At 42.1% G+C, this 288,358-nt stretch overlaps 2 protein-coding genes across 3 annotated transcripts; one reads left to right on the forward strand and one right to left on the reverse strand.

Moving 5' to 3' along the window:
* Window positions 1-33,680: 33,680 nt before the first annotated feature.
* Window positions 33,681-189,367, reverse strand: MTA3 (metastasis associated 1 family member 3). Its single transcript, XM_063124000.1, has 19 exons — window positions 189,275-189,367; window positions 177,330-177,397; window positions 174,690-174,783; window positions 160,568-160,694; window positions 133,815-133,878; window positions 132,266-132,383; window positions 126,366-126,468; window positions 118,238-118,337; window positions 114,601-114,789; window positions 111,227-111,301; window positions 106,309-106,367; window positions 103,459-103,583; window positions 102,064-102,215; window positions 100,510-100,732; window positions 82,816-82,902; window positions 81,572-81,721; window positions 68,570-68,601; window positions 57,867-58,021; window positions 33,681-34,224 (listed from the first exon to the last, which is right to left on the reverse strand). The coding sequence occupies exons 1-19, from the start codon at window positions 189,300-189,302 to the stop codon at window positions 34,074-34,076; spliced, it is 2,100 nt and encodes a 699-aa protein (XP_062980070.1). The 5' UTR covers window positions 189,303-189,367; the 3' UTR covers window positions 33,681-34,073.
* Window positions 189,368-237,582: 48,215 nt separating this feature from the next.
* KCNG3 (potassium voltage-gated channel modifier subfamily G member 3) lies at window positions 237,583-257,724 on the forward strand. Of its 2 annotated transcripts, none has more exons than XM_063125557.1 (2): window positions 237,583-238,319; window positions 256,817-257,724. In XM_063125557.1, the coding sequence occupies exons 1-2, from the start codon at window positions 237,583-237,585 to the stop codon at window positions 257,460-257,462; spliced, it is 1,383 nt and encodes a 460-aa protein (XP_062981627.1). In that variant the 3' UTR covers window positions 257,463-257,724. The 2 variants fall into 2 exon arrangements, with proteins under 2 accessions (XP_062981627.1, XP_062981628.1); XM_063125558.1 differs by having other exon boundaries at window positions 237,583-238,286.
* Window positions 257,725-288,358: the final 30,634 nt, after the last annotated feature.

Genomic DNA, 288,358 nt, shown 5'->3' on the forward strand with positions numbered 1-288,358 from the left:
CTTTTTGCCACTGTAGCTCACTGCAGACACTACATTGGGGGGGGGGGGGACAGAGTCACTGAGCTCAGCACCCTTTTAGCTCATCTTGGTGTCCCCCTCAGCTTGATATTCCCCTCAGCTTGGCACCCCGGACAACTGCCCAGCAGACCCACCTGTAAGGCTGTCCCTGATTGCACCCTGAGGATCCATGACAGGCCAGGATGTGAGGTCGTTTCTCCCCTCCTTACTCTGAAACATTGCAATTATACCTGCCCTTACTCTATTTAAACTCAAAGAACACCCCTATGCCCTCCCTCACAATTTCCTGGACACTCTCCCTAACACCCTTCATGTTTAGAACTATCTGTCCCCAGCTGTCCTTTACTTTTATTGCTAGAAATAGTTTGCTGACCCAAACGCTAGGGCAATAGTATAAATATTTTCTTCAGTGTTTAGTTTCCTCTGTGTGCACCACACCTTGGAAAATGATGCCGCTATCGCCAGAGTCTTCAGGAACAAATGTATGTATGCATGTTTGCAAACAGGTGAACAATATCCCATCGTAAGGAAACCTTCAGCCCAATGGAGGAAGCCTAGAGAAAATGGGGCTGTGTGCTCTATGCTTCATAAAAACAACAACCATTATAAAACTGAAAAACAAACCAAAACAAATTTACACCAGACAAGTATTTGCCAGGAAACGTGTATGGGGCTGAACTGAGGCTTCCACTGTTCTTCTCATGTACAGAGGTTCTTTCAATGCCCAATTAATGCTCGTTCATTAGTGAATTTTTGTGAATCTCCTGGAGAGCTTTGATTACTGGGTGGTATAGGAAGGAAGGAAGGAAGGAAGGAAGGAATAAGAGACAACCAGGAATTGCTCCAGGGAGTTCCTCATTTATTTCCCATATGTAATCCGCATCAGGATGGAGCCTATTTGTTACCAGATTTAATCTCCCGCAACCACAGTGCTTAGAAATTTGCCCATTTTAAAATTATTAAAACAGACACCTATAGACGTGGAAGTAGCTTTAATTCTCAGCAATGCATGGAATCGCACAGGCAGCCATGCTGTTCATAATCAGTTTCAGTAAAGGAAAAAGGACAACCAAGAAGGTAAGGAAACACACGTGGTTACGTTGGGGATCTTCTGGTGGTTTTCAGCCCCATCTATAAATTATCATTGCAGAAGTCCCTGTCATCACAACAGGTGACGGCCTCCTTGTATTTACTCATTAACGTTCCCCTTTCACAAGTTCTTATGTCTATGCAGCTCCCGTAGATTAGTACATTCAAATCTACAAAGAGGTGGGAAAGTCAAGAGTGGGAAAATAGTCACATTTCATGCTTTTCCTAGTAATCAATATTTCACATTGCATGTGCACTAGTGTCTAATTTCTTCCCCGTCTTTGCATACTCCTGCATGAAGCTACCCATACGTGTTACAGATGGCATACGGAAAGCAGAGAAGGGTTTTAACCAGCCTAAGACCAAGGTGATCGTTTTTGCTATTAGAGTTCTTATTTTGATCCATGAAGCCCAAGTAACTTCATTGGCACAAAGTGCCTTTTTTCCAGCTTCGGATGATACATCTGCAATATGAGTAGAGCTAGACAGAGGTAGCCTGGTGAGAGTTATCCATGCAATGATGACTTCTCACCTGAATTATTGCAATGCTTTGGACATGGGGCCAGCTCTGGCACCTTCATTGCAGACATTTAGGCCTCATCTACACCAAGCAGGATATTCCACAATGAAAGTGGTATGAAAGCGGTATGTAAAAGGCAGGAGCCGCACTACTGCTTTGTAGCGGTATTGAAGTGCACTGACAACTGTTGGGGCCCATTGACACATACCATATACTGCTTTCATACCACTTTCATAGTGTTATATCCTGCTTGTTGTAGATGTGTCATGGGCCCCAACAGTGGTCAGTGCACTTAATTACCACTGTAAAGCCGTAGTGTGGCTCCTGCCTTTTATGTACCACTTTAATACCGCTTTCATAGTGGAATATCCTGCTTGGTGTAGATGAGCCCTCAGACAGTAAATCCATCTCCTCTTCAACCAGACAATTCAGCTAAAGAAGGCTGATGAGTTCAGCGTAAGGCATCTCATGTGAGCCTGGTGCCTGTATACTATACCACAGCAGTGGGTTTCAGGTCTGGCATCGCAGTAGTCTTCAAAACCCCATGGTTCACACCGATCCGAACCAGTTGTTATACAATGTCTACACCGCAGAGCATCTAGGTCAAAGACAAATTCTCATGATTATACTGATTCCGAAGCAGAGCTTCCAAAGTTGCTTGCAGTTTTCCCGATGGCTACCAGGAAAGAAATCCTTTAACTAATGAACAGAACGACCAATATTTCAAGAAGTAGAGTATGGTGTTTGTGTAGGAGGTATTTTCACTGTTTGGGTGATGGCTTTGATTTTAGAGCTTTCTAATTTATTCCAGAAATGATTATGAGTAGCTTATTTGTGGATCTGCATGTATGCGCTTGAATACTGTTATAGTCACACTTATTATTATTATTATTATTTATTTATTTATTTATATAGCACCATCAATGTACATGGTGCTGTACAGAGTAAAACAGTAAATAGCAGGACCCTGCCGCAAAGGCTTACATTCTAATAAAATCATAATAAAACAATAAGGAGGGGAAGAGAATGCAAACAGGCACAGGGTAGGGTAAACAGGCACTGGGTAGGGTAAAACTAACAGTATAAAGTCAGAACAAAATCAGTTCAGTTTGCAAACATGGGACAATATGCATTTGCTTTGTAGTATCATTTCAGAATGGCACCATCCATGCAAAAAAAAACCTAGGAATGCTCCCTTGAGAGGAAGGGTCGCTTAGAAATAAATTAAAAATGATGCCAACAAGTTTGAGATAAACCAAATTTGCAGAACTACTTTTTTTAAAAAAAAATCAAAACAAAGGAAAAACCTAATCGAGGAAGGGGGGAAGAGATAAAACAACAACAACCCAGGAGACATCCATAGAATTATGCTTTATTTTTATAATAATTTGCAATAATGTAATATCAGATTCTACTCACTTCCTATTTACTTTACTATTTAAGTTATGAGTTTGAATTAGAACAAAAGGGACTCACCAACTGATTACGAACATCTTATTTTTGCCTATGTACATCAGAATGACATATGTTCATATTTACTATGACATACACTATGCAGTTACCGTATTATGCCATTTCAAAACAGCACCATACGTGTTCAAAAGAAACATATCCTTGCTTGGCAGGAAAGGTAGTATATAAATAAACAACAGCACTGTCATCATCAACAACAGGTTTGAGGAAACCTCAACCTTTTCAGGAGCACAACATTTGAGAATGTGAATGAATCCAAGGAACAGACCAAATGTAGACTATGCGCAAAAGTCACAAAAGACTGGCTGTCTGTTGAAAAAAAAATGAAAATGGGATGTGGGGAGGGAGAATGGAATGGAGTAGCATGGAGGAGGGTGTTGATGGCTGAAACAATAAAGAGCAACCCACCAATATTTTGTTGCAGGAACATGTTTGTTCTCATTTATAACAACTGATTCTATACATTATTCTGGCCATCCCCAACTAAATGTTCTCCAGATGTTTTGGACTACCAGTTCCAGCATCTCTGAATATTGCCCATGATGGCCAGGACTGATGGGATTGGAAGTCCACAACCTCTGAAGGTCACCAGGTTGGGCAAGACTGACCTATCAATAGAGTTAGTTTGCAAAAAACCCACTTTCACCACTGCACTGAATTCCACCAAGGGAGTTTCATCCACCCAACTGGATTGACTCAGCCAGTGTACTGGAATCAATGTGAGCAACATGCTCTTCCCCATGCTGAAATGCCACATGCCCCACTCTTTTTCTCCTCCATTTCAAGCCATATCCTGTTAAGGGAGTTGCTTTGAAGTTCTCATAGAAAATCTCTCATGCACGCATCTCTTGTAAATGGAATTTACCTCCAGGTGCTGGGTAGAGAAACACACAGATTGTTAGGAGCAGGATTTGACCCAGAAAGAACATCTTGGAATCAGGATTCTGTGTGCTCCAGCAGAGTTCAAAGTCACAGTACAAGGAACGTTGGACTCCAGTCCCTGTCAAGCAGACTGTTCATTTATACCCTTAACAACATGCATGTGAAAGCACCCTAGAGAACATCCTGACCAAATAAGAGGAAACCGGAGAAAGGCCAGTGGACCATGCAGTCACACACTGGCCACTCATGGATAAAAGAGTAATTAAGATTATGGTGAGATGTAGCAGACAGAAGGACAGTCTTGAAGCCATGTGCATGCAGGAATCAAATCACCTGTGGGACCCCCAAAACACACGGCTTTTCAAAACCAGAAGTGTAAATGGAATGGTGAGCCAAGTCCAATATTACAAAGAACTTCATTCATCACAGAAATCATAACCCCTTCCATTACATGAATAGATAGTCATGACCAAGCATACAGGAAAGACCTACAAGGCATAAATTACAATATTGGTACTACATTAAAAAGTTAAAACATGCTTGTGTCTCCCAGGGCTTTGCTAGACCTACCGGGTGTTCCGCCGTTGAGGAGCGGTGAAAGCGGATTTTCCCGTTCAGCCGTGACGCCTCATCATCCACACCTGCCTTCAATTTGTGGTGGAAGTTTGCGCCGGTTGTGCTGCTGCCGCCGCGAGCACGGTTGCGCAGCCACACCGGCCTGATTGCCGCGGCTTTTTTTTCGCTCGCTGCACGGTTTGCGCAAGTCCGAAAGACCGCAAACTTGCGCAGCCGTCAGCGATGCCGCCGCTGGCCCCGGCGGCGGCGGCGGCGGCAGTGGCAGTGCCAGCTGAAGTGCTGCTGGTGCTGTTGAGGGCATTGATGCGCTCACTTCCTGATGGGGGTCGTGGCAGGTGTAATATGACCCGAGGTCAATCGTCTGCATGGGCATTCTGTGCCTACATCTCCCATCATGCCTCTGAGGTGTCGACGGCGATGACCACCTCTGTGCCCTGTGCCCCATCCCAAGGAGCCAACCCACATCTGGCCGTAGCCATGGCAGCAGCCCACAAACAGCTCTGCCCTCTGCCAGCCTGGTACCCACACTAACAGGCAGCGTACAGCACCGCCATTATGCGGCCATGGTAGCTGCCCACCGCAAGGAGTCACCAGCCACTTTTCTGGTCCTCCGTTCCTGCGCAAACTGTCACTGGGGGAATAAAAAAAAAAAGCCGCTCCGCCGCGCTGCCCCAGCTGGCGGACTGGGCGCAAATGGCGGAGGCAGCTTGACCGAAGCCGCTGACCACTCCCCCTTAGCACGCCTTTTCCTGCCCAGTGTGGACCGCAGTGACCTCACATCCTCCCACACGTACTCCGAATTACCGCGGGATGGCAGGAAAAGGCGCACTAGAACTCACTTTTTTAAAGTCGGGAGAAAGAGGCTTCACCGCAGGATAACGGCGGATCCTCGTGAACGTCATCTGGAAGCCTCAACGTGACTGCGGAAGGTAACGCGCGCTAGAGCCCCGTCTAGTAACGCCCCCAGTGCCATCTCAAGGTATTTTGATGGCCTAGGTGTGATATGATTTTGGTGACCCCTCCATATCCTGCCTGCCATCCTGAAGAGCACGAAATGGATTCATGGTGGAGGGGAAAACACGTTTTCAGTGATACTGATACTTTCACTTTTAAATTGTTTTCAAGATCGTATATGCATCCTTTAAACTGGTGACTTTTCCAGACCCAAGTTGTACATGTGATTCCCAAACAAGAACATGGGATCCACTTTCACAGTTTCAATTTTTATTTCTATAGGGGATACAGACACCTGTTTGGATACATATTTGCCTCTTCCACAAACAATGGAATAAACAAGAGAATAAAGTGAATGTAAGAATCATGAGTGTAAAACAGTCGGGGTGGGAATCGTCAACAGTCCCACAAGTTAGTATGATGACAATGGTATCCTCAGAACAACATCACAGAAAAATAGTCTTTGCAACTCAGCAGCTACGCTTTGCAAAAGGAGACACTGAAAGATGATGCCCCACAATCACCCCAAATCCATCATATTCACACCCCTCTCTATAACTCCACAGAACGAATGGTGAGAAGCATAGTCCAAAATTCCATTTTATGCATCTTTACTCACTTGTAAGGAGGACTGGATTACTCAAGTGTAAGAATGGTCAGAAAATTCTGAGCACCTAAAATTTATCTCTGTGCTTGAGTATTCCCATAGCCACCCTTCTCCAAAATTCTTTGGCAATAACAGCAATAATTAATACAGCAAAACAATATAATTTATTCATCTTTAACCACAAGTAAGGAGTGGATTAATCAGGAGGAATTGTCCAAGCAATAGATAAAGAAAGGTTGTCACACAGAGGAGGGCCAGCATCTCTTCTCGATTATCCCAGAGTGCAGGACAAGGAATAATGGGCTCAACTTACAGGAAGCCAGATTCCAGCTGGACATCAGGAAAAACTTCCTGACTGTTAGAGCAGTATGACAATGGAATCAGTTACCTAGGGATGTTGTGGGTTCTCCCACACTAGAGGCATTCAAGAGGCAGCTGGACAGCCATCTGTCAGGTTTGCTTTAAGGTGGATTCCTGCATTGAGCAAGGGGTTGGACTCAATAGCCTTATAGGCCCCTTCCAACTCTACTATTCTATGATTCTAGGGCCATTGCTAGATGAGGGTTTAGCCCGGATTGACACCCGGGCTCACCCCTGTGCGTGCAGATGATGCACAAGGGATCCCGGGGTCAGCCCAGACTAAACCCTCCCTTGACCCAGGATAACCAGATCCACTTGTAGCTCGGTTTTTCCACAGCCCCTGGCTGGTTCCATGGCACTGTGCCCATCGGTCCGGGGGGGGGAATCGGGGGGGAAGATGAGGGCCAGGGGGGGAAGAGTGGACCCAGCAGGAGAGATGGGGTGGAAGAGCGGAGCCAGGGGGGGAGATCGCGGCCGGGGGGGAGGGGGCATCGGACATGGCGAGCAGGGGGCAGGCAGGTGAGCAAGCGGGGGGCGGACATGGTGAACGGGGGGAAGATGGGTGAGTGAGCGGGCAGGGGGACATCAGACATTGAGGGGGAAATCAGGGGCAGGGGGAGCGAGGAACCCTTTATTTATTTTTTAAAAAAGACTTACCTTTTCGTTGGTGTGCTCCTGCGCACATGGCCCCTTTAAGATTAAAAAATGGCCGACGTGACGGGGCTTTCCCTTACCCCGTCATCTGTTATGTCTAGCTAGGGGCAACGGCCCACATTAGCTGCAGCGCGGCCTCGCCCCTACTCCCCACCGGATTATCAGGTACGTCTAGCAAGGCCCTAGGTTAGATATGCCCATTCCCCTATGAAAAAAACAGAGAGAGGAATTATATACAAACTAGGAATACAACATTCCCTCCTTCTGTCTGCTGCTTTTGATGAAATGCCAGCTTTTCGGGAGCACTATATTACCACCTCACATCTTAGTCCGTCAGTCAGTTGCTTCTAGGGTGACCATATGAAAAGGGGGACAGGGCTCCTGTATCTTTAACAGTTGTATTGAAAAGGAAATTTCAGCAGGTGTCATTTGTATATATGGGGAATCTGGGGAAATTTCCTCTTTATCACAACAGTTAAAGCTGCAGGTGCCTTGCTCTCTTCTAAATCTGGTCACTCTAGTATAGCTCCTGCAGCTTCAACTGTTGTGATTAAGATGGAATTTCATCAGGTTCTCCATATATTCAAATGACACCAGCTGAAATTCCCGTTTCTATGCAACTGTTAAAGATACAGGAGCCCTCTCCTTCTTTTAATATGGTCACCCTAGTTGCTTCTTCCGTCCCCACCACTAAACACAGGAAGAAAATGAATAGGTCCCTTTTCTTTAAAATAAAAAAATGCATTTTACAGAGGCCAACAGATCTAGCACAACCACTGTATAAAGTTTTGTGATACAGGCAAAGTTGAGAAAGCAGTTAGGAAAGGGGAACAGTTGGTTCCTTCCCCTCCCCCACCAGGTATTCTACTCCCTTAGCAGCAGCAGCAGCAGGTGTTGGTGTCTGTGGTGATGAGCATCCGAAAATCCCCCCCCCCTCTGGCAGGCAGCAGTAATGGCCAGGTGATACTGGGCATACATTATAGGAAAGTGCAGCACAAGACAGGCCGGCATGCAGCCATGTACCATTTTCAGGGACAATATTTCCCCCAGTGTGAGAATGGCAGCCAGCTAAACCAATCAGAGGCCAGTTTCAGGACACACAGAAGACAACCCCAACTTGGAGCCCTCCAGATGTGTTGGGAAATGGCCATGGTGGCTATGGATGATGGAAGCTGTTGTCCAGTGTATCTCGGGGCACCAAGTTGGGGAAGATTGCTCTTTAAGATTCCTTGAGCTACTGTGCAATTTTAATTAAAGCGAAGGAATGGAATTCACTCCAACACAATTATTCTGCATAGGAGAAGCTCCATATTCTGAATATTGCCCATGATGGCTGGGGTTGATGGGATCTAAAGTCCACAACATCTGAAGGACACCAGATTGGGCAAGGCTGCCTTATTTAATATACTTGGTTTCCAAAATCCCTCACCTTTACCACTGCACCGAATTCCACCTGAGGAGTTTCATATACCCAACAGGATTGACACAGACGCTGTACTGAAGTCAACATAAGCTACACTTTTCTTTGACTTTTCTACATGCTAAATTGCCATTTGCCCCTCTCTTTTCCTTTTCCATTCCCAGCCATCTTGTGCTCCTGTCGAGGGAGTTGTTTTGGCGTTACTTTGCAGGCGGAAGAACACAGAGATTGTTAGGAGCAGGATCTGAACCATAAAGAACGTGTTGGAGTCAGGATTCTGTGTCCTCCAGCAGAGTGCAAACTCACAGTACAAGGAACATTGGAACACAGTCCCTCCACGCTCTCTCCTGTTCTATCCTTAATGACATGTGTGCACAACCATGTCACACACTGGCCACTCATGGATAGAAGAATAATTTCAGCTTATAATGTAGGGTGACCATATGAAAAGGAGGACAGGGCTGCTGTATCTTTAACAGTTGCATAGAAAATGGAATTTCAGCAGGTGTCGTTTGTATATATGGAGAACCTGGTGAAATTTCCTCTTCATCACAACAGTTAAAGCTGCAGGTGCCCTGCCCTCTTTTAAACCTGGTCACAGTATAGCTGCAGTATAGCTCCTGCAGCTTTAACTGTTCTGATGAAGAGGAAATTTCACCAGGTTCTCCGTATATACAAATGACACCTGCTGAAATTCCCTTTTGAATACAACTGTTAAAGATACAGGAGCCCTGTCCTCCTTTTCATATAGTCACCCTATTATAATGAGGTAATGACTTGGCAGACGGAAGGACAGCCTTAAATGAATGTGCATGCAGGGCTGAAATCACCTGCTAGACCCCCCCACACACACAAAAAAAAGTTATTATCTTTGCTTTTCAAAAACAGAAATTGATGGAATTGTGAACCGAACCCAATATCAAAAGGACTCCATTAATCACAGAAATAATAACCCTTTCCATTACAAAAATTGATAGACATAACCAAACATGAAAGACCTAGAAGGTGTAGATTACAATACTGGTACTTGTGACATCCTGCCACATCTCAACTTCACCTGAGACACCCAGAAGCACCTGACAGGACTGTCCACGCCACTAGCACCCAGGACCACTTCAATCCCCCCTGTGCTAATGATGTTTGAGGATTTAGGCCTACTGCTTCTGCTCCTGTCTCACCTCTTCTTCAGGCCCCACAGCCCAGCAACCGAGCCCTCAGTTTCCCATTCCGCTGCCACCATTTGTTGTTTTCTCCTCAGACACCTCCACTAAGGTTTTTTTAATTTTTTTTAAATGTTGTTGTTGTTTTAAAAAAGACACTGTCGTTTTTAAAGATAAAGAGATGAAACTTGGCATGATGATAACTCTTAAGTAGGGCTTTAGGCATGCCAAGTTTTTTAGCAGATCTAGTCATGCCTTGATTTTTTAAAGGAATTTTTTACATTTCCCCCCTCAAACCATTATCCCCCTTAAACACATACACACACACTTAAATCCACCCCTGCACATTTATGGAGGGAACTTTTATCCTTTACTTTGCTGATGCAGAGCTTTACTGCTGATGGTGGATGTTTCTACTCCAGCCTTCTCCAACCTGGTGCCCTCCAGATCTATTGGACACACACACACACACACACACACACACACACACACACACACACACCTGCACTGGAAGCCCAACAAGCCAATAGGAGTAATAGTTTAACTGAAATAAAGAACCTGCCTGACTCAGGTGTAGAAGCTCATGATGCCAGCCCAGCAGCATTTTCACAATGTGCATGATTGACTTCTATGAGTCCGAACTGAAACACACTCCCTTCCCCACCCCCAGGCCAGAACCAGCATCTAGTTACTGTTTCCCACTACCCCAATTGGAGGAGAACACGGTTACGGACAGCACTGTGGCAATTCCAAGTTGGTTAGCCACAGATGTCAATATCAAAGCTACCCCTCACCCCATTCCGCATCTTCCAAATATGGAGATGTTCAATTGAGACACACACAGACACACACACACACACACACACAGCACTGACACCTGAAAAACAGTCAGATAATTTCAGAGACGTTAGAAGCTCTGATTGGGCATGTTTCTGCTCTGATATTAATCGATGGATTTGGAAGTGGCCAATCTCCGCTCTGGAAGATCGAATGCTCCGTGGATGTTCGCAGTCACCAGATAATTCCGGGGCAGAGAGTACACCCCTAGCTGCCATTACCATTGATTGGTTCCTGTTCTGCCCTCAAGGGCTGCAGAGAACAAGATTGATCCATCTTCTACATGACATTGCTCAGTAAGACAGGAACCTTTCAGAACAAAAAAATATTGTGGGATCTTTAAACTCATCCTTGTGCGCTTTAAGTATTGCAAGTGTAGTTGCAACTCAGCTAGCTTCAAAAGGAAAACAAAGAGATTAGAGCGGACCTCCAAGCTTCCTAGACTGCCCTCTGAACTGTGCTGACCTTCCTTCTATTGCTAGACTGGTACTCTTAGGGTTGATGACCTCCTTCTTTACACTCTTGCCTCTTAGAGAGGGGGCATCTTTTTGAGTCTCCCTCCATCTTGGGTTGGGGATTCCCCCATCCAACATGTATTTCCTGCTATAAAATGCAAGTTTTCTTATTCCTTTGACCCAGAGTCCCCAGTGTGATTCATTTAATCAGTTACGTAGGGAGGTTGTGGGCTCTCCCACACTAGAGGCATTCAAGAGGCAGCTGGACAACCATCTGTCAGGGATGTTTTAGGGTGGATTCCTGCATTGAGCAGGGGGTTGGACTCGATGGCCTTGTAGGCCCCTTCCAACTCTGCTATTCTATGATTCTATGATCCAGAATAAAGCATGCTACTTCAGCCAGGCTTTCACACAACTCAGTCTTTTCTGGTCTTATCTGTTCTGCTAACATTAAGAAGGATTTTGATAAAATTATTCTCTGTAAACTCTCCTTTCTCCCCCAAATGGGCTCCCCGCCCCCCAAACATGTATATCCAAGAGAGATATTTTTGTGTGTGTGTGGCTTTTCTCATGGCAGGTTGCGGGCTTTGAATTTTATGCACAACTGTCTGCCTGACATTTATATTATAGGATTTGGTATGCCTGCCTATCAAGTTGTTGTGCTTGCTCCCATATGGCTCCATAATCTACCATCCGAGACGTGTAGTTTTTGACACTCACTTTGGATTATGCATAAGCAGCTGTGTGTGCAGATGGCATGTTGGCCTTACACCCAGCTCCTTTTCCATGCTGGCTTTGTAATGACAGGCTTTTTGCTTTAAACTTTAAAAGGATAATGAACTGGAAATGCTGAGAATATCAGTCATTGGTACATATGTGGATGCCTACCATGGTTCAGGGATAATGTCTCCTATTAAGCTTGAGATCTATAGGAAGTATATATTTTTACTCCCTCTAATGTCATCCTTGAAATTGATACACCTATGGATTGGTTCACATTCAGAGTGAGGAAGTACATAAGAAGAGCCCTGCTGGATCAGACCAAGGGTCCATCTAGTCCAGCACTCTGTCCACACAGTGCCCAGCAGCTGTCGACTAGGAGCTCACAAGCTGGACACAGTGCAATAGCACCTGCTAGCCCAGGTTCCCCAGCAACTGCTATACATTGGCTTTCTGCCTCTGATACTGGAGGTAGCACTTAGCCATCAGGACTAGTAGCCATTAATAGCCTTCTCCTCCAGGAATTTATCCAACCCCCTTTTAAAGCCATCCAAATTGGTGGCCATCGCTACATATTGTGGTAGTGAATTCTATAGTTTAACTATGCGCTGTATAAAGAAGTACTTCCTTTTATCTGTCCTGAATTTGCTTCATGGGATGACCCTGGATTTAGTATTTTGAGAGATGGAGAAAAATCTTTTCCTATCCAGATTCACTGCACCATGCATAATTTTATACACTGAGGTGGTGGTATTATTATTATTTATTTATTTATTTATTTATTTATATAGCACCATCAATGTACATGGTGCTGTACAGAGTAAAACAATAAATAGCAAGACCCTGCCGCATAGGCTTACATTCTAATAAAATCATAATAAAACAATAAGGAGGGGAAGAGAATGCACCAAACAGGCAGTATAAAAGTCAGAACAAAATCAAGTTTTAAAAGCTTTAGGAAAAAGAAAAGTTTTTAGCTGAGCTTTAAAAGCTGCGATTGAACTTGTAGCTCAATCATTGAACTGGTAGGGTCATTATGTTAATTGTATCCCCACATTAAACACAAACAGACTGCCTATATATAGTGAACAAGCAGATTTATTGTGTTGTTTATGCTGCTTTTAGTGCTATTCAGGCATAAAATGAGGCTAAGCACACACACACACACACACACACACACACATATATATGTGTGTATATATATATATATATATTCTGCAAGAAAGCTTTATGATTCGTCTAAGGCATTGCTTGGCCTTTGGGCCTCAATTTGTAACATATTGATTGCAACAAAGGTGCATCTCCTGGTGTTTATTTGTCAATAATTGAGAGGTTTATGAACCTGGCATGCATATATTCCTGCTCTCAGTCTGGGCTTCTTTAAAACTGCTGGCAGTACAGAAAATGGTGGCTTTTTAAATTCACTTATCACAAGATATGCGAGCATTAAACGTCAGGTTACTAGCAGTAGTGAAAATAAAGATACTGGACAGGAAACAAATTATCTCCTTTTTTGCTTGGGAATGAGAGTACGGTTGGATGAAACCTCTCATTAAGAGAATTAGTTTGTTCAAAGTACAGATGCTTCATCACAATATATTTTTCAGGTGTTTGTGTAAACACCTAAAGTATGAAGTGTGAACATGAGACAAATGTATGCACTCATCTGAGATATGTAACTGGATATATATAAATATATATATATGAAGCCTTCATCATTGTTATTGTTTTTACGAGTAATCCAAACAGAATCATGTTCAGTGCTTTTCTTTGTAATATATTTCTTTAAGAGTAAGGGATGAAAGGAAGATATCAGGCACAAATGTGTTTTATGACCATAAACAACAGCCTGGGACTTGACTGTAATAATTACATTTCCTGCAGACAGGAAAGGTATTAGATGCTGCCACTATGCTAACAACCTTCTTCATTCCTAGCTGTTATTCTCAAGAACCGTTACATGTTGATTCAAGACTGGAACATATTAAATAAAAGCCTAGCTGACACAGTGCAAGAACAACTCATTGATCATCCTGACACTGCAAAAAAAGAGAAAGAAAACCACCCAAAAGAAACCACCCCACACAAACTTTTCACTCTTTAATCTGCAAATAATGACTGTTACGTTTGTTACTCAATCGCCTTTCAGCTAAGCCATGGACATTAGTTGAGCATGCTTTTTGTTGTTGGCTGTTGTTGTTTAGGCGTGCACATAATCAGATTTCATCTTGGGAACATATCTTTTTTTAAAAAAAAAAATAGAATGAGATCAGTGTAAAGGAGAACGCCCCAGCGCTCTCCTGGCTTTTACTGGATTTAGCACGGATCACCAGACATAGACACTCACAGCTCACAACGTGAGGTTTAAGACCTTTATATTTAGGATAAGGGTAGGATACCCTGGAGAAGAGGCTGATGCTAGGGAAAGTGGAAGGCAAAAGGAAGAGGGGCCGACCAAGGGCAAGATGGATGGATGATATTCTGGAGGTGACAGGCTTGACCTTGGGGGAGCTAGGGGTGGCGACGGCCAACAGAAAGCTCTGGCGTGGGCTGGTCCATGAAGTCAAGAAGAGTCGGAAACGACTGAACGAATAAACAACAAAGGATTACATGGGGTAAGCAAGGTAAAAATTCAATAAAAAAGCATGCATAATATAAGAACCCAGTACAGGAAATATAAAACTAACTCTAATAATTCTTACGTCACCCACGTTCTGCCTCCAGCCGACAACCGCCCTGTTGCTTTCACAGGGGCTTTTTATACTTTCTTTTCACTTCTTTTCCTCCCTCCCTCCAGCTTTGATTCTTGAAATGTCTTCACACCTTTCGACCGGGATGCTTAATCACTCAAGGCCAGTGACAGATATGGCCGGCCTGGCTCCGGTCTCTTCTGCCCCAGAAAGCTGGCCTGGAATCCTTATCTCCTATGAAACCATAAAACACAATTAAAACAACTTCAGTCCCAGATCCCAGCTAACCCCTACCCTTCCCTTACACCCCCCCTTAAGATGGAATTTCTAGAAAATTCCATCTTCCCCAGCTCTCCTTTAACCCTTGGTTCACACATTGACCCCTTTTACTTTATTTCTTTTTTGTGCCTACGCAGGGGCAGGGGTTTCTCACACCACTCATTTGTTTTCTATTCCCTCCCAAAACTTCGGGACAACCCGTCAGCCACTAAAAAGGTCTTCAGCTGGCGACGAAAGCAGTACAGTGTAGGCACCAGGCACCTTAGTGACTTAAGGCTCCTCTAAATGAACAATTTATTGCACACTCGTAATTGGCTACTCATGGACATTTGCGGGTCTATTTCATGACATCGTCAAGACTCAAGACATCTCCCACGGAATCCTCTAGAAATCCCAGGATAAAAAGAACTACTTTTAAAGTGGTAATAGCTGGGAAACAGCAGGATCTTCTACCACTAGATGGTGCTGTCTCAATAGAATTGAATGGAACTGAACGGAAGGAAAGTATTCAATTCAACCCCCTTGCTGCCCCTCTCCTCCCATGTAATGCAGCCCATAGCAATAGCGCCAAAGAATGAGGAAGCACAAAAGCCCCGGGTAAACAAAGTGATTTCCTGAAATGTAGATATGCTCTTACTGCTGAGTAACCATGCCCATAATTGTACTTTGTTTGTTTAAATGAATTATATCCTCATCTTTTAGGGCAGCTGACAGCAATAGTAAAATACATACAATAAAAAAACTGGATTCAAAACAGCGGCATTAGATTTGTGACAACAGTATTAAAGTTGTAATGTTATACCCACTTTCCTGGGAGTAATCTTCTTTGAATTCAATGGGACTTACTTCTGAGAAAGCATGCATAGGATTACACTGTAAATTCTTAACAACGTAAAATACATTGAAACTATCAGAGCTCCGGCTATTAGGCAGTATAGAAATGTAATAAATAAATAATAATAATAAATAAATAAATAAATAATTTTAAAAAGTCAGCTGACATTTTAAAAGAGAGGTGGGGAAGCTTTTGCAATCCAAGTGTGGTTCGGTGTGAATTAGGCCTTCGTCACAGTGAGCTCCGTCACACCTAGGAAAAAACGCTGGCTACTGTTACTTCTCCATTGTTGCTCAGGTACTTACTGTTTGAAAACAGGAAGTAAACTAGGAGCACGAAGCCCATTCAGTCAGGCGGTGTAATCACGCTGCTTCTCTCACACACGGCAGGAGAGAGCAGCAACTTCCAGTTTAAGAAATATTTCAGAGTTTTTCTGTTGGGTTTTTGTTTTTTGTTTTTTGCAGTGCAAGGAAGGCCAGGAGGGGCAGAAGACACACAGGAAGCACACGCCATCAGGTGAGGGACCTCCAAGAAATTCTTGAGTGCCCAGTAACGAGCGTGCAATAAAACGCTCGTTGGATGGAGCCCTCAGTGTTTGTCAGGTAACCCCCCATGTCCTTTATTAGAAGGCTAGTAAAGACCTTTCTTCCTCCCTATTTTTTTTAATGCCCCTGAGGTGTTGTCGTGTCTGTGTGGGTGTATCTTGTGTATTTCAATGTGTTGTTTTTGTGTACGATCGATTTAATTACAATTATTTTGGGACTGTTTTGAACACTGCTTTTCTTTCCCTTGGGAGGTGGGCTGTTCAAGCTGCCCTGTAGCTCTACTTGGCCTTTAGGCACTGTGTACATTTAATAAATGCAAATGAAATTAAAAACGAATATCAACACGCAATCCAATATTATAGCTATATATTGCCATCCCGAATTATGTTATTTAATTAACTTAGAGCATCATCAGACGTTTGTTACTGACCACTCACGGTTTTTCGTGGGTCCCTTTGACAACACCGACCGCCTCCTGTGCATATTGATGTCTTTTTTGCTAAGTGTAAGCCGCTCTGAGAGCCTTTTTTGGCTGAGGAGCGGGGTATAAGTATGATAAATAAAAAATAAATAAAAAATATCTCATTCCTTCTGCTCTATTTTCCACGACAAAATAAGACCCAGTAAATCCGTTGTTGTTGTTTTGAGGCAAAACTCGCCGCCATTTCCTGCTGTATGGAAGAGAAGCTGCGCAATAAAAATGCCCACTGAATGGGCCACATGGTCATTGCTGCTTTCTATTTCCTCCCTGTGTGAAGACAAAGGAAGCTGCTCATTCCTATTATGGGAAAGGCGATGCCCACCCACAACCCTGCCTGATCACACTCTGGTGTCTCTAACATGCAAGTTACTCCAATTCTGAAATATATAATGAAACAGGTCTAGTCAGATGGTTTCACTGTTATTAGGAAAAAGCTTTCTGAAGCACTTCCTGCTAAGAATATTGGCGTGGGGGAGAGATGCTTTATGTCATACAGATTCTATATTGCTTTTTCCTTTTTATATTTACAAGAAATGCTAGCATTTATGTGTCATTTCGAATGTACAGGAAGTAACTCGGCATTTTAAAACCCTAAAGAGCACCTTTTGTTTTTCTAGCTGTGGCTTTTACAGGAAGCCCAGGAAGGAAGGAAGTTTTAAAACCCTTTTGGCTGGCTGGAGATGTTCTTGAAGAGTCTTCTAAATGCTCAGAAATATCCATCCCCAGAAAAATCTACAAGACACAAACCACAATGAAGAGCAACAGAGTTCTCGCAGCAAGCTGGAAGGATCTAGATGTGTAGATTTGGCCCTGTGACTCTTTAAAATACTTTGAACAGTAGCCATCAATACATTCAGTCCCATACCAGGGGTGAGGAACTTCAACCAGGGTGCCATATCCGGCCCTCCCGCGAACACAATCTGGGTCTCTGGGGTCCCAAGAACAACAGGAAAAGTCAAAGGTATAACAACATCATGACAACTTAAAAGTGATTAAGTTTTCCTCATAGCCCAGCTGATCAGGTCCTATGTTCTACTGTAGGGTGACCAACTGTCAGGATTTCCCCGGATTTGTCCTGGTTTTTGTTCTTTCCATGGTGTCAGGGGGGATTTTCTATAATTTTCAATAATGTCCTGGAATGACACACCTTCCTCTTTAAGGCTGCCATTAGCATGGCAGGAGGGAATGACATGCTTTCTTGAGGCACATCATTCCCCCACCCCGAGCTCCAATTGAGGTCTTAAAGGGGAAAGTGGGTCATTCGTGGACATTATAGAAAAGGCCCCAATTGGAGTGGATGGTGGTGGTGCAGAATGAAATCCTTTCCCCTCCTCCACTCCAATCGGGTTCTTTAAGGTGGCGGGGGAATAACGTACTTTCTGCAGGACTCAGAAAGCTGCTTCCCCCACACACATTAGGTGTCCTCTTTTTTGGTTTCCCAAATATGGTCACCCTATTCTACTGGCATATTTGTAAAAAGTATTACAAAAACACTAGAATTCCCCTGTGATCCCTCCATGAAAAGGAAGCACATCCCATGGAACTTCTCACCACATTGAGAATGCCTAGAATTAGTTTTCTGTGACATCTGCTTCGGGAGTTGTTAACCCTATTTTGCCTCTAAATGAGAATCAAGTCTGAAGCAGATTCCTGATTCTGGTTTGGACCGGAAACATGGTTTGTGGTAACCACAGTCAAGACTGGTGCTATGGCTAGGCGAACAAAGCAGTGGCCTAGAGCTCTGACCCAGAGGGGCGCAGGCAGCGTGCAGTGCATGTGGCGGCAGGGCCTGGGCATGACCCCACCCTCCAGCGCCCGGTGCATGCAGTGCCTGGGCATGACCCCACCCTCCAGGGCCTGGTGCGGCTGCTGACCACCATGCATTCAGCTGCGTTGCTAGGATGCCTCCCTTCCTGCGGCTGTATACCTGGCTGAGCCGCTGCCCACGCTGCTCTCATCGACGACGCCCCACCCGTGCGCCCATCCTGGCTGCAAGAGGCCAGGGGGGGAGGCAAAACTCTTGGGGCAGGACTGGGTGGGTGAGCAAGCACAACGCGGTCCACCTGGGATGGGAAGGGGGCAGCGGGGAAGAACGGAACGTCACTCTTATCTCAGGGTGGGGAAAGGACAGGGGCTGGTTTGGGGCACAGGGAGGGGGAGATGCAGCAGAGGCCCATTAAGAAGGCAAATCGAGGCTTGTCATTTCAAGATCATCCTTCCTTGCAAAATGGGGTGGGCCTTGCAGGGAAGAGATCCACAGCCACACAGTAAAGTACTCCTTTGAATCCACACTTTCATCTCTGGGGGGCGGGGGAACCGCATTGCACAGAAAAAGGCAAACTGAGTAAGTTTGAGATCATGAGTGGGAAAGTAGGCTGAAAAATAGAGTGGGGGAATGGAAATAGATTGGGGGGGGAGGGAAGTATCAAGTTGTTGGGAATGCTTATGATACCTTCACACACACACACACACACACACACACCCCACACACACAATTGTTCCCATATGTGCCCCATGCTAAAAATAGTAATATTTTTATTTATTTTTTTATTTATTATATTTCTATAGTGTTCGATTGCCAAATCTCTCTGGGTGGTTCACAAAAATTAAAACCACAAGTACAGCATAATAGATTCCAAAAATGGAAAATATAAACAAAATAGGGCAGAAATAGCAAGAGTTTGGTAATTCCACGGACACCCCATGATCAGTAACATGCCCCCAAGCCTCCTTTTTCTTTTTAAAGGAATGTTGAACAAATTACATTTAAAAATACCTAGGGGCTTCCAGGGCCCCTTCTGACCTACACACACACACACACACCCCACTTTAAACTCACAAAGGAAGCAATCCATGTTCTGGCTGCTGGGGCTTCCCACTAGTTTCTCTTGAAAAACAAACAGGAACAGGAAGATTTTTTTAAAAAAAAAAACCAGAAACACATTATTATTATTATTATTATTATTATTATTATTATTATTATTATTGTTATTATTATTTGTATCCTGCCTTTTGCCCAATACTGGGCCTCATTAGCTGTGAACATCTTGAGAAGAAACAAATGTAGGGGTGTGCACGGACCCCCCGCTCCGCCCTGCAGGCCAATCCGAAAATTTCGGATCGGCCCGCTCCACTCCGCGCCGCTCCGCCCATACTCCGCTCCTCTTTGCCGCGGAGCTCCGGCTCCGAATCGGAGCTCCACAGTGGAGGGGAGTGGCGCCAGGTAAGGCCGGGAGAGGAGGGCGGGGGGGTTACCGGGCCCTGCCACCCGTGCGGCGATGGCGGCAGAGCCCAGTAAGGGACCAAGGGGGAGGGGGGCCTTACCTGCCTCCATCCGCGGTCCGTCGGCTTCTTCAATTGAGCCCGCGGTTCAACCAATGAGGCCCAAGTGCGGCCTAGACTTCCTGGTTGAACCGCGAGCTCAATTGAAGAAGCCGACGGACCGCGGACGGAGGCAGGTAAGGGAGAGGAGGGCGGGGGGGGTTACCGGGCACAGCGACAGCAGCAGGGCCCGGTAAACCCCACTTACCTTTCCGGTGGAGCTCTGGATCGAGGCGAAGGATCCGCCTTCACCTCGATCCTCTTCACCAAGCTCCGCCGGCCCCCCAATCCTCTTCGCCTCCACCTTAAGGGCAGGCAAAGCCCCCCGCTCCGCTTCTAATTTGCCGGTCCGATTAGAAGCGGAGCACATCCCTAAACAAATGCCTGGGACCTGGTTAGCTCTAGGAGAATAGATCAGAACCATATCTGGAAGTCTGGCAGAGCAGTCCTCACAGATGCTGTTACTTAGACATCCTTAAGGACAGGGCTGGTGCCAGACCAATGTAGCAGTTAAATTTAGCAGTTTCAAGTTTTGTGCTTCTTATTTTTTCTACAAAACATCTGTTCTTAAAAATCAAAGCTGGCAATTTGGTGTGTGTGTGTGTGAAGGTAGGTTGCCTTGCCTAGGGCGCAAAATAGTCTGGCACCGGCCCTGACCACAGTTCAAACAATTTGGGCATCCCAGTAAATTGTGGCTACTGTAAACCAGGAGTTCCCTGGAGGAGGGAATCAGGATGTGCCCACACTGGAGGGAGTGCTGGCATCTGAAGCATGTTCCCACTGACCAAACCATAGCTTGACCACAGTGCTGGTAGCAGACCATATTGATTTTATTTATTTATTTATTTATTTCTATACTGCGCAATAGCTGGAGCTCTCTGTGCTGTTCACAAAAATTAAAACCATTCAAAGAATAAAACAACAGTATAAAACCATAATATATTGGTGGATGAGAAGAGCACCATTTTCACTAAGAGCTGCTATTGCTGAGATTCCTGTGTTCATCATACAACTACAGAGCCTCCCTGGAGTTAATTCCCTGAAATGCTGATTTATTTATTTCATTTATTTATTTCATTTCTATAGCGCCCAATAGCCGAAGCTCTCTGGGAGCTTCACAAAAATTAAAACCACAGCATAAAATATAAAATATGGAAGCTGAAAGCAGAATATCAAAGCACAACCAGAACAAAACCTAGTAGCAATGCAGACATTCGAAGTATAGATTTAAAACAGGAAAGCTAAAAAAAACTAAGATGCTGAAATCTACAGTCCTTGGCCACTTATTAATTGCCACAAAGAGGTCATGCTGCACCCAAAAGAAGCGGCCAAAAGAAGGCACAAACTTCCATAAAATGTGCATGTGATCATTTATATGTATAGATGCGAATTGAGAATTGTTTTAATTTAAACAGAAATGCAGTACATAGTGTAGATGTCTGTGACCAGGTAATCTGTATACCTGCCTGTTCAGTCTGCTGTCTGGTCTGATAGGCAACAGCAGTCCTTATGGTTCTTTAGCGTTAAACTGGGACTGGGCAGGACAGCCCTTCAAATACAGGACACTTTCAAAATAGAGGACCCTCCTCCTTGCATGTGCTAACTTATGCATTAAGATGCAAATTTAGAAATAATTATCATAATTTAAGTAAAAATCCAGTACATCTCGCCAGAGTGTAGAAAGCTGTGACCTGGGGGCTGTCTTCATGGTGCCCGGTTGGTTCTGCCTCCCTCCGAAACCCGGCGGTTTCCCTCTCCCAGGGTGGCATCAGGAAATCCGGACACCGAGGAGGGAGCGCAGGGCTTCCTGCAGCCATCTGAGTACCAGAGCTCCCCCCCCTCCAACTCTTCCTTGTGGAAGGTAACCAATTGCTGGTCGCCTTCCACCAGGGACCGCCCTGGATTATCCCCTGAGCAAAGTCAGATGGCGGAAAAGCCATACTGATGTCACTCCAATTGAAAAAGTCTGGGTAAGTTCCTGATTTTTTCAATCCGTAGCTTCACGGGAAACCCCCCACGGTGGCTGCAAAGCTGTGCCTGTGCCGCATAACTGATGCAGCACAGAGCCACAGCCACTGCTGGGCTTCCCCCGCATATAGACAGCCTCTAGGTTACCTGTGTGCCTTGCTGTTGATGGACAGCATGGAGGCCCAGAGTTCTCCATTCTGATGGTTGTTTATCTTTATACTGGACTCAGTCTGAACAGCCCTTCAAACAGAGGCCAGTCCTCTAGCAGCTTTCAAAGAGAGGACTGCACTCTGTAAAATAGGACACATGGCCACCCCTAAGTCTCTATGAATAGCAGCCTGGGTGACAGGGCAGTTAGAGAGCCATGGTATATATAGCTTCTGAAAGGAACACACATGTGGGTTTTGTATTTTTGTGAGTGGAGCAAACTAACAACATCTGACACTCTTTGCAGTTGTAGCCTGTCAGATATTATGACGGTGTGGGATTCCCCTTCTGTAAATGACTGTAATTACAAGGAGAGAGCAGCCAGATCTGGTTATATGCCCACTCTGCTCCAGAGAGCCTTCAAAGTTTTATGCTGTTCAGCATCCTTGGGGAAAGCTCCTTTTGAGAAGATAGATTCTCTTAAAGCAAAAGGCAGGTGCTGTCCCCAGGTCAGGACATAGCAACCCCAGTTCTTAGTAATTTCTTCTGTTTCACTAGACCAAGAAATACCTTCAATTTTCCCTTTTTAATAAGAACAATGAATAAAGATTTGCAGTCTTTGCAGGGCAGGTGGCTGCGTTTGGGGAACGGGTAACCCTCCAGGTGTTGTTGGACTACTACTAATCCTATTATCTAGTGTGACTATATGGAAAGGAGGACAGGGCTCCTGTATCTTTAACAGTTGCATAGAAAAATTTCAGCAGGGGTCATTTGTATATATGGAGAACCTGGTGAAATTCCCTCTTCGTCACAACAGTTAAAGTGCAGGAGCGATACTAAAGTGACCAGAATTAAAAGAGGGCAGGGCACCTGCAGCTTGAACTGTTGTGATGAAGAGGGAATTTCACCAGGTTCTCCATATATACAAATGACACCTGCTGAAATTCCCTTTTCTATGCAACTGTTAAAGATACAGGAGCCGTGTCCTCCTTTTCATACGGTCACCCTAGACTATCCTCCACGATTGCCTATGCTACCTATGGCTGATGGAAATCCAACAACATCTGGAGAATCACGCATTCTCAACCCCTGCTCTAGAGCAGGAGTGGGCTGAAAATAGATCTCCAGATGTTTTTGACTTTCAACTCCCAGAAGCCCCTGCCAGCACGGCCAATGGTCAGGAATGGTGGGAGTCCAAAACATCTGGAGATCTTCTTTCTGCCCACCCCTGCTCTAGAGAGCTTTGACTATTGGGCGGTATAAAAATGTAATAAATAAATAATAAATAGAGGGATATGCAACAAGACCCTTTAGACAGGTGATTTGTTGTTTTTCCAATGCAAATGCCTTATTAATAGCTGTTTGTGAGAATGTGTCAAGGCTTCTAGGAAGGAGGTGCTAATTAATGCCAAACCTGTTGGCAACATGCAAATGGAACTTTGGAACACAGCTGAAGGAGGTTCTCCCTTGAGGAACAAGCGGCTTATTTAATTTCATCAGCTCTGTGCGGCCAGATTTTTTTAATTTATTTGTTTAAAAAAATCTATTTCAAGGAAAGGGATTCCAGAAAGCATTTGGAATTCAGGAGACAAGCAGAAAATGCCTTCAACTGTAATACCTAGATGGTTTCAACTTTTTTACTCCTAAGGAAATGACTCACAACAATATACAAGCCGCTCTTTCTTTTTGACACCTAGGTGTAATCTGGTCTCTTATTTCGTTAACCCTTTCCTCTCCTGTCAAATTGAAAGGCGTTGCAAAAGCAGAGAAGGTCTTGCTACAAACCAGGAAAAAAATACGAATCTCCCTTGCCATCTTTTCTATATTTTACTAATTGTTTTTTTTTTTTTTTTACAAATACAAATCTAAAGAATTCAGTGAGGGCTAGAATATTACAGAGAGCTAAGAAATGTGGATGATTGTTGTTTGTTTTCCTTGCTTTCTTCTGGTGTAAAAGTGTCGTTCCTAGAAACAATTTCTTATGGTTAAAATTATATCATTCCTACAATGTACACTAGATGGTACTCAAGTGTATCAAAAGAGTTGCCAGTTGAATAAAGTATTAAAAATATGACTATGCCTGGTGTAAAATAATGAGAATCATGTTTGGGCTCAGATAATCCATAGCCTGTGAAATCCCACGTATCTGTGGTCTCTCTGCTTGGAAGGCGATAAGTAGGTCTTGCTGGTGTTTCCCTTCTCATGTCTTCCATGGACAGGATTTCGGTTCTAAACCACAATTTCACTGTTCCTTTGGCATCATCACCAGGACTGAGGCAAACAAGCACAGTTAGTTCCAAGCCACGGTTAATTGTTATATTGCTTGTGGGAAAATCAGTCCTACACAAAATTGCATAATTTGAAGAACCTCTTTATTGCACACATTTAGGGAGGTAGAAATTTCATCTAAGCAAAAGTCAAGAAAGGGGAAAAATAAGAGATTGGGATTTAAGAAGTACTGAAAACTTGACTGGGCAGCTATGTAATCTTTAATAAAGTTTGGATTAAATACAAATCCCAAGGATCAAAAGGCATGAGGTTTGACTACATTTAACAGCACAGTCCTATACATGCCTATTCACACAACATCATCATCACATTTATATGCTGCTTTTCCACAAAACATGCCCAAACAACACAATAGTAATACCAAAACAAGAAAGCACACTAATACATCAATTACAATAGTACAACATTAAAATAACAACCAACCTAAACAACTTATTTCACTAATGCTAACATTACAACATTTCAAATTAATCACAAAATAGAAAAAATCAGCCATTGCAACACAATATAAATTATTATTTATCAGTAACATGCAAGTCAGAGCCAAATATATTAAACCAAATACACATAAATCCCATTGCATTCAGTGAGATCTATGTCCAGGTAAATGTGTATTGGATTGCAGCCTAAGGCTTTACCTTCTGAACAGATACATATAGGATTGCATGAAAACCTATAGATGTGCATGGTAAATCTATTGTCATTTCAGACAACAGATGAAAGACTTACTAATACCCCAAAACGTCAGAATTTCCCACAAACCAAGAACAGCTGTGCATGTTCTTTTTTTATTATTATTGTATGCTGTTCTGAGAATGGCCTATAAAAAAAAATACTGTGGAATCCCAAAAGCTGTTAAAGATCAAATGTGATCAAATTCTCATGGCATGCCATCTGTTTGTTACCTCCAGATCCTAAATAACATTGTTGCAATTAGATAATTACATTATAGCTATAAAAGACTGTAAAAGATTACATGTGATCTCATCTCAACTATCCAATACTTAATAATAACGGATAGTGGGACCAGATATCGAAGTCATTTATCGACATCACGTGTCAAATCCGGGTATAAAATATTCTGCAAATATTCAGAACATAAATGAGGGCCTGCTGCAGAGCTGCATGTTTCCAGGTGTGCCCTGCTCCCCTGATTGTGCACTCACCAGCTTAGTTCACTATTAGAGGGAGAGATAGCAAGATGAATCGTCTGTGTTCAGAGACAGTATGCCACTCAATACCGGTTGCTGGAGAAACAGTGGGAGTGAAAGGAATTGGTCTCAAGCCCTGCCTGGGGCATTCCATGAGATCTATGTTCTCCAGTGTGACCATTCGAGGTAGACTAGTTGGTCCTTCCTTCAGGATTCATCTTTGGAGAAACTGTTTGTGATGTTCCACTGCCATCTTGCTTTCCAAGCTGCCTCAACGTTGCAGATTATTAGTGTCAATCACGTCTCAGCCTTGCTGTGTGCTTAATTATCACAATATCTTTTGCAAGCAAGCAGGAAGAGGAAGAGGAAGAGGAAGAGGAAGAGGAAGAGGAAGAGGAAGAGGAAGAAGAAGAAGAAGAAGAAGAAGAAGAAGAAGAAGAAGAAGAAGAAGAAGAAGAAGAAGAAGAAGAAGAAGAAGAAGAAGAAGAAGAAGAAGCTGTGATTCATTCTGCTTTCTGTAAAGCTTTTACCTTGGAAAACAAATACTCTGTACTAGGTCCCAAGGTGGGAGAACTGTATTTCCGGCCAGCCCATTAAAAGTGTCCTCATTTCTGCTCCCTTAGAACTCATCTGGTCTCTGCAGCTGAGTCTTTATAGCTGAAATCAATACATAAGGTGGAAAGAAACTAAGAAGACAGACTGAAATGGTTCATAGCAGATGGATTCGATCTAGGCACAATTGGAGCAGGAACATGAAGGAATTGAAGGGCCTACACTTGCAGGGGGTGGGGGTGGGGAGGCAGAGAGAATCTGGTTTCTAAAGTGAGTGGACCTGGGTGGGATGCAGGCATTACTTGGAATGATAGCCTCTGATCTGAAAACTCACAAAGTCGCAAGCTGTGATGCAAGTGCTCAGTGTTAACCCCTTTGGGGGGGAAAATACCTTTATTTCAGGTTCGTAGTTTGGGGGTATTCCTAGATCCATCATTGAGGCCCAAGTGAACGCGACGGCTCAGAGTGCGTTTTACCAGTTTTGGCTGGCTCGCCAGCTTTGGCCTCTCCTGGACAGGGATAGCTTGGCCACAACGGTACAGGCATTAGCAACCTCATGACTGGATTACTGCACTGCGCTCTATGTGGGGTTGCCCTTACAGCTGCTCTGGAAGCTGGAGCTAGTGCAGAACGCAGCAGCTCGGCTGTTGTCAGGAGCTGCCCCTTTTCAGCATATAACTCCTTTGCTGAGGGAATTGCACTGGCTACCAGGCCAGGTTTAAGGTTTTGGTCCCAGTGTACAAAGCCCTAAACAATTTGGGGCCAGAATACCTGAGAGAGCGCCTTCTCCCTTACCAACCTGCCTGATCACGGAGGTCCTCGGAGGGCATGCTCCTGGTGGTTCCACATGGACGTATGGCCCGATTGGAATCCACCAGGAGAAAAGCCTTTAGTGTAGTGGCCCCTTCTCTGTGGAACTCCCTGCCCCTGGAGGTCAGACAGGCACCAACACTAGGCTGCTTCCGGCGCCTCCTGAAAGCAACTCTGTCTTCCTCAACTGACTAGCCACTGTTTTTCTGGTTCCTTTGTTTTTAAATTGAACAATTTTAATTTGCTTTTTAAATCTTTTTTTATTTATTATTATTATATATTTAGAATATTTATATACCGCTCCCCATTGAAAAATTCTGGAGCGGTGTACGAGGTAAAATGAAAATAAAATCAGTTAAAATAAAATTTAAAAGAAGCAATAACAGTAATCCAAGGCAGATAATTGAGCAGTATATAAATATTGTAAATAATAATAATAATAATAATAATAATAATACGCACCTCCGTCGCTCACTACCTTTCACAATGGATGGGGGTCAGCAACTGGGATGTGTAAGGTGAGAACTCTTACAGCACATCTTCTTAACAGGGTGGCCACTAATGAATTGCCAAACAACAGGAAATGCATCACAAGAAAGGGAGGAAATTTGCATAACATTTTTATAGCATTTTTATTATTATTATTTTCTGGAATTGTGATGTTTTTGTTGTATTTCATGTATTGTATTATTGCTTTAATCAGTTTTAATTGTGCTTGCAAGCTGCTTTGAGTGCCATTTTTGGTAGAAAGGCAGGGTACAAATCAAATAAATACATAGGAAAATTTATATGTAGGAGGGCAAATTTAGAAATAATAACTATAATTTAAATAGAAATACGATACATTTCACCATAGTGGAGAAGATTGCAACCAGGTGACCTGTGTGCCTGCTCAGGCTGCTGTCCTGATGGACAGCGTGGAAGACACTGTTTCTCTCCCTCCTTATGGATCTATGTGATGTCAAGCCAGGCTTGGACCAGGGACCTCTTCAAAAAGAGGACACCTTCAAACAGAGGGCTTCCCTTTGCCAGCTCTCCAAAACAGAAGACTCCCCCCATAAAGTAGGTCATCTGGCTGCCCTAATTGGAGAAGGGGGACTTGAAGATCCCGTTGTCTGTGAACCAGTTATGGGGGGAAGGATTATGGTGAATAATAGTGTCTATGGGTGTCTGTGGGTTTTGTGAGGAATCCTGGTCCTCCTGTTGCTTATACTTAACATATGGTAACCAAGCCAGGATTCCTTTGCCCGCATCTGACAAACGTGATGTCCGCAGCTCTCAGATCAATCTTCTTTGCCCTGCTGTAGAACTACTTCTTTGGATTTCGACTTCTCATACAGTCCACTTGACCATTTGCACTTAAAGTGGACTGGGCATCATAATTTCATTTCATCTTCCACCTCTGAACCACTCTGTCCTATAGAGTAACATCCCCATGCCCTTATTATACAGTGGGGAGAAAAATATTCATTAGTAGCCAACAGCAAATATAGACTTGGTTCGCAGGTAATGACCAAACATTGGTTAAGTAACCCATGGTTGGCTGAAGCAGCGTGAGAGTAAGTGTGCAAACTTCCACCCACTCACAGTTTCCGCAAGTCATCCGTTTTAGAAAGCAACCCAGACATGGCTGGTTTCTGGATTGCTTAACATGATGTGCAAACCCTGAACTCTGTGTTGTTGAGGGGGAAACAACCCAAACTTTTAACCCAACAAGTCATGGCTTCATACATCATGTTGAACAACCCATGAATGAGGCATTCCTGGGCTGTTTCTAAACTGGATGCAAAGTGGCAAGTGGATGGGAAGTCACATGTTTGCTCAGTCCTGCATGGCCTCAACAACCCATGGGTGGTTGTTACATGTGAAGTGGCTAATAGATTATGAGCCCAGCATGATTTATTACACTTCTGTTCCACCACAGTTCTGCAAGTGCTCAAAACTGTGAGCACCATGCATAAAAGTGAAATTGAAAATGGGTTTCCAACTACTAAATCCAACACAGTAGCCACTATACTACACTAGGCTCCCAAACTCTCATTTCTAATGAAGCATTCAAATTTGGAGCAGATTTACAGAACCATTTACAGAGCTTATGTGTTATGTTATACAGTGCTTCTTATTTTGTAGTTAGCCCCTAAAACCTCCAAGTTTCCTTATGGTTCAATGTGATCTGTTGAGATAAACTTGGCAGGGGGAAAAGTCAGATTGACTGCTTAGGAACCTTTGGGGGGGAAAAGCTTAGGAACTAATAGTCCCATCTATGTGATCCACCATTCTGAACTCCTGTCTACAGCCAGATATAAAGTAAAGTATCGAATGCCTTTGATTGGACCATGGTTGACAAGGCCAACATTGCATTATTCTTAAAAGTAGTTTCTGCCAGAAGTTCCCAATAATTCTTCAAGGTTTAGTGAAAATACATTAACCTTGGAGATCTCTCTCTCTCTCTGAGACCTGGGGCTCATCTACACCAAGCAGGATATTACACTATGAAAGTGGTATATAAAAGGCAGGAGCCACACTACTGCTTTATAGCGGTATGGAAGTGCACTGACAACTGTTGGGGCCCATTGACAAATACCATATACCGCTTTCATATCACTTTCATAATGCTATATCCCTTTTGGTGTAGATGTGACATGGGCCCCAACAGTTGTCAGTGCACTTCAGTATCACTACAGTGCAGTAGTGTAGATCCTACAGTGCCCTTCAATACCACTATAAAGCAGTAGTGTGGCTCCTGCCTTTTATATACCACTTTCATAGTGGAATATCCTGCTTGTGTGGATGAGCCCCTGGATTCTGTCTTCAATATTTCCATCTATATGCTATTACCGTATTTATTCGATTCTAAGACGCACTTTTTTTCCCCGTATAAACATCTCTAAAAACTGGGTGCGTCTTAGAATCGTGGGTGCAATTATTATTCTTACAATCAAAGCTTTTTTTTCTGTTGGTGGTACTGAAATTAGTGTGCGTCTTACAATCGATGGTGTCTTACAATCGAAGAAATACGGTAAATTAACCTGAGTATTTTTGACATGTCTTTCTGTGGCCTCCAAAATGTTCCATGTAGCATCTTCTTTTCAAGGATATTTGTATGACTCCAGAGGAGGACTCAGGCTTCTTTTTCATTACCAAAACATGCTGAATAAATAGAGAATCAAGGATTTGTGTAACAATGAAGCTTTATTGTACAGAGAGATATTTACATGAGTGCCCAACAATATCTGTTCTATGCAGATATCACACTTACATCAATCACCAAACTTTCCAGACTCCCATCTTCCACTTTCCACTACTGCACAAGTAAGCACATGCATGCCATTTTGCAGTGCCTTCTGTCCACGGGATTAAATCAGAAAACAAGACACTCAAGTTTTTCTCTACATATAAATGGCTACATCCTCCCACACAGGGCAGGATGAGAATCGAAATACGTAACTTCAGCATCAGGTGGTGTAGAGATTATTTGCTTCCAAAGCTTTCAGGGTTTGAAATTCCCTCAATAGTATACTCAAAGCTCAAATGGAGGAGAAGGAGGAGGAGGCCAGAAAATTATCCCTTAGAACTTTATGTATTTTCCAAATGTGTATGATACATCCACGGCATTACAATTCCATTGAAAAATATACATTCACATTTGCGGGTGTAAAAATAAAAATAAAAATGGGGAAATCCTGAAGAGGAGCATTTTGAATAGTTAAGAAATGTACATCGTTTTCTATGTTAACAATAATGATTAACTATTATCTACAATCTGAAAGGTTTTTTTGTGTTTTTTTAAGAAAACAAAAACAGTACCAATGATGCCAAACACCTTGTAGGTTGAACCCTATTTATGGACTGAATAATCTAAAATATTGGAGCTTTGAAGCCCTAGCCTGCACAAGTTAAACTTTGTGGAAACACGTTATGGAGTATATATATATAAAAAAAATACTAAAGTGTATGGCTAACTGTAGCCAAAATTGCAATTTAATCATGTTGGAAGATTTTTCCTCCTGTAGCAGAATGGTTTTATAGAATATAAGTGAGACCGCCTTTAGAGCGCTTTAAAGCACTTTGAAAACGTTTTGAAAACTGTATATGCAGTGTGGCCTAGGCTCCAACAGTTGTCAAAACTGTTATAAAGCGCTTTAAAGCACTTTAAAGCAGTAGTGTAGATACTTTGCAGTGTATCCTCACCTCATAGCAGGGGGTGCTCCTATTCATAGTTCCTGCCAGCCAGCCAGCCAGCCAGCCATAAGCTATAAATTGTTAGAGACTCAATGATAGCATTCCACTTTGCCCTCTCCCCAGTTTTCCAATTTACTTTTCCAGTCAACATCATGTGGTTACCAAGCATGCTCAGTCCTGTTTACTGCAGGGTGTTTTTCGTTTTTGTAATGACCCCTTTTTAAAATTGTACTCTGCAAACCTCTGGGTTTCCCCCAACCATGCTGATTTCTCTCTCTTTCTCTCTCTGGTTTCTCAATGGTCATATCCTGTTGGCACTCAGTACCTGCGTTCGCCATTAGGTGGAGTAATAGGGCTTGGCTATTTCAGTGAAACTGCTGCTTGTCTCTAGGAAAGTCATTAATGATTATTTTGTTGTTGTTGAACATTGGTCTTTATTCGTAATGCTTTGGAATGGCAAATTTGGAAACAATGTTAGACCTTATGCATTATTTTCCTTGTTATAAATAAACAAAAACCAAATAGTTATGAATTCATAGTTTGCCATTCATGTGGATAGAAGAAACATAACCCACAAACACTTCAGATACCTTCACACTTCTTAGCTGCAGTCGCTGGAGACACACTAATTCAAGTTACAGCACAATTTTGCAGGGTCAATAGCCTACAATTTACTGAACCACATTAGTATATTACTTTCTAAGAAAAGGAATGAGATGGATACTTTCTTTAGCATTGGAATATTGCTCTTCATAACAGCAATAGTGCAATCTCTACCCTTAGCGAACACCCAAGATGTACAGCAACACCAAGATATACTTTGGGAAGGAGTTACTATAGCTTGGAGCTACAGAGACTCCTGGGATCATGGGATTTATGGAAATCATTCACCTGATGCCCTTACACCTTTGCAGGTTTGTTAGGTTAACCATATGGAAAGGAGGGCAGGGCTCCTGTGTCTTTAACGGCTGTATAGAAACCTTACTGGAATAAGGGCAAATGTGGCCTCTTGGAAGTGAGAGAAGAGGCCCCAACATTGTCATGGAAACCCTCCAGACCCTCCCCTGCCCCCCTTTCAACCTATCCTACGGAGGGGGAATCATAGAGTGACCATAAGAACAGGGCTCCTATATCTTTAACAGTTGTATTGAAAAGGGAATTCCCTTTTCTACACTACTGTTAAAGATACAGGAGCCCTGTCCTCCTTTTCATATGGTCACCCTATAACCTGGACTATTGAGACCTTGACTTTTGCCTGGTACCTATTTGTGCTGGCCACCTCAGAACTCTTGGACTCTTGAACCTGCGACGGCTAGGCTCAGACTCTGGAAATGTGACCCATAGGCTTCCCATACCAGTTAGTGGGGAACAGAAGTAGCAGTCCTTCTTGTAGCAACCAGTTGGCCACTGTGTAGAGTGGCCAGTTGTGAATTGCCAAGAAGAAAAAGTTCATCACCTCCCAAAAGAGGGCACAAACCTGCATAAAATGTGCACATGCTAATTTAATTGTATAGGTGCACATTTAAAAATAGTTATAATTTGAAATAAAATATAGTATATCTCACCTTAGTCCAGAAAACTGGAACAATGTGATCTGTATCCAGTCTTTTCACTGTGTTCTGACAAGCAACACTTCTTATACTTCTTTATCTATAGGCTGGAATTGGAAAAGAGAGTCCTTCTAACAGAGGACGGTCCTCTGGCAGACCTTCAAATAGAGGACTGTCCTCCATAAAAGGGGACACATGGTCACCCTAGCAGGATGTGGGACTTGTTTCCTGGTGTTTTTTCTTCTAATTTGGCGATATGTTAAGAGGTCATCCTACCATTTAAACATTATTTTACGTGCTCTTTTTTGTTAGACTACAGGGGAGGTTCTATGAGCAGAAGTAACCTCTCCCATCAGAAAAAAAGGGGTGAAGGAGCAGTTCCCAGGAGGACGTGGGTAGGATTGTGAGGATAAGAATTGATCCTCCTGCTTTTGCATGCCACACTTCAAATCTCCCCTCCCCTTCCTCTCTTTATAAGGATTTGGCTCCACCAAGCCATGTTGCTGCCACATCTAGTTGTGCCCAAAGGAGAGAGTGGGGGACACTTCTGATGGCCTGGGTGTGTGAAACATGTTATACTCGGGGCACTGTCTGTTAATGCAGCTATAGCTGTTGAGGAATTGCTGTATGCTTTTGCCCCCGCTGGGCGACAACTATTTCTTTTGCTTATCAAAACCTGTTTGCTGTCATCCATCGAGAATGAACCTTGCCTGCTTGAGCTGCTAGAGCAGGCCTCCAGATTATGCAACATACCAATATATAATGAAAGAAACAGATTTAATGTTACATTAAAGAAGTAACTGACGGCCTAGCAGTTGCTGCTCATGACAGTCACCCCACTGAAGGATTAGCTCTTTTCAGGATTTGATAGGAAAAAATCACTTTCAGAATTTGTTACTGATGGTATTTGGATACCTAATTCAGCAAACATAGGCCTACTTCCAGCCCTACATCTGCTCATGTCTTCTTTCTTTGCTCTTCAGCAATAGTTCTGATTCTCTGCATGTCTGAAATGCTATGTGCCTCAAATAGGGCACCCCAAAATCAAGGTAAGACAATGCCATTTGGCATTTGTGCTTCAATGGGCATAATTCCATGTTGGGGGTGGGCTAGTGCAATATCCCCCAAGCTTCAAAAGATGGAAGTACTATAAATACATACGTTATTGATGACACTTTTTAATATGGTTCGCCATGAGATATTCTTGGAGGAAGGAAGTTCATACATGATGGGTTAACAGGTGTGAATTGGCCCTGAAAAGGGAGCATTCTCTGTTGCCTCATCAATGAGGAGCCAGCTGTGATTATTAGTGCATTGAAAAATGTTTAAGTAACACATCTTACATCCTGGTTGCCTTATCTCAAAGCAGTCCTTGCACTCAGGAGAAAGACCAAAGCTATGCTTCGCTCATTAACAACAACAACAACAAAAAGATCCAGTCCTAAATTCTCCTTACTGTGAAAGGACACAGAAAGACCAATCTTCTGCCCAATTTCAGAAAATTCTTCTTTATGGGGTGATGCTTTAAAAATAACCACAAAGCAGATTTCACTGTTGTGTCTTCAGCTGTGAATGATTGCTCAAATTCCCTTGAGTCTCTTTGTGAGTCACTACGGATTTCGCCTTCCTTAGAATTAAAGTGCATGGGGTCCTACAAGCTCTTTTCAGTTGTGATCGAGTAAACTGCTTACGACGTTTTCTGTATGGGGAGAGAGTAAAAAGACAGGTGGAGAGGTAACTCATTAATCAACACAGATCTGTCAGAAATACAAAATAATCATGACGTCAACCAGAGGGATGGGAGTAGTTGATGGAGTTGGAAGGTCTGGGGAAAGCAAAATGAATTCATTCGACTGCAGATTTACAAGCAATGCAATCTGTGAAGAAATCATAAATTGTGTTATTGTTTATGAGTGGATATTTAAGTGTTTGGTTCAGGTTGGGATTTGCTGTGGCCAGTTCTTTTTATTTTCAGGAAATGGTAAGTAAGTGGGAGGGGGGACTCAGAATGGTGAGCAGTGGGGTCATCTGATTGGTTGGTTGATTTGAATGGAGAGAGAGGATGGGGAGTGAGAGGACAGTTTGACAGTGAGTTAGAATGAAGGTGTTAGTGAGGATAGGAGTGAGGGAGGTTTAAGAGAAGGTTTTTTTCAAGATAGTATAAGGAAAGTGGGATTATAGGATTTGGAGGTGGTTAGGGCTGTGCATGGACCCCCCTGAACCACTTCGTGGCCCAATCCAGAACTTTAGGATCAGGCCAATCCACTTTGGGTTGATCCGACCCTCCCCCGCTCCGCTCTGCAGAGTGAGATCTGGAGGGGAGGATCAAGATTTTGCCCCCCTTCCCTACTTACTTGCCTCCGTGATGGATGGTGGAGGCAGGTAAGTGGGGAAGGTGGAGCAAAATGGGGCCAAACAAGCCCCCCTCCCTCCTGACCTGGCTCTGCCACCGTCGCCACACAGACTGTGGTGGCGGAGCCAGATAACCCCCCCTTCACTTACCAATCTGAATCGGAGCGGAGCACAGCCCTAGTTAGTATTCCCTGGGAGGTTGAGGGAGGTAGATGTATGGGGGATAAAGTCGATTAATCTTAAAGTGTCATTTTAAATCTTTTTTCTATATAAATAAACTTTTGTACTCATTTTGTTTATCAACCACGTTTGCTTGGCCATTTGCGTTACTTCAGGTAGACAATACATATGCACCCTCACACGCAGAAGGTTTATTAATCCCTCATTCTTAAAGAAAATAGGGTGGTGGCAGTGAAAGAGAGGTTTGATAATAGGCATCACTGAGGTTGGTGATGCCACACAATCCCATATGTGTTTACACAGAAGTAAGCTCCGGTGAGTTCAATGAAACTTATTCATTGGTAAGTGTGTATAGGAGTGCAGCCTTTTATTTTATTTTATTTATATTTGTCCATCAATCGTTATCCCAATTCATGTTACTGGAACAACATGGTTGTTGCTTCCCCAGGGCTGTGTCCCATACTGATTCAACAGTATTTGAAAGAGCAAAATTACTCAGGGAGGGCAAATCCCCAAGTGATTGTGAAATTAAATGGGTAGCCTCAATTTCATTCATCACCAGACCAGTGTGGCTACAGTCAAGTAGCTAATATCAGGCTTCAGGCCTGGTTTTGGAATGGAAACGGACTAGGTTGCCCTGTCCTCTTTTGTACCTGGGCAAGTGGGCAAGGCTTCTGCAACTTTCAATGTTGTGATGAAGAGGGACTTTCACCAGGTGCTGCATGCATACAAATGACACCTGCTGAAATTGCCTTTTCTATACAACTGTTAAAGATACAGGAGCCCTGTCCTCCTTTCCATAGGGTCACCCTATTAAGTAGAGGGCCTTTTATCTGTTGGTACCATGGTTGTGAATGCCCTCTCACCATGAAGCTCACCTGTAGCCAACATTGTGGTCTTTTTGGCACCAGGTGAAGACCATTATATTTCCCCCGGCTTTTTAGTTCTTTGGTTTGTTTTTAAAAGTGTGTTCCTGTGTTTTTAGACATTTCCATGTTGCTGGGTTTTTTTACTTTGTTTTTATATTATGTCTTCTTCTATTTTGTTTAAAATGGATACTGTTTTACACTATTGTTTTTATATTTTTGATAGTTTTAAATTTGTATACTTTTTAATGTTCACTGTTTTAAACTTTTGTAAACCGCCCAGAGAGCTTCGGCTATGGGGCGGTATATAAATTTAATTAATAAATAAATATTGTATTTAGACTTTTAATTTTTTTTAACTACCCAGAGTGCTTTGGCTATTGGGCAGTATAGAAATGTAATAGATAAATAATAGTCAAATCCCAAAGTGCTTTGGACCACCTATTCCCTAACAGCCATCCATCTCCAAGGTAGTGTCCCCCAGATGTTGATGGAATTGAAGTCCCAAACACCAGCTAGCATTGCCAATGGTCAGAGATCCCGGGAGGTTACGTCCAAAACATCTGGAGGGCACCAGGTTGGGGATGGCTGTGCTTAATTTTTTTTTCAAGGGAATATCTTGAAAGAAATAATGAAATCCTTGCGTAAACAGTGCAACCAATTTTAGAGGTTGCAAATACTTTCATGTAGGTAATAATCTACACATCTCAAATTCATATTCAATGTATAGTCTACTATTATATCTAGTATGAAACCACATAAAATAAGCAAGTATCAAAATATTATACTCAACAAGTCCCCAACCCTTTTGGTCCCATGGGCACATTTGGGAATTTAAGAAACTGCTGTGGGCACTGCCACAAAATGGCTTCCACTGGGGATGTGGCTAGTTACATAAGAGCTGCTGTGTGGGCCTGGCTAGTCAAAGGAGATGGAGGGAGAGAAGGATGGATGGGAAAGCAAAGGGGTGAGTGGGAGAGAAAGAGCAAGGCCAGGGCCTAGGAAAGGTGAGGGAAGGGGTTGGGTAGAAAGAACGAGGCTAGAGGTTGGGAGTGAAGAAAGTGCATGAAAGCAAAGTGAAAGGTCTTTCTGGACTGGGTGGGACAAGAAAGCAGCTCTTTTCATCTCTTCCTGTCTTGAACAGCAGCAGGTTCAGGAGAACCAGGCACCCTAATATATTTCAAGTTCTTTTAATGAAAAATAAAATTTTGAAGTGGCCACAGAGCAGAGTGTCTTGCAGGTGCCATTGGAGGTCCCTACCGCCACCCTGGTAACCACAGATGCGGCGCTGAGGACTCCTACTCCAAAAACATCCATTGAATGTACCAGGTTTTGAGTAAAGGCTTTTGGTGAACCTGGGAGTCAGCACCATTGAACTCCATGGAACTTACTTCTGAGTAGACATCTATGGCATTGTGCTGTCAATTAAAGTCAATGTAGCACAGCAGAAGTATCTGAAATTGCCACAAAAAATATGGTAGTGGTTCTTATTTAAGCTGCCTACATCAGCCTTCTGAAATCTGGTGCCCTGCAGATGTTTTGGATTTCAACTCCCATCATCCTCAGGCAGTAGGACCAGTGGTCAGGAATGCTGGGAGTTGTAGAGCAAAACTTCTGGAGGTCAGCGGGTTAGCTGATGTTTACTAGTGGGATAGGGTTTACTAGTAATGGAATGAAATGCCATTCGAAATGAAAACATTTTCACTTTAATGAAAAGATAACAAGTTTTTTCACACACACACACACACACACACGTACGTTGCTTAGAAATTAGAGCTCTGATAAACCATTTCCTGTGATTAAAAGACAGACTTGTCAGTCAGATTAGAAGGCAGGTCTCTCCAGTACCCTCACCCACCCCACCCTGTGTTTTCTGTATATGGAGAAGCAAAAAATAATGTAGCAATTTTTTTTAATAGTCTATGAGCATCTTCAGACAGGGGAAATCATGTTTACTTACTGTCACTTTTCTCTCCACTTCTGTCCCACAATACTGCCTCTTTCTTCACATAGGGGAAGAAAGAGGAAGTAAACAATGAACACATGGCCCGTTCAGTGGTCATTTTTATCACGTGGCTTTTTCCACACACAGCAGGAAGCGGCAGAACATTTCATTTCCAAAATAAATAAATAAATAAGGTTTACCGGGGTCTATTTTGTGACAGGATGAAGGGCAGAAGGAATGGGAGACGCGCTGATGGCAGACAGTGGCGTCCAAAGGACACACAAAAAACTGTGAGTGGACACCAACAAGTGTCTGCCATTCTAAAGCCCTCCAAAGCCTTCAGGAAGCTTCAGAAAGTCCACATTCACTTCTGGTCACCTGAAAGGGAATCCTGCTTACTTTAGGGGAGTCAACAAATCTCTCCAAAGCAGCCTGATTCGACTCAGGAATTGGCCAAATCTAATGCCTGTTGCTATAAAGTAGTAAAACCCTTACAAGCAGAAATTTAGTCGCTGTATACACAAATTCCTACACTGACAGATTATAAATCTGTCAGTATAACATATGTCATAAGGCTGCAAAATCTCCTGTCATCATATCCTGTCTATTAGTTTGAGCTGTTCAGAATTAAAAGAGAAACACCCTGGGCTGTACCAAGGAAGAGAAAAACTAATAAACAGGTTAAAATCTAATAACCTGTTAAAAGCAGGGGGGAAATGCCCTTCTGCCTTCAAAACGAAGAGTTTTGTCTTGAGCATTTTGACAGCGGATCAAGAGGAAATTGTGTGAAAAATTAGTCCACAGTGAACAGATGAAAAATCCCTTCTCCTTTGTGAAATATCTTCTGAATCTGCAAGTTTCCCCACTAAGCTCACTTCCCTGTGTCTTTTTCAGCCGTTCTTTGAAATATTATACATTTATGAAATTAATAAAAATAACCCATGAAAATCATATTGTTTGAAGGAAGGGAGAATCAAAGAGATTGGGAAAGAATAAAATGTAGCCCTCTTTCTTATTTATTTATTTATTATTACATTTTTATACCGCCCAATAGCCGAAGGGCTCCATCACACCAGCGATTTATCACACACTCCCCATGCCTGGTATGTAGTTTTGCAGCCCGATACCCACATGACATTGTCCACGTCCTGCACTCATTTCGTCTCTTATCCTCCATATTTCATTTCTTTTTAGAGTGCAGAAAGTCTGGATTATTTTTTCTCCCTGTGAAATAAATGCTCTCCTCCCTCCCGTGTATTTCTGTGGTTGTATTCTATCGACCATCCCGTTCTTTGTTGGGAGCATGTGTGTCTAAGGGCGGTCTCGCCACTCAACCATGAAGGGGAAGGGAGAGAGGTCCCATTTAACTCTATGTTCTTACTCCTGAGTAGACATGACCAGGGGTACATTTCCACCTTAAAAGAAATGTGGAAAATGTATCCTCCTTGCCCACAGCTCCCTCATTTTTAAAGATAAAGAGATCAAAATTGGCACAGTGATAACTCTTAAGTAGAGTTTTCAGCATGCCATGTTTGAATGAGATTGGTCCATCCCTTGATATTTTAAATTTTGTTTAAATCCCCCCCCTTAAACCCCTTTCCTGGTAGTCTGCAAGTCCAAAGAATTGATCCTTTGATCATGCTAAGCTGTGCATTTCTAAGTATATAGAATAGAGATCTGTTGGTTCCCTTACTAAAGAGTAAATCCCATTGATTTCAACTGCATTTGCATCCAATTCATACTAACAGCCCATGCATGCTTACCTTTGAGTAGACCCCATTTTTTAGTAAGTCTGTCTCTGTTCAATGGGGTTTACTCAAAGGTAAGCATGCATGGGCTGTTAGTATCAATTGAATGCAAATGCAGTTGAAATCAATGAGATTTACAGAACACTGTAACCCTCTCCAGTTCATGCTCCAAAGCCTGCAGGCAGGATAAGGGGAATGGGCATAGCCTAGGCAATAGGGAATAACCATGAAAGTACATAGGAGAGAGACAGACCTAAGGTTTATCCCGGGTTCATCCCTGCCTGAGCGCTGGATGCCCTGTGTGGCACTTAGATGAACAGGTCTGACCCCAGGACAATCCTGGGATAAACCTTAGATCTAGCTACGGCCACAGAGTTTTCCCAAAGTGAGTTCAGTAACAAGAGGAGCTACTTCCTAGGAAAAAACAGTGCAAGACCAGGAGTGCCCCATGTCAGTTACTGGGGAGGGCGAGGTGTCCAACTACCACCAACTAATAAACTTTAGGCGGAGGTACAAAGGAGATCTGAGAGTGCATCTCAAAGGAACAACAGTGATTTGCTGGTGCGCAGGAGAGGAGATGCGTAAAGATGAATGAAACGTAACAGTGCAATGGTGTAAGTGCTCAGGCTTTCATATGCTATGGAAACAAAGGTGGATAATTTGAGGGCAAACTAGGGCAAACGTGTAGGTGTGATGGAGCTCTAAGTAAGAAAGACGATGTTTTCATGGGAGCAGGCTTGATTATTATTATTATTATTATTATTATTATTATTATTATTATTATTTATATAGCACCATCAATGTACATGGTGCTGTACAGATTACACAGTAAATAGCAAGACCCTGCCGCATAGGCTTACAATCTAATAAAGTTGTAGTAAACAATAAGGAGGGAAAGAGAATGCAAACAGGCACAGGGAAGTGTAAACAGGCACCGGGTAGGGTGAAGCTGACAGTATAGGGTCAGAACAAACTCAATATTTAAAAGCTATAGGGAAAAGAAAAGTTTTTAGCTGAGTTTTAAAAGCTGTGATTGAGTTTGTAGTTCTCAAGTGTTCTGGAAGAGCGTTCCAGGCGTAAGGGGCAGCAGAAGAAAAAGGACGAAGCTGAGTAAGGGAATAAGAAGAGCTGTGCTGGATGAGAACAAGGGCCCATCTAAATCCAGCAGTCTGTTCATACAGTGCCAACCAGCTGCCCATAAGCAGGACATGAGTGCAACAGCACCTTCCTGCCCATATTCTCCAGCAGCTGGTATACAGAGGTGTACTGCCACTGATACTGGACGTAAAATATAGCCATCAGGACTAGTAGCCATTGATAGACATATCCTTGGTTACATACCTAGAAATCATGAACTGGGTGACCTGTATATATTGCATTCAACACTTTATTTGTCATTCATTTTAGAAAAGTTAAATGTTTAGTTGTAGCCCTGAGTGACAAGGGAGAGAGAAAATAAGGCTCTGACCCATTTTCTCCCTCAAAATATTTTTCCCTTGAACACAATGGATAGAGAGGAGGGGAGGAGCCATCCTTAAAGTTCCATTTCCTGTGTCTTTGTCAATATATATATATATATATATATATATATATATATATATTAAAAAAGTAAGGATTCTTTACGTTGAGTAAATGAATTTAATATGCTTAAAAAGAGATAACATCATTTAGTGTGGGTATGAAAGATCATCTTTTTAAAAAATGTGGTTTTCACCTACGTTGCTTTGAAAGAATGCCTAGAGTGTGAGAAGCAGAGGAGCTAACTTTGGCATACTGATGAAATACACATTAGACACGATCCAGAGATACATGCCAATGGTTGTGGCTTATGACATTTTGATAGAGAGACACAGTTGCATGTCCATTAAGATGGGGATACACTTGTGACGCTGCATCAAGATGTAGAAAGCTAGTCTGGGAAAGGAAAGGAAGGAAAGGAACCTCTCGTGCAAGCACTGAGTCATTACTGACTCTTGGAGGGACACCAGCTTTCGCTGACGTTTTCTTGGCAGGCCTTACAGCGGGGTGGTTTGCCGTTGCCTTCCCCGGCCATTATTACCTTTCCCACAGCTAGCTGGGTACTCATTTTACCAACCTCGGGAGGATGGAAGGCTGAGTCGACCCGAGGCGGCTGCCTGAAACCAGCTTCCTCTGAGATCGAACTCAGGCCGTGGGGAGAGTTTCGGCTGCAGAAACTGCTGCTTTAGAGGATATTTCTCACTGCATCTCCTTCCATTTAGTTAAGCATGTGGAAACAGACAGACGCACGCAAACACTGCACATCTGCTCTACCAATCCACATAGGATTCCTTCATTCCCCTTATGTAGTAGGCTTTGGAGTGACTTTCTATATGCAGGAGTGAAGACAGTGTATCTTGTTTCCTGCAACACACACGCTGCACTGGGGAAGGATTTCTCTGCCTGGGTGACTAGCAAGACATATGTTGTGTCGTGTTACTAGCCATTAGAAGTACACGTATCAGGAAACAAGGCACGTGTGCTGATAAATAAGACACAATGAGTTAAACGGTGCAGATTAATGCCTGGGAAAGCCTAGTAATATTTCCATATGTGTAAGGCATTTTCAACACTTCTGCCAGTCTCGGCTGTAATCTTTAACATTTTGCTTCCCAACTTCAGGTCCACTGGAAAATGCTGAGAAGTGGTCTAAAGAGATTATGGGTTTATTACATCAATGTTAGTATTTCTTTCATTTGTGGAGGGAATGATCCTGTGGGCCCATAGACAATGTCTGAAGGGCCATGGGATAATTTTGGATTTTCCTGATCCAAGGTTTTTATGCTTTTAAACTTTTGTATATTTGTTTTTAATGTTCACTGTTTTTTACTTTTGTAAACCGCCCAGAGAACTTTGGCTATGGGGCGGTATACAAATGTAATAAATTAATAAATAATAAAGTTTAGATAGGCAGTAAATTTTATCAAATGAGTCACCCTTCCAAATCCTGTTCAACCAACCCTCCTTCCTTGTTCTGTACTGCTTTCTCCAATCTTTAGCAAGCATCGCTTACTTGCAGTAGCAAGCCTGTGGACTGATATTGATTCCACACAATTAAGTAAACATAAGAATGAATTGGGGAAAAGCTCTGAAAGAAAAACCTCACTGATGAAATCAGTTGCCATTTTCCAAGACTGAACGGCCTTCGTGCGTTTCACAAACCTGCCACAGCAGACTCTTTAAGCAGAACACCATTTGCTTGCGACCTGAACGCCTTGAGTGCGGAGGAAAGTTTGCCCAAGAGATACCTGAAGAATTCATCCAGATCAGGAGTAAGTCAACATTTTATCTGCTTGGCCTCCTAATAATTTCCAAAGGCAAAGGGCTGGGCTTGTTCAACTTGGGAACATTGGCTCTCAAATGTTTGCTATCTGATTGAAGCAGGGCTTAACTGCAAATAATTAAATACTCCTCTTTGAAATCACAATTGAAAGGTTATTCAGAACTTTGATTCTGAATCAGTGTCGGAGCAGTTTTTTATTATGGTCTTGAAGATCCTCAGTGGAAGCTGGCAGCTCCAATATCAATGGAGTGGTGAATCTGCTCCGGGTTTCCATCCAAAGTGGTCAGAACTCTAAAGGACCTATCCAAGCAACAAAACAACAGGTTGTGAGTGAAACCCAGAGCGGATTCACTGCCCCATTGGCAATGGGGCTGCCAATGTCCACTGAAGATCCTTACTGTAGTTCTTGCAGAAGATGCAGATTTGTTTTAGGAAGTTGCCTTATATCGGATCAGATCATTGGCCCAACCACCCCAGTATCACCTATACTGCCTGGCAGGGTTTCAGACAGGTGTCCCCACCCCCACCCCCACCTCTATGTGGAAATGCCAGGACTGAATCTGGAACCTTCTCAGTGTAAAACATGTGCTCTTCTGGCCCTGAGCTACAGTCCTTCCCAACTTCAGCTCCTGTACGATTCCAATAAAATAAAGAGTATATTGAATATTAGCGTTCGAATCCTCTATTGAACATAAATATAACGTTCTTTGCATACAATGACTGTCCTACCTTTAGATTTGGAAAGCAGCTTAATCACTGGAGCAGTTTGAGAGCTGTTGGGAGACCCAAATGTCATCAACGTCTTCCCCAACAAACCCTTTATTCTATCTCTCTTTGTTCACACCCTTGTAGAGTGCAATAAGCACTGATGTTACATGGGGAGGGAGAGAGGGTGGGAAAGGGGATGCGAAGAACATTTCCTACGGGGCATTGATGATCCTGTTGTGAGACTGTTATGGATGACAGTTTGGGTGGTTTACAATTTATGATATTCAAGAGCAGATGCCCAAGGGTGCTGCTGCAGGGCCAAAGCATCATTTTAAATATCGTAAGAGGCTCCTACAAGCAGATAACATGCTGTTCTTCCATTATCAGGAGTGTTCTTCTCCTCTCCTGATAATTCCCTGTAGATCCAGCATCAACAGGGGACATGTGTACACCAGGCAATATCCCAGGAATTGCCCCGGGATCATCCCTGTGTATCCACATAACGCACAGGGGATCCTGGGGGACAGGGAGCAATGATTCGTCCCTTTCCCCGGGATAGCCAGGATGGCTTTAATCCTGGCTTTTACCACAGTCTTGGGATCATCCTGTGATTGCAGGGCATGTGGGCAGCCGACCTGGTTCTTCCTGGCTCCTCGCGAGTAAACGCGAAGAGCCAGGAACCAGGCATGGAGCTCTTCAGGAGCTTCATGTCCATCAGGGTTGCAGGGGAGCAGGATCTTTTTTTAAAAAAAAAACACCTTACGGTAGCAATGGAGAGCTTGTGCATTCATTTCCAATAATAATAAAAAAGCCAAAATGGCGGGCGTGATGTCCTCCTTCCTCCTGGGACATCACGCGCCATGTGTAGAATGAGGGGGAGTCCCCCACCCAGTATCACAGGGTCCCACCCAGCAGAGCCCATCTCGCCTGTCCATCCTAAGCCCCTCCCACTTTGATCACTACTCCTTTTCAATCACTGATTCCCCCCTCCTTTCTTTCTTTTTTTTATTTCATGCCCGTCTTTCAAAATAGCGCTGTAGCAGAACCATCCTATATAGCACCAAGAAAGAATTTTAAAAGTTGCCAGGGGAGTGGGAGGAGTAGCACCCCGGCAGCTGCCAGTCCTTTGATTCCACCACCATATCTGATTCAGTTGTTCAGAAGGTCAGGATGGGCATACATGACAGGTTCTGCTGGAACATCCAAAGTACCTTTTTTGCACCATTAGAGGGGCTGCCACTAGTGAGGGGGCTTGAAATGGCTTGGCCACGATTTTTGCCCCTCTTGCCAAATGACTCGTTCGCCACAACACATGATGGATTGGGTGTCCCAAGTTCAGATGGCACACCAACCCATCTTGGGTAAAGCAACCCTTAGAACAAGCCATTGGTTGTTGTCGTGGCGCATTTCAAAAAATTAACCTACCCTGTGAGAACGTCACGCTTACCCACCATGGATGGTCACCCACGGTAGGTTGTCGTGCTGTGTGAACCTGATCAATGTGACTTTTTCTTTTCTCCTTCAGTGAAACTCTGGATAAGCCTTTTCCTACACCTTGATTAAAAGCCGGCAGAGAAAATACATTTGAGAAACCCATGTAGCCTGAGGATTGCTCATTGTTTATTCCATTTCTTGGGCATTTAGAAATAGAGGCACACAGTCCTTTCATTTGTTATTTTAGACTAAGTCTCTGTTGCCTTATGCACAGAGAAAGCAGTTAGAATTATAAAAACAATAGGGGAAGAGAGAAAAGCAAATTCATATACTGACTAAAGTCCAAGAAGCAGCCCAGCACTGCAATTTGCAGGAACAATTTCTAAAGGAAGAATCCAATAAGGGAACGGGTACTTTTAAATTAAAATCTTTACCTGTGCATCCAATTTTACTTTGAGATTATTAAAGTAATCCAAAATTACTGAATTCCTCCCCCTCCCTAAGGTTCACTGTTATCTTGGCTCTTGGTACTTTATTTGTGTATGTGCCTGGAAGTTTTATCTGATTTCTTTCACAACGAAATTTGCCTGCTGCAAAACAAAATAATTCTAACCCACCTGGTGTGTTTGACTTGTACAAAATTACGGTTTAGAAATATTCATTTAAAGAAGGCATTTCTGCAGCATTTCATAAGAACATTGGAAGATCCCTGCTGGATCAGACCAAGGGTCCATCTAGTCCAGCACTCTGTTCACACAGCAGCCAACCAGCTGTCGACCAGGGACCCACAAGCAGGACACGGGTGCAAGAGCACTCTCCCACCCATGTTCCCCAGCAACTGGTGCACACAAGCTTACTGCCTCAGATACTGGAGATAGCTCATAGCCATCAGGACTAGTAACTATTGATAGCTTTCTCCTTCAAGATTTTTAAATGCAGGCTTGAACAGCTGAGCTGAATATCCTGAATTTTCCCATACAAGGCTAAAGAGTTGAATCTTTTAGAATAAAGACATTTTCACATTTTTGGCTCTTGTAGGACACATGCATATCTGCATGCACACATATACATGCAGTGTGTCCATAGGTAATGGTTCCAAAAAGCACTCCATTTACCTATCACAGATGGGCTTAATTGGAAATAATCTCGTTACAATGCTAATTACATTTAAAGGGTAGTGTCCAAGTGCTAGTGGTAAACCAGGTGTAAACCAGGGCTTGCACAATGGGGAAAAACATCATTTTGCCACTAAATTTTGGCAGCAAATCCGCACTTTTTTCCATTGCTCTAGTTATGTTGGGCAAACGTTGGATATTATCATTGGATACTAGCTTATTGACTAAAAGTTTGAGGATTCAGAAAAGTGAAATTTGGGGATGGACAGTGCAATCCCAAAATTGCCCCCAAACTTAGGACCAGGATATCTGCCCAGTCACAAGGTCATCAGAGGGCATGCTCCTGATGGTTCCACATGGATCTATGGGCCAACTGAAGCCTACCAGGAGAAGAGACTTTAGTGTGGTGGCCCCCTTTCTTTGGAACTCCCTGCCCCTGGAGGTCAGGCAAGCGCCAACACTGTACTGCTTCTGCGCCTCTTGAAAAGAGCTATTTTACAGGAAACATTCCTTAACAGAGCCAGTGTGGTGTAGTGGCTAAAGTGTTGGACTGGGAGTCAGGAGATCTGGGTTCTAGTTCCCACTCAGCCATGGAAGCTCACTGGGTGACTTTGGGTCAGTCACAGACTCTCAGCCCAACCTTTCTCACAGGGTTGTTGCTGTGAGGATAAAATGGAGCGGAGGATGAGGATTATGTTTGCCGCCTTGGGTTCCTTGGAGGAAAAAAGGCGGGATATAAATGCAATAAATAAATAAATTATAAATTATAAATAACTGACCAGCTACAGCTTTTATTGATATTGCATTTTTAAAAGAACAGTTTTAATATGCTGTATTAATCTTTTTTCTTTTTACTATCTTACTTACATAAGAACATAAGACGAGCCCTGCTGGATCAGACCAAAGGTCCATCTAGTCCAGCACTCTGTTCACACAGTGGCCGACCAGCTGACCAGAGACCAACAAAGCAGGACATGGTGTAACTGCACCTTCCTACCCATGTTCCCCAGCGACTGGTGCACACAGGTTTACTGCCTCAAATAGTGGAGATAACACACAACCATCAGGGATAGTAGCCATTGATAGCCTTCTACTTCTTATGTTTACCAATCCAGAATCTATTTTGGATATGCAGCGGTATACAGATGTTGAAAATAAATAAATTCTGTGTATTCAGAAGAAAGTCCCATTGAGTTAAATGGGGCTTACTCCCAAGTAAGTAAGTATTGGATTGCAGTCTTAAAATCCTGGCCTGGTGCATCAAGGAAAACACCTATTGTTTAAACCTCAGAGCCAGCAAGCCTCTTATTTCTTGGGTTAATTGCTAAAATACTTGCAGTTATCTTTCAGTTTTCCACTGGGTAGATTAAGAAATGCTAGGGCAGGATTAAATGGTACTTAAAAACTATTTTCACCTCACCTCCCCCACCCCACCCCACACTTTGGGGCTCCAGATATCTCACATAAAAGAAAAAAAAATAGCACAAAGCTGATATTATATATCTGGGAAGCCAATTGTTTTGGGATAAGAGTTACCTTGAGAACTATAAATGTTCTCTGCGACATTGTGGTCCCTCTTAAGTGAATTACTACACCAAAATATAAGCTGTGCAGAATTCTTAAACGGAAGGTCATATTGCTGTTTTAGTGAATATGCTCCCAGTGGAGTTGACACTTACCGTGAGAAGGTTTCTAACTGCTTCCGCACTGAAATGAAACAAGCATTGAGTCATTCAAGAGTCGTTCCAGGCACAAATATTCTTATTGGCCCACTGAAGGAAAGTCTACATCTGCGATGGGCAACTGGTGGCCCTCCAGATGTTTCGGCCAACAACTCCCATCAACCCCAGTCAGCTTAGCCAGAGGTGAAGGAGGATGAGAATTGTAGGCCAAAATATATCGAGAGCCATAAGTTGCCCATCCCTGGTCTACAGATACAACTGCATGTTTTACACATGCTCAGCTGACCATGTAGGAGAGGGAGATTCCACTCTATCCTATGGGCCCTGGGAAGTCCTTCCAGGAATTAAGGGCTGCAGAATAAATGTGGTACATTTGCACTTAACATATGGTACGCTAAGGTCTGTATTAAGCAGGTAGATCTGTGAGGGGGCTAGTTATAATGGCTCTTCCTTAGAGAAGGGTGTTGTACTGAATGATCTCTGATCCCTTCCAGCTATGCTTTTCTACATTCACTATAATGCATGATTATTTAGTCTCTTTGTACAAACCAAAAATATGCTGCATTATAAAGTTTAAGGGTGCAATCCTATGCATGTTTTAGATGGGGGGGGGGAAATAGCCCTACAATTCCCTGCATTCTTCAACCAGCTAAACCAGAAACAAGCAGCATTAAAATATTTAGGGGCACTGGGGAATGCTGTGAGTTGTAGGACATTTTTCTACCTAAACATGCATAGCGTTGCACCTTAATGGTATTGTATGACTTCAGCATTCATTTTCTTTGCCAGTTACTGTTCATGTGGTATGGAATTTAAACAAAGTCAAGCTGTCACTCAGAGTCACATTTTCCTGAAGTTCTGGCTAATGTAATATGAATTTTCCATATTCTTTAGTTATATAAAAATTGAGAGTGGCAATTTAGCACAATGAAGCCAATTTTAAAAACAGAAGTTATTCCCTGCATTAAGCTATAAAAAGAAATTTACAATAGAGCCTACATTACAGCTATTTCATGTGAGGGCAGAAAGCCTAAAATGAGCCTTTATACTATACTCGAGGTAGCAAAACACTCCTAAATTAAGACATATTGTACAGGCCCATAGTACCTTGAAGTTCTTGGTAAATATATAAAGATTAACGAGTGACAGCAAAGTTGTTCTGGGCAGGCAGCTTCTGAAAGAACCACAGCCTAATCCTCCAAAAATAGTGACACTAAACTTGAAATGCATGTGTTTCACCTGTATCCTCACTACAAGTCATATTCCAATGTAGGATCCAGGTGTAGGCTGACTATATGGAAAGGAGGACAGGGCTCCTGTATCCTTAACAGTTGTATAGAAAAGGGAATTTCAGCAAGTGTCTTTTGCATGCATGCAGCACCTGGTGAAATTCCCTCTTCATCACAACTGTTAAATCTACAGGAGCCCTGCCCTCTTGACCAGATACAAAAGAGGGCAGGGCACTGTTAATGTTAACTTTGTGATGAAGAGGGAATTTCACCAGGTGCTGCCTGCGTATAAATGACACCTGCTGAAATTCCCTTTTCTATGCAAATGGTAAAGATACAGGAGTCCTGTCCTCCTTTCCCTATGGTGAGCCTATCTAACAGCTAATTCACACATGCAAGTATATCACTGGGTTTCTCATCATCACACTATTGCATGGACAAGGAGGTCTGGCAGCCAAACGTGTGAACTGATCCCAATGAAAAGCATTGTGTTTTCACTGTGCAACCTATATACATAGTAGCAGGCCCCATCTCCAACCATGTGTTGATTGTATCTTCTGGACAGATCAATGTAGGAGATGGGGGTAGGCCCTGCTACCACAATCCATCTCCCTCTCCACATGGTGATCATACACAGACATAGATCATCCGAACACAGCTAGTGGGTTAGACAGAAGTTCTAAATCTGTGCTGTTTGCTCAGTAATCACTCATTCGCATGTGAAAATTATCACTCAATGCTGTGGTCTTCAAATGAAGCAAGAGTAGTATCCAACTCTGGCATGAGGCAAGGCCTTCTTGGTGGCTGCTCCCAGCCTGTGGAACTCCCTGCTAAAGGAGGCGAAGTTGGCTCCCTCTCTGCTGTGCTTTTGCTGGCAGCAAAGATGTTTCTATTCAAGCAAGTCTCTGGTATATAAGCTCATCTATTGGGTTGGGTTCAGCTTTTATTGCTGCATTTTTTAAACTGTGTTTTTATTGGTTTGATTATTGTCTCATCCAAGTTTTTGTTTTAAAGTGTTGGTTCCTATGATTGCTAACTGCCTTTCTTGGTGGAAAGGCAGGGGGCAAGTCCAATCAATCAATCAATCAATCAATCATCTGTGCTGACGTTGCACTAGAGTAAACCAACACTTTTGCAGTTTAGAAAGACAACGGGGAAAAGCAGTGATTTGCCACCAAATTTCTGTGCTGCCACTGAATTATGGCAGCAAATCACCCCTTTTTCCCCTTGCCCTAGAAAGCATTCGCTCCTTTGCACAAGCATTGCTTTACACTAGTGCCATGTCATTCGTCCTAGTGCGGAGGCACAGTTGGATACTACCCAATGGATATGTGAACAGTCCTCTGTGTGTGTCGCATAAGTATATTCCCACTGGTCTATGATCTTGTACGTACGCAACAATCAAACAGACAAGCACACACAAAAGTGCCAGGGTAAACTTCTACACTAGATATGAAGACCGAAGAGCAAAGAATCTGTGTTGGAGCAGAGTCAGAACATCCATGTCACCCACCAACTCCCCATATACATAAAAAGAGCAGCGTGGAAGAAGCCAGGATGTAACTAAAGTGGAGTAAATTATCTGCCTTCCCTCCATAAACCTACCCTACTTTTCTTTAGGGTCAAAATATGAAGAATAATTTCCGATACCATGGTGAAATATCAAGCACAGGGAGACTGGAGCTAGCTGGACTTGTCAATGTACTTTCAGCGTGTTTAAGAGAATCATTTTTGCAGTACAAAAGTAACTCATCTAGAAAAATTCCCAATGGGGATTTAGCACAATCAATATTATTGCTATTTGTGTAATGCTTTGCACATGCAAAGTATTGCAGCTTTAAAATAAATAAATAACCGTATTCAAAAGGGACTGTAAAGAGGAGAGAACTGATGATGAACAAAAGAGGTCATATTAGAATATACAGGGTCACATATAGGAAATTGACTGTAAGCAAATTAATGCAGAACAATGGGTCAATGGAGCCTTCATGGTCCACCTCAGAATCCCAGGTGGTAGGGACAGGTAGAAAGCAAAGACATCTTCCTGCTCCATTTCTGAGCTTCCCAGAGGAATACTGGATTAGATGGGACTTTGATCTGATGCAACCGTGCTTTTTCAATTATCTCAAGGCCATCCATATCCTTCTCCAGGCACTTCCTAGCCTAGGGTTGTATCCAATGGTATTGTTTTGCCAGTGGGAGGAAAGCATTGGTGGAATGGATTTCTCCCTCTCCCCTGCAGCCCCCACCCCCTAAATCTATTCCAGAGATTTGGGGTCGCCACCAGAGTAGTTTTAAGACACGGAGCTGTAAGGGGAGAAGAAGACAGCACAGTCCAGCCCTTTACCCTATCCTACTATTCAGCTCTCACATTTGCTGCCTGGGGTGGTCGTGCCTCACCCTTTATCTTTAGCAGCTGGGTAGCCTACTCTATAACTTGCTGAAAAAACAAGAGCAATCTGTGGTTTGTTGCAAAAGAGGAAGTCAAGGAGAGAACAAGAAGATGCCGGGAATGGCACTAATGAGGCTCAACCTTAGGGCGATATATGTGCTGAGCATTATTACTATTCTAATGCACTATTATCACTATTTTGATTATTATTATCACACTTTGGGGCAATTGAGGCCATTATACCAATACAAAATTGAGGGCATTATACCACTGAAAAATAAGAATCAACATAAACAAATCAGATTATTATATAAATATATGTTATAGAAGTATATTTTCATAGAATCATAGAATAGTGGAAGTGGCCTATAAGGCCATTGAGTCCACCCCTCTGCTCAATGCAGGAATCCACCTTAAAGCATCCCTGACTGATGGCTGTCCAGCTGCCTCTTAAATGCCTCTAGTGTGGGAGAGCCCACAACCTCCCTAGGTAACTGATTCCATTGTCATACTGCTCTAACATTCAGGAAGTTTTTCCTGATGTCCAGCTGGAATCTGGCTTCCTTTAACTTGAACCCATTATTCCGTGTCCTGCACTCTGGGAGGATTGAGATGAGATCCTGGCCCTCCTCTGTGTGACAACCCTTTAAGTATTTTAAGAATGCTATCATATCTCCCCTCAATCTTCTCTCTTCCAGGGGGGAATCTACACTACTGCTTTAAAGCACTTTATAACAGTTTTGACAACTGTTGGGGCCCAGGACACACTGCATATACAGTTTTCAAAACATTTTCAAAGTGCTTTAAAGCACTTTAAAAGCAGTAGTGTAGATTCCCCCCCCCCCCCGGCTAAACATGCCCAGTTCTTTCAGTATCTCTTCATGGGGCTTTGTTTCCAGACCCCTGATCTTATTTTAACACATGAACATCCAGATCCAAAGAAGCAGGCAACTAGTTCCAAGAACCCAAACGGGGGTGGGAGCTGAATCATCCCCTCCCAGTATGCAGTTTTTGATATGGTACGAACCCAATTTGGGGTTTCTGCTCCATGGAGTGAGAGAAATCAACACCTGTTTTTTTCTTTTGATGTTACTGCACTACAGAATTTCAGTGAAAATTTGGCAGTGAGGCGGTGAGTAGCAGTGACATTCCAGGGTATTTTTCACCCCTAACTAGAGATACCGAGAATCAAACCCGGTATGTGATCATCTTCTTGGCTGTGGAGCATTCTCAGGCTCTGGACTGGCCCTGCCTCCCTCAGTTGTTCAGTGAGCTCTCCTGATCAAAAAATGGCTTTGCTGGGAACTTGCTGGACTAGAGTGGCCACTGATGCATCTCCAAAACATAGGACCTGCATCACAGACTAAGGCCAGATCTACGCCTTGTGTCGAACCATTTCGAATGAGGAATCAAAAGCAGGCTGTAACACTATGAAAATGGAACATGGATTGTGCCCCAACAGTTTTCAGTGCATTTCTATACCGCTATAAAGCAGTAGTGTAGATCTTGACCTAATTTACAAGTAGCAATGCACATTTAGAAATAACAACTACAATTTACATAGAAATACAGTAAGTTTCACATAGTGGGGGAAACTATGACCAGGTGACTTCCTGTGCATCTGCTCAGTTTTGCTGTCCTGGAGGAAATCTACACGTCGATTCGAAGGCGCACTCCAGACGCAGGCAAGCGCCCCGAAGCTCCACGTGTAGACCCTGGCTTTGACAGGCGGGAAAAGACGCCTTTTCTATTCTCCTCAGTTCTCAACGAGGAGATTCCCAGCTGCTGTTGATCAGCTCGGGATTCTAATACTGAGCGCGCTTACACGCAAGTAAATCCTGTTGAACCCAATTGGGTTTCTGAGTAGACATGTATATAGGATTGCCTTGCTCGTCCGGGAAACTCCTTGCATTCACCCGCAACGCTGCTGCTCTGCTGTTACCGTGGAGAGACCAGGGCGTGGGAGGGGAGGCGGCAGCTGGTTGAACAGCGTTTGTGTGTGTGTGTGAGAGAGAGAGAGAGAGGGGGGGGAGGGAGGGAGCGGCAGCACGAGCAAGGCAATCCTATATACATGTCTACTCAGAAGCCCAATTGGGTTCAACAAGATTTACTCGCATGTAAGCACGCTCAGTATTAGAATCCCAAGCTGATCAACAGCAGCTGGGAATCTCCTCGTTGAGAACTGAGAATAGAAAAGGCATCTTTTCCCGCCTGTCAAAGCCAGGGTCTACACGTGGAGCTTCGGGGCGCTTGCCTGCGTCTGGAGTGCGCCTTCGAATCGACGTGTAGATTTCCTCCAGGACAGCAAAACTGAGCAGATGCACAGGAAGTCACCTGGTCATAGTTTCCCCCACTATGTGAAACTTACTGTATTTCTATGTAAATTGTAGTTGTTATTTCTAAATGTGCATTGCTACTTGTAAATTAGGTCAAGATCTACACTACTGCTTTATAGCGGTACAGAAATGCACTGAAAACTGTTGGGGCACAATCGACATGTAGATTTCCTCCAGATGATAACTGCTAGTGGGCAATTTCAAGGCCCTTTTGCTCTCTCTGATTACAGTTCTCCATCTTTCAGCTTGACATGGGCGGGATCTACACTACTGCTTTAAAATGGTTTATAAAAGCAGTGGCAACTGTTGGGGCCCAGGACACACTCTATATACTGTTTTAAACCATTTTCAAACTGTTATATCCTGCTTGGTGTAGATCTGGTCCTAGACTGGAAAGCCATTCAAAGAGAAGACTGTCCTCTGTAAAGTAGGTTACCCTAGCTCCTGTCCTAGCACCATCTTTCCAGTTCTGGTGTGTTTATGTGCATTCTTGCACTTTATGTGCAACCTGCCACTTGGAATCCCAAACTCATCCCTTGCCTCCTGGCTCCACTCTTAGACAGCTGCCTACAGGAAACATGGGGGGGGGGGGAGTGAGAACTCACAAAGGACTAGCCTCTTGCATGACCCCAGCACAGCTCTTTGGATTCTAACTATTGCTTATTAGTAGCTGCCCAAAGTGTTAATAAAATCAGCAAGATTTTTTATAAAATAAATAAATATCAGTTAATTACCAACAGCATAAATATCGGTTAATTACCAACTAAGCCTGCTCCTTGCTGTTTAATTGTTTGTTTCTATCGATTCAACCATTAATGTTGCACTAATTAACTGGGGGCAGGTTGAAGGTGATTCGACCACTGCCTTAGCAATATTTGGGCTGTGCATATGAGTCTGAAACACTTTGGCCAATTGAATAAGTAGTTTTATGGTGTGGAAGTTTGCCCCTTCCATAGCTAAGTGCAATGCCTTTTATGTAAGCCACCCTCATCCTCAAATGTCAAGGATTTTCAGCCGGTGTTTCTTGCAGCCAACACGCAGCACATGGTCAAAAAATATATACATGTACTGATGAAGCCTGGTTTTCCCAGAGCCAATACGTTCTTGTTTGCGACAGTCACATTGTAACGTGATTGACAGAGAAAAACCCAGCATAACAACAGCATGTCCTGCAGCAATCAGAATGCGCAAAGCTGTCCATGTGTCCAAACAAATGCTTATGCAAACTCTCAAGAGGTTATTCTGTCTCTTAAAACACCTTTCAGGCTATTTCAACCTTCCCCCAACAATTTTTTGGGAACTACAACTCACAGCATTCCTTGCCATTGGCATGCTAGCTGGGGCTGATGTGGGGTGAAGTCCAAAACACACGGAGGTTGAGGAAGCCGGCTGTTATCTGGATAGATGAAGCTATGCTGTAAATATCTACCCAAGTGCCTGTGCACGAAAGTCTAAAACAAATCTGCCTGTTCCCCCATGTTTTGAAGTCTGCGTTGTATCATCAAACCATCAACGAGAGAGCTATAATTGAAGGATTTCCATGGCAATCCATGTAGTAGAAGCATCTGCGCTCCTAAATCTTTGGGCTTGTAAAGAATGGAAGGATGTTTTAATTTTAAAAAAAGCTGAGCCAGGAAAACACGGAGCAAACAGGCTGCCTTTGGTTCTTCGTACAAAGATATGAGCCAAACATGGTCAAATAGAGAACGTATCAGGAGGAATGAAAATCCCACACAATAAACGGCAGATTCTTGCCTACAAAGCCAGCAGCTTTTATATCAAGGAGAGCAAAATCTTCCTTTCAGCAGGAGCAAAACCTCAACATTTCTTAATTGCTAGATATGAGCAGAAAATAACCAGGGACCTTTATGTGTTGACTAGCAAAAATGTTGTGAGGTGTGGTGTGTCCTTTGCCCAAGAGTCCTTTGTACACAGAAAAATAGCATTACTACTACTACTACTATTTATTGCACCATCACTAGGCATGATACTTCATAGAAGATCATAGAATCATAGAATAGCAGAGTTGGAAGGGGCCTATAAGGCCATCGAGTCCAATTCTCTGCTCAATGCAGGAATCCACCCTAAAGCATATGGTTGTCCAGCTGCCTCTTGAATGCCTCTAGTGTGGGAGAGCCCACAACCTCCCTAGGTAACTGGTTCCATTGTCGTACTGCTCTAACAGTCAGGAAGTTTTTCCTGATGTCCAGCTGGAATCTGGCTTCCTGTAACTTGAGCCTGTTATTCTGTGTCCTGCACTCTGGGAGGATCAAGAGGAGATCCTGGCCCTCCTCTGTGTAACAACCTTTTAAGTATTTGAAGAGTGCCATCATGTCTCCCCTCAATCTTCTCTTCTCCAGGCTAAACATGCCCAGTTCTTTCAGTCTCTCTTCATAGGGCTTTGTTTCCAGACCCCTGATCATCCTGGTTGCCCTCCTCTGAACACGCTCCAGCTTCTGTGTCCTTCTTGAATTGTGGAGCCCAGAACTGGACGCAATACTCTAGATGAAGCCTAACCAGGGCCGAATAAAGAGGAACCAGTACCTCACGTGATTTGGAAGCTATACTTCTATTAATGCAGCCCAAAATAGCATTTGCCTTTCTTGCAATGGCCACCAGGTCTCTTCCCCACGGAGCTCACATGCACAAGCACACTGATGGGACTCCATTGGTGAGGTCTGTCAGGGGTAAAAGGAATCCACACCCCAACACTGTAACATTTCATTTTCTCCCATGGGAGAAAATGACAAAGGTGAACTTCTATGGAAGGGAGGAAAGGGACACTTTCAAGGACCTCATTGGGCTAGGACTAATCCTCTTCCTTGCTTGAGATTATAACAGCCATAAAGAAACAAGGCAAGTCCTGCCTACACAGCCTCATCCTGGGCCTGGTCTTCACAGCGCCAAGTTGGCACTTCCTCCCTCCAAAACCTCATGGTTTTACTCACCCACACTGGTGTCAGGTAATCCCGATGCTGAGGAGGAAGCACAGGGTTTTCGGTGGCCATCTTAGTACTGGAGCAGCCCCCTGCTCTCTTTCTGGTGGAAGGCGACCAATTGCAGGTTGCCTTTCACCAGGACTGCCCCTCAGATTGGCCCTGGAGTGAGGTCAGATTGCAGAAGAGCCATACTGAGCTTGCTCCCCCTGAAAAAGTCGGGGTAAGCCCCCGACTTTTTCAATGCACAGCTTCAAGGGAAAGTCCCGCGGAGGCTGCGAAGCTGTGGCTGCATCATATAACTGACACAGCACAGATTCACAGCCACCATAGGGCTTTCCCCTCATATAGAGAGCCCCCTGGATTCTGTTCTTTGGATGCAGAAAAGTATGACAGAAAGTGAGGCTCTCATTTTTGTTTGAATATGGCCGGTAGAGCAGGGATGGGGGAACCTCTTCAAACCTGAGGGCTGAATTCCATTTCAGAGATGCTCTCAAGGACTGTATTCCACTGGTGGGCGGGCCCAAAGGCAAAAGGGGCGGGGCCAAAAATGCCAGCATATTCTAGTTTAAAGCTCTTACTACCATAAGGAGGCTGTAGGAGAGGCATTGCAACCTTTTAGAATTAGAAAAACAATGTGCAAAAGCCAAGAAATCATCAAACCACCAGTAGTTGGGGGCCCCAGAGAAAGGGGGCGTAGCCATCTGGAGTTTCCCAGACCCAGGGCCAAAAATGGCCTCCAGATTCGACGCTCCTTCAGTAGAGAATAATTGGATTAAGGATCTGTTGTCGTTTTGAGATTCAGATAGAAAAGAAGTCTATTGCTGCAGACCACCAGGAGATCTTCGGCTATTGGGCAGTATAGAACTGCAATCAATCAATAAATAAATATTCAATATTGGGTTACTGATTACAGCCTTCACCCTGGTTTAGATGTGCCTATAAATATTTTGGCAACACTCAAAGGGAGACTGTTCTCACAGCTGTCAAACACCCGTGGAATGCGCACATGCAGATCCACCGTGCGCCTAGCAATGCATTTCGTCTTTCTCCGAATGTTTACCTAGCCATGAGAGGAGCTATCTATTTGCTTTCTTGTCTCCCCCCGTTATCTTACCTGGTCTCTTCTGTAGCAATAAAGAAACCATCATCAGGAGCACTGAGCCAGTTTTGTCTCTGCCTCTTGAGCAATGGCGTGACGCCTGGCGTAAGGTCACTTGTGCCGACTTGTAAAGTTTTACCATTAGCTGTATAGAAATCGTGTGCAGCTTGCTGAAATCGTAGCCCAAAAAAAATAAATACAAAAAAAAATTTTAGAAACATGGTCTGCAATCCAATAGAGAGCGTTAACTTGTCCTTGTTTTTTTTTTCCAGACCAGAGTTCCACCCACCTCAGCCCAGTGTTGCATCGCACCCCATTTTTCAAAGTTATAGAGTCATAGAATAGTAGAGTTGGAAGTGGCCTCTAAGGCCCTGGAGTACAACCCCGTGTTCATTCCAGAATCTACTTTAAAGCATCCCTGACAGATGGCTGTCCAGCTGCCTCTTGAAGGCCTCTAGTGTGGGAGAGCGCATGACCAGGCCCTTTGCAAAGACTCACAGGATTGGGACTCTCTGTAGTCAGGCCCTTATCCTAAACCAGACATGGGGGAGCCTTGGTCCACCAGATGTTGCTGGACTGTGACTCCTATCATCCCTGGGCAATGGGTTGAGGCTGATGGGAGTTGAAATGCAATAACATCTGGAGAGTCAAAGGTTGCACACCTCTGTCCAGAAGCAAAAGCAAGGCTGCCTTTCAGATTGTACATGGGTAGCCAGTAAGTAGGAGTGGACTACACGAAAGACTGATAGGCACGTGCCAAGAGAACACCTTCAGTTCATCACTTAGAAGCTTTAGTTCAATATGGAGACAATGCTATTTTTCCTTTATGGCAGGGGAGAGGTCCAGATGTTTTGGTTTGCAATTCCCATGATCCTCCACCATTGGCTATACTGGCTAGAGCATATGGGTGATGTAAGCCAAAGCACCTGGCAGGCCACCTACCTTATGGGTTGGATCCAGACTTAGTCATGCTGAGAGCAGACCCATTGGAATCAGTGATTGTTCAGCGATGACTAACTTAAATCCCATGGATTTCAGGGGACAGCTCTAAGCATGGCTCTAAACATCATCCAACCTAATGTTTCCAGTCTCTAATCTGGAAGAGAAATGCCCATGACTCTTTATGCTGCAATGTCTCCAACGGTCAGTTGTATTAATCTGGTGGTCCGTGGCATGCAGGGCTTTCCTGCCATTGGATATCATTGCCTTAGGCACCACTGATATTCTGCTGTAGTGGGCTGTGGAAACTGAAAGGTGAGTTTAAGCATTTCTTCTTCTGGACCAGTTAAAGTCCCAGGAGAACCCATTACAGTGAGGAATGTGCTCATTTGCTGAGTCCCCTTCTACCAATATTAGCCTCTACTGCTGTAGTCCCTCTCCTCCTAATACTCGCCATTAAATCAGCCTCCTCATAATCTTAGCCATTAATGAGTACCAATGGGATGCTAGGTGACTGTTTTGTCCACAGTGTTGTTATGAAGAAATATGAAGCTGCCACCCCCAAAGGGAAGACACTGTACACATTTGTTGAACTGGGCCTAATCTGGATTTTAAATTCTAGTCCAGACAGTCAGGGTGGCCTTGGGCAAATCGCCAACTCAGAGCTCAGGTCCTGGACTCTGTGGATAGAAATCTGTTTCTTTCAGAATTTGATAACAAGTTAGAGCAATAGATGCATGTTAGAATGCCTTAGTGGGAGTAGTTATGAAAGTGTGTATTGCATTCAGAGAAGCTAGGGAGACTGAGTGTATTGTCATTAAAGAGGTTGAAGGGACAGGAGGAGACAGAGGGATGCAAGACAAAGGGAGCCAGAGGGATCCGAGAAAAGATTAGCAGAATATTACCCAAATACTCAAGACTTTCTCAGGCCTCAGCTAGACCTACCGGGTCTAGCACGACGGAGGGGTGAGGATCTTGCAATGTTTTTATTGCAAGATCTCCCCCTCTGTTTACACGCAGTGTGCAATGACCTTGGAGGGAGAGGACGTCACGCCCGCCATTTTTTGTTGTTGTCGTCGTTATAGAAGAAGAGCGCATGAACGGTCGTGCGCAAAAGGTAGGGTTATTTTAATTTAAATTAATTCCCCCACTCCCCAGCCCCGATGGGCGCAGAGCTCCTGAGGAGCTCTGTGCCCTGTGCGCGGGTCATGGCTCCTCACAAGGAACCAGAACAAAGCACGATGCCCGCACTCACATTCCACAGTCTCGGGTTCAGCCCGAGACCATGGAAAGAACAGGCTTGAAGGGGAGGATGAGTTCCCGGAGCAAGAAAGGGATCATCCCTCCCTGCTCCCAGGACCCCTTGTGCATCATGTGAACGCATCCCTGGCGTCACTCCAGCATTTCGCCCTGTCTAGCGATGCCCTCAAAAACCACTGGGAAGCATCTCCACCCACTGCTGTAAATCATGATCAATAAACCTTTCTGATGCTCTTGGAAGCTGATATCAAATAGAGTGCTCCCAATGTCCTCGTTCAATGGCACTTCTTTGGTATTGATGCAAAACCACAGAAACAAACGGCATTCTCCTTTTACCCTAAAAGCGTAAGAACCCTTCCAAATTCCATGCACCGAATTGTCCGGCCTGTCCAGAAAAGAGCGATCCCAGGTGACCACAGCATCGGCCTTCCCAAATGAAGCTTTGCAGTGCTTTCCTCAGAGAAATGTGTTCATTGACTTACAGAAAACAGTCGGTTGAAAGAGGCAGATTTATATATGTCATGCTTTTAAGGCTTTCTCAGAGGACAGAAATTATTATTCTGGCCCGTCCCACGCAAGTCCAGTCCAAGATGAATAACATGCGCTTCATAAATATTCCACCACCCACCACCCCTCCAAATGTAAACAGAGTTTAAATCAGTTTGGGCAATTTCAGAGTGAGTTTTACCACCTGCCTATTTTCCAGTTGCTTTCTCGAAAAAGAAAGAAAGAGAGAAAGAAAGACAGAGAGACAGAGACAGAGAGAGAAAGAAAGACAGAGAGACAGAGAGACAGAGAGAGAGAGAGAGAGAGAGAGAGAGAAAGAAAGAAAGAAAGAAAGAAAGAAAGAAAGAAAGAAAGAAAGAAAGAAAGAAAGAAAGAAAGAAAGAAAGATGTATAAGTGTCATTAAAGTACACTGAGAGTGAGCAGGCAAGGAATGGCTGGCTAGGTCAGAAACAAGGGAAGGGGTATTCCTGATCCCACCAACTCCACTGCCATTTTCACTTTGCCTTTCACTTGACCATCTTGCACAAATTGCCTGAGAATCTCAGGAGCAGCCCAAGGAATAGCACACAGCCTCTCTTCGAAAGGGCTGTCTATATGTGCCTAAAGCCCCACGGTGGCTGCAAATCTGCACTGCATCAATAATATGACGCAGCTACAGATTCACAGCCATCACGGGGCTTTCCCTCAAAACTCCAAAGAAAAAATGTTGGGGGCTTAGCCTGACTTTTTTCTCCAGAGTGAGGCGAGTATGGCGTATCCGCTGTCTAGCCATGCTCCAAAGTCATGGTGGGGATGTGGCTAGGCAGATGGTGACCACTGATTCGTCACCGTCCACCCAGGAAGAGGACAGGGTGCGGTCCCAGTGCCAGAAACCCCATGCTTTCACTGCGGCATCGGGATTAGCAGATTGGACAACACCTGAGTAGTATACTCCGATCAGCCAGTCATCTGGTAGCATCATTTTGTACCAGTTGAAATATCAGTAGTCAAGACTGGAGGCTATAAAATAACCGTAGACAGGTCTATTTTTTCCAGGGAAGGGTAGAGCTGGCGTACCAACCAAAGCTGATAAAAAGCATCATTGGTGACCACACCCACCGTACCCTCTAACACTGCCTTCCCCAACCTTGCACCCTTCAGATATTTTTAATTATAACTCCCATCAGTCCCAGCCAACATGAGCAATGGCAGGGGATTGTGGGGGTTCCAGTCCTAATATATGGAGGACCCCAGGTTGGGGAAGGCTGCTCCGCAAGAAGCAAGTGGTTCAAGTGGTGAAACTGACACCACTGCATCCCAATCAGGCTGCACACCTACTCTTGGATCAGGTACTTCCATCTTAACTGGGTTATGTTTCTGCTTGTTTTACCCCCATCCAGTTCTCCAAAGCTCTCAAACACTGGTTTGGTCTCTCCAGTGCAACCCTCGGATCTAATGTGGCCAAAGTATATGTGAACAATCACCTTTCTTTCCAAGTTTCTATCTATGAGGTCTTCCTATATATGACATTTAATTTACCTTCACTGAAAGCACTGACAACCATTCGACAATTGTGTATTCAGGTGTTGTTGTTTTAATGCTTGCAGATATGGAAGATGGGCTGATTTCCGATGAAAAAAAAAATCAAGTTGTCATTATGCTTTGAAAAATTATTCTGAAATGTGGTACCTCTCCAACTACTTTGTACAGTGAGAATGGAGCACACACACAGCCGTGAGGTAGTGTGAATGTTTCCACTGGTAAGGAGGTGAATAAGGTTTTGCCTTAGCAATTATACCAGAGTAGTGCATTTTCTGATTGTTTCATAATGTCTGACAGCAGGCTGAATGGAGAAAATTCGGGTGTATAATATGCAGTTGAAAGAAGCCTGGAGGCTCTATCGATTTTTTCCTTAATTAAAATCTGAAAAACAAGATTTATTCCACACATGCTATAAACATTTTGCGACATCTCTTCTGTGGTCTTTTTCCAGGATGATCTCACAAACTGTTCCAATATATTGCAGGTCTCTCTCTTTTTTATAACTCCCGGGAGCTCAAATCAGACAAAAAGTGAAAGTTATAGCCTCAAACCCTTGCATTGACTTGGGTACAAAATCCAGCTTTAGGACTGTGTCTTTAAATTATGCGCTAGGGGAAAAAAGAAACCCTGCAAGAAAATGCAGAGAACTTTTATTCCAACCACTACGGGGTTCTGGTTTACAAAAAAATGTAGAGATTACATAGAGCCTAGAGATTGCCATAGTCATGGCCCTTGCTATACAAAATGTCCTGAGTTATCCAGCACCACACCTGAGACAGCCTCCAATGGGGTTACAGTTAGGCAGCGTGGTGGGTAGTACATCACCAGAACCCCTATCCAGTTCCTGACACTCAACCGCAGGTACATACCCTCCAGAAGAGGGAGATGGAACCACGATATAGACCATGGCAACTGCACCTCCTCATACATGGGTTTATGGTGCTGTATTACTGACGAGCCTGACAGATTTAGGCCTAATCTATACCAAGCAGAATATTGCACTATGAAAGCGGTATATAAAAGGCAGGAGACACACCAAGCAGGATATAGCACTATGCAAGCGGTATGAAGGCGGTTCATGGCATGTGCCAATGGGCCCCAACAGTTGTCAGTGCACTTCAATGCTGCTATAAAGCAGTAGTGTGGCTCCTGCCTTTTATATGCCCCTTTCATGCCCCTTTCATAGTGCAATATCCTGCTTGGTGTCAATTAGGCCATAATTTTAAAATAAGCTGGATCCCACCACCCTCAACCACTCAGATGAGCCATTTTGCATTTACAGAACTACAATGCCCATATTTGATGCACAAATGTCAGCAGTTTGCTTTTCTTTTTTTACATTTATATCCCGCCTTTCTTCTGTAAAATTCAAGGCACAGGACACAAAGTTCCCAACTGATCTCCCATCCAGGCACTAACCAGACCCAGACCTACTTAACGACAGCAACTTTTTCTGTATCATGAGCTTCCAGGCCAAGGGTGGAGAACCTCAGGCCCTGGGGCCAAATCCAGCCCTCCAAGATTCCCCAGATTGCCACGCCCCCTTCCCCTGGTTTCACCTCCTTTCCCACAACCATGTAGCATTTGATGGCTTCCCAGCTTTTGTGCAGCTGTGTCCCCCATTCTAAAAGTATGAAATGCTTTTCCCAAGGCTTAGTTACTGGCCGTAAGAACTATGATGGAACTTCTTTTGGATCGGTGGGTTGTCCCCATCCCTTTTGCCTTCAGCCCCCACCCAGCCCAAGAAGTTCTCCAAAGCTGAATTCAGCAAGGGAAGAGCAATTGTATGGCCCCTACACAATAGTGTGGGGACGGGGGCATAGGATAGTTCGGATTCCTGGATCCGAGGTCAGAAACAGCACTCTGACCTTGGACCCAGACATCCAAGTTCCCTGCCCCTCCCCCCACAACTTCAGAGGGGAGCGGATTGAGGAGGCCAACTTACAAGGAATCCTCAGTCTCCCCAGATACCTTACCTCCCCCTCTGTGACGCTGCATCTAAACAAGCAAAAATTCAGAACGGGAGGCCCACACAGGCAAAAGATCACCTCCGCTGCTCTGCCCCTTCTGCATTGAATGGCCAGAGGCCTCCGAAGTCAGAAGCTTATAGCCATCCCAATAGCATTACACCCTTAGGCTAAAAGAGGTTCTCTACCCCTGCTCTGGGCCACCCTTCACCCAGTCTAGTGTCCTCCACTGACTTGTCCCATTCTGGACACAAGAGCTTCCAGTTGCATTACCAAGTGCTACTTTCCCATTGCATTAACAGTTATTCCTGCTAGTGCAGCGGCAGCATGGGATACTCCTTCTCTCTGAGGAAAAGCCAAGAACCATCTTAGAAGAGGCTTGTATGAAAATAATCATTTTCAAAACCTGCTACCCATTTTTAAATCAATTAATCTAACCAAATCATTAATAAAATGTGACATCCCAGCTTCTTCCATATATTAGGAAGCAATTTTTAAAACCTTTATATTGTGCAAGACGTCAAAAGAACTGGAAGGAAGCAGAATGTCAGAAAAGCAAATGCTATTTTAGATATACAGCCCAACAACACCGTTTCATATCCTATGAATAAGAAAGCTAACCTCGTGCGAAAAACACTGATGACATGCTATCACATCTGAATTGATCATAGGCACTAGTTATATATGACAGATTTAGAAAATCCAATGAATTCTCTTCAAAAGGCCTGTGGAGATATTTTAACGCTGCCGTGATGACATTATCATGAGTAGATCTCCTGTTCACATGCAGGAAACATTCATACGAGCAGCAAACTTGATTTAATCACCACGCTGACATCTGGCATTTTGCTCTGGACTGTTTATGTCACACTGAGCTATCCTGTCATTTTGCAGCAAACAGCTAACACTGACATTTGTACTCAGGGTAAAGTGCAGACCAGACCTACAGTCAGAGATCTGTTGGGAGCAATGAGTCACCCAATTACTCAAATTTGGCCTGAGCAGCTGGTGAGATGGTGATGTTGCTGTCAATGCATTAGAGTTGTGCAATCGTATACATTATGCATGGGGAAACCCAGGCACAGGGACCAAATCTAGGGTGCCAGTCTGGCCCTCCAGGGTTCCCCAGATTGCCACACCCCCTTCCCTGGCCCCACCCTTTCCCCATCCAACTATTATTTAGTAGTTTCTGGGCTTTGGTCCAGTTTTTACCCCATTCTAAAAGCTTTTCCTAAGGCTTTGTAAGAGGCAGTAAGAGCTTTAAGCTAAATTATGCTGGCATTTTTAATTGTTTCGTGTCCCCCATCCTACACCAACTCTCCACCCACCACTAGAATGTGGCTCCCAAACCCTTCTTCAAATCTGAATTTGGCCCTGAGCTTTCCCACCACTGCTTTACACACTTACCTGGAAGCAAATACCATTGAACTCAATGGGACTTCCTTCTCATTAGATACTGTAACACAATCTCTAAGGGTCAAAACAGACATTACTTTAAACCTGTGTCTAACAGTTTTGTCTTTTATTTTTTTATTTTTTACTCTATAGTAGGCAGGGGGCCTGATTTGGGTCAGGACCCTTGTGTGGAGGTATGGGTTTTGTTTTTGTTCTTTAAAATCTGTATCAGGGACCCCAGCCTTAATCCAGAGTAAAAACAGTTAATGCTTCTTTTAGCTATATGTTTTGGCAATGCCAAATAGTCGCCTCTTTTGGAGAGGAGATTATTATATGGGTAAACTTTGTATTGGAACACTAATATTTACTGATGTACAGGTTCTCTTAAATTATCTACCTGGTTCCTGGAAGATAATGCACAATCAGCGCAAATGGTTTTTCCGCACCTCCTTGACAGCTAAAAGACTGATATTACAACAGTAGAAGGCTAAACACTCACCTCCTTTAATACAATGAATTAAGGACCTAACAACGCTCTCAACATTTGAACGGATAGTATATAGGCGCCACTCACGAGTGGATAAATATATGGATATTTGGTCTGCTTTTGTTGGAGTGTATGTATGCTTCTTAGAAAAGCTGTATCACACACACACTTCATATGCATGTATGGCAACGGATATATTAAAATTTATGTAGCAACTTCTTTTTCCTCTTTATGGTTTTGTTGAAATTTCACAATAAAAATTAATTAAAAATATTCTAGAGTAAAAATCATAAAAGAGATTGCTGCTAGATATGGATTTAAAGTAATGTCTATTTTGTCTCTAAGCACTCATTCTACATGGAGTGAGCAGCCTCCAAAAAATAAGTAAGTGTGTATTAGCCTCAATATCAGTATAGAACCTCCAGGTTCAGAGGAAGTATACCAGTGAACACCCACTGCTGGAGAGAGAAGCAGGAGATGACTGTTGTCTTCCAGTTCTGCATGTGTGTTTCCTGCAGGTGTCGGATTGGCCACTGTGGAAAGCAGGATGCTGGACTAGATGGATCCTGGGTTTGATCCAGCACAGCTCTTCTTATGCTGTTAAAGCATAGAGCAGGGGTTCAAAATGTGCAGCCCACAGGTGGCCCACCAAGTCATTTCTGGCGATCTGCCAGATCCTGTCCCAGCATCTGCTGCTACCGTCCAAAAAATTGCACTGCTACTACTTGGGATTTCCCTTGCTAGTATCAGCATTAGCAAGGGAATCCCTTTCTCATCACTGATCTCGGATTCCCCTGCCAGCTATGGAAAGCCTGAGGTTTCTCTTGCTGTGCCATAAAGGAAGAAATCCTATGCAACATTAGACAGAAGAAAAAATCCTACAACTCCCAGCTCTCCCCAGCCAGATTAAAACATTGCATCTGAAAACAGTATAATTGATACTTATTTATTTATTTTATTTTATTTATTATACTTATGTACCGCTCCCATAGCCAGGGCTCTCTGGGCGGTTTACAGAAATACTTGGACTTTCTTACTTTTTCAACTCATGCATCTGTGTGGACACAACACCTTCATGTGGAAGAGTTTCCTATTTAGAAAATTATAGGTACTACCTTCTGGTTTTGGTACTTGAGCCTTTGGCCCTTGACCTAACAGATGGTTCATCCTTGAGTAATGACCTGAAGTATCAGTTTCCATGTATGATCCTAACCCAGCTCATTTCTTCGTTCATTGTGGCATCTTGCTATCTCTTTGCCTTGTTCATAGGTTTTTAATAGCAGGAAGGAACTGGAATTATTTCTCCCAATAAAGCATTGGTTGTTAATTTTATTTTCCTTTCTCTAAAGGAAAACAGACTGTTAAAAATGGACAGCTGTTAAGTATTTGCTTTGACTGGTGGAAGTTTGTTTGGGTTTTCCCAATTTATAGCATACATTTTAAACAGGTCAAAATAGCAGTTTTTGTCTCTCTCAACAAGGAAAAAACATCATGAGAAAGCCATCACGTGTATTTTAAATATTCTTGCAGGGAAGGCACTAAAAAGATTGTTTAGATATTCTCTAAGCATAGGCCAAGAGCTCTTGGATGGAGAGAGTTGATTTGTCCAAGACCACTCAGAATAAGCTTCATGATAGATTAGGGATTTGAGCCTGGGTCTTCAGTATCCTCAGATTAACACTTTTGGTCCCGGCTTTATATTGGCTCCCATTAGGTAGGATGCAATGAAAAAGTCATATAATAAATTTCAAAAGGATTCATTATCGTCTTCTGGAGAACAGGTTAACACCACCAAGGAATAAGCCCCACTGAACATAGTGGAGCTGTTTGCACAACACAACTGGCTACCACGGATTTTTTAATCCACGGTGAGGCTGTGGCATGTGTGGCCACCATTTTGATTATGCAACCTCTGCTTGGGGGAGTTGTTGTGTTGTGTGAACCCAGAGAGTGTGGGTTATGCAAGGGTTTAATAACCCTCACATAACACATGGTTTCTTTTAGGGTTATGCAAGGGTGGTTTAAACCTCATATAACCCACATTCACTGGATTTGCACGACAGAATAACCCCCAAGTAGAAGATGCATATTCAACCTGGCTCCCATGCATTGGCTCGTCCTAGGATAAATAATGCATGATAAGCCACAGTGTGTTGTCTGAACCCAGTCAGTGTGATTTACTTCTGAGTATCAATACAAAGGCCTTTTCTAGAGTGGCCCCATACCTCTGGAATGGGTTGTCATTGGGTATCTACCAGGCCTCATCATTGCAGGCTTTTAGGAAGGCCAAGAAGACCTACTTCTTTACTCCGGCCTTCCCCTGACTATGTTTTACTGTACTGTTTTGCTCTGTAGCTGCAATTATGCTGAAGGGTTTCAGTCCTTCAGCTGAATTATGCTGAAGGGTTTCAGTCCTTTTGATACCAGTTGCTGCTGGTATCAATTGTTTTATTAATGTCTGCTGCCTTATTACTGTATCTGCTTTATTTATTTATTTATTTTTATTATATGAATTTTAATGTTGTAAGCTGCCTTGGGAGGACTTCTGCTCTGAAAGGCAGCCTACAAATATTTTAAATAAAATAAATAATAAATGACATAAATTCTGAACAATTAAAAGGAGAAAAATATGAGAACTTACCATTTTAGATCCATGTGTATGACTGGAGAGTCCTAAAAACACACACACAAATACAACACATCAGATTAGATCTATATTAGCTTTTTGCTTTGAAACAAAGTGTTAATATTTTCTTACAGCTTCCTTGAGAGCAACTCTAGGGATGAAACATATGGAACGAAAAACATTGGCCTGGTTTGCACAAAATGCTAAATTGTGGTGTGGTTTGTTGAAATTTGGCTTGTGCTGCCTGAATCCATCCTTGCAAACAAGCCATAAACAGAAGGAACACAGAAGGTTATTTGAAGCAACGCCTCCTACCATATGTACTTGCCCAGACCTTAAGATAATCTACAGGGGCCCTTCTCCGTGAGCCCCTGACAAAGGAAGTGAGGCAGGTGGCTACTAGGAGGAGGGCTTTCTCCACTGTGGCAGCCCGGCTGTGGAATGAGCTCCCCAGAGAGGTCCGCCTGGCGCCTACACTGTACTCCTTTCGTCGCCAGCTGAAGACCTTTTTATTCTCTCAGTATTTTAACACTTAATTTTAACTTAAATTTAAATTTTACTGTTCTAACTCTGTATTTTAATCTTATATCAATTTTTCTGTGTGGTTTTATCCTGGTTGTGCTTTTTATACTGTATTTTGTATTTGTGTTTTTAACCTGTTGGTTGTTTTATTATGGTTTTAATTTTTGTGAACCACCCAGAGAGCTTCGGCTATTGGGCGGTATAAAAATGTAATAAATAAATAAATAAATAAAATAAACCATGTTTTGTTGTTAGCTTACAAAGTGTGGCTTGTTTAAACCATGATTTTGTGATTTCTGAACGCAAAACCGTGGCTTATCCCTAGCTTGTTTGCACTGCTGCTGTCCCAGCTGAAACAGAGGTACCCAGCCAGCTACAGCAGCCTGAAAACAAAACCACTTTGAAGGCTGGCAAACTGCGCAGTAGAGAAATGAACTAGAAATAGGGAAAAGAAGCCATGGTTTGTTTGCTCAACTTCTATACAATTTGTGGCTATTTATTTAATTTATTTATCTATTACATTTCTATGCCGCCCAATAGCCGAAGCTTCACAACAATTAAAACCATAACATTCAACATGATAAAATACAACATAACAGTTTGAAACTACAATATAAAATAAAAATAAAAACCAAAGTAAAACCTAGCAGCAATGCAAAGATTTAAAATACAGCAACACATTTAAAACAGAAACAGAAAGACTGAAATCTTAAACTTTTAAAAGTTTAAAACATGGGTGTGCGGGGGGACTCTTGCACAGTACCTCTGCCCTTCCACACATCTTTGAGACTGGGGCTGCAGATGGAAGAGATTAGGACAAGACCTGCTTTTGCAGTGTCACCCAATGTCTGCTAAATCTTTCACCTTAGTCTGCAGGAAATGCTGTCCCTTGTAAATCCCTGGCGAATACTCTTATTATTTATGCCATGTTATAGCAGCTTTTCCTCCAAGGAACTTAGGACAGATCTACACCAAGCAGTGTATAGCACTATGAAAGCAGCATAAAAGCGTCATGTGGTATGTGTCAATGGGCCCCAACAGTTGTCAGTGCACTTCAATACCGCTATAAAGCAGTAGTGTGGCTCCTGTTATATACCACTTTCGTACCGCTTTCATTGTACTATATCCTGCTTCGTGTAGATCTAGCCTTAGATACAGTTCCCAAACAATTCTGCCATGCAAGCAACAAATCAGGCCCAGACTTAATTAACTCAACAGCAAAAACTGTACCATGTGCCTACAAGAACATTATCTGGACCTCTCATCATTGTCTGGCTTGCCTACTAAACCAATTACTTATCACTAGAGAAAACTGGGTTGGTCTACCACCAATTGTTCTGAATAAATCTGTCAGCAGTGGGCAGAAAGCAGATCCCCAATGTTCTGGACTGTTTGGGATGGTTCCTCATTTGGGCCATGCTGGCAAGGGTTTCTGGGAGTTGGTCCAAAACTTTGGGAAATCTGCCTTCTGCCCATCTCTGATCTATGTTGGCTGCTAGTAATTAGAACACTTTGGCTAGTGGGTGGCATCAAAAATGTAATAGATCATTAAATAATGACCACATACTCACCCCACCATCAAAGGGTTTTCTTTTGCCTAAAGGCAAGCCAACTTGCCTATAATTCCCTGTGCCTCATCTTCTTCCCTACACAAACACCCAGCTCTTTTGGCAGTGTTGTGTTGAGTGAACATTTGAGTTCAGCTAAGTGACTAATCAATTTTGCTAAAAGCAGAGCAATTAGTCGAGGAAATGAGGCTGGTGCTTCAGCTAAACAATTAAAGACAAAGTTCCCAGATGCAAATTAGAAAAATAATTTGTACAGTGCAGTCAAAGAAGCATGTTTCTCAAGAAAACATATATCTCTGACATTCAAACAAAGTGGCCTGAAGAAGAATTCAATGCAACTCAAAAACCAAGGCAGGTTTTTCCAACTCAGTGCCCTACAGATAGACTACAACCCTTATCATCCCTCATCAAGTCTGTTGCTTCTGTTATTGCTTTTCAATCCATATTTATGCAATTTTAAGACATTAAACTATAAACAAACACACTTATTTATACACCTCATTTTAGTTCACAAATTCTTACATTTTGCCTAATCAATGGATCACCGCTTTCACATCTGTTACGCCTCATTCAGTAGAAACTCTTGTTCCGTGTCTATTGGACACCACAATGTCTCATTAATAAGTGTTTGTCTTGGAGCTCCATCAGATGAGCATTTTATTGCACACTCGTTACTGGGCACTCACAGACTTTCGTGGGTCCTTCTCATGATGCCATCATAATAAAGCAATAAGGAGGGTAAGAGAATGCACCAAACAGGCAGTATAAAAGTCAGAACAATTCAAGTTTTAAAAGCTTTAGGAAAAAGAAAAGTTTTTAGCTGAGCTTTAAAATAAGATCCCGTGGTTGGGGGGATCACATTAATGTTAATCATAGACTATATGAAATGGAATCAAGGTAAAATATATGTTTTTTAAATTGTTTACTTAAAAAAAAAAGGAAAGCAAACGTGATTTTCCACTGTGTGATGGTAAATCCAATATAAACTTCTCCTGTTGACCTTCAAAGCTTTTCACGGTCTAGCTCCTGCCTATCTCTCCTCTCTCATCTCACACTATTGCCCCGCTCGTGCTCTTCGCTCCTCTGATGCCATGCTTCTTGCCTGCCCAAGGGTCTCTACTTCCCTTGCTCGGCTTCGTCCATTTTCCTCTGCTGCCCCTCATGCCTGGAATGCTCTTCCAGAACACTTGAGAACTACCAACTCAATCACAGCTTTTAAAACACAGCTAAAAACTTTTCTTTTCCCTATAGCTTTTAAACTTTGAGTTTGTTCTGACTCTATACTGTTAGCTTCACCCTTCCCGGTGCCTGTTTACACTTCCCTGTGCCTGTTTGCATTCTCTTTCCCTCCTTATTGTTTACTACAACTTTATTAGATTGTAAGCCTATGCGGCAGGGTCTTGCTATTTACTGTGTTATCTGTACAGCACCATGTACATCGATGGTGCTATATAAATAAATAAATAATAATAATAATAATAATAATAATAATAATAATAATAATGGTAGGGTAACTCAGCTAATATTTCTTATACCCATATGTTAGGGCATGACCAATAGTTGCCTCTTTTGGGAGGTTATTATATGGATAAACTTTATATTAGAACACTCTTCAATATTTACTGCTTTACATGTCCTCTTAAATTATCTACCTGCTTCCTGGAAGTTAATGCATGGTCAGCGCAAATGAATTCCCTGTGCCCTTTTGACATCTAAAAGACTAATATTACAACATTAGAAGGATAAACGTGCATCTCCTAGAATGCAATAGATTGAAGACCTAATGATGCTTTCAACATTTGAATGAGTGTTATATAGATGTCACTTGTGAATTGATATTTATATGGATATTTGGTCTGCCTTTTTTGAAATTTATGTATAATTCTTAGAATATATATATATACACACACATACACACACACACACACCCCACATGCAGGTATTGAAATTATATATTCAAATCTATGTAGCTACAATGTTTTTTCTTCTTTATGGTTTTGTTTTGTTGAAATTTAACAATAAAAAATTACACACACACACTCACATACAAGTTCATAAATGTGATTCCAAACCCAGTTGGATAAAGGAAAGGAAATGCCTTTTCAAAATATGAACAAAATATGAACTGTCTCTTTTGTATGCTGAAGTTCACCCACAGGACTCACCCTGGGTGCTGTAGACAAAAGTGGGTCTTGAACTCTGTGAGATCAGAAGACCCATAAGAGCAGATGACCACCGCTACTGTGCTAGTCCCTGCCTTGACTTTTTGCTCCCATCTGGAGGAGCAGCACTTCAGAGAAGCTGGAACTCCACATCTGTACTTGGTTGGGCATAATGAACTAAACTTAGATCTCAATTTGTCGGGACTTATAATGGAAAATAGCATCTTTTCCCCACACAACTGTTTTCTGCAATATTTGTATTATTCATTTTTTTCATATTTAGATCTCAGCCTTATCTTTTCAAAAGAAAAGCTCATATACATCAAGGTTGGAGGTTTTTGTTTTGTTTTTAATGAAAAATGTGTGGGAACCATCAAGTGCACTATTCACCTATGTTTTCATATCAAAATGCACAGAAAAATAATTTGAGACTAAGCAAAGTTAGATAATGACAAAATAATGTAAAATGTACTGTAATAACACAAGTGCAGCTTCTTCCAGCAACTCTTGAAATAAGTCTCTTAATGTCATAGATAAAACATTAGAGTGATTCAGGGTTGCATACTGGAAGTTTTGTTTTCCAAGGGAATGTGCTAGGAACTCAATAATAGATTTCCGAGAGAAATGTCAATGAAGAAAAAAGAAGACAATGAAATCATACACAAAAAGAGGCACTCTTAGCGGCTCCCTCCCCACGCTAGAACCTGGGGTCATCCCATGAGGCTGATGGGTGGGTGATTCAGGACAGATAAAAGGAAGCACTTCTTCACACACCGCATAGTTAAACTATGGAATTTGCTACCACAAGATGTAATGGCCACCAATCTGGATGGCTTTAAAAGGGGGTTGGATAAATTCCTGGAGGAGAAGGCTATCAACGGCTACTAGTCCTGATGGCTATGTGCTACCGCCAATATCAGAGGCATTAAGCCTATATACACCAGTTGCAGGTGAACATGGGTGGGAGGGTGCTGTTGCACCCGTGTCCTGATTGTGGGTTTCTGGTTGGCAATTGGTTGGCCACTGTGTGAACAGAGTGCTGGACTAGATGGACCCTTGGCCTGATCCAGCACGGTTCTTAAGTTCTTAATATTTTTATTTTGAAGATTTATACTCCACTTTTCTCATAGAGACTCACAGAAGCTTATAATAAATAATGCAAATGAGCCATTCGTTTTGATGTAGTTTCATTCTTGGAAATTGTTTCATGTCTATCTGTTCATGCTCAGTTTCACATTTCTTTTGTTTTTATGACTGCTGACAAGTTTCATTTGCTTGCATCCAGAGATTAATAACCATTGGCCAGAAGGAGAATGCACCAATGACAAGAAGGAGGGGGAAAAAGAGATCTATGAAGTTCTCTTAGCACAAAAATGGAGTGGCTGACTTTGCTAAACTGAGCATTGCCCCATTTGGCCCATGATCTTGAAGGACGTGTCTATATATCTTGACTCAACTGTTGAAAACCTGGATTGCCGGTGTTCTTGACCATCCCCGGAAGTAAAAAAAGAATGAAAAAATATCGGTAACACATAAGTGTTTTCCAACCTTAGCACTTACTGGGTAGTATCCAATGTTAGTCCTACGTAGAATTGACCCATGGAAATGAATGGGATGTAAGTTAATTGTGATCATCTAGTCTCATTCATTCCAATGGTTCTGCTCTTCGTAGGACTATCATCTCTCCACCAAAGAAAGGTTCCTTGATCCAGCAAGGAGGATCCATGTGCAGAGAGAGGCTCCCATGCATATCTGGATGTACACTACCACTTGGCTCATGAGTTCACTGAGCCTAGGGATGGATAATAATTTTGTTTTTGTTTTTTGATAAGAATTTATCCTGATTTACAAAAGACTTCATAAATGGGATGGGAAGAACTTAAGATTTTTTTTAAAAGCAACAACCATTAATGTGAGAGAAAGCAAAACTGACAGATATGGACAACCAGGCTTTTAAAAGTCTGTCTTTGAGCCCCTGTGAATTCCACGATGTAGTGGTGCTGAATTCAGATTGCCACCTCTTTCTTCTACTGAAAGCTTCCTCAACTTTAACCTGATGGGCAGGTAAAACATGAGCCTCTCCACACTGGCAATAACTGTACCTATTGAATTTGCAGATAGAGGATTATTTTGTTTGATTCATTGTCCGATACGAACATATCAAAATTCACAGACGTCTTCATAAATCGGATGGCTTGAAATGTAAACTCTTTAAATCTGGGAGAAAACAAAACTGACAGATTTGTGCATGCCTACTTGAATCCATTGAACCTACTGGATGTGGCTTTTTGACATGTATGGGGACATTAATCTCTACCCTGGACCAGAAGTTGTTGCTTGTAACAAAAGCTGGATGCAGACTAAGATATAATACATAGCATTGCATCCAAAAGATGTCTATTCTGCATGCTGGGGTGGGGGAATCTTCTGCTCACAGGAGAACTCTTCTAACACTACGCCAGGGTAGGCAACCTGGTGCCCTCCAGAAGATTTGAGCTAAAACTCCCATAATATCTTTCCATTGGCCATGGTAGCTGGGGCTGATGGGGGTTTGAGTTCAACAACATCTGGAGGTCACCAGGTCACAACATCTGGAGGGCACCAGGGCACCCCGGGGTTAGAGAGCTGCATAAGAAAAGCAAAACTAAATCCAAAGCTGTTCTTCTACTTGTGTAAGAGCCTGAACAAAGGGTAGTATCCAATGCTAGTCCTACATAGAGTAGCCCCATTGAAATGAATGGGAGATAAGTGAGTTGTGACTTAAGTTGCATTCATTTCAATGGGTCTATTCTATGTAGGACTAACATTAGATATTATCCAAACAAACAAGAACCTCCGTATCTTAAGCCAGATCTACACCAAGCAGGATAAAGAACTTTGAAAACGTTTTGAAAATTAATAATAATAATAATAATAATAATAAATTTATTTCTTACCCGCCTCTCCATTTTGATCAAGGCGGGGAACAACAATGAACGATAAAATATGGTATATGGAATGTGTCCTGGGTCCGAAAAATTGTCAAAACCATTATAAACAGCTATAAAGCAGTAGTGTAGATCCTGCTATAGCATGTGCAAACTCTGTTAGTGCTTGTGCAAGCATTTGCCACTTTAAAACAGTTTATAATGGTTTTGACAACTGTTGGGGCCCAGGACATGCACCATATACAGTTTTAAAACTGTTTTGAAAGTGTTCTATCCTGCTTGGTGTAGATCTGGCCTTTGGGGCTATTTCCCTGAAGAATGCTCCTCCCTCTAACTGCTGTGTGTACCTATACATGGTAATATTTGCATTGGTTTTTTAATCTTTCTAACCTTCAACCTTTATATTTCTGCTACTGCCACCTTTATATTTCTGCCCCTGCCACCAAGCCACCAACTTGCAAGATCAGCAGCAAGGCAATACTTTGTCTTTGAATAGCTAGCAAAAGCAAGTTCATGTTCCTGAGGGCATTATAAGAAGAATGGTGACGGCCCTGTGTCAACTGACTCCAAATTAGCTCTTTTTAGGAGAAAAACATTCCAAATCGAATCAAAGGAATCCCATCGTTTACTATTTGCCTTGTTCTAATTCACTTTATATTTGATTATTGAATAGTTTTTTCTAGAAGGTGTGATATTGACGACCTCGATGATTGTATTGTAAAGAGGCGTCGCAGAAATATTTTAAAAGAACTTCTAAACATTCTCATGGGACATGTCTACACCAGCCCTATATCTCGGCATTGTCCCGGGATCATCCCTGTGCATCCAAATGCTACACTGGGGATCCCGGGAACAGGCAGGAATGATCCCTCCATTTTCCTGGGATAACCCTTAGGTGTAGAAACGCCCATAGAGGACCCCCAGTGTATCTGCCCACAGTATGTGGCAAAATGAAGAGTTGGAACAGACTGTGTTTGTTCCACAGCAACTGTGCTTCAGTGATTTCAACTAGAAGAGGTTAAGTGTTTGCCTTTCCCTGCATTTAAATAATGCAGAAATTGCAATCAATATAATGTTCAGCCTTCATGCAACTGGTGTTCCCGTATAATCTCTGTGGGGTTGCGAGCCTGCCAGCAACTCCATATATTTCCTCAGGTGATCACGCATGCATCTGTGACTGTGCCAAAGTAAGCCATTTGTATCTTTGATGCCTTTTGTTCAGTCTTTCTGAAAAGTAGCAGAGCCTTCATTTAGCAAATCTGTTCCAGATATGATCATCGTTAGTATTTAAGCAGTGCTTTGAGTGTCAAAAGGTTTCACATATAGTATTTCAGCCATCCTTACAACAGTAGGGTAAACAAGAATTATACCCACCATTGCTGGAACCCAGACTGAAAGAGTTGTTTGCCAAAGGCTACAATGTTTGTTCATGATTGAGGCAAAGTTAGGGCAGGGACGTAATTTGCATCTCTGAGGTGGGGGGTGGGTGAAGACTCACTGCCTTTACTCTTTATATATTCATTCATACAAGCAGAAGAGATCAATGTGAGGTGGAGGAAACATTGGTTGTAGGACTGCAAACCTGAATAATCTTTTGAAATATTTTACAGGATAGATTGTTCCAGTGCATTTCCCCCTCAGCAGCAATGATATTTCAAGTTGACTAAACAATAAACTCCTAGCTTGCACAGGGCCCAGCACACGCCAACCACTGAAATCTATAATCACAACAGAGTTATGAATGAAAGTTACGCTAATCTTCCCAGAGGGTTTTTAATCTATTACTAGAGGAAATGTATTAATGTTACAGTGGGTCAATATTTGTATATAAAGTTGAAATCCTATCTCTGAAAGAGAGTTCCATGAAGCCAATCACATTATTTGAAAACTGGTAATACATTGCTTAAGCACCGTTCTCCGCAACTTGAATTAAGTGAGAATGGAATCCCACTTCTGTCATAGCAATGCAGCACAGAGGCCAATAAAATAAAACAAAAATCAGTTAATAATTTTCCCCTTGGGCTATCTGACACTCGTAATGTTTAATTCAACAAGCACTGTGATACACAGGTTGCTGTGTGCCCACCCACTTCTCTGTCTCTCTCCCTCTCCCCCCCCCCCTCTCTCTCTCTCACACACACAAATGGTTTACCTATTTCAGTACAAACCTGGTTAACATATCTAGCATTTTTCTAGCACGTTAGAATATACTGTATCTAAATTCTTCACATACGTTTCCTTGTTGCGATCTTTACAAAAACCCTCTAAGGTAGGTCAGTATCATTACCACCACAACCACTCATGTTGCAGATGGGGAGCTGAGACAAATGCAATTCCTATCACCCCTGACCATTCTGGCTGGGGATGATGGGAGCTGTAGTCCAAAACATCTGGTGGGTACCAGGTTGTCTTAAGGTCCCCTAGTGAGTTCCTGGCAGGGATAAGAGTTGAACTTAAAACTTCCTGATTTATGACTTAAGTCTCATGGTCACTATGCTATAGAATAGAAGTGGCAAATTTTGACCCTCCAGATGTTTTGGACTACAACTTCCATCATCCCTGGCCATTGGCCATGTTGGCCGGGGCTGTTGATAGTTGGAGCCCATCTGGTGGGCCACAGGTTCTCCACACTTTCTACAGAAGCTCTCAACTGGCAGCTGCTTTTACATGTAGCTTTCTAGCAAGTATTTCATTCATTGGGCCTGTTCAGATAGCACGCTAAGCCATGGTTAAGCCACTAACCTTTTTGCAGCAAATGATTAGTGAGTGTGTTTAAACTGTGGTTATATAACCACCATGGTCTGGATTGGTTCACACGACTTGCTAAGTCATGGTTCACACGACAAGCCATAATGTTTAGCTCAAAATGCTTAACCACTGTGGCTTAGCATGTCATCTAAACAGGATCATTCATTCATTGGACACTTGTTAGCCCTTCTCTTTAGCCATGGCTCTCAGAGTGGCTTACACATGTAAAACATTAAAATACAATGGGCTAACTGACCACTTTACAGCCATTTGTAACCCAGCCAGGCTCATACCAAACACCATAAAATGTCAAGTTCAAGTTCATAAAAGCAAAAGCTGGTGTGATGTAGTAGAGTCCAGGACTTCGATGGAGAAGACTTTCAAATGCTTCATCGCAAACTAGCTTACTAGATGATCTTGGGCCAGTCACAACACAGCATAAACTTCCTCCCAGAGTTGTTGTGAGGATAAAGGGGGAGGGATTCATATGGATGCCATCTAAAGCTTCTTGGAGGAAGAGTGGAACAAAAAGAGGCCAGGCCAAGACAGGTTGCTGCCTGAGGCAAAGGACAAAATAGTCCCCTCCTCCATTCCACAAAGCTGACTGGAGTGGTAGTTGAATCTTAGTTCAACACTAATAGAATAGCATCCTTCGCCACACTTGAGGACAGCAGCCTAATTCGGGGTGGGGGTGGGGGGTGTAGGAGATTCCCAAGAGATGGAAGTAGGCAGAGGACTCAGGAGGAGGAGCTGGACAGTTGCCAATGCTGCTCCCCAGCATCTGCTGCCTGAAGCTGTTGCCTCTTTCTGCCTTATGATAGGGCCGGCCCTGCATAGAATACATACATACTTCTTTATTGCGATCCATAGATCCATAAAAAGAAAAAGAAAAAAAAACCAACCAAACAAACAAACAACCACAGGAATCAGACATGAAATCATACAGTTAGAGCTATTGTCAACTTTAGTCTAATACACAAAGAGCTCTAATCCTGGCCGCCACTGTAAGAAATTTAGCAACAGCCGAAGTTACTCTTGAGGACTTATCTTCCAACAGAAACTTAACATAAAATTTGTCTGAACTTCTGGACAGTTTGCTCAACAATGGGGTGATCATAAGATGGCGGGCCTGATTATAAAAGCTACAGGACAGAAGGATATGCTCCATCGTCTCCACTTCTGTATTCCTACAGGGGCACCGTAGTTCCTGATAAGGGACACCAGCATATGTGCCCTGAAGTAATTCAATAGAATAAACATTGCATCTGGCCTTGGAGAAGCAATACGATATTTAGCGACCGACAAGTTCTTTAGATAGTCAGCCAGCTGAAGAGGCCCAACGTAATGAACGTGCAATGCACTGGGAGAGCAAGAAACATGAGAGCGAGCGCATAAGTCGCAGAAGGCTATATCCCACAGTCTTTGCTTGACAGCTTTAAAAGCAAAATTCAAGCCCAGATTAAGGAGGAGGGAAGAGGAGAGACCTATTGAAGCTGCCTTCCTGGCAAGAAGCTTGGACCAGCTGTTCACATAGTTGTCCTGAGCCAGACAGGGAAGCAGACCTGAGCCCCTCCCAAACAGACTAACTCCCATCCAAAATTTTAAGGCAGACCACCAAGCCCTAAGCGAAAGAGAGCTTTCCCCGGTTTCCAACAAAAGTACAGAATTAGGGACACACTTTGGGAGTTGAAGAAGGGTCCTCAAAAACCTTGTCTGCAGCCTATCTATCTCAGATGTTAATCCCCCTATCCAGATATTGGAGGCATATAAAAGCTGGGCTGTAGACCTGGCATTAAACACTTTGATGGCAGACGGTATAAACATTCCCCCTTTAGTAAAGAAAAAGCGTGTTATTGCAGCTGAACTGACTGAAGCTTTGTTAAGGGTGGCCGATCTATGGGCACTCCAGGACAGGGTATGATGGAATAACAGCCCCAGGTAAGAGAAAATTTTCACCTGTTCCAGGATATGCCCATCAAGGGACCACCGACGTTGAGAAAATCAATTTTCAAAGACCATGACTTTAGATTTCTCAAAATTAATTTTCAGATCGTTGGTCAAACAAAAGTTGGAGAATTTCATTAAAAGATGTTTCAAACCAGGTCTAGAGCGGGAGAGAATAACAGCATTGTCTGCTTAAAGTAAAATAGGAATTTTCCTTGCGCCGAGTTTGGGCAAGTGTCCTTCATAGTCAGACAGGGCCTCCTCAATATCATTTATGTATAAGTTAAATAGTGTAGGTGCGAGGATACAGCCCTGTCTTACTCCTCTAGACATAAGAATTTCATTTGAAAGCTGTCCCTGTGTGCCACATCTAACTTGCATCCTGCTGTCGCTGTATAGAACCATTATAAGATTAAGAAGTCTTTTGTCCACCAGGATTTTATCTAATTTCTCCCATAGTTTAGTTCTAGGGATGGAGTCGAAAGCAGACTTCAGATCCATGAAGGCGACAAACTGTTTGCTACGTAGAAACTTAAGATGTTTCTCTGCTAAGTGAAAAAGAATCAGACCATGATCAGAGGTGGAGTGATTCTTTCTAAAGGCAGCTTGGGCTTCCATGACCTGCATAGAATGTAACTACCTATAAGCATGCCTCACAAAAGAAGACTTGTAAACCTTTCTTCCCTTGTAATTGTAGAAGACAAGTGGGATCTACAATAATTTTTTTTGCATTATATCCTTATCCTTTAACGGGAAGCCTCCTGACCAGGGTTCCAGCAAGCCAGCAACACTTTCTTCCAGGATATTATAAGCTGTTCGGCACTCAAGAAAGAAAATTCTCTTCCCTTCACACCTTCCCAACCCCTTTCCTTTCCATTTTTGCTTCCCAGATGACACTCAACTGGTGACCACTGAACATTTTTAAGGGCCTATTTTTGGTTTTGTATGTTTGCGTGCCTTACTTTTCACCTGAGGATGCTGATGCCTCCCTCTCATTTCTTGGTGGCCCGATTTTGGCTCCAATTCTACTATTATTGTAGAAGATAGTAACACTAGATTCATGGAAGCACGGATTTGACGCTGCCTCGAGTTATACATGCATTAAAAAAATAATAACAGTATTTCAGATGTCAGGTTCATACATACCATCCAGGCCATTATGATGATGGCTGTAATTCCTCTTTCCCAAAATACTTAGCGATGAATGGCCAGGGGGAGCGAGCAATCGCTTTGCCATTGAACTCTGAAGGCTGGGCGTTGACTTGATTATATTAGGCTTCATTGCAGGATGAATCTCTGTATTTTTTTTTAAAAGGAGATTGTTGCAATTACTTCAAATATGAATAACAATAACGATAACCATCTCGGAGACCTGTGAGTTGCCAATTCTCTGCTAGCAGGTACAAAGTGGCTAAAACCTTGGGTTGTTGTCAGATGCCCCAGATATTACATTTCATAGGTGAAAAAGATGGGGAAATGCTCTGCAGTATACTTGAACTTAATTACTGCTGTGAAGAGAAAAGCCACTTAACCCAATCCCTGAGCAAAATCTAATCAAACTGGGATATTATTGACACCTCGGGCTGCTGTTGTTTCGGCACTTCTTCATTTAAAACCTGTATAAAGCAAATTGCTTCTAGGCATGCAAACATTTTGGAAAATGCATGCATATTTAAATAGATGTTTACAGGATTTCCTGTTGCCAGGTAGGCACCATGCAGACATTATTCACTCTGTGTCAATCATCTCTTTGCTGAAGTCACATCTTTGCACGTAGAAAGAGGTAAACTCAGCTGCAGGCACCTCTGTTTAAATGATTGCTAGCAGGATTGGCGGAGGCCTTTGACAGACCCTCTGAACATCTGGCAGACCAGCCTCTCCTACATGGTGCCTTCCAGATGTGTCAGACTACAAGGCTCCCATCACCCCCAAGCAGCATGCCCCTGCTTGCTGGCGATGGTAGGGGTTGTAGTCCAACACATCTGGTGGGTGCCAGGCTGGGCAGTTGTATTCCAACACGGATTGAGGGCGCTAGGTTGTACTAGACAGTGCTAAAATGAATGGACTTTTGGCATGGCCAACTCAAGACATTCTGCTGCCTGAGGCAATGGACAAGATGGCAACCTTGTTTCCATTTAATTGTTTTATTGTGTGTGCGTTTTTGGTAAACTGCCATGGTTGACTTCAGAGAGATGGCATAGAACTATCATAAATAAATAAAGGAGAGAGGTTCTGACAGTGCTCATCCGGATTGCTAGTTTTCTAAATGCTCCCAGAAAGCCCGCCTGAACATTATTTACATCATGCCCATTATGTTTGAATGTCCTTTGTCTAATAGGAATAATTAAATAGCACCATCCTATGACTCGTTTGGCTCAAAGAGCACTCACCCAAGTATCCAATGATACACGATAATGATTTTCTAGTGCTTTTAATCTTCAAAGGATTTCCGACAAATTCACAATGTCTGTCAGCATCTGGGGATTGAAGAGAGAACATTATTTTAGGATGGGGAGGAAAGTGTACGGAACCAATGACAACTAAGCTACATTCTTCAAGCTGTCTTCTAGTGCCTTATGAAGGTTCCCCCAATGAGAAGATCAGGAATGGCAGACAAGCTTCCATGGGAGACAGCCTGTCCATCGCAATGCCCCTTTTGCTCAGCAATGTGCAGCTGCAGAACACTCACAGGTCCCACAGAGTAATGGTGAGGTCCAAAGGGCCCGGCCGTTGCCCCTGCATGACCTGTGTGTGTGTTTTCTATGACCTAGAATCCTCTGTAACAAAGAGGGAGCCTGTGGCAGCGCTCCATGGCACCCATAAACCTCTCTGGCAGAGATTCATGCAGCAGAGGCTTGTGGCAATGATTTCAGTGGTGCTATGAATCCATTCAGGTTTCAGTCAGAACCAGCCAGAACTCTAAAGAAGCTCTCCAAGGTGCTGAAACCCATTTCCAACCTAGGTTCAGCACCTTGGATAGTGCTCCTCTAGTGTCCTGGCTGGTTCTGACTCAAGAACCAGAAGGAGACAAGCATCCAAAGCAGGTGACAAAGCAGAGAAACAAGTTCTTAGAATGCAAAATTGATTTATTGACAAGAAGCCAATGTGTTTCCGCCTAGCCTTTATTTTAAGGCCTTCTTCGGCAAGTAGAAAGAAGTGTCTGCAGAATTTCTTCTAGCAAAAAGATTGTCTCCCGTATTAATGATCTCCAAGAGATTAATACAGGAGACAGTCTTTTTGCTGGAAGAAATCCTACAGACACTTCTTTCTACCCCCTGAAGAAGGCCTAAAAATAAAGGACAGGCCGAAACACACTGGGCTTCTTGTCAATAAATCTATTTTGCATCCTGAGAACTTGTTTCTCTCCTTCGTCACCTGGCTGTGACTTAAACCTAGAAGGGATTCACAGCCCCATTAAAATTGGACCCACCAGTCCCCACTGAGCTCATGGCCATCAGTGGCATACAAACATCATTATATAGACAATCAAATTAGGAGGGGTTCCCTGCAGTGCTGGCCCAAGATATTTTGCAGCCTGAAGCTGATCCCAAATGCTCCCTCTACATCCCTCTAGGGACAACCAAAGACTTTCTGCACCACTAAGGCATCAGTCTCTGCCTTCACCTATTCCATACACACCTGGTTCCCATGATGCTTCAATGAAGCAGGTCACTTCAGGCAGCTGTGACCCTGGTTCCTGGAAAACTCGCTCCTGCTATCCACACATTTGATGGGGGAACTCTCTACACACAGAAGTTTGCCTGGTCCTGCAGCAATCGGGTTCCAGGACCTGGGGAAGCTTTCCGAGGAAGCTTTCGACATGTCGACTTTCCCATAAAGATATCCATGCATTAGCATGGATGGTGGATCTGGGAAAGAAGCCATGGATGGAGGCGTGGCCACTCAGCTCTTTTCAACACACTTTGCCCCTTCAGGGGAGTAACATGGGAACTGACAGTGGAGGGGCTGTAGCAGTTGCTTTGAAAATGAAAGCTCTCACACGCCACCACACTAAAATACAACACTAAAAACATCTTGTGAGAAAATGAATATGTTACTGGTGTGAGTGAAGATGCTGTGGAAATGGTTTAGAAAAAGAGAAGCATAACACAGTAAAAAAAAAAAAACTGGTCAAAAGCACAACTGGTGTGCCCATAAATATAAAAACCAGCAAGTTGTATCAAAAAGACAGCTGTAAAAGCCAAACAAAAGCAAAACAGACTGATGCAAAATTGTAATCCCATTTCAAGGGCATTTGAATTCATCAAAGCTTCCAAATGATTCTTTCTGCTTCTGCAACTGGGAGGCAAAATATTACTGACTTGATTCTGGCCTTCATGGAGAGAAATGCACTGGCACTCAAATACTTTGGGAATTAAACCTTGCAGCTGTCAATAAATACAAACCCTACTGGCTCCTGTACTGAGGTAATGACTCTGTTCAAATGACATGCTAAGCCACGATGATTAAGGTAAATTTTGAGCTAAACATTATGGCTTAGCATGTCATGCGAACCATGACCTACCAAGTCATGCGAACCATTCCAAACCATGGTGGCTACACAACCACAGTTTAAACATGGTCACTAACCGAGAGGCAGCTGGACAGCCATCTCTCAGGTATGCTTTAAGGTGGATTCCTGTATTGAGCAGGAGGTTGGACTCGATGGCCTTATAGCCCCTTCCAACTCTACTATTCCATGATTCTATGATTAATTTGCTGCAAAAGGGTCAGCAGCCTAACTGTGGCTTAGCATGTCATCTGAATAGGTCCAATGGCACGAAGGGGTAGATGTAGCAGTTCCAGTTTGATGGCAAAGGGATAACTTGCTCTCTGTCAGCAGTGACAGAACCGAAGCCCGCTCCCTGGATTGCTTTGGGAAAGTTGAGCTGTTCAGGGAATTTTGTAGAATAGGTCAGGGTTGGCGTCAGGGGTCAAAATGGTTGAGCACCTGCCCCAGGTCCACAGCCTGGCAGAGGACTCACTGACAAGAGTCCCCCTGAACCCACTCCTCCTCTTCACCATTGCTACCTGCTTGTTCATCCACCTCCTGGTCTGGCACAGAGAGTAGTGTGCGTGTGAAGGAGAAATAGTAGATGTCACTGCCTTCATGCTCATTGCCTTTCTTCCTGGCAAGCAAGCAGGTGTTGGAATGATGAAGAAGAGGGAAAGGAGCAGCAGGTGACAATGCTGGTAAGAAGGTAGACTCACTGAGGGAGATGGCCCCAATGAGCATGTCTGGCACAGTTCACAAACTCTTACTGAGAAGCCTATGGGCTGTGAGCATCCTGGGTGCTCAGACACCAACACAAAAATGGCCTGCCATTCTTCTATCTTAAGAAAAGACACCCTGTGTCATGGCCCCTCCTGAGGAATCTTTGTCTGAGGAGGAAGCTGACTTAGCAGAGGCTGTAGACTCTCCTTCCCCCAAGGACATGCCAGAGGTAGCGTGGCAGGGAGAGAGGGGCAATGCAGGTGAGGCGGATGCAGGTCCCTCAGAAGAGCCCCATGAAGGCCATTCTCCTCAGGTGCACAGGCCATGTCACCCTGTTACCTGCTGACCATCCTCTCTTAAGAGCCACTGTGGTGTAGTGCTAGAGCAATGGGTTAATCAGTGAAACCCGGGCTTGTATCCCTGTTTAGCCATGAAACGTAGACCCAAACTAGATGTTTCTGATGCCAGCCCACACCCCACATCTCCTTGGCAACTTCTTTGAAAAGAAGATGTGCGACATGATGTCACTGTGCTAGAAACTGTCAATAAAGCGAGTGGGGTGTGTGAGGAAATTCTCAGTGTGATTACATCGCACATCTTTCATTAGGGTGGGAGAAGCAAGAAGGAGATAAAGGTTGGTAGGAGACACACACACAAAGAGAGAGACACGGATGTCTAAATTGAGCCTAAGCCTAGAGAAAGACATTACCTCTCAGCCTAGCCTACCTGAAATGTTATGGCATTTTAGTTACTAGATGCAATTCAACCAGGGACACTGGCAAGTGGTAAAGATGGAAGTGGGAAGAATTCAGCAGCTGCTATATTTTAAGCCATTAAAACAAAGGCACCTAGAAATCTTTAACTTTTGCTGAATTGTGACTTCTCTTTTTGTACATACTTTTGTATATAAAACCTTGTCTTTTCAATTGGGCTGAAGGTTTTATTCATTATGAAAGGGAGGTTTTAGTTCTTCAAATTTTGGTTTGGACTCATTGCATAGGGGATATTTTCAGTGGAGGCTAGTTGCTCTGGTGTCAGTGGGGCAGTGAATCCACTCAGTCAGAACTAGTCAAATAGCTCCTTTAGAGTTCTGACTGGTCCTGACTGAAACCCAGAGCAGATTCACCAACCCACTGACATCAGAACCACCAGCCTCCACTGGATGTTTGCATTGTTATGGGTTCAGAATGAAGAGTTTATGTATCAACTGGATTGGATACAGGAAGAACATTGCCTCATAAAAGTACTATCACATAGTACATAACCTACTGAGGAAAAAGTTCAGGCAGAACAATAACAGCAGCAGCAACAAGAACAAAGCCCGGACAATTATCTCAAGTGTTCCTTAATTAGTTGTCACCTGGACTAAAAAACAATGGCATGCAAACCTCATCACACTGTCACCAATGAGGATCAGCCATAGGACCCAAATAGGAAGACTTCGTAATGCTGTTATTTTTTTACCACCTGATCCTGTGTTATTTGTTGTAGATTTATATGTCACCATTGCTCCAAAGAACTGAGAGATGACAGTGAGCTTTATGGCTGAGTGGGGACTTGAACCTGGGACTCCTGGACCCTAGTCTAACCGCCACACCAGGTCTCTGTACATGGTTACTCAGAATTCCTAAATGGACATGCATAGGATTGCAGCTTTCCGTCACCAAATTATTCCACTGTTCATATAGAAGAAGGCTCCAATATTCCATTCCACTAGAATGAAAAACATACCAGGGGTTGAAAGGCCGAGACAAATGCTGTATTTGCTTGAACAGCATTTTATACTTTGGTTAGCCTCCTCTTTATATACGTTTCACACATGGTTGATCCATGGCAGCACATTGCTCAATTTATCTCCACAAGGAGGATCTTGTTCAGTTCTGTCATCTGGGACTATCCCAGAGTTCTCCAACACTCAGCAAAAGCAGTCTTGTTCCCTGTCATGGAAACAGGTTCCCTCATGTGGTGAAGAATAGGCCCAAAGCCTGGCAGCATTGGCAGCATTCACATGAACAATCATTTCCGGAGAAGAAGCACAACCACATACTCTTCTTAGAGGTGAAGGCCATACTCTTTGCACCCTTCTCCTTCTCCCTCAGAGCTTTACTCCCCCTCCTCACTTTCCCTCAGAACCTACTTGTTTGTTACTGCTGAGGCACAGATGTTGCTGTGAAGCCATTGTGTTACCAGTGCACCTACCCAAAAGGAGGCTGGGTTTGGGGCAGCACCTTATCACAAACATAGTGCTTTGATTTGCTCTTAATGAGGAGCATAATAATTAGGAACACAAGAAGCTGCCTTATACTGAATCCATCCACTGGTCCATCCAACTCAGTATTTTCTACCTCACCCTCACCCAATTTGGTGCTCTCCAGGTCTCTGACAATTGGCCATGCTGGATGGGAATTACAGACTAAAACATCTGAAGAGTACCAAATTTGACCATGCTGGCCTACACTGACCAGGAACTCTCCAGGGTTTCATACAGGGTAGTTTCTCAGCCCTTTCTGGAGATACCAAGAGCTGAGCTAAGGGTCCTTCCTCCTAATGTTGTCTCAATAAGCATCCATACATTTACAGTCATTTACAATAGCATTACTAAGGGTGCCATTTTGCAGGGCATATGGACCTAATCAAGAACCATCCTGGGACTGCACAGTTCTCTGGCCACACTTCATTCTTCAGCTGACAACTCATTCAAATGCACCCTCTCAAGTCCTCACGTAATCTGCCAACAAAATGTATCACATGAATCAATTCTACTGAAGATTATAACCACCATATTAAATCTCCACAAACTTCAGATATGGGTGTTGCTTCCAGATCATGTCAAGGGACAACCTCCATGTTTAGAGCTGTGGGCATTTTAAAGACGTCCAGCACAAAGTAAAATTCAGGAAACTTCTCAGAGCAACTTTTGATGTTAGAGAAAAGTGCTATACACTCCTGAAAGCCAAACATATCATCAAGGAGAATGTTATACCAGAAACACAAACAGAGAATGTATGGATCACTTGTAAATTGTCTGCTAGCATTTCTGCATGGCACCCAAAACCACCAGAAGAAGACTGCACAACAGCTGTGGCTATATTTGTTTAGGCTCCTACCATGCAGCACAATTAGTATCATGGCATTAGAAAATATTCAGATTACAATTGTTATAAAATGTAAAAACATAAGAAGAGCCTTGCTGGATCAGACCAATGACCTATCTGATCCAGCATTCTATTCATACAGTGGTGAACTAGCTTCCTGCAGGAAGTCCACAAAGAGGTCCACTCTGTATACCAAAACCTGTAATACAGAGGCATATTGCCTCTGATATACCTGCTTCGACATTTCACCAGGTTCACAGTTCTGCTTGAAATATAAGGCTTCAATGGAATAGAACATCTTGCCCATAATCCTCTTATCATTCCAAATTTGAATGGATGCAAAGGGTGGTTTTTTTTTTATCCCCAAAACATCTTGGCCCCTTTAAGACACCAGAAGCGACTTCAGAAATCCAATGCTTTCACCTTTGCCCAACACAAATTTTGAGTATAAATGTATAATCCTAACTCTGCCTTTTTCGTTTTAAAGTTTCTGTGTAAGAAAATGTTTTAAAACATTAGAAATTCAGAACCTGCTCCTGCAACAAGTCAGACTCTATGGACACCACAGTATATTTAAATCAGCGAAAAAACACTAATAAAACTCTCAAACTCAGTTCTTTCTAAAGAGCCAAAACGAAACCTGAGAACATTTTAAATTCAAATAACCCTGCAATGAAACAATGGGGGAACTGCTGTATAAGGAGAACATATATTGCAAGATTGATTGGTTTAATTTTCAGGAATAACTCCTTTATGATGCTTTCAGTGCACCCAGAATTTGGGGATGTAGTCATTTTTATCTTCGCCCATGTATTTTATTTTATGTAATCCTATCTGCCCACACTCTCTGCACATACTATCAACTAATTCTTTTAAAATACAAACTAGAGCCCTAGCATTATAAAGACAAAAATTCACCCAGCAAAATTTTAAAAGTAGATGGGCAAGAAATAAATTTCCAATTTTCATTAATCCAGCATATGAAGAAGAAGAAAAACCCATCCAAGAGCATTTCATATTCTGTACAGGCCAAAGATATGCTGGAAGAAAGAATAATTTATCTGAAACTGCATGACTTCCAAATGTGTGTAATGTTATATGGCATGGCCCAAGTCAATATGAGAAATAAAAGGTTTAGGGCACCCACTACAAAGACAATGCCAGCATTAGTTATATTATGTCTACATTTTTATATTGAAACTTGCAAGTGCAGGAATAAAACCTACATTAATATCAAGAGCTTTTAATTTTTTGCCAAAAACTGCACTAAGAACACCCAAAGAAAAAAATCTGATGGAAGTGAATCCCAAATGAACAGAGCCAATTGTGCTCTCCCCCCAACTCCTTTTGGAAGTAATCTCAAACTAATACAACAGTCAGGAAACATAAGAACGTAAGAAGAGCTATGCTGGATCAGACCAAGGGTCCATCTAGTCTAGCACTCTGTTCACACAGTGGCCAACCAACTGTTGGGACCAGGGACTCATTAGCAGGACATGGTGCAACAGTACCCTCCCACTCATGTTTCCTAGTAACTGGGGTATAGGGAAAGGTCACAGGGCAAGGGGGTCCTCTATGATGCCCTGTCGAACGTTCCTGCCCAGGGAAAATAGCTGAACATTTTGGCAAATGGTCTAGATTGGGATTCCTCAATCTGGTACCCTCCAGATGTGTATCTAGACAGATATATCTAATAGGCATTAGCTGGCTACTTCTACCAATTTGTGAGACTTTGCCGTTTGGCCGGTAAAGATGGCCAAAGTCAAGTGTAACAATTCCCTACCTCAATGTACATGTGTTAAATGGAAAGACCAGGTCATACCTAAGTAGCCCAATCACATTCTCACCATCTTGCAGGCCATCAGCAGTGGTCTATATGCAACAAAACGTTTTTATGGAAGGTGGGCAGAGGAACTCACCTTATTATAGAACATAGCCATCGAGATGTTTGCCTCCCCCCCTCCCCAAATAAGAATAATTGGACTGAAGTGTGCTTCTGCAGGCTGCAAAAATGAGGACATGCTACTTTTGCAGATCTAAATCAAATAAAAATAATGTAAACCATTGTTCTGGGGCTGAAAGCTCAGGGCGGAGTTTTAGATGGCACTTGCACTCATGCTCAAATGGGAATGATGCTGAGCTACTCTAACCAAAATATTCCTATTTTGAAAGGCACTTGTACTTGCACAAAGCAGCCCACCCTATTTCTAATTTCCTCATCCTATTTCATCCCATTCACTCCATTACACACTGAGCTCATTTGCACATAATGGCATTAATTAACCCACAATTTGCCCAGTTGGGTGCCCGGTGCATGCTGCTGCCATTTTGAAGACCCAGGCCATAGCTAGACCTAAGGTTTATCCCAGGATCATCCTGGGTTTGTCCCTGCCTGAGCGCTGGATGCCCTGTGTGGCACTTAGATGAACAGGTTTGACCCCAGGACAATCCTGGGATAAACCTTAGGTCTAGCTACGGCCCCAGTCTTCAATCAGCCCAATCAGAGGTTATTTTGTGATGTGCAAACCTGGTCTGAAAGAATGACAATGCAGTGTATGGGTTGCCATTGAATTGTGGGTTATTACGTGCGAACCATGTACAATGGTTTAATTATGGGTTGTTAACCATGAACAGCCCAGAGTTCACTATCCAACAAACCATAGATTCTCTTCCTGGGTTGTTTGTGGTTAATAACCCTTAGTTAAATCATAATGCAGTGTTCTCAAATAAAAACAACCCACAATTCAATGACAACCCAGATTCAGCCTAAATTCTGGATTGTTGTTAGGTGCAAACTAAACATATGGATTAATCATGGATTAAACAATTTAAGAACTAATCACAGATTTTCTGTAGGTGTTTTTTTTTATCCCATTATTAATCCTGAGTCCAGGTTTGCACATTATAAAATAAACTCTGATTGGGCTGATTGGAAGTTGCATATTCAAAATGGTGGCGGCATGTGACCCCTGCAAAACCTGACTTAACCCAGGTTTTTCAGCAGTTTTATGCAAACCAGGTCACTGTTCCTGCTTTGCGGAGATAGCAGAGGGGTGTAGTGGGGTTGGAGGAGCCAGGAAAGACCCATTGCACACATACAGTTCCACTCATCTATCTCCCAACCCAACGCTATTATATTTCTACAGAACTTACCCTTGTTAAGCTTATCATCATCAATCATCATCATTAGCATCACTGTACATGGTTCTGCTTTCTCTTCCCACCAGAACACTTTCATCCAGTTTCCAACACTGATATTATTCTGAAAGGCAGGACTGATTGGAGTTGGTTCAGAAACACAAAATGTGCTCTCTCTCTCTCTCTCTCTCTTTCACACACACACACACACACACACACACACACACACACACTACAAACTCTGTTTCTGAATTTTGTGCTTATTATGGATGGAGATCCTGAAATACAACCAACCCATACAAATTATGATCAGGTGGCAACCCTTAATACATTTATTATATTTATTTATTATTTAAAGCAACATGGTTGCTTGCTATTACTAAAGGCTGCACTTCTATGCACATGTACCTTGGGGAGGGGGGAAGTCTCGTCATTGAACATAATGGCTCTTATTACTGAATAAAAAAGCATAGGGTTGCACTGTACATCTTCCACATGTTCCTCCTTTTACCTAATGACTGGACTTTTCTATTCCATTTTCAGCCTCTCTCTCTAAGTAGGGTTATGTTCCATTAGGATTATTTTATGGAGAAGGAACTGCTCCATTAAACACTTGGAACATGCGAGATGTAGGTGTGGCAATTTTTTCCCCCTGAACAATTGTTGAGCCAGAAATTAAATGGCCCAGCGTGAATATTGCGTTCCCGGAAATGTGTAACTAAATTTTAAGTGTCCTAAGCTCTACTCACTGAATACCAGAATGAATTTTCTCCAGCTGAACAATGGCTAGCTTGCACTAGGTACATTTTAATCTAGCCGCATGACATTTCCCTCTGTCATTTTCTTTTCAAGTTACATTGTTCATTTCTGTATAAAGAATTCATAATGTGGACACCAGTGATTATAGTTCAAAGACTTGCGATAGAAAACAAAAATGGCAGCAAGAAATCCCTCAAAACTATGTTCAAAATATATGATGAAACTTTTCTTAACCCTACTAATCCCTGGTCTTAAACTGAGTGACTTAGAAATAATCACCACCAACTTCAATGTGGGATGAATACACATGAACAGAAGAACTTAAGAACCACCATGCTGGATCAGACCAGAGGTCCATCTAGTCCAGCACTCTGTCCACACATTGGCCAACTAGCTGTCAATCAGGACTCACAGGCATGCAATACTTTAAAAGCAAAATGGTTTCTACTGTTCATTCCAAATATACCCTTTCTCTTCAGGGTTGAGCTCGGGGGGGGGGGGGGGGAGAGAGAGAAATGGTTCTGCAACTTTGAAGCTCAGATGTTTGTGCCCAGTGCTGATTGGCTGACCCCTGTGATGTCACCAATCTTCACGCACCCATCCCTGGATTTTGCATTTTATATATTATCCTTTATAAATTATGCGATGAACAAATGCTTCGTGCAATGCTTTTAAAAAATAAAGGACACTGCCTGCTTGCAATATGGGAAGGGGGAAGATTTATGACTGCATATTACTGGTTTGTCATTTCAGTTGTGAAACCAGGAGGAAAACGGACTCGCACCACGACTAAAGATTTTTTTCTGGAAACTTTCTTTTCCAGAAAGATGCAGGACATCCATCTTTACCCTGTATCCGTTACTTTCAGGAATAATGATGTAACACACTCTTCCCCAACCTTGTGCTATCCAGTTGAGTTAGACTTCCAACCCCCATTATCCCATGTTGGTTCTGGATGATGGGAGTTGTAATGCAACACACCCAGAGGGCACCAAGCTGCAGAAGGCTAACAAATACTAAAGCTTACTATCCCCAAAGTATGTATTAAAATAAGGGGGACCAAAAAAGCCACTGCGTTACATCATATGGCATCTTCCAGCCCCAGTCAGCTTCATTATATCTCAATTTCCTGTGGACAATTGGGGGACTGAATTATTTCCCCTGGGAGCTTGTTCTATCACTAGTTCCAGTTTTATAATTTGCACTCGCGTTCCTCTCATCTCCCTGTACTCTCCATCTTATTACTGTGATTTGGCATAGCTCTCAACCTCATTCCTTGGTGTGACATATCTATTTACTGTCGCAGGGAGATCCCTCGCCAGCACACGTGAGGTGAATTAAGAGGACAGGAATGAGGTGCTGGCAGGAATGAGCAGCACCTTCAGCAATACTTGTGGGCTTGAAAAAGTGAAATCCGGGCTTGAAAAGTTATGTCCGTACTTAGGTAGGACATTTTTGTGCCATGTTCGATCCATGGCCTATGGATGAAGGACAGTAGAGTAGTCCACATGATTCACATGCAAAATGTCCCAGGATCTCCAGTATTGCTAGTTCAAAAAGGATCATCTAGCATGGGGCAGGGGGAGCTTTTGGGATTTTGAGATTGTCATGGGCATTTTCACAAATGGGTGCCATGGGCCATCAGAAAATATTCCATTTACCAGTAAGCAAACTGATGAGACTAAAAGAAAGTACTTCTTTCTATGTACAAGGCAGAGGTGGGTTGAGCCTTGGAACACAAAACCAGTTTTGAATCCAAATAAAAATAGTGCCAAAGAGACACCCTTTGCTTTCCTGCATGCCAGCTTCCTAGTTAAAAACTTGTTTAAAAAATTAAAAAGGCTTAAGAAATAAAATAAAAATCAGGATGGACAGGGAGACTTACCAGGGTATCTTGACAGGTGTGCACAGGCACAACGTATTGGAGACCCCACGGGCAGTAGGTGACATGAACGATGCCTACTTGAAACCTTCAAGGGCTTCTACCAGAGACATTACTAGGCTATACAGAGCAACAGTCCGACTCAATAGAAGACAGCTTGATATGGACTCATCTTTCATGACAGCAAACTGGGGCTAAGAACATAAGAAGAGCCCTGCTGGATCAGACCCAGGATCCATCTAGTTCAGCATTCTGGACACAGTGGTCAACCAGCTGACAACTGGAAACCCACAAGCAGGTCACAAGTGCAACAGCACCTTCTGGCACATGTTCCCAAACAACTGGTGTACATAGGCATACTGCCTCTGGTACTAAAGGTAACACAGAGCCATCAGGACTAGTAGCCATGGATAGCCTTCTCCTCCAGGAATTTGTCTTTAAAGCCATTCAAATTTGTGGCCATCGCTACATTTGGTGGTAGCGAATTCCATAGTTTAACTGTGTGCTGTGTTAATATGTACTTTCTTTTATCTGCCCTGAATCTACTACCAATCAGCTTCATGGGATGACCCTGGTAGTTTTGATAGCAAGTGAAAGGATCTAATGAAGGGCTATAGCTTGTTCTCATTCTGGGGAATTTGATCCAATCCCAGTCTCCAAATTGGCATTAAAACTACCATCAGCATGGCTCCATGGCAGTACTGATGAGTGGCAATGCCAGATGCCTTATTTGGCATGGTTTTAGTTGTTTGACTCAGTACAGTCTTGCAAAACTGCTAGAGCACCAGCCAAAGCTCCTTTTGGAAATAGGCTTTCCAATCAGTTAACAGTGTCAATAGTAAAGCAAACAAAGATTGGGTATATAAATCAATATAACATCAGCATTACGGAATTCCCATGGAATTTAGTAGGGCTATGCACAGACACACACCCCTCCGAACCGCTTCGTGGCCCGATCCACAACTTTCGGATTGGGCCAATCTGCTTTGGGTTGATCCGACCCTCCCCCGCTCCGTGGAGTGAGATCCGAAGGGGCGAATCGAGATTTTGCCCCCCTTCCCTACCTACTTGCCTCCGTGGTGGGCGGCAGAAGCAGGTAAGGGGGCAAAATGGGGTCTGAATAAGCCCCCCTCCCCCTTTACATGGCTCCGCCACTGTCGCCGCATGGACTGTGGCAGCGGAGCGAGGTAAGCCCCCCTAACCCCCCCACTTACATGCCTCCATCGCGGTCCGGCGCAGGCTTCAACTGAAGGCCAGGCCTCAAACTGGAAGAGCAGGCTGTGACAGACACAGTTAAGCCACCCTGTCCCCTGCCCCCTTACCTGGCTCCGCCGCTGTCGCTGCACGGACTGCGGCGCTGGCGCCAGGTGAGCCCCCCTCCCCACTTACCTGCGTTTGGAGCTCCAAATGGAGGCGAACCACTTCGCCTCGATCCGCAGCTCCCCCAACCCGATTTGGATCTGCCTTTGGCGGAGGCGGATCGGGTCACTCCGCTCCGGATTTGCGATCTGAATCAGAGCGGAGCACAGCCCTAGAATTTAGTGCAGGTTTTGGAAGGTTTTGATTCTCAGTTCTCTTCTCATATTTAAAAAAAGTTCTAGACCTCACTAGAGAAGGTCTGCAAAACTTGTGAACTACAGAGTCAAACACAGCCCACCAGCCAAAATATTTTAGCTTGCCAGTGGCTTGATTCCAGTCATGCTGGTTTTGCTGATTTTGATAGGAAGGGGGCAGTATTGAGCCCCTGTAACCTGCCATACATAGCTGGTGGGCTGCATTGGTCAAGTGGTTGAGAAATATTTGGAAATGCATAAACAATCACCCAGCAGAACAGAGCTGTCAAAACAGCCATTTCCAGATGGTTCCAGTTTTCAGAAGATTGAACGTCTTGTGAATTTGGTTACGGATTGTCCCTTCCTCATAGTAGCCCTTAGTACTCTACATTTTATGCCTCAACTAACATCACGTCATTCTATTTTTTAAAAAATCTGCAAATTATAATACTAAAAAAGACAACTTGGTTCAGTCCACTGGGAAATTCTGCACAAACTCCAGTGAGATGAGAACTACGCAAGATGGTGCAATAAAAAGGCATGCAAATTGAACACACATGCACTTGCAATTTCTCAGAATCTGAAATCTCAGCACATAAGTCTGGTTATCTGGATGCAATTTGTGTTTTGTTTTTAAATCTGAGTAAAAATGAACCTTTCAGTAGTTTACATTTTGCAGGACGAAATCCAATTTACAAACATAAGGCATATGAAATATGAGACCGGGGAATAAGGAGAGGATGTCAAGGATCTATTTCATGTGCAAGAAGCCCCAATGTTTTTTTTAAAAAAAAGAGAAATAATGTCCATCTTTTTATCTTCAACCAGAGATTTGAGATCTAAAATAAAAATCAAGTCATAACAGATTAAATTAACTTTGTACAATAAAACTTAAGTCAAACATGGCTCATAAAACCCTTCAATGCTTGATAGCAATTTCAAGATGCTATCTGAACGTGCATTTCTTTGTACATGCAGTGGCTGAAAAACTAGGTCCAGTACTTCTTGGCTGGCATTGTACAAGCTGCTCAAGATCAAGTTCAGGGTTATTAAAAAACTGTGTGCAATTACAATACTACTACTACATACCTTTTGAGGGTATTGGGAATTAACTAGCAACTGAGGTCATCGGATGAGGTGTTCCTGCTGGTTCCGCATGGATCTGTGGACCCTTTGGAGTCTACTGAAGAGTAGACCCTTCAGCGCATTGGCTCCTCTGTGGAATTCCCTGCCTGTGATGTCAGACAGGCACCGGCCTGGTTCAGACAACACACTAAACCATGCTGCTTAACCACAAAATGGTTAAATGAAATGCATTAAGGTCAATGCATTCCGTTAACCATTTTGTGGTTAAGCAGCATGGTTTAGCACGTTGTCTGAACCAGTCCACTGACGTTTCATTTTCAGTGCCTGCTGAAGACATTTTTATTTAAACAAGCCTTCCCTGATTGAACAGCTGTTGTTTTATTCTTATAATCTGATTTCAAATATTTTAATTTTGTTTTCTTCTTTTAGTGTTTACCACTTGGGAATCCTGTTGAATGTAGAACTGTTGATTTTGGGCCAGGGCTGATGTTTCATTTTTGGTGCCTACTGGAGACATTTTTATTTAAACAAGTCCTCCCTGATTGACCAGCTGTGGTAATTTATTCTTATAATCTAATTTTAAATATTTGAATTTTAATTCTGCTTGGTTCTTTTAGCGTTCCCCACTTGAGAATCCTGTTGAATGTAGAGCAGCATAAACATTTTGCAAAATAAATAAATATTTTAAATTGTATGAGTCACTAAAGTGCAGTATATATATTACTTTTTAGAGTAGGAAGGAACAGAACTTTCCTCCGTTTTGTATTTAGTTTGGTTTTATATGTGTCAAGTTTCAGACATAAGATTTATTTAGAGCTCAAGTTGTTTTACTACTCTGTTGCTCATATGTTGTTTTTTATGTTCTTCCTATTGACATCTTTCTTCACTAACATTTAAACGTCATTATTTGAAACTTTGGTGCATCTTACTTTGGTTGGGCTACCCACCCTCTGTCTAATAGCCAATCTCCACACTACCTAACGTACATACCTGAGACCCAGAGACTTTTCACAGCTGGTTTGGTGGAGGTAGGCGGAAAGTAAAAAGATTTCCACCAGCGGCAGCAGAGAAGGCCACAAGAAAGGAAGGGCAAAAAAGAGTGTTTGCCCTTCGGTTTACGGAATAGGGATGTTGCTGGTCCATGATGCAGACAAAATCAATATTATTAACAATTCGTCTAAGAATATTGATTAGGTGGCATTTGGTGTGATCCAGTAGGGCTTTTCTCAACAAATCAAGATGGCTATATGCTACCACCAGGTTCAGAGGCAGTATGTAGTTCCCCAGCAATTTGTAAACCGCCCAGAGAGCCCTGGCTATGGGAGCAGTATATAAGTGTAATAAATAAAATAAATAAATAAATAAATAAAATTAATTACCAATTTCTGGGGAACAACAGTAAAAAATTGTAGAAAAGCCCTCATATCCTGCTTTTGGACTTCTTATATGGTTGACCACTATGTGAAACCACCTGTTTGGCCACTATAGGAAACAGGATACTAAAATGCATAGACCTTTGGTCTGATCCAGCAGGGCTCTACTAGAACAATAGAATATTGGCAAAGCTAATGGAATTTCCAATTCCACCGACAGGCTTCTGGATGAAGCACTAAAGTGACAAGGCCATGTCCAAACCACCACTATACTTATGCTTGGAGTGTAATCCATCAAGTAATCTGTTTATAGAACTTGGAAGGGGTTGAGCTTTCAGACCTAGGAGGTCCTTGCTCATGCAAACCATGGAGCAACCAAAGGACAGAAGGTGGGTACCACTCATCTCACAGAAGGGAGATATGCACACGAGTTCGTGTGTGTGTGTGTGTGTGTGTGTGTGTGTGTGTGTGTGTGAGATTCCTCTTCCCTTGAGATTAATAGGGTCCTCCTTCTGAGCCCCATCTTTTGCATGCACAAAGGGATCCTGTGTCTGAATGTTCAACACAGTTAATCATACCCCTTCCATTGAAGATTATAAATGGAAAAACCTATCCAGGAGCTGTTCTTATGTGCTAAAGACCCATAGAGCAAGTCTTATTTCCAATATCTATCTCTTTCATTTTAGAACAGTAATACAATCCAACTTGGATAAAATGCATTTCATTCCATAAAAGCACAACTTGCTTTGATAGAAAAGAAGTAAAATATGAAACAAATGAAACAAAAATATGAAGGGAATGCACTGCAAAAACAGATATTCCAGACAGATGAAAACAAGGCGGGAAACTTAAATTAATGCAGAAAAGAGCCAATTTTTTTCCTTTTAATGAAAATGTTAAATAAGCAAAATTATATTAATTTACCCGCCTTAACTTAACTTTGAAATGGAATCAACCTCTTCCTTTTTTTTCTGAGGAAAAAAAGTAGTTCTATGTCATTTTAATGTGATGAAGACGGAGACCAGCAGTTTTGTCTGCTTAATCACGTCCTAGTAGCGGCAAAAACTATGGATTAACTCAAAAAGCATCTGCTACCAAAAACAGCATCATCATGTTGAATTCCTCCTCTCCAGTATCTTGTGGAATCACTTGACATGCATGCTTACATTAGTTTCCCCCCAAACAGCCAGCCAATTAGGTGGAATAGGGCTGAAAAAACGGTGTCACGGTGATCTTATATGTTACAGAGGAAAAAAGGCTAAATTTAACATAGGGAGGCTATTTTGGGCAATAACCCAAACCTTTTAGGTCATTCCTAACACCCAGTCACTACTTCAAGTGTCTACGGTTGCACCAGTATCACTGGATTTGTTGTGACCAAAAGGCCTTTAGGACTACTTATAAATCAATTGTCTCCCACAAAACGTCTTTTGCACATGAAAACTGTGCAGACCCTACACAAAGGGATATTACCAATGCAATGGTGCAATGCTATGAGCTGGAACCCTGCACATGTCAACTAATCTTTGCTTCCAAACGTGTGATCTCCTTTACACCAGTTCTACAGCGGATTTAAAAGCACCTTCATATTCCAAGAAAAATATGATGTGTTTTATGAGCTATGAGCCTGTTTTCCACCAGACAAATTAAAAAAGTGAAAAGTTAAAGGAAACATGTGATGATAGCATATGAGGTAGGCACACAAAGCTATGATCATTTGTCAATATATGCTTTAGAAACCTATTTTATTATTCAATAAGTATTAAATCTATTTTTCTATAAACTTACAATGTTTTCAGTCAACGTTCTTTAGTGACAAGCAAGACAAATGAAAATAACGTGTGTTTTTCCAAAAACAAAAATTAACACAAAGGGGCTATAGACAGAAATGTGTTTATTGCAAAAGAAACAAACGAACAAAAGAGACGACAGAAAGTGGTTGGAATAATGGCACATTAAACTAAGAATTTAGAAACGTCTTACATTCTGCCCTAATGGCAGCACAGTTAATAAGGACAAAAGGTCTTCTGGCTGCTCGCTTCAGTTGTAGGGTATTTCTGCAGACCTGGCGAGCAAGTTTAGTCAAGTATGTGGTATGAAGGAAGAAAGACTGACGTGTCTTCACGGCAGATTTTGGACTGCCAGTGTTCCGGACCGGTATTCCCTGTGTTGCCTGTCGAGACATGTGTGTTCTAACACATGAATCCTGCAGGACAAAAATAAAATAAAACAAAACTATATGTGTTACCGTGTCTGCAATCTCCTCTCTCTCACTACTGTATTGTTTTCTTGTACACATGACTGACATCTGCCCTGAAAAAATCAGGAGCAAACATACCTGTTGATCTGCTACTGTCACCTAAATTCTGTTACCCTCTTCTTAACTCAATAGACCCATTCAGAAGACGCCTTAAACCATGGCTTTAACCATGGTGGTTAAGCCAGAAAGCCAGGCCATGTTCAGAAGACACTTTAAACCAAGACTTTAACCATGGTGTATAAGGCTTTTTGCTTTATTCACCACGGTTAAAGCTGTGGTTTAAGGTGTCTTCTGAACACAGCCTGGCTTTCTGGTTTAACCACTGTGATTAAAGCCAGTGTTTAAGGTGCCTTCTGAATGGGGCCATTAAGAAACTTTGCAAAATATGAGCTGGAGAAGAATTTCTGGCTTCTTTGCCTCTGTCACCACCAGCCCTCGTAGTCCAACTTACTGTGATGCAGTAGCCCTGGGGAAACCTACAACTCCCACAAGCCCCTTGGACCTTGTGTTCTGCTGTGCTGTAACAAAATGCTCCTTCCCCTCCTCCCTTCCTGCACAACTGTTGTTGATCCCACCACCGTCTATCAGGGAATGAAAGGGGTTAGGTATTTGGGGGCTGGTAGGAGGAGGCCTTTGGAGAATGGAAGGGACTGGCCATGATGAGCAGTGGATCATTTTTCTTAGTGTAGGATTGGCTCTGAAAAATTATCCAAGTTCTTCCTTATTGCAAGGGATGGAGGAAAAATTCATTTCATTTCAGAGTTATTCTGAGAGAAGCAGGGGAAGGCTCTCCCTTCTCTACAAATGAGTTCTCAAATTTTATACACACCCACATACAAATACACCCATTACATCTTCACACACACACACACACACGCGCACACACACACACACACACACACACACCATGTACACAAACACACACTATTCCAACCATAAGAACAAAAATAACATCTCGAAATATAATATATAAGGTAAGAACGTCTTTACCAAGTACAACTCAAGAGTCTAACAAATATTTGCAAGGTATGCACAGGAGTTAGGTTTGCTTGATAAACGATGCTGGGTACCACCAGCACTCAAACAATTAACTATGCACAGTAGTAGTTATTCATAACCACAAAAGCACAAAAACGTTCAGCACCACATAACTTTATTTAGGCTGCAATTTACTGGAGAATAAGCCCCACTGAACATATTAGCATTTACGTCTGAGTAAACATGTAGAGGCTTGCACTACACCTATTATAATCACTCCAATATAAATTATACCCTACCTCTGTGGTTTGAGTAGGAGAAAATCTGTCTTCATTTGTCAGTGTTGGCATTTTCAGGCCACCATATTTCTTCCAATAAATCCAACATGGTGAACATAATCTACATTGCATGTTGGGTGGACCCCAAGAATACCACTGATGAGACTGTGTGACTAAACAAAGGGGAAAAAATAAAATTCAATTGATCCATGTAACATTAAATATCTACCTATCTATCTACCCACACACATAGACACTTACCCATTCATTTTGGAAGTTTGCTGTTGCAACTAACACCACACATTTTGTTGTTGTTGCTGTTGTTCTAAACATAAATCTGTTTTCCTACATGTTTGAAAATCTAGAGCAGAGTTGACGAACCTGAAGAGCTCTAGATGTGGTTGAACTCCATCTCCCATCAGTCCTTGCTAGTATGGCCAAAGGTCAAGGATGATAGGAGCTGCAGATCAATATTTGGAAGGCCACAGATTTTCCTAGCTCATTTAGATTTTGTACTGATTTCACATATCACAACTTGTGACTCATTAAAAGGAATGCAGCCCTGTATGATGGCCCAGCACAAGCTCAATAAACTACCTGTTTTGTTGCTTGCGTCTGCAAAAAAAATCAAGGGTCGAGTTGTCAAACACTTGATAGGCCTCAATATGCAACTGGTGAGCTGCATCAAGATTAGTGGGCCACAAGTCACGCAGACTTGCCTTAGAGAAAATGGACTATACGTTTTGTATACAACCTATGCATGCCGATCCAAAGCCCTGCATGTGCTCCGAGGTATGCATGAAGCCCCCAAACAAGCAGGGATCCCCATTCATTCTAATGGAGGAGTCTGTTGCTCATGTACAAATTGATGTATGCAAGGAGCTATTCCCTCTATATAAGAAGCTCCCTGCAGATGGAGAAGAACGTTCAACAAGTCAGGCACATATTGGCCCCATTCAGGCATTCCATGGGCATAATCCTATGCAGGTTTAGACAGAAAAAAGTCAGACAACTCCCAGCATTCCCCAACCAGTATGGCTGGCTGGGGTATGCTGGGAGTTCTAGGATGTTTTCCTGTCTAAAACTGCATAGGACTGTGCCTTAAATCACATAAGCCGGCCTTCCTCAACCCCAACTTCCAGATGCGTTTGCAATGCTGGATGAGAATTATGGGTGTTGCAGCCACAGTACATCTGGAGGGAGCCAGATTTGGGAAGGCTGATGCATAGTAAATGTGTGAAGAGGGCAGTGGGGCCAAAACGCAATAGCTCCACCCCCTCCTGTTGACATATTCATTGCCTTCCACATATAGAGGGCCACTTTCTTCAAGACACAACTTCCTGTATCTTTGAAGGCTCATGCCCTGATTTAAACTTTTACCTTACACACCACCCACCAAAAGAGAGTCTTACTTACCGTAACAACTTTCACAAGCACGGCCTATTAATGTATTCTGGGCCTGATGAGCTGCAGCAACTGCTCCATTCATGGCACTTGGTTTCCCATTACTGCTGGATATTTGACTTGGATTTGGTTTGTTGCTTTAAAGTGATCACACATACATTAACAACATGAGTTAAATGAGAAAATAATTTTTTACGTTCTCTATTACTCACAAAAAGTATTTCAGAAGTTCAGTTTTTCTCAGGGACTTGTAATTTGGCACCACACTGGCTATCCCAGAGTTCCATTTATTATATCTAGGTCTTCTGCACATATACATATAAAGGCTGCAGTTATTATCATAGCTGCATTTATATGCTTTTAAAGATTCTTCATTAAAGATACACACTCTTCATAGCACCAGAGTACCCTTTTTTTCATCTGCATTTATATCACACCATTTTTCCTCTTGTAATGAGCCCTCCTCTCCATTTTATCCTCTCAATAATCCCAAGGAAGGTTGGGCTGAGAGCCAAAAGTCACCCAGTAAACTTCATCACCTGATTGGGACCAGAACCCAGATTCCTTGAGTCCCAGTACAACACTCTATTCACTACCCCACACTGGCTCCAGAATGCTAGAAGTCTTCCTCAAAAGAGTAACAAGCAGTAATCCACTACTCGTTAGTGGGATTTATAGGCAATCTGTCCTACATTTCAGGTACTCTTGTTATAAATGAGAATCCCTGGCAGTATTCAATGCTGCCTGCCCATGAATAGGGCCCACCGCCATTTCTGTTCCATGAGCGTCCAGTCCTGCCAATTCTGTTGCCAAGAGGTGGGCGCTATTTATGGAACCGAACCAGCAGGGCTGGCCACTCACATACGGTCACCATTGGATTCTGCCCTCTGTGTTTGAAACCTTCCTACTCATGCAAAAAGCACTTTACAAATCAATTGTAGAGGTCAAATAGATCTCAATTTAGTGTATAAAGTATGACACTGTTATTAAGGATTACTGTTTACACTTTGCAATGATAAAAAGATGATATCTGGAATTCCTAATCTCCTCTCCCCTTTTCATTCCTTTTAGGCCCACTGGATTCTTGATATCTTACTCCTGTTCTTTTTCCTTCAACTCAAAATCTAAAAAACAGTGAATGATTAACACAACCTTCTCTTAAGTGCTGCAGTTATTGTGTTGTTTAGTAAGCTTCATCATGATGGGATTATTTAGACTCGGCCAATGCTATTAACATTAATTTAGGCCTTACTGGCCCTAATGCCACTTCGAGAAACCCTCGATTTGTTTTTTTTTTTAAGTAACAAAATGATCAAATCCTTTATTGTAGGAGAATAAACAGTACAAAGTGGTGCAAGTTAGGGGAATGTTTAATTATTATTTTTACATCTTTGTTACAACTCTAAAAACACAGGAGGGGGGTAAAAGCAAGTAAATTTCTAGTCTTTATTGCAGAGAAAGGTTTGAAATGAATGATGGAAGAAATTCCTAGAGTGTTTCTCAATAACTATGAGTTTGTTTATTTTCTATTTATCTGGTGGATTGGGCTGCTCATGAATGACAGGCAACAGAACCATCCAATCCAAGATAAAACCTCACAAGATCTATGTTAATATAAATGGCTATGAGTAACAATGCTAAGGAAGAATTGTAGCATTTGGTGTGAAGTACAAGAAACAGGGAATGATATAATTTGCTTCTAGTTTTTAAGAGTTCCAAGAATGGGAAAGGCTCTAATGATAATGGCAGCTTCAATTAAGATTTTAGATAGGTTTTAGGAATTATTTTAGTTATGGGTTTTTTGTGTGTGTGTTGTTAGTCACACTCAGTACTTTTTGGAAAGGTAGGATAGAAATTCTGAAAACATCCAGAAATTCAGAGAAAAACATAGGAAATTAATCTATGCAAAGACCACATGTGCGTATACTTGCATAAAAATTGGTGGTATGAATCTTCCTTTTTTAAAAAAAAGAGTGTTAAGGAAGACTCTGCACCTGTAAGCATCCAGTCATTCTACTAATTTGGAGTGATGGGAGAGATTGACCTTTACTAACACCTACATTCCCAAAGAACTGTGACTTAACATAGAAACAAAATGAACTTTTCTTATATCACTTTTATATCCTACATTCTTTGTGTAAAATCAAACCACCTAATACAAAAGTGCCTGGTATAATTGTTGTTTTATCTAGTGTAACTATATATATTTACCAATTTCACCCTAATATAAGCACCTACGGACAGAGAGGACATATTCTGAAATTGTAATCTTAGGCCTAATCCACACCAAGCAGGATATTGCACTATGAAAGCAGCATATAAAAGGCAGGAGCCACACTATAGCAGTATTGAAGTACAATGACAACTGTTGGGGCCCATTGACACATACCACATACCACTTTCATAGTGCAATATCCTACTTGGTGTAGATTAGGCCTTACACTTTGCTTGCAATCCTATATCCAATTACCTGAGGTTAAAATCCACTGATTTCAATATCATTTAATTTTGAGTGGACACATACAGGATTTCATTGTTTATTACTCATGCATGAGTCCCATTAAAGTTACTTAGTCCAATCCTATGAATATTTACCCAGAGAGGTTTACTCATAGGATTGCAGCTGAAAAGATATATGGTTTTGCAATAACACTGCTACATAAGGAAATAATTGGAAAATTCTCTTTTGTAAATGTCAGCATTGATATTATTGGATTTTACCCATGCACGTTAATTTTAAAGTAAGATAGGTTTTATGAACACATCTGCTTTGTTTTTTCAATAAAAAACTAGGATTTGTTGTCTACATATTTTGCATTACTATTATTTCTATTAAACCAAAAAAATGCTTGATGTACTTACTAGGTTGGTATGTAAACTTGTTTCAATTTGCTCTCTGCTTCAGCAGCTTTTAGACGTTTCTAATAGAAAAGATGAAGAAATGTAATATTACAGTTCTACCCATCTATATCAGCCTGCTCTGTCTCTAAGCTCTGCTTTGGGGGCTCTGTCTCAGGTGCCTCTGCCTTCAGGGATGAGGCGGACTGTGAATAGGGTGAGGGCTTTTTCTGTGGTGGCACCCCACTTACAAGGTTGAATCCAATGGTGGAATTCCAGTACCACAAAGCTTCTACTGCATGCAGAACCTCCCCCACTTTTTTAATCCCTGTGCAAGTGACAAATCCAGCATTTTATTTCTGCCTTCACAAGGTGTTGCAACAGCTATTGCATAATGCGTTGCACAGGCTGTTCCACCATTCATTGCAGAAGGCCCTGCACAACTCACTACAACTACAGTAGGTGAAGTATAGTGCTAGTTCTGCTAGCGATTCTACAAACACTGGCGGAACAATGCCAACTCCAGTCATTTCTCCACTATTCGCTATAACTCATCAAATGCCCTCCACAGACATATCAATGTGGAACCAAGATAAATCTGTTTTATTCATCCATACATTTGAAGATTGCTTTAGGGACATGGGAAGCTGCCTTCTCCTAAGTCAAACTATTGGTCCATCTAGCCTACTATTGTCGACACTGACTGGCAGCAATGGCTCTCTGGGATTTCAAGCAGGATTCTTCCCTTGCACTACCCAAAGAAACTGGGGTCCAACCAGAGATCTTCTGCATACAGAGCACGTGGTCTATGACGCTGAGTTATGGCCCCTCTCATAGTTCTTGCTGCATCTCTGTGTTTTTATCAGACTGTTTACTGCAATTGGATTTGTTATTGCTTTGTGTAAATGTTATACACCACCTGGGCCTAATCTACACCAAGCAGGATATTTCACTATGAAAGCGGTATATAAAAGGCAGGAGCCACACTACTGCTTTACAGGAGTATTGAAGTGCACTGGCAACAGTTGGGGCCCATTGACACATACCATATACCGCTTTCATACTGCTTCATCATGCTATTTCCTGCTTGGTGTGCCTCCTGCCTTTTACATGCCGCTTTCATAGTGCAATATCCTGCTTGGTATAGATTAGGCCCTGGAAGACTAGATAATGGAAAAGTAGGATACAAATGTGTGTCGTCATCCCTGCAACACTCCTCCCACCCCAACACCCTAAGAATCCAAGCCAATGGTGAGCAACCTTTATTGTGGGAGCTACCATCTTGAATTCAACTGAGCATGATCAGTTTACATATAGGGCACGTTCAGAGAATTTCAACATGACCAAATCAATGGTATGTAGCTTCTCTGGATTATATCCAGTGTTTTAGAAGGTGCTTTGATGGAACTAAGTGAAGCTGCTTTGAACATTCCAAAGAAGGAGCAAGAGAGGAAGTAACTTGCATTTTCTTTCTTGACACATCAGGGGCTGGCTCTTCCCCCAACAGGGAAGATGTGTGTTCCATCTCGGCAGTGAAAGAACATGCATCTCCCTGAAGAGAGAATGTGTGTCTCTCCTCCTTCTCCCTTCATACAAGGCCCAGAAACCTTGGAAGAGGAAGTGCAAGTCAGCCACACTTCCTTTCTTGATACTTCTTGTCATACTTATGACTTCATTCACATTCTGCACTTCATTCACCACAAGAAGGTGTTATCATCATCATCATCATCATCACATGCATTCTTAGCTGCAGTCTTCCCAATACAGAACGTACATCAAACATATTGCAATATAGAACATACAAGTCAAATAATATCAATATAAGTTAATAAAATCATAAACTAATGTTAAAATTAATTTAAGAAAAGCAGAATACAATAAAAAGCTTCCATTTAATTTGTCTCATGTTTATTTGAATACAGGATTTCTCTATCTTTCCAGACAAATTCTTGGTGTGGGGGGGAAGAGGGGTGCCTCTCTTGCATAAGTTCAAGTAAATGTTGCATCTTCCAGTTTGGTTGTCTATTCATTATTCATGGTGAGGAGAAATGCAGAAGAAGCCCATGTGCCCAAGGAGAGTTCCTGATCTCATGTCTGCATAGATTCCCAGAACCCAAACAAAATCTGATGTAGCCACGGATTTTCAAGCGAGACTTTCTACCTGAATTGCTAAGTACTGCATCAGTGTAAGCCTTGTAAGTGAGCCTGGGAAAGAACATTATGAGTGTAATCCGAAAGGACTGGCACTTGATGGACAGAGGGTTCTGATCTTGGAACTCTCCGTGTATCCAAAGCCCTGCCCACAAGAACCAGGCAGGATATGATGAAAATGGAGACTTTTACAGCCTCTCCGCCCTCTTTTTTTTAAAAAAAAAAATCAGCTAAACGGGCTTCTAAGAGAGTGGCCAGAGATGGCAACAGAAAGGCTCTTGAAACGAGTGAACTGTGCTTCTCCTTACCCCTTCCCCAAAACATCCACTATTCTCCCTCTCCAACATCTCTTCCAAGGTCACAGTTGCTGATTCAGAGAAGGCCCATGATCGGATCTCCTCTTCCACAACTGTAGTTATGTCTGCACCATCCTATGGCTTCCCAGACACCATCTGGGAAGCCATCGGATTATCTCTCAGCTCAGAAACAGAAAAATAGCCAGGTTGTTGCTACTGCTATAATAATCTATTCATGGCTCCAACTACCTGCATGGTCATTGCTACAATGTGCTATTCCATCCACAAATATTTTTAATTTATTATTTCTAGCCTTTGCTAAGTATCAAAGCACTTAAGAATTTCAGTTTTAAGTGTTTAGGATTGGACTGAAGAATAGATAAAGGTGTATTAATAAAGGCTTCTTTATTAACAGTTAAAAGAATACTGATACAGGTTTCATGTCAGGGTTTTCTGTCTAGAGACTGTTGGGTCGCAGGCATATCTTGGATCCCAATAAGAAGTGATGGCCCAGGTTTTTGTTAGGCAGGTCTAGAAACGAATACTTATTTCCCTGCAATGTTCACCATGCATTTTAAAGTACCGTTTTAAAGGATTTAAACTGCAAAGTTATCTGTGAAAACTGATTGGTGGTGGTGGGGGGGGAAGCTAAATTAAAAGAGAATAATTTGTGGCACGCTGTAATAACTGAATCAAAGGGTAGATCGTTGGAAGGTGTGATCATTCACATATGCTCCAAAATGAAGTTGTGCACAAATCCTAATTTCTACTGCTAGCATGATTTTCCACAACGCCGCCCACTGTGTGTATGGTAACAATATGGGCCAATCTGCTCCTAAGACAGTTACTTCTTTGACAGATGAGAACCAAGATGGGTGCTGTCTATGGGGTGACATTGAATTATTAAAACAACTCAATTCTGGCATCTACTGGAACACGCACAGCCCCGAGAAGCGGCAGCACATGTTGGAAGTATTCATGAGTTACAAATTCAATGTGGTAATTTCAGAAAAAATAAGGAATTAAATTAGAAGAAGGGGTAAGTACTGGAGGGGTGATAATAAGGAAACACTGGTATTTTTTTGCCTTTCAACTGAAATGGTTCGATCATAGTTAATTATGTTTATTTTAAAATGTATTAGCTGCCTTTGCAGAGAAAGACAGCAACAGTTAATGCCTTGGTTTGGAAATCACTGAAACCAAATGCTTAGAGGACTGAAAACAAGCCAGAGAAAACCTCAAACATGTATGTGTTCCTCTCTTTTCCTCCTCCTTCGCCTTTGAGAGGAAGAGAGTGAATGTGAACAAATCACAGTCTTCCATTATGGGGGAAATTGTGGTTTGTTCTAACTGAATGTAAGCCAGGCTGAAATCATAGTTTGGGATTCTAATATTTTAAGCAATATAATTTGCAATACTATGGACATTTAGACAGAGAAAAGCCCTACAACGCACAGCTATATCTAAAGATGCATAGGACTGCACCCTTAGGCTCCTATAATGCAAGATTTATTTTGCTGATACTAATGCAAAACAATCAAGATCTGTTCACAGTTTAAAAACAACATAAAACTCTTAAGTAACAAAGGATTGGACTTCAGGAATGTAGTGAGCAGCATTCATAGAATCATAGAATCATAGAATAGCAGAGTTGGAAGGAGCCTACAAGGCCATCGAGTCCAACCCCCTGCACAATGCAGGAATCCACCCTAAAGCATCCCTGACAGATGGTTGTCCAGCTGCCTCTTGAATGCCTCTAGGGTGGGAGAGCCCACAACTTTCCTAGTAACTGGTTCCATTGTCGTACTGTTCTAACAGTCAGGAAGTTTTTCCTGATGTCCAGTCATGTAATTCTCCATCTCACTGAAGGTGGGGGGGGGGGGAGGGAGAGACAAAAATCACATCCTCCGCCCTCCCTGTTCTGGAGGCTCAGAGGAACTATTAGAATAGTGTGGGAGGCTGCACAGGAGGCTGCATCAGCAAAAATCCCTCCCCCTTATCCTTCCATCAATTGTATATGTTTCTACAAGTGAAAAGACCCCTTCAGTTTGCAGAATGGCTACTCTGGATCCAAGCCAAATTATTTCAATATCTGTAATTCTGGAATTTCTTCATGATGTTTAATTATACCCTAAGAAGAAATTAGGGACATTTCAAATGTAGCTTCCTTCCTACGCAGAAAAATTACAGGAACTCTAACTTATAGCTACATGCCAATTCCAACTCAAATCTGTCCTCCATGCAAATATTTTATAAAGTGTAAAGCTTCACTAAAAGCCCCAGGTTATCTTTAAGATTTTATTTTCTAATCTCAGTTTCTACACATTATCCTTTAATATTCTTTTTCTTGGCTGTTATAAATTCACGTACAACGAAGGGGACAAAAATTTAAGACTAACAAATTTAATTTGGCATAAAACTTTCACGGACATTGTATACTTTTTGTTGTTTTTGCTGCCACAGGCTAACATGTTTACCTCTCTGGAAATTGTTACCTGCTGAATGTATCTGTCTGTAGTTTTCCACATATAGTAATATTCAATGATGCTAGTTAGAGATTTCCAGGGAAGCTGAAAAACAATAATAAAAATAATGATGATGATGATGATGATGAAGAAGACACAATTAACATTTCTGATAATCTTCACATTTTATTCACTTTATTCACCCCATGTTTAGGTTACTGTAATGTGCTCTATGTGAGGCTACTCTTGTGTTTGGTCCGGAAGCTGTAGCTGGTGCAGAATGAGGTGGCCAGGATGCTGAGTGGGGCGTCTGGCCATGTACATATTCACTGATGGTGAAACAACTGCAAAAGCTACCTATTAGCTACCAAGCCCAGTTTAAGGCCATGCTGTTGGCATATAAAGTCCTGAACAGACTGGGCCCAGATTACCTGGCAAATCGCCTTCCCCAGTGATGGCCTGTGCCATCATTAAGATGGTAGGTGATCAACCTGTTCTGGATGGGGTCGCACTCCCTCTGAAGGAGCAAGTTCGTAGCTTGGGCGCTCTCCTAGAACCATCTTTGTCACTTGAGGCCCAGGTGGCCTCGGTGGCATGGAGTGCTTTCTACCAACTCCGGTTGGTGGCCCAGCTATGCCCCTATCTGGACAGGGATAACCTAGCTTCAGTCGTCCAAACTCTGGTAACCTCCAAATTAGATTACTGCAATGCCCTTTACATGGGGCAGCCTTTGAAGATGGTTCGGAAGCTGCAGCTTATGCAAAATGCAGCGGCCAGATTGATAACTGGAGCAAGGAGGTATGAACATATAACACTGATTCTGGCCCACTTGCATTGGCTACCTATACGCTTCCGAGCCCAACTCAAGGTGCTGGTTTTAACCTATAAAGCCCTACACGGCTTGGGATCACAATACCTGATGGAACGCCTCTCCCGACATGAACCTATCCGTATACTGCGCTCAACATCTAAGGTCCTCCTCCGAGTGCCTACTCTGAGGGAAGCTCGGAGGATGGCAACAAGGGAGAGGGCCTTTTCAGTGGTGGCCCCCCAATTATGGGATGATCTCCCTGATGAGGCTCGCCTCGCGCCAACATTGTTATCTTTACGGCGCCAGGTCAAGACTTTTTTCTTTTCCCAGGCATTTAACAGCATTTAACAATGCTAAGTTTGTTTTTTAACGGAACCCCGGAACTGTTGCTTTTTAAATGGATACCGTTGTTTTTATATTGTTTGTTTTTGATGGTTTTAAATTTTGTATACTTTTTAATGTTCACTGTTTTAAACTTTTGTAAACCGCCCAGAGAGCTTCGGCTATGGGACGGTATATAAATGTAATAATAAATCAATCAAATCAATCAGAGGAGGCCTTGCTGGTTATACCACAACCTTGCAGCAACTTGGAAGCAGGGCCTTCGCTGTGGTGGCACCTACTTTATGAAATTCTCTTCCATCTGGTATTTAGGAGGCGCAAATTGTAGTCTGCTTTAGGTGTCAAATACAGCCCCATTTCTTTACCCAGGCCTTCTCTGCGTGAATCTGCTACCCAGTTTGTTAACTATGGTTTCTGAGTATTAGTTTTAACATTATTAACTTAGTTTTATACAAATGTTTTAGCAGTTTATATTTTAATGTATATAACTGTATTTTAATGTATTTTGATCTCCTTTTAAACCACTTAGAGTTTATTTTTAATATGGTAAGCGGTATCTAAATCTATTCATTAAATTAATTAAAAATACTGGAGCAAACACAAAATTACATTATTTACACTGAGAAATCAAGGCTCCTGGTCAGAAGTATTTTGGTGAGGTGGTGGTAAACAACGTCACTGAAAATTGAACAAGTCAAGGAAACGTAACCTAGGGGAGAAGCTAGGAGAACCGATAATAAAAGCCTGTACTTCTGTCTTGGTCTGGTTTAAGACGTCAGAGGCCATTGCAGATGCCCATTCCTAGCAAACCATCATGGTCTCAGAAACAATATTTTCAGGGTCTCATTTTCATGACTTGATGCAGAGTTACACTACCTATTCTAGCTTTCAGTCCCCGGCACAATGTATCTTGGCAGAAAGCTGAGATTGACTTACGTCACATCAGCAGCAGGTCTTTGTACAATCAAAACTCTTAGAACTGATGTGCAGGCTCATGGTCAGATGAAATGGCATGCTTTTATCTTATTACCTTGAAGTTAAGATACATGATTCCAAACCATATCTAAATCAGACAGCGATTAAATTATTTAAGCTTTAGTAATACAAAAGATGAAACAGGAGATGTTTTCTCTTTTTAGTGGCAGGCTTCTGTATTTCAAGTTTAGAGGAGTTTATGTAGATATCCTTCCCTTTTCAAGGTTGCAAAATATGACCTTTCATGGAAAGCAGGTTAGGACAGGTGAAATTTGGCTCTATTCTGACAGTGGCCATGGTTAGACCAGGCCTATATCCCGGGATTGTCCCTATGCATCCAAATGACACACAGGGGATCCCGGGAGCAGGCAGGGACGACCCCTCCATTTGCCTGGAATAATTCTTAGGTCTAGCTAAGGCCGCAGTCAGCAATACCCACCATGTCCAAAACAGATAGGAACATAGAATGAACTTTATCAACCATGTTTACTCATGAATATGAATAAACACAGTTCAATGTACTCAAAGTCTAGTGGCATTTTATGTATTTTTTTTTAAAAAAAAACCCATTGCAAGTATTTTCAAATCTAGTCCTGAAAGATTCATCCAGATTCACAGGTAAGAATGTGGGTCTGATAAACCATGGTTTACCTGACTGAGAATGAATCTTGTGCACATGCACTTTCTCCTCACAACCTCACCTTGTACTTCTGGCTTCATTGTTAATATTCTAGCTTATTAAACCACAGCTTCCTGTGACATCTAACTGGTAAACTGTGGTTTTTAAGTGCTGCTTATAAACCAGGATATGAAACTCCTGATTCAACAGCAATACTAGCAGCTGAACCATGAAAAGGTGCCATTAAAATCTTTAAGGTTTTTCTTTTTTAAAAAAAGAGAAAAAATGGTCCAAATGTTTAGCATGGACTTCCAGACATGAAAGAGCATTAACTCTCCTACTCATAATGCCTATTTGCAGTTCAATAGAATTGCAGTTCAACATATGACGCTGCCTTATACTGAGTCAGACCACTAGTCCATCTAGTCCAATTGTCTAAACACTGACTGGCAGCAGCCCTTGAAGGTCTCTAGGCAAAGGCCCTTTAAGTGCATAAATATGCTTTTCTACTGAATTATGAATCCTCTTTAGATATTTACCTACATTTAAACAAAAAACAAAAAAAAGGAAAAGATATGCAATTCAGCTATGAAAAAAGAAACCCAGCCCAATAATGGGTATAAAGGAAATAATGATGGTTTACTTATTTCTACTTACGAAGTCTTGCCGTATATCATTGAAGTCTTTGCCATATTTCTCTAGGGCTTCTTCAAACAAACTAGCCTCTGAAGCTGACCATTCTTCCATTTCATCTCTACAAAGAACAGGGCCTCCAAGTGGAACCAGGACACTAATGGCGCTGCTCAGATCATAGTTATGCTTATGCAACGTATCCATTGCATGAAACTGAGAACAACAAAAAGAACCCACTGAGTTAAATAGGTGTCAATAAGCAGAAGTAAAGAACAATGCACCATCTCCTATTTGCTGTGTTAAAAAAATGTCTATGAACACTTTTTCCCCTGTTACCCACTCCGTACCCCATTGGAGATTTAAACCTTCTTCTTTTGTTCCAACTGGAGCCCCTCCTTTCTGCTATCTGCATTTACATGCCACTTTTAATCAAATGCAGCCTCTTTACTCCCACTTCACTTCTCCCTTGGCATGCACAGGTAACCTAATCAGGAAGGGGGATAACTTTGTGTGATGTCCGAAACAAGGATTATGGTTTAGTGGACCCAAACAAGCTAGGATTCATAAACCAGTGAACCATGGTTTAAAACTGGCTTACAATCCTAGCTTGCTTGGGTATATTAAATCACAATCCCGGGTTCAGATATCATAAGAATCTATTCACTTTCTGGCTAGTTTACCCACTGGAGTGAAGCGGATCCAAATGGGCTACACGTGTTAGCATGTTACCCTTTCACATCCTAGTCTATTGAGCCATATATTTTGGCTTAAAGTGATATATGAATGTGGCCAATATATTTCCCCTAACCTGCCATGTAAACAGACTAAGGCCGGAGCTATATTACTGCTTTAAAGCGCTTTATAGCAGTTTTGACAACTGTACATGGAGTGTGCCCTGGGCCCCAACAGTTGTCAAAACTGTTATAAAGCACTTTAAAGCAGCAGTGTAGATCCTGCCTAAGTGAGCAATCCTGAAACTTTTAAGTCCTGGACAGAAGCCTAATATCCAGAGAGAATCAATGCATAGACTAGGGTGGGTGGGGGAGATTGCTTTCACTAGTCCTACTCTGAATCTCCATGCATTGATAGGCCTTCTGCACACAGCCTTCATGGATACATACTGTACATATGTTGGTTCTGCAGGAAGGTTGGGTCAATGTGTGATTAGCACCAGCAGGCATGATCCTGCTTACCACTTCATGTATTGATCATCCATTGGGTGTTTAGCTTTCTGCAGAGGGTTATAGAAAACTCTATGTAGGTTCCTTAAACTTAGGACTTTGCTTCATTAACTAGAACAAAGATACTTAGAAATGTAGGAGACAAAGTACTACAGTGCTCTCATTAATTAAAAGAAAAGAAATGCCAGGACCAACAGCTCCAAAAGAGGTTTTTCAACATCCCATTACTTCCAGGATGGTAATGAAATATACCAAAACCCCTCTCAGTGAATATGTCATGTTCACCAATTAACAGTGTGCTATTATGAAGGGGGAAATGCTTCCTCCTTTAACTAAGGAGAACAAAAAAAGGGAGTAAAAAGTTTTAACAATGCCAAGATAACAGAAAGGAAAAGAATGAAGAACACAGAATGGTAATTGACTCTGTTTTTGCTCTTCTGGTGTCTCATTATAAGATGTAATTTCCATTAAGTATAATGAAGTTAATCATTAGTAAGGATAAAACAACTGTGCTACTGCTCAGATACTAAATGTGTCAGTTGGAGAAGCCATTGTGACCTTTGAGAGTTTTACCATGATAAAACAGTTTTACCATGTGGGGAAAGTATTACCCCAATCTGAAGACCATGTCATGTCTAGCCCTGCTCCCCCTGGGTTGGAAGAAGGTGTTTGAGATGATCAATCAGAATCAGACTCTGCAGTAGAGGAGTCAGCGCCAGAAACAGGCCAAATTGTACCAGTGGGGGAGAAAGCTCTCAGGGGCTCTTCACCAACTGGGAGTGAACCCTCTCCAGAGCTTATCTCTTCAAGGACAAACAATACACAGTCAGTGGGAAGCCAATATTCTTCCGAGGGGGAGAGCACGGAGAGGTTAGCCGATCCTAGAGTACGCCACAGACTAAAATGGCTGGAGCTAAAAGAAGGCGAGAGAAAGTCGGCCCGGCTGGCGTCCCGTCAGAAGCTGCATCAGAACTAGTCTCTCTGAAGTTAACATAACTTGGGAAAGGGCTTTCCATTCTTCTTGAAAATACAATTGTCTCACTTAGTTTGCATAGTTTTGCCTAGGGGAAAGTTCTTAGAGATTAGACTCTCTTCAAGTGGGAAGAGATGTATATTGCTTGAATAAAGCTTTGTGGATTACTTAGCAGGCCTTGTTATTGTCTTCCAAGAAGGCAGGAGGTTTTGAGAAACAGGACAGACCATGAATATTTATTGATTCCTGCCCTGCTCCCATATTACCTGAAAGAGAATAACTAGCACAAGAGTCTCATGGTTGATTCTTCAGTTCCAGTCTGACATTTTAACTACTAACACCACATAGGCTCTCAATACAGTTCCATACAGCAAGAACCCTTTAGATGACTAGCAGCTCTAAACACTATACCACATTGGCTCTAAAAACATTTCCGTATTAATAAAAGAAAACTTCAGGTAACTATCAGGTAATGCAGCCTTCCCCAATCTAGGGCCCTCCAGATGTTTTGGACTTTAACTTTCATCAGCCTCAGCCAGCATAACCAATGGTCAGGAATGCTTGGAGTTGTAGCTCCAAGAAGGCACATGTTGCGGAAAGCTGATACTAGCTTAGTTCAGATAACACGTTAGTTAATGCAGTGTGAAAACTTCACTCCACGATTTGAGTTTTTAGGAGGTACTCCCCACACAATATGTTCTAGCTCCACCGTTGTGTGACTGCGGGCAACTGTGGAGTTGAGTAAAAGTCAATGAGATGTTTGATTGACAGTTCCTCCTCCCTCCCTCCTTCCGAAACTATCCCATCAGCCATTGCTTCAAAAAAACATTCCTGGTGACTCTCCTAGAGCGGCACTCCCTTCTTTCACCGCTGTTGCCAAAGAACTCTGTAGCCAGTGGGAAAAGTCAACGCAACAGAAAACTCCATGGAGCCCACCACACAACATGCAACACAATGGTTGTGCAGGAACTCCCTCTGCACAGCGTGGAGTGTTTTCCAAAAAAACTCCACTATTGTGTGGAGTTTTCCCACCAGACAACACATTTCTCAACGGTGGTTTTAGAACTCCAATATCCACCAGCTGGATAGTGCTGTTGTTTTTAAATGGATACTGTTGTTTTTATGTTTTTGATGGTTTTAAATTTTGTATATTTTTTAACGTTTACTGTTTTTAACTTCTGTAAACCACCCAGAGAGCTTTGGCTATGGGGCGGTATATAAATGTAATAAATAAATAAATAAACCTAGTGTACAGTGTATATCTAGTTAAATCTCCTAGGTATATCCCACTCCATCTCTCCCAAAAGAAAAAGAAGTTAACTTGGCACTTTGGCTTGAGCGAAGGCCAAGTTTTGGAACTGCCTAAAAAAGAAGCTGAAGAAAATATTCAAAACATTCATGTGTAGGTATTTCAAATCTTTCAAATTCCTTATCAGCAGCAGAACAGGCCACAAGTGAGTTGGCCCTTAAATCCCAACCAGAACAGCATTTCAAGAAAACGTCTCACCAGAGTGATGTCCCGGGAAGCAGCAGCAGCGCTCATGTGTAAACTAGGTTGCCTGACAGAACTACTGCAGTCCAGAGCTCGGGCAAAGGTACCAACCGCTCTGGAAAACATACACAAAGAAATGTAAAACCACACATGAAAACAACAAAATCCAGATATGTTAAGTCATCACATCCAGAGTAGGTCTCTCTCCCCTCCCCTCTCTTTCTCTCTCTCACACACAAATACACAGTTTGCATAGTTTATTTGCATGCTCATGAGAATTCACTTGCACCAAAAAAATAAATAAAAATCAAAATCAAAGCAATGCCAAGATTACAGTTAAAAATTACTGCCAGAGTTTTGCACAATATAGAAGAGATATCAGTAAAACTGCAATTCTATACACTCTTAGCTGGGAGTAAGTGTCATTGAATATATTCACTGAGCATGAGGATTACACGAGGAAATTGCAATTTAAGTGCTGCTAACAAACCAGCATTTTAACCCCCTGGCTTGGCGGTGATCCTAGCAGATAAGCCTAAGTACACAAGTGCCAGTAATTTTTGAACGTTTGATAGTAAACCATTTTGTTGCAGAGCCACTGCCAGACAAAAAAAATAAGATGCTACAAGTTATAACTCTTTCAGCATAAGAAGACAGAACTGCAAAACAGGCAATAGGCTGTATTATTTTGTACTTCAAAAATGGTAAGAAATGCAATTGTACATATGCACAGGTCTATCTCCAAGGAGCAGAAATGATCTTTCAGGGTAACCAAGCCCATGACCCAGGCTTCCACATTTTCACTGATATCACACTAGTGATGAGACCCAACTTCCTTCTCAGAGTTGCAGAAGTGGGAGGGGATCCGCTTTGTAGCTGCACAGCGACCCCATACCATGTCCCCTAGTTGCAGGGTTGGGAGAAAGGCTGAGGCCTGTTTGGCCACTGTGTGGCCAAGACATCAAAAAGACCTTATTTATTTATTACATTTTTATACCGCCCAACAGCCGAAGCTAAGCTGTGATCAACCTGACATATTCCATGCCTCCCTTACCCACAGGTAAGGAGGGAATGCTTCTTTAACTGCTGCCCAACCACAAGGTGTCCAGAACATACAGGGCACTGTACACTATCATTTTTGTCTTGCCTATGAAAGCCAGCAAAACACTGTGTACATCTGCCACAGTGTGCACACATCCAGGTCTTGTTTTCACTGGGGAAATGGTATGTGGAGGAGAACCCCCTTCCCTCAGCATTGCAATCCTGCTCAATATCATCCTCTCAATTGCTGCAATGAACACCTTTTTCAAACACCTGGATGTTCTTCTACTCTCTTATAGAGTTTGACTTTGAAACAGTGCCTTTCCACAAGACATGGGCCTTGAGATGGTAAGTCTTTAGGCCAGGGATGGCAAGAAAGTTGTAGAGCCAGATGTTTTGCACTTCAACTCTCAGCATTCCTGACCATTAGGCATACTAGCAGAGGCTTCTGCAAGTTGATGGGGAGCTGACAGCACAAACTTCTAAAGATCTACCTTCTTTAGGGTGACCATATGGAAAGACGGACAGGGCCACTGTATCTTCAACAGTTGTATTGAAAAGGGAATTTCAGTAAGTGTCATTTGTATGCAGGCAGTACTTGCTGAACTTCCCTCTTCATCATAACAGTTAAAGCTGCAGGAGCCCTGCCCTCTTCTGTATCTGGTCACTCTAGTACAGCTAGAGCAGCTTTAACTGTTGTGATGAAGTAGGGATTCCACCAGGTGCTACAAGCAGGCAAATGACACCTGCTGAAATTCCCGTTTCTATATTATTATTATTATTATTATTATTATTATTATTATTATTATTATTATTATTATTGCTATATCCTGCCTTTTTTCCTCCAAGGAACCCAAGGCGGCATACATAATCCTCCTCCTCCTCTCCACTTTATCTTCACAACAACAACCTTGTGAGGAAGGTTGGGCTGAGAGTCTGTGACTGGCCCAAAGTCACCCACTTGGTCATCCATGGCCAAGTGGGGACTAGAACCCGGATCTCCCGACTCCCAGTCCAACACTTTAGCCACTACCCCACACTGGCTCTCTATAACCTTTAAAAGGTACAGAAGCCCTGTCCTCCTTTTCATACAGCCAGCCTACCTTCTGCCCAACCCTGCTCTAGGATATTGTTTTGGATAGGAGGGAGCAGTGCAGCATGGCCAACCTCTATGCCATTACCAGGACCATAGGTTTTCCTACTCTTGTCTACAAGCATACAAAAATCAACTGCCCTTGCCACATGTGGCATGACACAGGCTAAATACCTATGCTTTAGGTTCTGGCGTGGGGAACCTCAGGCCTGGGAGCCCTCCTCGGATCTCAATCTAGTCTTCCGGGGTTCCCCAAATAGCCATGTCTCCTACCCCTGAACACACCCCATTTTCCCTAACCGCTGAAAAGTGGGTTCCTGGCTTTGGTGCAGTTTTTCCCCTCCATACTCAAGAGCTGAAATGCCTCTCCTATAGCTTAGTTACTGGCAGTAAGATCTTTAAGATAAAATATGCTAGTATTTTGGGGATTTGGGTCCTTCCCCTTTTGACTTTAGCCATGCCCACCACTGCAATGCAGCCCCTAAAAAATTCTCCAAAACTGAATTTGGCCCTCAGGCTGAAATTGGTTCCGTTCTTTTAGGTATAGCAGCTTCGCGTGACAGGATAATATTGGGCTAATTACTTTGCTTGACAGTAATAAATTACTGCCTTTCCATTTGATTGCTTTATCATTATGGCAATGCTCCTTTTGTCCAAGGTTCAGTTAAAAAAAAGAAAGAACTTATCTTCAATACCACCTAAATAAAACAACAACCTGCAGGCCAATTAAATTTTTTGACCTAAAAACACTAAGCTGCAGCACTTTCATATCAACAACTCACAGCTAATTAAAGTTGGAAATTGACCCCAGGGACTTGTAGCTACCAAATGAAAATGTGACATATTGAGTATCTATTATTGCTAGTCAGCTGCCATTACAGAAAACAAATTTTCTTCTCATCAGCAATTCATCGTTTGGGACAAACTATGTTCATTCTTTCTAATGTCGATGTATTTTTTATCTTTTAAGAAAATATAACCAAACAGTCTGACAGTATGAGGAAATGCCACGGTAAAATCTGATCTCTGCTTTTCACCCAGCCACCAAAGGTGCAAATGTAATAGATTTGGGATGAAGAACAACATAACCGGCTGGTTTGGATTGTACAGTGTTACAAGAATGAGCCTAGGTAAGTCTCAGATGTTCCCCTCCCTGCTCCTCTGGCATGGCCAGGAGGAGGAGTTTGGAAGCTTTCATTTCCATATTCCGTAAAATCGTAGAATTGTGGAGTTGGAAGGGACCACAAGGATCATCTCATCCAACCCTCTGCAATATGCAGGAAAACCAATTAAACCATTCATGACTGGCCGTCCAGCCTCTTCTAAAAAACCTCTAGAGATGGGAGAACTCACAACCTCCATAACTGTTCTACTGTTGTACAGATCTTACTTTCAGGACATTTTTCCTTATATTTAATTGAAATCTGGGGAGCTGTAACTTAGGCCCATTATTTCGGGCCCTAATTTCTATGGCAATGGAAAATAGTTCTTGACCATCTTTCCTGTGGCACCCTTTAATGTCCCTGAACACTGCTAACACGTCTCCCCTCAGTCATCTTTTCTCCAGACTGAACGTCCCAAGTTCCTTCAGACTGTCTTCATAGGGCGTGTCCTCAAGTCCCTGTATCATCTTTGTTGCCCTCCTCTCAACCTGTTCTAACCAGTCGATATCCTGCGATTAAATCTTGTAGTGAAAACAAGCCACTTTCAAACCATCGCTTGTGAAGCAGGCGTTTTCACTAATCATTAAGATTAACCAACACAGGGTTTGGCTGACATACTAAACCATGTTTAATTTAAGACAAAAGCAGCAACAGCAGAGGAGAAGGGAGAGGTAGCACGTGGGCTGATTGGGTGATTAGTCTCGTTCTCATAACACTAAACCACAGGTGAGTAACCTCTATCAGCCCAAGGGCTGCATTCAATTTTTGAGAAGCTTTTAGGGGCTACACTCTAAAGGGTGAGTAAAAGCACAAAAAGGAACAAACTCAGCATATTGTTGCTCAAAGCCTTAGGGGAGGCATTTCAACCTTTAGAATTGGGGGGGGGGGGGGGAGAGAGACTGCACAAAATCCAGAAAGCCAGAACATGCTCAGTGGTTGGTAGAAAGTATGACCAGGGCAAGTGGGAGTGGCAGTCAGGGGGAACCCCAGCATGACTCCTGGGCACATTAAAAGGCTTTGATCAGAGGAGCACTGTGGCCCAGTAAGCCCATTTGTTCGGGGTGAGGGGGGTGCGTATCAGGGGCCCCACCAGAGGACACTGCGATCATGGAGCAGGACCTGAACTTGGAGCAGGACCTGAACAATCTCCTTTGCCTTCAAGGTACTTTTTGTGCATCTCGTAATGGGGAGGAACGATAGCTCCATGTTTGGAAAAGAATACAGATGCAAAGCATGGGAAGTTGGTGGTTGTGGATCCATTCTGGGTTTCGGTCAGAACCAGTTGTGAAAAAAGAGAGAAAAAGCGGGGGAAAGTGATAGGACAATTTGACTGCTGACGGAGACAGAAACAACACGACTGCGGTCTTGTAAAAAATATCTATTAAGATTTCAAAAAGTAATTAATTTCCTTGTACAGCTCCAGACGAAGGATCTCCAGATCCGAAACGTTATGCATTGTACAAGTTTGGTTGAAAGCTTTTTTTAAAAAAAAAATAATAATATTTCGGATAAGAAAAATAAAGAAACCTCTTTTGACATTTCATAGCACCAGAGCTAGTCGCCTCTTTTTCTCATTGACCTTTCGGTCAGAACCAGCCAGAACTCTAAAGGAGATATTCAAGTGCTGAACCCTATCCCTAAAATGGGTTTAGCACCTTGGGTAGCTCCTTTAGAATTCTGGATAGTTATAACTGAAACTCAGAAGAGATTTACTGCCCCACTGACATCGGAGCCACCAGCCTTCACTGTGTAGTAGCTTTTGTGAAATGACTGGTTATTCCTAGTTTATTTTTGATGCAATACAAAATTATTCTCACTAAACAAGAAATTAGGAAGTCTCTGATTGGAATCTTGCCTCTGCTCACAAGTTAGCCTTTGGCAAGTCAAAACACATGCAAATAATACTATTAATATACAGAGCAAAATGTTTACTTTTCTTCACATAATTCGCTGTTGCAAGGAAAATTACTAAAATCAATAAAACAACGTTGGTTCTTTTCACATTAAGACTCCAACCACAAAGCAAAATAAAGCAATTATTTGTTTGTAAATTAAGATATCTGTGCTACAATACAATAATGTATCTACTTCTAATACCATCTTGGAAAACAGCAAGAGAAAACTGGGGGCAGGGGAAAATATCTTTCGAGTAATGTATTACAGAATACTTTGTGACAATGTGGAGATTGGGAATGAAGTACAATGACCACAAGCTACCTGCAGTGAAGACTCTTCCATTCCTTCCATATAACACGGTTGCAGAAAATCAATATTATACATATTTAAAAACTGAACAGTGATGGAAGGCTTTATTTGCAAGGGAAGCAACATTTAAGCATGAGATTTTCCAATTAGAGAAAACAGAGCAGAGGTGCTACTGAGGGCTCATTTTCACCAAGCAGGATATGAAAGTGGTATTAAAGCGATATATGGTATGTGTCAATGGACCCCAACAGTTGTCAGTGCACTTCAATACCGCTATAAAACAGTAGTGTGGCTCCTGCCTTTTACATACTGCTTTCATACCGCTTTCATAATGGAATATTCTGCTTGGTGTAGATGAGCCCTGAGACAACTAGGGCTTAAAATTTAACATACTATATTTTTTCGAAGAACACACACATTGAAAATGTGAAAGGAAATAGAAGGCATACAACTGGCTGAGCTGGTTTCACAATAAAATGACTGGCACTGTTGCAGAAAACCAAAATGTGAAGAAGTGTTGTCTTAAACCAAAACCAAACCTGAAAACAAAGTAAGTTTAAGGAAACTGATAAAAGCAATACTGTATTTCTTCGATTCTAAGATGGCATCGATTGTAAGACGCACACTAATTTCGGTACCACCAACAGAAAAAAAGCTTTGATTCTAAGAAATAATAAATGCACCCGCAATTCAAAGACGCACCCCGTTTTTAGAGATGTTTATATGGGGGGGAAAGTGCGTTTTAGAATTGAAGAAATACGGTATATCAAATTGGTATAATTGTTTATTAGAAGCATAGTTATACCAATTTGATATATTGTTTTTATCAGTTTCCTTAAATTCACTGTTGCAGAAAAGCCATCTAAGTATTTATCAGCCGCTTTCTCTCCTTTTCTGATTGGTTGTGAGAGGGGGAAGGTTGCGGTTAGGGGAGGGAAGGAAATAAAGCAGCTTTCCCTATCCTGCTATCCTCCAGATGAATTCCAACTCCTATCACTCCCAGTCAGCAATGGCCAGGCTGACTGGCAATAATGGGAGTTGTAGTCCAACACATCTGGAGGGCACCAGGTTGAGGAAGGGTGGAATCAAGAAACCACTTCACAAGTCAAAAAGACATCAGAGACAAACCCTTTAATATTAATGTTAGTATATAACTGAAACATAAATATAGTCCCTTGTTGCAGGGGGTCAGAAGCTCTTTCAGCCCAGGGGCTGAATTCCAATTTAGACAAGGTCTCAGGGGCCGATTCCAGTGGTGGGCAGGAGCTGAAGGCAAAAGGGGTATAGCCAAAAATACGAGAAAAAATGTAGCTTAAAGCTCTTAGGAGAAGCATTTCAACCTTTTAGAATGGGAGAAAAACTTCACAACAGCTGGGAAGCCACCAAATGACGGGTGGTTGTCAGGAGTCTTTCCCCTCTCTTGTCCGGGTTTAGACCCCATGTATGGACTGACCCTTCCCTTATGTTTGGAACTGTAGAGACGGCAATGGGGAAGCCACACTGATGGGAATCTCAGTCATGGTAATAGTGATTAGCTTTTGACTGTTCTGGAATTGCTTGAAGCTTATAGCTATCATCCACCAGGTATATGATTTCTGAAGTGTGTAACTATTAAGCTTTTGCTGTGAGTTTTCCTGCAATAAAGAAGGCTCACTGATTTGGGTGTCCCATGTCAGTTTGACAGAATGAGTGCCTGCCTGAGGGACAGAGAAACCTGACAGTGGTTGGGGAAAGGGGGTGGAGCCAGAGGAAGATGGGCGTGGCCTTCTGGGGAACCCCAGAGAGCGAGATCTGGCCCTGGGCCTAAAGGTCTACACCCCTGCTGGACTGCGTCCTCTGTTGGGATGTGGCCCTCCAAGGCCTCAAGCAAAGTTCTTCACTTCTCCTGAGCTATGCTCCCTTCCCCATTAGAAACAAGAACAAAAACAAAAACCGAGACAGCTCTTGCTTAAATGGAATTTGGTTCTCATTTCAATCCTTTACATTGTGTTCGTAGATATATTTCAGACAGATATGCAACTACCTCAATGTTTTAAGCCCAGTAAATGCATATATTATTTTGTCAGTATTTGCTAATAATAATAAAAAAATCATCGGATATAAAATAAAAACAACTGAGAAATATTTATGCTCTCCAGAAATGTTTGCCAAGATTTTCAGGCATGAAGCTTGGAAGAATTCCAATCTCATATCCTGCTGAGATATAATTTATTCTAAATGGCAAATGTATTATGCAAAGTCTAATTGTTTCCTTACTACACCGCAAGAAGAATGAGACTCATAGAAATGAGAGAAAATTGTTAAAAGTCACAATCCACAACATTTAAATAAAGCAGTGTTATTTGGATATAGTCAAGCCAAATTAAGGCCATAGCTAGACCTAAGGTTTATCCCTGGATCGTCCAGGGGTCAAACCTGTTCATCTAGGTGACACACAGGGCAACCAGTGCTCAGGCAGGGGCGAACCCTGGATGATCCCAGGATAAACCTTAGGTCTAGCTGTGGCCGATGTCTACTGATTTCAATGGAAGGGATTTAAGCATATGCTGCTCTCTCCCATTGAAAATGTGAGTTAAAATGCTTAGTTTTGCTTGGATAGTGCCCTTTATTTTTAGGGAGGAAATGAGCATGCCAATCTTACCGTGCTACTACTAAAAACTGGTCAATCTGATGATCCGTGAGATGGCTATCTGGATCCCATACTTTTACTTCAAGCTTTGCCTGTTCGCGGTCATCTCCTTCTCCTAAGAAAAAAGGTAGATCATTTTTTAAAAAATGTTTGTTTGCTTGTTTGTGGACTCTTTTAAAATATTTTGAGGCCACATTTAAGGACCAGCGCCTCACAAAGCAGCTTCCATTATATAAACATAAAATCACAACATTTAAAAACAAAACCATCATCATAAAAGACAGCATATTGTGAACAGCCCAAAGAGCAGCAGCTATTGGGCAGTATAAAAATATAATGGATAAATAAATAAATACAGCAGAGGATATCAGTAGCAATAAAATAGCAATACAAATAACCCAGCAATAGCGGTAAATAACAAGACTAATAATATCATTAAAATAAATAAAATAGCATTGCAGCAACATGATATACTTTCAAGAAAAAGCTATTTGGAATAAACCCCACCAACACCTGAGCAGCTTCATTCTGTGCCAACTGAACTTTCCAAACCACCTTCAAAGGCAGCCCTGTGTTGGGGGCATTACAGTAGTATAATCTGAATGCCACAAGTGCATGGCTAACTTCGGCTAGGTCAATCCTTTACAGATATGGGTGCCGCTAGCATATCAGCCTGAGTTGATGATAAGGAGTTGATCTTAGCAACTCCTTCTAGTATTAATCACAATCTTGTTCTTCCTACTTGTCTTATATTTATAGTAAACATGTATTCACACGCACCTATAACACGCACATACATAATGAATTACGTACATTAAACTTTGAGGTGCAATAAGAAATTATAAAATAATCTACGTCCAAATGAAAATCATCTGTTGAATACTTAACAGCTATTGCTATAAAACCAATTCTACACTGGGGATGATAGCAACATATCTGGAGGGCACCAGGTTGGAAGACTGCTTTAGCAGTCTTGGGACCACAATACCTGACGGAACGCCTCTCCCGACGTGAATATACCCAGTCACTACATTCAACATCTAAGGTCCTCCTCCGGGTGCCTACTCCAAGAGAGGCTCGGAGTGTGGCAACGAGGGACAGGGCCTTTTCAGTGGTGGCCCCGACTATGGAACGATCTCCCTGACGAGGCTCGCCTGGCGCCAACGCTGCTATCTTTCTGGCACTAGGTTAAGACTTTCCTCTTTTCCCAGGCATATGGCAGCACACCTTAATCACCCACATGTTTAGTTTTTTAATGGTTTTTAATACTTTATGTGTGTATGTTCTGTGTTTTAAAATTTTAAATTTTGCATACTTGTCTTTATCTCAATTTTAGAATTTCTGTAAACCACCCAGAGAGCTCTGGCTATGGAGGCGGTATGTAAGTGAAAGAAAGAAAGAAAGAAAGAAAGAAAGAAAGAAAGAAAGAAAGAAATTTAGCTCAATGGTATCTAAAACATATCAAAAATGTAGCATGGATGTCTACTAATGTCTGCTGTCTAGGAACCTAGCAATGGATTGTAATTCTGTTTTTCCCCTTCAAAAACATGAAGTAGACTACTCTACAATGTAATTGTGATGAAGCCCAGAATCAGCAACCAGCATAGAGGGAGATCATTATTTGGATAATTTTATTTTAATCTATTTATTTATTTTTTATTTATTTTTTAATTTTATTTTAGCTTAACAAACTTAAAGGGCTAGTGAAAAAGAGGAACACTGGGTTGTGCTGCTATAGCAGCTGCCAACTTTTCCCCACATTGGTAAGTATTTTGAAACCATAATTTGGCCGTGTCTTGGGTTCATGTGTTCCCTCCTACACAACACATACTTAGATTCCTTCCCTGTCTTCCTGGTTTGCAATAACAACAGTTTGGAATGACATCTGAATTGGACAAACTTATGATTACCGCAAACCGTAGAATTCCAAACCACAATTGAAAACCAGTTAGAACTGGGTTTATGATTCTTGTTTGGAAGGAAACTATGGTTTGCAGTGATCACTGTTTTCCTTATTCAGACATTGTGATAAGTTTATGACAGGTGAATGACAAGTGAAACTGGACAAGTATGAGGCTGGTCCTGCCTGCCAAACCATGTTTTGGTGGTGACACCTGAACTGGGTCTATTATATCATATTCAACTCTCTGAAAAATTATCAACTGTACACATTGTGTGACCGTGAAACTGCATTCAATTTGTTTCTGCTTCAACACCAGTCAAAGAGGCCTGTAGCAATATACTTAGAAGATAGACGCCAACTTAATAGCTTACAGACGCTCGCTTCTTAATCACTGATTCAACATACAAATTGCTTTCAACAGACCCTTAAAACTTTCCCTTGAATGCATTGTCATCTGCCCTTGGAACAAAAAGCAATTAGCCCCTGGTACTTATGCAGTTCATGTATCCGTATCTTCATCTTTGTGGCTAGATTGTGGGTAGACTACTTGTCTCCCAACTTTATTTCCACTAATTTATCTTGAAGAAAAGAACACAAAGCAGCATTAGGGAGACGCAGACTACTAGAAATGGGGAATGATATGCAAGGTCTCAGACTCTTGAGCTTTGCTTTTCCAGGTTAAATGAACGAATAATTCACTTAATAACAGTTTCTATTTTCACCGTAAAATGGATCCTCTATAACATATAATTCTACCCGTTCTTTGTCCCTGTGGAACAATTTGCACCAGTACTGAAGTGCCTCTGTCCGTATAGCCTCCTTATTTCCTTCTCTGTCATTTCCTCTGTGCAACCTTCATCTCCGTATTTGGCAATACTAATTTTCCAAAACTTTGTCTGTTTTAAAAGTTAGGTCTATTAGAACCAGTATAGTGCCTCATGTGCTGGGGCCACACACACACACAATGACCCCGTTCAGACAACAAGCTAAACCCATGCTGCTTAACCACAAAATGGTTAACGGAATGCATTCTGCATTCCGTTTACCATTTTGTGGTTAAGCAGCATGGTTTAGCTTGTTGTCTGAATGGGGCCACACACTAATAAAGCCTTTCCCCCCCCCCTCCACTGTAATGTTAGACGCTGGCTGAGGAATGCTGGGAGTTGTAGCACTTTGTTCTGTCTAAACATGCATAAGATGGCATCATAAATTGCAGCAACGTAAGTGGTTAAAAAAAAACCAAGCACAGAAAGCCAGTTCTGGATCAGGTCCACCGTGTGCAAGGAAAGGAGAGCTAACCGTTCCCTCCCTCACAATGATGCTTAAAAAAAAATGCATTCCCCATGCTACAAACAGCAATAGAATAAATGCTCCCATTGGAGCTTTTTTTCTACCACTATTTGCTGCACAGTGGGGCGTGGGGGAACAATTTTCTTCAGGACTGCAGTAGGTGAGGGAAGAAATGTATTCATATGCTGTGGTTCCAATATGGATTGGTTTTCCCTGCACTTGGTTTAAGATGAGCCATGCTGGATCAGATCCATGGTCCATATAGTCCAGCATTCTGTTCACACAGTGGCCAACCAACTGTTGACCAGGAATCCACAAGCAGGACACAAGTGCATCAGCACTCTCTCCAACAACAGGTGCACATAGGCTTATTCTTCTGCTACTAGAGGTAGCACATAGCCATCAGGACTAGTAGCTATTGACCCTGTTCAGATGACATGCTAAGCCACAGTAGTTAAGCATTTTGAGCTAAACCCAAAGGCAGGAACCACACTACTGCTTTATAGCAGTATTGAAGTGCACTGCAGGATCTACACTACTGCTTTATAGTGGTAATGAAGTGCACTGACAGCTGGTGGGGCCCATGACACATCTACACCAAGCAGGATATAACACTATGAAAGTGGTATATGGTATGTGTCATGGACCCCAACAGTTGTCAGTGCACTTCAAGACCACTATAAAGCAGTAGTGTGGCTCCTGCCTTAGTGTGTTGTGCAAAAGGGTTAGTTGGCTTAACCACGGCTTAGCATGTTGCCTGAACAGGCCCACTGCTAGCTTTCTCCTCCAGGAATTTTTCTAAGCCCTTTTGAAGTCCAAATTGGTGGCCATCACTACATCTTATGGGAGCAAATACCACAGTTTAACTATGCACTGTGTGAAGAAGTACTTCCTTTTATCTGTTCTGAACCTTCCACCAATCAGCTTCATGGGTGGGAGATTCAGGACAGATACAGGTTCTAGTATTATGAGAGAGGGAGAAAAAAATCTCCCTATCCACATTCCCCATACCATGTATAATTTTGTATGCCTTTTTATTTTTTAAACTGATATCACTACAAGTGACACATTTAACATTACATTTATTTAGACCCTTAACTTCCTTTCTTACATCACAACCTACAGAAACAGCCTTGCCAATAGATGCACAAAATGTAAGAGTTTCTCTTCATCTGTATTAGCCTGCCTTTCTGAACACACAGGGCTCATCTACACCAAGTAGGACATTCCATTATGAAAGCAGTATGAAAGCCACACTACTGCTTTACAGTGATATTGAAGTGCACTGACAACTGTTGGGGCCCATGACACATCCACACCAAGCAGGATATAACACTAAGAAAGTGGTATGAAAGCAGTATATGGTATGTGTCAATGGGCCCCAACAGTTGTCAGTGCACTTCAATACCACTATAAAGCAGTAGTGTGGCTCCTGCCTTTTATAAACCGCTTTCAAACCACTTTCATAGTGGAATATCCTGCTTGGTGTAGATGAGCCCGCCCACACACACATATATAGATGTAGATATATACAACCCAAAAAACCAGTTTGTATAACGTCTCTGCCTAGTTACCAAAGACAAATCTTACTTGCCCCAGATGATTTACGAGCTTGTACAGAGCAGCAATATTTGGCTTATTGCCATCAGCTTGTCCCATTTGCCATCTTAGGAAATTGTTCTGTTTATACTACTATGAAAGCCTTAATGAGAAAAAAATGACATTGAATTCAGTCTTCAAATATGTGTAAAATAAGAAACAAGGGGTCTAATGGTATAAATCACATGGGATGTTACCATGTAATAAAAGTTTTATGGCATTTTTAAAAGGCCAGTTAAATCTTGGGAGATAAGCAAGCAATTATCTTCACAATGTTCCATGACCTGCTCTTATAGCAAGGATACCATCAAACAGACCAGTTACTATAGATATCTTCTTCTTCTTTGCTTTGATGTTGAAGGTTATTTAAGAAAGAGCACATTTGAAAAATCTTCTCAGAAGAAATGAAGGCCAAAGCTAGACCTAAGGTTTATCCCTGGATTGTCCAGGGGTCAAACTTGTTCATCTAGGTGACACACAGGGGATCCAGTGTTCAGGCAGGGGTCTAGCTGTGGCCAAAGTCTGTTTGTCACACTGCTGTCACATTACTTCTTGAAACACTGAACAATAATTCCATAGAGTTATGCTATTTCACCCTAATTTCTCCTCTCTTGAGTGGAACCAATTGCCCTTTCTACACCTAAGGCTTATCCCAGGAAAATGGAAGGATCATCCCTGCCTGCTCCTGGGATCCCCTGTGTGGCATTTGGATGCCCAGGAACAATCCAGAGACAATCCTGGGGGAAAAGGCAGGTGTAGAAACAGCCAATGGCTCTGGGTGGAGATGGGGCAAGCTTTCAGTCTATTGCCATCACTTGCAAAGGGCATGTGCAATTCTCCAAAGTTGCCAATTCAGTGGTTGTTGTGCGTTGGATTGTGCAGTCAAAGAGATAGTAGAGCCCCCTCGCATCTTCCTCAAGAGGAGCATCATTTCTGCAGAAGCAGTTCTGTCACTAACATGGCACCATTGGTTTCAACTTCTGTCTGCTTGAGAGTACACATATTATGGCATTCCTATAACCCCAGTCATACTTGATAACGTGAACATGTGAAACTGCATCAAAGAGCACAGGATTACAATAAAAACTGACATTCCAAATCACAAATAAAACATGCTTACCTTCTGAGAGCATATCTGGTACATCTGCTTGATACCTGGGTCCCACTCTGATTTCCCCTTTGTCTGCGAGAAGAGTTTTCAGTGATGGATCATATACCAGTGAATAGAAGAAAGTATCCTTTAAAAAAAAAGGGCAAGAAACATATATTGTATTCCGTTAACCATTTTGTGGTTAAGCAGCATGGTTTAGCGTGTTGTCTGAACGGGGCCAATGACAAAAATAACTTTTTCCCCCCATCCCCAGCATTTCTAGGAAGGGCTGAGTAAAAATCCATTGGAAACCCTAGAGAGCTGCTGTTTGTCAGTCTAGACAATGTCCCAGTTCGTATGCAAGGATAACCCAGAACAAGACAGCGTCCTCATCAATACTGACTGATCACTCCTGCTGCAAGTGGGCGCAACTTAACAAACCATGGTTTGGTTAATGTTATGTGCAAACCATGAACTATGGCTTCTCTCTCCCCTGACAAGCCAAAGAAAGAACCATAAGTTTATTTATTTATTTATTTATTTATTTATTACATTTCTATACCGCCCAATAGCCGGAGCTCTCTGGGCGGTTATTATAAGTTCAATTGTTATTATAAATATTGCATGTTTTGCTGTCTATTCTGAAGTAATAAAATAATTAGTTGTATAATGCGTACAAAGTAGCTGTTCTGAATTTAATGAAAATTTGCATGAAGGGCTAATTTTTATCCAAAGTTTTGATTAAGAAGAGCTAACACATACTTCTGCCAACTTAGGCTGCATTCCTAGATACACTTACCCAGGAGTAAGTCCCATTGCATTCCATGGGGCTTATTTCAGAAGAGACACAAACAGGATTCTGCTGTAATTTTTGTGAACAGCCCAGCGAGCTTTGACTCTTGGGTGGTATAGAAATCCCATCAATCAATCATCAATCACGAACCCTCAACACTGAAACTTTTTTTTGTACTGCAACTTTTAGTAATAAACTTTTAAATAGCAAAAGCAATTATTTTTCAGCAGGTTTAATAAACAATCTATCTTCTATAACAGGAGCAGGATTGCTTTACTTTGATCCTAAGGACTGGGTAGGGATTCTAAGTTTCCAATATTTAGTTTAACCCAGTGGAGGTTTAAATAAAGAAGGGATAGAATTCATGCACTTAACTTAAATAATTTAATTGCTGCCAGTGATCGTCGTGCAGAATTCCAACATGTTAAAATTTAGCTCTATATCACCGCTACCTAATAACAGAAGAATCAGGTAGTAGTATCAGCCTAAGGCAGTAGAATGAGAGAGCATTTCTAGTTTCATTTGCAAAATTTTGGCTGAAAATCAAATGAATGTTTTCAGTATTATTAGAATAAATCATCAATAATTCAGGATCCTGAACAATCATGCCAGACAATGGTTTAAAACACTCACATACAAGCATTTTTATTTTATCTACTAACATACACTATTTAGCAAAACCAGATATTTATTTTAAAAGTGTTGTAAAAATGCAATGCTTGAGAAATTATGTGTAAAAGGCGATTGATACTTTGATGAATTCATCCTATTAAAATGTGGCATTACCTCTTTAGCGAGATACGACAATACAGATTCAGTTTCGTTCAGAAGAGCAACACTGCATTTCCCCCTATGTGGGCAATAAAAAAGAATAAAGTGTTAATACCTTCTTGCAATGAGGACAGAAAAACAGATCAGTCAGCCAAGTTCAGAATTTGGAAAATTCAGTTAAATCACTGATATTTTAAAACATGAGAACATAAAAACATAAACAGTGATCAACCAAACACCTTTGGGAAGCCCACAACAGGAGATCAATAGCAGCCTGACAGTTGTTATTATTGTTGTTATTCTATCTCATCTATATGCAGAATGCCCTCGGGGACATACGAAGTTTAAAAAATGTAAACAAGATAAAACAATCAATAAAACAAAACCACAGGCAGCATAAAAATGTTAAAAACAATTTTAAAAGATAAATCAACAAAATCATACAACATAAAAACAATATATAATGGTCAGTAGTAAGATTCTAAAAAGGGAAGGCGTGCCAGGATAATAGAGTCTTTAATGCCTGCTTAAAGACATTCAAAGAACTCAGCAGGCGCATTTCAACCACCAGGTCATTCCACAGCTAAGAAGCAGCAAAGGAAAAGGTCGTCTCGCAGGTGGCCGCCAAACTCACATTAGACAGTCGTGAGGACCTTACCTGGCGGGCTGGAACACAACCTTGGCTATAGACCATGTAGAGCTTTAAAGGTAAGAACCAGTACTTCATAGTTTTGCCCAGAAAGAATTGGCAGCCAGTGTAAAGATTTTAAAACCAGTGATATATGGTCTCCACGAGGTATCCCAGTTGCATTTCCAGCAACTGGTATTGAGAGACATTCTGCTTCTAAATACTGGAGATAATATATAGTTATCATGAGTGATAGCTAGCAATGACCATGAATGCACTAAACGGCAAGTGGATTTAAGTGCGTGTACGTGAGCAATGTCTTGCAAGGAAGGAAGGAAATGATCTAAACCAAAGTCCATCGAACTAACGTCTGCAGACCACTGGTGGGCCACAAGCTCTATTCAAGAGATCCACAGAAAGGTTGTGGAACAGTCAAGAACAATCCTGGCACTTGATTTTTATTTCTAGTGATGAAGAGTGAGGCCTTTCTGGCCAGGTTGATCATCAAAAAGACAGAGCCTGTGATTTCATAATATATTGCTAGGTTGGTCTATTAACTGCTCCCTAAATATTTACCAATTAAAGGGCCCTTCTCAGTGACCTGACCTCTTAAGGGCCCATGTTTTTCATAATGATAGTGGTTTTGAGAATTATGCCAGTGCTGAAGAAAAAAGATGTTATTACAATATCAGTTATATATGTGCTTTGATTTGTAGTACCCAAAAAAGTGTATTAAGTGTCCACTGAAACCCTCAGCAATTTTCTAGTGGTCCATGGATAAAAAATAAAGTTTGAGAAGTACTGATCTAAATATAATAGTTACTTTCGAATAATACTTAATGAGGGAGTTAGATTCTTAAGAAAAAGGAAAGGACAAAGACCTTCAGAAATAGCACCATCTTACTCTGGATAAACCTCTCTTAAATGCATGTTTTCAAAACAGACTTGAAGAAGCTTATTCAAAATAAACTCATCTTAATTCCATTCTAATAACAGGCAATCAAATGCTCATGTAACCCCTGCTAGGATGCTAGCCGCCTCTCTGTGGCAGACATAGTTTCAGTGACTAAAAGGTTGTAAGGAAAAATAAATTCAGGTTGTGGGAGGGGAGCTTGGAGAGCACCAACCAAAAAGGGTTTTTTCTGCCCAAATTCACTGCAAAGAGAAGCAACAGAATCTTCTCCCTCAGGGAAGTGTTTTCCCCACAAGCCATAATGCAGGTGCTGTGTGAATTCGTAGGCCCTAGAGTAAAGACAACCTGCACCTGCTTCTGAATGGAGAGGCAGCCTCCTGAGCCAACCATCACAAGAAACAGTTAGCCATTTACCTCAGACTTTAAGAATATCATCTGAGGACCTCCTCCAGGTGCTCCCACTAAATGAAGTCAGGCAGGTGTCTACAAGAAAGAAGCCCTTTACAATGGTGGTGCCCCATTTCTAAGATGCTCTCTCCAGAGAGGCTTACTTTGGGGCATCAAGTAAAGACCTTTTTATTTTCCCAAGCATTTTAAGAACCGTGGGTTGGTTTGTTTTTTTAGTGCTTTTAATACTTTATTCTGCTGGTGGTTTTATTATTATTATTATTTATATAGCACCATCAATGTACATGGTTTAATTTGGTTTTATGTGCTACAACTGTTTTATTCTTTGCTTCTGATTTTATCTTGGTTTTACTCTGCTCTGGCTTTTATTATTTGTTTCAATATTTTCATTTTTTATTTTAATGTATTACACACTGCTCAGATAACTTTAGGTATTAGAAGGTATAGAAATACAGTAAATAAATATGTAGAAACAAATATCCAAGCATGAGATAGGATTGCCAGTTGTCTAAAAAAAACTTTTGACCTGGCTGGTTTTAGAGTTTCTGGTCTCCTTCTGCTAGATAAGGAATCTTAGGTCATGGCTAGACCAGGCCTATATCCTGGGATTGTCCCAGGATCATCCCTGTACATCCAAATGACACACAGGGGATCCTGGGAGCAGGTAGGGACGGCCCCTCCATTTACCTGGGATAATCCTTAGGTCTAGCTAAGGCCTTAAAGCCAGTTGTGTTACACTTTCTTTTTTACAAAAAAGGTGCATGTGTAGAAATGCACCCATATGTAGTGCAACAGGAGTGTGTGGAATATGTGTGCAAGAGCCCCCCAGCCAGAGATAGCTGCATTGCTCAACCAATGCTTCCTGACCTGGCCTGAGCATCATTTACCACTGCATGTAGCAGCAATAAGGAGTTGAGTTGGCTGCCTTATTCACTTATTACACTGGCTGGGTGAGCGGCAGCTCCGGCAGTAGAGGAGGAGAAACTCAACAAAGAAAAAGAAATGCCAGAAGGAGACGCTGCATGAAGCTGAGTTGGCTATCTGTCTGGCTCCACTAGATCAAACCATCCACACACTGCCTGCCCTGCTGCCCATGTTGTCTGGTTCCAAGTCTTTTGCCCATGTCTTTTATAGTGCCAGCCCATTGTATGAAAGTGGCCAGAAGCAGCGCGTGCAGCAATCGCCAGATCCAGGGAGGGCAGCATCTGTGTGTGGAGTTTGTGTGGATTATTTGTGTAAAAGACATATTTTGGGAGAATTTTCTCATAAAACATGCATTTCTAAAATTATTTTCTTTTAAAGCACACATTTATACACATATCTTATCATGACGTGTATTTTAATATACATTTTGTTACATTTTTTTAACTGAGGACTACTTTGCAAAATTCTGAAAAGCATTAACTGCATTCCGATACACATATTAATCCGGGCCATGCAGATCAAGTCAGTTTGTATCAGATAGAGAAGAACCAATTCTTCAAGCATCCCTATGATTTTGGGCATTCTGCATGCAAAGCATGCGTCCTGCCACTGAACTACATTGATGGTGCTATTTTAATAATAATAAATAAGTCCTGATCCTGGACACCTTTCAGCTCTGCTATAGGGCATCACCTAAGTATCAGAACACTGCCTTCCAGGACATGGGGACCCAGCCACTAAATGCAAAAACAGAAGCTCTCCCAACTTTATATTTTTTTATTATTATTACCTAGCTCTCTGCTTATTATAATTCAAAGTTAAGTGATTCTCTACCAGTTCCTCTGGTTTCTTGCTGAACAGATGTTATTGTCTGGCCTATCACATTTAAGATTCCAATAGAGCTTCGGCTATTGGGCGGTATAAAAATGTAATAAATAAATAAATAAATAAATAAATAAATAAATGGGAGTAGCATCAACATCTTCAATGCTCAACTGCTCCAAAACTCTTTCAGCGTCTTCTTTTGATTCAATTGTTATTATTGTTCTGAAATTTCATAAGAATGCCATTTATAAATGGATTTCATTTAGCGAGAGCAGAAGGGATTTACAGCAACTACAGTTCAGATCAAATTAGTATGTCAATTGATAGGTTGGAAATCTGTTTGCAACATAAATCCTGGGTCATATCATCATTCGATGTCAATAAGGCATTTGATAAATTGGAAGTAGAAAATTGTTGCTCTTCAGTTTATTTTTCCTCCTTTATATATTAAAAGGTTTGAAATATTGTATACTTGTCCTAAACTGTGGATAAAGGTTTATGGTATATTACATAAATCTAATCTTTATAGTTCAAGAGAGAGCCTGACCTGCTCTGTCTTGCTTTATTTAACTCTAACGAACAGACCCTGCTTCGCATGGGCTGGAATAGCACTTAGTAGGATACAGCAAAGCCTTTTAAGCAAAGTTTACATAGCTCTGAGTTGAGCACATTGTTCTGCTCATCTGTGAGAGATGCCACAGCCTCCAGAACTCCAAGGTATGCCCTCTGCCTTCCCCTGAGGGGGGGGGGTCTTCCCTACAGCAGGGGGTTACTTTGCTACAACCAAGGCTTTGTGACATGAGAGGGTTAATTTTTTTCACAAAGGATGTTCTCTCTAGGCCTGATGCAAAGTTACACAGCTGACAGAATTTGGCACATTGTGCCTGCCCCATCTGACTCGAGCCACAGCCATTGGCACCCCTAGGCATGGCCCCTGGCGTGGTGCGACCCAATTGGCTCCTGAAGCAGGGATCTTCCCACTCCATTCCGCTGAGGGGAGTTCTCCACAACAGGTGGAAGGGGACAGCTGTATAACTCTGTACATCAGAGTACTCCCCCATGGCTTCAGATGGTATCGACTGCAAAGCTATGTGCTGACTAGGAAAGTTTGCCAACTACTGACTGAAAATGATACTGTACGCGTCACAGAGAACTATGTAACTTAACATTAATTGTTGTGTTTTACAAATCAAATATCCCTAAGGTGCACATCCCTAGGGCCCAATTAGTATCCTTGCCAAATTTCAGGTGTCTGGATTTCTCAGAGCTATGATGCTGACAGACAGACAGACATCCTCTTTTATTACTACAGATTCTTCTTAATCTGCTTCCAAAATTCGATAAATTTATATTTCATAATCTTATAATTGTGCTTGGGAGGAGTATAAAAATGCAGTTATGTGCAGGTGGTGTAGGTTAAATATTAAATATTGAGAATATTGGAATTATTGACAAATTTGTCCCGTGTTCAGGTAAATTAGTTGGAAGACATCAAAATTCATGCTGACTGAAAATATGCAGAAAAGTAAATGCTACCAGAAAAGTAAGTACCAGAAAAGTAAGTACCAGGAGGAGGGCCTTCTCTGCTGTGGCACCCCGGCTGTGGAATGAGCTCCCTAAGGAGGTTCACTTGGCACCTACATTATATGCTTTTAGACGCCAGGTGAAGACCTTTTTATTCTCCCAACATTTTAACAATCTATAAATTTTAAATAACATGGTTTTAAATTTGTAATTTTGCATTGCTGCTGTTTTTATCTGGTTGAGCTTTTATATTGTATTTTATATTATGGTTTTATACTGTTGTTTTATACTTTGAATGGTTTTGATTTTTGTGAACCGCCCAGAGAGCTCCAGCTATTGGGCGGTATTTATTTATTTATTATTTATTTATTTATCATACTTATACCCCGCTCCTCAGCCAAAAAAGGCTCTCGGAGCGGCTTACACTTAGCAAAAAAGACAGTCCCTGCCCTCAGGCTTACAATCTAATAAAGACATGACACACAAGGAAAAGGAGTCAAGGAGGGAGGAGAGAGAAAGAAAGAGAGAGAGAGAGAGAGTCCAGCAGGAGCAGGCCCCGATGTTACTTCTGCCTGCTCCTGTCCCCTCGGTCCTTCTTCTTCCCCACAGGGCCAAGATGGCAGTTTGCCCTGTGGGGGGGGGGGTGGAAGAGTCCAGCAGGAGCAGGCCCCGATGTTTCTTCTGCCTGCTCCTGTCCCCTCAGTCCTTCTTCTTCCCCACAGGGCCAAGATGGCAGTTTGCCCTGGGGGGGGGGGAAGAGTCCAGCAGGAGCAGGCCCCGATGTTACTTCTGCCTGCTCCTGTCCCCTCGGTCCTTCTTCTTCCCCACAGGGCCAAGATGGCAGTTTGCCCTGTGGGGGGGGGAAGAGTCCAGCAGGAGCAGGGCCCGATGTTACTTCTGCCTGCTCCTGTCCCCTCGGTCCTTCTTCTTCCCCACAGGGCCAAGATGGCAGTATAGAAATGTAATAAATAAATAAATAAATAAATACTCAGTGGCCATTTCAAATTAATATTTTGCCATTTATTTATTCTTACTGTTTTCAAGGCAGCTCACAATAGCATCATAAAACAACAAAAAACGAACATGGGGATAAAGAACTCTAAAAGTATGGGGCCATCATTAAAAGGGCTTTGTTGCGGGTATCCGCTAACCAATTTTCACTACTGATGAGTCAGAAAGCAGGGCCTCTCAAACTGATCCTACAGCCTAGGTAGGTTCACATGAGTGAAGGCAGGCCTTCAAATAACCTAGTTCTAGGCAATTTTGGGCTTTATGGGCAGGATCCAATGAAGCCCTTGCACAAATTAACAGCCCTACCAATTCTGGTTCACAAGCAGCCCCTATCACATCAGGAACAGCGATTTAGTGCGTCCTGAGGCAAGACAAAAAAAGTGGAAATACTCATTCCTGGAAGGGAGCAGGTTGGCAGAGATCACATAAGGGAGCTTTGCCAACCAGCCCCTTTCCACAAATGAGCCTCTGAAAGCACGAAATTGTTGTTTCACAAGCAGTAGGGACAGCCTGGAATTGGCGGGGCTGGCCATGCATGGACAAGAATCAGTGGCCAGCTCCACTAGTGGATTGGCAGCATTGGGTTCTACCCTATAGTTTATTATTAAATTAAATATTTCAGCTTTATAATAACTGCAGATACTACTATGCTAGTGATGAGCCTTGCTTTTCTGATAAAAGATATACAACCAAACTTCGATATGTATTTATTACACTTATATACCACCCCCATAGCCAGAGCTCTCTGGGCGGTTTACAGAAATTCTAAAATTGAGATTAAAAACAAGTATACAAAATTTAAAAATTTAAAACACAGAACATACACACATAAAGTTATTCCTTGTGGGGGAACAATACATTTTATTAAGATAGCTGTGTTGCCTAATATATATATGGTTTGGTGGTTATGTAAAGCAGTAGAGAAATGAGTACATGCCACCCAGTGGGGGGGAGCAGGGAAAACATGCCCTAACATGAAGGAGCTCTTTTGCATATAGTGTTGCGCATGCAACAGTCTCTTGCTGCAGAAGGAGGAGCTGAACTTTGACATGGTTAGTGTTGGAAGTGGTTCCTGGTTTGGGCTTGCTGGATCAGCTCTCTTTGCAGCGCACCCCAGTTCCTGTGGCTGCCACCTACCATCCACCTTATTGCATGCCTGGAGGATCCCTATTCATTCACTGTCTCCTGGGGTTGTGAATAAGGCTAAAGGACACAGGCTTCCATCGGCCTACCTAGACCTTTGGAGGGAAATGTGTTAATCAAAAGGTTGTTTTCTATGTTCTATTTTTGTTGCTTGTTGTCAAACTGAATAAATACCAGTACTTATACCTCAGGTGTGTGGGTGAGGTTGCTACTCAGACATCTCTAAATTGGTGTCCCAGGTTTCCTGGGTGGGGGCTTGAGCCTGAGCTAACCTTAAGGGAAAAACAAACAACCCCTAGACATAGAACCCGGCCCTGGGTACCGACCCAAGGGTTACAGTTAGAATACCAAATAAATATAAAATCTGATGAAATATTTAGATTTTTATTTATTTATTTATTTATTTATTTATTTATTTCATTTATATACTGCTCTATAGCTGAAGCTCTCTGGGCAGTTTACAAAAAACAAAATATACAAAGTTTAAAAACATAAAAAGCATAGAAAAACATTGGATGGCATTGTTTTTGAGGTTGTAATTGCAGACTAGCAATTGCATATTTGAAATTGCAGTTAATAACCTTATTATGAAATGATCATTTCCCTAGTTTAGCCAATGCCATATTTCCTTTTTATTGCTAAAGCTTTGAGATAATCAGGTTAATAGAAGTTAATACATCACAGTGAGAGTGAAGCATGCATCTTCATATTTAAATCTTCCCTCAGATATGGAAGCAATACACTTTTCCGGAGTGATCCCATATATTTGTAACTCTATCCCAAAAGATGAAAATATGACGTGTTTGTTGGTTTTTAAATGGACTGTAAAATGTATCTATTTCAAACTTCAAAAGTATTGTGAATTAGGTTTTACACTGCTTTAAACTATTGTATTTTTTAGGTTTTGTAATTGGACTGGTTGTTTTTTAATATAAAAAAAGTGTTAAATTGCCTTTTCAAGCTGCCATGGGAGGACTTTGCCCTGAAAAACATAATATAAGTACTCAATAAATAAATAAATAAAATTGACATTGCATGTCTAGCAAGTGGCGTTGTACTGTCCATTGATCCATCGACACATTTAGCTTCTCTAATATATAGAAACCCTGGATCTGTATATTGATTGGAAGTCATTCATTTCTTTCAGTTATAGTATGGAAATTAATTTCTCAGGAGGCCTAATACATGCTTTTGATCTCTGAAGAATAAATATATTTTTGCTGCAAAACTGAGTTGGTGTTACATGCAATTATGTCATTTGATGACTGCTGACCCAGAGACGTGCAATATCCAAGCTGCATGATTTGTAGCTTTAATAGAATCTATTCCACATTTTAATAGGAATATAACTTTGCATATAAACGTCTAAGGTGAAGCCAAGCTACCTTTCTTGAAGAATTAGGTCTTGGGTCTTCAACAGGATTTGTCATGATGATCACCAGGTTCCCTGCCTCTCCTGACTTTCATGGTATTTATTACATTTTTTTTTTAATTAAAACGTTTTGGGTTTTTTTAACCAGGAGGATAGTATGCTGCAAGGTGTCATTGTCATTTGGGTTCAGAACAGTGTTTTTGTGTTTTGGAACTCAGACCTCACCACTGCCTTCTGATTAGATTCTTGGCCAAATTACTCTTCTTTTTGTCTCACCAGTTTTCTTTCTGGAAAATGAGTATATTGTGACTGGTCTTGCTGGTTTACTCATAAAATAAATGCCAGCCATTTTGTGAGAGAATATATGACACTCTCTAAAAATTCCATGTACCCTCCAATCCAAAAAAACCCATTATGTTGGAGACCCCTAAATTAAGAAATCCTATGTCCCCTAAACAGTGTCTGATGGGTCATAGGATATTTTGGATTTTCCGATCTGAGATCGGTGACAGCATTCCAACCTTGGAGGGGGGGAATCAGACCTCCCTTCCCCTCACAACTGGTGTGGAAAGAACCACGCCGGCTACTCGCTGAAGATGGGAACTTTACTTCAGAGAAAGGGGCATTCTGGTGGACAGGGACGGGAGGAGACTGGTGAACCCAGGATATGTGCTAACCTGAGGCCTCTCCAGACAGCTTCCTTCCCCCTCAGAAGCCCCCCAGCTAGACAGGCAAAAACATGTATTTTTCACCTCCACTTCCCCCATCCTCTTGCACTGCATGATCGGAGGTTTACGATCAAGGAAACCACAACTCATAGGACTGTGCCCTTAGAGAATTCAGGGATTGATACTACAACGGAAATAACTTTGAAGGTTTTTTCACTTTTCATCTTTGGACATAGTCTTCTGAAATATAAACTATTTTAGGGTATACTAGACTCTGGCACATTTAAAATGCCAGGAAATGTCAAGTTCAGACAAATACTGACGATATAACAAAGAGAAAGCCATATTGACACAGATTATGTGGGACTTTCCGGTAATAATATTGTGGGAGGAACTGCCTAAATATAACTCTGTTTTAAATACTATTTATTTACATTCTTGGTACTGGAACATGATCTGAAAGCATATGTTGGCGCAACCTTGCTGATTTGTTGTTTATTCGTTCAGTCACTTCCAACTCTTCGTGACTTCATGGACCAGCCCACACCCTTGCTGATAGAGGTATATAAAATTATGCATGGTGCAGAAAAAGTGGATAAGGAGCTCTCTCTCTCTCTCTCTCTCAATGCTAGAACCCAGGATCATCCCATGAAGTTGAATGGTGGGAAACTGAGGACAAACAAAAGGAAGCACAATTAAACTGGAAATCACCACCAGAAGATCTCATAATGGGCTCAAAATGGGACGGGCTTTAAGGGGGGGATTCAAAAAATTCATCTGATGTTCATTTTTGAAGCAAGTCTGGGGCTGGTCAGGATCCAGATAGAAAACTGCCAAGGAACATGGTACATGCTGCCTTGAGCTCCATGGAAGAAAGGTGAGATATAATGAAATAAATATGGGAGCTTTTCCAACACATTGGGGATTAAGCAGAGAACACAAATCACAGTGTGATCACATTTTTTTAATTGCTAAAAGAACTGTATTACACCATTGGAAGGCAAGGTCTCCAGATGTGAATCACTAGATTATTGAAGTGAATATATTGGCAGCATGAGAAAAAGTAATTATCTAAGTAAATAGAAATTCTTTGGGAACAAATTTGGGCATCTTTTCTTTTGTTTAGATTTATCGTTGTGCTTTTTTCCATGAACAATTTCATTTATTATGGGATAATAAGTTATTTTTCTCTTATTCCTTCCTTCCCCCTACTTTTTTATATATAAATTATAATACACAACAGAAGGAAACTAGTATCATTTTACAATGTTTTCGTGATTTTGAAGATTATTAGATTTTTTTTTATCAAATGCATTTAATTTAAAAGTTTTAAGAGTCTTGCTCTGGAAGATAGGTTATGCTGGTTTTACTTTCAAGGCTCAAATTCACACTAAGTCACACTTATTTCTCTATTTATTTATTTAATGCATTTTATACCGCCCAACAGCCGAAGCTCTCTGCCTACTGTAAAAGAAATGCCAATATATCCACATTACATACAAAACGACAACTGATTGCTCCTGTTCTGTGATCTGGCAGATGCCTGGGCAAGTAGCAATTGCCCTAAGGTGAATATCCAAATAGCATATGCAGCTATGTTATATGAATCATATCACTGGTCCACCAGTCCAATGCTGTCTACTATGACCGGGGGTTGTTGTTGAACCGTGGATTGTTCGTTGAACCATTGGTTGCTGTATTGTCCAAACATCCACAGGGTGGCTTGTTAACCATGCAGTGTGGCTTGTTAACATCCTTGAACAACCCAACAACAAACCATGGGTTCTTAAGGTGGCTTGTTTGAGAAAATAAGCCACATTGCATGTTAACAAGCCACCCTGAGGACGTTCAGACAACACGCTAACTCCATAGTTCAACAACTAACCCACAGTTCAACACAAATCAACTTTCAAACACTGAGTGTGGATTAGTATGCTGTCTGAACAACCCAACTCTCTCTGAGATGTTTAATGTGAACAAATAACCCACCGTGTTTTATTTAAGCCATGGTGGGCTATAGCATGTGCTGGTGGCCATTTTGAATATTCGAAATAGCGGCCAAAACGTTCTGGATGGTGCCTGTGGGCACCGCAGCTCATCATAGCTGAAGTAAGGCATGATTGAGCATGTAGTTCTTTCTGTCTCTTTTCTACCTTAAGGGCTACGGGCCATTAAAGGCAGAACGAAGGGTGGTGAGCTGTACATTTAGCCTCACATGGCAGCATAGTGGCAATCTCAGCTGCTACTACCTCAGGGCTCCCAGATCGAAGAGAGATGCCGGCAGGGAATCTGTCCCTGTGCTTGGCCACCTCCTATGCTGCAGGGAAAGAATGGACACAGTAATTGATTACTGGAACAAAGTTTAGCAAAGGGGGGGGGGGGAGAGAAGCGATCAGATACATTCAAGAAACTATCCAGTATGCTGTGATTACTTAAACAAAGCCTGGAGCTGGAAATGGTGCAGAAAGGGGCAACAAAGTTGATCAAGGGGCTGGAGCAACTGCCCTATGAGGAAAGTTAACAGTGTCTTGGGCTGTTTAGCTTTGGGGGGGGGGGGGGAGGCAATGAAGGAGAGACAACAATAGACGTGCATAAAATTATGCATGCTGTGGAGAAAGTGGACAGGGAGAGTATTTTCTCCCTCTCTCAAAATACTAGAACCTGGGGTCATCCCATGCAGTTGATTGGTGGGAGATTCAGGACAAATAAATGGAAGGATTTCTTCACACAGTGCATAGTCAAGCTATGAAATTTGCTGTCACAAGGTGCAGTGATGGCTACCAACTTGGATGGCTTTAAAGGGGGATTAGATAAATTCATTGAGGAAAATGCTATCAATGGCTACTGGTCTTGATGGAGATATACCAGTATCAAAGGCAATATGCTTCTTAATACTAGATGCTGAGATCATGAGCAGGAGGGTGCTGTTGCAACATCCATGTTCTGCTTGTGGGCTTCCCATAGGCATCTGGTTGGCCACTGTATGCACAGAATGCTGGGACTAGATAGGGTTTTCGTCTGATCCAAAATGGCTCTTGTGTTATGTTCTTAAGTCTAAGTACATGAAACTGAATGTAATGTGTATTTTACCCCATTTACCTTCACCTACTTCTTCCTTCTTTTCTGCCGCCCCCCAGACTGTGGAATGGCCTGCTGGATCACTGAGTTTAAGACAGCCAGAAAGACTAATCTTTTCCGGCAGGCCTATCCAGATCAATTTTAAACCTAAGAATTTTAAGATGTTGTGATTGTTATTTTAATATTGTAGCGTTTTTATATGCTCTTTTAACCAGTTTTATGTATTGTATTGTTGGATTTAATGTTGTTCCCTGCTTCAATCCAGAGAGAGAGGCAGGTAAGAAATAAATTTATTATTTATTATTATTACTATTATTATTCCTCCTTTTCCTCTATTGCCTCCCCTGCCCCATCACTTTATTAGCAACAACATAATCAACAACTACAACAATTTTACACTCACCATTTTGTAAACATGACTTCCAAGTTTATTAGATGGGAATTGGAAGCATTTTTTTTAGTGAAAACCTTCTATATGTGTCCAATCTGCTAGCTTTTTATTCTTTCATTATTGTACAAAACTATCATTTGCAACATGTATTTGAGATTATAAAATAACAACACAGTTCAGAGCCTTGATTTCTAAATCAAAACCTGTGCTTTCTGGAAGATGTAGTTTCTATATTCATTTTTTAATATGGGAAAAGCCTTGTCAGATCAGGATACATCCTAAGTACCTTATATTGGTAGTCTCTGATTTACAATATTAAATCCAACTTAATAACCTTATACACCTCAAACCTTTGGACTGTTCCAGCTCTCGCTCTCGCTCTCGCTCTCCCTCCCTCCCTCCCTCCCTCTCTCTCTCTCTCTCTCTCTCTCTCTCTCTGCCCCTTCCCCCTTTTGTTGTTTGGTTAAACATCCAGCCTGAAGAAGAGTTTGGAAGGACTCAACAGCTTGTTCACTATATTTTATGGCATTTCCATTGGATGTAATAAAAGTATTATACTACTCATAGTTTTTTTAAGTTGGACATCCATGGTTATTCAAAATGTGTGTGCGTGTGTGTGTGTGTGTGTGTGTGTGTGTGAGAGAGAGAGAGAGAGAGAGAGAGAGAGAGAGAGAGAGAGAGAGAGAGACTGACTGACTGACTGACTGACTGACTTGGAGGATATTAAATTTAGCTGTACAAGAAAGGGAAATGGTCTTTTACCACCTATAAGAGGGAGTTTACCTCTGGAGGATTTTCCTCCTCCACCCCAATTACCAGATAAAACTTTTCAATTTTGCTTCTTTGGGCTCGTTGCCCAGTGCCCATCTAACATTAATCTCCGGATTTGCTAATATAAGAAATAGTATACCTTATTTCTTTTTCTTTCTGCTCTCTGCCTCAGAAAGGATGCCTACATGTACTATTTAATGCTAGAGACAGATCTGAGAAACTGCTAGTATTTATATTTTTCACACACACACGGAACTGCTGTTGTTTCTGCTTTGGCCCAGTAGTCCTTGGTGCAACCTAATTTGCACCTAGCATGGTCTAATATCATTAAGTCATCCTGCACTCCACCATAACAAGCTGAAAAACATTCATGTTTTCTATCATGCCTAGACTCCACCCTTTTCGCCCTTTATGTTGCTTTGCTAAAGATCCACCATGAAGAAGGGTTCTGGAGTCCTCAAAAGTTTGGTCATTTTATGTCATTTTAGTTGGTCCTGGTAAAAGTATAACTCTATTTTGGCTTTAAATAAGAGTTTTTAATGCATTACATCAGCCAAAAACTCAGAATAACTTCCAAACAAATATTGTGCTTCCCTACTTATGACATGTAATATAGCAAGAGAAAGTAACCTAACTTCCAGAAATTATTATTCAAGTAAAAATCTTTATCTGAAATCTGTGTTTTAGTTAATTAATGTTATTAGCTTAAGTACAGATGTTCCATACTGCAAAGCGTACAGCAGCTCAGACTAAAATAATCACAACAGTCCCCTAGGGTCTTAAAAATCAATTATATCGAGTCAAGGCAGGAGGGGAGTACAGCATTTGGTATATGTAGACTTGGTTGGTAGAAGCAATAAAGGGCTGAACTCAAGCCCTGAAATTGGCACAGATGGATATTGATTACTAAGCTAATTGCTAGATTTCAGTTGGTATTCTACTCTACCTTACATTGTTGCGATTAAAATCTAATTACTATTACCTGTTCACCCAACACACACAATTAAATGGTTTGACTAGATCACTGACATTTTACAATTAATATATTTAACATTCGTTACGTTTAGCTCAACAACACGCTAGCTTGAAATCTTCATTTCAGGAAAGCAGGGTTGCGTTTAAAATCCATTTCCTGTTCCCACATTACATAACAACTATTGATTCTTGACAGTTCCTGCAGCATTTAACTCACACACTCACCTTTCTTTTTTGGTAATGCAAACACATGGGACATTCAAATCTTATTTTAACCATGATGTTTCAGGACAGATGGGACATAAAAGCAAATATCCATAACAGCACGGAATATTGGCCGTTAATAAAGGTAATATACATTGGACAAAAAAGGGAGAGTACATATAAAATACAGGAAATGGGGCATTACTGTTAAGTATGGCACCCATTTAATTCAATGGAAGGGCATTAAGATTGTGGCCAATTTCTCACTGAAATAAATGAGGCTCAGAAGGACCTCAGTTTGCCTGGATTGTACTTTGTGCTAAGCATTTCGGGGATAGAAAGGAATAGATATGTGGCACTGTGCTGTTTTGTTCAGTTTGCTCTGCTGGTTTTATGCTTTTGGTTTGTTTTTATTGTGATGTTTATGACTATTATTTTATTTATTTATTATTTATTTATTTAATTACATTTATATACCGCCCCACAGCCGAAGCTCTCTGGGTGGTTTACAACAATTAAAAATAGTAAACATTAAAAGTATAAAAAAATTTAAAAAACATACAAACAGTATAAAAACAATAGTTTTTATACATTTTGCAGCGTATTTTGGTTTTTATGCCTCTTGTACGCTACCTTGATATCCTAGGATGAAGGGTGGTTTAAAATATTTTTAATTAATAAAATCCATAAATTCCATATTCCATAAATAAATAAATACCCAACATTATAGGACTTTCAACCACCCTGTTAACTTCCTACTAAAAAGGAAAACAGATTTAAGTGATTGATCAAGTACCAGATTAGCAATGGCCAAACTCTCTATTCTGCAGCTGCTTCTATGGGGCTGTTCAGATGTAACAAATCTTTTGGCAGCAATTTCTGGGTTAATTAATCCAGAAATTGTGGGGGTGCCTGCTGCATACCACAAACAAACTACTTCCTGTTTCCAGTTACAAACCTCAAATGCCACATTTGTGGTTTGTTACCATGATGTCCAAACACTGGGACTTGTGGCTGCTCATAGGTTAATCAACACCAAGGCCTTAGCTATACCTAAGGTTTATCCCGGGGTCGTCCCTGCCTGCTCCTGGAATATCCTGTGTGTTATTTACATGAACAGGGATGACCCTGGGACAATCCCGGGATAAACCTTAGGTCTAGCTAAGGCCCAAGTTAACCCATGGCTTGTTAGTAGAAACAGGATGCAGCTTGTGCATGTCCCCACAATTAATTAACCGATGAACTGCTGCCAAAAGCCACTGTTGTATCTGAACACGATCACTATGTTTAGACAATAGTCTGGAGGCCAGACGTATATTTCATCACGGCAAGTCACTCATTCACAAATTATCAAGCTCCATAAAGAAAGCTGCCACAATCTAGAAGTAGGAGATTTCCAATCATGGGGCACTCGTGCAGAGGCACAGCTGGGAAATTACACATAACCACCACCCCAAATAATATTTAAAAATGTAACTTGAACACTCTGCTACCAAGTGCTCAAACCCAACTGAACTAGAATGAAAAGGTTTAATTTCACCTGTGAGAGAGACATGCAGCAGCATCCACATTGTTGAACACCATCCCAGGGGAAGCCAGATTTGCTCCTTCTTTACCTTGGACAGCCAGTAAGGACTTTTGAAAGCCTGTGCTTCAGGCTTTTAATGTTGCATAAAGTTCTGTCATTCTTCCATTTTATTATATTTTTATTGTATCATTCCAAACAATGACCTGGTTCATAATGTATGGACATTTTTGGACTCTCATACTGTCTTATCCCCTCATGTGCTCCATTTCCCCCCGGTCTTGCTTATTCATGCAAACTATGTTTTTTTGTTACATCTGAATTGGCAAATTATGGTTTGTGCTTGCTCCACTGAATGAGAATTGGAAACCACGGCTTGAAGTGTGTTTTTAATTCTGGTGTGGAAGGCAAGCACACACCATAGTCTGTCAATCTGGATGAAGTGGTAAACCATAGTTTGACCAAAAATAGAAGTCAGAGAGGAGACAGTTTGACTATTACATCCAGATCACCCTGATACATGTTCCTGTTCCAAAATCCCAAAATTCTCACTGCATCTATAAATAGTTGTAGGCAATGGAAAGAAGTATTCTCGTTGCTTTTCATACCATGGTAAGGTCATGCAAGCAGAAAAGACCTATATGCATGCATTTGCTGCATCTGCCAGGCTAGGATCCAGAAAGGCTAGCATGTGTTTCTGCATACCCACTGGAGTTTCATCAGTTTTTATTACTGCCCAGAGATCATGCACTGCATCAGAGTTCGCTTCCAAGGGTCCTCCAAGATTAGGGGTTACTTAGGGCTCATCTACACCAAGCAGATATCACATTATGAAAGTGGTATGAAAGCGGTATCTAAAAGGCAGGAGCCACACTACTACTTTATAGTGGTATTGAAGTATTATTATTATTATTATTTATTTATATAGCACCATCGATGTACATGGTGCTGTACAGATAACACAGTAAATAGCAAGACCCTGCCGCATAGGCTTACAATCTAATAAAGTTGTAGTAAATAATAAGGAGGGAAAGAGAATGCAAACAGGCACAGGGAAGTGTAAACAGGCACCGGGAAGGGTGAAGCTAACAGTATAGAGTCAGAACAAACTCAAAGTTTAAAAGATATAGGGAAAAGAAAAGTTTTTAGCTGTGTTTTAAAAGCTGTGATTGAGTTGGTAGTTCTCAAGTGTTCTGGAAGAGCATTCCAGGCATGAGGGGCAGCAGAGGAAAATGGACGAAGCCGAGCAAGGGAAGTAGAGACCCTTGGGCAGGCAAGAAGCATGGCATCAGAGGAGCGAAGAGCACGAGCGGGGCAATAGTGTGAGATGAGAGAGGAGAGATAGGCAGGAGCTAGACCGTGAAAAGCTTTGAAGGTCAACAGGAGAAGTTTATATTGGATTCTGGAGTGAATTGGGAGCCAATGAAGAGATTTCAGAAGCGGAGTGACATGGTCAGAGCGGCGGGCCAGGAAGATGATCTTAGCGGCAGAGTGGTGGACAGAGACCAGCGGACTGATGTGAGATGAGGGGAGGCCAGAGAGAAGGAGGTTGCAGTAGTCCAACCGAGAGATAACCAGTGCGTGAACGAGAGTCTTGGCAGAAGAGACAGACAAAAATGGTCGAATCCTGGCAATATTATACAGGAAGAAACGACAAGATTTAGCTACTGCCTCGATATGAGGAATAAAGGAGAGCGAGGAATCAAATATAAAGCCAAGGCTACGAGTTTCCTTGACCGGAGTAAGCGTGACATCGTTGACAGTAAGAGAGAATGAGAGATGAGGAGAAGGTTTAGGAGGAAAAACAAGCAGTTCAGTTTTTGCCATATTGAGTTTCAAACGGCGATGAAGCAGCCAGGCTGAGATATCTGAAAGACATGCTGAGATACGATCGTGGACATCAGGAGAAAGTTCCGGAGATGAGAGATATAGTTGTGTGTCATCGGCATACAGGTGATATTGGAGGCCATGAGATTGAATAAGTTTATGTTGGGTTATTGTGCCAGAACTTTTCTCTCTCTGGAACTCTGTTTGTGCTCAGAAACAAACACACATCACACAGGTCTTACACAGCAGAGCTGGTTTATTTCCTTCAGGCTTCTGTGCAGTTCAATTCAGATCAGTTCAGATCAGCACACTGAGGCATTTACAGAGAGCAGTGATCATAGAGCAGTGATCAGTAAGCAGTGATCATAGAGCAGTGATAAGTAAGCATTGATCATATTCATTTTACACAAGTGAGAAAATATATACAGATCTACACAATTCTTATCTACATTACATACAGCTGTGATGAGGCTAACTTAGAATCTTGGCAAGGTTCCCAGAACAGCCTCTATCTCAAGGTAATTGCCCACAGATAGACTTTCTCTGTTTAACCCTGAGATAGCCATACACACACAATTTTAATGACTAAGCAAGTATTTCTTTTCATATACTTAACAGTCCTCCTCTTGCGCATGTTGTTTAAATTGTGTTACAATCTGAGACCCAGCTTTAAAAGCATCTCTTTGTGTTTTACCATAGAACGTTCCACCTGTCCTTCCTCATTTTGTTTTACTTTGAATACCCATTTACTGTTAATGGCTTTACGACCTTCAGGTAAAGGTACTAGCTCCCACGTTTCATTTTTTTCCATTGCTCTGATTTCCTCTGACATTGCTTCATGCCAGCCCTGAGCTTCTGTAGGTTCCATTTCCTGAATTTCCTCAAATGAAGTAGGTTCATAGGCTATTAGTAAAGCTCTATGAGAAAAGAGCTCTATTAGTAAAGCTCTTCCCCCTCCCTCTCTTGCTGAGATTGTTCAGGAATTTCTTCTGTTTCTACAGCTTTCTGTTCTACAGGCAAACTTACATACTGTTTTGTTTCCTGCATTTGTTCATGAAAAACTACATCTCTGCTCACAATTACACTTTTGTGATATGGAGACCACAAACGATAGCCTTTTGTTTGTGTATCATATCCCAACAGTTTACATTCCAAACCTCTTTGAGCTAGCTTTCCTGGTCTGTTTTCTTTCTGAACATGAGCAAAACATTTACTTCCAAAAACCCGTATATGTGACACTCTAGGTTTTCTTTTGTAAAACATTTCATATGGAGTTTTTTCATGTACAGAGTGGTAAAGCCTGTTTAACAAATAATTTGAGGTGGACAAAGCTTCTGCCCAGAACAGGTTAGATAATCCTGACTCTCTCAATAGAGCTCTTAACATGTTCTGCAAGGTTCTGTTTTTCCTTTCTGCAACTCCATTTTGAAATGGTGAATATGGAGCAGTAAGGTCATGTTGTATACCCTCATCACTGAGGAATTTTTTTAATTGGTTGCTAAGAAATTCACCTCCCCGGTCCGTTCTTAGATTAGCTATAGGTTCTTTAAATCTATTTTTACTCCACTTAACAAAGGCTTTGAACTTTCCAAAAGTTTCACTCTTCTGTTTTAACACATACACAAATCCAAATCTACTGTAATCATCAACAATAGACAAGAAAAATCTGTTTCCTCCTTGACTTGTCTCAAAAGGACCTGCAAGATCTGCATGAATTAATTCAAAAATTCTTTTTGTTGTTCTCTCACTATGTTTTGGAATGTTTGACTTATGACACTTGGTTTCACTGCATACATTACATTCTACATAGTTAGAACATGGTTTGATTTTCACCCCTTCACACAATTCTGGAATCTTAGAAATTGTTTTATAGTTAGCATGACCAAACCTTTTATGAGTTAAATGGATACACTCTTGGTGTGGTTTGCAATTGGCTATTGTTTTTGTTGTGACTTTGCTGGCTACAACTTCATTTTCTGTACAAGTATTAATCACATACAAAGATTCTTTCATTATTCCCTGCACACACACCTTGTTTCCCTGTTTTATAGTACAATTTTCTTCAGTAAAACAAACCTCATACCCCATTTCTGTTAACTGAAACACACTTAGAAGGTTTGTTTCTAATTCTGGTACATATAAAACACTTTGTAGTTCAACTCCCAGACAATCAAAATATACATTACCCACACCACAAATCTGGATTTTTGTTCCATTTGCAAGGGTAACACACTTTTGCTCTGAAGTAGAAGTTTCCAAGGTTACAAATGAAAGTTTGTCTTTTGCCATACTTATTGAAGCCCCAGAGTCCAAAAACCAAGGAATCATTGTCTCTTTGACTCTTGCTAGAAGACACTTCTTTGTTGATTCAGCTTCATTCATGTTGTTTTCTTCTCTCCACTTTGCTGTTGACTGCTTTTTCTTCTTGTTGTTGCAATCCCGCCTTAAGTGTCCTGTGGAACCACAGTTAAAGCATTTCCTTGCCTTTAATGCAGCCACCACGTCAAAAGTTTTATGGCTTTGTTGAAATTCAGCCACAGGATGTTTAAGGCTCTGTTGTTTTGAAGCTTGTCTTCTTTCATAGGTTTCCAGTAGTTTTCCAGCTACATACTCGAGGGTTAAATTTTTCTCCTCTTGACTTTCCATCATGGTGACAACCGCATCGTACGATGAATCAAGACTTGACAAAATCACATAGACTTGGTGTATAGTTGTAAACCCCATCCCTCGTGCCATGAGTTGATTGAAGATTTCTCTCATGCTTTTCAAATGGTTTGACATAGACTCCCCTGGTTTCAGCTTCATTCCATACAGTTTCCGGGTTAGAATTACTTTACTGCCCGCTGTTTCTCTTTGATATACAGCTTGTAGCGCATTCCAGCACTCTTTTGATGTATTCAAAAACTGAATGAAGGAAATTTGAGAGTCTTCCACAGCTAATGCAATAACTGCCATTGCTTTTGCATCGTCCTTAAACCATTTAGCATTCTGTGGATCTGCTCTATCTGGTGGATCCTCTGTGACTACATACCACAGTTCAGCCTGAATCAGATACATTTGCATTTTGTAAGACCATAATGCATAGTTAGAGTCATTCAGCTTTTCTAACAATTGATGCAAACCAGACATATTAGCTCCTGCCATTTCCTCTGCTTTAGGAATTGGTATCTCACCGTCCTCCTGCTCAGAGTCCTCCTCAGAGTCAGCCGACTGAGATTTTTCCTCACTTTGCAGCACTGGCTTTAGCTTGATGTCTTCCTTCATCAACAGTTTTCTGTTTTAGCAGACTCCTGGTTCTGATACTGCACCGTTCCCACCAAGTTCTGGTTCTTCTGCCTGGATTAGGCTGGCGTAGGCTTCCTGGACTGGACTGGGCTGGGCTGGGCCCATAACCTTTGTTGGGTTATTGTGCCAGAACTTTTCTCTCTCTGGAACTCTGTTTGTGCTCAGAAACAAACACACATCACACAGGTCTTACACAGCAGAGCTGGTTTATTTCCTTCAGGCTTCTGTGCAGTTCAATTCAGATCAGTTCAGATCAGCACACTGAGGCATTTACAGAGAGCAGTGATCATAGAGCAGTGATCAGTAAGCAGTGATCATAGAGCAGTGATAAGTAAGCATTGATCATATTCATTTTACACAAGTGAGAAAATATATACAGATCTACACAATTCTTATCTACATTACATACAGCTGTGATGAGGCTAACTTAGAATCTTGGCAAGGTTCCCAGAACAGCCTCTATCTCAAGGTAATTGCCCACAGATAGACTTTCTCTGTTTAACCCTGAGATAGCCATACACACACAATTTTAATGACTAAGCAAGTATTTCTTTTCATATACTTAACAGTTTACCCAAGGGCAGCATGTATAGAGAAAACAGCAGCGGGCCAAGCACTGAGCCTTGCGGAACCCCTACTGAAAGTACACTGACAACTGTTGGGGCTCATTGACACATACCATATACCACTTTCATAGTGCTATATGCTGCTTGGTGTAGATATGTCAATGGCCCCAATCGTTGTCAGTGCACTTCAGTACCACTATAAAGCAGTAGTGCAGATCCTGCAGAGCACTTCAACACCACTATAAAGCAGTAGTGTGGCTCCTGCCTTTTATATATCACTTTCATAGTGAAATATCCTGCTTGGTGCATTAGGCCTCATCTAGAGTATTGCGTCCAGTTCTGGGCTCCACAATTCAAGAAGGACGCAGACAAGCTGGAGCATGTTCAGAGGAGGGCAACCAGGATGATCAGGGATCTGGAAACAAAGCCCTATGAAGAGAGACTGAGGCCACAGCTAGATCTAAGGTTTATCCCTGGATCTTCCAGAGGTCAAACTTCTTCATATAGGTGACACACAGGGGATCCAGTGCTCAGGCAGGGGCAAACCCTGGATGATCCCAGGATAAACCTTAGGTCTAGCTGTGGCCTGAAAGAACTGGGCATGTTAGCACTCTTCAAATACTTAAAAGGTTGTCACACAGAGGAGGGCCAGGATCTCTTCTCGATCCTCCCAGAGGGCAGGACACGGAATAACGGGCTCAAGTTACAGGAAGCCAGATTCCAGCTGGACATCAAGGAAAACTTCCTGACTGTTAGAGCAGTATGACAATGGAATCAGTTACCTAGGGAGGTTGTGGGCTCTCCCACACAAGAGGCATTCAAGAGGCAGCTGGACAACCATCTGTCAGGGATGCTTTAGGATGGATCCCTGCAGTGAGCAGGGGGTTGGACTCAATGGTCTTGTAGGCCCCTTCCAACTCTGCTATTCTATGATTCTATCTATGGCCAAGTGAATCATGAAGACAAGGAGTGGGGAAGAAGCTGCACTGGGGGGCGGGGGAAGAGCTCCTGAAGTAAGAACTCCTTGCAATGTCCTGTGGATCATAGCTAGAGTTGTATGGTACCTCCAGTAAACAGATTATAATTTGCATTTTTAAAGAATTATCATAAAAATAAACTGTGAGGGCAAAAATAACTGCAGATACTAAACAAATTCGGATGTTTGTCCAGTGATGAGTCACAAATTTATTCAGCGTGAAGGCTGCTTTGTAGGCACAATTTTCATAATAAGGCTAGCAAAGTTGTTAAACTTGGAAGAGTTTGCAAGTATAAATATACAATGGTATTCTAATTACGATTAACCCATTGATGCTCACAAAATAATATTCAGTACAGCACCATGTACATTGATGGTGCTATATAAATAAATAAATAAATAAATAATAATAATAATAATAATAATAATAATAGTTTTTAATAACTTCAAAAGTGTGCATTCTGTTCAATTACAGTTTATACTGTTCCAAAAGGAAATGATTGGTGACCATGCTTTGAGTGATTTATTATTCATCGTTCAGCTAAATGCTTACAGAAAATCAGCTTGCTCATCTGTGGTATAAATCAGCATTTACTAAGCCAAATCTTGACTGGGAGGGGTACACTGCTCTTCAACATTTCTCTTTGATAATTCCCACAGATGTGGTGACCACCTGAGTATCATGAACAGGGGACAAACAAGAGAGGATGGAAGAGTTGGTTCAAGGTTCGAGAGGGCCCTGGGAAACTGTTATCTGGTGAGACCACTTCTAGCTGTGGTGGATGGCTGGGTCTAGCCACCCTTTTAATTTCCCATAGTTCCTCAGGAGTGAAACTAGATCTGGAGTATTGTGGGAAATTAAAAGGATGGGTATATTCAACCACCTGGTAATTTATTATATTTATTTTATTTATTTATTACATTTATATACCGCCCCATAGCCGAAGCTCTCTGGGCAGTTTACAAAAGTTAAAAACAGTAAACATTAAAAAGTATACAAAATTTTAAAACCATAAGAAACATAAAAACAACAGTATAATGCTCAGAGCACCATGTTAAAAGGCAATTTGAATAAGGAGTAGACATCAGCAGTGGACCTTGGCTACTGCCCAAGGATGCCAGGGTTTAATACTGGCCCTGGAGATGGTTATCACTATCATGCCCTGTATGTAAGCTGCCAGGGCCAACTACCTGACCACTGTCTGAGACAGTATAATAGTCTGCTCTAGCAAGACAATTATTACATTCTTGTGTTCTTATTACCAACGAACTCACAGCCTGGGTTCACACAACACATTAACATGTTGTTTGAATGCAGTGCATTTTCCGCAGGGTGGGTTAATGTGAATGCAATGCATTTTCCACTTGTTAACCATACAGTGTGGTTTATTTCTCTTAAACAAGACACCTTGAGAACCCATGGCATGTTGTTGGGTTGTTCGGGGTGGTTAACGAGCAACTCTGCGGAAAATGCACTGCATTCAGACAATACCATAACCCACCCTGCAGAAAATGTGCTGTGTTCAGACAACACGATAACCCAGGGTTTAACTGGATGGATTAGTGTTGTGTGAACATTTGTCTTGAAGGGGACAAATGTTTAAGAGAAATTAATTCCTTTTAAAAGATATTTTAAGTTATATGATCCTTATTACTTCCATTTTATATAATTTTATGTGCTCCACTGGGTTGTATCCAACATTGGTATAACTTAAGCCCCATTTACTTTGATAGGTGGACTGAGTAACACCTATATTGGATACAATACTATCAGTTTATCACTGCATGTGCTCCTGCCACTATAGGACTTGGACTTGACCAGTCAAGAGTTACAGCTGGAAGATCCAGCTGGTGTTTCCACTTGGGATGCTGAAAGAATCAGTACAAATTGTTTAGAAGTGGAATATAACTACTTCTATCGTCCAGGGCAAAAAATAGCCAGGGACAAAATGTCCCTTTGTAAAGGAAAAATGCTCCATCCACCCTTACTTATTGCAATGATTCTCCCCCCCCTCAACCTTAGAAACTAAACAAAGAGACACAGCAGTGGTTCCAGCCCCTCTAAAAGCGCCAATATTAACTAGGGGTGTGGGTTCATTTAATTTTTTTATGAAACGTTAAATGAATGAACGCGCCCACCCACCCCACCCCATCTGTCCATTCATTTCTTTTAGCAAAAAGTGGGAATCAGAATGGGCCTGTTCAGACAACACACTAAGCCATGGTTAGCCCCCTAACCCTTTTGTAAAAAATGGTTAATGAGAGCATTTAAACTGTCTGTATGTAGCCACTATGGTTGGGAATGGTTCATGCGACACGCTAACCCATAATGTTTCAAGTCGTATACATTCCTCAATTTAATTCCATCATCAATTTATTCATTTTCAATTACTTTGCAATGAAAGCATTAGATTCCATTGGGTAGGTTGCCTAGATCTCTGTGTACAGTTCACAGCAAGATCACAGGGAAAGGTGAAGAGAAAGAGCAGTGAAATTGACAGGGTGGAAAGCTCTTTTTAACAGAGTCTGTACAAATATAGATCACAGAAATGTTACTGAGAAAGTGCAAGAGAGAAAGAACAGCGAGGGATGATCAGAAAACTAACAATCAGAAAACTATGCAACTGACGATCAGAAAACTGTTTAGTTTAGATAGCGTTTGTGCAGTGTCTTCTCACCTTTTTTTAACTGCCTATAAAATGAGCAATTTGTCCTACCTATCTAAATTTTGTCAGGAAGAATACTGGGAGCAGACAGCAGAATGCCTGCAAATGTCATGGCATTTGAATGGGAAAAATAAAAGTTACAGGCAGTAGAAGCCTTGCTGGGTCTTCTACTGATATCAAGGTGGAAAGGAATGCAAATGAATGGAAAATGGAATGTTAAAAAACAAAAAACAAATGGAAAACAAAAACCAGTTTTCCTTGCATATGCATAATGTAAAACATACAGATGTTAAATACTTTACAGCTATTAGTGCTCAAATAAACTGCTGCTGTTTGGGAAGGTGAACATGAACTCACTCTTAAATAAGACATGCTCGTGAATAAGCCTCACCAACGCCCAAAATTCATATAAACTTAACCCCTGCATCCCATCTCAAACCACTGAAAAAACCGCAAAGAAAAATGTTGCCAGATAGTCTCACAAAGCTCTTAGCGACCAAGCCACAGAAAGTCAAGAATGTATCTGCACAACTAGAATTCCTAGCATCATGGTAGGAACCACATGTAAGAAAATATCCTTCTTTAAAGGTTTCTTTAAAAAAAAAAAACTTCCCCAAGTATCAATGCTATGCTATGTTTAATGACCCACACGAATGTCCCAATACAGGAAGAAAAATACCCTTCTTGTAGATCCCACACAGGAGTACGGATACTGGAGGTAGCATCCAGCCATCAGTACTAGTAGCCACTGAAAGCCTTCTCCTCTAGCAATACAAATTTCCAGAAATGTTTGCTGAGTTGTTGTGTAATATCACTGTACTCAGCTAGTCATAAGCAAAAACACTAAAAACAAAACAAAAAATTCTACAAAGATACAGTAAGTGCAGCCACATCATTTTCATGATTTACAAGAATCCAAATTATTGTACTGCACAAACATCCATTGAAAAGAAATGAAAGAAGCAAGTGCTAAAAACCCACTGGGTAGATGTAACAATAGAGATAAGAGTCTTTAATTCTGCAGCAGGCGCAGTAACTAGGAGACTGTATCCATGATTCAAGTTGCATTGTCAGCAGCTTCTTCTTACCTGATGTGTGTTGCAGGAAGGGACTCATATTGGCGAGAGAGAAACAGCTCCCTGTGTTTCAACTGATGTTTCTGTTTATCTGTCAAATCGACCTCTTTTGGAATTTCAGATTCTTCTTCAACTTCTTCTGCACAAAGGAACAAAAGAGAAGAGTGATGTTTTCTTCAGACCTGCAGTTTCAGGAGGATTCCACCACCCCCTCCTGCTATACCTCTTATTTACGCTCTGCTTTAATAGAACTGCTTCTTTCCATTTCTGCAAAACAAGCTGACAGTAACCAAATGTGATTGCCATAGAAAACAACTTCCTTTGGGGGAGAATCCAATTTACAAGAATGCCTTGTTTTTCCAATATGGCCCCAAAAAGGACCTGAGCAACAACTCACTCCTGAAATATCAATGCCTTGCTAAAAACAGTTTTTCCAATATATTTATTTACATATAGGTTGTATCCAACTGTGCCTATCCACCAGCAGAACAGGCACTGCTGATGGAATGGATCCCACCCTCCTTCTCCCAGCACAGCCCATGTCTCACAAATGTGATCCAAAGAGTTGGGGGAGTTTCCAGAGGAGATTTTGGGAAAGAAGAAGAATTCCTGTTGCAAGAGAGGGTAACACTGGATGTAGCCCTTTAATGTGTTTGTCAATGTTCTACCACTATATTCAAAGCAACTTAAAGGTAAAATAAATGCATTAAAATGCACAATAAAACGTAACATGTAATTGCCACCTTTGACACTGAACTTGGTTATACTTCTAAAAAATCTTTTTTTTTTCCTTTACATTTTCTGAACCACATACAACAGATAGACAACACTTGGATGTAGCAATAAGCCAGGATTTTAAAATTAGATTGTAAGCCTGTGGGCAGGGACTGTCAAGAAATACTTTTGTAAGGCGCCGTAAGAGCCTTTTTTGGCTGAATGGCGGCATAAAAATCCATAAATAAATAAATAAATAAATAGATGAAAAATTCTGGCTATGACCGAGCCAGAGAGCTAGTGTATGTGGCTCACTTGGCTCCTCCTGCCAGCAGTAGCATATAAATAAGCAAGGTACCCTCTGTCCTTTGTTTACATCTGAATTGGGAACTCTGGCTTGTCGCTCTCCCAACAAGCCAGAGTTACAAACCAAAAACAAACGCAAACCTATTGACTTTGGCTTTTCGGGCGAAAAACAAGCCAGAGTTCCTGGTTTGGGAGCCAAAACCAAAAATGAGTGGGGGGAACTGCACCCTATCAGGCCCTCTGCAGGCCAGATTACATCAATGGGCATCTGATGACACCATCTGATGTCATCAACCTATCCATTTTGCTTTTCTCTGTGCTGGGAGAGCTAGCTGAGTCTCTAGCTTCACACAGCATGCACCATTCTTATCAGGGATACCATGAGGGAATTCACCTCAAAATCTGCTCCAGAAGGCTGGTAAATCCTCTGAAGGATTTCTGGGTAGTGTGGAGAATAGGAGAAAGTCCTGCAATGCTAATAGATACCAGCTAATCGGATGCTGAGTTAACGCTTATATGGGTTATTTATATGGAGTGAATTGTATTTTTTATATTTTATGGATACAGAAGGGCATTCATTCACATGAGTCCCCAGCTGCAGTCCATGTACAAAGCAAAACTGGATATAATTCAGAAACTTCACTCACACCTCTAGAATTGTACATGATGGGTTGGATCCAAAAAAAACAACACATGAGCAGAACTAAAATAGCCACTATTGATATTAAGCAAACAAGAAGAGTTCATGTATACGTGTATTTATTTATACTAGTTTGGCTATTTATATAGCACTCTTCAACAAACTTTCAGGGCACAATCAGAAAATACAATGTAATCCTATGATAGGTAAATTCTACTCCAGTTCCCATGAAGCTCCCAAAAGTACTTGCACAAGTGGAAAAATATCTTTGGAGCTAGATTCATTTTTACTCTGTAAAACAAGATGTGAAACAGGCCTTTCATGAGCCAGAAAAACCTCCCACATATAGGACACTTCTTGATCTAACCTGATATCAGCCCCCCCCGCCCCCAAATATTTTTCAGCTCCAAGATTTCACGTACTTGCAGAGATTTTAAAATACGGATTATTTTTCAGTTTCTAAATTTCTAACCAACCATGCTTTCAACTCATAAATGCTACCTTATAAATTACTATAATTGCTCAAAACTATTTCCCTAGCTCATTTACTGGCTTTTCGAGTGAATCCAGATACAATTTTTTCCCTAAGATCACAATCTCCTTCGTTATTTTATATTTCAGATGTAATAAGATACATAGATTTTCTGTTAATTAGGCTTCTCGCTCACTTAATTAGTTCATCCATTAAACTCTAATGAAGAATGAAAGACTCGCTGCACCCCTTTTTACACAAACAAGGTACCCAGATTAAATCCACCCACGATGTCTGGATGACAGACTTCTGTCAGTTAGCGGAAACGGCTCCAAGAAAAGTAAGCGAAGGAACTTGCCTAATATTCATGCCGGTAAAATTCAGCAGCAAGTGCTAAATATTTAATTATTTTAGGTATTCAAAAGACTGTGTACTGTTAGCAAGGAACAGAAGACTGGGGCCTTTGCTAGACCAGCGGTTATCCCGGGCTGATACCTGGGATCGCCCCTGTGCGTCCAGATGACGCACAGGTGATCCCGGGCTCAGGCAGGGATCAAATAGGCCTACCCTTTGGCCCCACTTTTTCCTGCGGTCTCCGGCTGAGCCTGAGACTGCGAGCGTGTGGCCCGTTTCCGCGGCTTCTCCCAGCTCCGCACAATAACTCGCGCCCAGGAGCGCTGCGCCCATCAGGGCTAGGGTGGGGAGAGCGGGGAAATCATTTTTAAAAAAACAAAACAAAACCCCTACCTTTACTCACTCGTGCACTCCTGCACAGCCAGCCCTTTAAAAGTAAAAATAAATAAAATGGCGGGCACGATGGCTCTCTTCTTGAGCTCATCGCCCCTTGCATGTAAACGAGGGTGAGATCTCGTGTTATTCACAACGCAAGGTCTCCCCTCCTCTCCCCCGGATTTTCAGGTAGGTCTAGCAAAGGCCTGGGAGTCAGATGTAAACAGAAGTAGCAACATGGACGAACGTATGTTCATGAGCTTTAATTGAGTTAAGCCATGAGCTTCAGTTAATGTAGGCATGTGACTGGTTGGCACAGAAATATGTCAGTAGGAAAGGCAAGAATCTCGGCCCCAGTCCCTGTCATGGTACAGAAAAAGGAAAGCAGTTATGTTTTCTGCAAGGCATCTGTATTTGGGAATTAGGGGTAAAACGCACTGAAGTTTTTTCCACTGACGGAACTGCTTGCCAGTGGAAATGGGAGAAGAGTGATTCCCCCTGTATACCTTCAAAATCTGCTCCAGAGCATTCCTGGGGGAAATGGCAGGGGGAGCTGCAGTGGGTAGGAAAGAAGGAGAAAGCCCCATTGCAAGAGCAGAAAAGGGCAACAAAAACGATTAAGGGGCTGGAGCATCTCCCCTATGAGGGAAGGTTACAACAGCTGGGATTATTTAGCTTGGAAAAAAGAAGGCTAAGGGGAGACATGATAGAGGTGTACAAAATTATGCATGGTATGGAGAATGTGGATAGGGAAACATTTTTCCTCTCTCCAATAATACCAGAACCCGGGGTTATCCCATGAAGCTAAGATTGAGGACAGATAAAAGGAAGGACTTCTTCACACAGCACAGAGTTAAACTCTGGGATTCACTACCACAAGATGTGATAGCCACCAATTTGGACGGCTTTAAAAGGGGGTGGGATAAATTCTTAGAGGAGAAGGCTACCAATGGCTACTAGTCCTAATGGTTATATGCTACTTCCAGTAGCAGAGGCAGTAAGCCTATATACACCAGTTGCTGGGGAACATGGGCAGGAGGGTGCTGCTGCACCGTGTCCAGCTTGTGGGTCCCTGGTCAACAGCTGGTCAGCCACTGTGTGAACAGAGTGCTAGTTTAGATGGACCCTTGGTCTAATCCAGCAGTATCTGAGTCAATGGCCTTATAGGCCCCTTCCAACTCTACTATTCTATGATTCTACTACTGTCCACACTTTCTAGCAGCAGTTCTACAGGGTTTCAGGAAGGAGTTTTTCCACCATTACCTGGAGATGCTGAGAATCGAACCTGGGGCCTTCTGCATGCAAAGCATTCATTTTATTGTTTTCTGCCCAATAGCCAAAGCTCACTGTGCAGCTCACAAAAATTACAACCCAAAAAACAAGATAATAAAAACATAACATAATGTAAAATCCTTAACACTAAAAAAAATGGTTTGAAGTAGCTAAAAACAATTAACTATAAAGTACAAGTACCCACTGAGCCATGGTCCTGAATTACAACAGCAATTCTGTAGTTAGTAATCGAAGGATCAGTAACTACTACTCTGAGGAATAAAATATCAACAATACATAAGACTAAATGTAGATATGAAAAGATATGAAGTTGTTTAAATAAAATGTTATACCTGCAGCATATTTGAAATCTAAGTCCAATTTCTAATGTAGGGCTAGATTTAAAAAAACAAAAACTTTTCTTCGGGGAAATAACTAAAGATATGAACTAACACGTTGGCAAATATGATTTGTCAACAATTTTAATCAAGGTTTTCTGCTTGGCTTGCTGATTTTAATCAACTGCTGGTGCTTGTTTGTTTTAATCACTGATATGGATCAAAGTTATTTAAAATCAAATCCCCTTGCTTTCTCATTTAAATAAGATACACTTTCCAACCTGTAAACAGAAGAAAAAGGAACCAAAAGCACACAAAGTCAAAAGGTGAGTGGTAAAAGTTAAATCGAATGCACACTTTTAAAAAGCAAATAAATAATTGTGTTCCTATTCTGCAAGCTATTTGTAGGAACACAGGAAGAGAAGTATGGAATAAATCAGGCAAGCATTTGGACGATTGTATAATGGGACAGTTATCTTACCATTTAGCAAAGTATTTATCAAGGTTGAATAATGAATTTTGCAGAAAGAAAGAGAGAGAGTATTAGCTGAAACACAACCTTTGGTTGTTTTCTAGCATTCTCATATATATATATGTATGTCCCTGGCAGAAAAGCATCTAAGGTATCTCAGGAATAAGACTTTTGCTGGGTGGCTGACTCTGGAAAAGTAGCTGTTTCTACAAGGAAAATTAAATACAAACAGAAGCTGCAAAGGACAGGAAAATCAACCCACAGTAATTGTTGCAAAGGAGAAAGCTTATCACAATTACTTTTAATGACACAGCAATTAATTAGGTGTAACCCATATATCTAGAAACCCCAATATATTTTCCACCTTATACTTGGTATTTAAAGATTGTGTATTACAACATCATTGGACGTATAATCTACAAGAAGACGAGTTGGGCAAATAAAGGCTCTTTACAGGGTTCATTGCTATACCAACACTTAGAATATGAGAGGTTAAGAGCAATGACGTTAAGAATTCGGTGTCTCTACTGAAGGATTCAGATGTTATGCTGTTGAAGGCATTACCAATGTGAGAAATCACACGTCATTCAGAATACCCAATAATAAAATGGCATTGGCACATGGGATGCAACCATAACTACACTGTATTGTAAGATGAACTCTGTAGCACATGAATTTGACTGCTGGTTGGTATTGTTAGCACTCCATATGTTCCATTATTCTGGCCACCATGGTACTTAAAATTGTGGTGCATTCTTTCTTTCTTTGTACATATCTATAAGGACCAATGATTTTCCCATCTGTCATATTCAGTACACCAGGGATGCCATTTATTTATTCATTCATTTTAAAATGTATATGCCTCCCTTCAATATAAATATTTTCAGGGTGACTTACAAATAAAATACAAATAAAATACAAAGTGGGTTTCCATGGAACATGAAGTCACCCTGGGGGAAATTTTGCAACCCTAAAATAGCCCATGAGTTCTGGGTGGTTCGTCAAGCACGTAACGATAAATAACCCAATGAGGATTAAGCATGCTCAGTAACCACAAAATGTGGAAAGAAAACTGGTAAGAGGTGGAGTGGAATGCCTTGCTTGAACTCCTTACAGTTTATACCAGTGGTTGTCAACTGGTGGATCAAGACCCAAAAATAGGTCATGAGATGAGTCCAGATGGGTCACAACAAAGCCGTTGCCACCATGTTGCGCAATTGTGAAATTGGGTCTCATGTTGTGGGTTGGGAGTCTGAGGTGGATCTCAGGTCTAGACCAGTTGAAGACCACTGGTTTATACTATCCCAGTGAGAGCAATACATAGAGGCAGGAACCCTAAACAGCAGCATTCACGCTAGGACATGAGAATACACTGCATTTTGTTGAGGTCCAATTTATACAATAAAATTAAGAGTTAAAAGTCTGGGAAATAGGGAAATCTTCACCTAGCACCTAGAAGACATCAGATAGATCAACCAGGATACTAAAAGCTGTAAAAGTACAGGGCACCAGGCAAGGCAAAACCACCAATAAAGCTCTAACCCTTGTTGTCCACCTCCAAAGACAAACTCAGCATGGCCGATGCAGGTTGGAGAAGGTGCTCCTTCAGGTACCTGGGGCCCAATCCATTTAGAGCTTTAAAGGCAAGCACCAGCATGTTTATTTGTAATTGAAAACAGATTGGGAGTCAGTCCAAATGCTTAAGATCTAAATATGCATGGTCCTAATGCTTAACATTACCTTCTGCCCAAGGGTAGAATTTCAGAGAAGGTCAATACGCCAAGAGCACACAGTTACAGACATAAGACTCAGTACATATAGACGTGCAATGGTACACACAAATAAAATGTGATGGCACGATGAAGAAAAATGTGGGTGGAGAGTGCCAAAATCTCTTGCAACCCACAGTTTATGTCTCCAGAGTCTGTCCCCTTCCAGGTGCTTTTGGGAGTGAGCTCAGGTGAGAGAAAGGCAAAAGATGAACACTCTTTTTCTTCTAAAAATCACAGAACCACCATCTCACCCCATCTGAAAACTAATTAAGGTCCTCCCCACCACTGTTACATCTAGTTTGGCCATGTGTGTGAGGAAAATAGGCCATTCATCTCACCCAGTGGCATAACGGAGAAGACATCAGCCTCTGGAACTGAGGATGATGGGTTCAAATCCAACCCCTGTCTGTGCTTTGGAAAAAGACAGGTGGCAGAACACAGTCTTGTATGCATAAAGTCCCAGGTTCACTCTTGGCATCTCCAATTAAAAGGATCAGGTAGCACATAATGACAAAGACCTGTGTCTAAGACCCCCGGAGAGCCACTGCCAGTTGGAATAAACAATACTGGGCTAGATGGACCAATGCTCTGACAGGGTATAAAGCAACATCCTGTGTAATAAAATTAAATGTCTGATGGAATGGAATCAACTTTTGGTGTTGAATTATGAAAAAGTATATGCATGGGCCCTGGGCTTTGCTAAGTAGGGTGTTTAGTCCTCCGACCTACTTGAATTGGATACTTCTGCATGATACTGTTAACGTCTGACTCAGCCTTCATTCTCCAATACCAACGCAACAGTCAACACTAAATCTATAAAGAGATGAACGTTCCAGGTGAAGAGTCAGCCACTAAAGATAAAAGGGGAAAAAAGAACTGCTGTGCACATGCTTTCTTTTTTTTGCTTAACCAAACCCGATAACAAGCCTTTGTTTGCAGCTAGAATGTTATCATAAAATTACTTATTTTTTTACTGCCAAAACAAGTGCAGAGGAGAAAAATATTAGTTCTCGATACATGGCCTACTCTTTTCCAACTGCTTCGGAAACCCTCTGGGGTGAATTGATAGCAGCCTGCATCAGCTTTGCTGAGAGACAAGAGCAAGAAGGCTTATCTCCATGTGGTACAATGAGCTGGACCAACTGCATTATTTAATTCCTTAAGTCAAGCTTAAAATGACTCAATTAGATAAGCAGCTTAAGTCAGCACTCTTTATGGTGCAAAACCATGTTTTCTCAAGCATGAACAAACTTTACAAGCAACACCAAGGATGAAGACAGGCAAACATTTCTAAAGTGGGGTCAAAGCAGTCTGCAATCACATTTGCTGTGTTTAATAGTATCTTGGCTTAATAAACCAAGATATGAATGAGCCTCATTGCCCAGCACACAGCTGCTTCACTTCTCCCTTTGCACAAACCAGGAAGCAAGCCAGGGAGTTCGCTACAGTTTCCCAATACATCAACACCAGGAGACTATGGTTAACAGCTTCCGAACAAGCCAGAATATTAAGCCAACTTTAAACCATGGCTTCATATCCTAGCTTGTTCAGAAGTCATTAACCACACTTTCCCAGTTTGAACATAATGGGAAACTATAGTTAGCTGAAGACTTCCTGATCTGTTCACTCATTTGCACAAAGAGAAGGGAAGCAGCTGTGTGTGAAGCCACAAAGCTCATTCATACTTTGACTTATTAACCAAAGCATGACCATCTGAATGTGGCCACAATAGTCTGAAAATAAACATCTCAGAATGCTGCAAATATGTATTACAACACTTCCACCGTACTTTAGTATATACCTGTTTTCATCCTAAGATTTATGTGGAAATAAGTGTCATTAAAATCACTAAGTAAAGGTTCCAGCAATACTTGTTGCTATTAAAGTTATTAACTCCATATGCTGTTTAATTTTAATTTTCCGCCAAGTTAAATAGAGAAAAATATATAGGCTTTCAAAAGGACCAAACTCCCTTTGATACCCCAACCATTCAGCAAACACAGAAAAACATCGCTACGTCCCCTTATTGCTTCCAGTAACATTGCCTGGATCAAGTCAGCTATAGACAGGACATAATTTGCAGACTATTAACCAGAACTTCATCATGACCAGCTTGACCTTGCCTTCACAGCTTTCAGCTCTAATCCACTCTTAATTAGCTGTGCATTGCTTCCCAGATCCCAACACCAGTTCCCCATGTGATTACAAAAAAAGGATGTAAAGGAATGAATTTTATGTATCTAATCCCAACAGAAACGTGGGAGGCTACAGTCATCCGTCCACCATTCCTGGATCTACTGTGGCTCAGAAGCACCACTACCACCCCTCCTGTTCCCAACTACAGCTGTCATTGTTTGGAGCCAATACCAGCCATCAGAGGGACAGAAGGCTTAAGCAGGGAGCTTACCAATTCTACCTCGCCACCTTGAGGCCCAGTATTGGGCAAAAGGCAGGATACAAATTAATATCATCATCATCATCATCACCACCACCACCTGTGGCCTGGTTACACCCTGCAGAAAAAAACCATTTATTCTTGATACTGTCAAGCCATAGTTTGTGGAGCAACCCTCATGCCCTCTTTCCTATTTTCAATTTGCTTTAGGGATACTTGGTGGGGGATATAGTCCCTCGATTTAACTGCTAATCACGCACAGTGTGATGTAAACATGCATAGCCCCAATTTGGATCTGGACCACGGCACTCCAGGAAAGGGAGTTAACCTTTCTTCCCCGCCCCCACCCGCCCCTGCAAAAAATTTCCCCCCTAAATTTCCACCTTCCACCACCTCTGACTTGAATTTCAGAAGGGAAAAGGACAGGGGGCAAGTTTAACCCCACCACTTCCAGAACGCTGTGGTCTCCATGCAAATCAGGGCCATACGTGCTTACACAAGAGTAAGGAAAAATATTGCGCATAGCTACACCATGTGTAATTAACTGAACGTTTAGTTTGGCCCTCAAGGTGGCAAGCATGAAGCTACTGTCTTATTTTATGCTTATTTTATGCCCATGAATTAACATAGGGTGAGAGAAAATGACTTACCTATAATATTCTCAAATTACTGGAAGAAGCTAGGGTTCTTCTATACTATCAAATTTCAAATGCAGATATGATATATAAATACAGAATGCTTCATTTGGAACTTTCAGGGTGGATAAAAATCAATGATTTTTTAAAAAAAAATTTAAAAAATGATTTTTTTAAAAATAAAATGCTTTTTGAGGAAAAATCTATCTAAAGATAGTTTTCTATTTAAGATACATTATAGTCCAAATTTTATTCATCATGAAATAAGGATTAGTTTTTATTTAAGTAGCATGAGGCTGTTTAAATTTTTTGGTAAATGAATTCCATTCCATTTATCCATTCACAATGTCATGCTCTTCCAGAGGTTTCTATAATATTATTTTTCTCCTTCCAATAAAGTACAACAGAAAAGTTGTCCAAATATGAATAATTAACCTATTAAACTGAAGATAGTTCACCTCGCAATAATTTCATAATTATCTATTATTTGTTTCTAAAAGTATAACCAAATCAGTATATTTTATATATATTACTGCAAAACTAAACTGAAAAGTTGCTATTCTAAAAATGAAATCGTCATCTGGTTGTAAATATTAAGGTTATACCAGCAAGAATGAGTCTTTGGTAACTCTGAGTTGTGTAAAATACAGCGAGGAAGAGTGCACTTTTGGGGGGGGGGAGTCACATGATTAAATCGAGTCTTTCTGAGCAGTGATTTAAATTGTGATTTAAATCATGATTTAAATTGTGATTTAAATCATGATTTAAATCAAATTGATTTAAATCAAATCCACCACTGAAACAGGTTTAAAGTAGTGAGTGCAGTAATTTTATTGATTTGCTTTTATATATATATTGTTGTCAGCTTCCTTGAGCATTTTTAATGCAAAGGCATGATTTAATGTAAAAATAAATAAACAGGCCCGGAAGACAAAAAAGTGCACTGAATAAGCATGTAGATTTGCAGAGTGGATTTCTGTAGAGTAATATTCCCTCTAAGAAAGCTTTACTGTCCAAAATTCATTAATACTGATAGCACAGTAAGGAACCCATTACCAAATAAGCCTACTGTGTGTTTATGACAAGAAATACTTTTGCTAGGAACTTAAGAGTTGACACTAATCTGGCTAATGAGACACACATGCACAAGAGTCAACTACTAATTACATAATGTCTTTCACAAAGGGAGAAATGGCTCTTGTGTTAAGGAAAAGAACTCATTATTACTGTTTCTCTATGCCATCAGCCCCAGGGGGAGGAAGCACAGCATGCCTTCATCAAAACAAACCCAATAAAGCACACCTTTTAGATGACCTCAGTTAAGGAAACAATCTAGAAGATGATTGTCTGTTTTACTTCAGGAAGTTCGGAACAGCTCACATTAAGCTCCTAAGCAGTGTCCCTTTCACTACACAGTTGAACACCAGATCTTAGCATACAAAGTGAAAGGCTGTTGCATTTATGCCCTACTTTAGGATTCCTAGAGGAAACTGCCAGGCCACTGTTTAAAAAGAGAACATTGGACTTTTAATGTTTGTTCTTATTATTATCCCGCCTTTCTTTTCCTATTGCTACGAACCAAGGTGGCTTACATAGTTCTCTCTCCCTCTCCATTTTTATCCGCACAGCAACCACCCTGTGAAAAATGTTAGGCTGAGAGTCAGTGATTAGCCCAAAGTTACCCAGTGAACTTCATGGCTGAATGGGAACTAGAACCCAGATCTCCGGAGTCCCAGTCCAACACTCTGACCACTACATCACACTGCTCACACTCCATTCCATTACCTTCCATTCCCCTACCCACGGCCATTCCAATAGTCATCCAGCATTCCGTGACCACTGAGAAGGCTCAGTCCGCATTGGGCTGTTTAAGGGTTGTGTCCCCAGTGAAGTTTTTTTTCTCAAGATTTCTTGTACCACTACAGACCTCCTTCTTTTGAATGGATGGTGTCATTTTTGCTACATAGGGATACACACTTGAAGAATGAGTTTGCTATTAGTATATAGAACTACAATATAATTAGAAACAACAATAATACATAATAGTGGACTATATTTACTACAGAAGGTTACTGCTGGAGAGAATTTCTTAACTTGACCACTCCATTTTGGAGGTGGAAAAGCAGGGTTTAAATCGATAAATAAATAAATCTTGGATAAAGACAACCAAAAGAAAGAATAATAGTTAATTTTCATATGAAAAATAATCATGCAGTTTTTGATGGTACTAGAAGACAGCGCTGCCCTCTAAGAGCACTCGTCTTTGTAATGTGTTTAATACTTCTTGCCGTTGCAATAAGAAGCAACATAGAAATATTTTATTTATTTATTTATTTATTTATTACATTTCTATAGCGCCCAATAGCCGGAGCTCTCTGCAATTGTAGACATTTATAAATATCTAATATAAAGATTATACCACAATCCTATGCATGTTTATTGGAGAGAAGTCCCATTTAGTTCAATGGGGCTAACTCCCAAGTTAAGCATGCCTACAATTGCAGGATTAAGATTGCAGTCCTAGCGCACACAAGAGAGCAAGCCTCATTAATCACAGTGGGATTTACTTCTGAGTAAGCATGCAAGATTGCTCTGTAAGAAACAAGACTCTTTGCATTGCTAACCTTGTGTTAGGCTGTTCTTCACTTATGGTACAACAAATAAAATCCAATTGGAAAACACCACAGTATATACATATCTTAAACAAAGAAAGAATGGAATTGGTATGCTGGAGGGGTTACAAACCAGTGAAAAAGAAAGAATAGGAAAAGGGGGAAATAAATGATATTTAGCCATAATAGTTTTGAAAAACATAAAAGATTTTATACATATAAGCAACCATGAAAACTTGTTGAAGAAAGATAAAGGAACCACTTCAAACATATTAAAACTATCCATCCTTGGCAGAATATCAGAGCATAAGATTTCAGCTCTACCTCAGCTAAATATCTTAATCCAGTCATTACCAATTAGAATTAAGCAGAAACAATTACTTCAGTGGCAAAAAAAGAAAAAAATCAACATGGAAGAAAAATAAAACATGGCTAAAGGCATTGGCTTCGATCCTAAAATAAATTATAAAAGTTAACAGCAGGGAAGTTTCCCATCTCTTCCTCCTCTGCCCTGTCACCCCCACCCCCACCCCCCGACAGCCATCTACTTTCTACGTCAAACCCTTTTCAGAGGGTTGAGAGAGCCTCCTAAAGCTTTTTTGGACCTGTGGGCATACTTCGGAATTTGAGAAACTCCTGTGGGCACCACCACAAAATGGCTCCTATGGAGAATGTGGCTAGTCACACAGTGGTGGCCGAGTGGAGGCTGGCTAATCAAAAGTGAACTGAAGAGATGATGGAGGAGAAGGAGCATAAAGAGCAAGATAAATGCTGGGAGACGGGAGAAACATAAAGGTAAAGAGGTAGGGAGAGAAACAGAAAAACTGGAGGCTGGGAGGAGGGGAAACAGCAAGGCAAACTGGTAAAGAAAGCCCAAGGCTAGAGGCTAAGAGGGTGAGAAACAGTGAGCTAAAAAGTTTGGGGAGAAATAGAGAGGCTAGAGGCAGGGATGGAGGAGGAGAAAGGGGAGAGAAAGAGCCAGGCTAGAGGCTAGAAAAGGAGAGGAAGAAGTTTGCACGGACGTTTTCCAAGCTTTTTCTTAAAACTACTTTTTGAAGGGGAAAGCTTCATGGGGTGCGGTGTTGGAGACCCCTGTCCTAAACCATGGGTCATGAGGTGCAGAGACTGCTATGAGATGCAGGAATAGATAGATATTTTGGCAAAAGTTCCATCCAATTTGGAGTGATTTTCCCCTCCACCAGCCCCCACCAGCCACTCACCCCCCTCCTATCCCACATGGTTCAGCAAAATTCCCCAACTGTCCAGAGAGGAAAGGAACAAGTGGCTGCAGTTGGGAAGGGGAGATAGGAAACTTTTCTGCCAAAAACGTGCTTATGTTGACTCATCTTAAAACCCAAACCATTACTCTCACAGGATTAGAAACAGCAAGAAGGGCTGTGTTATCAAATCTTGAATTATATTACTCTTCCATTCAATGGATAACAATATGAATGAAAACAGAAGAATATAACATTGCTGAACAAAGCTATACAGATACGAAGTTTTCAACCATACTATGAATGAAAAAAGACCAAATAAGATGAATAATTATCTGATAGCAAATTTAATAATACTCATATCCAGATGATTATAAAGACAATATTTATATGTAACTTGCCTTATGAGAATGTAGAGAGAAATCCAATTCAGAATGTGCATCCCATCAAAAGCAAGGGAGTATGCCTAAATTACACATTCTGGTGCATCAGTACACACACACACATCTGGAACTACAGAACTGATGCAATCTATTTGTAAATAAAAACATTCGACTTACTTGCATGTTTGTCAGCAAGCATGATGAGACTATTGGAGATGTCTCGTCGTCTGTAAAAGCACACGACTTTTGCTTCCACATTGCCATTGGCAGTCTGGAAAACATTAAGATAAATTAATTAATTAAAGACACACACATCAAAGACTGAAACACAAGTGCAAGGAAAACTTTGCGAGAAAAAGTACGAGCCGCTTCATTACACTGCTTCCTCCCAAAGCCAAATTTTGTCTTAACATGGGTTGTAGATTATTGGATATACCCTTTCCTTCTCTTAATCAATGTAATACCGGCAGCTTTGAGTCTCTCCATTTTTTGTGTTCTCTTCCTTGATTGTATGGGACCCAACACAGCAGCAGCTCCCTTTCCCACTTGACAATTAGGAATCCAGCCCATCGTGGGTCCTGAACTGGTGCCAGTGAAGCTTGTCAGATCTAGGACTGTATATGAGCTTTAGGGTCTTATAATACTTGCCACAAAGAGTCCCAAAATTCTGCAGATCTGATTCAAATATGAGCTGATGAAGAATTACCAGTTTACCCATTCTCCCTTACCTTTAAGCAACACTTATGGGCAGTGGTGTAGTGGTAAATTTTGGTGTGCAGATGCTCCCCATGACAGCCCCCATTGCAACACCACCAAGGAGAGGCTAAAAATGCAGGCAGCTGTGTTGATCCATATCAAACCAATTGTAGCAGATTTCATCTCCATCAAGAGAAGGTCTTTTGTAAAGCTAATGGATCTTCATTGCCCACTGAAGACCAGGCCAACCCCCAAAATATTTTGCATTACAATAGGGAAGAATACATTCTTGTTCTGGAAATTCAGTGAGGATGGTTACTAAGCTCAGAGGCCAATCTGATTTGGTATAGCAAATAATGTCAGCATCCTTGCTATGTCCCTACTAACCAAAAAATGCAAAGGCTGTGTTCCTACCAGCCCTGACACCACTACACGGGGTGGGAGGGTGCTGTTCCACCATGTCCTGCTTGTCTGTCGCTGGTCAACAGCTGGTTGGCCACTGTGTGAACAGAGCACTGGACTAGATGGACCCTTGATGTGATCAGCATGGCTCTTCTTACACCACTGCTTACGTGGCTCTGGCACACTGTAGCACACTAGGACAAAAGGCTCCAGTGGCCCTTGATAAGAGTACATTGTGGGGGTTCCATCCTGGCTCATTACCAGCACCAGGGGGTTGGACTCAATGGCTTTATAGGCAACCTTCCAACTATACTATTCTATGATTCTATGTGCTCTGGGCAGGTAAGTGCTGCTTAAAGAGCAGAGGGAGGGAGTTGGGAGTCTGGGTGAAAGGTGGGGTTGGGAAGGGGGTATTTGGAGTTGCTTAGAAATTAGCCTAGTTATTTCCCCATTTTGGGAAGAAATTGCTTGGCTTATTTCCCAGCCAACTCAACCCAACTTGAGGCAACAACACCCATCTCTACTGGTCACCTGAGAGCATTCAGTCTGTGCATCACCATGGAGCTTTGGCTGCAGGACGGGACTGAATGATGACCAGCCATACCAACCATTGAAATCTCCATGCATCAATTGGCTAGAGCAAATCAGGTTATATTCCTCAAATCATGTATGTATGTATGTATGTATGTATTTATTTATTTATTTATTGCACTTATATACTGCTCCCATAGCCAGGGCTCTCTGTGCGGTTTACAGAAATTCCAAAATTAAGATAAAAACGAGTATACAAAATTTAAAATTCTAAAACACAGAATATACACACATAAAGCATTAAAAACTGTTAAAAAACTAACATGTGGGTGATTAAGATGTAAAAGATTCCAGGTCAGGGTTACATTGGTCTGAGCAAATAGGCAAAGAATACAGATCACCAGCTCAAACCCAGACACTGATTTGAAAAACAGGGGGGCTATAACCCATCGTGAGGCTGTGGTGCGTACGGCCGCCATTTTGAATATGCAACTGTGTAGACTACTCAGTTATGTAGCCAGAGGTCCTGGATACTGACCAACTGCCTCACTCAGTCCTCCTTGACCAAGACACTAAACAGCTTGCCATGAAACATCAGAGTACTGAAGAAGTGCTAGGATCCCAGTCAGGCTGCAACCCCATTAAGGGGTCACTGCTCAGCAAAGATCCACCAGGATCTGCCCCAATATAGGAGAGTTATTAAAGCAGTTTTCTGTCTTGAGTCTATTTGCGATCTTGCAGACTACATTCAACTAATTCTTGCCCTGCTTCACCCTGACATCTGTTATCTTGATACACGTCCTTCTCCAGCTCCCCTACAATCATCCAGCTGCTGCTTTCCACTGCATACCACTGTCCACCCTGTCCATACATTTCCAGATGGTTCCCAGCAGGCTTTATCACACCCCCATAGGCTGGAAATGTCCAAGCAGGGGTAAAAGCACATCAAAATCAAATTGTCTATTAGTAGCATGGTCTTATTTTTTTTAGTTATGGCACAGATTAAGGTATATTTATTTTTTTCTAAATCCATAAAACTTCCCAATGAAAGAACTTCTTAGCAGGGCTCACACAAGAGCTTGGGGAGGAAAATTCCTTATTTTAGAAAAGAATTACACTTTTCTTTTATTCCACTTTATTCTACTTAACTCTTGTCAAGTAGCACAAAAGAATTACATATTCATATACCTTATTAAGTTCTTCTATTCGCCGGATCAGATATGGATTGCTTGAAGAGTTTTCAAAATAGACATAATCTGTAACAAAAAAGTGAGAATATATTTAAAGTTCTTCTGAAAGCAGTTTTAGAACAACAATCTGAAAACCTAAAGAGATTCATACTTATCCAAGTACACATTGTTATTTTTTCCATTTCCAATATTGGACTTTGCCCAGTATCTGAAAACATCTTGCCTCCCTGGTTCTGGTCGATCCCCATTTTCTTCCTCCTGTGTGCAATTGCCTTATTGTACTTGTACTTTTAACCTAGAGTAACAAAATGAAACCCAGCTTTGTCTTATTTCTCTCCTTCCTGCCATTCGTGATGAACTATGAGGAGAATGTTGTCTTGAAAATTGCAAAGGTGACTGCTGAGCTAATGAATAAAACTAACTGTTGGGTTTGTAGTCACATGCCTGTTCTTGCTCGTGAAGGAGTTCCTACGATTCCCATTCTACTGAATGAAACTCAGCTAGCGTCTCCAGCCTTTAAGATGCTTTTAAGACGCCTTTAGGATGTTTTTTCAACAGTGTATACTATGTTTTTAATCAGTATTTTATGTATGTTATGCTTGCTGTTGTTCCCCGCCTCGATCCAATCGGAGAGGCAGATAAGAAATATTATATTATTATTATTATTATTATTATTATTATTATTATTATTAAAGCAAATACAACATGGGATATTATGGGCAGGAATAAGACTGAACATATCCAATTGTATGCCAAAGTACCAGGGAAGGTTTTTTTGGGTTGCAATAATAATAATAATAATAATAATAATAATATATTTATTTGTTTGTTACCCGCAGGCGGGGTACAACACAAATAAAAACACCATAAAATACATACAACTAATTCAAACGTTTAAAACCAGTGCATCATTAAAAGCAGCACACCGTTAAAAAAGGCATCTTAAAATTCAACTGGGTAGGCCTGCCGGAAGAGATCAGTCTTTATGGCTTTCTTAAATTCTGGAAGACTGTTAAGTTGACGAATCTCTCCCAGCAAGCCATTCCACAAACTGTGAGCAGCAGAAGAAAAGGTCCTCTGGGTAATAGTTGTCAGCCTTGTTTTTATTGGCTGGAGTAAATTCTTCCCAGAGGACTTGAGTGTGCGAGGCAGATTGTATGGAAGAAGGCAATCCCACAGGTAGCCTGGACCCAAACCATGTAGGGTTTTAAAGGTGATAACCAACACTTTGTACTTCGCCCGGAAACTAATTGGCAGCCAGTGAAGAGATTTTAAAACTGGTGTCTTAAATGGTTCTGCCCTTTGAGTAGGGAGAAGTAAACGTGATATTACTTAAGTTGTAAATGGTGTCCAAACATCTAACAGGGTAAGGTTACCTAACTTGAGTCCATCTTTTACAGGATATTATATGCAGTGGATGATGAGACCTCGGTGTAAGCATGGGTTCACTGCCTTAGAAGGTCATTATTTTGTTTGTGGGAATAAAGCATACAAACATCTCCCCTCGGGATGGGGAGGCACGTGTTATGCGGCTGTATTATTACTTGCTATTGGAGTGCTTGACCATCTTACTGAAGGTAAAATCAGGAATGCTAGAAATGCCAAAGAAAAAATCACAAAGTACATTCTCTGATGGTCAACAGCTTGGTGGCAGATTATTCCCTATGTATAGTGCAAATAGAATTGGCTCAGCTGTTATTAGATTGCAAGCTGTAATTGAAATTATGGCAAATGAAACTGCAGATGCCATTGGAAGCCTAGCTGCTGAACAAAAAGAGATCAGATAGATGGTGTTACAGAATCACTTCGCCTTAGATTACATTCTAGCCATTCAAGGCGGAGTCTGCACCCTTGTGGGTAAGGAATGTTGTGTATATATACCTGATAACCATGCTACAAAGATCAATGACATGGCAAAAGCCGTCCATGTAGCGCCCTGGTCCATCTGCTCTTGGTTTAGCAATAGGTTTGGCTCCACTGGTGCTAAAATCTTGCAAATAATTATGCTTGTGCTTGGTGTAAATCGTTGCTTGCATAGTAATAATCCATGCAATCATTGCTTTGCTAAAATGCTGTATTAAATCTACTACTAATGCTGTGACAATGACAGAATTGAAGCAAATGGTCAGAAATGCTTGAGGAACAGAAAGAAAAAGAGAAATTGCACTATTGATGGCATTGCAAGTTTAATGTGGTTGCTGGGCCTAGTAGGCCCAAAGGGAGGAGCTGAGAAAGCAAGGACACAAGCCTTGCTCTGTACGTAGGCCTCTGTATGTAGTTTGGTTCTTTTAAGTGAACTGCATGATGGGATTGGAATGATGTATGTGCCTGAATATGCTGTAATGCTGAAACTGCTGAACTGGAAGGAAATGCTTAACAGGAATTTCTAACTGTCAAGACCTTTGGATATAGTATAAGACAAATAAGCTAGCTTGATAAGGAGGACTGACCATCCAGGTCAATCTGACATTGCTAGAAGAGTTATGGGCCATCTGTTGATAAGGTATAATGAAGAAGTTTTCTTTGATCTGTCTTTGTTTAGCTTTAGAATTTTGCCAACTGCTAATTGGTTAAGGTGCTACTGTATATAAATATACCTGCTTTTCACACTGCCAGTAGAGAAGTTCTTTGTCTGTAGGACTCTTTCCATACAGCTGTATTAGGCTCAATAAAACACAGTTGCCTTACAACCAACGTGGATTTTTATCTTTGACACAATAAAATATGTGGCATTATAGTTTAGATCTATACAGTTCATGAATAAATTCTTTCCCGCATCTCCCAGGATTAACCAAGTAGAACTTCTAATGATTCAGTTCTGAGAAGATTTATACAGTGGCTTAAATTTTCCTCCGTGGGAGATTCATGTACTGAACCAAAGATTTACTTTTTTGCAACTGAAATGAATTAGTCTGGTGCTAGCAAAGTTGACACCTAAAACTTTCTACCAGGTGGGAACCTAGGTGGTCTTTTGCTAACCCACCCAACTGCAGCAGAAAGTGAGCAACCTAAAAATAAAAGATTAGATGAGAGAATTAACATTTAGACTTCCATGGCTTCTCTATTCAATAATATTTTCTGGCACATTAATTTAACGCAACAACCTTTTACTATATACACAGGGCCTTTCTAGACGAGGCTTTAGCCCGGTGCGAGGCCTGGGCTCATCCCTGTGCGTCCAGCTGACGCACAGGGTATCCCAGGCTCAGGCAGGGGTCAACCCTCCCTGGGCTCGGGGTAACTGCCTATGTCTCCAGCCTCCGTTTCCCGCTGCTGCCGATGTCTCCCGGCCTGTGATGACCGCCGCCAATGTCCCCGGCCTCCGTTTCCTGCCGCCGATGTCCCTCGGCCTGCGATACCTGCCACCGCAGATGTCCCCCGACTTGCGATGCCCACCGCCGCCATGTCCCCTGGCCTGCCACGTCACCACGCGGGCATCACAGGCCAAGGGACATCGGCGGCGGTGGGAATCGGAGGCTGGGGACATCGGCGGCAGCGGGAAATGGAAGCTGGGACATCGGGGGGGATCGGAGGCCAGGAAATCGGAGGAAATATTAGCAGGGGGCCCAATTTTTTTAAAAAAAAACCCACCTACCTTTAGCGGTGGTGCGCTCCTGCGCACGTAGCCCCTTTAACTGAAAATAAAAATGGCGGACGTGACGGGGCTTTCCTAGATCCCGTCGCATGTTGCGTGTAGAGAGGAGCGACAGCCCGTGCTACTTTTAGCACAGGCTGGCCCCTCTAAACACTCGGATTTTAAGGTAGGTCTAGCAAGGCCCTGAGTCTCTTTTACTACCAAGAGTATTGCTGCTTGCCCAACTTTCATTCATTTCAATGTGAGTTAACTGGAGCTCCAACAGTGCCCATAATTAAATTTACTTTACCAGAGCTTGCAAGAAACCATTCACATACTGAAATATATGCAAGAAGCACCAATGAATAAATATCCTAGAGTCATGAGCAAGTACTGGGTGGGATTTATTTTTGTCTAAAAAGATACAGTATACAATCTCAGAGTTGGAAGGAACCTTGGTGATCATCTAGTCCATCTGTTTCATGTTTTTACGAATTTTAAACTTTGTATATCTATTTTCTTAAATGTTCAATGTTTTGAACTTTGTAAACAGCCCAGAGAGCTTTAGCTAAGGGGTGGTATACAAATGTAAATAATAATAATAATAATTCACAGAATGGCTGCTGTGGGGGCCTGGCTGGTCAAAACTGAGCTAAATAGGGGCCAGAAAAGAAATTATGAGGTTAGAGGCTAGGAGGAAAGGGGAAATGGCAAAGAAAAAAGGTAGAAGGGAGATAAACAGCAAGATAACAGAGGTGGGGAGAGAAATAGCAAGGTAGAGACTACGAAGGAGGAATGAATAGCAAAGCCACAAGGTAGAGGGGAGAGAAAGAGCAAGGCTAGAGACTAAAAAGGGAGAGAAAGAAGACTACCATAAAAATTTCTGGTTTTTATATTTTTTTAAAAAAATTGAAGGCGGCAGGGAGTGGACTGAATTTTGGGTGCTGCTGGGGATCCCCACATTTGGGATTCCTGTCCTAATGTTCAGCTGAAATCTGCTTCCTTGTCATTTCCACCCATCGGTTCTAGTCCTGTCCTCTGGAGCATCAGAGAACAAGTCCGGCCCATCTTCTGCATGACAGCCATTCAGATATTTGAAGGCAGCTATGATGTCTCCTCTTAGTCATCTCTTTCCAAGCAAAACATACCCACCTCCTTCAACCCTTTCTTATAGGATTTTATTCCCTCAACATCCTAGTTGCCCTCCATTGCTTACACTCCAATTAGTCAATGTCCTTTTAAAAATGGGGCGCTCAGAACTGGACGCAGTACTCCAGATGTGGCCTGGCTATTTGGCTATAGATGTACAAATTAGCATACAAAAATGCTAAAAAGTAAACGTTCTGTGGGAACTGGGAAATTGTAGTTCACAACAGAAAGACAATTCTCAATTACATGTAACAGCCCATCTTCAAGCAGTTATCTTTTGGAAAATAAGCATCGTTGTATAATACTTTTCTGGGACTGAGGTAGAAAATTAAATAAAAATAAAATAATACTCAGGAGGTGTTTGAATTTAAACCCTAAACAGTGGCAAGTAAACGCAATGCTTAACCTGTATATTCAATATCAGCATCAACAAAGAGGTGTACTGAGCAGCAATACAGAGTAAAGAGCTGAAATAACTTCCTTATTCATCGTGACTCATACAAAATAGGTAGAAGGGAGTAGGCTTAGCAAGGCTGTAGCAAGTGGTTTTCTACATTTTCCAAACCATTGCAACAATTGGAAGAGTTTATGGTTAAGCTGAGATTTGAATCTTGAGTTTCCCAATTCTTATACTACATTAGATTGTTGCTGATGATGATGATAATGTTGTGACGGTAAAGAGTAGGGCTCTTGCCCAATACAAGAAATCTTTGTTGCTGCACAGAGCAATCCTACAAAATGGGGGTGGTGGAAGGACTTCTACATCCAAAGCCTTTCCAGGCTTGCGCTTGCAGAATAAAAAGGAGGGAGGACCACCACTTTTCCTTTTTGGGGGGTGGGAAAGGGTATGTTTTCCCTTTCTTATCAATGGGAGTGAAATTATATCCCTAAATGAATCAACAGGCCCACAATTGTTGCAAAAACCAGATGAAACTCAAGATAAGAATATGTTTGATAAACTAAAAATGTAGGTAAATGTACATCAAACTAAGCTTGCTGTGGCAAGTGAAAGCACAAGTTCTCAAGTTGACATAAGCACCATTTGTGTCTTGAAAGTACAACCAGTTGTGGTAACATCGGATACAACTACATGCAAAAAAACCCTCTATATGTTACAAGGATAGATAAAACATAGTCATAGCAATGCTGCAAACACAGAGTCTCAAATGATAATATGCAATTAGCTATCTTCAGGATTGTGAAATCTACCATACAGAGCAGGATGATAAGCTTTTCCTATTTTTCCCCCTTTTTAGATTTCCCTATTCTGCCCCCCTTTTCGCCTTTGCCAATGTCAAAGCTCCAACTTTGGAACTCAGAGGGACAAGTGCCACAGAGGTTTCCGTAGGCACTGGAAGTGGGCAGACCTCACTCGGTATCCATGGAGGAAATCTGAACAGGGAGAGACTATAATTTGCATGCAGAAAGTCCCATGTTCGATCTCCAGGTATAGCAAGGAATAAATCTTGCCTAAAAACCCTGGAAAGCTGCTGCCAGTCACTGCCAATAATACTGGGCTAAATAGACCAAAGTTCTGACTCTGTATAAGGCACAGGCTTATCCTACGACCTCTGGGATGCTGTCCCAGAAGCCAGAGGATTACAGTCTAAAAAAGGATTAATCTATTAATTAACTAATTTAATTTGTATATGAATAAAAACAATAATTCTCAAGGAAAAAGTCTACTTTCCTTTCTTATTTGTAGATGATGTATGCATGGGCTATAGCGGTCAGGTCATAGATTCATAAGTAGCATTCCTCCTGTCCTGCATAAGAGAAAAAGGAGACTGCTCCTTTGAAGATGGTACTGCCCATTTGCAGTTGTTTCCAAGTACTTATATTAAAAATAATATTTTGTTAAAAAAAAATCTGCTGCCCGATTAGCTGATAAGAATTTTTCAAAAAACAAAACAAAAACAATTAAACATTGCAGAAAGAAATAAAGAGAACATAAAACCAACAAATCATTCTCTGAATTGCAGCTATACATTAGCCACAATTTCTTGCCACACCTGTCTTGCTTGCACTACTTTCTTGACTCCACCCATTTGAGCATTTAAGGGAAAGTTGAACTGCCCCTTAAGGATGTATTTACTTCCTAATTCAGCACTGCAATCTTATATACAACTATTAGAAGTAAGTGTTCTTATGTTCTTATGAGTTAGATGGGGTTTATTCCCAGGTACATGAGTAAAGGATTGCAACATTAAACTCACTTCACTGACTGAATAGACTATCTCCCTTTGACAGCAAAGAAAATTTGGAGGCAGAAGGAAGTTAAAGAGCAATTGCCACTTCAGGGAGCAGACAACTAGCTTTAAAAAAGAAAAACAAGTTTGTTTGCTAATGAAGTTCATTCATGGTCACAGAACCAGGCTATCCATTAGTGAGATACTCAAGATTAGGTCAGGTTAATGACTCCAGTTCTTTGCTCCTGGAAAGGTGCAATTAGTCAAATGCCCAAAGCAATGTACAACTGTGCCACAGGCAAGTAGTTAAGTGCCCATCCCTCCATCTCATTCCATTTTACAACTAAGGGGAAAGAATATTTAATTATTCTTTCTCTGGACTGAAAAGAGCCTCACAGCACTATTGCAAGCTACCCATCCAACCTCTTTTGATTAGGGATGTTGCAGGCTCCTGACTGGGTCTGGGAATCCAATGGACTTCCCTACATCTGCGTGTGGATGTGGTGCATCCAGCAACTATCAGCCTTCAACCAGAGCCTCCATTGCTATGCACAATAGGAGCAGTCATGCCTTCAATATTGTGTAAATGACTTTACGACCGTCATTTATGCAATGGAGAAAATACATAATTTCCAGAGCCTCCATTGTTGTGCACAATGGAGACTCCGGATGGGTTTGTGACGTCATCAGATGCTCCCGGACAGTGGCAGGGCAAGCATCTGACAAGTTGGATATGGTGGAGTCCAGCCATCCCTATTCCTGACCAAGAGAAACAGTGCACTATTATTCCAAGTCAGGAGAAGCAACTGAAACAATACCACGTGGACCGAGAGTATATGACTTTTCTCAGTTCACCCTTGAACTGAGGAACAGACATGGATTTATGCACCTAATGCATTTGTAGCTAAGGTAAGATCTAGGTCTAAATGAAATATTCTATTCCACTGCTGATGCCTTGCTAACAGAGTAGTTTTCTGAGATCCGGAAATACAGGACATTGAATATAAAATATCCAGTAGCTGTGCAACACTAGTTACAAGTCAGCCTCTTGGAGGGGTAGAAACTCAGGGCTAATTCAAATATGCACAGATAACATAAGATACTGTCCTTTCTTGGACTGCACTACTTTAAGTCTAAAGTATAAAGACTTAAAGAAAATCATGTATCAAACAAACACACAAACATCCCAAACCATTTTCTTTGCATTTCCATTACTGAACAAATAAACATGCAACCTGTACCTGCAGTTTGAAGTCATACTGTCCAGTAAGGGGTTGTACTATATACTATTTTTGCATATTTGGATCAATTGTGTGGAGATGGGACAGGAAAAGGGGGCAGAAGCATATCTAGTATGGTGAGAATAGAAAACACAGAAGCGCACAAGGCTTGCAGATTATGGTCAGCAATGTCTTCAAGTTAAACTGCTGGTAATTCCTTAAGTGATGGTTCTTCATCTTTTTGAACCAAATGACCTTGGATTTATGCACAAAGACCTTCTGAAACAATTATATATAACTGCAAAGTCACGTATAGCATGTAATGGGAAATCTCCAAAGCAACTGACTAAAAAGCAGGGGATTGGTAAAATTTGTGAGATTATGATTATGAATAAACTTATTCAGAAAGTGCAGCAAGGAAGGAATTCTAACTTTAAGACAGATATTATGGCAACATGGTTTCCATTTGCAGGAAGGGGTTCTCTTAACAGAATGAATGTAAGAACATAAGAAGAGCCATGCTGGATCAGACCAAGGGCCCATCTAGTCCAGCATTCTGTTCACAAGGTAGCCCACCAGCTGCCCATGGGAAATTCATCCTCCTGCCCATGTTCCTCAGCAACTGGTGTACATAAGGCAATGCGCCTCTGATACTGGAGGTAGCATATAGCCATCAGGGTTAGTAACTATTGACCCTGTTCAGACGACATGCTAAGCCTCAGTGGTTAAGCATTCTAAGCTAAACTTTACCATGACTTAGCATGTTGTGTGAACTATTTCTAACCATGTTGGCTACAAAACCACGGTTTAAACATGCTCACTAACCATTTGCTGCAAAGGGGTTAGCGGACCAACCATGGCTTGGTATGTTGTCTGAACAGGCCCACTGATAGCCTTCTCCTCCAGGACTGATCCCCTTTTAAAGCCTGTAAGGCCAGCTGTGGCATCAAAAGTATCCATGGCTTTCCCTCCCTGAACCAGCACAGACTCAAGGGAAATCGTCCCCAACCAGGCATTTTCCAAATGTGTTATCTCGCACCATTCCCAGCCGGCATGGTGGCTGGGGTTAATGGGAGTTGGGGAAGGCTGCTCAAAGGTCTCTGTATTTACTGTAACGCTGTTGCAATCCGGCTCCCTTCACTCAGACCCAACACCTCCTTCCAGTCCTTCGCTCCCTTCTTTATCTTTCTCAGGAGGAAAAGTCCCCCCACTTCTATTCCTGTCTCCCTTGCTGGACCTCAGGCCACCCAAGCCTCAAGGGTTCCCTGCCCCCTCCATTTCTTTCACTCCTGCAGCACACTGTCCCCTTCTTTCGCCTTGCTTTCTCAGGCTCCTTCTCTCTTGGTTCTCTCTTCCTGACCCTTTCTATCCCTCCTGATTTATGATTTATGGGCTCTTATCACCTTGTACAAGGACTAATAGATTGAACTACACTGTCTGAGTTACCAATTGTGGATTGTCCTGTGGAGTGAAGTTAAGGAATCTACAAAAGGGACCACAAAAGCATCCCACATCTTGAGGAATCCAAAGACACTTTGGAACTGCCTACTGCAAAGTTGCAAGCATGAAATCTATACTTTTGTTTGGACTCAGAGGGGCAAATTGTTGCATTTATTTGTATTGGGATATTGTTGCATGTTTTCAATAATTTCTTACTAAAGACATGTTTGTTCAGTTATATCTTTGCAACTTTCATTCTGATTAAGCCCTACAGGACCCACACAAGAAGTCCAATCCCATTATCAGACCATTGTCCAACACACCAGAACAGGTGGTTCCAGCTTGCTGTCATTTCCTGGTGTCATCATTTATGGACTACGGCAGCTGGAGCCATGTCTCCTTGAAGTAGGGGTGAAGCGATACTATGGCAGGTTTTGGAGGCAGCCTCTCACACTACTCCTCCATATAAAAAACTACTCCTGCACATAGAGAACTAGCATATTGGGAGAGAAGAGATTTAGGGCGCATCTACACCAAGCAGGATATCCCACTATGAAAGTAGTATGAAAGCAGTATATAAAAGGCAGGCACCATACCACTGCTTTATAGCGGTATTGAAGTGCACATCTACACCAAGCAGGATATAACACTATGAAAGTGTTATGAAAGTGGTGTGTGGTATGTGTCATGGGCCCCAACAGTTTTCAGTGCACTTCAGTTCCACTATAAAGCAGTACTGTGGCACCTGCCTTTTATATACCACTTTCATAGTGGAATATCCTGCTTGGTGTAGATGTACCCTTAGTCTTCCTGCGACATACTAGTTCATTTTCCATGCATAAGAGTTTTAATTTTTTTGGTGGGGAGTGGGGTATTCCATCATATGAGCCTTAACATGCAATGTGAAGGGGTGCAGTTGACCATTTCATCTCCCATTTGCAAGTACTAGGCCTTAGTGTTGGTTCATACATTTTCTCCCCTGCATTGTGTATTATTTATTTATTTACAGCTCAATTATCATGAAAATGATCTTGCTATGTTACGTTGACACTTCAAACTCAAGTCTCTTGTATGTATATCCAAGGATACCCAATCACATGGAGAAAAGCAAGCTGCCTTTTGTATGAATAGGTACTTGGGAACAGAGATTCCTCCTGTTTCACCCTTTGAAGCACAGATAGGACATTTCAGGATCAGCCCAGAAGTCCATCTAGCTCAACTAGATGCTCCCAGGAACAAAGAAGAAAGACAAGAGTCCTTCACCAAAGTTTGTCCCCAAGCAACTGGTATTCAAAAGTACACTGTCTCCATAATCAGGACTTTCCATTTAGCTGTTGTGGCTAACAGCCATTTCTAGACCCATCCCCACATCCTGTGGCTGTGAATACCACAGGTTAACAGGGCCCCTGCGTGAATCAGCAGTTCCTTCTGCCAGCCAGTTTCACTGGGTGAACAGCCCAATCCCAGTTCTAGCGTAATGAAAGGGAGAATTCACTCTCTATCCACCTTCTGTACCACAATCTTGTAACATCCCACCGCTCGAGCCTCTTTTTTGTCTAGATGCTTAATGCGATGCTACAATCCCAATGCATCACCTAAATGGCCGCAGGGGGGGGATATGCCCCACGGGACTCCCTGGGACGGCAGTCCAGGTAAACGTACACAAATATTGCGCTGCAAAACTGCAATCCTATGCGCCCTTTGAGGGTAGGCGCATTCGAACATGGTGGCCTTAGCTTCGTCTACCCAATGCATTTCATTGCGCCTTTCTTTCACTGCTGATTGCGTGGAGGGGGGTCCCTTCACACCAAAGATGAAAGGAAGCGTTTGCAGCCAGACGGGAGCCTCGTCAGCTTGCTCCGCACCGCACCCCCGCATCCCCAATAAATTAATCACTGGTGGTGGGGGGAGGTGGATGGTTGCTGTTGGAAGCTGCAGAGGCTGCGGTCCCTGGCAAACCGGGTTCCCGGAGGAGGAGGAGGAGGGGGGGCGCTTTCCCCTCTCCTCACCTCCTCTTCTTCCTCCTCCTTCCCGGAAAGGTGGGTTGTGGCCTCCCTCGTCAGGTCCCCTCGTCGGAAGGAATCAGGGGGCTGGGTTCCCTGTGGGGGGCGGGTGTTGCGCCAAGCTCGTCGGCTTCCCAGTCAGCACGCCCCTTTGCTCTTTTCTTCCTCCGGCCACGGGCCAACCCGCCGCTCCTTTCCCTCCCAACTCGGCCCGGCCCGGCGCCAGGCCCTGCTTTCTCGACCGCGGCCGCAACCCGGAGCCGAGGGCGCCGCTGGGGAGGCGCGCGGCGCGCCCCGCGGACGACCCCCCCACCTCGCCCCGAATCCATACCCGCTCTTCACACACACACACACACATACATACATACCTCCCACTCGATACATGTTGGCCGCCATGTCTGCGCCCTGCGCCCTCCCTCTTCGTCTGCTGCCGCCGCCGTCGTCGCCGGGCTGGGGAGGGGGAGGAGCGCCCAGCGCCTCACGCTTCTGCTGCTGCTGCTGCTGCTTTCGGCTCGTGCCGCTGCCCTTCACGCCGCCCACCCCGGGCACAACAGGGTGCCAGGCGGCTCTGCCGCTCCTTCGGCCGACCCGCTGGTGGGGGAGGGGAGGCCAACGAAGGAAGCCGCAGGATGTGAAGGGTTAAAGCCAAGCATCCGGGCCCGCCTCACTGGGCAGGGCACAGAGAGCTGTGGGGGGAGAGCGAGCGGCGCTGGCAAAAGCGCACCACGGACGTGCCTCCCAGCCCCGGGAGAGGAGGGGTTAACCGTTTCCCCATGTGGCGTCTGTCCCCAGGAAAGAGGGGGCGGGGAGAGAAATGAGGGAGGGTCAGTGGCTGGGGAGGCCAATAGGAGGGGCGGAGCGACGCAGCAGTCACCCCAGTATAGACTCAGGTGCCGCTCCGGGTAGATGGGGCTTCTGTGCGCACGCGTGCATGGGCAGGTGGATGTGTTCCCGGCGCACAAGGTGGCACTAACAGGTGCCTCCTGCGCTGGGGTGATTGACGGAACCAAAAAGAAGGGTGCTGTGTGTTGTGGCGTTTAGAAACCTGGAGGCAAGAGGATTTCGAACTAGCAGCAGTGGAGTTTGGAAGTGGCCAGAGTCCCAGTTTCATAATTCCATGTTGGCTATTGTGTGCCAGACATGAGTAATGCCAAATACATGTAATTGCTAACAACAACAACATGTCTTTGCACAACAATCATGCTTGCCATGGCCACACCAGTGGTACTCACCATTACAGGGAGCCATCTTTGACCACAGCTCTTTGGTACATGCTCACTGTGTGTTTAGAGTGGCACTTCTTCCTTCTTCACCTTACCTGTTTGTGGCAACACACACTCTTATAACATGTTTACTACTCATATAAACCTGGGTGAGTAAGGCCTGTACTTGTCAACCACATCCATTTTTCTCTTCATGATTCCTTCACGAAGGAAGGATTGCTATGTTCCAGGACTGCTGTGGTACTTTGGGCAGCTGTCAATCACAGGAGTGTTTGTGGACACCAACCAAGATAAAACACTTTTAAAAATGTGTTGAAAACTGTATATGGAGTGTGACATGGACCCCAACAGTTGTCAAATGTTATAAACCGTTTTAAAGCAGGAGTGTATATCCACCCTGGTCACATTTACGTTCCCCCGTATGATCTTGTACATGGGAGAAGTCGCATGCAATTGCTTTGCATATGTGAATTGGTCTTTTTATACATTACACACGCACACCCTATGGGGCAGTATTCTTAGTGGAGGATGTTAAATTCCAGAGAGAAAGAGGATCCTACATTAAACAGAGCCAAAGCTCTTCTTTTCAGCAGTTTAGTGTTGCAACAACCAAAACTGCTATGCTAATCATGGAAGCTACACAGGAGCAAGTAATATATTCTGGCCACATCACCTCACCTAGATAGCTGGTTTTAGGAGCGAATATGGAATGCCTTGTTCTAGTTCTTTTCTACTGCCTCTGTTGAATTAGAACTATAGTCCACACATACATATTTTTTTACACAAGTAGAGCAGGTGTGAGGCTATGTGTGAGAATTCTATGAGTTCACCTGTCAAATGGCTGGTGGTAGTTTGGGAAGTTTGGTAGATAGAGTAAGTTTAGAAGGGACCCTTGATGCCAAAAGTTTTGCTAGATATGTTCCCTCAAAATAAAATTCATTGTTTTACAAAATAATGCTTCATCCTGTTCTTGAGTGCATGTTACTTATATTATCCGAATTTACAGGGGAACAGCTTATACCCAAGAACATTGGTAACCATTTGCTGTAAATGCCAGGCTGGGAGTAGAACATAGAAAATGTAGGGATAACATAGACAACATAAGGTTTATACCAAGCCAGACTTTTGGTCCATCTAGCTCAGTATTGTCTGGACAAGGGATGAGCAACTCAAGGTGCCCTCAAGGTGTTATTGGACCACATAGCCCTCAAGGCCCTCAAGGTGTTATTGGACCACATTTCCTATCAGCTGTTGCCAGCATAGCCAATAGTGAGGGAGCTGTAACCCAACACTATCTGGAAGGCTACAACTTGCCCATCCCTGGTCTACACTAACTGGTAATGGCTCTTCAGGGGTCTTTCCTAGCCAGACTTGGAATTGTCAGAGGTTGGATCTGGGACCTTCTGCATGCAAAGGATGTACTCTACTACTATGTTTGGCTTTTTCCTAAGAGAGAGTAGACTTTGGCAAGTAGGAATATGTTAAAAGCATTCCACAAAGAGCCTTCAGCTCATGGGAAAGCAATGATGACATGACTGAGCCCTACCACATAACAACCCCTTTTCTTCCCCAGACTTCCAAGTGGTTGTGGAAGGGTGATAGTGCTATATTTAATTTCATAGTCAAAGGATACACAGCCTCACACAGTGGAACATACCATATGGCAGGCTTTTACGAGCATATCAACACAAAATAGTTTTGGATGGTGTCGTGGTTTCTCCCACAGAATCTTGAGAAATATAATGGCACTGAAATTTCTGTCAGTGTTCTCTACGCCCTCTGAAAGAACTACATCTGAGCTCCCTGGAGAAACGGTTCAAGCTGAACCAGTTTGAAGCTTCAATCTCATGCCTATTGGCTTTGGAGTAAGACCCAATGGATCTCACTGAATTTACTTCCAAGTTCCACCCATGCTGGATCCGACCAAGGGTCCATCTAGTCCAGCATTCTGTTCACACAGTGGCCAACCAGCTGCCCACAGGGATCCCACAAGCAGGAAATGAGTGCAACAGCACCCTCCCACCTATATTCCACAGCAACTGGCACACATAGGCATACTTCCTCTGATACTGGAGGTAGCATATAGCCATCAGGTCTAGCAGCCATGGATAGCCTTATCCTTCATGACTTTATCCACCCCTTTTTAAAACCATCCAAAATGGTGGCCATCAGTTCATCTTGTGGTAGCAAATTCCATAGTTTAACTATGTGAAAAAGTACTTCCTTTTTTCTGTCCAGAATCTCCCAGCAATCAGTTTCATGGGATGACCCCGGCTTCTAGTATTTTGAAAGAGGGGAAAAAATCTCCCTGTCTACACTCTCCACATAATTTTGTACACCTCTATCATGTCTCCGCTTATTTCCAAGCTAAACAAAACCAGGTATTGCATGGACTATAAGTCTAAGGCAGTCTCCCCTAACCTGGTGCCTTCCAGGTATTTTGGGCTGAGGGCAGCAGGTTGCAGAAGGCTGGTCTAAAGTGTAGATTTGCCTCAGGTGAGAATTTAGTGATTACTTTTTGTCTAAATCTACCTTGAAGCTACTGTTTATATTATCTCCTTTTATTCATTGTATAAAGTTAGTTACCACCAAGCTTCCTGATACAAGAAGTTTGGGCTATACTTGACAGTAGGAACTAGAAAAGAAAAACAGTAGCTCCTGCTGCTTATTATTATTATTATTATTATTATTATTAATAATAATAATAATAGGAATGGTGTGATTGTGCCTGAGGAAAAATAAAAAATAAAAGGTAAAACTAACTTCCAATTTCATCATCAATAAATATCAAAACTGAATTATTTGCAAATAAAATAATGGCAGGTTGCTTCTAATAAATCTATTTTATTATGCAAAAAATGTTTTCCTTAGTCTGACCTTGGAGAAAACTTTCCACTGTTCTGGCTCATATATGATGTCAAGCCATTAATTTTGTTTTCACAAAAACTGTACTCTTTTTTCTTTCTTTCTTTTTTATCTCCAGCTTAATTAGACTGATATCTCAATGCATCTCCTGTAGTCAAATACAGAATTAAGCACTTGTATAGTGCTAAAAGTTATGACAGGTGCAAACATTTCTTCACTAGAGCATACATTTAATGTGGTCTCATGCTCACCTTCCTTATTTTAAATTAGAATCATTGAATCATAGAATAGTAGAGTTGGAAGGGGCCTATAAGGCCATTGAGTCCAACCCCCTGCCCATTGCAGGAATCCACCTTAAAGCATACCCGACAGATGGTTGTCCAGCTGCCTCTCGAATGCCTCTAGTGTGGGAGAGCCCACAACCTCCCATCCAATTTTGTGTCATCTGCAAATTTGATAAGCGTTCCCTGTACTTCCTCATCCAAATCATTAATAAAAATGTTGAAGAGCACTGGACCCAGGACTGAGCCCTGCAGTACCCCACTTGTTACCTCCCCCCAGTTTGAGAAAGTTCTGTTGATAAGCACTCTTTGAGTCCGATTCTGTAGCCAACTGTGGATCCACCTAATAGTTGTTTCATCGAGGCCACTTTTAGCTAGTTTGTTGATCAGAATATCATGGGGCACTTTGTCAAAAGCTTTGCTGAAGTCAAGATATATTATGTCCACAGCATTCCCACAGTCCACAAGGGAGGTTATACAATCAAACAACGAGATCAGATTAGTCTGACAGGATTTGTTCTTGACAAATCCATGCTGGCTTCTAGTAATCACTGCATTATTTTCAAAGTGCTTACAGATTGACTTCTTTATAATCTGCTCCAAAAATTTCCTAGGGATGGATGTCATAGAATCATAGAATCATAGAATAGCAGAGTTGGAAGGGGCCTACAAGGCCATCTAGTCCAACCCCCTGCTCAATTCAGGAATCCACCCTAAAGCATCTCTGACAGATGGTTGTCCAGTTGCCTCTTGAATGGGAGAGCCCACAACCTCCCTAGGTAACTGATTCCACCGTCGCACTGCTCTAACAGTCAGGAAGTTTTTCCTGATGTCCAGCCGGAATCTGGCTTCCTCTAACTTGAGCCCGTTATTCCTTGTCCTGCACTGACTGGTCTGTAGTTCCCAGGTTCCTCCTTTTTTGCTCTTTTTGATGATAGGGACGTTAGCCCTCCTCCAGTCGTCCGGCACCTCATCCATCTTCCATGATTTCGCAACGATAATAGATAGTGGTTCTGAGAGTTTTTCTGCCAGCTCCTTTATTATTCTAGGATGCAGCTCATCAGGCCCTGGAGATTTGAACTCGTTCAAAGAAATTAGTAAAAGAAACCTAATAGACATTAGTATATGACTATTAGGTTTATATGACTATTAGGTTAATATTTCTTATAAGCTACTCAGCACTGTCTTTTTCCATTTCCTGTCTTAATGGGAAATGAGCATTCTAGTCGCAGCACTAAAATAAATGAATGTGTGAAATCGTAAATGCCACTTATTGTGACTTTCCTGCTTTGATGAGTTCAATTTCTATCTTATTTAAAGAGATTTCACAGTCTGAAACAGCTGCCTAAAAACTTTTATCAGCTGAAAGGAAAGCTTTACTGATAAGAACCAATCTGATACTCTTGTATATTCTGTGGTCTTCTTTCCCCCATTGAATTTCACGCCCTTGAGGATATTACTTTCTCTCAGCCTCAGTTCTTTATCTGTAAAATGGAGATCAGAAAGAACTACCTAAGGACAGAAGAGGAGCCATGCTGGATCAAACCAAAGGCTTATCTAGTTCAGTATTCTCTTCTTACAGTGAGCAACCTGAGGGAGCCCCACCAGCAAAGCCAACACTGTAATGGCACTCACCTGGCCATGTCCCTCAGCAACTGGTATACAGAGGCATACTGTTCATGGCACTGGATGTAATGTATAGAGTTAGCATGACTAGTAGCCATTGATAGCCTTGTCCTCCATTAATTAGCCTAATCAATCCCCTTTAAAGTCAACCCACTTGGTGGCCACCACTACATCTTGCAGTAGTGAATCCCCCAGTTTAATTATGTGCTTTGTGAAGAAGTACTTCCTTTTTTCCCTCCTGAGTCTTCTACCATTCAACTTCCTTTAATGAACCTGGGTTCCAGCATTCTGAGCAAAGGAGAAATCTTTTCCTTATCCACTTTCTCCACACCATGCATAATTTTATACACCTCTATCACATCTCCCACCCTGCTTTCTCATCTTTTCTTGTCTAAGCAATAAGTCCTTACCCCTAGGGTGACCATATGAAAAGGAGGACAGGGCTCCTGTATCTTTAACCATTGTATAGAAAAGGGAATTTCAGCAGGTATCATTTGTATGCATGCAGCACCTGGTGAAATTCCCTCTTCATTACAACAGTTAAAGCTGCAGGAGCTATACTAGAGTGACCAGATAAAAAAGAGGGAAGGGGTCCTGCAGCTTTAACTGTTGTGATGAAGAGGGAATTTCATATTCAATGCACTCTCCTGCTACATGTATTCTCTAGGAGGAGAAGCTTCTACATAGTGTTTCTTTCAGCTGCATGTAGTGTGAAGTTAACAGCAATGGCAATTTGAAGCTAATCTACATGTTCAGAAAATTCTCATGGTATAACCTCCTGAGACTGTACCACTTCAGAAAGAATATGGGGATTGCAGGTTTAATAGGGATAAATGCCAACTTCTACATCTAGAAAATAGAAACCAAATGCACAGTTACAAGCTGGGGGATACTTGGCTCAGCAATACTACAAACAAGAAGAATCTTGGAATTGTTGTAGATCACAAGCTGAATATGAGCCAACAGTGTGATACGGCTGCAAGAAAGGCAAATGCTATTTTGGGCTGCATTAATAGAAGGCCCCACACTAGAGGCTTTCAAGAGGCAGCTGGACAACCATCTGTCAGGGATGCTTTAGGGTGGATTCCTGCAGTGAGCAGGGGGTTGGACTCAGTGGCCTTGTAGGCCCCTTCCAACTCTACTGTTCTATGATTCTATGATTCTAAGTATAGCTTCCAAATCACGTGAGGTACTGGTTCCTCTCTATTCAGCCCTGGTTAGCCCTATGAAGAGAGACTCAAACAACTGGGCATGTTTAGCCTGGAGAAGAGAAGATTGAGGGGAGACATGATAGCACTCTTTAAATACTTAAAAGGTTCCCACACAGAGGAGGGCCAGGATCTCTTCTCGATCCTCCCAGAGGGCAGTACACGGAATAACGGGCTCAAGTTAAAGGAAGCCAGATTCCAGCTGGACATCAGGAAAAACTTCCTGACTGTTAGAGCAGTACGACAATGGAATCAGTTACCTAGGGAGGTTGTGGGCTCTCCCACACTAGAGGCATTCAAGAGGCAGCTGGACAACCATGTGTCAGGGATGCTTTAGTGTAGATTCCTGCATTGAGCAGGGGGTTGGACTCGATGGCCTTGTAGGCCCCTTCCAACTCTGCTATTCTATGATTCTATGATTATTGATATGTTTCCCGATCTGAATTCTGAAATGGAGCAGTCCAAGAAGGCTGTACCATTTTAAACCGAATTGAAGTCTATGGCCACAGCTAGACCTAAGGTTTATCCTGGGATCATCCAGGGTTCACCCCTGCCTGAGCACTGGATCCCCTGTGTGTCACCTAGATGAACAGGTTTGACCTCTGGACGATCCAGGGATAAACCTTAGGTCTAGCTATGGCCTTAGAGGCCTACCCACCACTTCCTATGGAGCAAATCTTATAATTCACCTGAAACAGAAGTTCTCAAACTTCACCATACTTTGTCTCAATAAGTAAACAAATTTTGAGTGTCCCTATTAGCGACAAAGTGATTTGTGTGCTTGTTAACTCAGAAAACGCAAATTTTAGTATGTAGAGATCCTACACACTAAACCATGTACATAAAGCTATGCATGAAAGACTTGATACAAAAATATGGAATGAATACAAACAATCCCCTAACAATTAATATCAAACTGTTGGTTATGTGAATATGTATAATATACAAAAAGGAAAAAAATTAAAGTTGATTGATACAACTTCTAGGGGAAGGAAGCTTAATCAAAGTATAGAGAGAAAAAATATAAAGGAAGAAAGGAGACAAAAAAAGGGAAAGAGAAAAAAAGAAAGAAAACCCCAAATCATAAATGTGCTGTATTCCTTCATTTGATGTTACAATGTTCATATTTTCAGAGCTGAAGCAGGCATACATTGTTGTACATTCGGATGTGATGCATATTGGACAAATCTCCCCCATATGACATCGAATGATGTTGATTCTGATTTCCCTTGAATTTGAAGCAAGTCATAATTTATTTTTTCTGATATTGCCAAAGACCATATATTTCGATACCATGCAGATAAATTCAAATTGTCCATTTTTTCCACTGCTGCGTGATTGTTTGACAAGCAGCCGGCAACAGGAATATTATTAAGTGTTTACATTTCAATCCAGTATTAAGTCCTTTATATATTGATAATAAAAATAATTCTGGATCATATACAATTGTTTCTCTGATAATAACCATTAGTTCTCTATGTACTGATCACCAGAACCTGTATATATGAGCAAGACCACTATAATGAAAGTACGTGCCTTTTATCTTGCAGCCTCTCCAACAGAGGGGACTACAAGTTTTAGTGATGTGTGCTAGTTGTACTGGTGTTCGATACCATTTATGCAATGTTTTCAAAGAAGTTTCTCAAATAGAAGCTGATATTGATCTAAATGGTCTGTTGTTCCATAATTTGTTCCATCTAGCTTCTTCTATTTCTCTTTCAAAATCTCCTTCCCACAGCTATGCGTGAAAGACAATTTCCCCATAGCTCCAATTATACTGGTGCAATGTCTCCGGCATATTACCAGGAATTGCTTTGCAGTTGTGACTTTTAATGGGTCTGATCCACACTGTTCATTGCACTTGGGTCCCATTGAAATCAATGGGACTTATGACTTAAGTCCCATTGATTTCAATGGTAAGGAACTAAGTGTGATGAACAGTCCGGATCCAACCATATATGTGCAAAGCTGAGCACAACACAGAGTAAAATCTGCTACTTCAATGATAGAAAAATAAAAAAACAGAGCAAATATAAAAATGACATAAATTCCCAATCATAAAACTTGTCAGCAACTAAAACAGAATCACTGTTCCCAATCAGCTGCTGTCAAAAGCCTAGTGATAGAAAGATAGTCTCTGTTAACTTCTTAAAGGCTACAATGACTGGGCTAGGCTGACTTTGTGAGTGTAAAGTTCACAAAGAAGAAACAAATGCATCTCAACAGGCAAGAGCAACTTTTGTCATAGGAATGTGTCCAAGGCAATGCCGATCAATGGAAATGAAAACACAGCATGATGTGCTTTAAGGCCCCATGGGAAGGATCCCAATTGGGAGGGGGGACATTTTGGTTATCCATCTAGCTGAGTAGTATAGTAGTTAACACTATTTGTATCAGCTAACACAGGTGGGACAAAATGGGGCAGACTGATATGTAAAAAAAAGTGGGGGGAGTAAGAAAGCATCACTTACAAAAAAAAAATAAACAAAAACAAATAAACAAAAACAACCAGGCAAATCTCAAAAGGGGCTGACAAAAAAGTATGTTTATTCACCTAGCCAATTTTGAGTACAACCACTTTTCATTAGACACAATAATAGACCTCTATCTCCATGTTGGCTGGGGATGATAGGAGTTGTGGTCTGGCATATCTGGAGTGCATCAGGTTGGTGAAGACGGTGCTAGAGCAAGGATAAACTACTACAAGATTTTCTCCAGTCAACTGGTTAATATTTCATCTTATTTGCATTGTAGTAGGAGTGGGTTGTGAGGGTGTTTTACAAACCAACCTAAAAACCATGGCTTATTCTAGGGTTGCAGGGTGGTTTATAAACCACCCTCGCCAAGTTTGGACATCACAACAAGCTGCACATGGCAAAAGTAAACCCTAACCCTAACCCTTAAAATCATAATCTGCTCCCTCCCCCAATACAAACATAAGTTACAGTGCTTTGAATACAAGAATGTGTATCAGTAAATATGCATATAAGGAAATTTCATGCCCAGTGTCTCAGGAGGCCTAAACTACACATTACTTTAAATGTGCCACTTGCACTGACCAAAGGGTGTTTAAAAAAAACCAATTTGGGCAAGGGTGGGGAATCTGGATCAACAGCTCAAGTGGCAAAGCCCTCAAAGACTTAATTGGCTCATGTGAAGAGAAACCAGAGAATTGATAGTGGGAGGACAGGCTGAGCTAGGTGATCACAAAGGAGCTGGGGCCTAAGTGAGCACAATGGCTTTCAAAACTGTGCCTTGTCTGCTGGGGAATCAGTGTGCATCGTCCATGGAACCCCACTGCACTGCAGAGCAGGGTCAGGGAACATGTGGCCCTCCAGATGTTGATGGACTGCAACTCCCTTCTGCCCTAGCCACCATAGCCAATGGTGAAAGATGATAGAGTTGCGGTCCCCACCACATCTGGATGGCCTCACATTCCCCCATTTCTTTCATAGAGGCTTCTGAGGCTTGTTCTAGGGAACAGACTCAGTTCGTGGAGCACACAGACAGGGTCGTGTCTATAAGCCACCGCCTTGGAAAGGCATCGGATCAAAAGCCTGCAGCATTGCTGCAGCAAGGCTAAACTGATAAAGTTAGACAGGGCAGGAGGGAGCGTGAGCTATCCGGCTGGAAAAGCTTGTGCCTTGCCCTGCGTTCCAGCGCTTTCCCATCCCAAAAAAGGGCAGCCTCTCTCTCTCTGGATTGGAGCTTTTTTGCAATGCCCATGGATAACCCCCCCAAAATGAAAAAGTTGCAGTAAGTTAGCAAGTTTTTAACTGTGCAGTTTCGGGGAAAAAGCCCATGGTGGGTGCGAGTTGGCAGCTGCATCATATAAACTACGCAATGCCACTGCACAGTCACCATAGAGTAAACAGGGCATGTAGACAGCCTTCCGGTCTTTTGTGTTAGTCTTTCCCCATCATCCCACATGAACTGAGCATGCAGCCACTAGAACACTCAACATATCCCTCTGATTGGCCATTGCAGAAAAACATTATTAATTAGGGACTCGCTATCTTTCAGAAATGCTTGTCCACCAAAGCAAATTTCTTTAGTTCTGATTCTCTGCTGATGACTACTGATCTAACTGTTGCTCATGCTAGAAGACAGAATGATTCATTGGCAGTGGGTGGGGGGGAGGGGGGCAGATACAAACAGACCCACCCATTTAAAAATTATCCTGCACAACTCCCATTAGCAGGAATTGCAGAATAGTACAGTAGTGTTACACAACAGTACAGTAGTGTTTTTTGCAGCAGTCTCACTGTGCCTTAAATCTTGACATAGAAAAAAGTGTGTAATTTATATTGATCTTATAGAATCCCTGATAGAAAAAGTGTTTTGCCGTCTATGCTCATTAAACTAAAAGCAAACAAGTACGTGAAGAGTTTGCTTGTTTGTACATTTGTTTTTTGTGTGTGTGTGTTTTAAATTACAGACCTTAAATGGAAGCAGTAGAGTTATTGATTTGTAAACAGGAGAACATTAAAAAAAAAGAAGTGCAGAGCAACTTCAAAAGGAATCACTGTAGCTTTATTATCCCACATATAAACTTACAAATAGAGATGCTTCAGCAGCCCAGAAGCACAATAAATGAAATCACTGTCCATCTCAATAACCACAGATATTTTACAATTATTTTATGCAAAATAATGTTTCACGGTTATGTCATAAAATAATACAGGAAATGAATGGGACAAATATTGTTCACCTTATCTAATTTGGGAGCACCAAATGACAGTCATAAAATCAGTGCAAACAAGCTGTGGAAGATTAATTTTAATGAGGTACACTGGAACCTAGATCAGGTGTCATCCTCCATACATACGTATTTCCCTGTTAATGGACTCGGTTTAAACAATGACGAGGTCTTGTCAAGTCCATCTTTTCTGCCAGTGTTAGTTTCAGCGTGACTAAGAAATCAGGGTGGAGACTGGGGCATTGTGCAAAGCCTAGAATTTATACTGACATCTCCAGTGTTTATTTATATACTTGGAAATTCAGACATCTAAACACAAATGCAAATGGGTTTGCTTCCCTTGCCCATTGTCTCTGCTACCTCACACTGTTCTTTTTTAAAGTGTTATTGCAAATATACAATTTTTAAAAATAGCCACCACTTGCCTATGGGTACTGCTGTGTTTGTTTACATACACTGATAATGGTGCGGGGGGGGGGGGGAGAGAGAGAGACACTGGGCCTAAAGGCCTTACTAGGTTCAGTTCCCAGGTAAGGCTGAGAAAAGCTTTTGTCTAAAACCCTGGAGATCCATTATCTGTTATTACAGGCAATACGGAGCTAGATGTATCTGGTTAAGAGGGCAGGGCTCCTGCAGCTTTAACTGTTGTGATGAAGAGGGAATTTCACCAGGTAATGCATGCATACAAATGACACCTGCTGAAATTCCCCTTTCAATTCAACTGTTAAAGATACAAGAGCCCTGTCTTCCTTTCCATATGGTTGCCCTACCTTGGTCTGATCCAGCACAATTCTTCTTAGGTCCTCTTGTCCTTATAATGTAAATCAATCAAGCTTTGCACCCTTTTGGTAGTATTGTGTGTTAGCTGTCTAATTACTGCAAATGGGTCTATTATTATGGTCTTGCCTGAAGTGACTCCAGATGGAATTTGATACAAAAGAACCATGACGTTCTTTAATGGCTATGGATTTTTCCTGAATGGGTAATTCACCTGCAGAGAGTCTAATCTGAGCTGAAAGTTCCAAATGGAACTTTTCCGGCACATTTATAGGGAGGGGAGGATTGGGGATGAAAAGGGACAAAGAAACAAACAGTCTTTGGTGGGCAGGCAGAAATATTTTATACATATTTTTCCTCTTGTACAATGGTTGTTATTATTCCAGTCAATTGGTAATTAGCTGTATTGCCTCATAATGGCTTCTCCCTTTCCCTCCTACCTTTTAAGAACTGTTTTTTTCTAATCACAGGAAAGCAACAGCGGCACTTCTAGTAAAGACTAGCACTATTTTACCTCACGTTTCTCTGTAAGGATCCTAGGAGCTTCAACCCAAGTACCTGTTCCCCTCGAATTATCACCTACAGCGCTAAGCTGTTGCTGTTGTTGTTGTTGCTACCGGGCAGCTAGATCCTTCGCATACCAGGAAATGGGTTTAAGGGGGGAAATGTAAAAAAATAATTAAAAAATCAACGGATGAGTCAATCCAATTCAAATTTGGTATGCTTAAAGCTCTCCTTAATATCTATTACTGTGCCAATTTTGATGTCTTTATCTTTAAAGCTTATGCAGATGTAAGCATTTGTTTAATTTTTCTTCAAATCCTGCTCCTGCACCTCAATGGCTGCCACCACTGTCGGGCCGAGCACTGGGGAGCAGGGAGGAATGGGGCAGCCAGCTCTCCTCCCTCTGACCTCCCTCTGGCTGCCCCATTTCTCTCCCCCCACCATTTTTTTAAAATCTGTAGATGCGAAGCTTTGCATCTACAGATTAAAATAAAAAATAAAAACCGGGGGGAGAGGAACGGGGTAGCCAGAATGAGGTCAGAGGGAGGAGAGTTGGCTGCCTCGTTCCTTCCCCCTCCTTGGTGCTCAGTCTGGCAGCGGCGGCGGCGGCAACTCCGCATTAGCGCTCCTTCCCATGCAGATGCTGGGAAGGAGCGCCAATTCAGGAGCCCGAGGCCTCACTGTGCAGACCTGCAGCTGTCAAGATGGGGGCCAGGTCCTGGGAGCTGAGTTTGTGAGAAACAGAAATAGAGACAAAGAGGGACTAAAAGAACTGGCTGAATTGTGAACATAGCCCCTTGGGTTACAGCAGGGGTCCCCAGCTTTTTTGGACCCATGACCACATTTGGGAATTTGAGAAACTGAGGTGGGTACCACTGCAAAATAGCTCCCACAGAAGATGTGGCTACCCTGGGTAGTAAAAAATGAGCTAAATAGGGAGTGTGGTGGGGGTGGAAAAGAAAGAGTGAGGCTAGAGGCTGGGAGGGAGGGGAAATTGCAAGTCACGGGAGTAGAGGGGAGAAGAAGAGCCAGGCTAGAGGCTAGAAAAGGAGAGAAAGAACACCGTCCTAACATTTCCCAAGGTTTTTCTAAGAACTTTTTTTAAGTGGACAGTGGGAAGAGAGCTTCTTGGGCACTATTAGAGGTTCCCACAGGTGCCATGTTGAGGACCCCGAGTTACGGGGTCTCTCTGGGGATCTGATGTGGGGAGTTTGCCTCCCTTTATGCTCTCATTATACATTTGTGAATGAAGCAAATGTTACATAGTTAAGGGTTCTTAACTATGTTAAGGGTTAAGGGTTCTTAACATAGTTAACCTCACTGTCTGGGGAAGTGGAGTGTGTGCAACAATATTTTAATAGTGTAAAGCAACAAGAAATATTCATTCAAGGCCCAGAGTGAATCTAAAGACATGTACCAACTTTCTACTCCCAGATATTTTTACTAGCCAAATAATAATATATGCAGCCAGGTCGGCTATATTCTGCTCTAAAACCCAATATATATATTTTTCCAAGAGGCCATCCAAATTCTTCAACAAGAATAGCAGAATTCTGAAACCTGTATAAAAATGCAAACTGAACAGATTTGCATAGTTTATCTTCTGTTTAAATCTCCAGTGTCACTGGTCTGCATGATTAATTCTGCTTTTGCTACTTCTTGCCCATCCTGCATCTACTGGAAATCTTTCAGCCACTGCCTCTGGCTTATAATCTATCCAGCATTGTCCACACACTACCAAATGTATTGTTATGCATTCAACACTTCCAGGAGCATAAGATTTACCAGGTTCAGTGCTACTGGATATAGTTTCCTTTGAATGAGAGAACTTTGGAGATTTAAGATGTCTTTATAATATTTCCTTTATTTTTAATGGGCAAGCTAAGCATGCCATGTGGAGACAAACAGGCACTCCGACATAGCGGAAGATGTTGTGAAGAACAGCTCCACCTTCTATCTTCCAACACTTTCTTCTAGATCCAGCTAGAAATTCTCTTTAATGTGCAGGATCAGCTCCATTTCTTTGTGAGCATTTGGGCAATAGAGTATCATTGCACCCTACTCCTTTAGCACCACCACTTCTGTTTAAAAAGAAAATGCTAGTTTCGTTTTTAGAAAGTTGTTTGGTGAAAGTTGTTTATTTACTCTGCTGAAGCCTCCCACCCGCTCCTGGAGTTCTTCCATTTCCTGTCATTAGTTCCCGTGGCAATGAGCCCGAAGCAGCCATCCCCAACCGGGTCCCCTTCAGATGTTTTGGACTTCAACTTCTATCTACCCTAGTCAGCATGTTCAATAGTCAGGAATTTTGGGAGTTGTAGTCCAAAATATCTGGAGGATGCCATATTGTTGAAGGCTGGTGGAAGAAACTGTCAGCTAGTTGCCATAGCACGATCGTCAGAGCCATGCCCACTAGAAGTGTGCTATAAATGCTTTTTAAAAAGATTCTCAAGATGCTAAATTCTTCAGCAGGTGGTTTTTGTCGTGTGTGGAGGGGGGAAGGGGTGCTCTTCTTCTACGCTTCTACAGAATGACTGTATTCGTACAGCCCTGACCGTATTGAGAATGTAATAAATCTTCCATCAGCAGATGTTGCTGCCTGTGTTCAACCAGGAAAACATGGGGATCATGCTGAATGATAGATGATGCAGAGGCAACTTCTGATCAAGGCCTTCCAGGCACAGCTTCCTATTCCTGCCTCACCCTCTCGCCAGAGCAACTGGTTCCTTGGGCTGATATTTCTAGACTCCTTTGTCTATGCTCTTGCCAAATTAAATCCTGAATTGCTTGCAGTCTTTCTGGCCAAGCCTGTTCCAGATACTGCACGTCCGTGCTTGTTATCTGTGCGATCTACTTTCCTACACAATTCCCATGGATTGAATTTTGGGCATATAGCCTAAGACTGGTGGAGGTTTGGGTTGGGTTTGCAACGTCCACCTCAGACAAGTAGTTTATTAGTCTCGCTGGTATTTGATCATTTCGTTCTTTCTTTTTTTTTTAATTATACCTCATCCTTCTACACATTCCTGGCAGCTTGCTAGAAAAATCGCAACCAGTTGAAATATGGAAACATTAAAAAACATGAACATATGCTGGGTCAGACCAAGGCCACAGCTAGACCTAAGGTTAATCCTGGGATCATGCAGGGTTCTCCCCTGCCTGAGCACTGGATCCCCTGTGTGTCACCTAGATGAACAGGTTTGGCCCCTGGACGATCCTGGGATAAACCTGAAGTCTAGCTATGGCCCAAGTGTCCATCTAATCCAGCACTCATTTCAACAGTGGCCAACCAGCTGTTGACCAGGAACCCACAAGCAGGACACGGGTGCAACAGCACCCACCCGCCCACATTTCCCAGCAATAGTGTATATAGGCTTACTGCCTCTGATACTGGAGGAAGCATACTGCCATCTGGACTAGTAACCATTGATATCCTTCCCCAGGAATGTATCCAATTCCCTTTTAAAGCTATCCAAATTGGTGGCCATCACTACATCTTGTGTAGCTGATTCCAACTATGCACTGTGTGAAAAAGTTCTTCCTTTTATCTATCCTGAATCTTCCATCAGTCAGCTTCATGGGATGAACCCAAGTTCTAGTATTTTGGGAGAGGGAGAAAAATGTCTCCCTATCCACATTCTCCAAACAAAGCATAATTGTGTGCACCTCTATCATGTCTCCCGTTTCCCACCTTAATAGATGCAGTATTTATTTATTTTCAAAAATGAGCTTGGGATACTATAGATGGCACTCCAACCTATTTTATCCTTACAGCAACTTTATGAAGTACTCAGGCTAAGAGTTGCTAGCCCGGAGGCATCCAATGACCATGACTGTGGGATTTGAAGCTGGGTCTGCCCAGTCCTAGTCCAAAACACTAACCACTTCATCTCTCTCTCTCTCAAAGCTCCTTCTCCCTTTAGTACTTTACTTATTAAGATCACTAATGAGACCTTGCTTTGTATGCCTCCTTTGATGGACAACAGGTTGATGGTCAGATGGCACAGACAGGGTGACCATTTGAAAAGGAAGAAAGGGCTCCTGTATCTTTAACAGTTGCATAGAAAAAGGAATTTCAGCAGGTGTCATTTGTATATATGGAGAACCTGGTGAAATTCCCTCTTCATCACCACAGTTAAAGCTTCAGGAGCTATACTAGAGTGACCAGATTTAAAAGAGGGCAGGGCACCTGCAGCTTTAACTATTGTGATGAAGAGGAAATTTCCCCAGATTCCCCATATATACAAATGACACCTGCTGAAATTCCCTTTTCAATATAACTGTTAAAGATGCAGGAGCCCTGTCCTCCGTTTCATATGGTCACCCTAGCACAGAGGTTTTCCAGTAGGGATACAGCAATTGTAGGGTCAGATCTACACTAAGCAGGATGTGACACTTTGAAAACATTTGAAGACTGTATCTGGAGTGTGTCCTGGGCCCCAACAGTTGTCACTACTGTTATAAACCATTTTAAAGCAGTAGTGTAGATCCTGCCTAGCACTCTCTCCCCAAAGATGCCTGCTAAGTCCTGTCCCTTGTTAAAATATCTGGGTTCAACCTAGTATTTCATTCCATCTGCTGTATGTGTTAATATTGAATATACTTCTGCAAACTTTACTTATTTATTTATTACATTTCTAGCCACTCAACAGCCAAAGCTCTCTGGATAGTACACAAAAATTAAAACCACAAAATACAACATAAAATAACATATAAAATATAATAGCATAAAACTACATTATAAAAGTACAGCCAGAGTAAAACCTAGCAGCAGTGCAGAGATATAAAATGCAATCTGCTATTACATTTTAAGCTTGCTGATGCCTTCCTCTTTGGTGGGGATGTTGCTGTTTTGGCTAGAGAAGGATTGCCTCTCGAAGAACTGAGTTAGCTGTTACTATGATAAATAAATAAAAAGACATACTGGAGCAGAGCCAATGTCCAGGATCAGCTAGGGTGACCATATTTTGGAAACCAAAAAGGAGGACAACATGGTTGCCCCCAAGGGGGCGTGACCAGCACCAAGGGGGCGTGCCCACCTGAACATAGTCTTGGTCACGTCTGATTTTACAGCACACATTTAAGACAAATCTGTTCTACATAACATCTTAATGTTAAAATCACTGAAATAAAGAACAAATGAGACATTCAATGTATCTGAAATTAACTTCACTCACTCCTACTTTTGTAGGTTTTGCTGTACTTTGAAGCTTTTGCTATACTCTGTGTGTTACATTCTCCCCTTCCCTCAAATATATTTTCTAACTGTATCTTCACTCATTGCAAGCTGCTGTTGTTGTTATTATTTATTTATTTATTTATTTATTTATTTATTACCAATGTGACTCCACAAAAAGCTTAGAGATGACCTGAAAACAAAAAAGGATACATATAGGAAGTGGAAGGAAGGCCAGGCTACAAAAGAAGAGTACAGACATGTGGCTCAGAAGTGCCGAAATGGCGTCAGGAAGGCTAAAGCTGTGAATGAGCTGAGATTAGCGAGGGATGCTAAAAGCAATAAAAAGGCTTTCTTCAGATACGTGAGTAGTAAAAGACAGAGGAAAGAAATGGTGGTTCAACTGCTTAATAAGGATGGCAAATTGATAACAGACGACAAAGAAAAGGCTGAAGTGCTCAATTCCTACTTTGCCTCGGTCTCCTCCCAAAAGCGGGTCTATGACCCCCCCTGGAAAAAGTGAAACAGAAGTTGAGGGGGCAGGATTGCAATTTGAGATTGATAAACAAATGGTCAAAGAACACCTAATTTCCTTGAATGAGTTTAAATCTCCAGGGCCCGATGAACTGCATCCAAGAGTAATGAAGGAGCTAGCAGAAGAACTCTCAGAACCTTTGTCTATTATCTTTGCAAAATCATGGATGATGGGTGAGGTGCCGGACGACTGGAGGAGGGCTAACATTGTCCCTATCTTCAAAAAGGGCAAAAAGGAGGAACCTGGGAACTACAGACCAGTCAGTCTGATATCCATCCCTGGGAAAATTCTGGAGCAGATTATAAAGAAGTCAATCTGTAAACACCTTGAAATGAATGCAGTGATTACTAGAAGCCAACATGGATTTGTCAGGAACAAATCCTGTCAGACTAATTTGATCTCATTTTTTGATAGGATAACCTCCCTTGTGGACTGTGGGAATGCTCATATAACGTCATAAATCTTGACTTCAGCAAAGCTTTTGACAAAGTACCACATGACATTCTGATTAACAAACTAGCTAAAAGTGGGCTAGATGGAACAACTATTAGGTGGATTCACAGTTGGCTACAGAATCGGACTCAAAGAGTACTTATCAATGGAACCTTCTCAAACTGGGGAGAGGCAACGAGTGGGGTGCTGCAGGGCTCAGTCCTGGGCCCAGTGCTCTTCAACATTTTTATTAATGATTTGGACGAGGAGGGGCAGGGAACGCTGATCACATTTGCAGATGACACAAAATTGGGTGGGATAGCTAATACCCTGGAAGACAGAAACAAACTTCAAAGTGATCTTGATAGGCTAGAGTGCTGGGCTGAAAACAACAGAATGAAATTTAATAGGGATAAATGCCAAGTTCTACATTTAGGGAATAGAAACCAAATGCACAGTTACAAGATGGGGGACACTTGGCTCAGCAATACTACAAACGAGAAAGATCTTGGAATTGTTGTAGATCGCAAGCTGAATATGAGCCAACAGTGCGATATGGCTGCAAGAAAGGCAAATGCTATTTTGGGCTGCATTAATAGAAGTATAGCTTCCAAATCACGTGAGGTACTGGTTCCTCTCTATTCGGCCCTGGTTAGGCCTCATCTAGAGTATTGTGTCCAGTTCTGGGCTCCACAATTCAAGAAGGATGCAGACATGCTGGAGCGTGTTCAGAGGAAGGCAACCAGGATGATCAGGGGTCTAGAAACAAAGCCCTATGAAGAGAGACTGAAAGAACTGGGCATGTTTAGCCTGGAGAAGAGAAGATTGAGGGGAGACATGATAGCACTCTTCAAATACTTAAAAGGTTGTCACACAGAGGAGGGCCAGGATCTCTTCTCGATCCTCCCAGAGTGCAGGACACGGAATAACGGGCTCAAGTTAAAGGAAGCCAGATTCCGGCTGGACATCAGGAAAAACTTCCTGACTGTTAGAGCAGTGCGATGGTGGAATCAGTTACCTAGGGAGGTTGTGGGCTCTCCCACACTAGAGGCATTCAAGAGGCAGCTGGACAACCATCTGTTAGGGGTGCTTTAGGGTGGATTCCTGCATTGAGCAGGGGGTTGGACTAGATGGCCTTGTAGGCCCCTTCCAACTCTGCTATTCTATGATTCTATGATTCTATGTTTCTATACCGCCCAATAACTGGAGCTCTCTGGGCGGTTAACAGGGTTTGCTACTGGCCCCAGATCTGTTTCAAATTTGGTGTGGCTAAAGCTCTACCTAAATCCTATCATGGTACAAAGTTTCATCTCTTTATCTTTAAAAATGACAATTTTAAAAATAATAATTTTAAAACCTCAATTTAAAAAAAAATCCTAAAAAATCAATGCATGAACGGATCTGTTTCAAATTTGGTATGACTAAAGCCCTTCCTAAGAGCTACCATTGTGCCAAGTTTCATGTCTTTATCTTAAAAAATGACGGAGTTATAAGCATTTTTGTTAATTTCCATTAGAGCTGCCCTTTGGGCAAAAAAAATCCGGATTTCCCCTCCCCTCCCGGATTTGTCAACAAAAACCCGGACAAATCCAGGCAAATCCGGTCATATGGTCAAGGATCAGCATGGTTGGGCACCTGCCAACGGCCCACACCCCAGAAGAGACCCACTGACAACATCCCTGAGGGCATAGCTAGATGGGGCAATATCCTGGTGATGGCCCTGGGATCGTCCCTGTGTGTCTCCCTTGGCCCGGGATATCACCCTACCCTTTAATCATGGTTTTTCCGCAGTCTCGGGATCATCCTGAGACCGCGGAATGTGTGGCCGGGAACTGAGCACGGGGTACAGAGCTCCTCACCCCACCTCCATCGGGGGGCGGGGAGGGAGAGGGTTTTTTTAAAACAACAACAACTTACGGTTTTTGGAGGAGCGCTCCTTTAAAAAAACAAAAAACAAAATGGCAGCCATGATGTCGCGTGCTGCATGTAGACGGGGGTGACGATCTCGCAATCATAAAATGGCGAGATCGTCGCCCTCCAACCTCCTCGTCTAGCCATGGCCTGAACGGAAGAGGATTTGTTCTTCCTCTTCACTATTGCAATCTGCTTGTGTTGTGTGAGCCAATTTGAGTGCAGTGTTTGGAGGCAAAAGCAGCCTATGAAGACCAATAATATCCTCTGAAGCAGATTTTAAAGGCCCAGCCAGTTCATGTGCAATTTGGTGAGTCGAAGCTTCCCTGGAACATGACAAAGACCTGCTTCGCGCAATCACCACATGGCTTATCAGCCATGGTGGGTTGCAATTTCCACGGGAGCCAGGTTGCTGAACCCAGCCGCCATAGCTTCTCATTATGTGCGAACCTGGTGAGGGTGGATTGTTGGAGCAGCTGACAAGCCACCCAGAACCTATGGGCTGTTTTAGAGTGATAGGCTGTCCCTGCAGCGTGTTCTATGCCCCCTTTCTACATTGGTGTCCCTTGCTAGGCTTACCAGGTGGCAGCAGTTTTAATTTCCACAAAGTCTCAGAGTGATGCTATTTTGAGGGCATAGTGGGAAATTTAAATGGCAGCTCCATGCAGTGCTGGCTCCCGATTTTTGAGGGCCCATCGGCAGGATACCCTTAAGCAGCCCCCCCCCCCCTCCTTCAGTGATTCTAGCTTCTCACCAGCATTGTTACCAGACGTTATTGCTCCTCACTCTGTTTCTCATCAGTGACACCACTTACTTCCATGGCAGGCAGAGAGCCAGTGAGCAAGTAGGCTGTGGAGTCTACTGCTCCTCCTTCTCACCACCACCACTGCCTGAGCTGGAGCAAGAGGCAGATGAACAAGCAGGTTGCCATGGTGAAGAGGAGGAACAACTCCAAGGGACTCTTGTCAGCGAGTCCCTGCGGGGTGTGGTCCCTCAGCAGGTGCCCACAACCATGCCTATTGTAGAGGCCGGCCCTGGCTCCATGCTGCTACCAAGTGCTGATGGGGATGCATTCTAGGGCAGGCATTAGCACAGCAGTAGGCCCAGCATTTGCCCGAGGCAGCAGGACCTGTACAAGAGCCTGTACAAGAGCTCTGTCCTCTCTGTTGAATCTGATTGTTCTAGTAATGACATGTTGAGAGGTTTGTTGTTGCTGTTTTGATTAGGGATAGTTGTTTTCTTAACCCACGGATTTTTTCCCCTGTTCAACAACGGGAAAAAGTGCTAAAGAGTACACATCCAAGTAAAAAATAATAATTAAATTCCAGGATTCCATGTCTGTTTGATTTACCTTTTCTGACTCTGCATGATGGAAACATCAATGTGTATTTTGTTGATCAACTGTACATTAGCATACCAGGAGATTTGCCTCATCTGTAAATAATGGCTCAGTTCACATTATTATCATGGCTTAAAAAGCCATGGTGGCTTTTTGAAGCTGTGGTACCAGGTGGCATTTCCCTAATTAGCTGCCCATGTGTGGCTTGCTGTGTCAATCAAATCCGGGCGGCATGGCTTATTTGAGGGGAGAACTGTTTAAGCCATGGTGACTGTGTGGACCAGGCCAAGACCTTGCATCATCTGGCCTATTGACCATAAACATGAATTATTATTTCCACTGTAGAATTTCTGAAACTGCACCTCCCCCTCCTCCCGCTGCTGAATTTTTAAAGCATCAGAAGGAAGGTTTTTGTTGATAAGTAAAAGTTTGCTTCATTATGCTGCTAGTAATTTTCAAAGCCCTTTTGGTGTCATGACAACAGCAAATCATCCCTTCATTATAGGAGACCTTTTAGCCATACAAGGTTGGGTGGCGTTCAGAGCCTCATTTATCACTGTCATGAACATGTATCACTCTGTCAGAAGCGATGGTATCAAGTCTATGTACAAATTCAGCCACCCGCCTTTCCTGTCTACAAAACAAGCATCAATGAATGCTGAAAACATCAGTAGGGAAAAAACACTCACCTCATCTGCCTACTGTGCTGTTATATATAATTGGACTATAAATACTGGATATTCAAACAATGTTAGAGACACCTTTGTTATGTACAGTATATACCATCTTGCACTTTATGAGAGTGCTTTTTTTGTTTCCTACTGCAGGGATTTAATAGTAATTTGATTTCATTTTAACAGTAATATTACTTGTCCTGAGGGTTACAAGCAATTTCCATGTTCAGAGTAGGGTGGCTACTTATTAATGGCTAAAAATGAGGACATGCGTCACCAAAAATGGGACAAAAGAAGGCACTGATTTGTATAACATTTGCATAACTAATTTATATGTACAGGTGCAAGTTTAGAAATTATAATTATAATTTGAATACAAATACCTTACATCTCACACCAGCGGGGAGACTGTGACCAGGGACAGTATCCAGCTGCATCATTCAGTTAGCGCAAATCACATTGTGTTAGTTTTTGAACTATGCGAAAGAGAAGAATCCAACTAAATTTACATTTGCGCAAGTGTGGTTGCGCAAATGGTTTTGCATCGCAACCCATTGGGAAATGTGTTGCGCAACACATTGTGCATTCTGCTTGTGGAACCAGTTACACAACTGCTTGCACCCATTGTGCCATAAAGACTGATCTCTTCCGGCAGGCCTACCCAGTTGAATTTTAAATTTGCTTTTTAATAATGTGTTGCTTTTAATAATGTATTAGTTTTAAATGTTTTAATTAGTTATTAGGGATGTGCTCCGCTCTGATTAGAATCGGAGAATCAGAAGCGAATTGGCCTGCTCCGCCTTGCCCAGAGGCGGAGTAGAAGCGGACCGCGGACCCTTAGAAGCAAGGCGAAGAGAAGCGCCAATAGGCGGAGTGCTTCTCTTTTCACGGAGCGCTCCGATCGCCATTTTGAAAAATTTTGCCCATAGGATTGCATTGTGGAAAAGAATAGGGGATAACTGTGTTGTTTTTAAAGCTATCTTTCTGAAATTTCTTGTGCTTAGAGAGTAGTGGGTGGGGGTCATTTTGAGCCTACTCTCAGCACTCTGTGTGGTGCGGTTCGCTTGCTATAATTTTTTTAAAAATCGGGTAAAAAAAAGTGGGAGAGGTACCTTTTTGAAGTGCTGAGAGGCAGATTCATGATCACATGATCCCAAAGTTGGAGGAGGGGATAGGCAAAATGGGACATGGGATAATGGGAAACTTCTCATTCTTAGTCTGTGAACGGACTTTTCGAGTGTTTTTTAAAACAGTAGCCCCACCAAATGCACAAACACAACCTGAAATCATATACTAAGCAAATAAATAACAGATAGGAAACACAGCACTGCTACCCACCCTAACCTTGGAGAACAACTGAATAGATGTGGTGCAAGGCGATGAGGTCCCCTAGGGCATGTGGACGTGCCCAGTGCACAGACACTGTCCTGCCCTGGAGGGTCATCAGAGCCCTCCAAAGGTTAACCAGTGGACAGACTGAAGCTAATGCCTGTCATGAGTTGAAGTGGCAGGTCGCTTCTTAACACTGGCACTTACTTAGGGCCAGTCAACAATTGGCACAGTTCCCCCTTCCACTGGGCACGTCCACTTTCCCCTTACTGGTAAAAGACAGACATAGCCTTTTTTAAAAAAAAATCTTCTTGTTGTTTATTCAGCAACACTGCTGCTTTTAATTCTACCCCCTCCTTTGTTTATTTGTTTATTTATTTATTTATTTATTCCATTTTATATTTACACCCCATAGCCCAAGCTCTCCTGGCTTTTCCTCTTCAGTGAAGTCAGGCAGGCTTTCATTGTGGTTCAACTCCTTATTGTTGTTGTTGTTATTATTATTGCTATTAATATTATTGCTATTATTAACATTATTATTTTGTTGTTGTTTAATAATGGCTGTGATAACAGTGCAGTCAATCAACTCTGAAGCAAGGTTCACAAAGCTTTACTCTTATCCTCCTAGCCTCCTAGTTATGGGATGCAAAAGAAAAGGCATCTCTCTGTGCTGCTCCCACCTCACAGGGATGGTTTGCATTACTGGCTTTGAAACTATCCTTGGCTCACTTCCTTGTGCCCCCAGAAATGTCTGCTGCCTGCCTGCCTTCCCTCCCTCCTCCCCTGCCCACCTCGCAGGGATGATTTGTGTGTGTCTTGCTTTGACTCAGGGGATAAGTCCTTCCTGCGCTCACTTAGACTTTTTGAAGTTCCAAATCAATTTTTCACGTGTGGAAGAAGATTCATATAGGTTTATCTCTACTCCCCAATTCATGGTATGTTGGGATTTCCTTTGAAATGGCCCCATTGAGCTGTCTGCAGCTTTAAATCCCTGAGATACTGGGGTGTCCGATTTTCAAAAATTCCCCCCAAATCAGGGGATGATGGGATTGGCTTGAGTCTTGGCATGCGTGTGTATACGTCCATGAGGTGTCATGGTGCCGAACTTGAGGTTTCTAACATGAAAATTGACGTAGTTCTAGCATGGGACTTGATTTGGGGTGAGTTAAAAGGTTAAACCCCCGCCAAAAATCAGGGGATGATGGGATTTGCTTGAAACTTGCCATGAATGTGGATCTAGATGGCATCTTTGAGGGTGCCCACTTCAGTTTATTTTATCTGTCAAAATTTCAGAGCAATTCCCATATTTGAAAATGGGGTGTCCGATTTTCATAAATTCCCCAAAAATCAGGGGATGATGGGATTGGCTTGAGTCTTGGCATGCATGTGTATACATACATGAGGTGTCATGGTGCCTAATTTGACGTTTCTAACGTGAAAATTGACGTAGTTCTAGCATGGGACTTGATTTGGGGTGCGTTAGAGGTTAAAGCCCCGCCAAAAATCAGGGGATGATGGCATTTGCTTGAAACTTGGCATGCATGTGGATCTAGATGGCATCTGTGAGGGTGCCCACTTCCAATTCTTTTATCTTTCAAAATGTCGGAGAACAGTCCATGTCTGAAAATGGGGTGTCCAATTTTCATAAATTCCCCAAAAATCAGGGGATGCTTGGATTGGCTTGAGTCTTGGCATGCATGTGTATATGTCCATGAGGTGTCATGATGCTAAACTTGACATTTCTAACTTTAACAGAAAAAAAGTTGTAGACTTTTTTGGATTTCAATGCAAGCCTATGGGGGGAAAAGCGGAGCTCCGATCCGGATCCGGAGCTCCGCAGCGGAGCGGACTATAGGCGGAGCGGGGCGGAGCGAAGCGGCCCGATCTGCAAATTGCGGATCTGGAAGAGAAGCGGATCGGGGGGTCCGTGCACACCCCTATTAGTTATGTGATGTTTGCATTTGTGTTGTACCCCGCCTCGATCCAGAGGGAGAGGCGGGTAACATATTATTATTATTATTATTATTATTATTATTATTATTATTATTATTATTATTATTATTATTATTATTGCGTGCAGCGCATTGTGCAACAGGTTTCGCAATGCCTTGTGCAATTGTTTGGGCAACAGTTTCCCAAACGTAAAGGGGTAACCAGTTGCACAATGGAAAGATTCTGCATTCTGCATTCACAGAATGTCACTATTGGATACTGCCCAAGGTGACCTGTGTTCCTTAAGATTTGGATTTAAAGAATAAAATAGTTTTTAACACATTTATCAAGCACCAGAGTTTATTTCTCTTTTTAGCATCCACAACCAGCCATTGGCCAGGGACCAACAAGGCAGGACATGGTGCAACAGCACCCTCCTACCCATGTTCCCCAGCAACTGGTGCACACAGGCTTACTGCCTCGAATACTGGAGGTAGCACACAACCATCAGGGCTACTAGCCATTGACAGCTGTCACCTCCAGGGATTTATCCAACCCCCTTTTAAAGCCATCCAGATTGGTGGCCATCACTACATCTTGTGGTAGTGAGTACCATAATTTAACTATGTGCTGTGTGAAGAAGTACATCCTTTTATTTGTCCTGGATCTCCCACCAATCAGCTTCATGGGATGACCCCATTGGGTTCTAGTATTTTGAGAGAGGGAGAAAAATGTCTCCCTATCCACATTCTCCCCACATATATATGCCTTGCTCAGTCTGTTCTCCAGGTGCTTTTGTTGGGAACTTCAAGGCCCAATTCTTCCTTCTGATGTTTCTTTATCTTTATACTAGACTTGGACCGGAAAAACATTCAAAAAGAGGATGTGTTCAAAACAGAGGACAGCTCCTGCAACACTTCAAAAGAGAACACCTGTCACACTAGTTCAGAGGCAGTATATGCCCCCAAATACTGGTTGCTGAAGATCAAGCAACAAGAGAGAGCTTTTGCCCTCCTGTCCTGCTTGCGCACTGCCCAGAGGTTTGGCCACGGTAAGAAGAAGGATGGTGGACTAGATGGATGTAACAGAAGAGTGTGTGGTGGGAATGATTGACAGCTGAGACCAGAATGGACTCTTGAGTGGAGCTGGTGACAAGTAGGTGGGGGGGGAGTCAGTCAGAAGGAAGACAGGGGAGTTAGTGAGAAGCCAGGGAAGGAGGGAGTGCAGTTAGGCTGGAAAGAGGCTGGGAGGAATAGGGGCCAGAGTTACTTAAGTTATTGAGGGGGATTAGAGATAGGTTGTGAATGAGAAAGAAATTATTGAAAGCTGAGATGTGGTTTTAAGTTTTTAGAACCATTATTTGAAGGATTGCTTACTCCCATATGAACTTACCTGTTTGCCAAGATCTGCATCAGAGTCCCTGCTCCAGGTTCCACCAACTTCAAAGTACAGTGGTGGTGATTTAAGGCAGGACCTTATGAGTGGTGGCACTCCAGTTGTTGTAATGCTCTCTCAAGGAATACTCAGCTGCACCAACCTTGTTATTTTTATGACACCAGGAGGAGACAGTTTTATTCTCCTGGGCTTTTAATGGATAAGTTCAATTTGGATATGTCTGGTGTTATTGCTGGTTTTTACTTCCAATTTTTTGGCTGCTGTGTTTATTGATTTTATTGTTAGCATTTTTAATTGAATGCTTTTGTTGGCTTTCGTTTTGACATGTTTTCCGAGGCACTTTAGTAACTGACTGAAAAGCAGAGTAGAAATCTTTCCAATGAATAAAAAGTGGCTCAAATGAATCCAGGCCTTAGCTGAATCTTGAGGAAACTCTATCCTCGAAAGAGAAAGGTTTTAGGATGATGAAGGATGACTTGAATTTCTGTTTAGTGAGTGATACTTCCTTCTGGCATCTGTTCCATGTTCATCATTGCAAAGAATATATTTATTCTCATGTCTTAGTATTCTCCCCCACATGGCATTTCAAATCAAAATGTGAAAGGGAAAATTAACAAAATATTTAGCTATCACTGCAGTTACTCTTTTATGAAAGAAATCAGATTAATGAACAGATTTCTAATTAACCTTTAAATTCAGTGGATTAAAAAAATTAAGCAAAGGGCAAGAATTTTTTTTTTTTTTGCTACAGAACTAATTTTCAAGGAGTTCCTGTTTCAGAAACTCGCACACAGTATACCAGCTCTTGAAAGGCAGTTCATACTTAATCTAGCCGACGGTCTTTTTCCACATTAGAAATGACCTCAAAATAGTGAATTCACATTTATTAATATTGGACTTAGGATTGGAGCGGGGAGCTGAATTAAAGATCGTGCATCTTTCCGTCCTATCTGCAGAGTCTTACCATCCATCATTACATCACGTTTTTGGAGAGTCCAGGAACAACATGGATTCCCCAAAGCTGGTAGTGCCAGGAGAGCTGCCAACTGATGATCTTGTGCTTTCTCTGTTCTTGAAGGGGATGATGGTGTTTGAACAGTGCTCAGCCCTCAGGGCCAGCCCTACCATTAAGCAGAGTGAAGCACTCACTGGTGTTGGTGTGTGCTATGCAGCCTGTTCTGCACCCCCTCAGTTAGCCTGCTGCCTTCAAGTGCCAAGGAGTGTGCTCTCCCACGATCTGTGCTGAAGACAGATTCCTCTGCCAGTTCAGTCAGCTTTTGTAGGTGGAATGGGAGGGGGGCACCAGCTTGTTATTTGCAAAATGACTTGGGCCCGTCCTGCCAGCCTCCATACTCAGAGATCACAATGGCCTTGACACAAATTTATAATATTTATTCATTTATTTATTTCCCGCCTCTCCATTTTGATCAAGGCAGGGAACAACAAGAAATATAAAATACATAAAACATAATTAAAACATACTATACATTGTTAAAACAACCTAAAATCATTGTAAAAACATCCTAAAATTCCACTGGATAGGCCTGCCAGAAGAGATCAGTCTTAATAGCTTTCTTAAATGCTGATAGACTGTTAAGTTGACGAGTCTCCTCCGGCAGGCCATTCCACAATCTGGGAGCAGAAGAGAAGGTCCTCTGGGTAATACCTGTCAGCCTAGTTTGGGCTGGCTGAAGGAAGCTCTTCCCAGAGGACCTGAGTGTGCAGGGCGCATTGTACAGGAGAAGACGATCCCGCAGGTAGCCTGGACCCAAACCATGTAGGGCTTTAAAAGTGATAACCTGATGGAACGCCTCTCCCAACATGAACCTACCTGTACACTGCACTCAACATCTAAGGTCCTCCTCTGAGGGACGCAGGGAGGATGGCAACAAGGGAGAGGGCCTTTTCAGTGGTGGCCCCCCGACTGTGGAATGATCTCCCCGATGAGGCTCACCTGGCACCAACACTGTTATCTTTCAGGCGCCAGGTCAAGACTTTTCTCTTCTCCCAGGCATTTAACAACGCTAAATTTGTTTTTTTAACAGACCCCAGAACAGTTGTTTTTAAATGGATACTGTTGTTTTTATATTGTTGTTTTTATGTTTTTGATGGTTTTAAATTTTGTATATTTTTAATGTTTACTGTTTTTAACTTTTGTAAACCGCCCAGAGAGCTTCAGCTATGGGACGGTATATAAATGTAATAAATAAATAAATAAATAAATAAATAAATAAGCAACACTTTGAGCTTTGCCAAGAAACTAATTGGCAGCCAGTGAAGAGATTTTAAAACTGGTGAAATGAGGTCACCCTTAGGTGTACTGGTGACCAGCCTGGCTGCTATATTTTGAACTAGTTGAAGTTTCCGGACTAGGCACAAAGGTAGCCCTATGTAGAGCGCATTGCAGAAGTTGAGCATGGAGATGTGACACACAATCTGGAAAAAGTTACTACCAACTCCTATTGAAACGGCAATGAAATTGGATTTAGTGGAGATGAGCACAAGTCCCACTGATTTCAGTAGGAGATGCAGCATGATCTTATGCATCTTTGGCTCAAAACTTTAGACCCACTGAATCCAGTAGAGCTTTAATCTCAAGAAAAATGAGATTAGTTGCTGATTGTGACTAACTACTTACAGGGCTGTAGCTCCCTCCATTTGCTGTCTTGCAGCTGCATATACAGTTCCTTATTGTTTAATGAGAAACTGGGGGGAGTTGTATGGAGCAGTGGAACACATGCTTTGCATACAGAAGGTCTCGGGTTCAATCTCTGGCATCTCCAAGAGGCTGTCTAAATGCTCAGAAAGCCCAAGTATGGGTGTAAGGTGGCACGGCATTGATTATATGCTGCTGCTGCAATCACACAGACCCCAGTGCTTTCCGCCGAAGCTGCAGAGAAAAAAAGTTGGGGACCTACCCCCACTTGTTTCTCTGGAGCGAGGCAAGGATGCATGAGATGGTGTCAAAACATCCCCAAAGCCTCGCTCTGGAGTCACAGTGGAGGCATGACCAGGTGGTGCATGGTGGAAAGCGACCTGCGATTGGTTGCCTTCCACCAGGAAGAGGGCAGGAGTGGCTCCAGTCCCTGGATGCCCCCCCCAAAAAAATCCTGCACTCCCTCCTCAACCCAATGCTACCCCAGGGGAAGGAAAGCACCGGAGGGGAGGCAGGGTTGAGGGACACAATGCGAACCTGGTGCCATGCAGACACCCCCCAGGAATAGTTGTGAAAGGTTTCTGACTGAAACCCTGGAGAGCCACTGCGACTGAATGCAAATAATACTGACTTGGGCCAGATCTACACCAAGCAGGATATAGCAGTATGAAAGCGGTATGAAAGTGGTATATGGTATGTGTCAATGGGCCCCAACAGTTGTCAGTGCACTGCAATATTGCTATAAAGCAGTAGTATGGCTCCTGCTTCTTATATACTGCTTTCATTCTGCTTTCATAGTGCAATATTCTGCTTGGTGTAGACCTGGCCCTAGTGTATAGCCCAATCATCTGACTTAGTATATGGCAGCTTCCTTTGTTTAAAAAGCTGTTACTTTACTTAGCTCTGGTGAGATCTTTGCTACAACTCTCCTTTTAGGGCAGGTCAGCCTTTGGGGCCCCCTGTCATAATAGGCAATGAGATTGTGGAGTCTCACGCTGCAGTTTGCAAACTGTGGACCAAACTACACATTATATTGCACCCACGTGATCACAGAGAAAATACCGTTGTTAACTGCAAACCACAATACGGGGGTAACTGTTGCAAGCAAAACTGAATTCTCCTTAGAGCCTGTTTGGAAAACAAAATACAATGAACTACATTAGAGACAAGTGAAATAGCTATGATATGCCAAATTGATTGGCAGGGAAAATGAGCAGCAATCTAAATTGTTACTTAGCTCAGGCTAAAATCCCACTAGTAGTTAAATGCAATTCCCAGCGTTTCCAGCTGTATAGTAGTGCGGCCTAACAATATAGAAAAAAGAGGTGGAGGGTAAATGGAAAGGAAAAGTATAGCTAACTGTTCAAAGCAAGGGGCTCATCTACACCAAGCAGGATATTCCACTATGAAAGCGGTATATAAGACGTAGGAGCCACACTACTGCTTTATAGCGGTATTGAAGTGCATTGACAACTGTTGGGGCCCATTGACACATGTCATATATCGCTTTCATACCACTTTCATATCCTGCTTGGTGTAGATGTGTCCTGGGCCCCAACAGTTGTCAGTGCACTTCAGTACCACTATAAAGCAGTAGTGTAGATCCTGCCTTTTATATACCACTTTCATACTGCTTTCATAGTGGAATATCCTGCTTTGTATAAATGAGCCCAAGACTCAGATAAAGGTTGGAAGAGGCAAGTGCCAATGTCCAAGGTATGGAATTCAAAAAAGTCCAGACTAGAAAAAATAATTCAGGTAAGAAGTCAATAAAATGTTTAAAAATGATAAAGGTGGGAAGTCTCAGCCTCACCAGTGAAGAAAATAAAATAATGTGGGATATTGTGTTCCAAGCTGCTCAGAAACTGAGCATTTAGCCCCCAAATTCTAGCTCACAAAAGATGGCCAGGAGCAGCTTCAAAAATTGAAGGAGGGACCTGGTCAAAGTATGTCCCTCCTTCAAAAAGTATGTCAAAAGAAGGAAAAAAGCAAGCTGTGCCCAAAAAGCATAAGTTGCCACTTAGGCAAAAGCTCCAAAACAAACAAAAATCTGCTAGCATAGGGTGACCATATGGAAAGGAGGATAGGGCTCCTGTATCTTGAACAGTTGCATTGAAAAGGGAATTTCAGCAGGTGCCCTGTCCTCCTTTCCATAGGGTCACCCTATGCTAACAAAAGCAAAAAGGAAAGTCAATTAAAACAAAAAAAGGAAAGAGTAGTGAAAACCCTCTATTAGGATGCAGTCACTTTTTGATCCACTGACACCCCATAAATTCTCTTGCCTTCTTTTGGGATTTTTTCATTCTCTCCAGTTGCCAATTGGAAATTTGATTTTGGGTTGGTGAAGGACATCTTGGAGTGCAGGAAGCTGCAAAAACAAATTTCTCTTGTTTAGGGACTGTTCCCAAATCTTGTCGGAGGACCAAGGTCCATGCAAGGCCCATGAATGTCACCCAGAGCAGCTGGACTAGGTAGGGAGTACCACACTTTGTATCTACTGGGTCCATTTTTTAGGCTCCTGCTTTCCACTTTATCACAGCTTCTATTTTTGGTCCTTCTCACATATCAAAATTCAGGCAGATATCTGCCCTTGAGAGAGAAAAAACAGGCTTGCTTTTCAAACTGAGTGATGAACCAGACTTTCTCAAGCTTATCTGGTGTGATGGCATGGGATGTTGCAACCTTGATGAAGCTAAGCAGGTCTAGTTTCTGGGCAATTTCTGGAAGGGTGACTACCTGGGCAGTTTCTGGAAGGGTGACTACCAGGGAACCCCATTTACATTGATTCCTGCATTGAGCAAGGGGTTGGACTCGATGGCCTTGTTAGGCCCCTTCCAACTCTATGATTCTATGAAATCTATGAAAGATAAAAGGGTTTCCTCCATTCTATTCCATAGCTCTTGTAGGCTTTTGTTCTCAGCTGACTTGAACCCTCCAGAATGGGAAGGCTTGGGCTGAGTTTTGTATTAATTTAAATTAACCAGTCATCCCTTTGGCTGTAGATTTCTAAATATATTTTAAAATGTTGCATGGGATTGCTCTTTTGGATTCTCCCCAGCTTAAAATTTGTGCTTTTAACATGTTGGTTGTTGTATTATGGTTTTAATTTTTGTGAACCACCCAGAGAGCTTCAGCTATTGGGCGGTATAAAAATGTAATAAATAAATAAATAAATAAATATTATTGTGCCATTGAAACGATAGATGAATGTCCCTGCTTGGTTGTAAAAACAAGCTCCATGTCATAATTGCTGACACATCTAGACATCTGAATGTCTAAACTTAGCTTCTCATCTAGAAACCCTGCACTTCATATGAGCTCTGACATGATAGATTAGATAGATAGACAGGCAGGCAGATGTTGAATTTGCAGAATTGGTGGTATTTCTGCCTGGCTATTTTATTAGTCAAAAACCTCAATCTGTAGGAACTGGCATTCTAAATAAATGCCTTCAGAGCCCAAGTTACCGATGATGTTGGATTTCTCGACACAAGGCATTTATCATGTGCTCATCATTTCCTACTCACAGTTGTTTACAGGTTCTTTAGATGACCTGTGACCCTCCAATTTCACTTCTGTGTCTAATGGGCACTTTCAGTGAGGTTTATTTTTGGAGCAGGGAAAATGTGGTATTTAATTATGAAAGCAAAAGAAAGCATGATTTCCTCTTGTGTGTTTGTGTTATTGTATTATACCACAGTACAACCTAGAGGTTATTTAACTGTAGAGCCCGAAAAGAAATGCTCCTCTTGTAGTGCTCGGCTCTCAATTCTGCAATGAAACCAAAAGAAGATACAATGGATTAACTGCTGATTAATTTATGTAGAAAAGCTCACAGATGCAGTTGAGGCATTTGGAGATGTACATGTTTTCTAAGGCTTCCTCAGACATCCTGTCCTGAGCAGTTTTCACCTGCTGCATTCTTTGAAGTGCTGAATATGAAAGAAAGGTGCAGCCAAGAAACTCAAACACAAGAAGCCTTTTTACAAGAAGAGTTTTAAAATCATAGAATCATAGAATAGCAGAGTTGGAATGGGCCTATAAGGCCATTGAGTCCAACCCCCTGCTCAATGCAGGAATCCACCCTAAAGCATCCCTGACAGATGGTTGTCCATCTGCACTTCAAAATCTTTTCCTTGTAGTTCATGTAAAGCATTCCTGTTTCTCCTAGATCCAAAGCAGAACTGTAAAAAAGAAAAAAAAGGAAAAAAGAAGTTAAATAAAAGTAAGATCAAAGGCAGCCAAAAATGTAATATAGTGAATTGATTTTTGGCAAGAACACATTGCACTAAGATGTAATGTAAAGATGCTACTTGGTTGTGTTGAAATCTAGCCAGCCAGCCAGATGTCTTCACAAATGCAAAGTGCATTAGAAAGAAAGGAAGAAAACAGGAGGAAAGGCCATGTACCATGCTAACAGTTAAGTTGCTAACAGTTAAGCTACACATATTTTAACTCTCCTCAAATGTCTTCTCCCTTATAATCCCCAACAGAGCACTTAAGATATTGTTATGTAGCTTTTTGGACTACTCCAGCAGCTTAGCCAGGCAGATTACTTTTCAGAAAGGACAATGATCCACTTTAGGAACACAAAAGATGCTTTATTTGTTGTTCTTTGGGAAAACAAACTAGGCCTCCCTTCTTGAAACTCCATCACACACACACACACACACACACACACACACACACACACACACACACAGGACTTCTTACTTCCAGAACTCTCTCTGACTTTTTTGGGTCCGTCTCTACACAGACAGCTCTCCTACTAAGGGCTTCTCTTAAAGATTCATGAAACATAAACTGTTACAATATAGTAGGGATGTGCTCTGCTCCGATTAGAAGTGGAGAATCAGAAGCAAATTGGCCTGCTCCGCCTTGCCCAGAGGCGGAGTAGAAGTGGACCGGGGACCCGTAGAAGCACGGCGAAGAGAAGCGCCCATACACAGAGCGCTTCTCTTTTTGCGGACCGATCCGATCGCCATTTTGAAAAATTTCGCCCATAGGATTGCATTGTGGAAAAGAATAGGGGATAACTGTGTTGTTTTTTAAGCTATCTTTCTGAAACTTCTTGTGCTTAGAGAGTCGTGGCTGGGGGTCATTTTGAGCCTACTCTCAGCTCTCTGCATGCTGCGGTTCGCTTGCTAGAATTTTTGGAAAAATCAGGTAAAACAGCGGGAAAATGTACCTTTTTCGAAGGGCTGAGGGGCAGAGTCAACTCCCAGTCATGATCACATGATCCCAAAGTTGGAGGAGGGGATAGGCAAAATGGGTAACTTGGGATTCTGGGAACTTCTCTTTTTAGTCTGAACGGACTTTTCCCAGTGTTTTTTAAAACAGTAGCCCCACCAAATGCACAAACACAACCTGAAACCATATACTAAGTCAATAATAAGAGATAGAAAACACAGCACTGCTACCCACCCTAACTTTGGGGAACAACTGAATAGATGTGGTGCAAGGTGATGAGCTCCCCTAGGGCATGTGGACGTGCCCAGTGCACTCTCCTGACCTTGGAGGATCATCAGAGTCCTCCAAATCACTGGAGTGAATGCCTATCATGAGTTGAAGTGAGCGTTTTGCTTCTTAAAGACTGATACCTAGACAGGACCAGTCAAATTGGCAGATGATTCCCGCTCCCCTTGGGCACATCCACCCCCCCTCTTACTGGTAAAAGACAGATATAGCCTTTTTAAAAAAAATCTTCTTGTTGTTTATTCAGCAACACTGCTGCTTTTAATTCCACCCCTCCTTTGTTTATTTATTTATTTATTTATTTATTCCATTTTATATGCATTACTGGCTTTGAAACTATCCTTGGCTCACTTCCTTGTGCCCCCAGAAATGTCTGCTGCCCTCCCTCCTCCCCTGCCCACCTCGCAGGGATGGTTTTTGTGTGTCTTGCTTTGATGATGATTTCAGGTAGGGTGACGTGAGGGCTCCTGCAGCTTTAACTGTTGAGACGAAGAGGGAATTTCAGCAGTTGTCATTTCTATGCATGCAGCACCTGCGGAAATTCCCTCTTCATCACAACAGTTAAAGCTCCAGGAGCTATGCTACAGTGACCAGATACAAAAGAGGGCAGGGCTCCTGCAGCTTTAACTGTTGAGATGAAGAGGGAATTTCCGCAGGTGCTGCATGCATAGAAATGACACCTGCTGAAATTCCCTCTTCATCTCAACAGTTAAAGCTGCAGGAGCTATGCTACAGTGACCAGATACAAAAGAGGGCAGGGCTCCTGCAGCTTTAACTGTTGAGATGAAGAGGGAATTTCCGCAGGTGCTGCATGCGAAGAAATGACACCTGCTGAAATTCCCTCTTCATCTCAACAGTTAAAGCTGCAGGAGCTATGCTACAGTGACCAGATACAAAAGAGGGCAGGGCTCCTGCAGCTTTAACTGTTGAGATGAAGAGGGAATTTCCGCAGGTGCTGCATGCATAGAAATGACACCTGCTGAAATTCCCTCTTCATCTCAACAGTTAAAGCTGCAGGAGCCCTCACGTCACCCTACCTGAAAGCATCATCAATGGCCCTGCTCTGAGTTTCCTCACATGCTGAGGTATATCAGGTGGCTACTTGGGAGCAGGGCCCCAGTTATGAAATTCCCTCTGGTCCACAGGTCCACCTAACACCTACTTTGTTGTCTTTCAGAGCCGGCAACACTCCTGTTTATTTTCTGAGAACTTTTAGTCCTCCGTATCTCCGCTATTATGCTGCGTTTCAGTAGCTTTGTCTTTATACTTTTGGTTCTTCTTATGCCTCTTTATAGCCTCTGCTGCTTTTAATTGATTGTGGATTGTGCTGTTTTTGCTTTTAACATGGGTTTTGAACTTTATCTTCAGTTTTTAACTACAGGGCAACTAAAATGTTTTAGAAGTAAATAAATAAATTCCCAGAATACTGGACCAGGAGTACTCGTTCTCATTTCTGCTGTGACGCATCTATCTTAACTTCAAACAGGGAATGTTAGCAATGGACTTAATATGTCAGTTGCTTAGGGTGTGGACTCTTGATCAGGCTTGTAGGCATCTTAACAGTCAGTTGTGGGGTGTGTATACTTAATGAGATATTGAGGGAATTCAGAACACACTTTCCCCATAATTGCGCTTTTAAAAAGTACTCTACTGGTTTGAGAAGTATATATGAGCTGGCTGTAAGTAATTTTTTCATGAAGGCATCTGTGGCACTGAGATTTCAAACTATGCCTTCATAATATTTGGAGAGGTACTATCATAAAACACCTTTGTATTTATGGTTTCCTCATAGTTAGAAGATGCATTGTTATTTGCTACATTGTTCTTTACACTCTAAACCGATAAAGGATCTATCCATTGATCAAGCCAGAATACGGTCTCTACTGTCTAATCTACTGTTTAATTATTTTTGTGAACCGCCCAGAGAGCTTCGGCTATTGGGCGGTATAAAAATGTAATAAATAAATAAATAATCAATATACATTTTAGGGGTGTGCACGGACCCCCCGCTCTGCTTCTCTTCCAGATCCGCGATTTGTGGATCGGCCCGCTCTGCCCCGCCCCCGCTCCGCCTATGTCCGCTCCGCTCCGCTGCGGAGCTCCGGATCCGGATCGGAGCTCCGTTTCCCCCCCCCCCCCATAGGCTTGCATTAAGCTAAAAAAGTATACAACTTTTTTTCTGTGAAAGTTAGAAACCTCAAGTTTGGCACCATGACACCTCATGTGGGTATACATAAGCACGCCAAGACTCAAGGCAGTCCCATCATCCCCTGATTTTTGGGGAATTTATGAAAATCCAACACCCCATTCACACCCCTTTCCATAGCTCCGTCAATTTGCACGTTAAAAATCTCAAACTCACCACCATGAAAGCTTATCCAGGGATACATACGCACGCCAAGACTCAGGGCAGTCCCATCATCCCCTGATTTTTGGGGAATTTATGAAAATCCAACACCCCATTCACACCCCTTTCGATAGCTCCGTCAATTTGCACGTTAGAAACCTCAAACTCACCACCATGATAGCTTGTCCAGGGATACACACACACGCCCAGACTCAAGGCAGTCCCATCATCCCCTGATCTTTGGGGAATTTATGAAAATCCAACACCCCATTTGCAGACGTGGACTGTTCTCTGACATTTGGACAGATAAAAAAAAGGGAAGTGAGCACACTCACAGATGCCATCTAGACCCACAATCATGCCAAGGTACAAGGCAATCTCATCATCCCCTGTTTTTTGGCGGGGCTTAAACCTGCAGACATCTCAATGGGGCCATTTTAAAGGAAATCCCAACATGCCATGAATTGGGGAGTAGAGATAAACCTATGAATCTTCTTCCACACTAGAAAAATGGATTTGGAACTTCCAAAACTCCAAGTGAGCGCAGGAAGGACTTCTCCCCTGAGTCAAAGCCACACACACACAACATCCCTGCGAGGTGGGCAGGGGAGGAGGGAGGGAAGGCAGGCAGGCAGCAGACATTTCTGGGGGCATAAGGAAGTGAGCCAAGGATAAGCCAGTAATGCATATAAAATGGAATAAATAAATAAATAAATAAATAAACAAACAAAGGAGGGGTGGAATTAAAAGCAGCAGTGTTGCTGAATAAACAACAAGAAGAACTTTTTAAAAAAGGCTATAGCTGTCTTTTACCAGTAATAGGGGGACGTGCCCGGGGGAGGGGGAAGCAGCTGCCAATTTGACTGGTCCTAGTAGTGACCAGTCTTTTAAGAAGCAACGCTGTCAGTTCAACTCATGAAAGACATTGCTCCACCACTAAGAAGTAAAACGCTCACTTCAACTCATGATAGGCATTACTCCACCGGGTTACTCTCTTTGGAGGGCTGTGATACCCCCCCCCAAGTACAGGAGAGAGTGGGGGCACGTCCACATGGCATGCCCTAGGGCAGCTCATCCCCTTGCACCACATCTTTTCAGTTGTTCCTCAAAGTTAGGGTGGGTAGCAGTGCACTCTTATTATTGGCTTAGTATATGATTTCAGGTTGTGTTTGTGCATTTGGTGGGGCTACTGTTTTAAAAAACACTGGGAAAAGTCCGTTCAGACTAAGAAAGAGAAGTTTCCCAGAATCCCAAGTTACCCGTTTTGCCTATCCCCTCCTCCAACTTTGGGATCATGTGATCATGACCGGGAGTTGACTCTGCCCCTCAGCCGTTTGAAAAAGGTATTTCCCGCCGGTTTTTTAAAAAATCCTAGCGCGCGACCCGCACCACGCGCAGAGCTGAGAGTAGTCTCAAAATGACCCCCATCCACGACTCTCTGTGCACAAGAATTTTCAGAAAGATAGCTTCAAAAACAACACAGTTATCCCCCTTTCTTTTCCGCAATGCAATCCTATGGGCGAAATGTTTCAAGATGGCAATCGGACCGGACCGCGGAAACCGGAGCGCTCCGAAAATGGGTGCTTCTCTTCGCCTTGCTTCTAGGGGTCTGCGGTCCGCTTCTACTCCGCCTCTGGGCAAGGCGGAGCAGGCCAATTCGCTCCTGCTTCTGCGCTTCTAATCGGAGCGGAGCACATGCCTAATACATTTGTGACAGTTAAGAGTAGGCAGATTTGGGGATATACTGAGGGAACTGGTGAACTCTAATGATCTATTTGTAATATTTATAGTTCAGTGCTTTAATCTGAGAAAAAGTATATTGAGGCCTCCAGACTTAGGTCTAATTTACACTTACAGCCCTTTCACAATGGAGGATAATTGCGAGGTTTTCCGCTTCTGGGATCATCGATCACAGGGCACAAATGAGGGAGCCATTGTGGGAGGATGTGTGCCCCGTGATGGCGGTTCCAAATAGTTATCAGGAGAAGTGGGTGGGACTGGACAGATGGGTACCGGCCACGGGTATTTTTTTTAATAACTCTGAGATGTGCACCAGCACAGACACACAGCAACGCAGGGAGGGGGGGATAGGTAATGTGTTGGACAAATCCCCATCAGCTGCTTGTTTTAGAGAAAAGTAGCTTACAGAGGGGCAATATGAAATGGAGAAGCAGTCAGGGGCTGGGTGCTTAACCCATCCTCCTCCCACAGTTCTTTTCTCTGCAGCTGTTTCCCAAAAAGGTCCTCTCCCAACATCCTCCTGAGTGTAGAATAACCAAAGCTCCCTGGGAAGATCACCAAAATTCAAGCTCGATAAAACAGCTAAAATGCAATTTAAAAGATGCCAGGCCTTGATAATATAACTGACACTAAAAGCCCCACCATATGCAGTCAAATGCCTGGAGAAGAGGAAAGTCTTAACCAGATACTGAAAAAATGACAATGTTGGTGCCAGGCAGACCTCAATGGGGAGAGCATTCCACAAATGGGGGAGGGGGGGCTACCACTGAGAAAGCCCTCTCCCTTGTTGCAATTGGCTGAATCCCATTCTGAGGATGCACTCAGGTCTTAGATGTTGATCCAAGTGTACAGGTAGGTTCAGTCTGTCAGGTCAAGAGACCAGGTTAAAAAAAGACAGTAACGGATCCATTGCTGTCTGTTAGTAAGACAGACAGAAAGTGTCTGTCTTACTAACACTTTCATCAACCTGCCCCTCAGCCAGGAAAGAGCATACTTTGTCTGTGGTGTATTGGTCTGAACGTTGGACTAGGACCTGGGAAAAGCCAAATTCAAATCTCCACTCAGCTGTGGAACTTGCTGGATAACTTGTTTCATCCAGTCACCATCTCTCAGCTTAAACTACCACACAAGGTTGTTATGGTGATAAAATGGTGAGAGCCATGCACCCAGTTTCTTGGAGAGAATGTAGGATAAAAGGGAAATGAATAGATCTTTATCCTAGAATTCTGACTCCCCTCCCTTCCACTTTTCCTTTTGTGTTGATTGTAAGCCAATAGAAAGATTCAACAACCCATTTTATTGCTAGGTGTTCCTCTTTTTTTCTTTTCTTTTTTTTATGGCAGCAGAATAGAACTTTGCAGGATCTCATTTTGCTGTAATAAAAGCAAGAGGTCTTTTTTCCCCCTGCTGACTCCACCTGGTGCCTGCCTTGAGGCATTTGACAGAATTAGAAACCCTTTGAAGTGATACCATTTTGAAATTGGCTAAGGCTGGTTTCAGAATCAGATCTTGCACCTTTACCTTCTCATGGGTTCATTCCACTTGGCGATGCAATTTCCACGTATTAAAGGAGTGACACGAACAACAAAAGGTGGAACAAAACTTGCTTCATTTTGCATTAGAGAAGGGAGCATCCATTCCAAAAGAGTTTGAATTTTGAATACATCTTTTTCTGACCAAAATGTATTATGAATTAGGGGTGTGTGTTTGTGTGTGTGTGTGTATGTTTATGGAATTTTCAACCATCCTTGCAGTCCTCTTGATAAATATTACAAGATATTGAAGTGTATCCTCACCTTCTAAGAGGAGTCAGGTCAGCCATGCCCCTTTCCAGGATACACCATTCCATTCTCCCACTCAGGTTTTCTTTCCCAACTGATATTCAACATTCTATGGCTACTGACCATGCTCAGTGCTCATTGGATTGTCTCTCCCCACTGAAGTTTTGTTTTTTGTTTGTTTTTAAAACAAGATATGCTGTACTTCTGCAACCCTGTGGTTTTTTTTAAAGATGTTTTGTACTTCTGCAAACACCAGGCTTTCCCCTGACCATGTTGGTACGTTTTCCAGTGGCCCCATTTTGGCTTCAAATCGGCACCACTCAAGTTTGCTATTAGAGGAAATGTTACATTAATATTAGCTGCAATGTATTCATGCCAATGGTAAGAGAACACATCCCACTCATGACTAGGCACTGAACAGCTTTTGTAGCTATATGTAAGTTAATCAGCATCATAAGGAACAATGTAAAAGGGTTGTAGTCAGGGTGGATAAAAATCATTTTTTTAAAATAAAATAAAATAAAATAAAATCGGATTTTAAAATTTAAATTGGATTTTTTAAATTTAATCAGATTTTTTTATTTAAATTGGATTTTTTAAATTTAAATTGGATTTTTTAAAAAAAATAAAATGCTTTTTGAGGAATAATCTACCAAAAGATAGTTTTCTGTTTAAGACACACTATAGTCCAAAGGTTATTCATCATGAAATAAGGATTGGTTTTTAATTATGTAGCATGAGGCTGTTTAAATTTTTTTGTAAATGAATTCCATTAATCCATTCACAATGTCATGCTCTTCCAGAGGTTTCTGTAAGATTATTTTTCTCCTTTCAATAAAGTACGGCAGAAAAGTTGTCCAAATATGAATGAGTAACCTATTAATCTTAATTTTTATGAACTGCCCAGAGAGCTTCAGCTATTGGGTGGTATAAAAATGTAATAAATAAATAAATAAATAAACTGGAGATAGTTCACCTCGCAATAATTTCATAATTATCTATCTATGATGGGCTTCTAACCAAATCAGTATTTTTTATATATAACTGTAAAACTAATCTGAAAAGTTGCTATTTTAAAAATGAAACCTTCATCTGGTTGTAAATATTAAGATTATTCCAGCAAGAATGAGTCTTTGGTAACTCTGAGTTGTGTAAATTACAGCGAGGAAGAGTGCACATTTTTGGGGGGGGGGGAAGTCACATGATTAAATCGAGTCTTTCTGAGTAGTGATTTAAATTGTTATTTAAATCAAATTGATTTAAATCAAATCCACCCTGGTTGTAGTTCTATTTTGAGATTCCTCCTTTAATGGCATTTGACCATACCTCTTAGTTTAGTTCGTAATTGGCAAATGCATTCTAATAGTTTTTCCACTAGGTGCATTGGTGAAGTGTCAGTTTAATATTTTGTTTATTTACTCATTATTAGACTGATGACAATTTCCTCTTCTGATTCCGAAGGAGGAAGAAGCAGTTATTTAAATTGTAATTCCCCCACCTAATTCTCAAAGTATAGCTCCATGGTCCCTCACCAGGAATCCTATTTTAATACCTGCAGCACACACTTAACACTGTGAGAATTTCCGTACATGGAAAAATGTAGTGAAATATCCATTTGAATCAAGGGAGCAGTGTGCAAACTCTAAGCAACGCCCCCCCCCCCAACCCTATCATGAATCAATATGAGGGCTTCCTGCACAAGCAACCCAAATAAAGGAGGGATGCCATGATTTATGAATCACTCAAAATGGGGTGAAATGGGACAATCAAGATGAATAGCTGAACATAAAGTTAGACATAGCTGGATGATCAACTATCATGAAATTGATAGCAACTATGATTTACAAGTTTTGGAAAATGCGCTTTAATCTTTGTGGCAGTTGCTCCTGGATGTATGAAACACTTTCACATTTGCCTTGAACTAAAGAAAACGAGCTGGGCTATCACTCATTAAAAACAACAACAACAACAACAACAACAACAACAACAAATCAGCATGTATGAAAGTTAAAATATTATTTAACAATCACCTGAGTGCAAAGGCTCACTCTCTGTTCAGAATTTGGAAAATGAGTGTTGAGATCTGAGGAAATAAAATTGAGAACCTTGAGGACAGAGTTTTCACCTACTCAAAAGAGAAAAAAAGAAAGAAAAGCCCAATCCCAATGAACTCTTAAATTAACAGATAAAAATGGCTCTAACTCTGACCTCTAGTGGACATAATGCAATGAGGCATGAAAGTGACTACTCACAAAATTCTTTCCAGAAAAATATGGTTTGATCTGGCACAGTGCACCCCGTTTGATCCAGATCTCTGCTTGTTGTACTCTGTGGTCTGGATTAGATGGGCTATTCTTGGCACAGTGGGGGGGGGATATTGTGTCTTTTAAAGTGACTCAATTAACAGATTTTGCCTTTGTTTACCAAAGCAGGAGTCAGACAATATTTTTAAGGGTCATGGTCTATGGTCATGTTCTGCAGGGACCTTGATGAAGCTAAGCAGGCCTGTTGTCTTACAACTGCCTGGATGGGATACTACCACACATACTGGGATACTGCCTTGAGTTCTGTTGGAAAAGGTGGGATGTAAATAAATAATTCCTTGAAAGTCATTGCAGAGAGCTTTCCACGACACACACACATTTCTTTGTCCCATGATTACCTTTGGTCGGGCAACTTTGGGTCCCAGAGGAAGATTGTAGATCAGTGGTGGAGCACAGGTTTTGGGAGCAAAAGGTCCAAGGTTCAATCTCGAACATCTCCAGGGATGGTCTGGGACAGAGCTGCTATCTAAAATCCTAGAGAGCTACTGCCAATTAACGTAGTATCAATAATGTTCTGGCTGGGCAGGATCTGAGTTTGTGTAAGGCTGCTTCCTATGACTGTTGCAATACAACAGAAGCAATACAAAAACCTAAGAAACTTTTTAGGCAAGAGGTCCACATGAGACAAGTGAAACTGCCTTCAGTGCTTTGAAAAATACTAGTCCATCTTGAGGCCAAGCTGGGCTAGATTATCATTCTTTTTGATCCTGTGGCTTAATATCCTCTGGAGAGGCCACCAGTGAGGGAGGAAGCAGCAGCCAGGCACCTCTCCACCGTGCCTGGGTCCAGCTCCAGCTGAGAGCCCCCTCCCTCCTGCCACCAACTGTCTCTGGAGAGGCCACCAGTGAGGGAGGAAGCAGCAGCCAGGCACCTCTCTACCGTGCCTGGGTCCAGCTCCAGCTGAGAGCCCCCTCCCTCCTGCCACCAACTGTCTCTGGAGAGGCCACCAGTGAGGGAGGAAGCAGCAGCCAGGCACCTCTCCACCGTGCCTGGGTCCAGCTCCAGCTGAGAGCCCCCTCCCTCCTGCCACCAACTGTCTCTGGAGAGGCCACCAGTGAGGGAGGAAGCAGCAGCCAGGCACCTCTCCACCGTGCCTGGGTCCAGCTCCAGCTGAGAGCCCCCTCCCTCCTGCTGTCACCTGTAACTGCTGAACTTTCCAACTAAGATTGTAGTGCCTGAGTTTGCTTTCCTTTCCCCCCTCCTCCTCCTCCCTCCCAATCCCCTTTCCTTTTGTGTCATGTCTTTTAGATTGTAAGCCTGTGGGCAGGGACTGTCAAGAAATACTTTGTAAGCCGCCATGAGAGCCTTTTTTGGCTGAATGGCGGCATAAAAATCCTTAAATAAATAAAATAAATAAATAAATAAATATACACCAAGCAGGATACCGCAGTATGAAAGCAGTAGGAAAGCTGTATATAAAAGACAGGAGCCACACTACTGCTTTATAGTGGTATTGAAGTGCACTGACAACTGTTGGGGCCCATTGACACATATCATATACCGCTTTCATACCACTATATCCTGCTTGCTGTGGCTCCTGCCTTTTATATACCGCTTTTATACCACTGTCATAGTGCAATATCCTGCTTCGTATAGATTAGGCCTGTGATTCTATGATTTCTCTTTAATCATTTAGTAGTAAGATATTTGAATATCATTTTATTTCAGTTCCAGTAGCATGTATTTTTCCCCAACTCCTATTTCTGAAATCCTCTTTTCTAAAAACAACCCCAAAATAGCATCTCTCATTTTTCCCTCCTATACTTAAGTTCTATATATGTCATTTTTTTCAAAAGTAGAATGATGAGCCCAAAAGGCATAAGCAGCACAAATATCAAAATGAGTATATATAAATTAGTTGAAAAAAATTATTTTCCCTATTATCTGTTTGTACTATGTTGTTAGCAGGAAATCATCGAAAACATTTTGCATCAGTTTCAGAGTCATCCTTCTAGATAAGATGACAAAGTTCACACTGCTTGTAAACTCAATAAAACTTTTGATGGAAAGTTTATTTTATTTTATTACATTGTTGTCATATACTTCCTCCTAGATTTTCAGTCCCCCCCCCTTATTTAATCTCTACAACAACCCTGTGATGGAGGATAGACTGAGAATTAGTGGCTAAACAAGGTCACCTTTTAAATGGAGTACGGATTTGAATCCAGATCTTTGTCCAACATGCTGTACATTACCACATTAGCTCTCAAACAGCGGGATTCATATTCAAACCGAATATAGATTTCTGCCCATAAAACAGCAGCACATGGGGGGGGGGGAACAAAGTACCCACCCCAATAGTGAAAACCCAGCTACATCAGAAATTATTCACTGCATAATTTATAGTATGCAATGCTATAAAAAGGCAGACTGATTTTCACTGAGTCAGGCAAGAAAAAGCTGTAGATATCAAGAAAAGCAAGGGTCAAAAGCACAAAGATATGATACCGCAAAGGCTATAAAGGTACAAAGAAGAACTTTATTCTCTCCTTACTGCATGCATTTTCAAAAGCTATTAGAGATATTGTCTGCTCTCTATATGATATTTTTTCCAGGAGCATATTAAAAGGGAAGAGAATCTTTTAAAAAAAAAATGACTACCAAAGGGCGTGAATATGATAAGTCAGGGGATGGAGAGTCCCAGTTTCCATTTGCTTGCATGGAACTATTGACCTAATATGAATATGAAACCACAGCGTGTACACAAACCCGTCTGATTCCCAGATGCTTTAAACAAGCAGGAGGAAAGGTAGTGATCAAATGTTTCTGCTTCAAGGGTTTTTAAAGCATGTCCTAGATGAATGTCTAGAATGCATTTTTTTTTTCAATCTTTCCATTGCAAGAAAATAAAGGTTTTGTTTAACGTTCTTCTCCCTTCCTCTTCCGCTAGCAGCTGTGCACAGAATCTGCCCGGTTAGATGCCACCTTCTCCACAAGAGTCACTGGCTGCCCACTTTTTAAAGTATTCAGAATTCTAGTTGCGCGGATCATGGACAGGAAAAGGAGGAAATGGCATTAAAGCTGTAATCACAAAGCCGCTGAAGGTGGTGGCTTACCTCCACTAACAAACACCCTAGGCGTGCCAGCATAAGCGTTTTCTCGATCTTTCAGGCTTTTGTCTTTCATAACGTCTCACCCCACCCGGGGTGACGGGAGTTGGAAACTTTTTAGTGGGATTAGAATGAAACACAGTGGAGGCTGGTAGCTCCTCTGTCAGTGGGGCAGTGAACCCGCCCTGGGTTTCAGTCCGAACTCTAAAGGAGCTATCCAAAGTGCTGAACCCATTTTGGGGTTAGGGTTCAGCACTTTGGATGGCTTCTCTCGAGTACTGACCACGTCTGACCAAGACCCAGAGTGGATTCATCGCCCCACTGACATAGAAGCCACCAGCCTCCACTGATAAAGCAGTAGATAAATGGAGCGAACAGAATGTTGGAGAAGAAATAATGAGAATGAAAGAGAGACGGCGGGGGACGGGGAGGGAGAGTAAATATTGTATGGAACAAAGAATGAAATCTCTGGGACACAGTTAAAAAAGGCGGGGTGGCTGGGTGGGGGGAGACCTGCCCCTCAGCCAGGCACTGGGTTCATTACAGGTTGGAAAGCACGGAGGAATCCTCTCAGGTGCTCCTATCTGCCTCCCAGCGCAGCCTGGAGGGAAAGCGAGGCAGCTCGGCTCGCGCTGTGCTCGGGAGGGGAGGGAAAGGGAAGGAGGAGGCGTGTCCCTTCCCCGCCGCCTCTGCCCTCACTCCTCGGAGCCGCCGGGTCTCTCAGCCGCTCTCGGTGCCAGAGCCCAGAGGCGCACGGCACAGCGAGCGAGCGGCGCCTCGAAGGCTGTGCAGAAGCGGACGAGTCCGGAACCGGGCAAACTTGACGGCACTTTCCCGTCGCCTGCCTGCACCATGCCCTCCGCGCCCGCTCCGGTTCTTCTGCTCGGCGCTGGCAGCAACAGCCGTGGCGGCGGCGGCGGCGGCGGCAGGAGCGCTTCTCCACAGCCAGCCCCGGGCGCTGCGCGCGTCGGGCGCTTGGACTCGCCGGCTGCAGCCCCTCGCTGAATCAGCTGCCGCTGCCGCGCGCCTCTCCGGGACGCCGGGACTCGGGTTTGTTTGTTTTTCCGTGGGGCGCACGCCGCGCGCTCCGTTGTCAAGCGGGACAGCGAAGCCGCCGCAGCCGCCGCCCTCCTCCTCCTCCTCGCCGAAGGGAGCCGCCGTCATTGCCTCGCGAAGCAAGGAGGGGCCAAAAGGACGGGAGGGAACCAAATAAAAGGGAACCCCCGAAGGCGCCGCTTCGCGCCTGCCTGAGGAGGGGCTTGGGGTGGGCCGCTGCCGCCGCCCGCCCGCACTTCCTGACCCCACGCCCTGGGGAGGGGTATCGGGGCCAGCCGGAGCCGCCTCTCCCGGCGCGCTCGCTCGCTTCTGCCGCGTCTCTCCCGCGCCTTCCCCCCCAAGCCATGAACTTTGCCCGGGGGGGCCCGCCTGTGGTGGTGTTGAACGTGGGGGGCACCCGCTACTCCTTCTCGCGGGAGGTGCTGAAGGACTTCCCCCTGCGCCGGGTGAGCCGCTTGCACGGCTGCCTGTCGGAGCAGGACGTGTTGGAGGTGTGCGACGACTACGACCGCGAGCGCAACGAGTACTTCTTCGACCGGCACTCGGAAGCCTTCGGCTTCATCATGCTCTACGTGCGCTACGGCCACTTGCGCTTCGTGCCCCACATGTGCGAACTCTCCTTCTACAACGAGATGATCTATTGGGGCCTGGAGTGCTCCCACCTCGACTACTGCTGCCAGCGCCGCCTGGACGACCGCATGTCCGACACCTACACTTACTACTCGGCCGAAGACCTCCAGGCGGATCCCGCCGAAGGCTGGACCAGTAGCACCAGCAGCGCCAGCAGCGGCCAGCCCCAGCCCCAACCCCAGAGCCGAGGAGACGCCGACAAGGGCACCGGTGCCGAAGCGCCCCCGCCTGGCACTGGCGAGAAGAAATGGCTGGAGAGGATGAGGATGACTTTCGAGGAGCCCACCTCCTCCTTAGCCGCCCAGATCTTGGCCACCATCTCCATCCTCTTTGTCATTGTCTCCATGGTGGTGCTCTGCGCCAGCACCATGCCTGAGTGGCGGGCCGCGGAGAACCGAAGCATGGAGGAGCAGAGCAGGTACACAGCAGACTCAATCAGGGAGCCTTCAGGGTAGGAGGAAGCCATTAATATTTTCCCCTCTCGACGGTGTCACGTCCAAGTGTGTCCAGTCCAGTCTCAGTCTGTCATCTCCTCCTCTACTGCTCCCTTCTCCGTCATCGTCACCACCTTGGTTGCCTTCTTGCGCCAGTGTCCTTGTGATTATGCCACCCGTGAGGCACCAGCCCACTTGGCAAAGGTGGTGGTGGGTGGACAGGCTGATACAGCAGTGCTTGGTCAGGAAAGTGGGTGTCTCATTTAAACCGAGGCCAAAAGTTTCTCTGGTTCCTAGATAATGGGTTTATTTATTAATTGGGAGCTTGCATCAATATTTTAGATATCAGCCTCAGGCAGAGATTATGCTTGGTGAGGGGGAGTCAACACTACAAGGTGCCAGATTACTAGTGTCATACTTTATAGGTGGTGCCAGAGCACCCAGAAGCTTGGGATTCCCCTTCGCTCCACAAGCCCTGACTACAGCTGTACTCCTATGCACACTTTTCTGGCAGCAAGCATAGAGTTATGAAGGCTTGGGTGGGGGGGATAGAAAAAAATCAGTGGGAAAACCATTTTCCTCACCCATTTATCCCCCTAAAAAGCCCTTGGGGGAAAAAAGTTTCCCTCTTTTCTGGTCCCCTCCCCCAAGCCTTCATATCTCAAAAGCCTCATAGTAATCAGTGGGGCATATTTCTGAGCAGACATGCATAGGATTGCATCTTGCACCATTTTCACTTTGCCAGATCGAAACTTTCCAAAGATGCAGGAACTGTGAGGTTTTATGTAAAGCCTCCTTGCACTGTAGAGAATATGATAGATAACTAGTTTAAATAAATAAACCAAATGTTATGGACCTGAAAGGCTGCTTCTCATCTAAGAAGCAGCCCTTTGGTATCCTTGCTGGGATTCCCTCTTCCCTCCCCCCTCCCCCCCCCACTCCTCAGAAAAGATTGGTAAGCATCTATTGGGATGCTTGAGTTGCTTTCAAACTGTGTCCCAAGCAGCCTGTGGTTCCTTCAGTGCTTATCACGGATTATTCAATGAGGAAATCAGGAATGGCAGACAAGGTTTCCAACCTTTCTGCCATGTTTAGCTTGGTCGGTAGTATTTATTTCTTTATTTATTGCATTTCTATACTGCTCAATAGCCAAAGCTCTCTGGGCAGTTCACAAAAATTAAAACCATTCAAAGTATAAAACAACAGTATAAAAACATGATATAAAATACAATATAAAAGCACAACCAGGATAAAATCAGCAGCAGTGCAGAAATACAAATTTAAAATACAAAGTTAAAACAGCAAAGTTAAAATTAAGTTAATAGACTGTTAACACGCTGAGAAAATAAAAAGGTCTTCACCTGGCGTCTAAAAGAATATAGTGTAGGTGCCAGGCAAACCTCCTTAGGGAGCTCATTCCACACCTGGGGTGCCACCGCAGAGAAGGCCCTCCTCCTGGTAGCCACCTGCCTCACTTCCTTTGGCAGGGGCGCATGGAGAAGGGCCCCTGAGGGTGACCTTAGGGTTCTAGGCTGCATGTTCAGTTCATATGAGGCAGTAGTGAAGACCCAATACCCAGCTGGTACCCTGCATGAACTGAATGTGTGCCCTAGCCTTGAAATACCCCCAGAATGCTCTGCAGATGCCTTTGGGGATCTGTGGCAGTTGGATATATATATGGTGGGAGTGGAGGTGGAGGAAGTTGCTAAATTTATGAAGGTAAAAAGTTTGAAAAAGTGTACTTGAGACATAAGAAGTTTTCTCTTCAGGCCTGGTGTCAGCACCTGGCATCCTAAAGCAGCTGCCGAGGCACCTGTGCCTGGCAGGTCCACTGGTGCTGAAATCCGCTCTCCCATTTCCCTCCTCCACCAGCCAGGTAACTGAGTCCATCCACCATTTTAATGTTCCCCAGTTTTATAGAGTGATGCTATGCCAGGCACTCTAGGGTATTGTGGGAAATTTCAGTGGCAGCTCCTAGCTCCCCTCAGAGTAGAAGGGGACCCACCAGGTTGCTGCTAGCCCAGGACGCCCTCAAATCTTGTTTCCCTCATGGTATGTCTCTAGAATAGGATGATTCATCAAGACTTTTTAAACTAGGTTGATCCTGTTGCGATGCAGAAATCTGTCCTGTGCTTTCCAATTACTAGATGCAGCCACAGATTTTCCCGTCCTTTCTTCTGCCTGTCTTTATGCCAATCCTCTCTCCTTCACCTGGAGTCCTGCTTGTGACATGAGTCAGGGGAAGACATGGGCAGACAAGAAGAGTGGGGAAGACATGAAGCTATGCATTTCACACTGCACTTAAAGGCACCGTGCAATTTTCTAGGTTGCAACCTGACAACTTCCCTTTAAGCCCTGTGGTTCTGAGATAGTCCTGTACCAAGCTACCTTCCTAGGCAAACCTGTTGGTCTTGGAATAACATGCCCTATGCATAAAGCTAACAGACCTCTAACTGCTCAGTGTTTTGTTTTGTTTTATAAAAAGCTGCAAGGAAGAGGATTGATTTTATAAGGCCCCTGATCCATATAATGCCTTAGAGCAGACAACGTCTCCTCATTTACAGTATCGGCAGCTTTAGTATTTCTTATTCTTCTATGGAATAAGAAGTACTAACTAAATGGACATATTATTTATTTATTCATTTATTTATTGCATTTTTATACCGCCCAATAGCCGAAGCTCCCTGGGCGGTTTACAAAAATTGGGCCCACTTCTGTTGGTGTAAGATATGCAGTATTTGGAGTGACGCAGAATTCTTCATTTTGTCTTCATTGTATGAAACCTTGAAAGTTTGATTGCTCCTACCAGCAGAAGTTGGGCCAATAAAGGTATTCTCTTAATTATTTTTGCGCCCCAAATGAGAAGGGAAAGGATGCCAGTTTTTTCTTGTTTATCATTCCGGAAATTGCTGTGATGTAGAAAATATCTACAGCCTGTGAGAAACCACAGCTCTAAAGCATCTCTCTTGAAATTTCAATCTTGCGGTCATCATTCAGATCTTGCTTTCAAAGCTTTGTACGAGCAAGAAAAGGCATGGCTTTGATTCAATTACCAAACAGACAGCCCCTGCTCCCTATGAAGTAGAAGGGACTCTATTGCTTATTCCTTTTCTCTCCCCCACCCCCACCTCCGTTCCCCCAACCACACACAGTACAGTGTAAGCACCTTTATAAAAGAACTGTCTTTCATTTAAATAGTTCTCCCACGTCTACTGATGTACTCTAATAAGAAAGTTTCACCTGCTTAAAAAAAGGACACTTGTTTTTGACTTGGGCTCGGGAAAACTGTGTATGAAGTCATATTTCTAAGAGAATTGCTATGATCTGACTTTGCTCAAGTCCTCCACATGCATATGACTTTTTCTTTGGAACCTGTAGTTTTTATGCCTAGAAATAGACCTAGTTGAATGAGTAATCCTCTTTAAAGCCATAAGATTAGTGGAACGATCCTGCAATGAAATAAAATCGCTACAAAACAAGCTACGGTTCAGATTAAGCAACACATGATATTGTGTTAGTCTCATTAGTATCTAATATATCAGTCATATTCTAGTTATACCGCTACACATGCTACACCATAGACGTTAAAAAAAATAGTATGAAAAAGGGATGAACTTTTTTTAAAAAATCCAAGAGTAAATGAAATAGATATTTAAATAACACAAGTGAGATAACGTCACTTAAAACACTTCCAAATGACTTAAAAATACAAGCAAAGTATCATAATGAACTATGATTTTAATATAAAACAGTAAGATAAATTGATCAAAAAATCTGGGAGAGGTCAAATAATCCTTTAGCCTGGAGCTTTGTCCAGTGGATCTCTTTTATATGAGATCCTGAGCTGGTATTTTATTAATTTTATTTTTTATTATTGACCCTGATAACCTTAATTACATTTCTAATTTTAGTTGCATGTGATAAAAAAAACTAATTTTTTTTTTGCTCTACCTTAATGATCCTGTGGGGTTAATCTGGTGTAGGAGTCCCCAACCTTTTTGGGCCAGTGGCACATTTTAAGTAAGTTTGTGGGCACTCTCACAAAATGACTACCATCGTGGCATGGCTGCTCATAAAGCACTCATTTCCCAGAAGGCAAACTGGTAGGGCAATAAGAAAAGGAACTTGCCCAAGAACCTAAGTACAAGAAATAAATGGGACCTGATCCCCAAATGACAAATCAAATATTTCCCCCCGCAAAGTACCACAAAATATCAATTTCACAGAAGGCACACACACAGCACAGGCAAAACACCACCCAGGACACTTCCCAACAGCCCAGTTTACCTTTTTTTTCTTTTTCTGGATGACTGGGCATGCTTCAAAATGAAGCACTGGGCTGCAGCTACCCACCATTTTTATTTTCTAAGAATGCCTCTGGGGAGCCCAGAATTGTTTTTGAAATAAAGGTCTCACTTTGCTTTGCAGCATGCCAGCCTCCCAGTTTAGGTTTTAATCTAAAAACATATTTAAAACTATAATTAAGTATCATGAGGAGCAGGGAACCTGGCGTGTGCCAAGAGAACAGGTGTCTGTTGGCATATTGGAGCCCATGGGAGAGCACAACTTTAGTGAACAGAAGAACAGAAGAAGTGCCCTGCTGGATCAGACCAAGGGTCCATCTAGTCCAGCACTGTGTTCACACTGTGGCCAACCAGCTGTTGACCAAGGACCCGCAAGCAGGACATGGTACAACAGCACCCTCCCACCCATGTTCCCCAGCAACTGGTGTATACAGGACTATTGTGTCTGATACTGGAGGTAGCACTAAGCCATCAGGACTAGTAGCCATTGGTAGGCCTCGCCTCCAGGAATTTATCCTGGTGTGGATTCTGTAGTTTAACTATACGCTGTGTGAAGAAGTTCTTCCTTTTATCTATCCTGAATCTGCCATCAGTCAGCTTCATGGGATGAACCCGAGTTCTAGTATTTTGGGAGAGGGAGAAAAATATCTCCCTATCCACATTCTCCACACCATGCATAATTGTGTACAACTCCATCATGTCTCACCTTAGCCTCCTTAGTGGTTTCATAAAAGCAGTCCTTAGCCTTAAAACGCAGCCATTGGAATCTTTGGATTTTACTGGTAAACTCAAAGCTTAGGGTCAATCCATATGTTCCATAGAATGCATGCATATTAAAATGCAGGGTATAGTCACTTCTGCTAACATAAGATCTGTAAACCGCCCAGAGAGCTCTGGCTATGGGGGCGGTATATAAGTGTAATATGGGGAACTAACTGATACATGTATCCACTGTATACACTCAGTGAAAAGAGACATACGGATGTGGCTTATAGAATATATCCACAACTCAGTTGAGCAGATTGCTAATGTGACTCTGTTCTAACAAAGAACATTCTTGTATTATGAGTTGACTTCAACCAATTTCTAACAGGCGTATCCATGCAGAAAGATAATTAACATGAGGGCATTTTAAAATTAAAATCTCCCCATGCAACATGCTGCTGATTCAGCTTTAGCTGCATGTGGTGTTTTTGTGTGCGTGTAGATGCACACAAAAGTACCGACTCCAGATGGGGAAGTGCATCCCCATCCGGATCCGACACTTCCACAAAGGGGGGTGATGAGCATCACGGGGAGCTTCTGATTCTACTGGCTGCTCAGATCTCCCTTAATGAATTAGGAGATAAATGCACAGTTGTTAGCTGTTGTACAATATTGTATTCACAATAGCATTACTATTGTGGGCATTCCGAAATTGCCATGACTTGTTGCTGGCAAAATACAATCCTCTACCCCAGCTGTTTCATCTTTTGTTATTATCACTGGTAGAGTCTTCTGCAAGTGTCACAGGGCCCATCTTGGCTAGTCCCTGTGTCATTACTACTAATGTGCTGAATCCTTCAACCATTTTCTGGCCTCTAAAAAGTTGTTATTTATTATAACTGTTTTCTGCTTGAGAGGGTGAGTGCTCTTCCATCTTACCATTCGTCCAAGCCTTTACAAAAAGGTGGTCCTGCCCCCAATTTTCCTGGTCCTGTATTGCCTTATGAAGTATCTGGACTTACTGCTCCCTCTCACTGTTTAACCCATCTGACCAGCTACTGTTGTGAACAACGAACTGGCATGGGTCAACACTCTATCAAAACAGTAAGGCTCAGATGCTTCATAAGGCAATGCAGGACCAGGACAATGGGGGCATCTTTGCTGGTTCCATGCATTCCATCATCCCCATGTGAATTTGGGCCTGAAAGGCCAAGCTAAAGTGTGGGTGCATGGAGGGTAAGATATAAGCAAGCCCAGTTAGTGACATTGCACAACATCATCACTGATCATGGGGGACATCTGTTAAGGCGTTTCTCAGGAAACCTGTCACACTAGCAAGTGCTGTTGACATTGCACAAGTGTTTCTGCTAGCACAACACAGATAATGCTACTAGTTGGAATCCACTGGATTCTTCCCACATAATTTTATTTGTATTATGTTTCTAAAAGCAGAGATTCCAAATTTTTCTTTTGCTTATAATTCACAGAGCAGGAAGCTTCATAAAATAATAAAATTGTATCTTTGGAAAGACATGGAATGGAAATTAAAATCACAAACAAACTGAACAGAGTACAGAAATAGCTCATGATGGTTCAGTTGTGTTAATACTGGTGATTTTAATATGTAAATAGTTGCTTTCAAAGGATGGCATAAGCTTCTTTAGAAATTTGAATGCTGTGATTCAGATACTGCCTATATTACTGTTTATATTGGTGCAGTACATTAACATTAAATAGGACTACTCCAGGCTAATCCAAATTGTTTCTCTAATATGCAGGTCTTTAAGTAAAACAAATTACCATGGCGACAAGTGAAAGGAAACCAACTTTTGAGAGTTTACAAGATCATATTTATTAATATATTTAATTCAATTAATCTATGTATTAATTAGTAATTGGTCAGATTAGAGAACATTAGTTATTGGGAGGATTAGAAATGTAATAAATAAATAAACATAAACTAATAAATAAAATCAGTATATTTATTTATGGAGTTATGCTCCAGAAGAGATTAAAGAGCACAGATTGATTGTCTTTAGATGTGTAGTCTTTTATCACGATTGTAAACATATTGATTAGAAGAAAGTGCCATTAAGTGCAGTGGACATTTCCAAATCCTTAACTGAGGATTAGTATGTGAGATTACTGTATAGTTTCTAAAAATATAAGGTAAGCTTTCATTAGTGGTTGTTTCTTTCTCTTCAAATCATACATCTATAAACAAAATACTGCAATTAAGGAAGTGCACACAACATATGTGTGCCTATATTTCAGTGGGGGATAATATAATAACATGTTTGCTGGTATCGCTTACTGGAAATAATTTCATAGAATCATAGAATAGCAGAGTTGGAAGGGGCCTACAAGGCCATCGAGTCCAACCCCCTGCTCAGTTATCCTAGGTAAAAATTAAGTTATCCTACGTAATTAAGTTATCCTAGGTAAAAATGCATCATTAGTTGCAGAATTAGTCAATGCTGTTGTTACCTTCCCCCCCTTTTTTTTGTAAAATCAAAAACCTTCCCATTTTTGGAATTCAAATCTTTAAAATAGTTCATGCTTCCAGTTTTGTTACTCCTTTATTTGCTTGAATGAATAGCAGTAAGCTCCAGACAGGAACCTGATTACGTAAGCCATGTAAATAGCCACCAAACATTGCTGCTTGGTGTGCACACATACATCTCCAAAGAGAGACAGAGGGCTCATCTACACCAAGCAGGATATTGCACTATAAAAGTGGAGCCACACCAAGCAGGATATAGCGGTTTGAAAGCGGTAGATGGTATGTGTCAATGGGCCCCAACAGTTGTCAGTGCACTTCAATACCACTATAAAGCAGTAGTGTGGCTCCTGCCTTTTATATACTGCTTTCATGGTGGAATATCCTGCTTGGTGTAGATGTACCCACAGAATTATAAGTGGGAAGGGCTACATCTCTGTCCTAGTCTACACCAAGCAGGATATTCCACGATGAAAGTGGTATATAAAAGGCAGGAGCCACACCAAGCAGGATATGGCACTATGAAAGCAGGATATGTTTCAATGGGCCTCAACAGTTGTCAGTGCACTTCAATACCACTATAAAGCAGTAGTGTGGCTCCTGCCTTTTATATACTGCTTTCATGGTGCAATATCCTGCTTGGTGCAGATGAGCCCTCTGTGAGGGTGAGTGAATAGCTCTGACTTTATTCTGCTTTAAGGGCCACTGGACCTTTCTGAGGCAGGTGCGGAGCCAGACCTGGCAATACCTTGCTGGAAACTTCTCAGACAGGTGGTTGCCCTTCATTCATCCCTGTGGCACACATACACAGTGAGCCTTAAAAGTGCTGGGCAGGGCAGCCACCTGAACTCTCTGCTGGAAACCCCGTGCAGCCTTTAAGGCATCCATCATACACACTTGGCTGTCTGTGCTCTTGGGAGCTGAATTAGGGTGACCATATTTGGGAAACCAAAAAAGAGGACACCTAGTGTGTGTGTGGGGAAGCAGCTTTCTGAGTCCTGCAGAAAGTATGTTATTCCCCCGCCACCTTAAAGAACCCGATTGGAGTGGAGGAGGGGAAAGGATTTCGTTCTGCACCACCACCATCCACTCCAATGGGGGCCTTTTCTATAATGTCCACGAATGACCCACTTTCCCCTTTAAGACCTCAATTGGAGCTCGGGGTGGGAGAATGATGTGCCTCAAGAAAGCATGTCATTCCCTCCTGCCATGCTAATGGCAGCCTTAAAGGGGAAGGTGTGTCATTCCAGGACATTATTGAAAATTATAGAAAATCCCCCCCTGACACTATGGAAAGAACAAAAACCAGGACAAATCCGGGGAAATCCTGACAGTTGGTCACCCTAGCTGAATGAAAGGATAAGTGCAAAGATGAGGTGGATCAGAGGGTGAACAGGGATAAAAAAGCGGGTAGGGGGAGGTATGAAAGGAAAAGGGCTTAGGATAAACAAGCAGGGACTAGAGAATCACGCCCTGATATTTTGTTCACACAATCCACAGCATGAGACATAACTTCTTCAGTACTTCGTGGTTTTTTCTGTGTGATTTGCTGGAGTACTCCTGTGACATAACGTAACTAGGGAAACAGTCCTCTGTAAAGGGCAATTAAGCGTCAAACCTCTTGCAAAGGAGTATGAATACTCATAATATTGTGCTGACTGCTGATGTGCAGCGTTTACACTTTTCCTACTGCCTGCTGTGCCTTTAGGGGGAGTCTTCTTGACATGCAGAACTTGAGAGCCTGCAAAGGCTTTCCCCTCAGTTCTCTCCATGCCAGGCAAAGCCTCACCAACTAAATATCTGTTTGCCAAGCTGCAGGTTAAAAAAAAATGCAAAGGAACAGGGCCAGTGAAAAGGTAGCCACCCCATTGGTGTGTGATTTAAAACTTCCAAATCTACCACATCATAGTGATTTTGCAAAAAGGGCAAGCAGAGTTTATAAAAAGACTGAGTCCTATCATTTTAGGTCATACCTGCACTACAGATTTAGAATTGGTTGAATAGTAATCCCTGTTTTGTCAGGATTACTTTGAAGAAGCTAGAGTAGGATTGCCTAATTTCTAAATTGCATCTGCAGGTCTGCCTTTAACAGAATCTTGATAGTAATGAAATAGCGATGGAAGTTTTTCAAAGGATGGAGACAAACATTACCCCCTGCTAAAAGCTGCAGATTCAGCTACTGTTAAAGGCACACTGGCAAGCCTAGCCAGAGCAATTCACCCAGCAAAGAACCGCTACACATTAATAGCATAGTTGAATGCCCTTTGGGGGTGGGGAGAACAGGATGGTTGTTACTCTGAAGATAATGACGTGGAAAAACAAAGCATACAAGGTCTCCACTTTTACCTTCCTGCCCCTGTATATATATTTATTTACAATGTTTATATGCCATTCCACATCTAAACAGATTCCGGAGCAGAGAACAGTTCAAGATAAAAAGGAATAAAACAGCTTATTAGATTTAAAAAGGAAAAAAATAATAAGGTTTAGGTTGAACCTCTCCTTTTCTAGCTTTTGAAAATGTAAACTCCACTGTTCATTTTCCTCTTGCTCCCACATAGCAGATGGCTGATAAGGCTCTTTAGCATCTCTGTCCCATGCACTCCACTATAAATTAATCCTGGACATTACTTGCTAAAACGCACGCTATGGAAAATTTATCTTGAGATAGTTTTTTCAGTGTTTCACCATAACAGGTCATTTGAAGACATTTGACACTATACGGCCATCTTACACACACGTGTAAAGCCAATAGAACTGTGTTGCGCCACACTAGAGGCATTCAAGAGGAAGCTGGACAGCCATCTGTCAGGGATGCTTTAGGGTGGATTCCTGCATTGAGCAGGGGGTTGGACTCAATGGCCTTGTAGGCATCTTCCAACTCTACTATTCTATGATTATATGCTTCTGGAGACTTTCCCAAGGGATGTACATTAGAAACTAATTAATATCAAGAACAGACTGTCCCACTGAACTCTTAACTCCCATATGCTGGAACTGTGATTTTTAAGTTTCTGTGCAGCAAAATCACAATTGCTTTAGCACAGAGTCACTGGGTTCCTAAGTTGAATCACAGCCCAAACAGCTGCCTCTGCAAATATTACCTATTATCATTTATGGAGAACATTTATTCCCTGTTACAAAAATGATCTCTGTAAAAATTTAGTAGTCTTAAAGCACCAGTAAAAATGTCAGGAAGTGGTAGAAGTTCAGAACAGTAATAAGTGATTCCCCCCCCCCATCTTTTTTATGGTTCTAGGCTATCCGCCAGTTTGGCAAGTCATAGCCTATAGCATCTTTTTATTTTTGGGTGGAAGGGGGGATTACATTCTAAACTTCTTTAAATAGAGATCTGTGGGTGTTTATTGAAAACTATAGGCCTAACTTTAAACATATGGATATGACTAGTCTTCTGCAATGCTCTTCATATTTCACAAGACATTCTTCATACATACAAATTTGAGATGTGAAAAATGTACCCCTTTTCCCCCACTGCATAAAATACATAGAAAGTTAGGCCACGCTTATGCTGCATCCAAATTAATGCATTGTAAGCGTTCATCTATGTGATTAGGTCCCAGAGAACCCAGGTAAAGTGAAGCACTTTCAGTTCTTGTTGCAGCCTTTACCAATGGTGTGCTGACTGGGGATGATGGAGGTAGTAGTCCAGTGTATCTGGAGAGCACCAGATTGGCCAAAACTATCCTATTATTTTGAGTGAAAGAGCCAAGCACATGCTGAAATTTAACTCGTTGATACCACTGGGACTGAATGAAGCTGGAGAAACATCTGTTGAACTCAGTGTACCTCACTTCCAAGTAGGCATACATAGGTTTGGACTTCAGTTTTGGAAGAATTGATTATATATGTTCATTGAAATGTGCTAATTGTTTCATCTTCTTTCAAGGGAATGTCCTTATTCTATTGTGCCCAATATCATGGCTTTGCACTCAGAATTGGCAGCTTGGTGCTCCAGGAGCTAAGGATTGCCCATCTCTAAGGGATATTGTCTGGCCCTATTACCAAACAAACATAGAGGCTGATGAAGAGCGGGGATTTAAACTGGACAGAACGAAGAAAAAAAAAGATCAGTCTGTTTCACTCCAGTCCCTTTAACGAAACTCTGATAAGCAGAAATCACTCTCTGAGCTTTTAATGCCAAAGAGCTAAACATCATCGCTTGCTAATTGCAGCCAGTCACGGTGCTACTGAAGGAACAATACTAGGGGTCAGTTCAAACATTGGCAACCCTAGTGAGGAGAAGGCACTAGGACGTATCAGCAGGATTTGGGGAAATGAGGCAAGGCTTGGGGACTTACTAGGTGCTACACCCTTTCAAAGTGTCCTTCTAGTTGCTGACTGGGGCCTTTTATCCTGTGGATTAGTTTACACAGAAGTATTATTAGCTGTGGCCTGCATCAGGTTTCTTCTCTTGGCAATTGGCCACCTTCTTCTGCCCTGTTAGCCAGGGATCCTCTGTTTTATTTTATTATTTAAACTACCTATATATTGCTTGTATCATAAGATCTCTGAGTGGTTTACATCCCATTCCTACATATAATGTTTGTGGGAAAGGCTTGTTCGCTTCCACACAAGGGGCCACAATGCATCCACCATAGCTGCATTAAGCCTCTTGTACAGGGCCCAGGTCCAAGGGAGGCACCAGTTGGGAGCATGTCCTGGTGCTCTGTTGTTGCCACACATAAACACTCACACACCCTTTGGCTCACCTGTGTGGTAGACCACACGCTTTGCAGCTAGAAGGTCCTAGATATGGCTGGAATTACCTGAAATTCTAGAAAGCTGCTGCCAATTAGTATCAACAATACTGGGCTAGATGGACCAATGGTCTGGCTCAGTGACTGGATTCCCTCCCCACCCGTGCCAATCAGGAGCCACCTTACTAGCATAATCCTCCTCTCACCAGGCATCATCCGAACCTGATGATGCTGACTGGCTGGGGTGTTTTACAAACCACCCTGAGAGCCATGGCTTGGGCCCTTTCTACACCTAAGGATTATCTCAGGAAAATGGAGGGATCGTCCCTGCCTGTGTGTCATTTGCATGCACAGGGATGATCCCGGGACGATCCCTGGAAAAAAGGCAGGTGTAGAAACAGACTTGGTCAAGGTGTAAACCTGCCCAAAATAAGACACCTTCCTGTGTTGCTGTGAGTGTACTGGTGGTTTCTAGTGCTTCTTTGATGCAGGAATAAAAAGCATCTTCTTGCACAAACTGATGTTGACAAGTTTAATCACATGCTGTCTTGTCTTCCGTTTTTTTCCTTCATGTTTCTTGTCTTGTATACTATGTTTTATTCAGACATTTAGTGGATGATGAGGCTGATTCTTTGATTTTTCTATTTTTAGCGCTCCACAAATTTGTTGAAGAATTTTCGACAACTTTGGAAGGGGAAAATGTGCAATTTGCAACTGAAAGATGCTTTAACAACTCAGAATGTAATTACTTTTGAGTACAACAAACTACCCTTATTAGTGCTTTTTAAAAGAATTCTGAAGCAGTGTAAACCAGTCTATATGTAAAATAGGCTATTCTGTTTGAGTCTTATCAGTCAGAGCAAAAATTTAAACAAAATGATTGGTTTATAGTAAGAGCCGGGGAAAGGGGAATCTACAAGGAACTTTGAATCAACTCGCAAAGAATTGCATTAAAATAACTATCATTAAAAGGCTGATAAATACTCTAAATTAGAGAGTTTTAGAGGAGAAATAAATCAACATCCAACTCAAGTGCATTGCATTTAAGAGAAAATTGAATGGTCTCATGTGCTGGAATATCCACTTGCTAATTAGAACCTGGCAATTGAACTATTTCTCAGATTTTCTTAATTTAACCATGACCTCTATCTCCAGCAATGCTGAAGGACATTTTTTTTTAAAAAAAAAAAAAAGTCAGTTTAGTTCCACCGAATTTCAGGATACTTACAGCACAATCCTGTACGGTGCTAATGAGTAGACATATTAGATTGCACTGCACAATACTGATTGCTTCCACATAACTGAGTTGTGGATATGGCTGTTGGAGAGCATAACCAGCCTTAAAATAGAAAAAAAAACCCACCCCTCTATTCATTGCTATACATAGCAGAGCCTGCATCAAAACAAAGGGAAGCCATTTTAAAAATATCTAGTTCTCACTGATGCAATTCATATATTTCATGATTTAGCTCCATTTTGAAATTTCATTAGTTTCCTGCCCCTTACTTAGCTCTATAGAACAACCACTGTAAAAGTTGATTATAGAATTCAGTTTTAAATAAATAAATAAATAAATAAATAAATAAATAAATAAAACAAAGTAGGTCATGCTAGCCAATAAGAAAAAAATCCAAAATCCATAGTCTGTCAATACTTTCATTAGGACCAGCCCAAATGTACACAAAATTGTGGGAAAGGTTTCCAGAGCTCCATGCATTGGGGGACTAGGTCCCAGGTAGGCTTCATGTTACACCTAGGACTGTTGGGACAAACAAACATGTAATGGCTGATTCATAAGAACATAAGAAGAGCCCTGCTGGATCAGACCGAGGGTCCATCTAGTCCAGCACTCTGTTCACACAGTGGCCAACCAGCTATTGACCAGTAACCCACAAGCAGGACTTGGTGCAACAGCACCCTCCCACCCATGTTTTCCAGCAACTGGTGAATATACGCTTACTGACTCTGATACTGGAGGTTGCACTTAGCCTTAGGACTAATAGCCATTGATAGCTTTCTCCTCCAGGAATTTATCCAACCACCTTGTAAAGCCATCCAAATTGGTGGCCATCAACACATCTTGTGGTAGTGAATTCCATAGTTTAACTATGCACTGTGTGAAGGAGCACTTCCTTTTTTCCGTCAAGAATCTCCTACCAAGCAGCTTCATGGGATGACCCCGGGTTCTAGTATTATGGGAGAGGGAGAAAAAGGTCTCCCTATCCACATTCTCCAAACAATGCACAGTTTTGTACACCTCTATCATGTCTCCCCTTAGCCTCCTTTTTTCCAAGCTGAACAATCCCTTCCATCCAGTCCCTTGATCATTTTAGATTCCCTTATTTTTAAAATATAAAACCGATTTTGGGATTTGCAAGGCTGTTGGAAATTAGCACAGCCTGTCATTGGCTACAGGAGAAACAAATTGGATGGTAGGTTCCCCAACTTTGCTGCAGCTACCATAAATATATATGATCAGGCTGCCCTCTGATGGTATTTATTTTTATACCACCATAACCACATCAATCAACTATTTAGGACAGCGGCTTCTCTCTGTCTATGGATTCGGAACAATAGACTCTGTCTGTAGTTCTGCAGAGAATTCTAGTGGAACCAGAGAGGGCAACCACTCCCCTGTTTTTTTGTTTTGGATGCTGTGCTGCATATATTTATGAGCCCCAGTACTACAGGTTGATCTTTTTAAATCTTGGACTTAATGTTCTTGGGAGGGGTGGGTGGGTATTAGCCAGCCTTGGATATTAATTCAGTTTTAAAGCACACAACATTTCTCTTCTCCCTGCTACTCCATGCTGCTTCTGGATTTCTTATCTGATAGAATATTTCCCAAACCTGATTAAAACAAAAACGCTCTGTGCAGTTTTGCATTTTAAGCTCACTTAAATCCAATTGAGGCCGGTGGATCCAATGTCAGTGGGGCTGTGAATTCATTCTGGGTTTCAGTCAGAAACAGCCAGAACTCTAAAAGAGCTCTCCAAAGTGCTGCATCTATTTGGGTGCTGGGTTTCAGCACTCTGTGTGTTGCAAATCAAAACAACAGATTTTAATACAAAATAGATGGCAACTTTTATTGGATCACCCTTGTTGGCAAAAACCACATGCAAGCATTTGAGTTGCACAAAACACTTGGGGTGAATTTAAAGGAGCAGTTTTGGCAGTGAAATGTAAACATGAAGTGACAGTTTTCTTTAAGCCCTCTGTGGTTTGTCATCCTTATCAGCATGCTTCCATGTCATGAAACTAAGATATGCCTAGATGCAATCCTGCCATTCGAAAGGACTTTCAGGTTGCATAACTCCTGCAGTCAGCAGATCCCACTACTCTTAGCATAGAACTTGGGTTACTTCTGCACATTATTGTGGCTGCTGTAGCTTTGATCTGGGTCTTTCACCTTCTTCCAGCTAGGAGCACGTGGGTGGCAGAAAGTATGTGGCAGTGGGAAGAGATTTGGCCCTTCACACTAGTGCTATGTCTTGAACGGCTTGCAGTCTTGAATGGCTTGCTGTCTTGAATGGCTTGCTGTCCTGTCTAGTTGCCAACCATTGCTGTAATCAAGTAAAACTACACAGCTACTGTTACCTGCAATTATGCAGAAATGGGAGCATAGTGAGTTGCTTTTGCTAGTCTGGATGTAGCCAGGGGGAAAAAAGCTGCAATGGAGCTTACTCCCAAGTATGTGTGCTTAGGGTTGTAGCCCTTCAAAATGGGGTAGCTTCCTTGGCTATAGACTGGAGCACCTTAGGACTTCAGTATGCACATGGTCCTCATTGGGCCTGTCCAGGCAACATGATAAGCCATGGTTAGGCCACTAACACTTTTGCAGCAAATAGTAAGTGTGTTTAAACCATGGTTATGTAGCCACCATGGTTAGGAATGGTTCACACAGTCCACTAAGTCCTGGTTCACACAACATGCAAAGCCATAATGTTTAGCTCAAAATGCTTAACCATCATGGTTTAGTGTGTTGTCTGAACAAGGCCACTCCCTTCAATGTCAGAATGGACTCGCATTCATGTCCTCCCCATGAGCATTTCCCAAAATTGCAATAGAGATCTCTGTTTTCTGCATTACAGCCTCCGCTAGCCCAACACTGCTGCTAGACTGGGCCTTCACTTTATTTTAAATTTGTTCCCTTGAGAACTTCACATGGATATAGATTAGTGTAATTTTGGTCGTGGATGCAGGAGGAGTTACAGAGTAGTAATTCTAGGGCAAGCGGTCATCTTTTGAATAAGGCTTTTATTTTGATTATTGACTTTCCTGTTCTGATTTAATGATAGTTCTATTGAAAAGTTTTGGCCATGTTTGAACATGGTATTCACTTTAAATCAGAACAATGAATGCTATTTGAAGGGCTATATTTGAACAACTTTTCTGTCACCTGATAATAACTTTATCTGGTGCTCTGATTTAAGGGTGTAGTAACACAGTGTTCTGTTCTGTTCTGTTCAGCTCACTGGCTTCAACCACCTTGGAGGAATTCTTAGGCTGTTTTACAGCTGACTGGTAATTATTCATCTGGGAAAGAATTTGAAAAGGGACCAGAACAGAGTCCTGAAGGGGGAATAAAACTGCAGTAAAATTCGATCCAAATGCAGGAGTACTAAAGCTAATTCTGCATGCATACGCACACAAACACATTTTACTTTACAATTTTACTTTGTTACTCTGCAACTTGACCTACTAATGCTTACTAACTTTTGATGGCATTTTCTTTATGCAAGGAATAGGAAACTTGACCTGACTGAATCTTCCCAGATTTTAGAGGCACATTTCTAATACGTTGAAGGATGCAATTCTATGGAGAGCACGTGTGGTGTAGTGGCTAAAGTGTTGGACTGGGAGTCGGGCGATCTGGGTTCTAGTCCCCACTCAGCCATGGAAACCCACTGGGTGACTTTGGGCCAGTCACAGACTCTCAGCCCAACCTACCTCACAGGGTTGTTGTTGTGAGGATAAAAATGGAGAGGAGGACGATTATGTATGTCGCCTTGGGTTCCTTGGAGGAAAAAAGGCAGGTTATAAATGCAATAAATAAAATATTCTGACAGAAAAAGTCCTACAACTCCCAGCATGTTCTAGCCAGCTACAAATGATAAATTCATCCACACTGAATTTACTAAGAAAAAAATAATTATTCCTCTCCCGCAAATGACAATATAAGTCTTTAATGAAACACAATCAGGTAAGAAGCATATGTAGCAGCTCCAATCCATTACTACTCTCTGAATGGTCACTAGAAAACCGTATCTATAAACCAAATCCAAATTTATTTATTTATTTCATTTCTATATTGCCCAATAGCCAAAGTGCTCTGAACAGTTTACAGAAATTCAAACCTTATGTAAAGCATAAAATACAATATAAAAGCTTAAAACCACAATATAAAACCACAGTATAAAAGTACAGCCAGAATAAAACAGAGCAACAATGCAGAGATTAAAAAGGAAGATTTAAAATGCAGATTTAAAACAGCTGAGTTAAATGACTAGGATAGTAAATTGCTAATATAGTGGGAAAAGAAGAAGGCTTTCACCTGATGCCAGGAAGAGTACCATGTCGGTGCCAGGCGAACCTCTTTAGGGAGCTCATTCCACAGCCAGGGTGCCACTGCAGAAAAGGCCCTCTTCCTGGTAGCCACCCACCTCACTTTCTTTGGCAGGGTCTCATAGAGAAGGACCCCTGAAGATGTCCTTAGGGTGCGGGCAGGTAAACCGCCCAGAGAGCTTTGGCTGTGGGGCAGTATATAAATGTAATAAATAAATAAATAAATATGGGGGGAGGCGGTCCTTCAGATAACCTGGCCCCAAGCTGTTTAGGGCTTTGAATGTTAATACCAGCACTTGAATCGGGCCCAGACATGGACTGGCAGCCAGTGCAGCTTGAAAAGTACTGACGTAATGTGAACTTGTTGACCAGTACCCGTTATCAATCTTGCGGCCCAGTTTTGGACTAGCTGAAGTTTCCGGACTGTTTTCAAAGGCAGCCCCATATATAACACATTGCAGTAATCCAGACAAAAGGTTATCAGCACATGGAGAACAGTAGCTAGACTATCAGTCTGTCTAGATAAGGGCATAGTTGGTATATCAGCATAAGGTGATAAAAGGTGCTCCAGGAAAATTCTGTATCTGGCATACTTGTCAACTAAAAGTCTGCGTCTGTGTCAATGTAATAATGTCCAAACACCTAACATGAAAAAAACAAATTACCCCCAAATGAAGTTTTCCACAGGAATTGAACTGTTTTGCTTGTGCTTCTTTCGACAGGATAATTGAAGCGATCTGCATAGGCTGGTTCACTGCTGAGTGCATTGTGAGGTTCATCGTTTCCAAAAACAAGTGTGAGTTTGTCAAGAGACCCCTGAACATCATTGACTTGCTGGCAATAACTCCTTACTACATCTCTGTGCTGATGACAGTTTTTACAGGGGAGAATTCACAGCTCCAGAGGGCTGGAGTCACCTTGAGGGTCCTGAGAATGATGAGGATTTTTTGGGTGATTAAACTTGCTCGTCACTTCATTGGCCTCCAGACTCTTGGCCTGACTTTGAAACGATGCTATAGGGAGATGGTGATGCTGCTTGTCTTCGTTTGTGTGGCCATGGCAATCTTCAGTGCGCTCGCCCAGCTCCTTGAACATGGGCTGAAAATAGGGAAACCCAATGAAGGCTATGCCAGCATCCCAGCTGCTTGCTGGTGGGTTATCATCTCAATGACCACTGTTGGTTATGGCGACGTTTGTCCTGTCACTATACCCGGAAGGATTCTTGGAGGGATTTGTGTGGTCAGCGGGATTGTTTTGCTAGCCCTGCCGATTACTTTCATCTATCACAGCTTTGTGCAATGTTACCACGAGCTCAAGTTTCGGTCTGCTAGGTATAGCAGGAGCCTCTCTGCTGAATTCTTAAATTAATGAATAGCACAATGGCATTTCATAGTAGCACTTGACATACTGTAGTAATTAACAGGATCCTCCTTGTTCCTTCCTTTTTTGCTGATTGATGGGTGGAGAGGGAATGCCCTATGCCTTCAGAGGAAGACGTTTTCCCTCCACCTGAAGAATGGCCATTTGCTCTTTGCCCCATAGTAGCAGAGATTCTCAAGGATGGAAACAAAGTCTTCATTTCCTTAGCCTCATTGAGCATGGCAGTCTCCAACTCTTTGGACATTGCAGGTGGTATGCACTTTTTAGAGTGAAGCACATATATTTTGAAACTTTTTAATATATACATTTTAAGTTATGGTTTTAGGAACAGACTGGGTTGGATCTGGACTTGGCCATACTTAGAGTAGAATATTATTATTATTATTAATAATAATAATAATAATAATTTATTTCTTACCCGCCTCTCCACTTGGATTGAGGCAGGGAACAATAGTGAATATAAAACATAAAAACTGATTAAAAACATAGTATACATGATTAAAACTTCCTTAAAACATCCTAAAAACATTCTAACCATTCAAATCATTGGGACTTAGTCATTATTAACTTGTCCCATTGATTTCAGTGGGTCTACTCTAAGCATGAGAACTTCTGGCTCCAACCCTTTGTATTATGGTCACAATCCAGGTATCCAAGTGAATAGATTTTTGCATCTGGAGGGGGTAGATTTACCTATTTTTAAACAGCAGCCACTTGCTTCCTATAGCAGGTTGCTCTTGAAATTTGGGGAGAAATTGCAAATTTTATCTGTGATTCAGTATGGGGAAGAAAGGATGCTCTTCCAGGAGGGGAAAGCCAATTGTCCTGCTTGCTATGAACAATCCATTGGACATGCCCAGTGAAGCAATTGTATTCCTCATGTGTAAATTGTGATTAATGGGACCTTTGCAAATGTGTTAGGTAAGGCCATCCACGTCCCCTGGGAAGTTGTTTTCCTCCCCCAGATCAATTGTTGAGGAACTCCCTTTTTTCAAAGCAGAGCTAGAATCAGGCTTAACAAAAGAGGATGTGTTATTATGGCAATAAGATGGAGTTAGAGAACCAAAGATGATATAAGATGTCTTTGCTTAGGGTGTGCACGCTCATTGTGCCATCATCTTTATTCACAGGTTTTGCAGGTAGTGCTTCAGCAACCTAGAAAAAATAATCTTGTTTGATCAGACACCAGTGGACAAAGACACAAATATGTAAACCATGAGCAATTCTTCTTCTCCTTTGACACTTCCAGCTCTCCCTGGGAAAGGTGTTGGTTTTGTTTGTTAAACTAAATGACATCCTGCTCTTAACATCAGATCCCCTGACAAGTTACAACCATGTTTTTCAAACAGTATTACAGAGAAACCTGGTGTTCCTCAGAATCCTATCAGTAACAGCAGATAAGAAAAGACATTTGTCTGCCATGATCAACAATCTCCCACTGCAATGTGCAGTTATAGAGGAGCGTTGGTTGTATTCTGAGGTACATTCTCAGTTTGTACAGAGTGATGGCCAAGCCCAACAGGCCTAGCTAGTTCTTTATGTGAATATACATCCTAAGATACTTACCAGGTTCCTCTGTCACACACAGGGGGCAGTATCCAGAAGCTGTCCTTGTGCTAGTAGGAATGGGAAGGTAACACTTCTTAGAGCAGGGATAGGCAGTAAGTAGATCTTCTGATGTCTTGGACTTTAACTCCCAGCGTTCCTGACTGGGAACTGGCCATGCTGGCAATGGTTTCTGGGAGTTGAAGTCCAAAACAATTGGAGATCTATCTTCTGCCCACCCCTTCATACAGCAACCAGAAAGAAACCAAAACAAGCATTTCTGGAATGAAAGAAGTAGTGGAGCTTTCAGCAGAAAGCTTCACTGACCTGTCCTGCTCCAGAAATGCTAGTTTTGTCTGGTTTCCAGGATTGCTTTAGGAAGTGCTAGCTTCCTCTTCTGCTAGTGGTCATTTCCACTAGTGCAACCTAATGAGCACTGGCTGACTGCCAGCTTTGGATACTGCTCAGAGGCTCTTGTGCAGACAAGTCAGTGTGGAAAGTTATGTGCATCTGATGAAATTGTAATCTACAAAAGCTTGTGCCATAATACGTTTGTTAGTCTTTAAGGTGCCACAAGTCTCTTTGTTGTTTTTGCTGTAACTGAATAACCCTGCTACCCCTCTGAAAAGTGTGGAAAGATAGGGTGACCATATGTAAAGGAGGACAGGGCTCCTGTATCTTTTAACAGTTGTTTAAGAAAAGGGAATTTCAGCAGGTGTCATTTGTATGCATGCAGCACCTGGTGAAATTCCCTCTTCAAACAGTTAAAGCTGCAGGAGCCCTGCCCTCTTTTGTATCTGGTCACTGTAGTATAGCTCCTGCAGCTTTAACTGTTGAGATGAAGAGGGAATTTCCCCAGGTGCTGCATTCATACAAATGACACCTGCTGAAATTCCCTTTTCAATACAACTGTTAAAGATACAGGAGTCCTGTGCTCCTTTCCATATGGACACCTTAGGAAAGAGTTTCCTTAATGTCCAGAAGTTTTGAAATGGTTGCACTACAAATGCTCAGGTCATTTGCTAAAGGAACCATGATCACCTAAAATACTGGTAGATAGCTCATTCTGAGTCATTTTATTCCCGAAAGATTTAAGAGCACTGCAGTAGAACATTGCTATATTCTATTCTGATCCTTCCCCATGCCCATACAGTTGAGGAAATAATCTGATCTCTGTTAAAGTCAAGTAAATCTGTATTAACAAAAGTGGGGTCAGTAGAGTTACCAGATTCCAGATTTACAACTGCAATGAAAATCTGTCCTTATTTCTGTTGTGCCACATGTTTTTCTATGGGCCCAGATCTGTTGTTTTTCTTAGACTGGCATTCCAATCCTAAATAATTCTACTTGGAAATAAGTCACATTCATGTGATGGAACTTCATTCCAAATAAGTGTGTTTAGGATCAGCCAGGAAGATGAATGATGGGAAAAAGCTGCTATTAAATTTTATAAAATGCAGCAGTTGACAATGTGATAGATGTTTTTTAGAGGGACTCGCTGTGTGAGCTATAGCTGAGCATGACTTATGCTGCCAACTATGTTCCATCAGTATGAAGGCATTTATTTGAAAGCCTTGAGGGTTTTTTTGTTTTTTTTACGAATTATCAACATTCACAGTACAATAGAGTGGTGTAGTGGATGATAACAGAGTAAGAACTGAGTTCAAATACCTGCCTAGCCATGAAAGTAGCCCTTGCGTATTTCAGTCTCCCAGCCTAACCTATCGCACAAGGTGGGCCATTCATAAGTTGTTGTGAGAATAAATTGGCCATATGCCATAGATGTGAGCTCCGTGGAGAATGGATAAGATACAAATGTGACAATACATACATAATTAGATTTCCCTAGGGAAATCATAGAACTTTCATACTTGCGATACGGAAAATTTTCCAAATGAAATGTTACAGGGGAACAAGGTAATGGGAAAGTAGAATTGCAAAGTAAATCTTTGGGCTGGAAAAACCAGCCCAAACCTTCTCTAGTTCCTAATATTTTTCACAGAAACTGTTCATATCTCCTTGGATCTCTCCGCAACCATGACCACTAAAACCTTTTCCTTTTTAAGAATGGAGATGGTTTGGATTATCTTGAAACTTGACTTCAGCTACGTTTCATGAAACTGGCAGATTTATTATCACAGTCAAATGGGATTTGTTATCTCTTTGTCCAGTAATGATTCTTATTGAAAGAAGCCATTCTGAACTAATGTATTTTATTGATTGAACAACTGAAAACAAAATGCAGCTCCTCTGATATGGATGAGGAGTTCTCTAGCTGAATGTAAGTTGTACTATGTAAAAAGCAGTATATATTCTCTTGTAAACGTAGAACCAAAAATAAAAGAATTGTTCTTATGTAGTACTGCTCAGTGACGCCATTCATATGACTTGGAAAAGTTGCCATATAGATCTATGCTGTTAAACATTAAATAGAGATACAGTTAGGCCAGTACTGTTTGCTGACAAACATCAACATGAAACCTTTACATTTTATTCACACCCCCAGAACTTGCCATATAATTGAACTTGATGCATTTACCTAAAAATAATGTGAAATGTTTTTCGTGTTTTGGAGCGTCTCTTGTTGTATGTATTTCCCTTTAACAGCTATAGAAATGTGGCCAAAAAAAATTGCTAGCATCTGGAAGTAATTTTTTTTAAAGTATTATTTAAAACGTAGTCATTCATACCTGGTTTCTGTCACTTCAGACACAGTTTTATTTATTTATGGCGTCAGCTTTGCCCCAGCATCAAGCTCAAAACCAGTAACTCCAGGAGAAGCTGACGACAAACTGATAGTTACTTTCTCATCAGTGGAAAAATTAAAACGGTGTGTGATGTAGAGAGATTCTGTGGTTCTCACCAGTTACGGGGAACTCAGAAATGTTTCAAATGTGTGTGAGAGATTGGATGAGTCCTTGGGGAGTATCCAACTGGTTCATTCCATTAGTGCAAATGACGTTGATTCACGGAAACTAGGTTCTGAACTATGCACAAGAGAAGAATCCAATTAAAGTTACGTTTACGCAAACATGATTGTGCAAGCAGTTGTGTATTATGCTTGTGCAACCCATTGTGCTTGTGGAAACAGTTGTGCAACTGTTTGCACAGCTAGTTGTACAAGCGTCATGGGCAACCACTTGCTCCATGGGAAGATACAATGGAGCTCTACTAGCACTATTTGAGTTTGTGGAATGTCACAGCTGGATACTGCCTGATGTGTCCCCAAAGCAGATAAGAGCATACTGCACCATTCTGAGTGTGAGCAACTTGCAAACACCAAAGAAATCGATCCATTGATGGAAGGAGTCCCTTTGCCTGCTTAATGCTTGCTTTATTAGCTTTGATAGTCATGTGCTCATATTTTCCCAAACTAATTTGTCTAAAGGTTTCTTCTGCCTCAAAAAGAATTGCTCATTTTTAAAGGAAAATGAATCTTTATATTTAACATTGACTGGGATATCACAGACATTTCTGAAAATTATTAAATATGAGCTATTGTTCACAGTCAATATTATAGGGTCCTCTAGTGTTGAGGCATGGTGTGGGTCCTCTATTGTAGGGTCCTCTAATGTTGAGGTCAGTGGATGAGCAGAGTCCTAATGATCATGATTTTGGCTCTGCTACCAAGGCCAGGAAAAATTGTGGATACCATGACAACCCTCTTATCCCAACATAACCCCATGGATGCAAGCACAAGAGATACTTCTAAAGCAGAAACATCTGTCAAGTTAACTGAAATACATTGGCTTAAAGTGAATGATAATGGGTTGGTTTCCTTTTCTATAGAACGACTGCCCCCTCTGAGCACTTCCCATTTTTGCATGTTTGGAGTCTATTTCCATGGGACATTTACAGGATATTGTGCCTTGAGACTATTATTCATGCCCTCTGTTTAGCACACAGTGGAATGCAAGAATTCATCAACAGGTTAAATTAAAATGATATTGTCCACAATTTCAAATGCATACAAAATATTAAGTATAGTAATTAGGGATTTGGGGGGAGGGTGGCAAAGATCTGATGTTAATTGTAGCATTATCAATGTAATTCACTTATGCATACAAGGCAAAGTTAGATAAAGTCTGATGTACAGTATGACCTATATTTATTGATTTGTATTGGGACATCACTTGAGGTGGGGGAAACCACAATGAATGAGCTTTCAACAGCAGTGGCCTAAACATGTCTTATGGGACACGGTGGCAATCCATTGGAAATTCTACTTGCATGAACCCCATTGAAATGAAGTGTGCACGAACATAGTTGTGCCAATCCTACTCGTGCTTACTCAGAAATAAGTCCCACTAAGTAAGTGAGGATATACTGAATTCCTCTTGTTCATCTTTTAATGTCTAACAGTCAAATGATCGATGTAATGAGGCCCACTTTTCTACCATCAGGTCAAGAAAGATGCTAACAATATTTTTGTTAAAGGTGAAGCTGTCAAATTGTTTACTTTTAGTTTATGTTCTCTAGAAAGAAAAAAAGGAGGGATGTATTTTATAAATCAAGAAAATATGAATTAAAATGTAAATATACAATGGTAGAATTCCAGTACAAATAATAAAACAAGAACATCACAAGAACAGCAGCTAATGCTACCATTAGATCTTCAAGTAGACTTGTAAAGAGTAGCAACAAAGGGCATAAACTTATACATACCCATGGGGTAAGTTCTTTTGAATTTAATAACACTTAACTTCTGAGTAGACATAAGATTGGATTGAAAGGCATGATTGTTTTGCCCTCCTAAAGAGACCAGTGGAGGAAATTTACCTGCCATTCATTAAATTTCCAATGGATTATGCCTGTTTTTCTATAAATAAATTTGAAACACAGGATATAAGAATTTTTCTGCACAAGGTTGCCATTGGAATCGATGGGACCCATGAATTTTGTGAACCACCCAGAGAGCTTCAGCTATTGGGCGGTATAAAAATGTAATGTAATAAATAAATAAATAAATAAATAAATAAATAAATAAAAAATTAATACCTTTAGCACAAATCCTACCACTTCAATGAAGCTTCAATAGTAGTTGTTCCAGCATGGAACATACTCGTTATTTTTACAAATCCAGCATAAGGAACATGATCACCCATTTACCTATGGGAATGTTTATTAAACACTGAAATATGTATGTTGCATTTAAAAATCAAGTTTTATAATCTTAGTTGCATTGCTGAATGTAAAATTGCTTATTTATGTATATTTCATTTTTGTATTACAATAAATTCTTATTTTGAATAGGATGTTAAGGATCCTTTGCAATGGCTATACAGATGTTTCCACTTGATGTATGCTTGTCAAATAAGCCAGTTGTAGAGACTAGAGTAGCATGGTTATATCACTGCATTGGCATCCCAGTTCTCCCACTTAAAAATGGAAACAAATTGTCCTGCCAGAGGTCAGGTCTGGATCTGATGTGCTTAAGTTACAGGAGGGTAGATTTTGCTTGAACATTTGGAAAAACAATAAGAGCAGTGTGACAATGGAACCAATTATAGGATTCGCACAACACTAACCCACACTCAGTGGCTTGTTTGTTGAACCATGGATTGTTGGATGAATTATGGGTTGGTGTGTTGTCTGAACCCAGGATATTTTCCACAAGGAAACCATGCAGTGTGGCCTTGAGAAACCATGGTTTGTTGTTGGGTTGTTCAGAGTGGTTATCAAGCCACCCTGCAGGAAATATCTTGGGTTCAGACAACATGCCAACCCATGGTGCAACAAACAACTCACAATTCAACAGCAGTCCACTCTCAACCACTGAACCAGTCCCATAGAGAGGTGGTGGGTGTCAGGTACAGGTAGGTGAGGCCTTGCAAGTTGTAGGTAGATTTAATTAGAACTAGTTTAGAATGTCAAAATCTGTGCAAACTTATCTCCATCAGAGTTCTCACAGGAGTAGCTCACCCATTCCCTGTCTCGGCTTTAAAGCTGTAAGATTTTCCTAGGAACTTCAGAATGTTAGAAAGCTGGGGGGCCCTTGTTGAAGGGGTCACTCAAGTTTGTAGTGTTATCATGGTGGGCTGAGCAGTGCTGCCCTGTTTGGACATGGGCCATGAGTTGAAAGATGATCCTAGCAAAAGCTCCTTGTCTTTGCTCCAGCTTATAAAGGGAGGCATAGGCCTGCCTCAACCCACTCAACAAACAGGGCTCTGGCCCGTAAGCCATGCCCATGTCCAAACAGGACGGCACTGCTCAGCCCACAAAGATGATGCTACAATCTGAGTGACTCCTTCAACAACAACCCCACCTTTCTAACATTCTCAAGTTCCCAGTGAAACCTTACAGCTTCAAAGCTGAGCCAGGGAGCAAGTGAGCGGCTCCTGTGAGAACTCTGACAGAGATATGTTTGCACAGATTTTGACATTCCAAACTAGTTCTAATTAAATCTACCTACAACTTGCAAGGCCTCACCTACCTGTACCTGACAAAACCTGACGTTTTGTTTTTGTACAATTTAAAACATAGCAGTTTTTAAAATGTTTACTTACTTTTCTCTTTCTGTGGGAATGCATTCCTTTTGGCCACATTAAGAAAACAAATCCGTTTGTCGTCGTCCCCACCCCGCCTGCCAATTTCCCCTCCCAATTCCTCTTCTCTCCACTGGCAAACAAACCAGGAAGCAGCCTCTCAAAACTGAAACTAAAAAATGTCTGCAAAAAAGAGGTTTGGGGAAAAAATGGCTCCAACTTTGGGCACGGAAATTACATAAACATGCCCCCAGGAATGCGATTGGCTAATTGAGAACTACAGGAAACCCATTTAATACGATGAAATAAGCCACATCATACCAAATAGAATGACTTATTTCAGAGAAGTTTAAGAGCGAATCTTTTGTTGTTCTCCAAGTGGCCACTGGGGGCGCAGGAGGATGATTTGATATGATTAAACTACAAATTAAACAAATGCTTAAGTTTTAAAGATAAAGATATCAAAATTGGCACAGTAATAGATATTAAGGAGGGCTTTGAGCATACCAAATTTGAATCAGATTGGGTCATCCGTTGATTTTTTAATGATTTTTTACATTTCTCCCCTTTAAACTCTTTTTCTGGTATGCAAAGGATCTTAGGAGCGCTGCCGCCCAGGGTGTGATTTAGCTAACAACAACAATGACAGCTTTACGCTATGGGGATAATTCAAGGGAAACGGGTGCGTAGGATGAAGCTAACGTACTCCTACCCAAGCCTGTATTCCTTCTCTCCATCGCAAGACTGCCCTAGCATCTGCACCCAAACCATGTAATTCCACTCTTCTTTTTTTCTGAACCAGCTGGATCTTATCTGAAATATTGTGTCCAGTTCTGGATGCTGCACTAAGAAAGATGTTAACAAATGGGAACAGTTTCAGAGCAGGGCAATGAAGATAGTCAGGGGTATGGAAAGCCAGCCCTAACAAGAAAGCCTGAAGGAACTCAATACGTATAGTCTAAAACAGAGAAGATAGAGGGAGAACATAGTAGCCCTCTGCAAAGTCTTGAAGGGCTGTTACACTGAAGAGGGGCAAAGATTTGTTTTCTGCTGCCCCAGAGGGCAGGATAAGATCTAATGAGCTTAAGTTACAGAGGAATAGATTTTAGATGACCAATAGGAGAAACATCTTGATGATAAGAGCAGCTCAGTGGAACCAATTCCCTAGAGGAGTGGTGGATTCTCCCTCTCTGGGGCCGTAGGTAGACCTAAGGTTTATCCCAGGATCATCCCGGGTTCGTCCCTGCCTGAGCACTGGATGCCCTGTGTGGCACTTAGATGAACAGGTTTGACCCCAGGACAATCCTGGGATAAACCTTAAGTCTAGCTACGGCCTGGGAGTCTTCATGCAGAGATGGGGCTGTCATCTGCTAGAGGATGCTCTGAATTTCCTGCATTGGGGAAGGGTTGGAGTACATGGCCTATAAGGCCCCATCCAGCTCTATGATTCTATAATTAAAACTGGGATGCATGAATCACTCTAGGCTCACTAGAGCAAAGGGGCCTAATGCAGTATTTATCCCTACCTGGCTCTACTGAGCAAGTCAGACCAATGGTTTCATTTGATTTAAGGCCTCTTGCTGTGTTCCTAGTTGCCCTGGTATGGAGAAATTCATGGGAATGACCTGAGTGAGCTGTTGCAGTCAAATGGCTTACCGCTTCATAACAGCTTCTGTGTAGAATAATTTAAATGGCCTCTTAAGTGGTGGCTATAAAGTATAGGCTGGGCCCTACAGGTGCATCTGGACTCTGACAATTATTACTATAAGAAATAACCCCCTTGAATGCCATTTATTTTGGTAGAAGGGTGCGGTATACATCAAAACAATAAATATAAAGTTTGTGATGCAGAGAGTTAAAATGGCCTGGGATCATACATCAACTTGAAGGCACTTAAATAACTATTTCCAAAATGGGCATAATGGACGCCTCAAAATTTTATCACTTTTTAAACATTCATGGTAAGTTTTATATGCTATCAAATAAGGGAAAAATGAATTGTGATATTCTGATATCATCGGGGTAATGGCGCAAAGAACAAATTTGTAGCTCAGGTAGCAAGAAGTTGCTTCCCTGCGACCACATATTTTATTCAACAGTTTTAAAAGACTGATTTGAAAGAATCACTAAAAATAATAATACTAAAGCAGGCATTGTCAAGGCAAAGATACCCATCTGTCTCCACCCAGCATTGAAGCAGCCATACGCAGGCCACCGACCAGTGCTGCATCAGATAATTTTAGATCCTGGATGTAATGGTCGGGGTGGGGGGTTAAATGAAGGTGAAAGTCAGATGAGCATCCAAGAGCCCATTATTATTATTATTATTATTATTATTATTATTATTTTATTATTATTATTTTACAAGAAGATTAAAAACAGCAAATTAAAATTGTTCAATTTAAAACAAAGGACCAATAAAAACAGTGGCTGGTCAGTTGAGGAATGCTTCCTGGAAAAGAGCTGTTTTCAGGAGGCACCAGAAGCAGCATAGTGTTGACCTCCAGGGGCAGGGAGTTCCAAAGAGAAGGAGCCACCACACTAAAGGCTCTTCTCCTGGTGGATTGCAATCAGGCCAACGGACCATGTGGAACTACCAGGAGCATGCCCTCCAATGACCTCAGTGACTGGGCAGGTTAGTAAGGGAGAAGGCGCTCTAAGGTATCCTGGTCCCAAGTTGGCCAGCTGTGAAATACATAACTAACAATTTTCTTCTCTCTCTTCCCCCATCCCCATCTCATGCTTAACAACGGCTGCTAAATTCCTAATATGTTAATCAACGCCCCAAAAACGATTTGCCACCTGAAAAACAAAATTAATACTCCGAACATGTGTGGTTCCACATTTTTAAATCATAGCACCATCACGATCTATGGGAATAAAATGGAGTTTGCTTCTTTTGCCAAGATTTAATTGGCGATAAGCACCATTTCATTTATTTATTTTATTTATAATATTTATATACCGCACCACACCCACTCAAGAATTTTAGAGCAGTGGACAAATCAAATAAAAGAATAAATACAAAATAAAAATATAATTAAAATACTTTTTAAAAAAGAAACAAAAAGTGCACTAAAACTGTGGCTGGCCATTAAGGGAAAGCTTCCTTGAGACAACGACGTTTTCAGGAGGCGCTGGAAGAAATACAAAGTTGGCACCTGCCTGATCTCCAGAGGCAGGGAATTCCATAGGATGGGGGCCACGACACTGAAGGCTCTTCCCCTGGTGGACTCCAATCGGACAATAGGTCTATGTAGAACCACCAGGAGCATGCCCTCAGATGACCTCAATATTCAGGCAGGTTGATGTGGGAGAAAGCACTCTCTCAGGTATCCTGGTCCCAAGTTATTTAGGGCTTTCTACAATAGTACAAGAACCTTAAACCTGGCCTGGTAGTGAATAGGCAGCCGGTGCAGTTCCTTCAGCAAAGGAGTTACATGCTGGAAAGGGGCAGCTCTAGACAACAGCCGAGCTGCAGTATTCTAGGGTGACCAACTGTCAGGATTTCCCCGGATTTGTCCTGGTTTTTGTTCTTTCCATGGTGTCAGGGGGGATTTTCTATAATTTTCAATAATGTCCTGGAATGACACACCTTCCTCTTTAAGGCTTCCATTAGCATGGCAGGAAAGAATGACATGCTTTCTTGAGGCACATCATTCCCCCACCCTGAGCTCTAATTGAAGACTTAAAGGGGAAAGTGGGTAATTCGTGGACATTATAGAAAAGGCCCCAATTGGAGTGGATGGTGGTGGTACAGAATGAAATCCTTTCCCCTCCTCCACTCCAATCGGGTTCTTTAAGGTGGCGGGGGAATAACGTACTTTCTGCAGGACTCAGAAAGCTGCTTCCCCCCCCCACACACTAGGTGTCCTCTTTTTTGGTTTCCCAAATATGGTCACCCTACAGTATTCTTCATAGAGCATTCTGCATGGCGTGCACTGCAGTAATCCAGTCTTCAGCTTACCTTGTCCAAGCTATCCTTGTCCAAGAGAGGCCGTAGCTGGTGAACCATCTGAAGCTGGTAAAAGGCACTCCAAACCGCCATGGCCACTCGGGCCTCCAGCAACAGAGATGGATCCAAGAGTACCCCCAAACTACGAACCTGATCTTGCAGAGGGAGTGCAACCCCATCCAAAACAGGCAATGAGCCTATCTCCAGGACTCGGGAACCACTCACCCACAGGGCATTTTATTGCAGAAAAAGGTAAAAATTATATTTTAAAACAGAAGTAATAAAATTAGCACCTGTAGCCGGACATACTTGCCCAACCATACCCCATGATAAAAAGTCTTTAAAAATAAAGTAAAAGGATGCTGTAGCAAATAATGTCAGCCTCAAGTGGTAACACTGGGCCTGTTTGCTGCAGCATAATTTCTTCTCCCAACATCTGCTGCTCTCTGGGTAGTCGTTTGGGTCCTGTAGGCCCTGGACTTAAGCCCTGAAGTTGCAGTACAGTAGTTGCACTATAGCCACCAACCATGCATGAGGACCTCCAAGTGCCTGAGGACCCACCTATTTTTTCAGTCCTGGATAGGTAATACCAGGTTGAGGTTTTTGAGTCTTTAGTGGACTGCTACACATGGTTTGTTGAATCACCAACTGAGGGAGAAAATGTGTAAAGAAGTATGTCCACTGTTTTCTTTACCTCATCCACTATCACCTCCTCCATTGTTGTTGCTTTGCTTTGCGTGTGAGTGTATACGTGACATGTGATCTGAAAGCGTGGCCACGAGCACCATGAAAAAGCTGAGGTTGGGAAGGAAACACTTCTAAAAGTTAAATGTTAGCGAAATACAGAATGATCCCATTTTCCAGTGTCCCAATTAGTCTCACTTTTATGACTGAGATTGTGCTGAAAAGCCATTCTGAGTGCTGTGATGAATTTGTCCTTGTCTAGGGATTTTATAAGATGGGATTTATGCGGTTAGCTTGATCATGGATCAGCAGTTAACATGCCCCATTCCATTTCTCAAGGACAAAGTGCCACCATGAAATGTACATTTATAGAATGCCTGGTGTGTGTTTTTTACGCACACAATTATTTAACAAGACTATGAGATCAGGCATGTCTTTTTTTAAAATAAATAAATAAATCTTTTACTTCAAAATTTTAAACAATTCTTACATGTTCCAAAATATGATATAAGACCATAGAGCACATCCAAAATATAAAGTTGCTATAATAAGCAAAACAGTTAAAAAACAGTTTTTAAGAATTGTCAGAGGAGCATGCCTTCCTTAAAAAAAAAGATTAAAGTATCTTCAAGTATCTCCATGACTTTTCTGAGCTGTAGCAAAAGGAGTAGAAAAATCTATGACAGGTGTTGCATCCTAACTTTGCTCAATTCTGACTCTCATATTTATATGGTTTCTTTCTTATGAGCTGCTTACATGAAGTTTTCACAAAGAATAGAACTCCATCCAGCTCAACACATTTTAACAATTAATTATTTCTCCCCCCCGCCCCCCAAAAAAAATCATCTATGATTTGGGAGCAATATAGTTATTTCAAATCCTTATCACCACTGCTAAATCACATTTCTTTGAGTCTTTAAATAGGATACTACCAGTGTTCTTTCCCACAAATCTAATACTTTCCTAGTTTAAACCTGAAGAGTTTTTCAGTTCTATTCACTACCCAAAATATTCCATGTAATATTTACTCATTTACGTAATAAGCAGAACATACAGTATGAACCATACTACACGTAAGCAGACATCCTTCCTTTAAATGTCTTATATGAAGCATATGTTGCTTTTCCTGACTTTTATGTGGGAAATGATTCACCCTTGTTTTCCCATGTTAATTTAACAATAACAGGCTCAGAGGTCTGTGAAAAGTTCAGTAAAAAGTCACAGTATGTCTGCATGAATGCCTCTGCTAGAGTAAAACCGATTCCAACTTAATATGGCAATGCATCTTTCATAAGGTTTGTTTTTTTAAATGAAAGATGTAGCTTATAAGAGAGGTCTAGAAGACTATACATTTTTTTAGGACAAATATTTGCAGGGTAATCCATAATGCAGGTTGGTGCAGGAATCCTGCAGGATAGACTAGACTGCAAGGACTTTGAGGGGAAATATTTGTCACCGTGCTAATATCTGAAAATCAAGCAAAATGGAATGCCAGTTATAGCCAGTTGACAGATGCCAAAACAAAACAAAACAATGGGATCTGAACTGAGGTCATTCCAGGCTAAGTCCTCTATCAAATCCCTTCCTGCAGCCTGATCCTAACTCCATTTACTTGAAATTAAGCCTTGTTGATTTAAATCAGAGGAGAATCTACATTTTATTTTACTAGAACTCTGATGGTCATGCTGGCCTGGGATGATGGGAGCTGTAGTCTAAAGCATCTGGAGAGCACCAGGATGGGGAAGGATGCACTCAAAGCCAGGTGCCAAATAGTGGTTATGGGGCATAGAGATGGACACTTCAAATTAAGAACATGCCCAGTACAGGGATTTGTTTTAAGTAGTAAAAATGAGCTTGTAGTTCTTTTACACACAAAAATCGATCCCTGGTTTTCTTCCCCATGCATTCTTAATTAGCACAGCCTAATTTACAAATAAAAAAGAGCCTTTTAGTTATTGCTAATGTCAAACCACTGGGAGCTGGAAGCCCTTGCAGCAGTGGAGGCTGGTGGCTCTGATTCCAATGGGGCTGTAAATCCATTCAGCGATCCAAAGTGCTAAACCTCTTTTGGGGCATACGGTTCAACACCTTCAATAGCACCATTAAGAATTCTGGCTGGCTCTGACTAAAACCGAGACTGGACTCACAGCCCCACTGGAATCAGGGCCTCCAGCCTCCACTGGTTGGAGGCCTACTACAGATCACCTAGAGAGATCGTCCAGCAGATTCTCCTCCACCTTCTGCCTACCTCCGATTCTAATGACGTCCCTCCATTCTCTCTTTGTAACGGATAGGCAATTTTGCTAATATTGTAATTCCCTATCCTACCAATGGGAGACAAGGAATGCGTAACGTGATGAAGTCATATGTTAGGGTGACCACATGGAAAGGAGGACAGGGCTCCTGTGTTTTTAACAGTTGTATTGAAAAGGGAATTTCAGCAGGTGTCATTTGTATATATGGAGAAGCTGGTGAAATTTCCTCTTCATCACAACAGTTAAAGCTGCAGGAGCCCTGCCCTCTTTTAAATCTGGTCACTCTAGTATAGCTCCTGCAGCTTTAACTGTTGTGATGAAGAGGGAATTTCACCAGGTTCTTCATATATACAAATGACACCTGCAGCAATTTCCTTTTCTATACAACTGTTAAAGATACACGAGCCCTGTCTTCCTTTTCATATGGTCACCCTAGTTTAGAGAGAAAGCTCTATGCCAGAGGATGGGAAACCATTTTCTGTAGAGGACTGCATTCCCTCTCAGGTATTCTCTCAGGGGCTACCTACCGCTGGTGGGCAGGGCCAGAGCCTGAAGTGGACAGGGCCATCCCCCCCCCCCCGCTCTTTCTCCTGCCAAGTCCCCTCTCTCCTTCTCTCTTCTTCCCATCCAGCAGGTTGCCAGGAAAGAGCATGTCTAACGCTGAAATTAAGACCGGCCTCTCTCTCAGTCTCTCCGGGCTTAGCTTCATGCATCTTTTCCTTCCGTGCTCCTAAGTTGTACCTGCAGCCCCCTTCGTCATCTTTATAGCTCTCCTCCCAATCGTTTCTATTTTGACTCTGCCTTAATGAGTGTGCGCTAAAGAACAGAACAAAAACAAAACCCTAGTCAAGCCCTGAATAGAGCAAAACAGCTTTATCCTGTGCCATAATACTTCTATCGATACATCCTTCTGTGGCATTTGCCCGGCGGCAGAAGTGTTCTACTGTACAATGGAAGTTCAAGCCTTTTAATGTATTTCTTTCTTTCGTGCCTTTCTGTGAGCTGTTAAATTATAGAATAAAGCTGCCAGTGCTCCGGGCATAAGTAAATTACAAATACGGCCGGCAAACACCACTTCCAGGAATGCCTTGGTCTCATTTATGATAGGAACAGGGTGTATATGTGTGTGTGTGGAGTTATTCCTAACATTAGAAGGGATGCTATTCCAAGTTTTCTTACAGTGGTGCTTCACCCATAAACAATGGAAAACATCTGGGGTTATTACTACTTGGATTTTGCACTAACAAGAGACCTTGAGGCTATGATAGGGCTGGTTGATTTGGATCAATATGATAAATTCAACCTTCCTCAACCTATTCCATCCTACCAACAGCATGTGTCATTATTCCACTAAGCCTCATGCAAGGGGTTTTCTCCAATCCACTTCTCTTCTTTGACTCCTGTCTCGTATTGCCTACCAGCGGAACCTACCTGTTTCTTCAGCCTCAACCTGTGGCATCAGATAGACATGTGTGATGTTGATGATGGTGGCTATTGCTTCTGTTACAGCAGCTGTGGTTATTTTCAATGGCCATGACAGATATGGCTGTCTTTTCTATAAGAATGTTTCTCAACAGCAGCCCAGATCACCCTTGGTCTTTGAAATTGTCTTTTCTATGGAAGCTTTTTCAGGGATTAAAAAAAAACACCTTGGGATTTTTTTGGGGGGTGGGGGGGTAAAAATTTTGGAAGACTCAAATTGGATAACAAGTGGTTTGGAAGAGGTGTATCAGAAGCCAGAGAATCATTTCAGCAACCCTAAATGAAAAATGCTGTTGTTTCAATGGAGGAATGTTTTAATTTTTAATTTGATTTTGATGAAGCAATGGAATGGGAAGCAATCTGGAGATTGTGTCAACAAACAGTTGTTAGAATTCCACTAACCACAACAACATTGACCTTTGTTCTTATAATAAATACAATAAATACATTATATTTTTGCTTGCAATCACATGATCACATGGGTCCTTTCGATTTGTTTGTTCGTTTTGTTTGCCTTATTTGCATTTGAGGAAACGTTTCTTTTGTATTTTCTGTGAAATGTCTTTAACATAAAAATGGCCAGGGGTCTGTCTACATGCAGGGAAAGCCCAGCGCTGGCTGTGGATCTGTGCCCCACTGGTTAGATGACGCAGGCGCAGGTTCACAGCCACCGGAAGGCTTCCCTGCGATGCTCCGATTTGAAAAAGTTGGTGATTTACCCCAACGTTTTCAGAGCGGGCGATGTCAAAACAGGCCTTCTGCCAGGTAATGCTGCTCTGTGGCCAATCCGGAGCCAACCCAGGGGTGAAGCCTGGTGGGAGGAGACCAGTGATTAGTCGCCTTCCACCAGGAAGAGGGTGGGGGAGGCTCCGGGGCCCGGATGGCCACCCTAAAACCCCACGCTCCCTCTTTGGTGTTGGGGTTACCCGATGCCGCCTCAGGAGAGGGAAAGCACAGGGTTGAGGAGGGACGTGGCACCAACTGGCATTGTGAAGACAGCCGCAAAAAAAAGTGTGTCGGCGGGAGGCACCACCAAAACTGTGGGTAAGAACCTGAAAGCTCTGGTGCTTGAAATATCAAAACAATTTTTTAATTATTATTGTAATCCAAACTATGAGAAAGTAAATCTTCTTAGTTTAAAACTTGCTATAGAAATTGTATGATGCTCAACGTTTCGGGTCCGAGGACCCTTCATCAGGAGCTATAAGGGTCCGGGGACCCGAAACGTTGAGCATCATACAATTTCTGTAGCAAGTTTTAAATTAAGAAGATTTACTTTCTCATAGTTTGGATCACAATAATAATTAAAAAAAATTGTTTTGACATTTCAAGCACCAGAGCTTTCGGCTTCTTACACAATTGTGAAGACAGCCCCCAGGGCTGGAAAGGGGCACACAGATAGGCAACAGCACACTGTTGGTTGTTTTACTATGGTTTTAATTTTTGTGAACCGCCCAGAGAGTTTCGGCTATTGGGCGGTACAGAAATGTAATAAATAAATAAATAAATAAATAAATAAATAAATAAAACCTTTTTAGCCCATTCTGTGCCTATTTATTTTTTAATACTGATAAGAACATAAGAAGAGCCATGCTGAATCAGGCCAAGGGTCCATCTGGTCCAACCCTCTGTCCACACAGCAGCCAACCAGCTGTTGACCAGGGACCAACAAAGCAGGACATGGTGCAACAGCACCCTCCCACCCATGTTTCCCAGCAACTGGTGCACACAGGCTTACTGCCTCGAATACTGGAGATAGCACACAGCCATCAGGGCTAGTAGCCATTGATACTCCAAGAAAGATAGAAAAATGATACCCAACAACAATAACTAACAACATTTATTTATTTAGGAAATGTATACCCTGCATGTTCTGTCTCAAAACGGACAGCCCAGGCAGATGATGTCATTCAATAAAACAATTCATCAAATACAAACTTAGGAAAACACGCTGTTAAAATATAAATGACAATGAAAAAAGAGCAGATTAAAAATCTATACAGTTTGAAAGAGCATTAAAACGTCTGCAACTTGGAGAGTTAAATGCCTGCCAGAGTAAAAAGGTATATACAAGGCAGCAAAACACCCTAAAGGTCTCCCCTAGGCAACCACTGAAAAGGCTCTTACCCATCTGGCTAGCTGTTCCTCTGTTGCCGGGATGCAGAGCAGAGTTTCCCCAGCAGATATTAATACATTGGCAGATTCATATGGGAGGAGGTGGTTTAGGTAGACTGGTCCCATGCTGTTCAAGGCTGGAAAACGGATTGCCAGCCCTTTGACTTGGGCCTGTAAATGAATTGGAAGGCAGGGAAGATGTAACAAGAGAGTCCTGTTATCTCAGTAACTGGCTCCCATGAACATTTTAGCTTTTGGACCAGCTGAAGTTTCCAGACACTCATCAAAGGCAGCCACACATAGAATGCATCACAGGAGTTTAATCTCCATGTAACCAGGACATGCTTTGGCATTAACATAATAAGTAGAAAATGCAATCAGCTTCAACAACCATTTATAACAATGTGCACATAGATGCAGCAGCATTCATTGCACTGCATGCTGCCAGTGTGCAGAGCACTGAATTGCACCCTGAGGTAGCAGTGCTTTATTATTTTCAGTCATATTTGGATTCAAGATTCTCAGAGCAAGTGGAAGTCACAGTACTATCTTTTCAATTTATTCATTTCATTTCTACACTGCCCAATAGCCAAAGCTCTCTGGGTGATTCACAAAGATCAGAAAACAAAAACATAATATAAAAAACCTGTAACATAAAACATTTTAAAACTATTTTAAATCACTGGAAACAGTTACAATAATATACACTGATAAAACAACTGATTTTTTAAAAGAAAGCTATCATATCCTGTCAAAATGCTCAGGAGTAGAGGACAGTCTTAACCCGACACCAAAAAGATCACAATGTTGGCACATCAGCCAACATGACACCTCCCCCAACTGCCCATTGGCTCTCCCTTGCTCAAACTGTGGTCTTTGCTGGGACAACAGTCCAATTTGCCCATTGCTTATCTAGCTGCCACCATCTTGCTTCTGCTTTCAGATTATAACCTCCAGCATCCTGGTCCTTTTGAAATAGATACCTTACCTTCAGCCTCAGCCAGTGAAAGCCTTTGTTTTGGACCCCTCTTGTCCGCATGACTCAACAAGCCTCAAATGCATAGTTCCCGGCAGTAATAAATCCCTGACTCTATAAATACTCTAGCAAGTGCTCAGATTTGGTTCCGGATTAGCTGCCTTTGACCCAATGCTGTCAAGAAGTGGAAAGATACTAGGGTAAGTTTCTTTGGAAGGAGAGCACACTGTCTTACTGCCCTGTTCCATCTAGGCTGTGGGCAAGGAGGCAGCTGGAACTTGAGTTAATTTCAGGACTATGGACAGCAATCCTAGAGCCGGAGTACTGACAAGTTACTCCAGCATTCCAGCAATGACTGAGAGTAACTTGCAGGGATTTATAGTCAGGCCAGGGGAAACTCCACACCCTCAGAAGCTATATTGGGGTGTTAAAGGGCCAGCCAACATTTCCTGCAGGTATTGGCTTTTCCTGTGGAGTGAAGGTTGGAGGGATGAAGGGGCAGTTGGGGAGCTGCTCGTCTAGGTCTTCCTGTTCACTAGGAGAGTCTAGGAGTTAGGAGGCAGTGGCACCTACTGGGAGTCATGTGGATATTATATGAGATGTGGAGCAATGGGTACCAGGACTGAAAGACCAGGGACTGGAGGCTTCGATCTCTGAGGGCCCATGGTCCTGGACAATGATACTTCCGGTGTCTTTCTAAAAATTAGTTTATTTTGGAAGTGTATGGGTTGAGGGGGCATAATAAAAGTGCTACAGCAAGAATGGGCAGTGCTAGACCCAAAGGTTCAGACGCTAAAAAGCTCAGCACTCATGCTGATTTCAATCATATCTCACAGCTAGTATCAAACCCATTTTTCCTAGTCTCCGGACTGGGTTGGAATGGCATTCCCAGGAAGGCCATCTCATAATCTACATTCCATCAGGCTAGAGAATGAGACTGGTCCAAAAGGGCTCCTACTATAGTATTGGTGTTCAACTGAACCGACTCTATCCATAGGTGAGTCAAGCCCTGGTTACCTAAGCCATGTAAGGAGAAGGCCTTACCAACACTATTTGCTTGGCCAATAAGTGTGTGTGTGTTTGCCTGGGAGTAAGAAAAGAGGATTTCAGCTCTAGAGCTCAAACGACTACCCAGAATTGATGTGGAAATCTATATTCAAGAAATGCAATTTGCATCTTCAATGCAGATAGAGGAAATACGAGCTCTGGCACAGTGCTTGTGGGTAATTTATGAGTTCTGAGGAATAAGTGCATGTTGCAGCAATGGATTAATCCTGTTCTTCCTTCTGAACTATTGAAGCGCTCAGGCGGAACATTTCCATCTCCTTTGGAAGCTCTGTAACATTCAGGTCTTTCTTTTCTTTTCTCTCTCCCCCCTTTTTTTTTAAGACTGACAATTCCTGATTAAACAATTTGGGTTTATCCAGTTTTCTGCATGGGTTAGTCATTTTTGATCTGGCTATGCAGCTTTAAGTGGCACTTTTTTCTAAATACACATAACCTGTTCTAACGCAGCTGTGAAAGGATGTTGTGCTGAAAGCGCTTAATCACAAGGGTGCTCTGAAATGTTTGGGGGAGTCTTAGATTGGTTAAAGTGGGACAGTTTTCTTCAAAGTTGCTCCCGTTTTCCTTAAAATGTTTTCTGGTTCCTGAGAAATATAAACTCCTCCCTTTTGCCTTACACAGTGTGACATCAGGATACTTGCAGTGGGCATCTGAACATGACAGTGTTTAGAACTGCCAACACTCCTCCTTTATACCATGATCTATGGATGTGCATTCACTGTTGACAAGTGTATAGGCTGCTACACACACACATGCACACTCCTTGTGCTAGTGCAATGCAACTGCAGCAGCCCTGGCAGTCTCTAGTGTATGAAATCTGGGGATCCCAGTCCAGCAGCCCACCATCAGAGGCTTTGGGTGTATCAGCCAAGGATGATCTCAAGTTTAGAACTGCAGATCTTGTGATTCCTTAGGAACAAGTACCCTTATGGGCACAAAGAGGCCAGTTCCAGTGGAAGACTTCTGGACATCCAACTTCTTACTGATTCTTTTGTTAAGCCAACAGTGAAGAACCTCCTAACGGGAGAACAGAAACAACCCATGAAAATTCCATGCATTCCAATCCCCAAACCCCATTAATAGACAAGAGAGATGCCACACAGAAGCTATCCGGGGCAGAAGGAGGAGGCATCACCAGGAGAGTGGCCTGAGCAAACCTTTCAGGATGCCTACATATTTCACAGCCATCAGGGTCTAACCATTGCTGGAGTAACGTCCCAGATCTTTTGGTTTTAGGTGTAGGCAACCTCGATTTATTTGGTGGCCAGTTTGCAGTTGTGCAGCCATATTGGCTGAGGTATGCTGGTAGTTGCAGGACTTTTTTTTCTGACTAAAGATACATAGGGTTGCACCCATAAAAATACAAATCACACTTCTTTGAAAATGCACACACAGATAGTTGGTGGAACTTTAATACTGATTTTTAGTGCAAAGTTGATATAAATTATAAACTCATACAGCACAGTTACAAATTATGTATGCTCCACCAATGTAATTACAGAAAAATGAATTATTATTTTTTTGAAAGCATATTCTTCATTATTCAACAGACATTATTGGATTGTTAGAACACAGAATAATGAAATGAAAAGATCACTGCTTTAATTAATTTTCCTCCCCACATTCATCTTAGCTCATTTTAAAAGTTCAGGATTTCCCCAAAGCAAAACAGCTTCCACAGTATTTCTTCCTTTAAAAACTGGGATCCTCAGTCCTTCTCTGCCTCTTGGCATTTTCCTGTTCTTGATAAGTATGATAAGCATGATCAAATGTGGGTTGGGGGGAATGAGCACCTACAATTAGAAAAAAGTATCTAGAGTAAAAGGGAAAATGGAAGAAAAGTTTCTGAATGCAGACATAAAGGGGATCATACTTCCATTTTGTTCCTCTCCTTGCCTCTGCCTTTCAGGCTTTCATATAAGGCAGAAATGTTCAAACGTTTGGCCTGGAAATGCCTGGGAAAGCAATCATAGCTATTACAGCAGTTTGGAGCAAAACTTTCATAAACTATAACAGAACGAGACTGACCAGTTATTTGTGCATCCAGGAGGCAGACACACTCAAGCTGATCACAGGCACATTCAAGGGTCTTGGACACCACACCGCTAACCCCTATACATGTTTACTCAAAGGTAAGTCCTACTGACGTTGATGGGGCTATAGTGGTTATAGCATTGCACCCATAGTAGAACGTAGCCAATGAGACTTTTTGGATTTTCTGGTGGTCTTCCACCGCTTGCACCATGGCTGGAGTCAAGGGTAGGCATAGTTGGGCACCATCTAAGGACCAAGCCCTAGAAGAGACCCACAGACAAGAGCCCCATGGACTTGCTCTTCCTTTTCACCATTGTAAGCGGCTTGGCTCTTACTCTGGCTCAAACAACAAAGGGTTGTGAGCAGGGGGAGCAGCACGGCCTACTTGCTCATTGGTTCTCTTCCTGTCAACAAGCCAGTGGTAGCAGAAGCAGTGAGAAGCAGAATGAAGAGCAATAAGAGCTGGTGAGAATGGTGGTGAGAATGTAGACTCAAGAAGGGAGGGAAGGGTCACCATATGAAAAGGAGGACAGGGCTCCTGTATCCTTAACAGTTGTATTGAAAGGTGTCATTTGTATGCATGTAGCACCTGGTGAAATTCCCTCTTCATCACAACAGTTAAAGCTCCAGGAGACCTGCCCTCTTGACTAGATAAAAAAGAGGGCAGGGCTCCGTTAACTTTAACTTTGTGATGAAGAGGGAATTTCACCAGGTGCTGCATGCATACAAATGATACCTGCTGAAATTCCCTTTTCAATGCAACTGTTAAAGATACAGGAGCCCTGTCCTTCTTTCCATACGGTCACCCTAGGGAAGGGGCCCATTAAGGGTGTCATGGCCATGGGCCCTCCAAAACCCAGACCCAGCACTAACTATCACTGACCAAATGCAAACCTGTCTAGCTTTAGTTACATTGCTGTGTTGTGTGCTTTTAGGCAATGCCCTGGGAGTGGGTTAAACCTTGCAAGATCTGAATTCAACATTGGGTGACCATATGAAAAGGTGGGCAGGGCTCCTGTATCTTTAACAGTTGTATTGAAAAGGGAATTTCAGTAAGTGTCATTTGCATGCTTGCAGTAGCTGGTGAAATTCCCTCTTCATCACAACACTTAAAGCTGCAGAAGCCCTGCCCTCTTTTGTATCCGGTCACTCTAGTATAGCTACTGCAGCTTTAGCTATTGTGATGAAGAGGGAACTTCACCAGCTGCTGTATGCATATAAATGATACCTGCTGAAATTCCCTTTTCAATACAACTGTTAAAAATACAGGAGCCCTGTCCTCCTTTTCATATGGTCACCCTAGCACAGAGGCTTTCCAGTAGGGATACAGCAATTGTAGGGCCAGATCTACAATAAGCACGATATGACACTTTGAAAACGTTTTGAAGACGTTGTATCACCTTACATAGTAGGCATGGCCTATGCATACAAGCAAATTGAAGTAAAACCTGGTTTCCCCCACCCACCCCTAAAACACCCCACAGATTGTGATCTTAATCTCTATTTGCAATTCATTGCAAATACATGCACATTTGCTCATTCTATTCTGAATACAAATTTGTATTTTCTGTTTAATATGGAAAACTGAATGGCAAAGGAAATCATTTAAAAGCAACAAAGCCCCACTCTCTGGGCCTGGTTAAAACAAACAAACATTTAATATAGTATATTACCTAGAGCAGTGAGTCTGGATGTGGGTAATTCACAGTGCAACCCTGTACATATCTACTCAGAAGTAAGTCTCATTGATTTCAAGAGGTCTTACTTCTGATTAGACATATATAAGATTGTGAACCAGCCAGAGAGCTTCTGCTATGGGGCGGTATAGAAATATTTGAAACGAAATGAACTGCACTGTCAATTCCTCAAACTTTCATAAAGTTTATAGACTGGCTTTGGGCTAATCTCTAATTCTTAGTTTAGCCTACCTCACAGGATTGTTGTGAGGGTAAAATGAGGGAACTTCATATACACTGGTTTGCACTGCTGGGGAATACAAATCTGATCAAAAATATATATAATGGAGTATAAATCTGGAATACAAATCTGATAAATAAATATAAATTTATTGTAACCAGTGACTAATTTGAAAATGAGAGGTGTTGGGTACAAGCTTGTCTGAAAGCCATGAATGTGAACCTGAGGCATAAGCAGTGTCAGGGAATAGTTTCAGCACTGTAGTGGGGCCATGTAGTTAGTAGCTAAGATTTATTCAGAAAGAGTCTGGAGGTGTTTGGGCCTATTCAGCCTCTGGAATGTCAGAATCTGTGTGAGCTTTATCTCCGTCAGTGTCCTTCTGAGCAGAGGGGGGAAGTGATGGTCTCTCCCCCTGCCCATTTGGGAAGTAGCCCCTGGCAAGCAGGAATACTGGTAACTCTCCATGAGAACTTGACAGAGAAAGGGTGGGGGTTTGCAGAAGGATCACCCAGAATGAAGTGTCACCTTGTTTGGAGAAGGGCCTTGCTGAAAGACCAAAAGCCCTTGTCTGTCAAGTGATCCGGAAGAGGCGTCTAACAGCCACTCCTCCCTTTTGAAGCTGATGCAAAGGTGAGGAGCCTTTGCTAGGGGCATCGCCCGAAACCCCTCCCTCTTTGGATCCACCGTCTGCATCTCTGGGGGCACTCTGCACATGGTCTCTCCTAATTGGAACTTTGGATTACTAAGGACTTGCCATTGAAAGTGCTGTGAGGCTTTTCATAGATTCGAACTCTCATTTGCTGTGGATTGTATGTCTTTGTTGGTCGTTGGCTCAGTGCGCCGGCAGACTGAGCTTGATCTATGACTTTTGGACTTTCCTGCCTCATGCGGCATGGAGTTGCTATTAACCATCATTTATATGATTTCCAAACTGTGCAATAAGCTTTTGCCATGGGACTTCCTGCAATAAAGAAGTCTCACTAAATTTTGGTGTCCTGCGTCAGTTTGGCGGAATGTGTGCTTGCTGGGAAACCTGGCAAGGGTGGTGGCTGGAGTTACTCTGTCATGAAGGAAAGGAATAAAACACTGCACACGCTCAGAGGCAACTCCCTTTGTTATCTCCCTTGTGTTATGCAATGGCTCTAATTAAGGCCTGCCTGTAACACTTCCTCATTTTAGTGTGGTTTTAGAAGGTCTTGGGATTAGCTACAGCTTTGTTGGTGAACCCTAAGAAAGAAAGAAGAGCCCTGATGGATGAGACCAAGGGTCCATCTAGTCCAGCATTCTGTTCACACAGTGACCAAGCAGCTGCTCATGGGAAACCCAAAAGCAGAACATGAGTGCAACAGCACCTTCCTGCCCATGTTCCCCAGCAACTGATGTGCATAGACATACTCACACCCATCTTGGATTGAAAGACCTGATTATTGGAGAATGGTGTGAGCAAGACAGCAATATTTGCTTTTCCGTTGCAACGGGTGCCAACTACTCTACATCCCAAACTACCCCTGAGATGGCAGCAAACCACCTTTTCGAAATCCTGGTACAGTTTCAAACTATTAGTCCATCTTGCCGCATTAGGGTACCAGGCTAAATTGTTTCGTTTGACTTTAGAAATGGCACGAGTGGAATATTTGGTTACCTCTGTCGGTTTGCTGTGCAGATTAATAACAAACACAATTTTGTGGATCCCCCACCCACCCCGACTATCCACTGCCAATCTTCGAGTTTCAAGGCTTTTGCAAAGGACTGTTGCATAAACAAGCCAAGCTGCATAAACAAGCCAAGCACACGCAGCCATTTTCCTATTCTAAATCCACCCACTCAGTTGTTCTCTTATGACTGAGGAACAGAGCTGTACCAAGGGTACATTCACAGGGCTTGAGTAGCAGACATCTGTCCTGAGCAGGATCCCCTGCACGGAAAGTTTTTGTGGTGCTGAGAAATTCCTTCCACAAGATAATAGAAAGATCTTTTCATCTGTCAGTTGTGCTAGAAAAAGAAAAGATTCCATAAAATCTGAATACGAAGCCCCATGGAAAAGACCAGCTACACACCCTGGAAGACCTGCTGCTGCTATTTCAACATCATGTTTGCATAATGAATGCAAGCACAAGACGACCTCACTTATTCCTCTCTAACATACCCAGATTGCACACCCAAAAGAATAACAGTTGGTTTGCATTTCGGCTGCTCTTGGAAAGGTCTGTATTTACTTATTCATATGTTTATGAGACAGAATTATTGGTGGATGCAAATTCAGCACCCTCAGTCTGCATTTCTCTGAACCTGAAAGGATACCATGATCAGCCTGTTCCTTTCTCATCTATTTGCCCCTTGAACTTTCCCTCTCTCCTTGGATCTCATTCATTAGTAAACTCAACGTTAGTAAACTCAACACTAATGAAGCTCATGGATCCCAAACAGCCAGAGCAAAGAGGTAAAAGCCTGTTCAGGGCCTGTTCAGACAACCACAGTAGGAGGGTGGGTAGAGGAACTATGGAGTGGGGAGGGATAGGAAAATCCCTGCAGCCGCCGAAATGGCAACCTAGCGTGTCTGGTTTCAGGGATTTCCCTGGGTCACCGTGGAGCGGCCGCCACACAACTCAGGGAGCCCGCCACACATTTGATCACCCCCAGGGCATGTTACCCCCACTGTAAAAGATAGGTAATGGGGGGGTACTTGAACCATCATGGAGGGGAATACCCCCCACATTACATGCTAACCCACCATGGATCGTGCTTTTTAACAATCCATGGTGGGTTAGCATCATGTCTGAACAAGCCCTTTGTGTCTTACCTGCAATTAGTACTAGCAAACCCAGCAGAAGTTAGAACTTCAGAATTGTTTGGTTAGATAGGGGATGTGGATGGACATTACTGAGATGGTTTTTAAGCTTGGAATGCAGATAAAATGCAGAAGATGTAACAGTAGCACAATACTTTGATTACATCCAATTAAAAGTCATACACAAAAAATCAGCAAGTAACTTCCAGTTGGGACCATGTTTGGATTTCCTCCCTATAGGATTTGGGTACCTGGATTTCTTTGTTCCCTTTTGCCAAGTCTTAGCGCTATAAAGTACTGAGAGTTAAGTAAAGATTTTGGCTCCTGTTTTATGAAGATTATTTTCAGTTTTACTGTTTTATTGTTTTAGATTCTAATGGCTTGTGGGTTGTTGTTTTTAAATTACATTTCGGAGAAATCTGGACTTAGGTTTACAAAAAAACAAGAAAAAAGTGGGACATAAATGTATTTACAGAGAAGTAAAGATAAACTAGAAGCAGATCCTCACATATAATGTATGTGAGCATTGTCCCATTGCTCACATACGATGGGAGGGAATATCTGGGCTCTTTACTGTTTACTAATGTCTATTAATATAACTAGAATCTGCTCCAGGTTCTTTGAGAAAGAGAGCCATGGATAAGTCGTAAGTAAATTCCTAACACTATGTATAATATGCTACTCCCTGTAGTAGGAGGAATAGATACCTTAGGCTGCAATTCAAAACACATTCACTAGGGAGTAAATCCCATTGAACATAGGGGGACTTACTCCTGGGTAAACATGCATACAATTATGTGGTTAACTGCACCCAGAATTCTGTTCTTCAGGTTTAATTAGGTTCTGTAATGAGCTACATTTATCCCACCCATTCACAGCGTTTTCAAACCTTGTGTCCTTTGGATGCGTTGAACTACAGCTTCTATCATCTCCAACTAGCAGACCATTCTGGCTGGGGATGATGGGCGTTGGAGTCCAACACACCTGCAGCATGCCAGTTTGGGCAAGGCTGGAACTGTACAGTATAATAAACAAACTCTTGCAATGAGCTGCTTATACTATTGTGCCAAATCAATGTCAACAACGTCTGGTATTTTGCCACTGAGCGCTTTAGTAATATCATTATAGTATTTCAGACTGATGTGATGGACGTTGCAAACTTTTAGGAACAGCCAGTTAATTAGCCTCCACCAACTGAAACTGCTGATTGCTCAGGATAACACCTTGCAAACAACTTTCTTTTCCAGGAAGTATTCGTCAACTGACCACCCACTGTTTTTATTGACGTTTGTATTAAATCGAACAATTTTAATTTGCTGTTTTTAATCCTTTTACTGTTTTATTCCTATATGCACCGCTCCGGAATTTATTTTAGATATGGAGTGGTATATAAATATTATAAATAAATAAATAAAAATATCAGTTTTCTTTCCACTGCATGAAATACTATATTGGACATATTGGTTTCATTTCAAGTTGCAGATTTTTAAAAGAAAATAATCAAAGACATTTTACATTCATCTTTTCATCAATTGCATTGTTTGTTTCCTTGGGCTTTGTCAGGGCTAATTCAGTTAATCAGTATAAAGTGTACAGAATGATATTCACCACTGCAATCCTATATCCATTTATTTATTTTATTTTTATTTAAGCATTTTTATGCCACCATTCAGCCAAAAAAGGCTCTCATGGCGGCTTACAAAAGTATTTCTTGACAGTCTTGGAATAAGCCCCATTAAATTTATGGGACTTTTGAATAGTGCACTGTAAAATTCCAACCTTAACAGGCCAAAGTTAAGATAGTGCTACTTCAACAACATGATGTTATAGATGTCTTCTCAGAAGTAAGTCCCACTGAGTTCAAAAAGATTTACTTCTAGGTGAGTATGTGAAGGGTTGCAGCCTTATAGCACAATTCTATACCTACTTTCCTAGGAGTAGGCCCCATTAAACACAATGGCACTTCCTTCTGCTTAAATATATTTTATTTATTTATTACATTTCTATTCTGCCCAATAGCTGAAGCTCTCTGGGCAGGTCACAACAGTTAAAGCCGTTAAACACGAGACAATACAATGCAATATAAAAGTTTAAAATGTTTAAACGGCAATATAAATAAGAACCAAACAGAAGCTAGCAGCATTGCAAAGATTGAAAATACAGTACCAGATTTAAAACAGAAACTGAAACACTAAAATGCCTGGGAAAAGAAAAAGGTCTTCACCTGGTGCTGAAAATGTAGGCGCCAGGGAAGCCTCTCTGGGGAGCTCATTCCACAATCGGGGTGCCACAACAAAACAGGCCCTCTTTTTTTTAATAAAGGATTGCACTCCTATATATGGGGATTGTGTTCCAATTATGCAATCCTATGCATGGGTAAGGCATGCTGGGAGTTGTAGGGCTTTTTTCTGTCTAAACATGCATAGGATTGCACCCTAAATTACTTATGCCCTCTAAGTCAGATGCCTTTTTGGTTTATCCTATTATGGAATTACCCTATTATTACTTTTGGATTTTTTCTAATAAACCAATGAGGCTATTTGCAGTTATTATACAAATAATAAATACAACTGGCATCAGCTTCCCTGTGGGAAAGAAGAAAGAGCAAGGGAGAGAAGAGCAGGCAAAGGAAACATCAGGGCCAGTTCGACTTGGACCGCTGCCACCTTCCCACCCTCAGAGATAAGATAGGGTGACCATATGAAAAGGAGGACAGGGCTCCTGTATCTTTAACAGTTGCATAGAAAAGGGAATTTCAGCAGGTGTCATTTGTATATATGAAGAACCTGGTTAAATTCCATCTTCATTGCAACAGTTAAAGCTGCAGGAGCTATACTATAGTGACCAGATTTAAAAGAGGGCAGAGCACCTGCAGCTTTAACTGGTGTGATGAAGAGGGAATTTCACCAGGTTCTCCATATATACAAATGATACCAGCTGAAATTCCCTTTTCAATACAACTGTTAAAGATACAGGATCCCTGTCCTTCTTTTCATATGGTCACCCTAAGATAAGAAGAAAGGCAGGCCAATTCCATCAGCTCTGCTGAAAGTTTTTTCCTTGTCTTCCCTCCTCCTCCCCTTTTCCTTGTGTGATGTGACTTTTTAATTTGTATGCTGGCAGGGGTCACTCCCTTATTTTGTTGATTGGCTGAAAGTAGCTCTAGGAGCCTTTTAGAGCTGAGAAGTGGAATAAAAAACATTTTAAGGATGCAATCCTATGTATGCTTAGACAGGAAAAAGTCCAAGCATAGGAATGCACCCTTATGGAAATAAATAAACGCTTTGCTATTTATGATAATTGTAGCCTATTGTTTCGAATGCAACCCGCATTTTGTTGTCTTGCCTCCTCTCTCTCCCTCCGTTCGTCTCCTTCCAGCTTCCGCAGCTTCCTGCGACAGGCATCAAAGTAGCTTCTCCCCCTAACAACGGTTGCCTGGAGAAAGTCCTACACGCCAGGCAACGCGCCTCCTCGCCGCCGATTGGTTGACTTCGGGCTCTTTGCTTCATCAAAGAATCCGTGCCATAAAACTCAGACGTAAGAAATTGTAGACTCACACACAGTACTAAACTGCTGGAGTGAA

Source organism: Elgaria multicarinata, chromosome 4 (genome assembly GCF_023053635.1).
Source record: "Elgaria multicarinata webbii isolate HBS135686 ecotype San Diego chromosome 4, rElgMul1.1.pri, whole genome shotgun sequence".
NCBI classification, from domain to species: Eukaryota; Metazoa; Chordata; class Lepidosauria; order Squamata; family Anguidae; genus Elgaria; species Elgaria multicarinata.

Coding starts and splice junctions, on each gene's coding strand:
- MTA3 (XM_063124000.1), bottom strand. CDS start 189,302: ATGGCGGCCAACATGTATCGAGTGGGAG. Junction 133,879..160,567: donor CTTCCTGCAACACACATCAG/GTAAGAAGAAGC, acceptor TTGCCCACATAG/GGGGAAATGCAGTGTTGCTC. Junction 100,733..102,063: donor CTCCTACTCAAACCACAGAG/GTAGGGTATAAT, acceptor TTTGTCCTGCAG/GATTCATGTGTTAGAACACA.
- KCNG3 (XM_063125557.1), top strand. CDS start 237,583: ATGAACTTTGCCCGGGGGGGCCCGCCTGTGGTGGTGTTGAACGTGGGG. Junction 238,320..256,816: donor TCAATCAGGGAGCCTTCAGG/GTAGGAGGAAGC, acceptor TTCTTTCGACAG/GATAATTGAAGCGATCTGCA.